This window comes from Phaenicophaeus curvirostris, chromosome 1 (assembly GCF_032191515.1).
Source record: "Phaenicophaeus curvirostris isolate KB17595 chromosome 1, BPBGC_Pcur_1.0, whole genome shotgun sequence".
Taxonomy (NCBI): Eukaryota; Metazoa; Chordata; class Aves; order Cuculiformes; family Cuculidae; genus Phaenicophaeus; species Phaenicophaeus curvirostris.
The window spans coordinates 36,268,571-36,512,943 of NC_091392.1; the positions used below are offsets into that span (position 1 = coordinate 36,268,571).

The 244,373-nt window shown below is 41.5% G+C and overlaps 2 protein-coding genes across 5 annotated transcripts; both read right to left on the bottom strand.

The window, feature by feature from the left end:
- Positions 1 to 94,434: 94,434 nt before the first annotated feature.
- Positions 94,435 to 182,627, bottom strand: MSRB3 (methionine sulfoxide reductase B3). 4 transcript variants are annotated; one of them, XM_069852784.1, is made up of 8 exons: positions 182,519 to 182,537; positions 165,312 to 165,386; positions 160,657 to 160,783; positions 147,027 to 147,135; positions 145,213 to 145,290; positions 133,380 to 133,408; positions 102,283 to 102,380; positions 94,435 to 96,778 (listed from the first exon to the last, which is right to left on the bottom strand). In XM_069852784.1, exons 3-8 carry the CDS (start codon positions 160,730 to 160,732, stop codon positions 96,614 to 96,616), a joined length of 555 nt encoding a protein of 184 aa, XP_069708885.1. In that variant the 5' UTR covers positions 160,733 to 160,783; positions 165,312 to 165,386; positions 182,519 to 182,537; the 3' UTR covers positions 94,435 to 96,613. The 4 variants fall into 4 exon arrangements, with proteins under 4 accessions (XP_069708885.1, XP_069708874.1, XP_069708866.1 ...); XM_069852773.1 differs by lacking the exon at positions 182,519 to 182,537 and adding an exon at positions 180,742 to 180,847; XM_069852765.1 differs by lacking the exons at positions 165,312 to 165,386; positions 182,519 to 182,537 and adding an exon at positions 180,742 to 180,880.
- A 1,376-nt stretch (positions 182,628 to 184,003) lies between these two features.
- LEMD3 (LEM domain containing 3) lies at positions 184,004 to 231,927 on the bottom strand. The gene is made up of 13 exons (XM_069852742.1): positions 230,524 to 231,927; positions 210,650 to 210,684; positions 209,551 to 209,617; positions 201,762 to 201,829; positions 200,017 to 200,096; positions 199,784 to 199,932; positions 197,986 to 198,087; positions 196,882 to 196,984; positions 196,469 to 196,647; positions 188,938 to 189,019; positions 186,648 to 186,753; positions 186,485 to 186,563; positions 184,004 to 186,232 (listed from the first exon to the last, which is right to left on the bottom strand). The coding sequence occupies exons 1-13, from the start codon at positions 231,920 to 231,922 to the stop codon at positions 186,069 to 186,071; spliced, it is 2,613 nt and encodes an 870-aa protein (XP_069708843.1). The 5' UTR covers positions 231,923 to 231,927; the 3' UTR covers positions 184,004 to 186,068.
- Positions 231,928 to 244,373: the final 12,446 nt, after the last annotated feature.

Consider the following 244,373-nt stretch of genomic DNA (forward strand, 5'->3'; position numbering starts at 1 on the left):
ACCTGCACAAACACATTCATTTATCCTGTAGAAAAAAAGAACATAAGACACTGTCAATTTAATTTTTGGGTCTAAATACCTGGACACAAATAATCATTAAGGCTATAATCTATATGCAGGGTAGTTTCCAAAAATTAAATGTTTGCTATGAGCATATCCATCAGACACTGTGGCTTCACCCTGCAACTTCATAATTTCTTTGTTCTTATCCTTACTAAATGCCTTGCAAAGTAAATGAAACCTAAACATATCGTTGCTTCCAGTATCCGTGTGATACCAGTTAGGAAGAAGTTGGTGTTTATGCCGCTTTACGTTTCAGAATAGTTGATATACACTGATTAAATATGACAACCTATGCAAAACTTGTCAGATCAAATTAGGTAGATCAAGTATATTGTTTTACAGAAGATTTTCTTTTGAATACATTACATCATACTTCTTTATCACTTTCTGAAAATACAAATGCACTTTCCAAATTCATACTTTTTGTCTCACAAGAAATCTTTTAGAAAGATGAGTATTGCAGACTTATCCCCTATGTAGCAATAAGGAAACTGAGACAGAGGCCTAGATCTTTGCTGTTGTAATTCTTCTCTTGCAATCAAACCATGTCCTATGCACAGAACAATAAATGACATCCATTTATTCACTGCATTGTTTTAAACGTTTAATGAATTAACTGGTCTATTATTATGACAAATAGTCACTGCATATTATTGGAAGGATGAGGCATCATATTCCTCTCTTGCATCCAGTATCCAAAACACTGTAGTCTCCTCTGGGAATGTACAGGTTCTGGAGGGTGCTTGAAGTGCTTCCTTAGGTTTCTACAAAAGGATATATATCAAGAATCTTACTAATAGCTGATTACTTGTAAATAATACTTATTAATCAACTGAGTGTGGTCTCTTATGAGCTGTAGAAATCTTCTAGGACCGTGACATAGATGTGACGCATAGAAGCCATAAAACCCCATGCTACGTCTTGTGTCGTGGATTCTCTGGGTGTGATAATCACATGTTAAAGACGCACTTAACCCCCAAACAGTACCCACTGCAGAGCCCCCAGAGTCTCCCTGACAGAGCTCTGGAGGCACAGACTCGCAGAAAGGCAGGATTACACGCCTGCCACTGCGAATGATTGCTTTGGTCATTGACTGGGTAAGGCTGGAAAACCTCCAGCACAGTTGTTTAGGCTACTTGACTAGGTGATATATAGGGTCTTCTTTTTACAGTGCTGTTAGTGTCTTCATACGAATGTGGAATAGGATTCAATAAAAACACTTTACTGGGAGGTGGGGAAATCATACAATAGTTTGGGTTGGAAGGGACCTTAAAGATCATCTAGTTCCAGCCCCCCTTGCCAGGGGCAGGGACACCTCCCACCAGACCAGACTGCCCAAAGCCCCATCCAGCCTGGCCTTGAACACCTCCAGGGATGGGGCAGCCACAGCTTCCCTGGGCAACCTGTGCTAGTGCCTCATCACCCTCATGGTGAAGAAATTCTTCCTTACCTCGTCTAAATCCAGTTTAAATCCTCTCCAGTTTATACCCATTGCCCCTCGTCCTATCATTCCATGCCCTGTAAACAGTCCCTCCTCAGCTTCATTGTAGCCCCTTCAGGTACTGGAAGGTCACTATAAGGTCCCCTTGGAGCCTTCTCTTCTCCAGGCTGAACAACCCCAACGCTCTCAGCCTGTTCATTCATATAGTAGGTGCTCCAGCCCTCTGGTCATCCTTGTGTCCCTCCTCTGGACCTGTTCCAACAGCTCCATATCCTTCTTGTGCTGAGGATTCCAGAACTGGACACAATGCTCCCGATGAGGTCTTACAAGAGAGGAATAGAGGGGCAGAATCCCCTCCCTCTACCTGTTGGTCACACTTATTTTGATGTAACCTAGGACACAGTTGGCCTTCTGGGCTGTGAGCGCACACATTGCTGGCTCATGTCGAGCTTCTCATCAACCAGCACCCCCAAGTCCTTGTCCGCAGGGCAGCTCTCAATCATAGAATCATAGAATAACCAGGTTGGAAGAGACCCACCGGATCATCGAGTCCAACCATTCCTATCAAACACTAAACCATGTCCCTTAGCACCTCGTCCACCCGTGCCTTAAACACCTCCAGGGAAAGTGACTCAACCACCTCCCTGGGCAGCCTGTTCCACTGCCCAATGACCCTTTCTGTGAAGAATTTTTTCCTAATGTCCAGCCTAAATCTCCCCTGGCAGAGCTTGAGGCCATTCCCTCTTGTCCTGTCCCCCGTCACTTGGGAGAAGAGGACAGCACCCTCCTCTCCACAACCTCCTTTCAGGTAGTTGTAGAGAGCAATGAGGTCTCCCCTCAGCCTCCTCTTCTCCAGGCTAAACACCCCCAGCTCTCTCAGCCGTTCCTCATAAGGCCTGTTCTCCAGCCCCCTCACCAGCTTTGTTGCTCTTCTCTGGACTCGCTCCAGAGCCTCAACATCCTTCTTGTGGTGAGGGGCCCAGAACTGGACACAGGATTCGAGGAGCGGTCTCACCAGTGCCGAGTACAGAGGAAGAATAACCTCCCTGGACCTGCTGGTCACATCGCATCACCCCTCATCCTGCACCGAACCCGGAGATTGCGTTTCACCTGGGAGGCACCTTGCAGTCTTCTAGCCTGACTCACGGGTCCCCGACCCTCGCCGGGGGGGGTTGGGGTGCGGTGCGGACCCGAACTCGTGTCCCGGCGGGGAAAGCCGCCTTAGGGCAGGGTCTGTCCGCCGCCCCCCGGCTCCCGTCCCAGCGCTGCCTCCTGCTCCCGCCCCCCCCCTAGCGGCCGCCGCGGGGCTCGGGGGGCGCAGCTCTGAGGCGAGAGGGCGAATTCGCGCTACGAACCCGCCCGCTTCGCTCGGGAAAAGCCACTTTTGGAGCTAAAAAAGCAGAAATCCTTCTTCCTTCCTTTACCGTCTCCGTCAGCTGCAACGGGTGTGCCAGCCCGGCGCCCCCCGGAGACAAACCCACAGCGTGGGAAGAGCAGGACGTCTTGGTGGAAACGGGAGAACCTTGTTTTAAAAACCGCGTTTCGAGCTCATCCTCCCGTTTCAACCTGCAGGTCCTGCCCGCTTCGGTTCGGGTTTTGCTTAAGAAAAGCTGCAATGAGGCAGAAATGGCTGGAGAGGGAACGTCTGCTGCGGGGTTTGGGATTCCAGGCGTCCCGGGGAAAGGAGGCCTTACCTTTGATCCTACATATACGCTTATATATCCACAAATAAGGCCTGCTGGCAATGTATAGAGTTCCTATATTTTCCCTGCGTAAAGAGAAACATAAAATAAATGCACACAAACACCCAAAAAAGTGTGTACGGAGAGAACCCACCGTGCTGGGCAGCGAGGTTCTTGTTAGGTAGCTGTAACACAAATATTAAAACACATCCATAACCTCCTCTTTACTTTAATAAACACAACAGATTTAAACAAATACATGAACTGAGAAGCCTTTAAAGCACAAGATAAAATTTTTTGGGAAAAGACAGTAGTGAAGGTTGCCAATGGTGTAACAAATCCCCCACACCTCCTGAAAGGTTTGAATGTCATAAAGTTTCCCCATTTCCTAATTTGCTCAGTTTTATCTCTGTCGCAAAAATGCTCTCTTAAACCTGTTCTACAAAGAATGCCGTAACTTGTGACAATAATTTTGTTTTTCACTTGTAGACACCTAAAATGATTTCTGGAGAATCATAAAATCATAGAATAACCAGGTTGGAAGAGACCCACCAGATCATCGAGTCCAACCATTCCTATCAAACACTAAACCATGTCCCTCAGCACCTCATCCACCCATCCTTTAAACGCCTCCAGGGAAAGTGACTCAACCACCTCCCTGGGCAGCCTGTTCCACTGCCCAATGACCCTTTCTGTGAAGAATTTTTTCCTAATGTCCAGCCTAAATCTCCCCTGGCGGAGCTTGAGGCCATTCCCTCTTGCCCTGTCCCCTGTCACTTGGGAGAAGAGGCCAGCTCCCTCCTCTCCACAACCTCCTTTCAGGTAGTTGTAGAGAGCAATGAGGTCTCCCCTCAGCCTCCTCTTCTCCAGGCTAAACAACCCCAGCTCTCTCAGCCGCTCCTCATAAGGCCTGTTCTCCAGCCCCTTCACCAGCTTCATTGCTCTTCTCTGGACTCTCTCCAGAGCCTCAACATCCTTCTTGTGGTGAGGGGCCCAGAACTGAACACAGGATTCAAGGAGCGGTCTCACCAGTACTGAGTACAGAGGGAGAATAACCTCCCTGAACCTGCCTACTGTGCTTTGCAAACAAGCAAATGTTGTAGCAGCAAACTTAAACACACACACACACACACATATATCTTTCAGTAGAAAGAATTCTTCCCTCTCCATCGAATCTATGCTGAAGGAGTTGAGTGTATTGTGTCAAGAGATTTGTAGAATTTGTAAAATTCTGGATTAATCTTATCTGGAGAGTACACCCAGTCTCCCCCTTCTTTCTTTGTACTCACAACTGTTCTCTCAACTTCTTTGCCTCGCAGCTGCAGTACTAGGAATTTATCAGCCTGGTCACCTCCCTCATAGTGGTTGAGCTGAGCCTTCTTCAAAGCCGAAGGAGTGAGCTGTTGGATGGCAGGCGATACAGATGGCATGCTAACAAGAGGGATGCAAGTGAGCTTCAACTTCCGTTTGGTCATAAGTTCAAGAGCCTTGTAAAGCTTCTGGGCAGGCTAACCAGAGTAAGTGGAGATTAAAAAAAATAGCTTTTGAAGATAAGGTCAGATCATCTTTGATCCAAGGCAAATTTGTGCTGCTCTGTTACTCTAAGCTTGCGCTAAAGCAGACCTTGCTGGCGACAAGAGAATGCGTGGAGGAGTTGCCTGAGCTGTATGGGGAGGCAGAGGTATGTTGCTTGCTGCCATCTCAGTGCAAGTGTCATGATAAAAGGGATGAGTCTGAAGGCATTTTGGCATCTCCTTGATTCTGATGCAGTAGCAGCCCCTTGGAAATACCAAGAATTGGCACAAATGACATCAGCAGCCTCTAAGCTGCTCCAAACATGTACTGAGACTATTCATCAGTGCATGGGTTAGCAGTTAGGGCAACAGAAAGGTGGTTCGTTTATACTCTAGGCTCGTAAATGAAAGCAAAGTTGGGGCCAAATTATATTATCACACAAATGTACAGACTAGATTCACTCACATCTGGAAATAGCAGCCAGCCAAATATATTCAGTATCAAACATTTGGAATGGGGTTGCTTCCGCTGAGTCTCCATGACCCAAGCTACTAGTGATAAAAGGAAATTCACTGTATGTGAGCTAAAAGTTATTTCAGTGCTGAATTTCACCCCAACTGTTAACACTCCCCCTCTGCGCTCCTGCTTGGCTTCATGCGAAGGGCATTCAGTACTGAGCCAAGTTTCTTGGTTTCCATCTGTTTTACTGTTCACTTTAATCCTTCCCTTCCCTTCCCTTCCCTTCCCTTCCCTTCCCTTCCCTTCCCTTCCCTTCCCTTCCCTTCCCTTCCCTTCCCTTCCCTTCCCTTCCCTTCCCTTCCCTTCCCTTCCCTTCCCTTCCCTTCCCTTCCCTTCCCTTCCCTTCCCTTCCCTTCCCTTCCCTTCCCTTCCCTTCCCTTCCCTTCCCTTCCCTTCCCTTCCCTTCCCTTCCCTTCCCTTCCCTTCCCTTCCCTTCCCTTCCCTTCCCTTCCCTTCCCTTCCCTTCCCTTCCCTTCCCTCCCCTTCCCTCCCCTCCCCTCCCCTCCCCTCCCCTCCCCTCCCCTCCCCTCCCCTCCCCTCCCCTCCCCTCCCCTCCCCTCCCCTCCCCTCCCCTCCCCTCCCCTCCCCTCCCCTCCCCTCCCCTCTGACTGGGCCTGATCACCCAGTTCTCTTGTATGTGCTTCATGATAGCACTCAGGACCACCTGTTCCATGACTTTTCCCAGCACTGAGGTCAGACTGACAGGCTTGCAGTTCCCTGGATCCTCGCTCTGATCCTTCTTGTAGATGGGCACAACATCAACCAGCCTCCAGTCCAGTGGAACCTGCCCAGTCAGCCAGGACCACTGGAAGATGATGGAAAGAGGCTTGGCAAGCACATCCACCAGCTCCCTCAATACTCTTGGATGGATCCCATCCAGCCCCATAGACTTGTGGGTGTCTAGATGGGTAAGCAAGTCTCTTAACCGCCTCCTCATGGATCATGGGAGCTTTGTTCTGCTCCTCTAACTCCTGGGTGTGTACATAGAGGGAACAATTTTCTCTCTTAAGCATTAAGTACCTCAGCCTTGTCCTCATCCTTTGTCACAGTTGTTCCATTTGCATCCAATAGGGACTGAATATTCTCCCTGGTCCTCCTTTTTTGTTAATGTATTTATAGAAAAATTTTTTGTTATCTTTCACCAACTTGGCCAATCTGAGCTCCAGTTGGGCTTTAGCCCTCCTGATTTTTCCTCTGCACAAACTCACTTCCTCCCTGTAGTCCACCCAAGACGCCTGTCCCTTCTTCCAAAGTTCATAGACCTTCCTCTTCTTTTTGATGTCTCTCCAGATCTCCCGGCTCAACCGAGCTGTTTTTTTCCCCCGCTGGCTCCTTGTCCGGAACATGGGGACGGCTTGCTCCTGAGCTGCTAGAATTTCCTTCTTGAAGAGTACCCAGCCCTTGTGGGCTCCCTTGCCCTTAAGGACTGTCTCCCATGGAAGGCTTTATCAACCAGCCTTCTGAACAGCCCGAAGTCTGCCCTCTGGCAGAGGATGCAAATAGCTTTATAAAACTTCTCCATGTCTTGATGCGGGCAAGCTGACAAGCAGAACTGTTGAGATGTGAGGTTTTCCAAGAGGTGGAAAGGAGTCAGGCACTCAGGTTTGCCTGGTTTTCCCTGGGAGCTATGCATCTCAGCCCCCCTGGAAACTCCAGCCTAAGCGATTTGACCTATGGTCAAGCAGTGAGCTGGTATGTGAAATGGGAACAGAGCCAGGGTATCTTGACTCTCCATTTCCTATCCTAACCACCAGACTACTCACAGGATATTTGGTCATGCAAATCTCATTGCACAATATCTTGTCAGCAATGTTTTGCCATGAAAAACATGCCAGCCCTAACAGCACACAGGATGCCTTGAAGACAGAAATAGTACAGCCAAGCCCTTCTATACATTCAGTACTACAGATGATGCATCCCACAGTCAGATCTTATTACAATCAAATATTTGTGGTGAAGGAACCAAGATGAAATGATGCAGTCCTGATAAAGTGGCCATTAAAGACCAGATGTATGCACCTGGAAAAGGAGACACTGCATTAAGTATCAAGTGACAAATATTCCATTTCCTATTTGAAGTCAGATCTAAAGTAAAATGAGATCATTTCTACTGCTGAGAAGACTCTTCTCAGTCTTCATGTAAAAATGAAATAACAGGTATTCTTATAGGTTCACCTTACCCAAAGAAAAATATGCTATATTTGTACATATAAATTCAATTACCCAGAGAAAACATCCTCCAAATGCCCCCGTGAAGCAGAGTTTGGCACTACAGATGAAACTGTCCCTAGTGTACTGAAATTAGTCAGTTATAGTCAGCTATCTGTTTAGTTATATATAAACATTTTAAAAGTATTCTTTCACCACTTGCCCACTCAAATATTGCATTGAAATAAGAAACTGTACCCTCAAACTGTGCATTCATCTTTGTAAATTATTTTACATATAAAATAAATAATATAAAAAAAAGTATCATTTCCATTCTATAAAAAAAAAAAAGAATCCAGAGAACTAGTTAATAGTATAATATTGTTCTCTTCTTGATCCAGCAGTAAGTAAATACAACTGGAATTTAGAAAACATTTCCCTTGGTATTCCATACAAAGACTGAACTTGCTGGAAGCTTTGAAGTGGGATGTCCATTAACTGAGTATATAATCTATCACCTTTCCATTACAGTGTCTTTAGCTGCCACACAAGACCAAGAAAAACGTAATTTTGTCTTAAAAATAGCCACAGTCTTCCCCAGAAGCAGATTACATTGAACTACAACAGACTTTTTGAATGGGGAAAGTGTTCCTCATTTCCACGTGCTCATAGACTGTTAGCATTATTTACACCATAGGACTTCCTAGATACTCAGAGGAGTGGAGCTCATTCAGCTAAATGTTGTGGAAACATGTCATGAAAAAATAGTACCTGCCTGTAGATATAAGCCTTACGCTTACGCTGTGCCTGTCTGTACTGTTTTGACAGTGGAAATCTGTTCCAGCTGCAATTTTCCAATATATGTGCAAAGCCATAGTTAGCTCCAGGATATATGAAAAACTATAACGTGCCTTTTAATCATCACATACACCGAAGATTGCTAGATCATACCTCTGCAGGTATTTGTGCCTACTGAAGTGTTTTAACAGCTTTGTTGCCAAGTGAGTCAAACCCATCTTAAGATTTATCATTCCACTCACAATGAAAGGTAACCCCCACTCCGGGCTAGTGTAGCTGAAGCACAGTGACAGAGAAAAGCAAGGAGCCACTGAACCTGCTGGGGATGTGAGAAGCCAGCTTTGGGGAAAAAAGATTTAAGGCAAGCAATGACGCCTCAGTGTTAATTTCTTTGTTACTAAAATTAAAACTCATAAAATCAGCATATTTGGACACTAACATGGATGAAAAATACCTCTAGGCATATAACCTTTTCTCGGTGAGCTTGCCTCTTTACCATTTTGAACATGTGCAGCTAATCATCTCCTGCCTTCTTGCCCCTCTGGGAGTTAAGTTCCAGCCAGCAGTGGCACAACTCTAAGTAAAAGCAGGCCATATGAAGGAAACAGTCAAGCATCCAGGTGCAAATATCCCTGAGCTGTACCATTGAGCATGGCCATACCCACTTTCTGTGGCTACAGTGAGCTTGACATCCAGTCTTCCCCCAAGAACTTCCCTTTCCTTCCTCTTTCGTTTGGATTTGAATTGTCAAAATCACTTGAAAACCTCTCTACTAAGGCAATAACCTAGCTCCTACCAAGGAGAGGAGAGCTGCCAGGGAGGTAGGTCAAACTGGCAATGAGATTGCATAGTAGGCATCTGTGGTTACTGGTCAGGACAGACCAGAGTCTGCTGAGGGTTATGCAGTGGAAAAAACTGACTATCAGCCATCTCCAGAGATGAGGATAAAGCCTGATGGGGAAGTAAAGAAATGCTGCCTCCCTGCTCCTGGAAGGATCCCCTACTTGCCCGCTGGAAAAGTAAGTACAAAAGCAAGATAGCATATTCAGAGAGTTTACTGTTTTCTCCTGAGATATATTGTGTACAAAAAGATAAGGTAACAGATTCAACATCCAGCATACCTGTAGCAGAGTCCTATTCCTTATTACTAAGCATCTCCTGGAAAGACTTATATGCAAAGAAAAGATTCACCCTTTCAGCTGGATCCTGGGAGACGGAAGAGTTAGAAAACAACATCTGTTTGGCAATGTTCTTTAGGAGAAAAACCTTACTGATGTGAAGACCTTAACTGCTTTTCCTTCTCACAAGCACCCTGAGCAGGAGGAACAGAGACCTGCACTCTGATTCCACCTTCCAGTCTTCTGGCTTTGAGAGAAGAAGTGAAGGTCTGAGGTCCTCACAGGTTCTACTAGCTGCTATCCAGAGTAAATGCTGTCCTGGAGCTACTGCAGGGGAACCTCGCTTGGGAAATCTCGATTCCTTTTAAATAAGAGCTGACAGAAACTTGTGAGCAAGACCAAAACCTTAAGATGAGTGAAACTGTGAGTACTTGGATGTTTGTGTCCATCCTCTCCTACCTGGGTTATTAGAGTTACTATCTGAGTCTGAGTCCAGAAGCAAATAAAATCAGTGGAGCTGGTTAGTGTGAACCCTTATTTTTATTCTTTATACCCCTGCATTATGTTCTCTGCTTCCAACTTTTTGCTTCTGATTTTCAAAAGACTGAGGTTGAGTTAGGACCCACTTGAGTCATATCACCACCATGATACCACCACCCTGACTCACTCAGTTCAGCTGTATGCTATGAAGATAACACAGCTTAAAAAGCCTCAGATGAATCAAGTCAACAGAAAACATTTTATGAAAGGGAATTCTAATGAGATTTTACAGATAGATTTAATACTGTATGACTAGTGCTTGGGTATGTGACAACATCTTCTCACAAAGCATTTTTTTTCTCAGAAACAGCATGATGATGATACAGCTGATTGAAAAGTTTCCCACTGCCTTGGCCAGACAGAAGATCTCTCCTGGTATTCCCCATGAAATATATAGATCTTATTTACCTCAGCAGCACTTCAACATTCTAGACAGAAATTCTATAAAATCCCTAAGAAAGCCTTTGCTGACAGCAGGAATTGGACTAATTTCACTTAAACATAGCCAGTGCTGGCTCTGGGCTTGCTGAAGGTGTGGGCAAAAATAAACACATGAAGCACACATGATACACATGGCAAAAACCCAGTTGAAGACAAGTAGGTAAAGAAAAAGTTGGCCTGCTTTCTTCTGACAAGCTGGGGCAAATCTCACCTGTGTACGCACATTTGGTTTGTAATGCAATCCCTAGTTTGGCCCCTTCATTGAGAATGACCCGTTTTGTCTTAATTTTATCCCTCCCTGAAACCAGAGGTTTGTGTAACAGCTACACAGAACAGCTGCTTGGACTATGCATAGATCAGTTTACATTAGCCTGGTTTTTCTTGAGAAAGTCATAGTTTAAACAAATGGTTATGTCTATTTTAATCATTTTTGTCTTCTTTTGAAGTGTTTTTTTCAAACATGAGCTTTTTTCCCTTCAAAATCAAGTTTAGCTTTACAAATTAGTCTGCTCTGCCATGTCCCCTTTAAACACAGCTGTTACTACAATGTAAACATAGGTTTAAAAATGTAGATAAACAGTTGCAAGAAAGAGGGCTTCAAGTGTTTTTAGCACATGGTCAGCTCTTGCTTACTTGATTTTCCTTGGTTTAAAATTAGAATTCAAAATGCATGCTGTATTTCACTGATGTCAGCCCTTCAATAATAACACTTACATAGCAATTTACATTTGCAAAGTGATGAACAGATAGACACCAACTAATAATCCTCCAAATGCCCCCGTGAAAGAAGTGAGAATTATTTTATAGGTGGTGAAACGGAGTTACACTGGTTATAGCAGGAAATGTTTGCAACGTTTTCCTACCCTTGCAAACAGTTCCAGTCCTGTCAGTGATAAGAGCTGTTGGCGTCCCACTAGTGCTGCAATTACCGTATAGTGCTTCTTTATATAGTAGCAGCCTGTTGGAGTACAAGGGAGGGACCAGGGCTTACTCAGTGGAACTAAACAGTTGGTCCCTGTTCCAAAGAACACTGAAAATCAAGATTAGTGGCAAAAATTCCTAGTGCTATTATATTGGTAGACCCCATGCTGACACAAGACACCAGTCAAAAATAACCAACAACATTTTAGAAATGAAACGACAGGGACAAGGTCATCACCAAGTTACATGGCAGCTGGAGTTCAGAGTGGGATTTAAGTTTCTCCACTGAGACTGTAGGCACTCATCCTTTCTTGGCAACGTCACCTCTCTTTTAACAGAGCTATTCTCTTGCCTTTTCTGAAAAGTTTGCCATTAGGTTCAGCAGCTGGCCTCGGCAGGACATTACCACCCTGTTAAAAGAACGTCAGTCATGTAGCAACAGAGTGTGCATGATTTTAATGTGCATACTTCTGTGAATGAGAGAAAGGGCATGGGGATCATAAATCTGAAAAAAATGTTTTCCTTTTAATGAATTGAGAATGACTTCAAACTTGGGAAGTACTAAAATAAAGTGAAATTATGAATGAGCTCTCCCTTCATGGTTATCTCTAACAACCAAAAGTAAAGCATATGGTATTTCTGCTGCATTTATATCAGACAAGTGGGAATGCCTACAAAGCATTAAAAGCCTAGCATAAAATATTATACCGTTTTTTCTACAAGACTGCATACTGGTTCCCCCAGATGAAGTTACACATGTGCTTTCATCCTGAAAGCTCATTTTCAGATACTTAGAACTATGTTAAAACATCACCTTTTTGGAATGCGTGTTTCCAGTGTTGGACTGAACTGCTTCAAGCAAAATTGGATAGGCCTTTTGAGAAAAAGGAGATTGAAATAGTGTGTTTGGGGCACTATAAAAACTACTTGTTTTGCTTTTTTAAAATTGAGAACAGTTGCTTCTTAGGAAACAGAACTTGTAATTTGCCCTGAGTGGTAGGACTCAGCATTAGATGTCATCCTCTGTGGGAATTAGGTACCAAGGTCCCTTTACAGGCTGTCATCCTCAGGTTGTAGATCAGGTCCTCTGAGAAGATCAGTTTTGATCTGGCAGGGTTTCGACCAATATGTTTGCAAGCGCACAGTAGATTTTGATACGTAATGGACTATTGATGTAGGAAGAAGGATTTTTTACACTGTAGGCACTGAAACTGGGAAAGATGCAGTGGATCCAGACTAATTTCATTTCAGCCATCAAAATTTGGTTCCTGAGTTCAGACCATCTGTGCTTAATGGCAAGAAAGAGGGCACCATTAAAGGATGGTCTGTCATAAAATAGTGTTTCTAGGGTAGAAGAGGTGAATCACCACTTAGAAGTACCCTTGATGAAATAGAGAGCTGAAATATTTAGCTTTCAGTCAGCTAAAATTGTTGAGATAAAAAGTACTATCATGCAAAACGCTTATCAGCAAAATGAAAATAAACCTGATTTCTTCACACACTCTGCAGCACGTCCTTTGTTATGAGTGTCTGCAGTGTGTAATATGAAGGAGAGAAAAGGAGGTCACTCTTACGTAATACAGAGCATAAATAGCATCAGTTTTCCGATATTCCATGCCAGTATGTGAACTGAAGGGAAATTTTAACCCAGTAGTTTTTCTGCTGTTAGTTTAATTGTAGTTGAATGCCAGAGTAAGCATTGAAAATGGGCTTTCATTTTTAATTACCGAATGCTTTTAAAATAACCCTGTACCTCCCCTCCTTCTGTATGATATGCAAAGAACATGGCTCCATGAAAGGTTGCATCAAAGGAGAGAGTGTCAGAAGACCTTCTTCTGCCTGGTAGATTGTTTCTTGTCTTTTTTTAGAATTGTGCAGACTGGAGTGCTGAACTCCTCTCTAGCAAATAATGGAAGTCTTTGCTTGTTTTATTTTCTCACATACATAGAAGAAATTCCATACCATCCACTCTTAGGAAAAAAAAAAAAGGGAAGGGAAGGGAAGGGAAGGGAAGGGAAAAGGACAAAGAGAGGGATGGGGAGAGAGGAAGGGAGGGAGAGAGGGGAAATGAAAAAAGTGAAGGGAAGGAAAGACAAAAGAGAAAGAGCAGTTGGATATTGAGCCACCTGCCTATCAAGAAATATCAAAACCAAGCTGCTTGTCCATCCATATATTTATGCTAACATAAGAAATGCTTTAACTGCAAAGCCATGTGTTTTCCAGCCCTCCCGAGCAACACACTTCCTTTTCCATGTGATGGATGTTTCATGGTTGTGGATGAACAAGACTGAGATTTTAATGATGCCTTACCTTTTTTCTAGGGAACTGAATATCAGATGGAAAGAAGGAAGAACTTTGTGAAGAAAAGATGAGGTGTGAAAACTCAGTTAGTTCCTCAGTAGTCTGGTTTCAAGGATAAATTTTTTTAGCTCTTTCAGAGAAGGGTTGTGATTAAAGGAGAGTGACCAAGGATGCTTGGCATCTTTGTTGGTGGGGCCACAAAGCCAATCCTGAAGTGACCCTCCCCACTTTGGACTAATGGACAAATGTTCAAAAAACCCAAAATGTTTCCCTTGTTCCCCACCCTACCATGGCTGTGATTTGAACCAGGGTCATTCTTTCCGTCTGCTGTAGAAACACACGTGCCACACATCTTCTGCGCTGTCATGAAAGCAGCTCCTCCATGCATCAGACTATGCAGAATCTTTGCTAAAAAATAAGGCAAGAAACTTCATGTTTAAAGTCATACACCAGAGGGAGTCCCATGAATGTGCTACAAACATCCTGATATATCCAAAGAAAAGTGAATTTAAAAATGACAGGACTTAAGCATTGTGGTCCATAATTCACACTGTAGCTCCTCCTGTTCACAGACGTCTGGCTACATTTACACTGTACTTTCCATAAGCAGCCAAATGCTGAGACTCTTAAAAGTGAAATTGTTCTTTACATTTTTTTTTCAGGATAGGTCCTCATTGATTTATCATTGAGAAAACCTCATTAATCTGATGTAATGTAGTAGTATTAGATAGTAGATTTCATCTACCATCTAATTTGCATGAAACACAATTCTGACATTTTTACTGCTTTTAAGACAATATCTGCTTTAAGACAGTATTTGAGATTTTTCTAGCCACTTGGCCCTATATGATGTGAATGATGAGGATCCCTCCTCCTCTTCCTGTTCATCCCTTACGTGGATGTGCAGTTTTAACATCAGCCTGTTTGCTGAAAGTATTCCATTTAATAATTTGTCTTCTGTTTTCTTCCATTATAATTACTTTCCCTCTACCTCTCTGGAAAAGTTACAGATTCCATTATGGAAGGCCATCCAGTACCTGCCTTTTCACCTGTACTCAAGGCAGCAATGTTCAGCTTCTCCCTACAGAAATGATATCTGGAAACCTACTATATAATTGCTTATTGACTTCAGGAGTTTAGTTCAAATCTAGGCTTTGAACCATGGTGGTGATGCAACAGGTCAAACATGATTCCTGATGTTTTAGAAGGTCTTATTTCATACTTTTTTACTGGATTTTGTTGGGTTTGTTTGGGTTTTTTTAGCAACTAGATAGTCTTTGTTTTGTCTTTTTTGTACTTCGTGGGGCTATTTATATAATAGGTCCCATCATGCAGTTTCTTCCAGTTGCATGTTGCATAATGCAAACACAATGCAAAAAAAGTTAGTGCCCTTATTGAAGGCAACTCTGTTAATTAGAGGAAGGGCTTGTATTGTGTGAACATTTGATAACTCTGACTGTGGGCTGAGTTGCTGCTGCTCTTTGTCTGAGAAATTCAGAATCCATTAGGCTGATAGCCACTGTTCTTCTGAGGAAACTACAGCCCTTGTGGCCCTTCCTGTTTCCTTTCAACATTCTTAATGTGATAGTGGAAGAGGATATCCTAAGGTCAAACATTAAAATGTAAAGTTGTGAGGTGATGATTAAATGGGAACACAGTGAAAACTTCACTCTTCATTATTTTAATATAGTCCAGCCTGTGCTGATATAATCATTTCCAGCAGATATTTAAGGTAGTTATAGAAATGATGAAAAGAAAGGCCTTTCATTTATTATCTTAATTATATTTTGTGTGTTTCTTTTTTTTTTTCTCCATTTCTTTTCCCAGAGACCAACATTAAATGTTCATGTTTAAGTCTTAGGAGCCTGTTTTAAAAGACAGCAGTATATTTTCAGCTCTGTATTTCTCTTTGATCTTTTGAAGTATAATGCCTCACAAAACCTTATAGCAGTGGCCACTTCAGTTGACATTCATAAAGATTTTCCATCATAACTCCATTGTTCCACAGTCTTGTAACCTCTTGAAAAATGCCTTCTGGGTCAAAACTGTCCGTTCTCAGTGACTGCCTGATGGCAATTAGTTTTAAATTTGGAGAATGATCTGTTCGGGTTTTTTTATTTATGGGAACAGCAGAGAAAAAGAAGGAACACTTCACCCATGGTAAGTGGTTTTCTGAACGCTGCCACAGCAAACCCAGCTGAAATATTGATCTTGAACTTCTTTCCATTGACTGACAGCAATTAGTTTCTTGACAAAGCATTGTTCTTCTATATCAAACCATACAGGTCGAACAATTGACAGCCTCCAGATGCATCGTGCTGGTAGATGTGATCTCCCAGCTGTCAGGAAAGTTATGATTCAGGAACAGGAGAGCCCAGCCTGACTGCTTGTGGGCTAGAAGAGACACGCATGCTCACATGCCTTCTTAAAAAGGGTTGAAGTTGAAGGGCAAACTCAAAGTAGTCAAGGCAAGCACCCACATAAAAACAAAAATAAAGCTTTGTGTCTTGCACTAGGACTATGACAGTCTTTGCTTCTCAGCTGCGAGGGGAGGGAAGGTGGAAGAGGCATGCAGGCAACATTGGCAAGTCATGCACACCCCACACTGGCTTTACACTTATGAGAAGAATACTAACTCAGTCACACAGGTACAGCTTTCAGTTACAGTTTTCATTATTTAAATGCCCAAGGTATTAATAATTTATGTCTTTGTTTAATGGAGACTCCAAAGCATGGATGAGCAGGCAAATTGCAGTTTGCTGTTGAAACCTTACTTTTGCATTCCCCAACATTTTGTGATTGTAACTGTTCATCTGCCGCAAAGCCCCAGTCCAGGGGTTTTCCCTCCATTTAATTTTAGACTGAGTAGAGAGTAACTACAATAACCTTGGTAAATGAAAATGTCACATGATTTCCTTTCTGCGAGCCCAGCGGATGTGTCTGCTGAGCTCTAATGAAGGAGTGTTAGTACAAGAATGGCGAGCTTACACTCCAAGCACATCAAAGCCCTTTGGTGTTTGTAGAGTTCATGTGTGAAAAACGCAAATGCTGTGTGAAATTCCGATTCAAATGATGTATTTGCATGAGTTGCAGTCCTCTCCTGTCTACTATTAGGTCATCATCTGGAAAGAAATTATGATTGAAGAGGATGGGAAAAGCTTAGACAGTAAAGATATGCTAAGATTAGGCACATCAGTAAAAGCTTTGAGCCTGGTCTCTAAGTTGTTACACCTGGCTGGGATTGCAGTCCTTTGCAAATTCATGTCCAGCACTTAACTTGGAGCATGAGCTAACTGTGGGCTTGTGCAAGAGGTCATGAATTCATTCAGTTTTAACTTCACGTCTGGTATTTTTGCTTTTCCTTTTCCTTTAGAATCATTAGGGCTACCACTACATCACCTCAAGGAAAGGGAACAGACTCATGGCATTTTGAAGAGAGGTAAGGGACAGTTGTTGGCCAGGGCTGACCTCTTTCAAGTCCCATTACATAGAGTCAAAAGCTCGCAGCACTTCCCAGGAAGCATTCAGCAATTTGCAGGAATGGGTTCTCAGGATCTAGGTCACCTAATGAATTTTAACAGAGCGGAATCACATTGTGAATGGAAAGCACCCGCTAGCAGATACTTTTCTTTATTTAAACTGGCTGCCTGTAATTTCTGAGGTACAATTGACTTCTTTCAGTCCCAGGCCTGTTGGAGAATTGTGTAGGGATGACAGAAGGATTTGGATAGTTGAGCGTGCAATTTTACTCCAAGAACTGGCTTCAAAATGGCATTATGTATTAATGATTCCCAGAACAAATTTGCTCAGTTCACAAGTGAAAAGCTGAGGGGTTTTATGTCTGCCAGCTCTGCAAATTCCCTTGGGATGTGAAGGTCAAGCTTGCGCTATTTCCTTCTCACACATCATCATCACCGTCATCATCAGTAATAGGGATTATGAGGACCAAACTGTGCCTCAGTTATGCCTGTGTAAGCTCCAATGTGTTTCACAGGGTTACACAGATGTGAGGAATTGTTCTCCTGTGACTGCAGAGCCACACTGCATGGCCAGCATCACTCAGGGACCTGTGCACGGGACAGACTCCAGCCCCTTCTCCCATGCCCTGCAGCTCTGGGGGGCTCTGTCTGTGTGTGACACATCTGACCGTGCAGTTTTACCTCATGGTCACCCAAGCCACTGCCCTAGGTGATCTCTACAGGGAGTTGTGGATGGAGCTAAGCGCCCTACAGGCAATCTTGCTCATACAGATGGTGAAGGTTTGCTTGTCAATGTCACAGTTGGATGCAGTGTGGCAGCCAGGCCCCTGTGCAGGTGCTCAGGACCCAGGCATCACCTGTGAAAAAGCTTTAGACCTTATGTTTGCTCTCCCAATGCCTGGAGATGCCCTCTGGACCACAGGCCTCAGACCGCGGGCTGTCTTCGAGGATGGACACATCTGTGTTGCAGAGCAGCTCCTATAGCTTCTGTCAGCTGAATATGTAAAAGAGCTAAATGACTTCCCATAACTTCCTGAAAAGAAAGGCAGGGGGGTATGCAGTGACATCTAACACAATTCATAAAATAGCGCCTAATAAGGCTCAGAGTTCCTGGGGTCCTGAGAACTGTTATTTTGCCACTCCTCAGAAGAGGGCTGGGCTTCAAACTTCTCAGTGTAATCAGAGCATCTAAAACTAAAAGTTGGCCTGAGACGCATAGTCTCTTTTCCATCAGAAAAACCAGGGTCATGTTCCAAAATTTTGTAAGGCTCTCCCAGCTAACACTTCTCTGTGGAGATTCAGCATTGGACAGGGCTGAGCAGCTAAGTTTCCTGTATGGGATTTCAGGGTTAGACGCTACATGAGTTCAAAGTCTTTCCATAACGTGAGTGTAATGATGCAAGTGAGAAAGCAGGTGGATTTGTGCACTTGGAGAGCAAGTTCAGGGGCATTTTCAGCTATGTAATGGCTTTGTCTTTTTATGTTGCATTGTATTTGCTCTCTACCTGATGCAGACTGTGCTTGAGAGTAACTCCAAGGGCCTCACCGCAGCTACACAGGAAGCGGTAAAAGAAGGGAACTACACCATATATTTGTTAAACCCTAGGCTTTTGGGGGATATTTTAGATTTATTGCTTCCCTAGATTATTTTTTGAATATTGCAGGTGCTTGGATTGTAAGATCTGTCTTCTGAGCAGCACAGCGCATAGCTGACAAAAGTTTTTTTTGATGCACTGTCTCTCTACCCTTCTACTACTAAGCTGCTCTGGGGACAGCAGAGTTAAGCTGGCATAATTTGCATGGCACCAAGTGTGTTCCTAAAGAGTGATAGCAGCTTTCTCAATGTGTGCAAGGGGTTGAGAGGCTGCTGAAACCCTCACAGCTGTGGCCCCCTTGTCTTTACCTCTGTCACATCCTCTAGCTGTAACGTGCCCTCGGCACTGATGATCCCATGGGCTTGTCTTCATGCTTCCTGACCCAGAACAACTCTTTCCCAAGCCAGATTAATTCCCTTTGCTCTAAGTGTGACCCTTTTGTATGAAAGGATTGGGGCAGAGGTGAGAATTTCATTTTTGTACTAAGAATTAATCTCATCCTAAAGTTTTCTTTTATGTATTGAGCTTCTACCTACGTGAACTACACAGGTCTGTGAACAGACACCCTGCTGGGTCAAATTACTCTGTTAGTATCATGAAATGCCAACAAGATCACCATGAATTGTACAATACAGTGGGAGCACAGAGCTGCTGCTTGTGTCTTACAGAGAAGTCAAAGGCTGTGGGAGAAAACAGGCTTACCCAAGGCTGCACAGTAAATTTCTGTGAAAGCCAAGAGCAGAGTCCAGTTTTGCTGCTGTACTAGTATCCCACTCCCTGAAGATAAGAATCAGGAACCTCTTTACAGAACACAGCATTTTTCTATATAGGTCTCCTTTTTGCTTTGGAATGAATTAATAATTGAAACATATACTAAAGTTTAGAGTTGATCACCATGTCCCATATACTACTTGGTCTCAAACAAGTTTGCTACATTGGTATACCATATATACATTGTTATCATTATTTGTCCCTGTATGCACAGCACATCACTGACCTATAGCTCATGGAAATCTACATCTTCCTCATAACTTGTACAATGCAGACAGCAAGACATGGTACGGTAATTAATGCTTTTTTTGTAGCTTTTGGCCACCAGAAGTACTTTGATTTCCACACAACCTGCAGCTGGGGACGGAGGGATGCATCTACAGCCTTTCCCTTGTCCAGTAGGTGAGTCACTTTGTCATAGAAGGCGATCAGGTTTGTTTGGCAAGACCTGCCTTTTGTGAACCTGTGCTAACTGGGCCTGATCACCTGGTTCTCTTGTATGTGCGGTATGATAGCACTCAAGATCACCTGCTCCATGACTTTTCCCAACACTGAGGTCAGACTAACAGGCCTCTAGTTTCCTGGATCCGCCCTTCTTGTAGATGGACACAGCATCAGCCTCCAGTCCAGTGGAACTTCCCCAGTCAGCCAGGACCACTGGAAGATGATGGAAAGGGGTTTGGCCAGCACATCTGCCAGCTCCCTCAATACCCTTGGATGGATTACATCTGGCCCCATAGACTTGTGGGTGTCTAGCTGGGCAAACAAGTTGCTGACCACCTCCTCTTGGATCATGGGAGCTTTGTTCTGTTCCTCTAACTCCTGGGTGTATACATAGAAGGAACAGCTTTCCTTATTTATTAAAGACTGAGGCAAATTCATAGCACCATGTTTCAGTCTGGTGCCTAATCTTGCACAAGGTGATATGTTAACATCATAGAAATCTTCTACAGAGTAAACTAAGTGACTTTAGTCCAATCACTTCCTCCTGATGTGACAAAAGCCTTTTCTTGAACAGTAGTTTTTCTATAAAGACAAAAAAATCCTTTATTAGGGTCTGTACTAGTCTCATTTCCTTGTCTAAATCTCTGTGGAAGCCTCTATTTCTACTTGTTGCTTTTAGCGTTACGCCCAGGTAAGACATCTGTTATTATTCACTTATACAGTTAGTTTCACTATTGCATTGTCTTGTCAAAGCATCTAATTGTAATTGTTAACATTGAATACCTAATAACTGAAAGGAAACAATTCTGGATTAACATTTGTTTTACTCTAGGAAGTGCTCTAGCAGAAAAGATTTTATGATTACTGCCATTATTAAAAGTGAAAACGAAAACATGAAAGTCCTGGGTTCCCTAACATGCTTTAGAAAATCACCTATTTTTGCACTATGTCTACGGTACTGGTGCCATGGGTACCTATGGTGTAAGCATTAATGTATTGGGACAGGTATTTGTACTCTGTTGTTGTCTGCACTTCTTTTGAGCACTGCTAGGTGATGGTCACAAGGTTTGCGTGCTCTTCACTCCCTTGCACCTCTCTACAGTAATCCCTCCAAGCAGCATTCTGCCAGATCTAACTAATGTCATGTTGGGTGCTTTACTGAAAAATTCAGAGAATTATAGGGCTTGCATGGATCTCAAAGGGTTCTGTATCCCAAAGGTGGCTAAATGAGCACCCACAGGCCAGATCCAACTCACTGGAATAGACAGATCATATCACTACTCACTCCCAGTCCTTCAGGAGTGCCTCCAGGATGTAAGCAAGGGCCAGGGGCTAGATAAACTGTCATACCAACCCACAACCACTGCCTCTGGGATTCCTTGCTATGTGACCAGACATGCATCCCTCAGCTCACCTTTCAAAAACACATCCACATTATCATCTTGTATCCTCCAGACATTTTTACCTACAGACAGTGACTATCTCTTGAATGACCATGTTATGCTGCTTCTTTTCTGCATCTCATTCATTCCCTTCTTGATGAAAGGGAATACAAATTTCTCTGGTTTTTTTCTGTCAGTTGTTTCTGCCTTTACAACTCCTGTGGTCTACAGCCAAGCGGGTCTCTAGCAATGCTCAGTCTAGAAATGCATGTAGATTCAATCTTATTCAGTTATTGCATTAATCTAAGACTATAACTTGAATCCTTTTCAGTGTAGAATAAAGTCTCCAGTTCAAACAGAAGATGGAAACATATTTTATTCAGTCTGTTTTCTGGATTTCACATTTCTATCATTACATTTCCTAACAAGCCAAAAGATTTACTCGGTTTCCTCTTTGTTGATTTTGAGAAGGAGACTGGAATTAATGAGCATGCACACATACACACATTTATTTATATGCATATGTACATATATATAAGTATATATATAACACAGTGTATATTCTTTACATGCAGTATTATAGCAGGAACAGTTCCCTGATAGTTCACTGTTTGCCTTTTTCAGCCTTAGATAAACATCCCCTTCCAATGGTCTGGCTGTCTGGTCATTACTCAGTTTTTGTTAGACAAGGTTGCGTCTCTTCATATGATGAGTACTGCTTTACTCCCTGGGGGAAAAAAAAGTGCCTCTGCAAGCAGGAACTCCCTTAGTATGAAAGTAAACTCTGTTTTACTGCGAAAGCTAAGCTCCTGCTGCTCCTCCAGCAGCCTGGCTGGCTGCTTCCCACCACTTCTCCCAAAAGATACAAGCCGCCTTTGAAAGCCGCTGATCTCATTGGCTCCAATGGACATGTCCTGTGGATGATGTTGGGTAGGCTGGAGGGCTCTGGCTCCTCCCTGTCATGGTCCCAGAATTGCTGGACAAGGGTGGGGGGAGGGCTGCTGTTTGGAGGAGCTCAGGCTGCTCCATGTGTTGTTGACAAGTTCTTGCATGTGACAGAGCAACCTGGTCTTGCTGAGCACCTGGGATGGGGCAGATCCCAGCTGCCCACACATTGGGATGGTTTCCAGGTCTTCCTCTGGGGTTCTACTCCTCTCCCAGTCCTGTGGGTTTTCCATGAGCTCTTCGTACAAAAGATGGGGAGAGGCTAGACATCATGGAGTCTCTGACCCCAGTGCAATTAGCCCTTGGGGTCAAGGGGCCACCAACTGGCATCTTATTTGTCTTGTTGTTCTTGTCAGGATTCCTGGCTGAGGCAGGAAAGCAGGGGTTATATAAGCAAAGCATAAAAGCCATTGTTTTCTGTGCAATGAACAGATCAGGTGAAGGCTGTTTCCTTTCTCCCATCTGCTGCATTGTAGACCCTTTTAAACAGAACAAGGGGCTACACAAAAGCCAGGGGCCAGCTACATGTTTTGGTATTATGTGGGTCTAATTCTTTAATCCCATGCCATGCTTACTAAGTGATCAGTGACTGACTGAAACGAAAAATCTCGAAGTATAGATTTTAAAAGTGCAAAAATGGAATCACTTGAGCCACGGCTGATTAAAAAGGAGGAGATTAGACCTTCAACAACAAGTGGATCAAATTTAGCTGATTGCAGAACTGACACATCTTCAGTGGTGTCTGCAACAAGAACCAAATGTTAATTGCCTGACACTATTAAACACCTCATCGACTGTGACTTAAGACTCTCTCTGTGCATGTCTTTGGAAAAACAAGCCTGCTTTTATGCTTATCCCAGTTCCATGATTTTCAGTGGACCTATTTTTCCAGTGCTAATGGGGTAATGTACTTTGTTGCTACCGTTTTGCAAACTACTTTTGATGAAGTACACAGAGGAAGCTTTCACACAGCCTGGATTCACTAATTGGAAAAAGACTTGAGGCAAATCTGAACAACACCGTGCTTCCCTATGTCATCACGGAGTCATTGATGCTCTTCAAAAGACCACAAGGAATGGTGGTGACATATGTTGTTTTCAGAACTCTCAGAAGAATGGATATAACAGGAAGATTCTAATAAAAATGCTAAGTACAATATATTATCTTGCCAACAAGAACTTGTCCTACAAAGCTATTATTCAGAACAAGATGAAAATATGAAGAATTTGACCACAGCTTTTTTCAATTGTTTTTGGTTTTTTTTTCCTGAAGTCAGAATATGATCCAACTTTTAAATGGTTGAGAAAAAGTCAAGCCAAGTTCACAGATCCTGTTATGTTGCTTGAGTAGTAGAGAGCATTACTGGGAAATTTCTAGGAAAGTGGCATGCTGTTGTGTTAAAGGGAAATTATATTTATACTTGCAGAATGTAGGTGACACACACACTTGTGAAGGATTTACTGCAAGACAGCTTGTACACTGGCAGAGATAATTTTACCTGCAACTAGTGTCACCTCCAAAGCTGAATATTGACTGCTATCATGGATCACGCTACATTGGTTTTGTTCGGCAATCCAAAATCAGTAAGAACTGCAATTCACAAATACATGTTTTCATGAGCAAGTTATGACCTGGCCAGCCATCAAGTGTGTAATGTAATGTTGTGAAACCAGAGATCAATGAGGGTTGATATGGCAACTCAGATGGGAAAATGCAAAGGAACTGATAGTGATAGAATTTAGAAAGTCTTAAATATTGAGTAGAAAATGCATGGATCATACATATAAGTCACAGAGGTTCTATAGCCTGAAAAAGAACTTTTTACTTCAGTCCATGCAGTAGATGAGACACAAATTATTCTAGGAACAAATCCATGAGAAATTTGGGGATGAAATGACCGGTTGAATTCTAAAGGGGAATAAAGTTTCCAGGAAGATATCAAGAATGAAAATGGAATCTGAACACTTATATTGTGAAAAGAAATGTTATGGACTCAGAAACTAAAAAATAATGAATTGTTATCAATATTTAATGAAGATGTGGCCATAAAGCTTATGTCATTATTTAAAATGTAGAGTGTCTCAAAATAACTCAAACTGTAAAAGAAATAATTGTTCAATGAGGTATGTTTCTTACTTCAAACAAAATTAATTAATGTTTTTACTTCCCCTTTTGTAAAATGACTATAAATTTCTCAAAAACCAAAGGAAGATGCACTGTAGAAATTACAGATGCACTGTAGAATTTGTACCCTTCAGACACTAAATTCCAGGGAGAATGGAGGATGAAATGAAGATAAGTTAAAACTTGCTTGGTAGACCACATTAAATCCCTGCATCATCATTATTTAGGAGAGACTCTACATTTAATTACTACAATTTTAATATTTTTCCACACTGATTTAACTTTCCTTTATATAGATATATTCTATGTTTAGCCAAAATGCATACCACCTCTTTTCTGATTTTGAGCAGTTGAAAAAAATTATTTTGTTGGGACCCACACTGCAAGGGACAGTTCTAGTGCTCAGTAAGGAAGGAAAAGTTGTTTTCAGATTGGGGTGGGACAGTCATGGCTCAATTACTGCATGATTTTCTAAGGCTACCAGGACAAAACTGATTACCTACAACTTACAGCTGTTGTGGGAGAATTGCTTTCAAGAAATGACACAATCAATCATGCTATATTTTTTTTTATTATTTATAAATAATGTTTTTTATTAATACTGAAAAGAATAATCTTTCAAGCAGTAGTTTTTTAACTTGAGTAAACAGTCCATTTTTGACAAAATGTGATAATCTTGTTCTGTTCTGTATTTCATCTCTCCTTTATAAACAGAATCTCTAAATATTGTGGAAGATGCTAAATCTATAATCCCAGTCCCAATATTCTGTGTTCTACAATTGTATGTGGAAATGCGACATGAAACTGAAGAGAAGGGTTTCCTCATTTGTATGGCTCTCATTCAGGTCTTCTAAGACAAGAATACTGGAAGATGCTGTTAAATATGCATTTCACAAGAAAATGATGTCTTAAATTTCTGAGCTCAACTGTTTCTTGGGTTTACAGGTGAATTGAAATAAAAAAAAAATTTGGAAACAAATGGGTACAGTCTTGTGAACCACAAGCACTAGGACTTACCACAAGGCTATTTGTAAAAGGTGAAACTGATTTTGATTTTCACTGTCCAGAATAAAATAAGAAAAAAGGTGGTGGTGGTGGGGGGCACTGGAAATAAAGACAAAAAGAAAGCCCCAATAGATAGCATGTGCGCTGGATTTGCGAAGTGCATATTTTTTTACTAGAATGTTATCTGCCACATGAGTAAAGAGTTGTGAGTACAAACTTTATTTTTATGTGCAATAAGTCAACTTATTTGTACTGTTTCTTCAGCTTGCACAATTGTTCTACATCACAGAAAGTACATGCCTCTTCAGGTGGGCAGTAACTGCAGCCAGCACCTCTCTCATTCCAATCACATACCTTCTTTTTAGGCAATATATTACATACAAAGAATCCATTGTACTTCCATTCCTGCCGATGTGATACAACTTACAGGAGACAAAAGAGCAGAATGATTGCTTTTAAGAGATCTTGAACCTCCTAGTAAATATATAGAGGTTGCTCAAGCAGCAAACTCTGAAAACGGAACCCTGCAGCTTTGACTGTAGTAGCTCAAACAAGCCAAACTCTGCAGGGCTTGCCCAGTGGTAATTGCAATAAACAACATAGAAAAGCTCCCAAATATTGCTCAACCGAACACGGTGTTGGCCACCCACCACATGTCTGATCTGGGTACAACGGCAGAGCTTGAAACTGCCCCACAGCCAGCGGGGAGAGGCAGCGGCAGCCCAAGGGACTGGGGTGGTTTTCCTCAGTCTGCTCTGTGGGTCATCAGCAGAGCAGAAGGGAGGCACTGGGGGAATCGTGGACATCTGTGGATCACATTTGGCCTCTGCACCTCCCCTGGTGCTCACACGTAACGAGTCAAAGAATAATACATACACAAGTCGTGGAGAGTAGTAGCACAATGGAGTGAAACATTTGTAGCCAAAATAAACAATACTAACTGCACTTTGCGTTCAGAGTGGTGCTACTCATAGCAACAGGGAGCCTTTTATTATATTTAGAGCAAAATAGCGTAGGGAAAATATGGTGCTTGGAGAAGAGAACTATTTGTGAAGAGAAAGGCCTGCTCACATTTACATTGAAGTCAGCGATGAAACTACCACCACTCTTTCCTGGGATGCTAGTTAGGCCTGACAGTATGGTGACTTTTTCAGGTGTTAGGACTGTGCATTATCATGGGAGAGCCCTATGGAAACACTGGGTGATGGAGAGGGTATTTCTCAGCAGAGGGATCAATGTAGAACTTCTCAAGTACCTGGGAGCAATTCCCTCACTGCCTCTGCTCCACGCCATGCTCCACTGCCTTCTCCATAAAATGTGTTTGAGCACGTAAAGCTGACCTCCACATGTGGAGAAGGGTTCTGAGGAAAAACAAAAGCCAAATTTTCTTTCAGGGTTGCCAATATGGGCAATATCACTTATTTGTAGTTATTACTCTGGTTAACAGGAGGCTAGGGGGAAATAATAAATAATACTGGCAGAAATACTGTACCAGATGACAGAACCACAGCTGGAAGGTGGTAATGAAGAGACCAGGCAGTGATGGCACATAAATTAATCATGAGTCCATGACAGGATGCTTTGTGAAAAAAAAATGAGTAAGTCACTAAAATAAAGCATTCCCCTTTTCACAGCTAAGGACTCAGGCACGAGACCCTGGCTCACGTTGGTGAGCACTTAGTCACACCGGCAGTCCCAGTGACTCCAAGAGCATAACTCATGAAGCCTGTTTTGATCTGAGCCCCTTGGTTGAGAAGAGCTAGTGGTAAACCAGGGCAAACTAAAATCCAGCAACACAATTGATAGAAAGGTTTGGGGCCATGACCTGCAGGGAAAAAGTAGGTGAACTTTGCTCAGGCTGGAGAAGAGGTGACAACAGGCATATGCCTTTTGTCAGGAGATGATGCAGGTGTTAGTGAATGATTTAAAGAAAGAGTTCTTTGAAAGGAGAAAAGAAGGTGTAATAATACTATTATAGTAAAACTCACGAGTGCAACTGTATGAAAAGGTCTTTAAGGATGTCTTCTGTCAGGCAAGAATAAGTATGCCCTGAGAAATCATCAGGGTCGCACAGGACCCCCAAACAGGTACAAGACTTAATACTCGGAAGTGAATGTTAAACTAACACAGCATTAAAGTAACAGTATTAACTAGTGCTGCAAACTTATCCCCTCCAAAAGCCAGGAGGGCACTCAGGAACAGTTCCCACACCAATTTTGTCATCATTAAAGGACACTACAGTCCCCAAAATAATGCCAAAGCAAATGTACAAATAAAACCAATAGAAATAAACAGTCAAACAGCAACAGTGATTGTAACAATTTCATCACTGACAAAGGGAAAACCTCCATATTTTAAGCCTTACTTGATATGAGAGTGAGACAAAACAAGCTAGATTTCAGAAAGAGGAAATCACACACTGCTGGATTCTTGGAAGATTATTGATATGCCACAGGGCTTGTGCCTGCAAAACCTAGTAAATGATGGACAAGTTGATTCACAAGCCCAAATATAACCAGGCTACTTTTAGGCTGGAGATTTGCACAGCATTAAGGCTCACATAAGCTTCACTGTTTCTTTAAGGTACCCAGTATAAAAAAGACTCTATGAGACTGAATGTTGTCACAGGACAGGAAGACAATAATAGTGTGAAGAAGTTATAAGCCAGCAAGGGGAAGAGGTACAAAAATCCAGTCTCAGGGTCATGCCTCTCCACTGTGTCATGAGAGAAATGGGGAAATTACTTATGCAAAGTGCATAGCTGGAAATCACATTTTAACTCCATAGACAATTCAAGGCTTTCCAAGCTCAAGGAAATATTAAAAATGATGCCAAAACTGGTTCAGAGTCTCCAGATAAGTCCCAGCAACAATATTTCTATCTTTCCAAAGCTAGAGGACAAGACACTCCTAGTGTAGCCAAAAAGCAATAACATTCAGACATTCCTCCATAGCATAGACGGAGCTTGCAGTATTCACATGAAATACAAGACGAGTATTGTCAATATACTCTACCTTATATTTTATAATGATCTCCCCAGCTGGCTATACTTTAAAGAACACAGACAGCAAAGCTGACCCATATTTCAGAGTGATGAGTCCAAGTAGCCATCACCAGGAGAGTATTCCAGCATTCTGAAAGGACAGGGACTACCAGAGAGCAGCTTCAATTAAAACAGCTGCTGAAGCAACCATTCATAATCTAGTACATCACTAGCTGTCAAGAGGTCCAACACAAGCATAGTAGCTTGGAGATTTCGATCTTACATAAGCAGGAAACAATTTACAACTTCTCATGCATGATATTAACTCCAAAGAAAGACCAAATGACAGAATAACATCTGGACCAACATCTCTTGAGGTGGAAGAATCACTATCTTTCTCCAAAAAAAGGTAGATTTAAGATGGGCTGCAGCTGGCAAGTACTCCACAAGAAGAGGTGATTTCTTGAGGACTAGGCAAAATGTCCATGTGTTTTAAAACAGCCAGTGTTTTACCTTCAGTAAATAATGTGTTAATAATGTCTGTATCTTTGCACTTGCCTTGAGTAACTGTGATGGAGAGGAAAGAATTATAAGTGGTTGTTCTCAGGGTATGAGAATATCAGAGCTGGCTCCAATAGAAGCTGACCTGAACCCAAACACACAGCAAGAGCCCATGGAAACCCTAGCTCCTAGTCAAAAGAAAAGAGAAAACTTGCAACAAGAGAACTTTTTCCAAAATGAACACTGACAAAGTATTCATAGCACTTTATAAAAGTTAGCTATAGAAGGTGACACACCTCATAATGCTATGGCCACTTTTATGTTCCAGCTGGAGTCATGTCCTCTCATTCTCCCCCCCACTGGATACCTGTGAAGTCCAACAAATTATAGAATTCCAAGATGCTCTTCAGCCCTTTCCTCTCCAGGCTGTAATACAAATGCTCCTTAAATGCCAGTGGCTTCCCAGAAACTGAGGCAACAGTGTATGGTACAGAGTTCACAAGTCAAAAGTTTCCTTGTGAATAGATCAGATATTGATGAGCCACTTTCCTGTCTAGATGAATAAGTTACATCCATTTGTCAGCAGAGTCAAGCACTGTCCAGAGAAGCAGCAAAACCTCTGTAGGTTTTTAAGACTTAATGGGACAAAGCCCTGAGCAGGGTCTGAATTCAATATTGACCCAGGTTTGGGGGATGGTTTGGAGTAGGTGACCAGCTGAAGTCCCTTCCAGTATGGGTTATTCAAACCTATGACTTTCACTAGTATGAAAGCTACTAAAATGAGATGGATCTGTTGTGTTGTAAGGACATGCTGAAAACCTTGACCACAGCATTAAGAACGATGTCGTGAATGAAGTGGCATTTCAGGGAAGATCTCAGAATCAATGGCCTCCTTACCATGTGTCAAAACCTGATGGGCAACCCCACAGATGCTCTCAAATAACACAGGTACAAAGCTTGAATTAAATCCACAGGACACCAGTTGCCACATAGAGAATCTAAGTTATGCTGAAATCCTCTAAGGGCTACACTGCAATACCAATGCCACTAGCTACCTGGGATCATCTGAATATTTTTTCAGTGGATCTCATGATCATTTCAATGGTAAAAATGACAGGTTTGGTCTACTCCTTATCTTGTAAAATAGACTTAACCTTGCTTCTCTTGAAGGCTAGCAACCTCTAATGCTCTGAGTCCATTTGTCTCTCCCATCCTCTGTGGTATTCCTAAATCACCAATGAGGAAAATGGAGGCTTCTATGATGGTGTGAAGTGAGAGGCAAGTTATGTGCAAATCCAAAAATATGTGGGTAAACTGCAATTCTATTTGCATAATACCACTAAAACTTCTTTTGATGTTAGCAAGCTTGCAGACTTGAAGAGACATCAATCAAAACAATAAGAAAATAATTTAACTTTTTTGTTGATTTCAAGATTCCTTGCCAAAAGTTTGAGAAAGAATCCTGAACATTGTTCGTTTTCTTAAACAGATTTTTTTAAAATTTTTTTGGCATAGAAACAAAATTCTGATTTCAAATATTTTACCATAAGCATAAAAAGCAGAAACATTTTTAAGCAAACACATTTTCCATTAAAAGTAATATGAAACAGGTGAAAACTCTGAGAAAAATAAAGACTTCATTTTGACCAAACAAAATTTTTTTCATACCAACATATCAACACTTCCTTGGTGAGAATTATGTGTGGCTGGAAGTTACTTCTGATATACATGGTGCAGGAGAGGGAAGAATGAGGCTCTGGTGTGTATAGCACTGTCAGACGTATTGGAATAGCCTCAAAGGTCTGTGAATGAAAATCCCAGTCAGACTGTCTCTACAGGAAACAGTCCATTCAAGGTCTGGATTCCTTTCAGAGAATTTGCCAGCCACATATATTAGCATTTATCAGTAAGCATTAAACAAGTCTTACAGGTATGTTACTGGCTGTTTGTTAATGAACAGTATGAGACTTTTTCCAGGGTCACTGGCTCTCTGTTTGACTTTCATGAGAGCAGAGCCAGTTAATCTCTGGGGCATGACGATGTTTCACCTCTTGCAAAAGACGCAGATCTATCGCTCAGCTCTCCAAGGGAGTCACAGCACTCTTGGATTGGAACAGGTACTTTCTGACATCTAGAATTTAATGTCCCATAAGTTACTGCTTGCATGTACGATTGGAGGGGACTTTTTTTTGTTTTCTTATCTAAGTCAATCTTTGCTTTGTCACCTGAAGGTTGGTTCGTTTTCCAGGTCCATTTGGAAATATGTGGAGTCCAAAAATATTAATGAATTCCTAAATCTGGGTTCATTCCTCAAGGAATCAGCACTTGTAAAAGAAAGCAAGCAGGAGACTGGAAAGCCGTCCTGTCCTGCATCCAGGACTAAAAGCCAGGAATCCCTCAGCTCTGGCTTTCATACCCAGGCACTTTTGAGGTCTCAGAGAAGCCACATGAGTAAAAGTAAGTGTTTCCCACACACACGCACAGGAGACAAGTGGGTAGGGACCCTTCTGATTGCTATGGGCAGCAATCTATTTACTTTTCATGCTCTTCAGGGTGAGTAGGTTGTATCTTTACACTGATGCATTCTCATCCTCCCTTCAGACTCCCTAAATAAATAGATTTCAGATTTTTTTTGATAAAATGTTAATGTCAGCAAGTTCCTTCAGTACACTCTCAGTGTTGTCAGCTGCAGCCAAGAGCTGTGATTAACCAGAGAAAATGCTTTGTTGATGTCTGAAAGTCCACACTATTTACTGGGCCCTAAATTGGTATAAATGCAGAAGAGTAGTTAGGGTTTACATGATTTGAAATGAATTCTTTATTGAATTATGACTATTTCAGTGTTGACTGATATCAGTTATTACACTGCTGCTATAAGCTGAAGAAAGTTCAGAATGCCCAGCCATGACAATTCTTCCACCCCTTCACTGCATTTGTTGCTTAAGAGCAGAAGAACTGCTGCAGTGCATCGCACTGCTGAACACCTCACCTGGCAGTGGCCAGCAAAGGGTACTTCATGACATCGTGAGGAATGAAACCTCTACAATCCCAGGCAGTGGCTGAAGAACGTCTTTATCTGCAGGTTTAATAGAATCATAGAATGGTTTAGTTGGAAGGAACCTTTACAGATCATCTAGTCTACCCCTGCTGCAGTGAGCAGGGACATCTTCAGCTAGTTCAGGTTGCTCAGGGCCTTATCCAACCTGAACCTGAATGTCCATCTGGGCAGTCATTGTGGAATAGCCATCAGTAGATTTCGATAGATTTGTTCTAATCTTGTTTTTAACCCATGTGTATGTTCAGTCACCACAACATCCTTGTGGCAGCAAAATGCACAATTACGCAATTGTGTGGAGAGATTTGTTTGGTTTAAATGTTATTCTGTCCAGTGAGTTCTTTGAAGGCTTCTTGGTTTTGATTCATGGGGAGAAACAAATAATAATTTTCTGACTCTCCCCGTTTTTGGTTTTTTTTGGTCTGTCATACCTGCCTTTGGTTGTATCTTTTTCTAGTTGAAAACTGTCAGTCTGTTTAGTCTTTCTTGGTATGTTTGCTGTTCACTGGCTGCCTGTGCAGCATTCCTTTATAACCTTTCTGTTTCTTGTACACTGCTGCAGGGTACATTATACTGCAAGTGCATTCAGTGTGTATTTATCCAGTGGCACAACTCTCTAGCACTTCCTCTCAAGCAATTCTCACCAGTCTGCTTGTTTTCCCAACCACCCATCAGTAAGACTGAATCCTTCTTTCCTTTGTAGATGAGGAAAACCAGTATTTAATAGTCTAGAGATGCCTTTGAGTTCAGCCTAGAATACAACTGCCTCTTTTCCACTTGCTAACCCCCTCCCAAAGGAAAGCTTTATGTCTGTCAGAAAGGAAGACAAGCAGGCGCAGAGCACACTGTTGAACGTATCAGAGTTGATTTGCAGGTTTTTACTTTATGGTTCCTACAAGAGTAACAAAATTAGCTGAAGGAGCAGGATCGAACAGTCTGTGTAGGATGAAACATCTCACAGCAAGCGATATTTGATTGTATTTGCCACAGCATGAGCAAGACACGCTTGATGTGAGGCTTCGGAGAAGGCTAAGTTACATGCCGTCACCTCCGGGCCAAATCTGGATTCTATGGCACTTGCTACTGTATCCTATTCATCTCTTGTCTTTGGAAATTCTATTAATCCTTGAAGCACCACAGAAAGTACAAAAGGTTTTCATTACGTATTGGTAAGTGTATTTCCTTAAGAAGGTTCTTGGCATCCCATGGACGTAAATGAAATCACTGGCTTCTCTGGCTGCTGCATAACTACTTATTGTTTTATTGAACAAGAGAGTAAAAAGTCACATAAAACCTTGCATACTATAAATGGCCAGGGTATAATTCAGACCTGCCCATGTGCACATTAATTTACTCATTGGTCTTTCTGGAAAAAATGTCAACTGAATAAATATAGCTTAAACTGAACACTTGAACCAAAAACGATCTTTTTTTTTCTTTTTAAATTCCACTCACCTTTCCCCCCCCCTTTTTTTGGCTTGTGAACTTTTCAAGTGTAGAATGAAACCATTTACTAACAAGGGGAAAGAGGTAGGACTACAGAAAAGCGAATACCTTTTCCAAAGTCATTAAGAGCAACTTCTGGCACTTTCCATATATGGGATATAAAGCTTTATGAAGCTAATCCTTAATCTCTAGGTTCTCAAATGGATTTATATGTTTACTTATGCTTTTGTGTGTTTTCTCCTTCTGAAGAGCACAGTCAGGTCTCTTAAAATTCATATGCAGTGGACCTTTTTTACATCAACAAGGTGGTGTGAATTTCAAGGAACTGCTACAAGCTCCTTAATACTTCAACATCCCTGGAGGGTGAGTTGCATGTGTATTTTTTTGGAAAAGCCCAGTTTTAGTCTCTTTCACAGAGGCACATGTGTCCTACAGCTTGTCATGGACTTTCACAGAGCTGTTCCCAGAGCCTGATCCCCTGTGCACGAGGGGTGAGGTGCTAAGTGCCCGCAGTACCATGGGTGTCCATGAATCACTGCTGAGAGGTATTGAGTACTTGTAGCTCCCTCTGAAGTTGATGGAAATAGTAGGCATTCAGCATTTCTCCAGAGGGTGGCCAAGAGAGATGGGGAGTACGTGGACACTGGAAAAAGAAACCTGCAAGAGAAGAGAGGCTCCGAAGGAAAGAAAATTTGCCGAGGTTCTGATTTCTTCACAATCCTCCTCCTTTCAAATCAACAGGGAGGTTTTGTGCCTGGGGGGGGCTGCACTCCTGAAAAACCTCCCGTGCTCCTGAAAAACAGGCCATGCTTAGGACTTTCATTTAAAGGAAAAGAGTTTAAATAGGCAAAGAGTTGCCCACTGGGCATCACCTTGGCAAGCAGGAGCATCACCTGTGATGCATCCCTGCACAGCACACATCTGCAGCTGTCTCAGGGTTCCTCAATGAACAGATTCTCATGAAATATTTTGGGAGATGCTGAAAATATTTCAGGTTAGAAGTATATCAACCTACTTCTAATTGGGTCAAACGAGAAGCCAACGGTATTCTTCAAATAGCTAATCCCCTTATGCCAGCCCAGCTATGGTGGCAACCAAGAGCACCTTAGAAACACAAGTTCTCTCAGTATGATTTCCATAGACCTTTTAATGAAGAAGATATCTGTCATTCCACGGGTGGTGAGCCACTAGTACTCTATGCAAAGGATACAGGCACATTGCCTCCGTACAGAAGTCATGATGCTCAAGAAATAACAAAGGCAAAGAGCTAAGAGAAACATGGCATGTATTAAGTGTAGTTATACCAGCTGGCTGGAAAAGAGGGAGAAATTGTGGCAGCCAAACTAAAATGGTCACAGCTGCACATCTGTGTCAAATTTTGAGGACTAGCTTTGCAACAGCAAAATGTAGTGAGAAAAGATCTTTATTGAAAGGTTTCCTATAAAGATGCAGTAAGAATCAGGCAGTAATTGTGTGATAGGCTGTTACTGGATGGTGAGGTGGTGGTATACTCTATACATACATATATAGCATAGGCAATATATAACGGCATGAACAGACCATATGGCTTACTTGCTGTTTGTGTCCCATTAAAAGGAAAAAAGCACAGCTGTCTGAGCATTGTGATGCTCCACACATACGTCGTAGGCAATTCTGCAATAGTTTTAAATTGGAGATGTAAATATATAAAGAATGGATGCAAGGACTTGACATAAAAGGAGCCATATATCCCAAAATTTACATAGGATCTGAACTGTAAATGGACTTGCTTTCCCCTGTACATAGCACTAGCCTCACTGATATTTCAGACCACACACGCCTATTTTACTTATTATTTTACTTTCAAGGCCTTTGAGCCCATCAAATTGCCTATGAAAATCCGAGCTTTAGGTAGTCCACTAAATGTCCAAGATATATTCACTGGTCTTTATGAAGGCACATGTCGCTACTATTCCCTCTTGCATTGCTGGGATCAGGGTGTTCAAGCTGATTACATATTAATCTGTATGAAGTGAAGGAGAGGAGTGATGCAAAGCTTTGGAACAGGTTCTTTTTTTATCATGACTCTCTCCCTCTGAAACAAAATGTTGCAAGGGCGCTGCCTTTGAAAGGATATTGTCAGGTTCTGCTTTTCAGAAAAGTTGCAGGGAACTTCTTGATCCTGGAGGCGAAATTTGTACAGGGAGACTGGTTTGTTAGTTGTTCACTGGTTTCTGTGACGAGGTTATTGAGCTATTTTATAATGTGTTAGTGTAGGATGAAACTCACACCACCCAGCTGTAAAAGTCTGCATTGCTGACTGCTGGACTAACTAGTAGGTAGCTGAGGACACAGATACATTAGTGTTTTGTGCTGGATCTAGATAGTACTTCTGAAGGGGTCTGGGACAACTCTCTGCAGCCAGATCTCTGTGGCCAACTCTCTGTGGCCAGCTCTCTGTAGGACAGCACTACACAGCTGACTCTCTGTGGGGGCAGCTCTACATGGGGACCCACAAACCCTAACCCTCCTTGTATGGAGTTGTTCTCACAGAGTCAGCCACGAAGAGCTGTCCTGTGAATAATTGTCCTGTGCAGAGTTGTCCACTGCAGAGAGTTTACCGTGGAGAGCTGACTGCGGAGAGTTGCCCCTTTCCATTCTGTAGTGAATCCCCTCATTGCCACCGTTTTTCACACTTCATTTGCATTGTGGATTCTTCTCAGAGTGTACATACTGGATTCCTTTTGGTTGATAAGAAATGATCTCCAGAGTGCTATCAAATGTACTCCTACTGCTAGCAAGTGTTCAGGCCACAGGAACACACTAAGGTGTGTCCAAACTAAAAGCCGCAAACGTGGATGCCAGGTTCTCCACAACAGCTGCTTCACACTACAGAGCTGCTCCTACCGCTCCCATTATGTCTGATGTAGATATAGCTCTACATCCACTTTACAGTCAGTGGAAAGAAATGGGTAGGGTATGAGTTATTTGATCTGAGTTACATATGTGCTTTAGGATGAGTTAAATTATGTTGTGGAAGTGTCTCACTTCATTGACTATAAAGGGAATCCAGTTGGTAAGTCAGTTGTGGATGGGTAATGTGCAAAAGTCAACATTTTTCCCACTGAATACTAGGCCTGGAGTGTTTGGGTAGGTGTCTTTTGCCACTTCTGTATTTTAAAGAATAAATAAATATATTACATCACAGCTTATGAAGTTTAGGGATGCTGCTTTGCAGTTTTGGAAGACGCATGCAGGTTCTTTGGAGAAAAAACAAACAACAGAGGCTTTTTATAGTTGCAAAATCATGTTTAATGTCATTACAGTCATATCTGTAGCTGAATTTTCTCAGATGTTATATGCATTTATAATAACTATTTCATCTGCCTTTTATCTTATCTCCATTTTATCTTCCCTTTCTTGTATGTGAATGTACTAGAAAAGGAGTAACAAAGCAGGAATGACTGAGGCTATGCTGACATGAAGTTAATGCTCAGCTTATTTCACAAGCGTAAATACATGTTCTCAGCCATATAACCTTGCAAACAGTATTTCTTGCATTTCACTGAAACTGCTTTCCAAGAAACAAGAGGAACTACTTTCCAGTAACTAACCAGGAGGGCAATTTGACTCACGTAGTGTCCATTTGAGCTGAAGAAATCACCTTCCCAGAACAATCTTGTGCTGAGGATGGAGGAAAGCTTCCCTGTCATTTGATAGTTATCAGGTCCTGTGAATAAGTGCTTCATCAGTGACTCCTCCTTCCAGTCACAGGCTCTAGAAGAAGCATCTCCATGAAGCTGGTAAAAAGAGGTACCAATATCATGTGCATAGGATACCTCCCTTTCTGTTGCAGACCTCAGGCTAAGAAAGATGCTACTTTACAGCATCTTTCCATCAGGACTGTTTGATGAATTTGTAACTCTGTATATGAAAACTAAGTGCATGGCGTCAACTAGAATCTACATAAAAGAAGAGAGATGTCACAAAATGTGTACTAAAGTGCAACACAGATCATGTTCCGCAGAGACAGAAAATGATTTCTCCACAGTCTTCATTGCTCATGAATTACACTGGTGGCATGTCTCCTTATACTTGCAGACATTTTCATATGTTTCAGGTAGTGTCATGATTATTTGGTTCTACCAAAAAAAATTCTTCAATGGAAGGTTTTCCTCTCCTTATAAAGGTTTGCAGTTTTCTATATTCACTACGTCTATCTTTAAATCCGAGGGATTGGATATCTTGAGATATTTAAGTCTTTTATATCTTTTAAGTCAGTGAAGATACTTCTAGCTCCATCGAGTGACAATGGCAATATTCCTCATGGCTTGCCCATGATGCATACATAAAGCATTAGGAAGTCAGTTTCCCCAGATTATCAATGCAAAGACTAAGTTTATACACTAAGCTGTTTCTGCTTTTGATCCAGATCAGAGCCAGAAAACCTTTCCACCTTTTAAGAAATGTTTATTCCTTTTTTCTAGTGTTACACCTGAGGTACTACCACTGCAATATTGAGATCAATGGCAGTATTTGTAAAGAGAACAGCATTCCCTATAGGCATTTGAATCTCTCTCTCTAGTTCTACTTCAATAAACAGTTTCCCTTCCATGTATGCTTGAAGCAACAAATCAGTCAATTTTTTTCCAATATTCATTTAAAAATATGTTGCCTCCATTCAATCTAACCTTCTCCTTGCTTCCCTCAAAAGCTGTAATGCTTGTCCTGAAAAACTCGGTACTCTCCCATGTATCACGGGTGCCCCAGTCACTCAGCGCTGAAGCTGACAGCTCATCTTGGCTTTTGACAGTCAGGAGGACAAAGGGAAAAGAAAAAAAATCATGTTTATTCTGTGTAAATTTTGGCTAAACTAGCCATATGGAGGGGGTGGAACTGGGAGAGCTGCTGGAGAGATTGTTCATTTTTGTTAAAGAATATGTACAGGTTAAGCTCAAAGAGATGTATCTGAGAGCAGGGCTTGATTGGAAGGAGTCACTATAGTTTTTATTGATAATATAAATGTTTTTGTTTGCCTTCTTGTAGAACTGAAAGAACACCTCATCTTCATCAGGAAGAATCCATTCGCACGCTGAGAAAAATTACTCAAACCCCTTCCTCCCCTTGCTAACCCAATTACTGCCTTGTAAAACAGATTATATCCTCCCATTATCTATCCCTTTAGTGATAGAATGACAGTCACTACAAGTACAGAAAACTCATCTTAGTTCAGCTGAGTTCAATTGGAGAACAACTGGCTTAGGTCTGCTCCTGCTATTAAGGGGGGAATGCATTTATTTGTATAACACATGATGATTAGTTCCTATTATGTCTGCAGAACTTTAAATAAACAAGGACTTTAGTGTCTGATTAAAGAAATAATGAGCTCTGAGTTATTTGTTTCATGTGAGAAATTCCAGATATGAACCAGACCCCAGGAAGACATAGTCCTTCCGCTTTAGAAGGCATGTATACCACATCTCCAGCACCTACGTGGTCTTTCACAGGTAGTGTAAGCCAACAGCTTTGGTGGCATCAGTAGAGCAATGCCAGTTTCCACAAAATGAGGCTTCGGTTGTGTTTTTCTTCCTTGTCCATAGGAGTTGTGTTTGCAAATGAGCTCTTGCCATGACTCTGCTTCCCAAAAAGAACACAGAAATGCACCCACATGCATTTTGCTGCCACCCTGTGAAATATTTTGCCTTCCTGAGGAAAGTACTCTATGTCAAAGCTTCATTGTCCTGTCATACTGACACAGTTTCCATACCCTACTGCCAGCTGGTTTTCCCTGCAGTAAACAGGAGACATGCCCATGCAAACCTTCAAGGCCAAGCTTCAACCCTGTAAAGAATGAACACCAGCCTTTTCATGGACTTGATAGCTTTGACTGAGCAGAAACAGTTAGACATTTCCTCTACTCCTGACAGTCAACAGCAGAAAGGAGATGTTTGGAGAGGATTGGAAAGACACTGGCACAACAAAGGACTAGCAGCACTATGGTTGCAACCTAGATGGACTCAACAGGAAGACTAAGGTTTTGGTATCTGCCACCAGAGAGACTAAACCACCTTAACACAGGGAACTGAAGAAGTATGATAGGAATTTCCCCAAAGATTAGCTACGCATGTTTCCATCGTAAGGGAGGGAAGGAAGCTTCAGGCTTTCTAACAAAGCCAGAAGTAGATCGTTAGAATCAAGCAAACCTCAGAAACCTTGACCTGCCTGAGACACCAAGAACTTCCACGTGGAAGAGAAGAATGTGCTAAAGGAATTCACCAGTGTTACCCCAAATTTCCTCAGAAATTCTGCAGGAAAAGGGAGCCTCAGTGCATAACTAAAAAGAGATAGTAAATCTCACATAAAATATACATTGGGGAGAATCATAGAATCACCAGGTTGGAAAAGACCCATCTGATCATTGAGTCCAACCATTCCTATCAAATACTAAACCATGCCCCTCAGTGCCTCGTCCACTTGTCCCTTAAACACCTCCAGGGAAGGTGACTCAACCACCTCCCTGGGCAGCCTCTGCCAGTGTCCAATGACCCTTTCCATGAAAGATGGAAGGAAGCTAGCATGTTAGTGCTTGGCCAAGAACTGGGGAAAGAGAGACAAAATCCAGTGCCTCATTTTGTCTGGGCAGAGGTGATCCATGTCTATCTGCCATTCCCTAGCTGAAAGAGAAGCTTTGCCCCAATCTGGAGGTTCCCTGGAATCATAAAGGAGCTGAGAAAGGAGAAGGATAGAGTCTCTAGAGTTTTCTCTTCTGAGCTCCTTATTACAGCTGCTATGCAACCTGCTCAGAAGAGCCAGTGGATGAAACATCCAAGTGCTTCTCTTGTTAATGCAGGGCAGGTCTGAGTTATGGGATGTATGGGGTATGCACAAGAAGAGCTGAGCTGTAAGTCTTAGTCTCAAAGATGTCCAAATCTCTGAGTCCAGTTTCATCAGAAATCAGAGCAATTCAGCTCCGAAGACACTTCGGAAAACTGGAGTTGAGTTTCTACCTCATTTCCATAGAAGCATAGTTATCAAAGATGAGGTGTGAAGGACAGCCCTTGCAACGTTTGCTTTGGCTTCTGATTTCCTTACCCTAGGAGCAATGGGTCAGCATGGTGAGCAAGATCAGTGAAAGCTCTTTTTTTACAGGACCTGAACTGAATTTTCCCCATATACTCCTGACTTTAGCCTAAAAAGAACCCCATCACTTTCTCCTGCATTTAATCTGCAGAATTAAAATTCACGCATCTGACAGGCCTTTAGGAGAGTTGCAAGTTGTTCCCCCCACATCATGCAGTGTCCCCTTTCACACTCAGTAGAAGTAATTTGCTCTCCCACTAGTGCTGTAGTTCTTGTCAAAGTTTACAGATCTGCATCTCTACACCACCATTACCCACTACTGATGAAAGCCAACAGGAATCCATTATTTCTGCCTATTATCTGATAGGATGAATGAATGAATGTACTAACCATTTGTACATCAGCATAGCTCTGCCTCTTCTGAAATACACTATGGTTACACACTGATAACTTATGTACTGCTCGCATGAGTTGGAGCCTAGAAATCTAAGTACATTTAATAAGTCTTATAGGCAGGGGCATAGGTTCTATCTTTACATCTTCCTGTGGTGCACAAGGGTTTGTCAGTCAGAATGTGAAATTTGAAAGACAAATTAAAACCCACAGTTTAACATCAGTTGTCTCTTACCTTCTCAGGAGTAAAGATAGTTGCCATAGAGTTGACATCTCTCTTCTGGGTGGTGATAGAGGAGGACAGCAGTGGGATAGTGCTCCTTCAATCCACCCCTTCCCCTGAAGCCAAAGTTTGGCAGTCCTACTGCCCACAGGTTTGGAGAAAACCTGTGGCACATAAGAGCAAGGACCAACACAGTTGTGGTGAGGTGGAGGCTGACTGAGGGATGGCTTGGTGCAGGAGCCAGGACATCTTTTTCCCCATTCCTCCCTCCTTCCCTGAGAAGGAAACATGAGGCCAGAGTAAGGGCGTGAGGCTGAAGCGAGGACAGGCAGCTGGGGAAGGGGAGAGCAGGGGAAAAGGGAGCTGGCAGAAGGAGTGGGGTGGAGACCAGACAGAAACCAGAGAAAGCGAGGATTTTCATGTCTCCATCTGACACACCAGTGCAGTTCATGAGAAAGGCAAGCTTTTGATAAGGAAAAATTTTATTTTCATTGTTAACTTAAGCATCTGCAGACCTCTGAGATCAGAGAAATGCTTTGGGATGCAACCACATGCGCAGCCAGCCATCACGTTAAAGGCAGGAATAAGAGCAGCAATATTACCCCAGTATTATTTTAGTCATGAGCAAACAGAGTAGTCACATACTGAGGGCCAAAGAATTACAGATGAGATCAAGAGGTCGCTCATAAGACAATCTTGTCTTTAAGAAAGGTTTTGCACACTGCAAGAGCTTGAGCACGTCTGCAGGACAGCACCTGGCACTGCCCAACTGCAAAACCAAGAGTGCCAACGATATATGAAAATCCACATCACACACAGTACACGGTAAGTGAAAGCAGAGTGCCACAGGGGAGGTGCAACATCAAAAAGTGGGCTGCCAAAAAGTGTAATCTTTCATGAAATGTATCGCCTAGAAGCCTCTGTGCTTTTCCCACATGCAGATATTTGCTGCTGATGGGACCATGGTCGTGTCCTGGTTGCAGAGGACAGGATTGAGGTGCTGGGACAACATGTAAGCAGGCAGTGGCAAGGCAGAGACTTCTGCTTCTCCTGCCCCAGCGAGCCCAAGCAACTACTGCACATGGGTACACTCCTTCACTACCACCCCCACCACCCTGGCAGTCCTTTTCTCACTTTGGTTTCTCTTTAAGGACTCTGTAAGTACATCTCCATGTGGGCCATCCCTGTGAAGCAGGATGTGGGCTTCTGATTCATGCTGATTGACAGAAGAAAGGTGCAGCTCTGGGGATGGCATGACAAGCTCTCTGCTCTCCATCCCTGATCCAGTCCTACTGAACAAAGGGTGTTTGTCCAAAGAACAGGAAAAGCAGGCAATTCCAGGTGGCTAAAAAATGCCAACAACATATACCCTTACTTCTGTCTTTCTCATTTCTGTTTTTACTAACCTTGCACACACACACATAAATGCTATTTTTAACCTCCGAAAATAAGTTTGTAGGAAAGTTTTTTTCTTATTGGCTAAAAGCTGTGGTGAAATGACTTCATATATTGACCAGAGTTTGGCTCCAAACATGTTGAAATATTTGTGTGAGGTTTGTGTATTGGGACCCAGTAGAGTGCCATACAGGTTGATGCGAGTGATACACTGGTTGCCACGATACTACAAATGTTAGGATCTATCCACTGGCCTTAATGCACAAAGCACTTCTTATACCTGGCCCCAAGCAGTCCAGCCTCACGCTAATAGAGGCTGAGAGTTCATTTAGCTCATTGCAGTCTGTGGATCCCCAATCATTTTCCAGCAGATGTGTGAACCCCTTCAGAAATGTCACATGTGTAGATGGCTGCACAGTGTGTACGAACTTGCTTTGCTTCATCACTTCATCACTTAGAACCCCATGGCTCCCAGACTGAAAAAACCCACAAGTTTCAGTTGCATGTAGCATTTCAGCTTTTAAATGCCTTCTCTTTGCTTCATTGACCATGCTCGATGTGAGGAAATGTGGTTTAAAATTAAACTCAGACAAAGGAGAGTTTGTTTGCTTTTTCCAGCAAATTCAGGTGACGTGTCCACTGTGCCACAGGGCCCACTGTAGGGTTTTTAAACTGAGATTACCTCTGGATAGTTGGTACTGCCAGAGTTACTCCAGGTGTTGGAGATGGCCGGTGGGTAGAGCCAGACTGTCCGTCTGTCCCCAGCAGCCATAGGGTGTCATAGGCCACTCCACAGCAGCCTGGCTGTTTGAAGGCTGAGAAGCCTATGAGGTGCCATTGGGCCAGAGAAGGTAGAGAAATGGCTTTGGGAAGGCAGCTGCCTCCAAACCCACCTTCTCTGAGTGGTGATGGAGGCGTCCAGTGCTGGATGGGTAGACCTCGACACCAAGTGCGCATCCATCCTATTGGCCAAGCCTCTCAGGCTGCTAGCCATAGTGCAGTCTGCAGGGCTGTGCTTGCAGTGATGTGGAGGCTGCTAACTAAGACTGGTCCTTGTACCACTGGGAATATGAGATCAGGACTGAGAGTAATCCTGAATGATCCTTTTGTCCCCTTTTCCTCCATCCCAACTCCTCCCCTGCCTCACACCGGCACATACATATTCTCAAGTGGCCAAAGTACAGGGTATAAATTTGCTTCACCTCAGTCAAAACTTCCACTAATTTGATCATGGTTTTGCCAAGGAAGAAGTAAATATGGAGCAGGGACTTTGGGGATTTGAGCTATAAAAGTGAGAGCTGGAGAAGCTGGGACTGAGCTGAATTTTTGAAGCAAGCTGTCAGATCCAGGCATCCTGGCTCCCTTCTACGTGTACTTCTGGCCAAGCCTCCACCCCCTGCCTCACTGCCCCCACCTGCACAGAGCACAAATTATCAAGTGTCGGTGGGGGGCCGGGATGCTCACAACATCCTGAGTTTCATGAGGGCCAAGTCAGCTTTAGGTCAGGCCAAGCCACAAGGGTTGAGAGCCAACTTTCTACTTATGACCTCGTACACCGTGCTATGTACAGCTCTTGGTCCCAGACCTCTGCAATACACTTACAGAGCATACTGTCATTGAGACAAGCTGGAAATTTCACATTTCTGAATGCAAAATAGGTCACTCCACACAATTGCCTCATTTGTGCAAGCATATTTGGTGTTGGTGCCAGCATACGCTTATTTCCAGGTATAGCCTATATCCCTATCTTGTGAAAATTCAGATGTTTCTTGTCTACCACCTGAAAACTTGAGATTTGTCTTTTCCATCTAAGGTTTAATGTCCAGCCTAGAAGGAGTTTAAGTACCAAAAGGGCTGGGGTTAAGACCAGCTGAATGATCCCCAATGCGGTCTTAAAAACGAATTTCCTGTTCCCTCAAGTGGGAGCAGTCCTTTCCCTGCAGCTGGGCCAATGAATTGGGCACCTTACTTCTCTCTCTTTCCTCATTTCCCCATTAGCCAGCATGTAATAAGGCACCACAGGCATCAAGCATGATATAAATCACCACTTCTACCTCTACTCTGTGTGCATGTCTGTGTAAGTTTAGGGGTTTTTTTTCCCTTGCTCTAGTTTCTGTTTCAATTTGTCTCTGTCACCCAGGAGTTTGCTACAATGGCTTCAGCCTGGAAAGAACTGAAGCTAATTTTCTTATTCCTTTTGAATAAATGGCTGTTGGCTCTTACAGGACTAAGGTTAGTCTTCTCATGTGGTTGTAATCTCCTTAACTCCCAGCCACAGAGCTCCTAATGCCTGTTGTATAAGTAATCCTTCTTTCATACACGGCTTTGTTTGTCCTTGTTTAATTTTTTTCTTGTATATCTATCTCTAAAAATACTGACCGTGGGAGGGTCCTGGTATAAATGTGTTTTTCTGAGTACTTCATTTCTCTTTGTGCTGGTAGGTTTTACTGCTTCCCTATGTCCTGCCACCAAAGAGGTACTCCAACACCATTAGTAAAGAATAAATCCCTTGCTGCAGGAAGGAGGAACCTTGTGGCCATGAGTGCACCTCAACACATGCTGTGAACTGTCCAGGATTATGTCTGGAGAATGCGAACCCACTTTGATGCTAGCCTTTTCTGCAGATCAGGATATGTCATCTCCTATGGTTCAAGAGATATCATCTCCTCCCACTGTCCTTAGGATCCTCAGGATAACACTCAATAAGAGTTGCTGAAGTCTTCCCAATATCCCTAAGGATGGATGTCTACGAAGAAAGCTAAACACATAGGGGTCCAAGAAAATTTACAGCTGTCATGGTGTCTTTCCTTTTCACTAAGCTATGTACTCTGGTTATTCACAATAAACCTGGTGGCACCCAAAACATTTCTGGCTTTGGTCATGGTTAGTCTCTGGTGAGACAGATTCAAGTCTGTTGCTCAATTTCATACATTTCCATAATGTGGGGTGGCCTTTTCCACTGTCTGGATACAGTTTCTGGAAAATAAAATGATGAGTCCTAAGGATGGAAGTTCACAGTCCCCTTGAAACCACATATAGCCATGCTGCTTTCAGAGGGGGACTTGCACCCTGGACCCCCACTCCCAGGACAACCCCTGCCAGCACCTGCCAGCACTAGCTGGAAACTCAGAAGCTTGGACTGGCACAAAATAACCATGAAACCATACTCCAGAGTTGAGACCCTGAAGTACAAAATAAAGTTGCTTCTATATTTAGTTCTTATCAGTCATGATAAAGATATTAAGAAAACACTATATCCAAATATTCTGCCTCTGAGACATCATAGGTGATTGTTACCTCTCAGCTATGTCAGCTTTTGATTCATAGAGAGACAGTCACTCAAGTTCACTGAGTGATACTGATATATTGATAAGGTGATGGAGCCTCCATGTTACGTAGCCTGGGGCTGGACCTGTGGGGTGAGATCCGTGAAGATGGGTCACTGTGACCAAGATATGGCCTCCCACATCTTGGAAAAAAGGTTGTGGGGAGATATCCCCTCTTTGTTCATGAATATCTGAGGCACTTGCTGAGAATGGCAGAAGGGACATGAAAGACAGAGTTTCAGTGGTCACAGACACTGCCATCTTTAGGTTTAGGTGACAGCTGAGAAACAGGCTTTGCAAATGACAATTTGAGATTTAGACACCTAGTGGCGTTAGGGCAAAAATGTAATATTTAAGTTCTTTTGTGGAATCAACACCTAGAGCTTTGAAGATGTAAACACAGCATAATTGATAATTCCACATGGCAACTTGGTATAGTGTTGAGAACTAGCCATGTACAATAAAGTAGATATCACATTCTATATATGATAGGGATTTTATGTATCTTTAATGTATTTTAGGATTATCATCAGAGATCAAAACCCATGAGCATCAAAAAACACCAATGGCTACCTACCACATCCTTTTCTCTGTATCACTGTCAAACATAAATTGATGAGACATTTCAATTTACTTACTGTCATTTCTCAAATGTAAACATTTTGTATGGCTTCAAACACTCAAACCTTGCCACAGCACGGCAAATCTAAGTCACAGTAAAGAAAAGATCAAGTATTTTGCAAGCAGAACAACATTTATGTTGTTCAACAGGTAGAAGTTACAAGGGAGAAACTAAAACTTGGTAAGGCAGAATTTGAAGGACAACATACTTCTCCGTTTAATATTTTATTGTTAATTTGAAGGCTTCAAGTTAATTTAATTTCCTTCCAGCATACGAATCAACAGTTTGACTTTCCTAGATGCACGGTTCTGTTCCTCTGAATCCTAAAAGCATATTGTTTACACAACATAATCAGCAAATGAAAATGATCTTGTTCATGGAGGGTCCGGTTCCCACAAAATACCCACACCCTTCCTTGCTCATGAATTATGGATGTCTGGGGTCTGCACTCTACCAGAAACTTGGCTGGGCTATGTAGAACCATTTTCTGGAGAGTGTGTTTTATTTTGAATGAAGCAGGCAGGCAAGAGGCCAGTAGGATTAAAATGGATTCTTTATTTAAAACAAATCACAAAATGCAGCAGCTCCTACAATTTTGTTAAGTCTGCCCTATTTCTCTCCAGATCCCTTTTCCAGGGTTCGGCTGGTGCTCTTGAAGTAAGCTCTGCATCTCTCAGGGTGCATCAGAGGGTGGCTACTACCCCGGCCAGTTGCCATTCAAGAGCTGGTGGACAGAACAAGGAGACTCTTGTAGCAGCCCCGGCTGCCGAGTCACTGGGTCCATTATCCTGACTCTAGCATGGGGAAGGGACATCCATCTTTCTGCTCCTTTGGCTAATGGGAATAATTCCTCCAGGTATAATTGAGAAATACTGTGAGGCTTTGATTCTTTGAAATCGTAACAAAGAGCTCCCAGATTCCCTGATGAACAGGAATACTCTATGTAAAATTACGTTGCATCCAAAGCTTACTGAATTTATTAGGACAGTATTAAGAGAAGTTTATTGAATACAGGCAAAATAGTGAATGGGCCATGTCCACAAGAGCTGAGATACCATGAGGTGCTCTGGCAGTGCTGGGAATTGTCCTGGCTGACCCATCATAACACAATCTCTTTCTCCTATCCCAGCAAAATCTCTATGTGTGATCTCCTTTAAGTCACTGCAACATTTTTCTCCTGGTTGACTTTCGCTGATGCAGAATGGAGAAAACAGCCAAACCCAAAGAAAGAAGCATGGACCTTCTTTGCTGAAGAAGATGCAGCCTTGTAGTGATTAAGGAGACCTCATCAATGGGGGCGACAATCGAGATCAATTTTATTTAGAGAATGCAAACCTTCTATAGTGCCTCTGTGTCCAGTAACAGCTATCCCAGTGAATTTCCACCCGTGAGAATCCCACACTGCAGCAACAGAGTACAACCCCCTGTTTTCCACAGATGTGCCCCTTATCTTCATGTTTTCCACCTAGTGCATTTGTTTTCTATTAACCCACGGGTCTTAATAAAGATTCCAAGGTCTCAACAAGCTAGCAAGCATGAGAACATCATCCGTTTGTTCTGTGCTTGCTGCTACTATCGCAGGCACACCAAGGCATCGGCCGTTTGCCCCAGCATACACACAATACTGGAATATTTATGCCCACACAACCTGACATAATCTGTGGTTTAGAGTCCTACCCAAATAAGTGTTTAAATGTCGGCTGTCCATCTGCTGCAGACATGATTAGCACTGGATCTTGCCCTATGCACGTGTGAGCAGAGCTGAAGTGTCACTGGGCTCAGCCAACAACTATCCCTAGATGCCTGTGAAGGTGCCTGATCTTACCTGCTGCCTATCAGGTCCTCACTGTACCAGACTCCTTCCAAGGCTGCTGCTGCAAAAGAAGAGACTGTCCTTTTGCTATTAGCCTTCCAGACAGCCAAGAAACGACCTCTCCCACATCAAAACCTCTATCTCTCTTTATGGCTCCCTCATTACGAAAACAGCCTTTTCACCTCTTTAATCACTACTCTTTCTTTCTTATTTTGTCTTGCCCTGTTCACTGCTTATCAGTTTGCTCAGCTCAAGGACTTTGAGTTTTATGGGTTGTCAACACCATGCAAACTAACTCTCGCAGAGCACCCTGAGCCGTGGGAACTGTGTTTGCTGCCACCCCGTGCCAGCCCCCATCCCAAAGCTGCTTCTTTCCCACACTGCATCCCACAGCTGGGTCTAGGACAGGCAGAGACAGGCCATTCTGGGCTGGGAAAACTGGTACCTAGCAGGGGGAAATTGGAAAAAAAAGAGCAAGAGCCCTTTTAGCTGCAATTGGCAGTAACTATATAGTTAGGAGGACCTAGAGGGCTCCAGAAAGAAAGCATTTCTCTGTGTGCTTTCCAAGATTTGTTTTGAAAAGATGCCAGGCAGAGCTCTGCAGAGCTAAGTGGAAGTAGCAAGCATGATGGTGACATCTTTAAACCTGGCTGGCTACCAATGTGCTTTTACAGGGCCAGAAGGGTAAGGCTGGTAAGATTATTTTCTTTGTTGTTGTGAAATCATGTAATCCTTGTTCTTGATAGCTGTGTAGGTATTTATCCAAGAATACATGTTAAAGAAATACCTATGTCACTGAGACAAGACCAACTGCCATAATTTATATGAGAAGTCCGACATTCCAGCATTAAGTAAAAAAAAAAAAAATTACATTTGCCATTTTAAAATCACCTCTGGGCAGGATATCCAGTCAGACATTACCACAGCCTAATTAACCTGATAACAGGAGAAGCAACAGTTAATGTTCAAAAATACACAACCCTTTCCCCTTCCCTTGCCTGAAAAGGAAAAATAATGGAAGTGGGATTATAAATTTGTTATCGTGTCTATTAATAATCAGCCCAAGGACATGGAGAAGAGACCTTTTGACAAAGCAGAAATTAATAAGGAATAGTTTAGGGATATCTGCTTAAAGTAGATTAGCATTGTCTTTGAAACGGTTTTCCTCCTCCCCATAAGATGCTAGGAGTTGCAGTATCATCTGAGGGCAAAATACTGGAAAGGCTGCCAAAAAAGCATCGGAAGAAAATTAATATAGAGAGCAAAGACTGAGACAAGATGGTGAACCAAAGGTAACAAACTTAATGTTCAGAATTTCTCTAGTCCAGCCTTTGTCCTAGGAGCAAAAAGTGCTGTGTTAAAATAAAACACATATTTTCTATTTCTACTTCCAGATATTACTGAATTGTATGCAGTAATTTATTTCCTGCATGACATACTTTTTTGAGCTTATAAGGGAAGTAATGTTGAGAGATCCGCTGTATTGCAAAAAAAAAGGTGTATTTTAGTGTCCAAAAGGGTCACGTCTCTGACTGCTGCTATTTCTACTCTGACAAAGAAAAATGTTTCACTATGTAGGGCAGAAGGGCTAGCTTGAAGCTTATGGAAGTTAACAATGCTTCAAATCAGAGGGAAGAAAGGATGGAATATTTCTGAAAATGAGTAAATGCACATGTACTACATGCACATGTAATAGAAGTCACCACCAGCAACTACAGTGAGACCCAGGAGTCAAGGTGTTCAATGCCTCAAACAAGTGAGAAATGGAGCCAGAGAGGGAAGGGAAAGAGAGAGCAGGGAAATACTTCTTTCCGCGGCAGATTACAACCTAGACAGAATGGAATATAAATATCCCTAGACAGACACAATCAAGAAAAGGCAGCAGACAAAAGGAAGAAGACCACCTACCCAAGACGATAAGCAGTAAGACGTGCAGATGAATTTATGCATTTTTCTAGTATGATGCCATTTGCTGCACATCCTGTCTCCTTCTGGTCAGTTAGGGACATAAAATAACACAAACCAAAGCAAAATTAATTAGCATTTTTTAATACTTCGAAGTCTTAAGAGAGGAAACAAAGACATGCTGGTTCCAAGGGCACATATTAAATTAACTTGTTTAGATTATAAGACTATATAATACATATCATATATATTGTATAAGATTATTATACAGGCTCATAAAACTCTATTATTGAAATAAATTCTCTGTGAATGACAAAGCTTCCTAGCTTAACACTCTCACTGCTAGGAAGTGGTATCTTTTTCCATGTGTGTTAAAGCTTATCAGAAGCAGTCTTGTAATCACAGCATTTAAGATATTGCTTCTTTTCCAAGCATGGTGTAATTAGGAGAGTGACGTGCTCCTGCCCACAATATTCTATCAGCGAAGGTGGCTTTGCGTGAAAGAATGGATTTCAAACAGCCTGTAGAAAACATATGCAAGAGACCATACCTGAGAGCTAAACGCAACTATCAGCTTGTATTTACTTTCGGCAAAGCATCAGATGGGGTAAGCTGTCCTCAAAAGGTAGGAACAGAGATTTTAAGGAACCTAGCAGGCATTCCCTAGGGAACTGCACACTTGATTAAGACACAGGAGTCCTTGTGCTGCTGCCTTCCCTCTCCCCTGTAGAAGATCATAGCCACAGCAGGGACTGTGTGCCCACTTCAGAGTAAACTCACAGCGAAGGAGGTTGCTGTGCAAGCCTTAGTGCCTGTGGTTCGCCGTGCACAGAGCCAAGGGCAGGGCTGCCAGCTGCTGGCCAGGACTGAAGTGCACCAAGCAGAGCTTTCTGTTTCTGGTCATCTCTTGCAAAAGTGTCAAGGCTGCAGGACTCTCCCTGAGACATTGCTGGCTATGAGAGCAAACAGGGTGTGTAGGCAGCCTGAGCTTGATGAGTATGGATGCCCTCAGCTGATGGACGCTGATCATAGAATCACTAGATTGGAAAAGACTTCTAGGAGCATCAAGTCCAACCATTTCTATCAACCACTAAACCATGTCCCTGAGTATCTCATCCACCTGTCTTTTAAATACCTCCAAGGATGGTGATTCAACCACCTCCCTGGGCAGCCTCTGCCAGTGCCCAATGACCCTTTCTGTGAAAAAATTTTTTATGATGTCAAGCCTGAACCTTCCCTGGTGCAGCTTGAGGCCATTCCCTCTTGTCCTGTCCCCTGTCACTTGAGAGAAGAGGCCAACTCCCTCCTTTCAGGTAGTTGTAGAGAGCAATGAGGTCTCCCCTCAGCCTCCTCTTCTCCAGGCTAAACAACTCCAGTTCCCTCAGCTGCTCCTCATAAGGCCTGTTCTCCAGCCCCTTCACCAGCTTCATTGCTCTCCTCTGGACACATCTGGACACACTCCAGAGCCTCAACATCCGTTCTTGTGGTGAGGGGCCCAGAACTGAACACAATACACAGTATTTGAGATGTGGAACACAATATTCAAGGTGCAAAACACAGTATTCAAGGTGTGGAAACACAATATTCAATGGCCCAGATGCAGCTACATGAATGCACCAGGCTGAAGCCCTGGTCAGTGCCTCAATGTTCTTTATAGACATTTACTCTAATTCAGGAATGACAGTAGCTTTTTATGACTTAGCTTACACTGTGTGGGACAGAGTTGTCATGTCTACTGCTTAAAATGTGTTTCAACATATGCTTCAGCGTACATGACTATAGACAAGTCCTTAGTGTGAAGGAGCAGCAGGGTTGTTTGTTTTTTTTTTACCAAAGCAAAGATTCAAAGCAGAAATGCTTTTCCTGTGATATTTAATGAGATAATACTAACTTGAAGTCATTGCCTTACAAGAAGACCCTAAGTAATAATACTTGTGTGAATTGCATGTGATAAGATCACTCTGAAAAAAGAAGGCTTAAGTGAATGAGAGTAATTGTTAATATGAAGAAGGAAAAGGTGAGCCACTTTCAGTTTCTACAGTGTAAAATTCTGTGTCTTTTTCTGTATCTGTAGAATTTAACACATATTATCACTCAAACTGTGACAGATATGTTTGAACAGAGCAGTCAAGAAAGTCTACCCCTTTCAATCTGCCCTCCGAGATACTGTGTTAACACAAACCATTCCTTTCTCCAACTGTCTGCACAACTTCTTGTTATTAATTGTGTTTCCCAAGGTTCAGGAGTGTCTTCAGTAACCTCGGGAAATCTTGTTTTCAAACTCAAAATGTGATTTCTTCCCTGATCCTTCTTACATCCCCCTCCTTAAAATGAAAGGCTCCCATTCATAGTTACCCTTTCTTTCCTCCTCTTTTGCCAGTTTTCAGTGCAATATGCTCATTGTCCTTCTATTCCATGACTTCAGACCTTAGACATTTTAACCAACACTGGGGAATGTTGTCAAATGCTTTCTGAAAAACGGAGTCTATAATATCCTTTCCCCTTCCTTACCAGGGCAGTAATTTCCTCAAAGAATTCCGACAAATTAGTTAGGCATGATCTCCCTTCCCTGAATTGATGTTAGCTGTCTTTAATCACGCTCTGCTTTTCCAACTGTTCCCTATTTGATCCTTAAAGGAGTTTTGGAGTCTTTCCCCTTTAGTGAAGTCAAACTGACAAGTCTGATTTTTCCCAGTGTCTGGGGAAGACGTCTTCTTTTTTTCCCTTAAGAAAAAAATGATGAGAAATAAATTCCAAGTCATTTCAGCAGCCTCCCACTTAGGATCATTTATTCCCTCAGATTTTTAAGCCCCGCTTTTGCTGTCAAGAGAGGGGACACATGCTAAGAAGCTGAGGGCAAGAATGGAGAGACATCACATTACAAATGACAAGTCTGTGTAATTGTATTGTATATTTTGAAAGCTGGGGACCAAATAATAACAATAATTTCTGTTGAAGCCTGAAATTTGCACGGATTAAACTCATGTTCAATTCCTCCTGCATGCAAGGACCCATACCAGCCTATAGTGCTTCCCTATGGACCTTGCTGGGGAACATCTGTTGGGATGTGACATGCTTTGTGTTAAAGTCTTCAGTGTGTTTATGTACTACTGAGGCTTTGCAGGCTATTCCCAAGCTTGGCTTTAACTTCAGGCATGAATAAACTGAGGGGGTATGTGGGAGATCAGTCTGTCTGCTGGCATCAGCATTGCCAGCCTGCATGTGCCTCTGCACACGAATGAGACATCGTGCATGATACGGCTTCACGGTGGTACAAGCCTCTCCCCACACACACAGTGATGGCATCTGTGTCAACGTCATTTATTCACCACACGGTGCCACAGCCCACCTCCTGTCCTTGGTGGATATTTGCTGGCCACAGTCAGCAACCTCTGGCTGCACTTGGGACCAGCCACGTGAGGCAGACAGACATTACTGGGAACGCAGTCGTCCTCGGACCTGGATCTCCTCTGCCCCAGCCTCACCTGCAGGGCCCCCGCGCAGGGCAGCCCAGGGAGCCTGGCACGGGCCATACGCTGCTGCTTTCAGGTCTGGACTTGGCCTTTTTTTTTTTTTTAAAAAGAAACCAAATCAAAACAGAAATAGGTTGTTTGCTTTTGGTTTTCCTACAAAAGTCTACTCAAGAACTTAATCCCTCTGCTCTTCTGATTTTCATTCTTCCTGTTTCAGACCGCATTTCATGACCCATTAATGTCCATTTGTCCTTGTGTGAAAATTTTCTTTTGCTTTAAATATATTTTCTTGTTTCTTGAAAGGACTCCTTCTTATGCCACCTTTCTCATTTTACCATTATCCTTTCTTTCTTGTTTTTGCTCTTTCCTTCTCAAAGCCATACCTCAGTCATGACAGATTGTCTAGAAAATATGTGGATGGATCTGGCACTGAATCTGTTCCACTGAGTTGAAAGACTGTAAGTAAGTGTTCAGGTATATCAGAAGAGATGTGGCTGAACTGTGGATAACTGACCTTAGCTCGTAGCACGTGGCAGGTAAATCACATCACTTCAAAACTCGGTGGAACTAAGGCTAATATTTGAGACATGTTAGGAGCATAAGCATGGTCATTCAGTTGTGTTGCTTAGACCTGTTCTGGAACAAAATACAGCAGATATCCCAGCTTCTGTAAATCTTATTCCATTTTCTGGGTTTCCCCATTGGAGAACTGACCAGAACTGAAGAACTGAAAAAGGCAGCAGACTCTCCTATGTTGTAATGTAGTTCCTGGGGCCAGTACAGGGCCTGGCATAATGAAAAGGGTGTCAGCCCAACACTGAACACTTGCTTTCAGAGTGAGAGCAAAGGGAAAGCCAGGGAATGGGAACAGCAGCTGGCAGCCTGTGGGTCACAGCATCATTCCTTCCCAGCCCATCCAGCACGATGAGCACACAAGGATGAGCAGGAGGGAGAGCACAGCAGAAAGCAAGTTTCATAACATTACTCCCGAGGCCAAATCAAATCGATCTTACCATTAATTCCTGCAATGCTAATCATAGAATCATAGAATCATAGAATAACCAGGTTGGAAGAGACCCACCAGATCATCGAGTCCAACCATTCAATGAAAGACAGTCCTGCAAAACTAGTGATGGGACAGAACAGGTGCACATTTTTAACATTTATAAATTAGTTGGAAAGTATATTGTGCATGGACCTGGTTTCGTGCAGCAATCAGATAACATCCCTCTTCTAACCAGAACCTTTTCACTGCAGCAGCTGCACTGTGCTCCAAGGACACCCAGTGCAGCGTAGGGAATCCAACAAAGGAGCAGAAGGAGCAAACCCATTTAATGTCTGACATTGCAGCCCCATGACAGCCCAAACACACAGCATTAACTCCATTATTAAATCTCAGCCCAACTCAGAGAGAGCTTCTAGATCTCCTCCAGAAACAATAAAATATTCGGTTTTTAAAGTCCAGGATGTTGGTGTTTTGATGGACCATTAAAAGAGCTCTACTGGTAACATTTTGTTATTTTCCTGTGCTAACAATACTACAGCAGCTTCTTCCTTTTATCAGGTTTGATATTTTTTGATAGATTGCCCTCACATTACTGCACCTGAAAAATGTATCCATGTTACCTATCTAGTTTCTTATTAAGATCCACATTCACTCTATGTTAAATGTTGTGATTCAGCTGATCCAAACCAGTTTGGATTTGCCTTGAAAAAAAGCCTTTAGTTAAAGATGTGCCTCCTTTTCCAAGGCTGCTTTTTTTGACTAGCTGTCCACCGCTGACTGCTAGGCTGGCCTTTGGTAGAACACCCCATGCTTCTCTTACCAAAGTTCCACGTGAGTGTGGACATGAGGATAGGGCCCTGTTTATGTCTTTTTGATTCCTGCTGTGCCCCTTGTCCTGAGTCAGCATTCTGGTGAGAGCAACGTGATGACTGCTATCACTGTCACTCACACAGCTGGGGACGTCTGCCCCACAGTTATTTGCCTTTGGTAGCTTCAAAGAACATCAGCACCACCTCCCTGGGTTCTAACAGATGCAGGTTAATTGTTGCCTGCTTTGTAGTATGTGACCACTGCAAAAGAATTTCTGGGAGAAAACCACAGAGAAATGAATTGTAAGTGCATCCCATCATCCTCCTAGGGTGGGCTCAGAAGTCACAGTGTTGTGATCCTGCCTCAATGAGAAGTGATTTCTTAACTGACAGTTGGGCATGCTGGAAGGCTAATAAGTCCTGACGCAGGTTTTCAGCCAGCTAATAGAAATCAATTGCAGTTTATATCTAGCCATTACCTCCATATGCACTGATGAAAAAGTCACTAGTACTGTCCACTGAAGTAATTTGCATTTTTCTATGTCCAGTCAGCTCTCAGCATTACTCTCAATAGGCTAACGCAGAACATATATAAATTGGACTGTAAGAACATATTTAGTATATTAAGCTTTGAAAAATGAAGTTATGATGAAGAATGAACATCAAGGGGTTGGAGGAGAAAGATTCCTGGGAATAGCTTTATCAGGACACAGTTAATTCACAGCCTGGATGCACTGCTCCCAGGTGATCAAGAGCTGACTGAGTTTCAAACACAAATGTAGTTCCTTTTGTTTTTCCATTAAACCAAAGTGATCTGGAATTCTCTGCGTCCATCTGCATCTTCTTCTCATTGAAGAACTTGGCACTATTCAGTACAAATATCATGCTTTGCTGGAGGAACTGCAAGAGTAATGAAGGAGGGGGCTTTCTGAGATACGCTAACATCCCTGAGATACACTAACAAAGCCGAGGGGCACTTCCCACAGCACCTGCCCATATTGTTCTTGGCAGTTCTGGCAGCTGTTGGGTTTTCCCTTTCCTGACCCCCAGATGAAAACATCTTTTAAAGTTGCAGTTCCCATTGCATGTTTGATTTTGGCAAGTAATGACTGATGCTTAGGTGGGAAGAGAAATCATCCTTCCCTTTTCATCGTGACCTATTTGCCTTAGCTTCACTCCACATCTGGTCCTCTTACCCCATGCCTCTGCCTCTGATACTGCTTCTCTTCATTTTTCTCTCTTCATAACTTACCACCCTCTTATGTTACTACCTTTCAAAACCATAACAGCCTAACATGATGTTTCCTGCTGTCGTTCCCTCCTCACCTCCTCACCTGTGGTCCTGGTTGTAGCCATAAGCTCTTTGGGAAATGGACTTCCCACTGCCTCTTCTTTGCATCTGCTGGAGGGGACACCTGGCCCTGGTTGTTTGGCAGGCTGATAAGCATGACTAAAAGTAGTGACAACAAGTGAAAACTTTGCTCCTCAGCTAATTGATTCCTACATACGTTAGATATTTCTCTTCTTTAGAAATTCCAAATCCAATGGCAGAAAATGAGGCTTAATCTATAATTTCATGGGCTGTCAATTCAAGGAACAGAAGTCACGTCGTCTAACTTGCGGTATTGACCTAATGCAAAATGAATTTTGAATTTAAGTAATAACAGTTTTTTTCATGAACCATTTGAAGATGGAATTATGGAAGAAATTTGTGAAAAATTTCGCATAATAATCAATAACAAGGAAGTCCTGAACTGCTCCTGAAGAGTTCACAAGTCAAAAAAGTGCTGAACTTCATCCAATAAATTATTCATTGTGAATTGTTCACACAGCTGTGCTCTACTTCCAAGGGAAGTTCAGGGGGTCTAATAATCCCTCTTCATGCAGAATATTTTGTTACATGGGGAAAACAGTAATTCATATGATGGTCAAGTTTTATGCTTTTGTAATAAATTAATAAACTGTTTGATTCTGGCATTTGTGAGGGAAACACTTTTTATTCTTCACTGCTGTGAACTCACTCAGAGTAGTTTTTATATGGAAATTATTAGCACGGTTGCCATTAAAAAATCAGCCTTGGTCCAGTAATTACCACACAATCCCAAATTATCTAGTGCAGGAAAACACATTTGTCCCAGAGACAGTGTATGGTAACTTATGGTAAAAGTTTCTTCTTTAGGAGCAGCCACCACAACTCCATCTGTTTTAGCTAAAATAACTGTCCAAGTGACCCTAATTTCAACTTTATGAGGTTTATATTAATAGGGAATCTGAAGAAAATGAGCCAGAGTTTAGCTTCATGTCACTACTCACATTTTCAAGCTCTTTATCAAGTATCTCTTAAAAGTGTCCTGTATGCTAGAGCTCTGAATGCCTGCCTGTAAGTGATGGACTTGTCTTTAAAGAAACATATCCACTTAATGTGTCCAGCTACAAACATGAGCCTATTGGTGCATATGAACTAACATGTCACCCTGTGATTGATGTTTCCCTATTACTCTGCCAAAGTACATTAAGTTAAGCTCCTTTTCATCTCCACAAATAGTAGGGACTACAGATGGCCCTCATTTGTAATCCTCAGGAACTAGCACAACTGAGTGATGGGAGAGGATGCTGGTACCCATTGCCCACCTGAAACAGATTAGGGAGGTTTCCATATGGAATACCGTTAAGTGAATAAAATAACATAGCAAGTTATAATGGAAAGGAAGGGATGCTGACAGTGGCTGTGAGCATCAACAAACTGTGGAGGTGACAATACTGTCTGAGCAGACAATTGTATTTAGTGGTGAGTATTCTATTCCGTATATGACTCAAACATGCAAATTCTTTGCTGCTCATCTCCCATATGCTATGAGTAATGCAAACCATGAGAAGCCACATCTACTGTTTTGAGGACATCCTGGTTCCACTGGAGCCCAGGGCTAACCTACTGACTTCAGTTTCAGACAGAATTTCCTTACAGTCTGAAGCTTGCCAAGATTCTGGATGAGAGGCAGAAAAAGGAGTCTATGGATCACTAGGCACCTCTCAAGGTGTGTGGTTTTTTTCTCAGCAGTGTTTGCATAGGGGGAATGGGTGACACGGAACTGGCCAGGCATCTCCTTTTTAAAGTCATACAAAACAAATTCCCTGAGGCTTTGTGCTCGGGCCCTTTGCTGGAGGCTCCCAGTGCAGGTGTCATAGCTGCAGACGGTCAAGGGAGCTGCACTTTGGCAGCCCTGGGAAGAGGAGCTCCGGCTGCCCACATCCCACACGGACCTGAGACAGCCTTGCAGGATGCCTCGGGCAGTGCAAAAAGGCCAGGAAACCAGTGTTTGGGAAACTGAGTGCTGAAAATACTTTCCTTAAGTGAAGTTCATATCAGCCCTTGCAAGACACCTCAAGGCATATTTACTCAAGAGCTTATATGGTGTCAGCAAAGAAAGAAGAGAAAGGCACCTTCAATCCCTTCACCAGGAGAGAGAGACAGAAGCAAGCAGGTCCTGGACGGCAGCACGTCTCACTCCGGGTTTTATGCACCACACCAACTGAAGCCATTTTTGGACACATGTATGTGCCTGCTCACCAATAAATATGTCCACTTGCTCTCCTTGGAGCACAAGTATGCGGCGTCCACATGGACCAGCCCTCGGCTCTGGAGCCTGCAAGTGCTTTTGTGGGAAGAGCTGGGGTCTGCGGGGGGGTGTGCAGATCTCCTTCTCCCATGGGTATCATTTTACCTCATGTCAAAACTATTTCCACCTCTCATGTAAAGGGAAAGCATTGTAATGCAGACGGTCTTCATTTGATGCATATTACAAGGGTAAATTTATGCTGCTTTGCCTTTTTAAAAGAAGAGAAAAAACTAAAGGAAGCAGACATGACAGTAGTTTTGAGTGAAAGGTTTGCAAGGTGGAGATGAGCTCCTGTCCTGCCGGTGGTGGCTGTGGCTGTGCTAAGCACGGTTTGGAGGAGCAGAGCCAGACAGAAAGGAAGCCCCGGCCTCCAGACAGTACGAGAGATAACAGTGCTCTTTCCAGACATCATTATCTGCTCCAGTGGAGCGCTGGAACCAGCTGGCGGACCTTCTCCCAGGGAAAGATGCATGAAACTCCTCCAAGGTCCACACTTAGCCAGAGGAATGAGGCTGGTGTGGGTCTAGACTCAGAAACTACAGAGACGGAGCTATCTGCCTCTTCCAAAGGGCTGCTGCCTCGCTGGCCTGCTGCTTGCAGCCACCCAGAAGCCTGACTGGGCTGGATCCGATAGATGAACAGATACCATTCTTCCACATTTTCACATGATGCAGTCAGTTCTGGCTGACTGAGGGTGAGAACAGAAAGGTCCTCCTAGAGCTGGTGCTGACCTCTGGTCCTGCCTCGCTTTCCCTTCTGCACCACTCACTGCTAGCTCCATCAGTGTGATGCTGTGCTGCAGCCAGCTCCTAACACCTAACGTTCTGACCATGAAAGTCACCATCCAATATGAACTCCAGGTCTGGTTTCTCATCCCGGGTCCTGCCACAGTAGCATGCCTCCCAACATCCCTCCTTTCATCACATTGCAGGTCATTATCTTACAAATTCCTCAATCCTTTCCTGCCTCTCTGTACAGAAAGAGATTCATCAACACATGGGATAACCCAAGAACATCCCAGCCTCTCCATGTCTCACCCTGAGCAGGCCCACAGAGCCTCTCTATGTGTCTCCCAAAGACAGGGAGGAGATTCACAGCACCTTGCAAATCTGGGTCCGTGTCTTATAGTCCTAGATGACCGTGGGATGCCCAAGGCCCTCAACATCATGACCATGGTTGACAGCTTCCCACCACTCCTCACTACCCACACTTCTCCCTCTCCTGCCCCCATCACAAAGAGCCTCAAGACCAGCCTTCAGGGAAGAGAGGAGAATTTGGAAGCTCCTTCTTGTCTTCACGTGGAGAAGCAGTGGGGGAAGAGGGAAAGGTGAGCAGAGGAGGAGATGAAGTGGTGGAGAATTTGTCACTGAGAGCACACTCTGAGGTAAAGGGCTCTTCCCCATTCATGCTAAATTGTGAATATCTTTTCCTTTCCATTGAATAGCAAACTTAATAATATTGCATAAACATTCCTGTCAGAGACTCAGTTTTGGATGTTGCATTCAATTTACTGATATATCTTTATCTCAATCCAGTTGAATTTAGATAAGATTTTCTTCGTTATTTCATCAGAACCGAATGTCTCATTCCAGAGCCAACTGCATTTTCCTCTAGAGTGTGGCAGTCGATATAACACAATACATTTTCTGACAGTCATATTTATGAGATTTCAATTAGGATGAGCTTGAAAATAATGATATAGTTCAAAGATAAACACATTTGAGTGGTAAATAAGTATTGCATGTCCAACATCAAAATATACCAGTGATGATACAGCCATGTAATTATGCAAGCAAAGAGTCCATAGGGAAATTGCTGTTAGAATGTTATAATTGTGTGCATAAAAGCATGCTTCCTTCTCTTATCTGGAAAGGATATAGGTTAAACTTCTGCATCTGCTTTTCAAAACAAAAAAAGGCTCCAGAAATGGAACTCATTATTGCAGGATGGTATATATTTCCAGGTCAGCTAAAAAGGTAGTAAAATCAGAATTATTCACTTCTCTTAAAATTTAAGTTTTGCAAATGCTTGGATGTTTTTTATCTACAGAAAGAATGTTCCCTTTCGGACACAAATAGCTTGATCCTGCAGCCACTCTGTAACCATATGGAATGAAATTGAAAACAAAAGCCATTTTCATATCTGCTGTCAGTCTTCATTTAAAAGGTGGAGCTGAGTGAACCTTGCTGTTCACTTTCTCATGAACATTCCTGTGAATAAGATTTTATTGGCAATGGAGTCAGACAATTATGGGCTTTCAGCGGGGCACAGTTGGCTCTGATGTGGCCATGTTCACTTTCTGGGTTTTAAAGACTTGGCATCTATTTGGGCACAGAATCTAATGTTTTAAGCATCCATCAGCAAAGACATATGTAGATACTGTACTGAAGAGAAGGTTAAGAGTTTCAGAGAGGAATTGCAGAATATATCCCCCATAAGAAAAAAAGACTTGTGGTCTGTGTTGCTATTAATGTGCAGAACTGAGGAAAATTGCAGGAACTTGGAATATCTTTTATGAATATTTTTCAAACTTATTAAGTAATTTCATTTACTGTATCATTTAGGAGAAAAAAGGTGGTGCTTTCCTCCAGTATTTCTTTGTGCTACTCAGGAGGTGCAATCTTGCTTTTCTAGGCAATAAAGGATGTTGCAAAAAAAAAGGATCAGCTTTATAGTTAGTCTCCTCAGAGGCGTTAATTCCCATGGTGCAGTACAGCCGTTCACTGTCATGAGATCCAAGGGCATTCTGGAAGGTGACTGGGCAATGTATTCCAACCAGTTAGTTCTGGAGATCAAGGGACAAAAACTCTCGCAAAGCACCAGGGGTATGTAGAGGCTAAAGTTAATGGACTAGTAAATGGTTTGTCAAACTTCCCGCAATACAATATTTGTTTTGCTGAAAGAATCTATAAACAAATTTAAAAATCTGTGATTTCCAATGGCATATAACTTCCACTTTTATCAGGTCACTAGGTAACCTTAGGAATACTTTATGTTCACTGTGTACCAGTGTAGGAATATAAACTTACCTTTGCAAATAGTGTTTTTTAAGAAAGTGGAGATGAGCTGTTCACTACAAAGTTATTGCAGCTCTATTAAAGAAATCAGCCTTTCCCCTTATTCTTTTTTTCTCTCCCTCCAGAAATCTGTTCTAGTTCAATGCATTTAAATGGCAGCTGATTCTTTCTCTTCCAAATCTCTGTTTATAAATCTCAAATACTGACACAAGACCATAGTTTCTTCTCTTACCAAACCTGCCCTTTCCATAGGACACAGCGTGTCTTTCCAGGGCTAGCACAGGATTTCACACTAATAAGCCAGCCTTCTGCATTCCAGTGCCTTATTCAATTTCTGGGTCGTCTGCTTGGCTGCAGCATTTCAACTGTTCATGAAGATTTCTAGCATCCCACAGCCTCCATTGGGTGCGCCAAGTCTTTCATTTCATTGTTGGTTTCCCTGCTATGCTGCCAATGACTGACAGCACACATATTCCCCCTGAGAGCGCGATGGACTGTGTGTAGTTCACCAGGGATATCCTGGCGGTTTGTGAACTGATGCAGGAAATATTGTCAGCTATGTGTTAGTGATATATCCCAGCTCTTCTCATGACTCATATCTTTAAAGTTTTGGGTTTTTTCTATTCCAGCAATTGATGATGACTGGAGCAAACTGAATCTAGTCATCAACCAATGAGCATTTGTTTTAAAATATCCTAAGTTAACTAACTAATTTTCTTCCAGGGGACTGACTGAGAAGTCATTTATTTAGTCTCTATGATCACATCCTAATGGGATATTAATTTACAGCTGCTTCACCATCATGCATCCTTAAAATCTGACTCAAAGGAGTCCAGCTGCACACCTTGAGGAGCCAAGGAAGGAAGGTGGAGGAGTGGGTGTGAGGAGCAGCACTGCCTTGGGAAGGTGCTTCTCCTGCACCAAGAGGCAGCTTGGCCTCCTTGCACCCCTGAGCCCATTCCTGCACCTGGGTCCTGGCTGTGGCTGCCTGTCCCCTGGCTGCTTCCACCACTGCTCTCACACGCTTACATGTACTTGCCTTGCCTCATACGCACATCTTGCAAACTCACATCTCGCATACACATGCTCACATGCACACACACATCTGTTGCCAGCCTCCATGGTGTGGTATCTGGCCTTTCTTCAACAACATCAAGAGAAAAACCTGACAGGGAAATGCAGGACATTCGTCTCCTGAATATCTTCTCTTTGACATGTCAGGAGACACTGAAGCAATACAAAGAAAACTAATCAACTTCTTTTAATCAATCAACCTTTGCTAATAAAGTGTGAGCAGCTTTGTCTCTCCCTAACAATAAGATAAAATCTGATTTAAGCACAACTGATTTTACTGTTGCTTTACCAGTCACTACAAAACAAATCAGGAAATTAGATGTTATTGTTGAGCAGTTGCCCATTACCAGTGGGTGGGGGAATAAAAGCAGAAGCAGAATCCCTCAGTCCAGCCCAGGGCAGTGTTGCCTTTGCCAAAGGCCAATTGAGTCCATGGGTGCAGCAGGGCAGTACCTGGTGCCACTTTTATGAAATGTTGTGCTTTTTTGATCCCGAATTTCCATCTGCAGAAGGAAAGAGATGCTGTCTACATGGTCTGGACATCTCCAGGCAGATGAACGAAGCTGCTTCTAAAAGAGCCCAGATCCTCAAGTCCAAATCACTAAAGATGTTTTGGTTTTATTCTCATTGACATTGACAGTGCAGTTAAGTGGCCAGGTGTCTTAGGGAATTTTGTTCATCCCATCCTGGCTATAAGATATTCTCCCACACTTCTACCAGTCCACTCATTGCAGTGTTGTAGGGTAGGATCACCTACAGGTCCTCAGCCTTGGCTGGGGACTCTGAGTATACTTAACACAGAGAAAAGAGGGCATATCACCATCACACTGCTTTCAAATCAGCCAGCTTCTCACTTATACCTCCAGAGAGCCACCAGCTCTTCTGTGTCAATTTGATGTATTTTTGGTGGTCTGATCCAAATTATTAGTGAGCCAGGATGAACGGCAATTAAAAGGTATCCTATAAATTTGGTGTCATGCTAAAGAGAGAAAGCTCTTCTATTTAGTTAACTGACCACTTTCTCTCTTTCTGGCTTCTGAATAAATCACATTCTCTGGACAAAGAGGATGAATTTTGGCTTTTGACTGATGTTATACCCTATTTTATGAACACAGATATTCTGTAAAAGGAGTCATTTACCAGGACACTGTAAATCTGGTACAACTTGTTTGCTGGAATTCAAACTGACAGATACTGTAACAAGCTGCAACTTCCCAGCTAGGACTACAGGATGCTATATCAGAGGAAAATCCACAAACCATGGAGAAATGGTTAAAACTATGATAATTGCAACAGTCCTGTATTTTCTACCAGCAATGAAATCGTCCTATACCTCCTGTATGGAAAGAATTATTCCATACCACTGTCCATTGTTCTGCATCATTACCAGGAAACAGGGTTATTACAGGATCAGGTCTCTTACATCAACCCTAGAAAAGAAAAGAGATACATTTTGTTTTTAAAATACATTAAAGGAAGAAAAAGGTAAATCTTTCCTGATCTGGTAAATTGCTACTGTACACATTCAGTGAAAAAGAAAAAGTCTTTTCAACGAAGATCACAAGCATAGCATGAACCAAGAAAAATCAAAGTTAAGGCAGTCACTGTATGCTCAGCCTTCCAGGGATAGCGTATTAAATCTTTTCAAGAACACCAGAGCTGAGCTGCCCTGTGTAGCCTTGCTGGGGAGCAGCCATATCCATCATAGGCTGGTAGCAACCGCCAAAGATAACTCCAGCCATGGCTTAGAGAGCTCTTACTCTACCACTGCTGTGAGTGTCCCCTCACTGTATCACCTGCTCCAGCTTTGGTGGCGGCTCCTAACTTCCAACTATTTTGTGCCGTGAAGATGCCAGCCCAGCACCTGCACTGAAACTATCTATATAATTCTATAACTCAGGAAACAGTGTTCCCTCCTGCAGGACACATCTGCAGCCAGACCTAGTGTCTGTGCATCTTTCCCAGCACTGCATCAGGACCACTGAAACATGCCACTCATATGCTAAATTTCAGGGAGTTCGACTGATTCTTTTAGCTTTTAGATAAGCTATACCAGTAAATACCAATAAACAAGTACTGTGTAGATTTTGTTATAGTATGCACACGTATTTATACACCATTTGTTGAATTACAAAAAAAAAATACTTCTCTGTCAAGGCGACAGTCATTACACATGCTTTATTTTACCGAAGTGAAAGATTGGCATTAAAAGAACACAACAATTAGGTTACTTTCAGCATCATTATCTCCCCATGTGACATTCCCGCTGGGGCAGGGGAGAATATGGAGCTGTTTCCAGGCTGTTCTGTGTAACACTTCTTTGATCTGCTCCAGTTATCATTTTCAGGGTCTTTTTCTGTTGCTGTTTACTGTCCAGGAAGCAGTTTTCCCCTCTCCTGTCACAAAGCCATAAAGAGGAAAGACTGCAAAATAAGCAGACAAAAGCTTTCAGCCTCACTTGCTGAAGTGCCTACTTATTCCTGTGCCTTGGGCCTTCCTGGCTTCTGCCAAAACTTTCTTCTTGCCTAGAGAGGAACCGTGGGGCAAGAGGGAAAGGTGATTCCCACCAAACAACCAGAAATACTCTCCTCTTTCACTGCCTAGGCAGGGCAGGGATGGGAAGCCAGTTCTTCACCACATGGACAAAAATGCTCTCTCCCGTGTTGAGGCAAGAAGAGGTGGAAAAGGTCTGGGAGTTGCTCGCTCTGCCCGCGTGCATCCAAGTGCTGTGGGTGGACTTAGAAGATGGTGTGCTCAGTAGCCCTTTCCCAGGAGCCCTGCTGCTTCCCAGCTGGATGGCACAGGTTCTCCTGCAGGGAGCAGGAAGGGGCTGCTGCCACAGAGGGGGTTAGCCCAGGTGGTGGGAGCACCAGTCCCATGCACAAAAAGCTTGCATCCCACCTATCTGGCTTTCACAGCCAGCCAAACTGACACATGTACACCCAGCAAACACGCTCTTTTAATATCTCCTTTTCCTCTTGCCAACTCGCTGCCACTCCCACTGCCTGTGATTGTCTGTAGTTACTTGGATGTTGAATTAGCATTTAAATACAGTCTTTGATCCTCCACTAGAAATGGTAGCCCAACACATTTGGCTGTTGGCAGATTGTGTGGACTATATGCACAGGCCTTTAAGCAAATATCTTTGATTTTGTATAGAAATCCAGCTGTGCTCGCACACATGCCGTGGCACATACTGCATTGAAGCCTGATGACAATTGCAACTGAAAACACAAGACACTTTGAAGACCCTGTAATTGAAGCAAAAGAAGAAAAGCCTGGGCTTAGAGCCCGTAATGATCAGTACCAGGCCACAAACTCAGGAGAAAACTGCCTTGTAACCAGCAGCATTTTACAGACTTTCTAATTGGCTTCCAGGACTGGTGGCTGTTGCTTGCGTGGAACTGGGAATCAGAGCCACCTGGGGTCAAGTGGGTGGCTGAGGTTTGTGCTGCCTGAGTTTGCCTGCAGCTGAGTGGCAGCAGAGGTGTTCCCCAGGGGAGGTGAAGCAGAGAAAGGAGGGCTGGAAAGGGCAGGCCACCATATGCAGCTATTTGGGAAGGCTCCTTGCCACACTGGTGCCCCGCTTCTTGGCTAAGACAAGGTTGTTTCTGCAAGTAGCAATTATTTCATTACAGAGTTGTGCCTTTTTTTCGCAAGATGACTTTTAATGGGAAATTAACAGGCCAGCCCCATGGCTGAAGTTACCTGTGAGCCCCCAGCATCCTCAGCTGGTGTAATTTCTGTGCCACAACCAGCACAAGCCTGTGCAACAAGTCTTTTGCATTTCTTATCTTGCCTTATTTGGCTTTCCCCAGATGAGTTTACTCTCTCTAAATACATGCCTGTACATACCCTGTAAGTATATGTAGACCAAAACATACTCATTTATGTAGTGTACCTGTGGTAGTGTTGGCTTATTTCCCTGGATTAAATGACTACATGCTAAAGGTGTGCATATATGCTTGAATATTCATGCAATCATTTGACAATTGTTTACTGACAGTCTGATGGGCTGGTTTTGATTTCCTGGTGGTGAAACTCAGTGTCATCAACCTCAACTTGCCATCCAGAGAAAATAAATGCCCCATGTCAAGGAGCAGGAAGGACTAACCCCTCTGCTTACTGGAGTTTAGCAGCGCTTAAATAAAATAGCTTTACAAGAAGAAGGGAAACACAATAAAGCATCTGCTTGGAAAATACGGTGAATCTGCCCAGAGTCAGAGAAAACTATGGAGAAAGTTGCTCTCCTGCACCTGAAATATGTGTGAATTCAGGGAAGATTACAGAATATTCCAAGCAAAGTAATCACACCCTTATGGCTTGGCAGAAAGGCCTGGGATATCTCTGCTGTTATTTTTATTAGATTCAGCCTAATACTATCTTGCCAGATACTTGTTGCCATTAGTCTTCTTCATCTCTACCACTTCTTCTCCATCACCCCTTCACTGTCCAAAAAAGCCCCAAAGTACTCCAGCTTTTTTAAATAAGGAGTAGAAACATGACAGTGTCTCTTAGAGACGTATCTGGATGGTCAGATATTCCTTCTCAGAAACTCTCCCCCTTTCCTCATGCTCACTGAGCCCAAATCTTGGGTTTCTTCCTGTCTCTGCTGGCTCCTGGGTCTTCTTGGACACAAGCACTCAATTTTTCTCAACTTTTAAATGCAAAGATTTTAAAAAAGAAAAAAAAATCCCAAATGTGTTCTTAACTGGCAAAGAAATTCCAGCTGGTGCGGTTGACTCTTCACACTCCTCCTCTACTGGCAGAAGTCTGTCTGGAGCTCCCCTGGCTCAGCTGTTCTTCTCCCTGTCCCGTCAACTGCCACCAGCACTTTGATTTTACCCTTTCAAGGCTCCTAGACCCCAGCTTGTGCGTATGCATCTGAATATACACACACGCACATGTAGACATGTGCATGCAGGAAGCCTGTGTGAGAATGATAGGAAACAGAATCCTCCTACTCCCGCCACATCATCAGTGCACTGAATTCAGAAAACAGAATCATCGTGTGAAGGACCCATAAAACAATTTTAAAAGACTGAATGAGGGATACTGCACAGAGCATGTTTGACTGTCTAAATTCATTTGCATTGTAAACTAAAGGCTCCCATGTCTTGGAGGGTCTCTGGGGGATCTCCACATTGGGATGATTCTCATTTTGAAGGTATGGCCAAGCTGTGCCATCTCTGAGGTTCAAGACCTTCCCAGAGAAACTGCGACTGGCTCTAGGTTTAAGAAAAACCTCTGCTAGCCAGAGATCCACTGAGCTGTGTCTTTGTTAGCTGGCCTGTAGCAGAAGCCATAAGGCTATGACAATTCAGACTCTTCAGTTACTGGAAAATAATAAAGAAATGAGTTTTTCCTAATACGTTTTCTACCCTTTTTTCATAATTCTTTGAGGTTATATGCCCAGTTTTGTTGTTTCCCTTAAAACTCCTAGTTCTATAAAACAATATCAGTCTTAACTTGTCTCCATTTTCATAGTGCTTTTTTTATAATTAACAGGAACATTAAATCAAGAGAGCACTTGTTTAACATTTCAACACATTTTTGTCTGAAGTGATTCACTCGGATCGTTTTCCTGGAAAAGGTGTTTTCTGGGCCTGTAATCCCCTAGGTATGTGTTTCATCTTCCAATATTGAGCTGGTATGGACACATGGAAAGAAAATCTTATCTTGTTGAATAATACCTAATACCCTTTCCAGAAAATACAATAATGATTTGGCACCTCTTCAGCTATTAATGCTTTATGAGTAACTAACTCCTCAATACATGGAGTTTTCATCCTTCTTCTTTAGTACAGGAACAAAAAGTCCCAGGCACACCAACCCATTTGCCAAGTTTCTCAAGCATATCATCATGACTTCCATAGGTGCTTATTGTCATAACAAAAATCATGGTGTATTCCTTGGTATTTACATGGATATCTCATGTAATTTCAGGAGATTGCTTGCTCTTTCCCTCTCTCTTTCGACTTTTACTGCAACAACAAGTATGAACTCTATGCACAATTCAGGGTATGTATTTAATACGCAACAGTTGTTCTCTCAAATGCAAGTGGTTTCTATAAAGAAACCATCCATTACTGCTATATAATAAGCCACATCTTTTTCTGAATGGTCTGTTCCTGTGAACTTACATATGTGGGGATAAATAATATCCACTGTAAAACAGGGAATGTGCAAATACTGAAGTTACTCCTGGAAGAATTCTTAATTTGAGATAAAACTATTAGAAATGTCCAAATAACTTACAAGTCAAAATCCCATTTTCAAAGGAGGTGAAATCTAGAACAGTGAAAAGACGTAGGTGCCTAATGAACACAAATAACATAAATGTGGTTGTTAATGTGGTTGCCCCAGACCATGTTGTAGATCTTTGGCCTATCTCCTGTCCCATATAAGCTGCACATCCATACTTCCATCAGTGACATTCCCTGGGATCATATCTATCAATAGAATCACCTCAGAGCTTTTGAAGCTCATTCTTACTTCCTGCATAGGTTAATCACTTCGACGTATCTCCTTTCTCCCACCAATGGCTGGTACGAGAACCACTATGAGCATCCCAGGTGGCCAAGAAGGCCAATGGCATCTTGGCTTGTATCAGAAACGGTGTGACCAGCAGGTCCAGGGAGGTTATTCTCCCTCTGTACTCGGCACTGGTGAGACCGCTCCTCGAATCCTGTGTTCAGTTCTGGGCCCCTCACCACAAGAAGGATGTTGAGGCTCTGGAGTGAGTCCAGAGAAGAGCAATGAAGCTGGTGAGGGGGCTGGAGAACAGGCCTTATGAGGAGCGGCTGAGAGAGCTGGGGTTGTTTAGCCTGGAGAAGAGGAGGCTGAGGGGAGACCTCATTGCTCTCTACAACTACCTGAAAGGAGGTTGCGGAGAGGAGGGTGCTGACCTCTTCTCCCAAGTGACGGGGGACAGGACAAGAGGGAATGGCCTCAAGCTCCGCCAGGGGAGGTTTAGGCTGGACATTAGGAAAAAATTCTTCACAGAAAGGGTCATTGGGCACTGGAACAGGCTGCCCAGGGAGGTGGTTGAGTCACCTTCCTTGGAGGTGTTTAAGGCATGGGTGGACGAGGTGCTAAGGGTCATGGTTTAGTGTTTGATAGGAATGGTTGGACTCGATGATCCGGTGGGTCTCTTCCAACCTGGTTATTCTATGATTCTATGATCCAAGACCCATAACACACTTCACTGCCCCTCAAAGCGACATGGCTCCTAGCTAGTCACAAACTGGTAATTCATTAATGGTGATATGTCATAACTGATGTTTCATGAAAATATTTTTTTCTTTTTTACTCTGGAAACTTTTGCCATCCCCAAACTGAAGATTTCTTTGCAGTCTTGTAGGTTTGTGTCCCCCAGCAAAACCTGATGGGCAGAAAAGCTCTGGGTCAAAAGCTGCAGTTCCCGTGTTCTGCTGCACAGCTAGGTATCTGACAGGTCTGGAAAGCCAAGAAAAAATGGGACTGAGGGGTTTCTATGCACCACAAATCATATGAGCAGTCCAGGGGATGTTGTGGATTTGCCTCTGACACTATTGCTCTTCAGACCTGGCAGCCATGTGAGAAGACAACCCCCCGCAGTGCGTATGTCTGCCGCATTTGGTTTCAGAAGAATTGAAAAGCAATGTTTTGAGCTTCCCAGAACAAAATATTTTCAGACTTTCATTTCCACAGGAAAGGTAAAATTTGTTTAGGCTTTGTTCCAATTCAGAACAAAACTGTCTGGAAATGTCAGGATTTCCCAACGAAAAAAATGCCAGGTTTTGACCTTCACTAGCCTTAAGTCACTTTTTTTAAAAAATCCTTTTCTAAATGTAATAATTCAGTCACAGAGCATGGATTGCTAAATAGTCTGTGGAACTGTATCTTCAAAGCCCTTGTTCCTTATAAGGATATTTCAAATTTCTGCACCCACATCCTTCACCTGGAAGTCAAGTCATCCATGTGTGTCCCCCATTATTGTGTATTGTGAGGTATTTCTAAATGTGGCATTATGAGAGGAAAGGGAATGTCAGCCTATCTGTTCAAACTAGAATTAAACAAAATTGTAATGAGCAACATGTGACAAAAAAATAATAATGTGCAAACAGAAAGGATCTAACTACATTTCTCCAGACACCGGAGGGAATTGGCTCCACTTTTCCTGATAATACAGAAGAACTATGTCTGGCCAGGCTCTTTTGTATGCACGAGTTTCTTAATTTCTCCTAGCATGCAGTATGGCTCCCTAGTTATTGGTGCGGGACCTGATCCTCTCCTGCTTGTTTAGGTCTCTTGCTTGTTCCTGTGTAAAGCACTCACACAATGCTATTTCAGCTGCACAGGGTCATTTTACATCCATTTCATAGAATCACTAGGTTAGAAAAGACCCCCAGGATCATCGAGCCCAACCATTCCTATCAATCACTAAACCATGCCCCTCAGCACCTCATCCACCCATCCTTTAAACACCTCCAGGGAAAGTGACTCAACCACCTCCCTGGGCAGCCTGTTCCAGTGCCCAATGACCCTTTCTGTGAAAAATTTTGTCCTAATGTCCAACCTAAACTTCCCCTGGCAGAGCTTGAGGCCATTCCCTCTTGTCCTGTTCCCTGTCACCTGGGAGAAGAGGCCAGCACCCTCCTCTCCGCAACCTCCTTTCAGGTAGTTGTAGGGAGCAATGAGGTCTCCCCTCAGCCTCCTCTTCTCCAGGCTGAACAACCCCAGTTCCCTCAGCCGCTCCTCATAAGACCTGTTCTCCAGCTCCATAACCAGCTTCATTGCTCTTCTCTGGACTTGCTCCAGAGCCTCAACATCCTTCTTATGGTGAGGGGCCCAGAACTGAACACAGGATTCGAGGAGCGGTCTCACCAGTGCCGAGTACAGAGGGAGAATAACCTCCCTGGACCTGCTGGTCACACCGTTTCTGATACAAGCCAAGATGCCATTGGCCTTCTTGGCCACCTGGGCACACTGCTGGCTCGTGTTCAGTCAGCTGCCAACCAACACCCCGGCAAGTAGCAGACAGCAATTTTGCTACCTGTAAGTGAACCTGCTGGCCTGCTCAGAGAGGGGTTGCTGATGGGAAGGTAGTGAGTGATCAGAAATTTAGAATTATTAATTTCTAAGTCTCTGAAGTTTTCAAAAACATAGAAGGCTAGAAATAATCAAGACATTACAAGCAAGTAAAAGCCTTACAGTTTCAAACATTTCACCTGAAATTTTGCACATTGTCCTTCAAGGTGACAAAAAGCCCTGGTTTCTCCTGTCTGCCTTCCCAAGGAGATGGGAAACCCAAAATCCCAGCTCTGCAGAGGACAGCTTCGTCCACCAGGATACAGTGCGCTGCTCCAAGCAGGCACAGTGAGCTGCCATTCCCACCGGCCAGCATGGACTCCAAACATCTCCTTTCCAGCTTAATGATATTCTCCACATTACTTGTTCTGAATCCCTGGGTCATGGTCTGCACAGATAAGAACTTGCAGATATACATGCCAAATAACTTCATCCCAGCTGAGAGCTACAAAATTTTCTTGTCTCCTTAATTAAGGAAACTGGGTATTCTGGTGGAAGATGTGAGTCTCGCCTACTTATCATTGCTGTCTAGGCATAATTACCTGCTTTCAGTAAAGAAGATGCACATTTTTTTGTGGATGTTGCTAACAGGCCTTAACTCCCAGCTTCTTGATACCTGCAAGTGTGCAATTCTGCTTGTAATAAAAATAATATCCCAAAAGGACCTCTGATCTTAAAACAAATGCTGTTTAATTCACCACTCATTAGAATTGTATCTGGATTGATTTATTGAGCACTTCTGACCCCAAAATCTTTTGAACAGCATTCCTTAATGATTAAATAGGGAAAGGATTTGGGCAACCCCTCTGGCAGGCAGACTGGAAGAACACAAGTGATTCTTAAAAACATTCATATCATGTAACTTAATGAAAATATACTACATGTTGGCATGCACTTGGCCCAGACCAGAATGGATAAGTTTTCCAGCCAAGGCTCAGGTAACTCTTGTAGTAAACATGGCCAGAATTATACATTTGTGCTTGTCTCACCTTTGTGTATTTTGGAAGTACGTAGCCACATTCAATCTATCAGGAAAACAGCAATAACTTTTGGTCCAAAGGAAATAAATGTTTTTGGTAAGTAAACGACAGTCTATGGCAGCAGAAAGTATTGTATCCTCTAGGGGATCAGCTTCTACTTGCCACCTAATATTCAAAGAACAGAGAAATGGAATAAACTTTTATAAGTGATTGGCTACAGAAAAATGTTTTCTAGATGAGAAAAACAAACTTTCTTGCTAGTTGCACCCAAGTAATTACAAGCATGAAGAGACGTGGCCTCTGTTCTTTGAGCATGTAAACAAAAAACTTTGAACATTTCAATGGGAATCAAGAGTGAAAAATATAACCTCTTACCTATGCCTCACCATTCTCATTTGGCTGCAAAAGCAGGATGAAGCCATGGTTGCTGCATGGAATAAGCTGTTGGCTGCCTGCCTTGTTTGGCCAACAAAGGTACATGCAGTAAATCTGGTATGTGCCTTCTCTTTTGGTTTCTGGCTAACAGTAGAGCGCAGTACCTGGATTGCCTTTCCCTGCAGAGATCCAAGAGCAGAGAATTTGCCAGAATATTTGCATCTACCTAAATCATTAACAGCAAATGTTGGTTTAGGTGACACTTAAATGCTAAGCAATGTCGTCAGCTCTCATTAATTCATCAGAAGATTCCCCCCAAAAATGAGCTATCATTTTTAATCAGATCTCATGTTTGCAGGAGATAAAGAAGTTAAAGAAAGGCTTGATTAGTGGTTTTTGAGGAGGTAGACTGAGTTTATCCTGACTGACTTTAGATACTTCACTGCCCACATCAAATGCCTCTTTCTGGTGGGCTCTCTCTGTGCTCAGCAGAGATCCCAGCCTCCTTCAGACAGTGAACTAGATGATAGAAGGGGCTTACAGCGATTAAGGTCCTGATGTACGTGCCTGTTGCCTGAAATTAGTGAGAACTGGGTGGAAAAGACCTGCAATATTGACCATATGGCAACAGTAAGGATCTGGCAGCACAAAGAGAGGACTCCGCTTTGCAGTATAAGCAGGTTCCTGTGAGCCCACTTCATCACTTGTGTCTGGGATACGCAGAATCAAAGTTTTCCAGAAAGGAGTACTGCTGGGCTGGCTCCTCTTGCTGTTGCACAGGGGCTTGGGAGGGATGGAGAGTGGCATCTCTTGCTGCATGAGCACCCACATGGCTGGGAGAGAGTGAGCTGGTAGGACAGGTACGCACTCTCCTGAAATGGGGTTGGGTTGTCTTCATCAAAGCACTGCTCCCAGGAGAGCTGACACCTCCAGAGGCAGCTCCCCAGAGCATCTCCCATATGATGAAACTGGACATGGTCACAGTTGCATGCAGAAGCGGGTGTTGTGAGGAGCAGCCCACGTTTCTGCAGTGGCCAGTGTGGACAGCAGGAAAGCCAGCAATGTTTCCCAATCCACTGTGGCCTGCCCTGCTCTGGGACAATCAGCAGGCTCTGTCCTGAGACATGAGCAGGAGCCTTGTCAGAAGGGAATGAAAACTGCCTGTATTCACACACTGCCTCACCCAGGGAACAGGACTTGTCAGTGGTGCAGACTGGGAAGAAATTCTTTGCTTAGTAGGACCTACACACCCCAGAAGAACACAAAGCAATTAATTCCCTTGTGCTGCTAACAACAGGCGACAGAAAAACCTTTATATCTTACACCTGCTCTCTGAAAGTGCACAGAAAGTCTGTTCTCTCTCCCGAGACCATTCCAAGGGGCCACACAAGTGGCGAGCCAAATAAAGCCAGTTTCAGCCAGATCTGCCTTTCGCTTGGGCCTTCTGGATAAAAAAATATGTGGTACATGAAAGAGCTCTTTGAAGTGACTGATGTTGATGCTGCAGCGCATTTGGGCGAGCACAGAAAATACCACGGCTGATGGTGTCAGGAGTCAGGGAGGCTCTTCCTCCTCACATAGGGAGATGCCAAGGATATCTGAGCGTTCTTTCTAATATACGATATATCTGTATTTAAGGGCCTGGGTAAATTTAGATTCTGCTGAAAAAGGAGAAGTGTTCATGACAGCGGGGTGAGCAAAGAACAGCATCTGCTGCTTTGCAGTGGTGCTGCATCCTGTCTTGGAGCACGGCCGTGGCATCCAGCCCACCTTTCCCTGGGGTGGCTGCTACAAATTATTCTGATGGTGGGGCAGTTTTTCAGCTTTGGAAAATGTTGTCCACAGATGCCAATGAGTGAATATATTTTTAACCTAAAGAAAAGTTGTGGTCTAGGGTCTCCGGCATAAAACATACTAGCACCTATAGGAGGTGGCAGTCTTAATGGCTGACAAATGATCTTTCTTCTCTTGGTGATGAAATGATTCTCTTGTGCTAGAGACAGAGTCTTCCAGGTAGACTTCATGTAAGGTAATTAGAAAGAAAGGGGAAAAGAGCATAATGAAAAAACAATAAAGAAAAAAATATTAGTTTTGTGTCATGCCCAGAGCTACTGGAAAATCCAGATCATAACACAAACTGAGAGTTTATGTAGTAGGTGGAACTTTCCTTGCGTTGGAGTGTATATTCAGCATTATTTAGACGACAAATATTTAGTGCCTCAGGATGAAGGTGTAAAAACAAGTGAAATCCAGTCTGCCTCCTCCCATCAGACCAACAGGCAACCACACCACCTCTCTGCCCCAGCTAAACCCCTCTAAGTGCTCTCTGCTCACTTTAGGACAGGTAGGTAGAGGAGACCAGTAGCACTTTCTTCTGGGAGAGCAAATGGTGCAGAGGATGGGAGCTGGGGTGGCCTGGCAAGGTACAGGCAAAGGAGTGGGATGATGCTTTTGTGGGAAGATGGAGCAGGAAAGCCAAAGAGTGAAGGAGGTACATGAGGCCGTCTTTGAGCCCCTTATCCCTATCATCTTCCTATTTTAAAAAGGGAAATCTCTGTGGTGCAAAGCAACCCAAAGACGAATCCAAACTGTTCAGCTGGAAGCATTTCCCTATTCATAAAGTCATGAATACTTCTCAAGTATCCCTGTATGATTAAAAAGAGGAAACGCAAATACTTTATAAGCTTTAAATTACAGGATTAGTCCAGCAATAGTTTTACATACCTTTTTTTTTTTTTCAATGAAGTTGATCCTGTCCCAGTGAACATGATGGGAGGTCAGTTATCAAGCCACAGGGGGCAAGATAAAGCTCTATTTGAGTTGCTATTTTTTACCCTTAAAGTTAGTCTTATTGGGCCCAGCCCAACTACAGCTGAAGTCAATGAAAAGACTCCTGCTGACTTTAATGGGAGTTGGATTGGCCCTATTGTCCTTTGTTGAGTAAAGTAATTTTAAAAGGTCAGGAGGTGAATTAAAAGAAAAAGAAACGACTACATTGATAAGCTTTATTAAATGTACTCATCTTATAGAGAAGAATTGTTGCCTTAGCTGGTGCAAGTAGCTCAAACTAGTCCTTGCAGACTCTGGCAAGGATAACAAAGTATGGTTTTATTCAAAAAACAAGTGGAAATTAAAATTGCTGAGTTCCAGTGTTATGATTTCCCAGTGGCTTCTGTCTGTTCAATTTACAAATAAAACAGACACCAAAGTTAAAGCCTAATCTCAATGAAACCTACCTTGTGCTGGTGCAATTCCACAGACTTTAACGGATTTCTTCTTGATACTTCAGTGGATTTCTTCTGGAATGACACTGATGTGAGACCTAAAATAAGATGCTGTATTTCTAATTGCTATGGCTGCAATTCAGCTTCAACTAAGGACATGTTGCTCTGCTTCCAATACAATCACTCCTCCACCTGCAGCTGAAGCAACTTGGTAGCTAAAGTGGCAGGGGAAAAGTGAGGAAGAGGAGGAAGATTACTTAATGTATCTCTTGAAGGCACAAAAACGAGCGCAGGCACAGCTTATTTTCCAAATGCTGCCTTGGCTCTGAAGGGCTAAGAAGATGAAAAGGAAAGAAGCCTACAGCATGTTTTCCAGTTGTGCTGTGTGAACCTTCCGGGTTTTGACTTGTACTCTGGGCCCTCTCCTGCTCTAAAAAAGCAGACCACAGGTTTTATCACCATATTCAGCAGATAAAACTATCAAATGAAAAGTTGCTATTGTTACACAATACCATTTCAGAATCCAGGAGCACCGTAAAATATAGACCCATCTCCCTCAGAAAAGCTCTCATGCTCTAGCTGTCTGAAGATGCTGTTGGCAGTTAGTTCCACAAAATATTCCCTTTTCCAGATTATCCTTCTTTCAGGATGCATTTTAGGATCCAAAGAGCATAAAACATGCTGAATTTGTTGGGAAAAGGCTGGGGGAATTTAGTTTTGATTTCTTTGTTTTGTCCTTGCTAAATGTTCCATGCTATGAAATTCAGAGTCTTCTCTGATACAGGCAGTAGCAATAGGAAAATTAAAGAGTATTCCCTCCCCCACCAATTTATTGCCATTTTATATATTAAAAAAAGTCTCTAGCAAGCTAAGATGAATCAGAGCCATCTTTCCAGCAGATGGTTAAAAATAAAGGGAGAGAAGGATGGCTTCATTGGGCTACTGCAAAAAAGGGAAAAGCCGTCTGAGCAGTTCTCTTTCCAGGCAGGTTAACAGCCCTGTGCTCAGCAGGTTCTGACCATCAATGAACTAACCCTTTCCTCCAACCCTGCCTCCCACTGGGCAGGAATTCAATGCATGAGCAGAGGTCAATGTTAATGCCATCTTGCTAAAGGCATCCAGCTTTCATTCACAAAACAAACCACTTTGCCGGCTTCAGAAGGAAAAGGAAGTAACTCAGGAGAAAAAATGCACAAAGATTTTCTATTAAGTGAGAATCAGTTTACAGTATAATACCAGTCGCAAAAGGGTCAAATCAAACATTGATATAATATATCTTTAAAGCAGCTTCTTAAGTGAGAGTCAAGGAAAGCTTATTTTGCCCGTGTCTAAGTTTAATGGCACACTTACACAAATAAGATGAGAAACTACAGCTGCAGTGAACACTTGTGCTGCCTGCTGCAGTTTACAGAACAAACATTTGGGATCTATCTGGCTAATCATGATGTATTTTTCATGTGATCATCTGTTTATGCTTCTTTGGTTTATATTTCTTGGGACTGGGCTGAGTGCCAGAGGCTGGGGGCTACAGTCAGCACCCCCCCTTCAACCCTGCAGGACCCTCGGCCACAGCTGCTCCAGCCCCACATAGGAACAGCCTTTCCCTCCCCCCAAATCCCTGAGGATACAGTGGGCTTGAAGCTACACAGCTTAACCCCTCCTTTTCTTCCCATCAGCCCTCTTACACTGGAGCCACAAACCAGGCATGCATATGTAAGGACATCCACATATGCTATTTAGTGCATATTTGAGCTAAAAAAAAGGACGTGGTGCCCTGGGGTAGCTGAATTAGGAGGACAGGCCAGTGACGGAGGCATGTATTTCTGCACTTGTTTCAAAAAAATCCTTTTTTTCCCATATGTGACTCGTGTCCACCAGTTCCCACGGCCAGCGGCAGAATGAGGAACTTGCTAAGGCTGCCCAATAAGGTGGGTGCACTGGGGTGGCCACTGCCACCATGTCCCCAGAGGCTTTACGGGGATCCAGACGCACCCTGTTTTCTGTGCATGATTCCCACAACCATTTCACCAGGGAGAAACCTTCATTGTTCAGCCATGTGCATCTAGAGGCTCTGCTTTCCACCCCAGCTATCTGCCTTGTGCCTCCCCTCCTGCATCCACACAGCCTGCTTGCACTTCAGGGTCCAGAGCTGATTTCTGCCCTTCTGGACCACAGCCAGCAGGACCAGGCTGCCCCTGTCAGTGGCTACCCTGGGTCAAGTCACCCACGGTGCTGCTCGTGGCCATTGCAGCCCACGTGCTTTCTACACACTTGAGTCGACTGGCGCTCTGCTCCAAAGTACAGACACAGCAGGAAAATCCTAGTACTTTGACAGTCAGATCACTGTGGCCAAGGGTGAAGCTGAAGAAAGAAAAATAGGGCAAAATTTTGGCTAAGAAGCTTTTAAGATGCTGGAAAGAGGTCGGCTGCACGCCAGATCTCCCAATTCTTTCCCGTAGAGGGAGCACAGCTTGTCCAGAAAACACAGAAGCAGATGCACTTCTGTAGCAACTGCAAAATTAGGGATTGAAAGGACGGAAAATAGGCAAATGATGGGCTATGCTTCCAGCTCAAGGTGAAGATGAATTTTAGAAGTGTTGCTGCTGCTTGTCCGGTCTCCAGCTGGGATGCAGCAGAAAAGGGGTCTTTGGTACATCCCAGCACTCCTGCCCCGTGTTGCTGGCAGGCAGGAGGGTTTCGCCTGGACAGGCAAATGCTCTCCTGGGTGGAAAACTGGTTGGCTGGCCGGGCCCAGAGAGTGGTGGTAGTTATCTCCAGCTGGAGGCCAGTTACAAGTGGGGTTCCCCAGGGCTCAGTGCTGGGTCCAGCCCTGTTCAATGTCTTTATCAGTGACCTGGAGGAAGGCATCGAGTGCACCCTTAGCAAGTTTGCAGACGACACTAAGCTGGGTGGAAGTGTCGATCTGCTGGAGGGCAGGGAGGCTCTGCAAAGGGATCTGAACAGGCTGGACCGCTGGGCTGATACCAATGGGATGAGGTTTAACAAGGCCAAATGCCGGGTCCTGCACTTGGGGCACAACAACCCTGTGCAGTGCTACAGACTAGGAGAAGTCTGTCTAGAAAGCTGCCTGGAGGAGAGGGACCTGGGGGTGTTGGTTGGCAGTGACTGAACATGAGCCAGCAGTGTGCCCAGGTGGCCAAGAAGGCCAATGGCATCTTGGCTTGGATCAGAAACGGCGTGACCAGCAGGTCCAGGGAGGTTATTCTCCCTCTGTACTCAACACTGGTGAGATTGCACCTCAAATCCTGTGTTCAGTTCTGGGCCCCTCACCACAAGAAGGATGTTGAGGCTCTGGAACGAGTCCAGAGAAGGGCAACAAAGCTGGTGAAGGGGCTGGAGAACAGGCCTTATGAGGAATGGCTGAGAGAGCTGGGGTTGTTCAGCCTTGAGAAGAGGAGGCTGAGGGGAGACCTCATTGCTCTCTACAACTACCTGAAAGGAGGTTGCGGAGAGGCGGGAGCTGGCCTCTTCTCCCAGGTGACAGGGGACAGGACAAGAGGGAATGGCCTCAAGCTCCGCCAGGGGAGGTTTAGGCTGGACATTAGGAAAAAATTCTTCACAGAAAGGGTCATTGGGCACTGGAACAGGCTGCCCCAGGGAGGTGGTTGATTCACCATCCCTGGAGGTGTTTAAAAGACGGGTGGATGAGGCGCTGAGGGACATGGTTTAGTGTTTGATAGGAATGGTTGGACTCAATGATTCGGTGGGTCTTTTCCAACCTGGTGATTCTGTGATTCTGTTTGGTGCAGCACCTTTGGGTTAGTTCTAGTTTTAGAAAAGGAGTAAGTACCTTTCAGCCATTGCCAAAAGTGGTTGGAATCAGTGGTTCTGTAACCTTGCAGGCTACACTATTTCCCTGCAGGCACAGCTCTGTGAGTAGCTAAGGAAACTTCACCAAGGAGAAGGAAAGACAGAATGAACCTGGGTAAGGCCATGGGCCTGTAGCCCCATAACAGTGAACCACACTGTACCCAGTTACTCTGCTGATGGTCTCTGAAGCTACCCATTATCCTCATTAACAGGCAAATAAATGTTATCAAGTTGCCTCTTTCTTCTCCATCAGTTGTCATGCTGCAGCTGTGTAGCCCCAGGCCCCATGGTTTGTACAGCAGATCCAGGTCCTCCAAGGAGGAGAAGAGCTGGCTTTAGCCTCCAGGGACTTCAGCCCTGAAGCACCTCAGGCTTCTCATAGCTCTTTTACATTTGGAGACCCAGAGTCCCATCCAACCTAGAAAGCAGTCAGGCTGGTTTTGGTTGGCAATGAGAAGCACTGTGGGGTTTTTACTGTTCTGCTCCATTTCTCAGCTACAGCTGCATTTGTCTAACAGTCCTGAAAGATTCCTGTTGCCTGTAGTGGGTGGATGGTTAGGAGGAAGCTATGAGACATAGCATACCAAAGATATGCCCTAGGTACCTCTGCTCTATTATTATTTCCAGCCTGCAACTGCATACTCTGGAGCTGTGACCTCAATGTCTCTCCTAGCAGAAGCAGAGGAGCACAGGCTTGTTTGCATGAGCAGCTCTCTCCAGGCAAGTCACTGGGGCAGGGGCATGAGTGCTGCGGTGTGGTCGTGCCATTTGTTCCCCGGTGCTCACCCCATCTCAGTCAGGTTGGGGCTTGGGGTGTTGCTAGCTGTCCCAAACAAAACTTCATCTGGAACTTTATCCTTCACTGTGACAGCATGCAGACACTGTAACTCTTCTGTCTAGCATATAACAATGGGGGCTGTTACACCCTGCCTGCTCACTTAGCACTTCAGGATTTTGTGGGGTAGACATCACCTCAGTGCCTAGAATTCTGTAAGCTGAAGCTGTTCCATCTCCTCTGACTCCTGGCAGGATTCGAGCCATCACACCCCGAAGATGATATTCCATCACTGGGGAAAAGACAGCCAAAGTCCTGCTCCACTGGACAGAAATGCTTCTGTACTTTTCAAATGCCTGAGAGCTGAAACCAAGTCCTATGTGGCTGAGTGTGATGAAGGGCTGGTGCCTCAGAGCCTGACTCAGAGCTCTGCAACCTCCCTGGCTCCCAGCAAAACACAAAAAGCAGTGCTGCGTGAAGGACCGCCACGCAAAGCAGAATGACGTTAAATTCCCAGTTCAAATGGGTGAGTGAGCATTTCTCTGTGCGGTCTCTACGTCCCTGAAGATGTTTACTTTGCTCCTTGTGCTTCCCTTCTAATTCCTTTCTCTCCATTTCACACCACTAATACAGTACACATAGAGTAACGAGGAAACTGGAGAAAGAAAACTGCAATCTTGGCAGCAATAGCTCCCAAGTCATGCTAGGAGGAGAAGGGCAAGGTAAGATGGGTGGTGGAAGGAAGGGAACAGCGCACTTGTCTGGTTGGTGGGTCCCCACAGGGCAGTTCAAGCATGATGGACTCTTCCTTCCTTACATTCCCATGGCATAGCACTTAGTTCTCTAAGAATAATCTGCAGATGCAGAGGATCAAAGGCATGCAATCAACCCTTCACAATCAACTGACACCAACTTTACTGGTACACATCCTCTCTACTAGACAGAGTACCTAAGGAATAAGATGAGGAGGCACGACAAGAGGTATGCTGGTTGTCAGGAGAAAGGACCCCTCTCAGGCTGGGATGTCCCAGCTCATATTCATCGAGAAATTATATTTCATCATGTTCACTATTGTCATTGAGTCTTTCAGACAGAGTCTGGAGGCTTTTCCCCCATGTTGAACATGTTAAGTCCCATGAAGCCAGCAGGGATGACTGAGTAAGAATACAGTTGGCTTCCAGAGAGGCTGGTGGTTGCTGCGTTGGCAAATTTTCCCTTCACCAAACATTGTTGGGCAAGCCAGGATGTCCCCATCTCTCAGATCTCTATCTAAAAGCACAAGCCTCAGACTGTTTAATATTCTCAATGTTGTGGGAATTTCATGTCCCTGCAGTGGGAAACTCTGTAGCATTTGAAACTCTGTAATATTTGAGTGGATTCAAATTTTCTCTCTCTTTTTGCAATAGCAACATGAGAAAGCGCAAAGCCTCACATATCTGATGATTGCATGAGTGGGACTGGGGGGGAAATTATTTCAGTCTGATCTTTCTCCGTTATTTTTTATTTAACTCTACATTCCTCGGTTCAGCTTTACTTAAATAAAAGTAGAAACTAAACGAAATGGCCTTTGTGTGAAAAACAGAACTTGGAAGAGACAGTTCCTGGGAGACTGCAGGTGCTGGTGGCCTCGTTTTATAGGATGGTGACTGATAATCCACCAGTGTCTGGAAACATCAAGCCTATTCATATGAAAAATAAATTTCATGTGAAATATGGGTTTTCATTGATCGTCTAGTAATGGTGAGCATTTTTTATATCATATTGCACACTAGGAAATAAAAAGCAAACTGCACTGACAGTATGCATTGACAGTGCCCTTTCTATGGCAGATTTTTATGTGTTTTCCAGAGTCTTTAATGCTCTTACTTCAGAGTCACTCTCACTGTGGATTTATGACATATTTCCTGCTTCCCTCCTCCTCATCTGTTCCCCCATCTCTCTTACTTGAACTACTTTAAAGTGACACGTTGACACATATCCATGTGGTGAAAGCAAGCACATAGCTCCAGACCTGACAGAGTGTGTTTCTTTGCAGCTTGGTTACTCTGGACCAAATACACCCTGCCAACACTTGAGCATAAGTACAGCGGACATGTAGAGGGATGCCTGCCTGGTGGGGAGAGGCCATGAACCAGGAGGTTAAAAGGTTTGGTGCACGTGGAGCAGTCAAAATATTGCTCTTTTTCAACCCCTTGGATGCCTGCTTGGGGCACACACTCACATACACAGAGACACAGACCCTGCAGCATCCCTCATTGACCTGCCTGTAATCTCAGGCTACACCTGCTTGTTTGCACAACCTTGAGTAAAAGGCAAGCAAGGCCAGCATCCAAAGGCAATAGCAGAGGGTCTCCCCTGCATGTTCATGCATGTCTGGGGATAAAGCAAGGATGGCAAGTGAAAGACTGCCTGCTCTCAGCATTACTATCTGACTGACCTCAGATGGTTCATAACCACTTTTGTGCCTCAGTTTCATTCTCCATAAAAAGTATGAGTCTATCCGTTTTCATGGGTTTTAGTTTTCTTCTCTTCTCTGTGTTCCTCCTCAATCTTACACATTCAGCTCAACACCCAAAAGCATCCAAGTTAGCTAATGTTTTGAGCTGAAACATGTTTTGAATGTCTTCTGCTTCTCAATACACTGTATCACACAGAGGTATGAGATCGTAGCACCCACCAGTTAAGCGTACCAAAGATGACTGGCCTCTCCCCACTACTGCTCATCACCATTCCCTGCCTCAGCCAGGGAATCCCCTTCCTTTGGTCCTCACTAGGAAATTCTTACCCTTAGGGCAGCCTTTCTACTCTCTGCAAAAAGCAAAATGCCAAATACATTTGTTCCTGGGCAGCCTTTCCAAAGGACATCTTGAGCAGCAACAATCACTTATGCTGCAGAAATAGCAGCATGTGGCAGCACGCTGCCTTTGCTTTCGGCTGGAGCTGAGACTTCGGAGGATTTGTAATTTTAAGGGCTGTGTTCATTTACCTTTGAAATTAAGTGGTTGATTTCTGTAGCCATAAAGTGGCTGCACATAGCTTGGCTACATCATCCTAGGGAAATTTCTTGTTCTCGATCAGCATAAGCATAAGTTAAATCTTTGGTGTTTTCTGTGTAAAGTGGAGCTGTACGCAGAAAAACTTTATAGTGCCAAAGTCTGGAGTTTATCTGTCTTGTAATCGCCATATGCAGGATGCCAATGCTATGTAATTTTACAGCTAGTAAGGCCTTTTTCCCTACTACTGGACAAAAAAAGAAAAGAGTATAGAATCATAGAATAGTTTGGGTTGGAAGGGACCTTAAAGCCCATCCAGTTCCAATCCCCCTGCCATGGACAGGGACATCCCACTAGATCAGGCTGCCCAAGGCCCCATCCAACTTGGCCTTAAACACCTCCAGGGATGAGGCAGCCACAGCTTCCCTGGGCAACTTGTGCCAGTGTCTCACCACTCTCATGGTGAAGAAAGTCTTCCTTATGTCTAGTCTAATTCTGCCCCTCTCCAGTTGATACCCTTTGCCCCTTGTCCTATCACCACAAGCCTTTATGAATAGTCTCTCTCCAGCTTTCTTGTAGGCTCCTTTCAGGTACTGGAAGATCACTATAAGGTTTCCTTGGAGCCTTCTCTTCTCTAGGCTGAGCAAGCCCAACTCTCTCAGCCTGTCCTCATAGAGAAGGTGCTCCAGCCCTTGGATCATCTTTGTAGCCCTCCTCTGGACCCATTTCAACAGCTCCGTATCCTTCTTACATTGAGGATTCCAGAACTGGACACAATACTCCAGATGGGGTCTCACAAGAGAGGAACAGAGGGGCAGAATCAGTTCCCTCACCCTGCTGGCCACGCTTCTTTTGATGCAGCCCAGGACACAGTTGGCCTTCTGGGCTGCCAGCGCACATTGCTAGGTCATGTTGAGCTTCTCGTCAATCAGCACCCCCAAGTCCTTGTCCGCAGGGCTGCTCTCAATCACATCATCCCCATCCTGCACTGAAAATGGGGATTGCCCCAACCCAGGTGCAGGACCTTGCACTTTGTCCTGTTGAACCTCAGTAGGTTCTCACAGCCCCACTTCTCCAGCCTGTCCAGGTCCATTTGGGTGACATCTCGTCCTTCTGGCTTGGCAACTGCACCACTCAGCTTGGTGTCATCTGCAGATTTGCTAAGGGTGCACTCAATCTTGCTGTCAATATCATTAATGAAGATATTAAAAAGCACTGGTCCCGGTACGGACCCCTGAGGGACACCACTTGTCATGGATCTCCATCTGGACTTCAAGCCATTGACCACTACTCTCTGAATATGACCATCCAATCAGTTTCTTATCCACCATACCGTCCACCCATCAAATCCATATCTCTCCAATTTGGAAAGGAGGATGTCGTGGGGGACCGTGTCAAAGGCTTTACAGAAGCCTAGATAGATCACATCCATTGGTTTACCCCTGTCCACTGCCGCAGTCACCCCATCATAGAAAGCCACTAAGCTGATCATACAGTATTTGTCCCTGGTGAAGCCGTGCTGGCTGCCATTAATCACTCCATGTCCATAAATATTTGAAAAACATTACGGTGAAATACCTTACATTATGGTGAAATAGCTAAAGCTTTTGACCTTTCCTACCTGAAAGGAGCCTACAAGAAAGCTGCAGTTGAGCTGTCTCAAACAGAAGTGCTCTGCAACATAGCTTACACAAATAGCATGGGGCTACGGATGCACGCAGCAACGTTTTTTGCAATATGCTGTCAGCTGGTGAGAAGCTCTGCAGGGAAGAAAGTTCACAGCAGCTCCCAGATGCCCTGGGCTACAGGCATCAAACCTACATGCAGCCCTGCTGACACTATATAATTGTCCACAAGCAGGGCAGTCTGAATGACACCCTTTGAATCATAGACTTTCATGTCTCTGGCAAATGGAAAAGCAGACATCAATAGATGATGAATATAGTGAGAATTGTATTCTAATTGGAAATAAGACATATATTACCTTGTACTGGATCAAATAACATGAAGGATTAAAATGGCTGTGCTGAATAATTGAGATCCCAGTTGTATAATTTTTCCTATCATTTTAAAGTCATGCCATGGAACCAGTAATATTCCACTAATAAAAAAAGGTTGCTCATAAAAAGGAAAAATATCAAAGTCATCAGTGAGTAGGAACATTAGAAAGAGAAGCAGAATTTTCCTATTCCTCACCTCTTTTTTTTTCCCCCTGCAGGTATTACTTTATAGGCTTTAATTCTTTTATAAAATTGCAAACACAAATTTGTGATAAGCAGCTAGTACACTCACACAAGCACATCACATGTGTGGTGACACTGAAGATTTTCTCTTTACCCTTCCACCTCTGTGATGCTGTGTCCAGTTGTGGTCCTGTGCTGCAGTATAGAATTAGCAAGAACTGGCAAGACCTGACTTGATAACCAGAGAAACAGCTACATGCAGCTGTAAACTAGGGGTTCAAACCAGAAATATTTATGGGGTTTAAGCCAACTCCATCTGAAGGGATCACTTTCTCAATCTAGGTGTGAGTAAACAGGTTACTTCCTACTGGGGCTGTTTGTCCCCAGTACCACAGAAAGCAAAGAGCTGTAACCATAGGCACATTCGAAACCTCTGTGTCGTATTACTAGTAGCTTGAACTTCAGACTACAGTCTCTTTTAAAAGATAGTATTTTTCCAGAAATGTTTATTTTAAGTTTAGAGCTGTTATTGTTATTTCTTCTCAGTGGTGCAAAAATCCAGTTGGAAGAGTTTTCTTTCCTCTGCATTGAGGTTGAAAATTCCTGGAAAACCATGACAATATTCAGCATTCATGATTACACAGACAGACATATTTCATGAAAATTGCATAGGCTTTTAATACAGGATTATGAATGAGCTCTAATGTTGAAATTATATTAGATTGAATTTCAGAACGTATTTAACATATTTCCATACAGCAACCTTGGGATGTCTTTTCAATAACAGTGATTATTACAGGCAGGCTGTTTTTTATGAAAACATTTGTTCAGGGTGGACAAGGCTTCCTGAGAAATGTTGTACATCTTTATGGCTGACATTTTAGTTGTTTTGAATTAACTTTTTTTCACAGCCAGAGTGAAATGTTTCACCGTATAATTCTTCATGCATTCTTCATGCCTTCAAACAAACCTGGAGACTTTGCCATGAATTTTCTAAACTGCAATATAATCTCGGGCATGAAAACTCTTTGTGAGCTGGAGGTGAGCATCTTGTTCAAAGTTATGCTGTTGCTCTCAAAATACAAATATTCTTAGCTAATGTCTGGCTTTTCAAAGCACTAGTTGCCTCAGCTGATTCAAAGGCATCCCTAGCTACCATCTTGTAAACAATCCCAGGTTTACTTTTTTACAGACGTCCTACAGCTGACTGCCTGGCTCACAGATCTTGATAAGGACAAGCTGTGTAATGGAGCGGAATAGAGTTCAGATTTTTCTTTGCACAATGGCTAACAGACTGAGATTTTGTGTCGCCCAGGAAAGCAGGAGTTGGTGACTCACCGTTGGGATCTGCCCGTAAGAGAGGTTTCCCTCTCTGTCCTCATGCTGATCTAGGACAGCTCAGGGATGGTCTCCGGTAACACTAGTTCTGTCTGCCATCTTGCCCTTTTTTTTTGTAGTCCTTTTTCTGGATCATCAGTGGTTTAAAATGCAGTCAATTCAGAAATATATTTACTAAGTAAGGATCAAGGTAATGGAATGTGCTTTTGGCAATTTATGTGCTTCTCTGCTGAGGCTGTCAGACTTGCTTCTCCATATTCACTCACTGCCACTAAAAGCACCTGGACATTACACTGGTGCTGCATCCTATTTGCCTCTCATTCACACTGGTCTCAGTTGGAAGCAGCCCTACAAAAACCGCTTAGGTTTTACCAGTGCAAGGCACTGAAAGGCCCTCCTTAGTCATTAGCAGATTTGATACCTCTCACTAGTCTAGTTTAGTCATTGGAGAAAAGAGATGTCTTTCCTACACCGGTGGCATAAATGCCTCCCTCACTTTTATACTACTGGAAGAAATGAGTATTTTCAGGGCTAAAACAGTAATCCATTCACAGTGTGCTTCTGAAACCAACCCTATTTTATTCACCTCTCTTAAATGGCCAAAACTGTGTAACTGGATGCCACAGGTTCTATACTCCTAACACCTAATAGAGATTCTTTGAAGGGATGTTTTGAAGACATTTGAAATAGGAAGCTCTGTGCCTTATCTTCACTGCTGTTGTGAAACTCTGGGTGAGTCTACATAGAGGTGAAATGTTATTGCAGTTTAACATTTCTAAACACCATTTTGCTAGTTAAGAACGGGCTGAATCATCTGAAATTGACTTTCATTGTTGCCCTCTAACTTGACCCACAGAATATATCCACTAATTAAATGTCAGCAGGAAACAAATGTCTTCACAGAGGGAAAGCAGTTATCTATGGAAATTTTGGTTTGTGGTGAAAAAGCTAGGATGAAAAAAACCCCACATACAGAAAGTCACGTACATTTTTTAACAGTGTTATAAGCTAATGCATGGCCACCCAGCTAGGGATGGAAGTGGCTGGAGACACATGGTTTCTCCAGAGTGGACTCGATAAGGTCCAGGAGACCATGCCTTTCTGCCAAGCTGTCCTCAGGTATGACAAGTCCCGTAATCTTAGAAAAAGAGGGCTTGGTCAGTTAGCAAGGAGAAGCAAAGTTTTTCATCCCAATCCATTTGCCTCAGCCCTGTGATATAATTCAGAAAGGAAACAAAACTGTATATAAAAGTGCCTCAATTTTTACTAATATCAGGAACCTTTCATAGTTGTTTCTTTTTTTAATTGCCACTCTATATCAGCTTCTCAAAGATTAATTTCTTCCAGTTTTCCACCTAGAAGAAAACCTGGCTTGGAGAAATCTCCATAGCCTGAGTAGCTGATCTACCTGAAAGATGAAATAAAATACCCAAAGGGAAGAAGAAAACCTACCATGCTATTCGGCATCTGGAAAAGTGCTGCTCCACTACGACCAAAATGCCTTTAGATGCAACCCACTACTGGGCACTGTCTCAGCCTTTCCAGAAATCACTTTCCACTGTAAACAGTGACTGAAGTCAATACAAAATATTTATTCCTTTCATTGAGAGGAATATGCTTGAAGCATTTCAGCTCATAAGTGAGAATACCAAACATTATTCCTGTTGCATGCACGTCAGTCAGCTCTCCGACACTCTCCCTCTATGGTATGGTGTCAGAAAGGGTAAGTGAAGCTGCCCTTTGGCCAGACTGTTGTTTGGTTTTAAATGCTGGATTTGGGTGTTGCTAAAGCGCCTCCCACTGCTGCTGTCCTTGTTTTCCAAAGTAAACAGCCTCTGGCGTCTTGTGACCTGAACAGCCCCAGGTGTCTGACCTTGAAAAACAAAAAATATTTCATTGAAAAAGAAAAATCTGCAGTCTAAATGATTTGGGGCACTGTTTTCCTTCCTCAGCAGGATGCTGGAATGCCCAGGCTTTGGTGGGAGCTGCTACCAAACATGGGAAAGACATACATGGGAAAGTATTTGCCCTCTAATGATATATTAGGCAATGGTTTTGAGTTGGCAGGCTACTAAAAGCCCTAGCCAAACAAAGATAAAATTGTAATGTATCAGCAGAGAATACTGAATTCATGATCACAGGTGACTGCTGAGACTGGTGGTATCCCACAAAGCTGGAGTTGTCAACATGGAGACATAAATTCTAGAGATTCTTTTGAATTTTCTCAGCTTTGGGAAAAAAACTGCTTGGATATTTCAAGCTAGGAAACAAGGATATTTTAAACTGGGAACAAGATAAAATGTTCACCTTTGTCAAAATCCTGTACAACAGGGCCAAAGCAGTGAAGGTATATGAAAACACTGCGTTTACAAGCATCTTCTGCAGCACATACAAAAAGGTGTGAAAATGGAGCAGTAATGATGCATGCAGTGGGGCAGCTGGGGGGCTGTCTCACTGACAGGTCAGAATTGCTGTACTTCAGCTGCTACAGATCTTTCTTTTGAGAATGTGGTCCACAGCTTTTAGGATTCCTATTCTCTGTACTAGTTTGGAGGAGTGGGATTTTCTAAAGGCATCCTATTCCTACCAAAGATTTTAATGAATCTTCAAAGTATTTTATCGCAAGTATATTGAGGAATCTTTCTCAGTAGACCTTAGTCCTTTCCATCCTCTCAGATTTATAGGAGCATTGTTTCAATGAAGTCAGTGGTGGTAGATACCACAACGAAATTAAGAATTAGGACCCATTTTTACAGGGTTTCACAAGCCTGTGTTAACTGTCCTGAGTTGAGTGTGATCTCACAGTATCATGGTAGAAATCCACGTAATTTAAGGTGAACAGAAGGGGCAAACTGCTAGGGGCAAAATGCAGATTTCTCTTTCCCATTCCCCAGTTCCACCTACCCTACCATCTCCTGACTGCTGTTTGGGTAGAAACTGATTCCTCCTGCAGTGAAAAAATCAATCTCCTCACCAGCTGCAGCATCACCAGCGCTCTCAGGGATACTGCCACAATGATTTCCATGATCCGGTACCAACACCAACAAATTTCACAAAAAAATAGTGAACAGTTAAGAAATCACCAGGGATGCTGGTTGTTACAGACCCAAGCCAAATGTGAAGTGGTGTTCTGGAGGTGAAAGGATCTCTACGCCATTCCAGACCTTCTATGTTTCCCAGTCCCAGGGGTGTACTTTCATGGAAAGAAAAACCTGTTTCAGATCACACTAGATATTTTCTGCACTGCCCAGCAGTTATACCTGAGGATGTTCTCCAGATGTTCGTGTTTGTATGAAAAATACAATAATAAAGTTGTAAACTGGAGGAGACAATACCCAGACTGCAAGAAGAATTGCTTTAGGGTGGCCTGCAAAAAACAGGAAAATTAACTAGCCCACACACAAAATCAACTTGTCTGCTTTAATAGGACAATAAAGACATATTTTATTTGCTTCTCCAAAGAACTGCTGCTTTTCCCAGCAAGTGGGCACACACACAATTTGCTGTGGTTCTCATGTTGCCGGTAGGTGATTGCTTGTATTTCGGGGAACAGATATTTCTTTCTCCTGGGCAGACAAGAAGTGAAAAGTACAAAGGTCTAGGACAAGGTGAAGCCGCAGCTTAGACAGATTTTAGGTGAAAAGAAAAGTGTCTGAAGTGCCAGCTATTGAAAAACAGAAGAGAAAAAAATCCTTGCAGCAACTGAAAGTGGAGGGGATAGAAATAGACCTGTTGCATTAGGGCACTAAAATTTCCTTGCTAAAAGAAGTTAGACCGCAGGTATCATCTGTACTGAAACTACAAAGCACCAAATGAGAATGCGCTGGCTAAGACATCTGCAGAGTGAAATGCTTTCAGTGTCTGCAAAGCTGTCTAACAAGAGGTGAATGAAAGAGGAGCTTAACACTGGAAGCCTTTCCTCTTTTCTTTTCTGGAACCACTTCTCTTTTTCTGCTGGCCTATCCTGGCTAAGTGAAAGGTCTGAGAAGGTTGGCTACAAGTCCTAGATCTCCGGGGAAGATTACTGAGTGTACTATTTCTGCTTAATTTGGGCTGCCTAAGCGGGTCCTAATCCCAAAAACACGTGGATATAACCAAGGCCTTTTTGCTTACTGCATTTAATATTACACCAGCGGCCTGTATAAGTATTTTAGAATGTCACATGCCTACACTGCTCTGAGTTTGGCTATTTCACTGATTTCACTGACTAGGGTGCATTTGGAAGTATTATCTCACATTTTCTTAAAGAAGTGACTGCAAAAATAACACAGTTGCTGACTGCTGTCATGGCTTTGATCCGAAAAGATTAGTCGGTCCTTGTGGTCTATGACTTCTCTTTATAACAAGGTGGGAGCAAGCCAGACTGGAATGCAGCTCTTTAAATATGCAGGATTAAACATTTTTGCAGGTTTATTGTGGGACCCGTAGGTGGCCTCATTTTAATAGTCAGTAAACCAAGAACTATTAGTGCAGTTTGTCAATGAGTTAAGCAACCTTTTGTCTTACTCTACTGAATTTGGAGGCTGATAACTCTGCTTCTAGTGCCACTGAATACTCTGCCAGTTGTTCTGTAAACAATTTGGTATAGTGCACACTGATTTTAATTCTGGAAGTGTGACCATCTATTTTGTTTTCATCCTTAAATTCCTTCACGGAAGGGGAGAGAGAAAGCACAATTTTGAAACTGAGTTAGGACCAGAAAAGTAGCTTGCACTGTGTATTTCACATCCCCTCCCACAGCATGGGTGCAGGAGCAGAGGGGTGCTGTCCATGTTGTGACATTGACCACAAACACTTGGTCTGAACAATAATAAAAATGAATATATATCACATATTCTGTCAGAGAAGGCCTAACTTCACGGCTTACCAAATTCAGTTGGGTAAATAGACTGCAAAACAAGGCTAAGTGAGTTAAGACTAAGCACAATTAACTGAATACCAACACCCTCATCTGTACTTGGCGTCATGTTTGTGACAATTCATTATTCAGTGTCACCCCAATAGAAACATTGATTTATGACGTTGTCTTATTTAACTAAGCCATTTTTGGGTTGAGGAAGAAGAGGAAATACAATGGAACTGAGCTACAGCCACAGCAAGTTCCACTTTCATCAGCTGTTGGGAGGGCAGTATCATCTCATGCCTCATGATAATACACAGACCGTGGGATATTACTATAGCTGGGCCACTGGAGGCAGGATGTGAGCTTCAGTTTTATCTTGCCTTTTATTCAGAGAGATGACAGAGCCTTCAGACACCACTTACCTGTGAGTACAAATAAGAGGCCAATGCATTGCTTCACAACAAGCAGGAGTTATTTTTTTGCTGTGTAAATCCAGATGTCACCCTGCCACCATCCATGTGGAGAATACATGCTATAGCCCCTGTGGTCCTAGTATTAACCAGTTCACATGCGCACACTCTTTTTTTTTTTTTAGTGTATGAGAACTGGTGCCTTTTGAAAAAGGCTTACAGTTAAGGTTCCTTTAATATATGGAAGTCCTAAATCTACAACGATAAAAGAATCACAAAGTGGTTAGTTAGCTGGCCTCATCTCACTGATCCTGCCATCACTGCTTCTCCCATCCTGTGGCCAGGGCACACCAGGAAACAGCAGGAGCAGCAGCAAGAGCATCTCTTACTAGAAATTTCCCTGGGTTTGAAGTGGTGGGGTGTATGTAAAACAAGTCTTCAGTGTGTCATCTATCTACTCTGAAATGTGGGAGAACAATTAGCAAGTAAATTAATTTTGACATAATTATCTGGTTCCCACAAACGCAAACATGGAAGCTGATTTGAAAGCAGCCTGCAACTTCTTCCCCTCTCTTGCACCTATCCTTCAGAATCCATTGCAGAGCTGATCTACCAAGTGGCATAAACCTCCTGTCCACGGGGCATTACAAACCCGGAGCCTTAAGAGACGAAGCCTTGACAAAAACCAACTTTCCAGCCAAATTCCTGAACTGGAGACAAAGCCTGGGCACCAAGGAGCTCCTACAGCACAGCTGTGACTCACCACATCCCACACTGGGGCTTTCAGAAGTGTCCAAAACTTCTGCAAAGCAAAAGCTGAGCCTTTCTCTAAATATTTCTCCTCTCTACTGGTCCCACGTGCTTGCGATATTCTCCTAAAAGGAAGGATACCAGCTACCTTGCAGTGCTGTGCTCCAACCAGAAACCTGATGGAGATGAAGTCCTGGCTATATAATATTCACAATAAGTTCCTTAAGAGATGCTGCAGCTAGGGGTGAAATCAGATGCCATGAAATCAGATAAATAAGGAAGCAGAACAGAATTATTTATAAAGAAATTTATTTTATATTTGTGTACAACAAATATATGAAAACAAATTTAATTTGCAAAATGTATATTTGATTTCTTAAAAGTATTGGACTCTCTTAAGGAAAGATTTTAATTATTAAAAAGGTACTGAAAACTAAAATTATATTTGGATAATATATGTTTGTGTACTTATATATATATAAAAAATGTGCAATTTTATATATATATAGTATATATAAATAACGTGTGACATGGTATTTTAAGTTATGCTATTTAAACATCTGAGTAACAATAGAGGTATTATAAAATATAGTTTGCTATTTCTACATAGTTTGCATTCATTTTTTCATAAGCATCTAGACAGTGAAAAATTTAAACATACAGGAATATTCTATTATTCTATACCTGTGTTCAGCTCCCAAATTTCCTCTGTCATGATCATAACCAGACTGAAAAAAATTTGGAGAGTTCAATACTAGCCCTTACTAGCATCTTCTAAGAGCAATAAAAGGAAATCTGTCTTACCTTGTACTGTGGTACATAGTTTGCACATAAAAGAGAACAATGCATTTCCTATGTTAAATGGTCTAACTCCCAGAGATCACATACACCTCACCATATTGACTCATTTCATTGCACTCCATATCCTGCAAAAATAAATCTCCTGTAGGACAGCTTACGTTACTGTGCACTGAAGTTTAAGTAATGTATTTCTTTAACATAAAGCAGGAATATACTGAAATTTGATAACGCTTAAATCCAATAGCAACCTGGAATTAAACCCCATCTATGTACCACATTTTTATAGATGCTGCCTTTTTAATGTTTATGTGGTAGAGAAAAACCTACTTTTCTTAAAATAAAAGCAAGGGATAAAAGCAATCCTTCTAAAAGAAACTAATAGAAAACAATAGAACCAGGAGAAACTCGGACTGCCTTGAAACACTAAAGGTCAGCCTGCACAACCTTTCCTGTAGCCAATGAGCAATTCCTTGCATGACATCTGGGCAAATATTCTGATGAGTAGGTAGGTGCTCACTACAGCAAACCCCAAGTGTTTTAGGTCTAAATATTTATCATCCTTATTTGCATCTGTTCCATGTTAAGGTATTGTATGCTTTTTTCATGTCTTTCTTATGTTGCTGAAAAAAAAGGCAATTCTGATCATTCCGGACGCTTTTACAGTAGCTATATTTAACTGAAGGATGTTTGTACTTCAGAGAATGTTTGTTATCACTGACATAAAATCCTTACTCCTGCTTCCATAAAAATCAGTGGTTGCTTTGCTCCTACTAAAAATAAAATTGGATCCAAATATGTTAGTTGCAAAGTTTGCTAATAAAAGTAAATACTATATTCATTAAGTCTCTCAATGCTTAAAGGCAAAGTGGTGTTAGCAAATACTGTATAGAATAGCTTAAAGAACAGTATTATGCGCATCTTTAGACAAACGCTCAACAAAATCTTATTCAGCAGTCATAAAAACACATCCTATGGGACAGCAAATTTTGCTACATGAAAATTTCTAGAGTTCTGACAGGTTTTTTTCAAACTAGTTTCTCAAACCACTTCCCTCACTCATGTCCTACACCTAATTACACAAATTAAAGACTGTAGCCTTGTAGGTAGTATGCATCCAGATCAGCAAATCTTTAAAACTGGACACTTCTGGAGGGTCTCCCTCATTCTGCAGCATTCATTCCCAAACTCCGTTTTAGCAGAAACCATCATGTTTCTGAATCCTTGTAGCAACCGACAAGATAAAGAGCCTAGTGTCATCCCTCATCTACTTCACTCCTCAAGTTTATCTCTGCACTTGTGCATATAATTACCCCCTGCAGATTTCAACTTTAATTCAGATTTGAGCTACAGTTGCTGAATTGGGCGTCACAATCACAAAAAGACAAAGCCTCATTAGTAGCCCGCAAAAGTGAGACTTACGAGTTAAGACCTTGACTTAAATACCAAACAAAGGGGGAAAATAGATGCTGAGACAATGTTTATGTCCTTTCAACCGCACCCTTGAAATTTTGGCAGTAAATTAGCCAACGGGTGGGCTTTACATCTCATCCATCTCTCTTAGCTGGGAAGGAACTGCCATAAGTACAAGTTTTCATAGGGTGCGGCTGATACTGGGAGATGGCTGAATACGTATGACCAAAGGCTACATGCCTCGCAAGTCAGAACAGAGCAGAGATGTGCTGGGAATTCAGGATTTTCTTATGCCCAGAACTTTCCTATAGACTGGAGATAAACACAAGTCCCATCTCCCACACAAAAAGGAATAGTGTTCAAACCTGGAGTAACACAGCACTAAGAAGAAACTAATAGCTACTGGTGCCAAAGCCTCTCAATTTAAGGATTCCCCAAAGCAATCACAAAAAAAAAAAGATAAATAAAACCTGTGGAGTCAGTCAATCTATTTTTCAATCCAATTATATAGTAAATGCACCCACAAACAAGGCCTCAGTTCTGAAAAGGTGAAGAAGGATGGTGCAAAATGCTTTCATACATTTAAACATTCTTAAGATATAAGAGAGCAGGCAACTTAGAAAACATTCCTTGTAAGCTGTGTGGGATCCACACAGTTTTCTGCAGGCTTTGTTTTGTCCTACAGCTCAGCTTTGCCTGTTTGGGCAGGACTGGCGTTACCACTGCCTTCTCCGGCATTGTTCTTGTCTGCTGGCTTGAAAGATAGTGAAGCAGAGTTTGTGCAGTATCGTTTGCCAGTTGGACGAGGTCCATCATCAAAAATATGCCCCAGGTGAGCACCACACTGAAACAAAACAGAAATGAGTATCACTGTGTTTCTGCACAGCTCGATGGCATCACCGCGGTGTTAAGCAATGTCTAGCAGCCACTTCCAAGGAAGCGCATTGGTGCCTACGCTGCCCTTTCAAGTGGGATTTACAAGCTACATTTATTTGCAGGAGTGATCCAGGAAGATGATCTTCTGAGATAACCATGGGTCCCTGAGACTTCAAGCCTAAACTTCCTGCGTGTTTCCCATCGTGCCACTGTGTATGTTTGGTTGGGCCACTATTTCTGAGAAGCTGCCTGTTCGCATAATGATCTCATGGCAGGAGCTCCCTTAAAAATATGGTGTTGAGGGCTTCACAGCCCACATTTCACTAACTGCTGTAAGGACAGCTGTGCAAGAAAGAGGCAGCCTGAGCACTGGGCTCTCCTCTGCTATGTCCCTCAATAAGAAAATACTAAAACCCTTGGTGATTCTGGCATGGAACCTAAAGCAGTGAAGATATTCTTTGCAGTACACCCTCCTACTCATTTTTTTTTTCTTTGCCATTTTCTGAGCATCAAGGTCCTTCTGGGTGCACCTCTGCTCCTCATACACTACTTATCTCACCCTACTGTCTGCAATATATAGCTACGAGACAGGGACAGGTGATTGAAAAAGACCTGTAGTGAAGATATGTAAAATACTTCTGAATCAATGATCTCTAGCTGGGAGTAATTTTTATAAATAGGAATGATGCTGAATTTGCTTTTTGTAAGGAAGATGAAACTACAGATGGTCTGTTGACACTTTGATTCTGTATGAAGCAGCCTCAGATACTTGCAGTGATATTCAGGGTGAACACTATTGCTCCAGTGTGTAAGTAAAGTAACAGTCCCTTGATTTTCAGAACAGTAAAATATCCTGAAGAAGCTGATCCAGCTGATCCTGATCAAAAATGAGGATTACTATCATGGTTGACAACTTATCTGGATAATAGTAAGCTCTTGTAATTAGTCACTTAGATTCCACAAGTTCAATTTTATAAGCCTACCATGAGAAATAAAAAAATAAAACCTTGCACTGGAGAAGTATTTATCTTGAACAGGAAAGTCATTCTGCTTTACTAAAGAGCCTTGGCCATTCAAGTCCATAGCTGATCTCAGTGAGAGCTGGAATGATGAAACTGAGATCACAGAGCTGCTCGTGGGCTTGCAGTTAGACAGCAAAAATTAAGGACTGCAAATTATTCTTAATGTTTAATTAATTCATAAAATTCCAAATACATAGAGGCAATGCTGATTATTCCAAACTGTGAATGAGTTAGTGATGGCATCTCTCTGCCCTGCAGTTAACAATTTGCCAATGTTCTCCTGCTGTTACCACCTTTAACTCACCAAAGCAGTAAGAAGGGTGTTTGCAGAAGCAGGTCAAGTCCTGGCTTGGGGTTAAACTCCCTCAACAGACTGAAAGCCTGAGAGATAGGAGGGACAGAAACTCTTCCACAGCTAAAACAATAATCCTCACCAACTACAGTAGCAGGGCAAGCAAGCACACGAAGCTTCAGTGCTCCCACCATTGATCCCACCCTCACAGCCACATCCCAGGGCAGGCTCCGGGCTTCCAGAGAAGCAGAATCATAGAATCACTAGGTTGGAAAAGACCTTTGAGAACATCAACTACAACCATACCTGTCCACTGTTAAATCATATCCCTAAGCCATTCATCTAACTGCCTTTTAAACACCTCCCTGGGTGACTGTGCCAGTGCCCAAGAACCCTTTTCGTGAAGAAATTTTTCCTAATGTCCAATCTGAACCTCGCCTGATGCAGCTTGATGCCGTTCCCTCTTGTCCTATCACCTGTCACTTGGGAGAAGAGACTAACACCCACCTCTTTGCAACCTCCTTTTAGATAGCTGTGGAGAGTAATAAGGTCACGCCTCAGCCTCCTCCACGCTAAATAACCACAGCTCCCTTAGCCACTCCCTGTAAGACTTGTTCTTCAGCCCCTTCACCAGCTTCATTGCTCTTCTCTGGACATGCTCCAGGACCTCAATCTCTTTCTTATAGTGAGGGGCCCAAAACTAAACACAGTATTTGAGGTGCAACCTTGGCACTGCTTAGTACCGGGGGAGAATCACTTCCCTGGTCCTGTTGGTCACACTGTTTCTGATACAAGCCAAGATGTTCTTTCCTAAAACATTGCTGTCTTACTACCCTTTCCTCCATTCTCCACAGCTTATTTTATTTCATTTTGCTTTAGGCTGAAGGCCTTTTTTAAGCAGTTTGGGCAGAAAACCTGAGATGTTTCTTAGAGGGAAGTCTCTTACAATGAAGTATTTCACCTGATTATAAAGCTTTTCCATAGCTCAGGAAAAAAAAATAAAAAAACTTAAGTGTCCCAGAGAGAATATTTTTCTAAATGTTCAGCATCCTAATTAAATCATCTCATCTCAACTGAGAATGTTTCAAAACCTCCTCGCTAGAAGTGTTAAACAGATCTTTTCCAGATTAACATTTACCTAAAGATAAATCATGCCCTCTCCACTGGGCAGAAACAGAACAAGAGAAATTGTAGAGAGAAGCAGTCTGCAGGAGTAATATACTCACAAACATACAGACTACGAACACAATCTATCAAAAAGGTTTTCCTCACAAAACCTGAGAAGCTGTGCGAGAGTCCAAGGTAGTCTCATTACACCTTCTTGTGATGGCAGAATCACACCAGGATTGTATTACTGCAAAATTTGTTACCTTTTGAGATTACCCCTCACCAAAAATTTATGTGGTGATTCTCTCTGAGGAGGACTCTATAACTCATCTGCCCTGAAAAGAAACGTAATTCAATCCTTCGTATCACAGCCTAAGAAACCTTGCCCTCAGCTGAGAGCACAAAGGACGAATTGATTTTACATCTTCCCCACACATAATAGGTGCTGACCATTTTTCTAGGCCATATATACATGTCTGCAAAGCCTCCCGAAGAAAAACAATCATCTGTTGCACCCTTGCATATAAATACATTGGGCAGAAAGCACTGGGATGGTGAAATGGTTAGAGTAAAGCACCTGAAGTATGTGTTTTGGAGCAGGAAAGGTGGGATCATTGCTGACTGTCAGTATGCTTGGATCTCCCAAGCCTCCTGGTTCTAATACGCTGCTGCGAGGCATGGAAAGCAGCTTGCAGTCAGCTGCTGTAGCCGAATCCAAGCTATCAGTGTGCAAACAGAGCTCTGTGACTATAGAATTTTATGGATTTGTACAGGTACAAATAATAGCTAGGGAGAACTCAAGGGAAGGGACTCTCAAGCAGGAAAGAGAAAAAATAAGAGAGATGCAACCAGTTTTACAGTATAGCTCAAATGCATTTGTAATTAACTTCTACCTGTCACTAATCATTGACCTTTTAAATACAGCCAGGGTGATGTGTTTACAAGACACTATAAAACTTGTTTCTAGGATAACCCCATGGATGTCTTTGATTAATATTACAGCAATTTTCCCCCAGTGTTTGCTTTCTGTGATGGAGAACATTAAAAGAGATTTTTTATTCTCTCAGACAGGTGGAAGGACTTTCAAAGAAAAATCAACTGCTTTTTCATCTGCAAAAGATTAGTAAGCTTTTGGGTGTGGGAGAGGCTATTTCCCTTCAGTCCTACCAAGGCCTGCCATATAAATACCACTGCTTTCCAGGCTGCAGTAAAACCTCATTTTTTTCCAGCTGCATGTGTGATTCACATTCCTAGGGCTCCAAGTAGGGAAGGAAATGGTTTTGTTATGGATACACGATGCAGCAGTATTAACTGAGCTGAACGGTGGCTGCAAAGGTGCTCACCACCCCTCAAGCTATTTTTCTCCGTGACTTGATCATCTGTGGGGTTATTGCCCCAGGAAGTTGGAGCAGCTGGTAAAAAGTTGCCATTGGGTTATACAGCAACCTTGGCTGTATTTTTTTCTTAATGCTTTAGTTTGGTTTTGCTTTAATTTTATGGTGTCTGCATGTGACTGCTGCTGGTCTCAGGTCTGCTAACGCTATTTTGTTTGGCAACAGGTATACGACATTCTCAAATTCCTTGGCCTGACCACAGACCGCCTTGGGCTTCTCTCAGGTGAAACCAGGATCTCTGGCCATCTCTTGAACGGTGTCAGCAGACACAGCCTCAGCAGGTTGGCAGCACTCTGGTTATAGCACTGTTCAAGCCTACTAAGCAGAGCTGAAGAGTAAGTTGCATTTTTGATTATGCCAGTAATCACTGGTAAAGCACGAGATTCCCAGTCTGCTGTCCCATTACTAGCTCACTACGTAATTTAGGAGAATGAATGTTCCCAAGAAGTGTTAAGTAGGTCTTTTAAAGCATATCATCAATGTAAAAACTACAGAATTATGAAGTACACATGACATTCTAGCAGACACACTAATTTGGCCCTCTACCCAGGTTGAAGTTAATTCTCCATAAATACAGTCTTGCCTCCTTTTAGGATGCTTCTTAACTCATTCTGAGCATTTATATATGGACACTAGGAAAAAATTCTTCACAGAAAGGGTCATTGGGCACTGGAACAGGCTGCCCAGGGAGGTGGTTGATTCACCTTCCCTGGAGGTGTTTAAGGCACGGGTGGACGAGGTGCTGAGGGTCATGGTTTAGTGTTTGATAGGAATGGTTGGACTCGATGATCCGGTGGGTCTCTTCCAACCTGGTTATTCTATGATTCTATGATTCTATGATTCTATGATATGAGATCTAACTGACAGGTAAACATGCATATTTTCAGGGATGAAATCAGTTATCCCTCCACCAATACTGCCTGGAGCAAGAACAGCAAATTCTCACAACCCAAATGAAACTGCTGCTTCTCTCTGGAGGAGTCTGAACATGTGGCGCTACAGGATTGTAAACTGCTGGGCACATTTGCCAAACACCAAGACAGAGGTTCTCCCTTTGATAGGTAATGACTATGCCATTCTTTTACAGAGAGGAGGGTAACACAAAGGATGAGAGAAAGTAGTACAATACAGATAACGGAAAATTTGGGCATGTTTTGAATGACTACTGACTTCATTATTATGGCAGATGGGATTGTTTGAGCCAGCCATTAGGACCATGCCAGGAATGAGTGTTGGGAATGAGTTAGCACCACTGCACAGTAATGCACAGTGATGGAATTGGCACACAGTCACTCCACTGCTTTCAACTTCCCTCCCAACTGCTCATACGAGGAGTCAGTCAGCCAGGCTCAGGCTCAGAAGCTCCTTTGAAGAGACCTTCTTCAGGAAGACAATTTTTGTAGGCTCAGCACTGAGTCCAACCATTTACATCTGCTCTGTTAAACCTCGCACAGGAAAACAATGTGCATTACAGTGAGCCCTTAGTGCCTTCAGCTCATTCCACCCATCTGTTATACCTACAATCCATTGTGCTCTCTCACAATGATTACTATTTAATGGAACTGAAAGGTTTGCAAATCTTAGGGAAAGTACTGCACACTCTAATGATTTTTGCAGCCTTTGCGATCAGAATGGTCTGTGTGTGCTATAAACTAACCTGACTGCAGGATATTTCAATCCGATGCATCCCATAGGAGAAATCATCATTGAAAGCAATTGCATCGGGACTGATCACATCATAGAAGGAAGGCCAACCTGGAAAAAAGGAATAAGATAAGTAAGAAAAGAGCGCATCTTGTTGGCTGATGGCATCATAAAAAGCAAGACAAAATCACACTCTGAAAAATGTTTATCTCACTCCAGAGCAGGGAAATAACTGAAATGGAGATTTTGGATTCTAAATCACTTGGGTACTTTGGAAAATTACCCCCGCAAATACAAAGCTGTTTACAGGCAAGGACTAAGCTGCCACTAGCTGCCTGTCTTCCATCTCAACAGAGATTCCTGCACTCCACCACAAGCAATGGTAGCAGTTTAGCTCAGGCTCAAAGGCAGTTGCCTGGGTAAGCCAGACCCAGCCTCATCGTCAGTTAAAAATAATAGAAATTTCACCCTGAATACAAACAGTGAGACTTTATGGAACACAAGTGTATTTGCTTCTGTAGTGTAAATGTGCTTAAAAAAAGAGTTAGTAAGTTGCAATTTAGAGCTCCCAAACCTGCCTTAACCTTTACCTTCACCAAGCATGGTCACACCCAGAAGGATGTTCAGGACCCTGAACTGTCACACATCAGAGGCAGGGAGATGACCACTATTGTGTCTAATTTCAAAACAGTAATGAGTGCTTCAGATCAGCCATGGCCTATATTAGACACCAGTAGATGGTCTGTATTTGCTCTGCATCCAGGATAAAACCACTGCGCTCATTAACATATGTTCAACACAGAGCAGAAGGACCTGACACCATGATGATGATGACGTGTATACATCATCTATCAGTAAGGGTCACTTATCATCAAAATTATGACTTTCCACTCTAACTATTCCATGCTGAGCCTACCTGTCTTCACAGTGTGGGTAAAAACCAATGCAGGTCCATTCAATGTCCCAGTAGATACTCATTACCCACACGTGCCCATATATAGAGAAATTCCTTCTTTCTTCTTCTTATCTCTGTTAAGCATTTGCTACTGATGATTTCATAAAAGTGACTTGAGATAAGCTATTAAGAAACACTGCAGCACCTGTGAATCACTACATGAAGATGAAAAAAAGGATGTGTACATCTTCCCATAAGTAAAGTGAGTAAATTCCCTGTACAGTAAAAAGAGATGTGGAAGCTATCAGGTTTCCTGAATGTGGGTAAGGAGAGAGTGTAAACTGGAAAAAAAATCTGCATGTCTTCAGTTGCATATTAAACCATTAAGCATAGAAGAACACTTATTAACATGCAAACATAACACACATAAATTTCAAAAAAGAAATGCTCAGAACTGCATTTTGCTTCCATTTGGGAAGACACACATAGTAGCACTCCTAAGCCTGAAACCTGAAGGCATTTGCAAGCCTCAAGTCCTACACTCCCGGGGTGCCTATTACCATCACAAGTGTTTCCACTCTAGAACTTGGTGCAGAAGGAAGTAGACTAATTTTTTCCCAAGAAGTATTGCAAGCGGAAGAGTTACAGACAGCAGACAGATCAATGAGTAATAACTCTGAAAAGGGTAAATATCCCACAAAACAGGAACTCAAAACACTGCAGCAATGACAACCATAACAAAACAATTTATAAATTCTTCCTCTCATGCAAAATATCCCTGCCATACAAATGCCTTCACAAACAGAACAGGAATAAACATATGACAAGTTTTGCAAAAGGGGTTATCCTGTTGACAGAAAAATTGATGTCTCCTAATTGGTGGCTCCTTTTCAACACCATTTGTCATCTTCTTAGCTGGCCCTCTGCCTAACAAAAATTGAGGCCTTACAAAGAGCTGGTCAGAATATTTTTAATGAAGCATTTTTATTTTTTTAAGTTTAGTAATTCTGCAAAACAGGCATATTGGTTTGCCCTTGTGTGACGGAGAGAAGTTCCAAAGAGGGAGCTGTTCGGAGTAACTAACTATCTGATTGTGTGACAGCCTTTGGAGGAGGAACACTTCAGAACTGCAGAAATTCTCAAAGACAACGCTGCCTCCTCCATAATAGCAATAAGTGGGAAGCTTCAAAGGCTGCTACACAGAGATTGAAGCAATCTGTGTCTGGCTGAGAAAATTATCTTGTGAGAAGGGTTTGGAGGAGACGTGTTTATGTCAGCTTTGACATTAAAGAAAGACCATCCATCCTGCTTTCTCCAGACTTTTCCTTTTGGTCTTCCCATTCACCACAGAAAATTATTTGCTTTGGATGCACTCCATGCACTTCTAAAAAATGAAGTAGTCTGAAACTATATATAAACAGGCAAGCTCCTAAAGTAGCCTTTGTACCCAATTGGAGTGACTGCAGTTTTGGCTGTCAGTTCATGGTACATGTGACACACATTCCAAAGGCGCCACCACTGACACATACGGTCCCCAAGATAGGGACTAATAAACAGACTGCGCCTCCACAGTGTGGGCTTCTAACTCTCAGTCACAGCATCTCTTGCTGAGTAGCATGGCAGGACAGGCACTAGCCCTGCAGTGACAAACTGGTAACTCTACAGTGGCCGACCATACACTGAGAAAATGCTGCAGCAGAAAAGGTCCTGATGAGGACGGTGAGACATGCTGTCACTCCACTGACCTTGAGAGGAAGCCAAGCGAACTGCTCATTGACTTGATGAGCCAAACTCACCAGGAAAATCAATCCCCCTTTGCTGTCTCATTTCCTCTCTCCTAAGCTAAAGTGGAAAACCCATTTGATAGTTTGCTAAGCCTTCTCTGGCCATTTTCTCTACTTCAAAAGCTGCCAGGAACAAACTGTAGAAGCAGCCTGCTTGCCTGCACATCAGGCAACTCCCACTGATATAGAAAGCCAACCAGATTCCTGTGGAGTCTCTATATGATCCTTCTGCTTTGTAAACGCTGAATGACCCAGCAGTGGCATCCACTTTGCAAACCCCAGGCTCCTTCTCCTTCTCCTGCTGCCTCACTGGCTGCTGCTCCTCTGCTCCTGTCCTCCTGAGCGCCTGCCTCCTTCCCACTGTGAGGCTGCAAAATGGTACTCTACATCTTAGACTGATGTTAGCTGCACATGAAAGCCTCTTCCTGCCTTTGAAGGCTATCTGGCTGCTTGGAAAGGGCCTGCTTCTGCAGGAATGTGGGGAAAGAAGACCATCTTGGATCTCTTCTGCTTCTGCTGAGCTCAGAGAGTACATCTTCTAACCCTTACACTGCAGAGAGAGAGCACTGGAGGAGACCCTTTGCAAACCCTAGTGCCAAAATTCAACTCACTGTGGGTGAGGGCTTTCTGTGAGATCTAGCTCATCACAGCTGATGGGCAGCAGGAGCGGGGACACTGTCTTTTGAAGGATGGTAAAACATAACAGCGAGGAAGAAATAGCTGCTGGAGGAAAGGGGCAGAGGGTAATTGCAGGAGACAAGATGGGGGTGGGGAGGATCTCCCACTAAGTGAACAAGTGACATTTGCACTTATGCGTGCACGTATGTGTGTGTGAACAGCAGCTAAGACTTGTGAATACATTTATCCTTGAATGTAAAGTTCAGTTTGAGGGAGAGTACAACACAGTAATGGACAGCAGTTTTTATCATGTTCTAGGCATTTAAAATGTGCATTCTTATTTTCACAGTCGCTTTGCATCACACAGAACATAAAAGGGCTTTAAAATAAGAGTCTGTTGTCTGTGCTTACTCTGATGACCCTTTACATGGGAGTCAGGCTGCTATATCTTAAGGGCTAGTTTCTGGTACATTAGTAAGTCAGACACAGAGATGAATAGTTTTTCAGATATATAGCAAGGATCCTTTCTTGGATCTAAAATACACTAAATAAAGCAATGAAACTTTCCTCTGTCAAGTACTTAAGTGAAAACCATGTGTAAAATGAACATTACTGACAGATCTTTTCCGCTCCATCCTGCATGAGTAATAGAAAGGATCTTATGCTGCTGGGTGTCACACATACTGAGTCATGTCCCATTCCTCCTCATTCTGGGACATCCCCCAAATATTTTGTGAAAGCATTTCTAAAATTAACCCCACATCCCCTCACCAAACCCAAATCTTTCTTTTTTTCACAATAGTCCCTATTCTGGCACAGAGGAGACCGTGGTGCATGCTTCTTTCCTCATCAACGAATTCTTTCTTCAGAGCAGAGATGGCCTGATGCTGCCCTGGACAGCAACAGTGGGAGGAAGAGAAATGCTGGCTTTGGCAACCTATGTTTGACGTTGCATTTGCACCCCTGGGCAAAGGGTTTCAAATCATTGAAAAGAGGCATCTTTCTCACTTTCAGACCTCCTGTTCTAGGTACCTGACTAAGTCCTTACAAGCCACCTAAGGTAAGCACCTGTACAGGCAGCAGGCACAAAGTGGGTATCATGACAACACAGGTAGCCAGCACACAGCAGTTCCAGACAGCTGAAAAACTGAAGTCTGTCTCCTTCTTGAATTGAGATGTGAGAGTAGTTGTAATGCCTGAGTAAGGCAGCAACAGCAAACTGTGTGCCTGTGGTCCAGCCCTCTTCGTGCATTCCTGGTTGAGACATGAAAGCCCAACAGGAGCAGATTCTTTCTTTCACATTAACTGAGGGGGTTATAAAGTACCTCCTCTTGTGGGCTACTCCAGGACTCTTTCCTGGGACAACGCTGACCTCATGCCAAAAAAAAAAAAAAAAAAAAGGAAACATTTTGTTCCCATGAACTTTTGGAAAGCAGTCCAGCTGTTGATTGATTGATCAGTTTTAGAAGCACCTCAAACCACCTTCCAGTTCTGCAAGTTTGCGCACATTTTGTAGTTAGATCTTCAACTTCCTAACAAATGGATGCAAGTACTTAGGCATCTAACCGTTAAAATATGAGTCTATAATTACTTGCAGAAGCAAAACATCAGGATGCTTTTGAAAATCAGCCCTGCTTGGCTATTTTTTCCCCCTCTTCTGAACTAATTTGCCTTTTGACATTTTTTTTTGAACAGCACAACTGCAATCCCAAAGCATCTAATGCTCTGACATTATTCCCATTTCATACACCTGCCAACGGGAGACCTCCACAGTTTTCCAATAACTGTGATGGCTGTAGTTATGTTTTTCATTTGAGATCCCGAAGAGATTAAGTTCAACCTGCATTTTATCATTCTTTGCTGTAATTATTCCAAGCATTTACTTCAGTGAGTTATTTACAGATGGAGAAATAGGGGGAGATGGAAGATGTTAGAACTACCAAATGGCACCAGATGGAAGAGAGGACCTTGACCTGAAAAATACCTTGTTTCTCTGATGTGCTGTATTTTTAGAATTCTGATTCCCTTTTAACCTAATGCGGATTAATGAAAACCCAAAGGCTTTTTAAGTTAGAGTCTCATCATTTATCTTCACTAAGAAATGTCTGTGTAAAAACATAAAGCGCATAGAATTAAGAAAAAAGGTAATAAAGCTTCTGCTTTGAAACTGCTGTAAAGCTGAAGGGCCTTCACATTTCTAACAGCTTTACAAGACAATCATCATCTGTTTTTTTCTTTATGTCTCTCACTTGGGAAATAAAAAAGTGAAAGCCATAAATAAAGGTAGTATTTGTTTTCTTCCACTACAGCACTCTAAGTATCAAAACAACTTACTATGAAACAGCATATGCAATACAGATTTATTCCTTCGTTAGTGGGTGCAGGTCATATTTGTTTAAAATGATTGTTAAGGGAGATCTGAAACTTCACATCTACAATTTCATTTGACATCTGAATTTTTCAGAAGGAGACTGCCCCTGACATCTCTTGAGCAATGAAAGCATGGGGTCTGCACTCTTCAGCAATTAATGACTATATCACAATACCACTACTGCCCTAGCTGCTTCCTTAGTTCTTTCACTGCACTCTAAAATACGGCTAAATACAAGCCAGCTGTTTTAGAGCCTTCTGAAACACTCTTGATATTTTCAGTGTCTGGGCTACTGCTAAAATCAACAGGTACGCAGGAGCTAAGATCTTCCTCAAGTCTTCTTGGAAAGATTGAGTTACCAAGGCTTCTTTCTTGGTTCAGGTTCAACAAAACTACTGAACCTAACTCACTTCCTCCCAAAGGATGAGTTTCTGCCCTCATCTGAACAGTGTCTCTTGTTACTTTAAATCATGGTTAATGTTTTTAAAAAATATATCTTACACATAAGTCAGCTGTAGATCTTCAGCATCAAAGGAACCAAACAGAATCATGTGAAGCAGTGTAACCTTGAGCTATAATTTTAAAATGCCAACAAGAAATATCTCAAATAGTTTTTAAAATTTACTGTTGACCTAGTAACCTCAGTCCAAAGTATTCAACTTTGAATAAATGTTTTTGTTTTCCTTCCAAAAACAGTACTGGTAAAAGAAATGTATATATTGCAAAATATCCTGCAATCAGTATACCTATGAGTTATCTGTGCAGTTCACTAAAATAATTGAAGCTTTCATATAGGATGAGTAAATCAGGATAGCAGTAGAACTGGCAGGCCTTAAAATGGAAGTGATTTGACAAAATTGGAATCCCAATGCAGTGTGTTCACAGAGAAAGTTAAAACAAACAAAAAAAAAGAGCAATACAACTTTGTAATCAGCATCTGGCATTGAAGTGAACAGCAGTCACAGATGAAGTACATATTTGAAAAATTTGTCATGGGATGTTTCAAGTAATGAACATCCACAAGTTGTTTGTTGAAATATCTGCCTGCAGTATTGTTATGCATGTCTGGAAAACAATGTTTCTAAAGAGCTGTCCAAATGCAGTTACACACTAAAACTGAAACTACAGAGGTGGAAATCTGACAGAATTAGTTTTACTAAAAAAGCCCCTAGCATATATTGTCTTCTTTTTGCAGTTATATTTCTCCTACTAAGTATTCCTCCAGCACTGAGTACTCTAGCAGACAAGCACCCTCCTCATTACAGCTGGACAAACAGTCTCTCATTGCAGTTGTAAAGTTCTAAAACAAGGGAAAGAGTTATTACACCGATTAAACCAAAAAAAAGACAAAGGTCCCCTTTCTTCTGTTTACTTTAGATATTGAATGAGATCTCTTGGTGAGGGAACTTGATCACAAATAACTAAGAAAGGACATAATTTTCTTGTCCCTCAAGTAAAGCTTCTGTCAAGATTTGGGCCAAGACTGGATCAGTTAGCAGATGGCAACATCTGCCCAAGGCTGACAGAATAGAGTACTGAACAGCAGGGTGGAGACAGAGCCACAAACCACCAGGTCTGCTCTAAGGGCCACTTGGTCATAAGACAAGACTCTGCAGGAAGCTGAGGTACGGCTCCTTCTGATGCCACCACGAAGCAGTGGGGAGCAAACCTCTCTTCTTTGTGTAATATTACAGCTTATCCACTAAGCTAATCCTTAAAACAGATACATTTCCAGAGCAGAATTTTCATCCCACTGCAGGAACATCTCATCACAAGCTACAGGCTTATCAAGCCCTGCAAGGAACCTTGCCATGAAGCCCTCCTTCACCTTGAAAGTGCAGAAGCTACTCACTGTGGTTTCATGCAAAGACTTCTGAGATACTTTTGCCACCTTGGACCTGGTACTTGGGGTAGCTTTACATTGACCTGTGCCTTAGACTTTGGCTCTACAAGACATGGTTGAACACTGCACTGTCAGGGGCAAAAGGATGCAACAGCATCTGTAGGCACCGGAGAAAATTCTAAAAGCAGAAACAAGAAATGATTTGTGGGGTTAGATTGTTTGGAGTTAATGTTGGGTTGGGGGAGAGGTTTAAATCTTTTTAACAACCTCCTATGCAAACAAAAGGAGGTAGGTAATAATACTGACTAGAAAATAAAGACCTTTCTTCACAGAAAAGCCTGACAAAAACAATATACATGTGCACACACACTCCCACACACTCCTTTTACTTTAAGTTTTCTGTGGAAAACTTGACCTGTACTTGAAAACTTCTGAAAACTGAAACTACTGAAATGGAAAAGTTCGTATTTCAGATTATAATGTTCACCTTCTGTTCTGCTTTCTGTCACAGTTTCTAAAGCAAAGCATACCCTTTCTGCTAAACCCCATATTTTCTTTCAAGAAAGATTTCAAAGGAAAACTTCTCATAGCCATACTATGAAGCTGGTGACACAGTCTGAGGAAAGAAACAGCAAACTGCTTAAAAACAATCTCATGAGGAACTGTTCTCCTTTAAGGCGCTGCTGTGGGAAGCCCAGCTTGCCTCTGGAATCACCCAAAGCCTGAGCAAGCTCTTGTATGGCTGCTGTGCAGATTGGCTCAGCAGAGGGCTCTTATTTTCTCAGATGCCTGCACTACTCCTTACACGACTGTGTCTTGGATTTCTTCTTTTTCTTCTGGATTAGCCCTCTGTTATATTTTTTACTTGAATAAATAATTTAAATAAAATGAATGTATCGAACACAAACTGCCCAAGGCATGGAAGTAATTTTCCACCTAAGCTAAGAGCTTTTGGAATTAGGCACAGTACAAATGGTCACAGCGGAAGACAATTATATTCACTAGATGTTTTTGCAAACAAATAGTATTGGTTTATAAACCCTAACTCACTTTACGGTTTCTTTGATGCTACTCTAGGTAAAGAAATATGTAAAGCAGAGTACTCCGCTTAGAAAAGAAACCGGATGCAACAAGAAAGAGGAGGAATATGAGACGATAGAGTCAGAGAAAAGGAAATGGGCCAATGTGCACAACACTGGATGCCAGCAGTGGGCATGCAGTCCTCTAACAGATGCTTTCAGTATCTCAAGGAGAACACTCCATACTTGTACGGAGTTGCCTCCATCACACAGTGCCTCCCTCAGCACTAGACCAGCTGTAGCTGCAGTTCACATCCTCAGCTATAGACACTCTTTGGATACTCTCTTCTGTAACGCTGTGGGCTGTGCTATATTTACGTTTCCCTGGGCCTTCAGGAATGCCAGCTGCTCGAACCCTTTGAACACCGAAAGTGGGCATCTCCCAAATGCAAACTGAGGAGGAGAAGAGAAAGGAAATGGCAAGAAGGCCAAGAGCATCCTAGCTTGTATCAGATATGGTTCGGCCACCAGGACTAAGGAAGTGATTGTCCCCCTGTACTTGGCACTGGTGAGGCTGCATCTCAAATACTGTGATCAGTTTGGGTTCCCTTAATACATGGAGGTTGTTTAGGTGCTGGATCGTGTCCAGAGGAGGGCAACGGAGCTGGTGAAAGGTCTGAAGAAAAAGTCCTATGAGGAGCAGCTAAGGGAACTGGGGTTGTTCAGTCTGGAGAAAAGGAGGCTGAGGGGAGACCTTATCACTGTTTACAACTGCTTGAAAGGAGGTTGTAGTGATGAGGGTGCTGGTCTTTTTTTCCAAGCAACAAGGCTGAGAGTGTTGGGGTTGTTCAGCCTGGAGAAGAGAAGGCTCCTAGGGGACTTTTTAGCGACCTTCCAGTACCTGAAAGGGCTCCAGGAAAGCTGGGGAGGTTTTTTTTTTGTAAAGGCTTGTAGTGATAGGACTAGTGCTATAAATCAGAGAGGGGCAGAATTAGACTAGACATAAGGAAGAATTTCTTCACAATGAGAGTGGTGAGACACTGATACAGGCTACCCAGACACTGATACAAGCTAAGTTGTGGCTGCCCCATCCCTGTAAGCGTTCAAGGCCAGGTTGGATGGGACTTTGAGCAGCCTGATCTAGTGGGAGGCATCCCTACCCATGTTGGGGGGTGGAATTAGATGATCTTTAAAGTCTCTTCCAACTCAAACCGTTTTATGATTCTATGATACTATCACAAGTGGTAACATGAGAGAAATGGCCTCAAGTTGCACCAAGGGAGGTTTAGAAACAGATATAAGGAAAAAATTCTTTAATGAAACAGTGGTCAAACATTAGAACAGGCTGCCCAGGGAAGTGGCAAAGTCTCCATCCCTGGAGGTGTGCAAAAAATGTGCGGACATGGCAGTTTGGGAGATGATTTAGTAAGCACAGCGGTGTTGGGCTGACAGTTGGACTCAATGATCTCAGAGGTCTTTTACAACCTTAACAATTCCACAATTCTAAGAGAAGGGGATGTGTAACATCCCCACTGTTCCCCCTCTCTGCTGCCTCTGGAAAGGCTGTGCACGCTGAGGGTCAGGAAAGCCACCGGAGCGAGAGAGGAGTGGGGGGTGAGGAAGGGGAGTCCTGCAGCCAGGTCGCTGCCTTAGGATGGGGGAGCAGGGACTGGTGGCAGCGCAAAGCCTTGTTCTTGTCTCCACCTGCTGATCTCATCAGCAAAGATTCTGGGGAAGGCACCCGCATGCAGACACACATGGTCTTGGGAAGCTGCGTTTCAGGGCATCTATCTGGGAGCTCCAGCCTTAAGTCCAACACTGCGATCCTGGGGTGGAGAAAAGGCACTAAAACCAGGGTAGGTGACCAGTTCTTTTCTGCTCCTTTTCACCCAAACTTCTAGAAAATAAGCAGGGTGCCATTCTGTTGTTCCCTCCAGTTCAAAGACATCCAGAGGTACCACCGAGCTCCAATGGCCAAGGGCAGCCAAGTGCTATCGTTTCACACGAAGAGGGAAAGGACAGCAGGCGAAGCTCTTGTGTAAGCAGACGAGCTGGCACTACAATCGCTCCATACACTTCTCGAGCTCACATGTCAAAAAGCATTACCTTCAATTCACAGAACCCTTCAAAGAAGCACACACCAGGGCTCCAGCCTAACCTGGCACTCACCCTCCTCCCAAAGGACTAAAAAAAAGACGTGGAAGGGATAGACAAAGGCATTTCTCATCAACTGCTAAATGGTCCAATATACTCGTAACCTTAGCTTCTCTGCTTTATAGTCAGGGAGTGATGAAAACCTGATGGGATAGGCTTGCAGGCTGCACTCAGAGCCAACAGGGTGCATTTTCAGAAGTGGACAAAAATATTCTGAAGCACACACGTGGAAAGGACATGGGCAGCAAGGGGAAGTACTGTTGGGAAAGGAAGAGTTTAAAAAGATTAAGAAAAATTCTGATTAAAATGTTCAGAAGTAAAGTGCTGGCACGGATCAGTTTTCCTGAAAAGCAGGAATCACTCTCGGAGCTGGATCCTGAGACACCATTTGGAGACCTCAAAAGCAGAGTCATTTAGAAAGCAGCTTCTTCAAGGAGTCCAGCTAAATCGACAAAGACATAAAATTCCAGTCAGACAAAGGAAATTCTTAGGGGAAAACAAGAATTTTATGAGTCAGAAGATAAAACTCCCTCTGAATACCTAACTAAACTAATCTAATGGAGTAGTCATCAGGAAAGGAGTGTGATGAATCTGCATGTCAGGAAGGACAAATTTAAACAAACAGGAAATTGAACAACCTGAAGCTGTTTTCATTTTTACTCCCTGTGCCCTGTTCCTTTTATCTTTTAAGGTGCAAACTGAGTTGGCAGCTGCTGAAGCTACCATGTGGGTCTGAGGGGGCTATTTCATTTTCAATGAAGTCTCAATTTAAAAAAAAAAATTAATTGCCTGGTTTCCTTTTGCAAAGTTGGAAAGTTGTTTGTTTATGCTTCATTATGTGCATTATTGTAGGACCCCACAGGGCCCAGTGCAATCAAGCCACTAACAACGAAATACAAGGAGTCATTGATATAAAGTTAAAACCTAAGATTTAGCTTCCTCCCTGGCAAGCAGAAGTAAGGCTAAATCCTTCCTATTAGGTATTTTACCCATGTTAATAGATAAAGGGTTCAGTCCTAAATGATAGCTAGTCCTGGTCCAGCTTCATATTGGGCTGCTTGCATAGGCTGAACTGGCTGCAAACTACGTTTATATACATTTAGGACACTGCTTAGTTTCCTATCTGAACTGCCTGTCTGAATCCTTCTAGTTGGCATTGATTCTGGACTCCACTTAAATACAATTTGTTTATATTAAATAGACAAGAGAATGTGTGCTGTATTTTAACTGTCAGAAGTGTTGTGAACAGCAGCAGCTGGAAGAGAAATGTTTAATTCACTCCATTACCCCTAAGCCTTTTAGAATCCTATATGAGCAGCTAAATCTTACTCTTGCAGTCAAGAAAACCTGGGTATGAAGGGGTAGCATGGCAAAGCCGCTTCTACGGGGAAAAAAAAGGGGGGGAGGGGGTTCAAAAACTGTAGCATTGTCATTATTAAAAGTAGAGCATGACTAAGTTTACAGAAGTACTGATGCATCTGTGAAAGCTGTGCACTTTCTTGTGTGCAAGGGCTCACATTTTGTGGAGCCTGTCTGGTGCTTGTTTACTCACACAGAGCTGGTGCCAGAGATGTGCAAGTAGCCATCAGAGATATCACTTGAATGATTCATTATAGGATACCCCTAAGAAAAAGGAATCCTGATACTATCAGTTATTGTAGTAGTCTCAAATATTCTGGACAAAGGGTCAGGGGCTCATGTAGAGCTGTAAGTTCCCTACCCTATGGAATTCATTCTCACTGGACATCTCAGACACACGCTTGGGACAGTTCACACATGACAACTGTTGCAGCACAGGTTTGTCCTTGGAATGGGGGGGCGAAACAAGCACAAGGGTTGTTGCTTAAGAGGGATTAAAAAAGGCCTTGCTAAATAACAGGAGCAGGTTGTTTTCAACATTTATAAAATCTTAACACTTTCAAAAGCAGGAAAAAAAAATCAACCACAGTTATACTGCTTTGCATATTTCCTTGAGGAAATATTCTAAGTAAAAGAGAAAATTAGCTGCACAAAGACAAATCATCCTTCTAAGGCTAAGGGAAAGGAGGGTCTGAAACACTCAGAGATGCATGAGCTTGCGCAAACTGCTGCAGTCCAAGTTTTCCTTGGGAGGCTTGACTTCTCCCATGTGGTTTGGGGTCTTTTTTTTTTTTAATGTCACATTTACAGAACAGATTTGGCATGCTCAGGAAAGGAACACCACTTTTGTTCATCCCATCAGCTTTTAACTTGTCCAGTTGCCACTGCTGTATTAGAAGGAAAAATAGACCTAACGGGTTGTATAATAGTGCTCAGCATTCAAAGACAGCCCTGTACCTCATTTCACTTTAATATTTACTTCAGAAGTAATCTCTGCTAAAACTTTGCATAAATAGTGCCGCATGAGTTTGCAAGGTATTCTGGACATACTGAAGCAAAGCCAATTCACACCTCATACACACAATTGTTATTTGGTTCCTTACTGCCAAAACTTCTGCCAAGAAAGCTCTAGGATAAAACAAGTGGGGAGATACAGGTGGGTCAGGCTTGGCTGGAAAAGGTTGTTAACCAACATAAGTTAGCCAGCAGAAACATAGTCCACACCAATTGACAGTAAGCAAGAACAGCTAACTTAAAAAGTAGCTTTAGGTAGAAATTCTAATTAGATATTAATTTGATTTTAACGCTTTTCACAGAATCACAGAATAACCAGGTTGGAAGAGACCCACCGGATCATCGAGTCCAACCGTTCCCATCAAACACTAAACCATGTCCCTCAGCACCTTGTCCACCCGTGCCTTAAACACCTCCAGGGAAGGTGACTCAACCACCTCCCTGGGCAGCCTGTTCCAGTGCCCAATGACCCTTTCTGTGAAGAATTTTTTCCTAACGTCTAGCCTAAACCTCCCCTGGCGGAGCTTGAGGCCATTCCCTCTTGTCCTGTCCTTGTGTGTCCCCTTTTCACACACTATTTGTCTAACTTCTCATTTTCAGCCTTTCCACCTTCTTTCTTCATTAGTTTTTGCTTATTCTACAGGAAAATATTTCTTTCTTTTTTTTTTTTTCACTCAAAAAGGCAGTGAACTGGATGCCTGAGCAGAAGCTTGGGAGTGTGCTTGGGAGTGTGAAGTCTGTAGCCTTGATTAGATTTTGGAAGCAGCTGTACAGAGACTTTGTTTAGGTTTGAAGATTAGTTTGTAGTTAATTCTAAAAGGAAAGCCTTATAGAGACTTCCACAAGAGAAGGCAAAATACAAAATCTTGACAAGGACACAGTAGAAATCTTGTGTAAAACCAGTTTTTAAACAAAAGCAACATGAAATGCCTACTTACTGGAACCAAACATTTTCATAGGGATGTCTCTGTCTCACCAAAGACCCACTTAACCCAGTGCAATCAGTAACCTGCTGATCAGGTCACAGAATCATAGAATCACCAGGTTGGAAAAGACCCATCGGATCATCGAGTTCAACCATTCCCATCAATCACTAAACCATGTCCCTCAGCACCTCGTCCACCTGTCCCTTAAACACCTCCAAGGAAGGTGACTCAACCCCCTCCCTGGGCAGCCTCTGCCAGTGCCCAATGACCCTTTCTGTGAAAATTTTTTTCCTAATGTCCAGCCTAAACCTCCCCTAGCGGAGCTTGAGGCCATAGGAGCTTGAGGTCCCATGGGAGATGCATGGGAGTCTTCTGTTCTAATCAACTTTAATATTTTGCAAGCAAAGTGGAGAAGCCTTAGCAAGGCAGACTTAGGGGAAAGTGTCCTAAGATGGCTGGTGATCCATTAGCTTCCTGCTCTCCTCTTGGCCCTGCTCTCAGTTATCTTGTTCTGGCTGCTTCCTCACCATTCACTAGCTCTGGTGTTTATCCATTTATGGAGAGAAAGTTCAATTCACTAAACCAGAAGAAAATTACTCAGCTTTTTTTCTAGGTTAGCAAGTTGACTCAGTTAACTGAAAGGTTAAACAACCACTAGAGGCAACACAAGGCAGAAGGTGAGAATGCAGGGCAAGGGGTGTAAGGATGACTTACTGTGGCATCCCTGATTGATAGAAATGGTACTGTTAGAGTAAGGTAAACCTCTGAACTCAATATTACTGAAACATGATTCTGAGCTGACCACATGAATAACAGATTTGACTAAAAGGCTGCTTGAGGTCAGTGCCTTTATAATTCAAATAAGCCTATAATCCCTCTGTTCCAAAGATCTCCTTTGTCTCAGCATTACAAAAGGCAAAGTATGTGAATTTAGAACTTAAAATAAATAACCTGGGTTATTGTCTAGGCTAAATCTTTTCTCAGAAAGCAGGTAGCAGAGGATGCACTTTCCAGGAAAAAGGCTGAAGCATACTGTACTTTTCATTTTCTAAGTATGCTGTGAGCACTTAAAAAACCCCAGATCACTCAATAAAAGCTACGGTATGTCAGTTCCCAACCCTATCCTGGTTATAATAAAATCTAACCTTTGACACCAAGTTACCCTAGTACTGATCTAACTCTATTCAACAAACTCAGACCTTTCTTTAAACGTTGCATAACTCCCTACGAGTTTGTTTAGGCTGTTTGCTTAAATTCTGAGAGGGCAAAGCAGATTAGGCAGCATTGCAACAATGGAAGTTGTAGGGACAGGGAAGGACTGGAATGCTAGAAGTTGCTGGATTTTCCCTCTCTACCTTTCACATGTTCATCTAATTGCAACCAAAATAATACACATTCTGGCTGAAGAGCGCTCTTAGCCTTAGCAGAAAATGTCTGTGTTCAGTTGCCTAAAAGGGACTGTTCCAGCTCAAGCTTCTGCTGAAATCTGAAGGGCATCTAATAGCCTAAATGGTTTGCAGCCAGCCCAAAAAATCTTCATACACTCCCTGATTTCTTCTTCCCAGCTCGCCAGGAAGCTGAGACACTACCCATGGTTTTAAATATTCATGCTGTAGTTCTATCACTCCAGATACATTAATAATTAAAGGTAAAATATGGTCCAAAACACCACAGGAGAAGAATGAAGCCAACAGCACAATGAGTTTCTGGAAAATTACTTGGTTGCCATGCTGCAAGCAACAGCCCATAAATAAAGCATCTCACAGAAAACCAAGCAAGCTTGCAGCTTCTGGCTTTAGAGCAAGAACTAGGTGACCTGAGGACCTCCGACCCACATTCCAAAATGGACCTTCAAAACACACTTCCTTCCCTTCCAGGCAGCTTAATGACCTGCAGATTTTCAGTACAGACTGTATCTGACATCAGCTTCAGAGCATCACCTTCAACCATATTAAAGCAGTTGTACATTTTGACATGAAACACAGGGCACTATCCCATTGATTTGGTGTATTTCTGAGGGTGGATGTGGTGTGGGGAGAAGGAAGAATTCCTATTCTGTTGTATTCAAAGCAGCCTCAGTAGCAAAACTTTTTATGGTCAGCCTCTATACTTCAGTGTCCAGCACTAATGTCACTAGGTGTAATATTTGTTTCACACTGTTCCCCCAAGTAACACATTCTCTAATCCACATCCTAAGAAATGTCAAGTCTAAAATACTTGCAAAGCTCTGAATCGTTTTCTAGAAAGACCTGAAACAAAGTGATCACTCTTTGGAGAGATGTGTGCGCAGTCACTAATCATCTCTATTGTTGGCATTCCCAGGGGTCACATTGGAGTTCAGCTGCATTGTCCCAGGGCAGCACCAAAAAGAAAGGCGGTCACAGACAGCTGGTTGTGCAATCTAGGAAACCAACCTGTGGGTGCCAGTAATTAAGCATCCAATTAAATGGGGCCTGAGTCATGAGTCGTTGGCAGGTTTGGGAGTTTGTTTTAGTTTCTTTCTGAATAATAAAATTACCTTAAACCACAGTTCCTAGGAGTCTAGAAAACTTCCTGAAAATTTCTCAAATTTTGTACAAACTTTTGACTGAAAAAATTGGAGAATTTGGAGAAAATTCAGATGGCCTACTTGTTTTCTAGTCTTCATTTCTAAAGCATATCGTTCAAGCCTTTGTTTTGGATGTTTCTTTTCCAAAATAAATTTCTGTTAAAGAATTTGCAGGGTATACACCCTACCCCAGTTCAATACATTGAAAACACCAAAATCATTTATTTCTGCTTGCCAACTTAAAGCAAACTTTCCTGGACACACAACTCCCCGACATTGTTTCCAGATACAGGTTTGATCCCTAAATAAAATCTCTTGTTGTCTTCACAGTTCTAGCTGTGCTACCCCAGCCTCTGGGACTAACTTTAGCCATCTCTATTTGAACATTTTACTTCTACCTACAATAAGAATGTAGAACAAATGCTATACATCCATCCAAATATGTAAACTGAGTGAACGAGGTTCACAGTAATTCTATTTGCAGCTTTGTAAAAGCATATAATCCTGCTGTCCCTGTGTTGAACAATCTACTTGCCTGCGCTGCATCCTGTGAAATAATTTTTCTTATTTTTTTTCACTGATCTTTATTAGATCATTTAAATTCTTTTACATGGTCTTCAGGAAGTACCAGTTCATTTCCTGAGAGTGTAGCATTCTTCACTCTTGCTCTGAATGTTTTTAAAATACCTGCCACCACTGCTGTAACTCTCTAATTCCCCATCATTCATTAGTTTTAAAACAGACTTGCACAAATAAACCATTACATTGCACTAATGCACTAATTTCGTAGTGCACAGGTACCACTGGACTTAATTATCTCAAAGGTCTTTTCCAACCTGGGGATTCTATGATTCTATGAGAAATGGGTGGGAAGTTTCTGTAAATACAGTCTGAATTAAAGGTAGATGTCTGCATAACTTAGATAACCTTATTCTTTACATTGCACTGAAAATGACACTGAATGCCTTTTGCTTATTAATCTTTATGAATTTGAAGAACACTCTGCCTTATTCTTTCAGCTGCTTTAACAGAGCACCTTCAGGTTTGCAAATATGAAGTAACACACTCCTGTCCAAATGCTGAAGCAGAACTGCAGGATGTAATACTTTCGATTACTTAGGCATTTTAATGCTATTGTCCACCTCCATCTGTGCAAGGTTTAAGCCTGGCACTGGCCAATACAGTTCAAATAATATGCAAGAACTATTGACCAAGGAATGAAAGAAATATACCACTTCTGCCTGTACAAATTATGAGAAACACATTAATGCTCAGTCATTTGCGGATAAGTGAAAACATTCTAAGAGACAAAGTGCCAGTGGAAATCTCATGAGTTTCAGCTCCTGAAGTTTCCTAATAACGCCCTTTGCTGTGGGAACCACAGTAGAGAGGGGAGGGATTGACAATCTCTGAATGGTCCACCTCTTTCTCAATTTGATGGAGTAAGATCAGACCACCTTAAGGCCAAGGGCATTATCATGAAGGTCTGTGTTCTCACTACCACCCAGACAGAGTCAAGTTGCCTTGCTATTCCTGGTGCCATAATAGCAGGCACTCTAAGTGAGGGATGACATGAGTTTCAAACTTGGACTTCTGCATAGTCTTCATGGGAGGTGGGGAGGTGGTCAGGTACTCAGTCCCTCCTTCACAGAAAAAGGAGCTCAGGAGGGATCATGTCCCACTGCAGGAGTTGCACTGGTGTGTTAAACATCCTGTCCAGGAGCAGGTCCTTTGGGCACCAACCTTCCTTGTGTGAGAAAGAAAAGGGGAGCATAAACTTATATTTATGTATAATTAAAGAAATCACCTTTATGGAGACTAGAGCAAGGGGATTAAGATTTCAGTTCTGCTATGTACATTTGTCTGTGTTTTAGGAGTAAGACTTACTTTATATATAGTCTATACTGTGATGCAAAAGCAGCTGCTGGCATAGGTTTCAATACCATGCTGTTCTTCAACAGTAAAATGCAGCCCAGTTTAATCAAACTGCCACAGTGATACACATCCAGGTACACCCAAGATACGCCATCATTGTGGGGCAAAGGAAGAGTCTCAGACATGCAGATAGTAAAGAAAATAGAACAATTTTAAGAAAAGAGTTCCTGTGATTCTCTTCTCCAGCAAAGCCACTTAACTAGGTAAGTGATGGCCAACATAACTTCACTTTCCCACAGTCTAACACTAACATTAACTCATGACCTAAAGTCCAGCTCTGACAGGACTCTTTCAGCCAGGGATTTCTTACTATCCTTGAAGGCAGGCAGGGGTGAAGTTTCAGTGAAATGTTACGTCTTCCCCTCTTGCTTTTTAAACTTGTTTCCAGAGCCCTAATGCCCTCAACATAGAATTTTGTGAAGTAGATTTTTTTTATTCGCAAGTACATTTTTTTCATCACTTTTCAACCTAATATGTCTTAATCCATTTCCAGATACTCTATTGGTGCTGACAACTGACATGCCAAGTCTCACCTCTATGCAAATCCATATTCCTGGGACTCCATTTAAATATCTTAAATACAGAGTGTGTGGCAGAGAGGAAAAAAAATCACTGACTCAAGAGAAGATAACAGTATGGACATAAGTACATAAGCACTTTAAAACAACAGAAATCTTATGAGTAAACATTTTTAAAATTAGAATATAAACAGGGGAATTCTATTCTCATGACCACCTCCTTGAAAACTAAAAGGCAGAAACAGAATGTGTCTGTTTCTAAATTTTAATGTTGTAAAAATACACCTTTCAGTTTTCACATCTGCATTTATTGTGTCAGGTGTCCTTAAATTAGTTAGAATGGTTAACACAAACTAAGAGACTTTTTGACTCCCTGAAAGCTCAAGAATAATGACATAAAACCAGCAAAATCTCTGCCTACTAAGCTTTTGGAAAATTTCACATGCTTCTGGAAAAATGCCAAAGAGTGGCTTAATAGTTGGGCCCTGACTGAAGCTAAATATAATATATTTACAATGTCTTTATTCAGTCTTGTTACCTTTAAGTTATATATCCTTCCAGTTACATATTTCTCCTCCTACCCCTGAATGGATGAACAGTGGTGAATGATCTATTTACAAAACACTTTTTGTCAACTTTTTCACATCTGACAATTCTTACTTCTAATTCAAGGGAGACAAAAATTGCTGCAGTTCTCTGGGGTAATGACAACTAGAGACACATAAGTAGATTTGCTTTTTTTGGAAGAAAGGCAAGAGAAGAAAAGGGAGATGAAAATGCATACAAGAAGAAACAGAACTAAAATAACTGCAGGTAAACTAGTCCCTCCTATAAATGCATTGCACCCAGGCTCTGTGTACAGATGGTCTACTGACACCCAACAGAAGAACTTGAGACTAATCGTGCAGCTCTTCTCTTAAATTTATTATTTTTTTCCACTATGCCTCCACAGTGGCAGCTGTGGAAAGTGACTTAGGGTCACACCCACTCACCCACAGCTCTCTGCACATCCATTCCAGATGGAGATAATCTCTCCTAACTTTAACCATCAAAGTTACATGCCTAGCTCTAAATTTGATTGGCTCTCAGTAGGGTGATTCAGTGCATCCCAGAGAGACTTCTCCAGCAGAAGGGATGAACCCTTCTGAGGATGTGTATGTCTTCCAACTGAGTCTGGATGAAGCTCAGAGGTATGTCCAGGTAGACGATTACATGTAGATACAATGATCCCATTTATATCCCAATGATCCCTGCCGTTTCTCCTCAGACACACAGGGACCGTGTTAAAGAAAAACACAGGGAACACCTGAAAAGGATATTATGCAAATAATCAAAGCACATCCATTGCTACAGCTAGTAAAGAAGAGCCAAGACTACTGCTAGATTAGATGCCCCAGGGTTTATTCAGAACAATGAAACACTGAGAATATGGATTTTGTGATCTTGATAGGCATGGTGTTTGCAGTAGGGCATACAGATCTCACCTGGACCATGGCTGATGAAAGGGCTGAGACCACTTATTCTGTAAAGAACAATAGGGAGCATGACAGTGATATAACAAGCAAAAGAGAACGGTAGTTCAGCCCTCAATGGAAAACAATATTGCTAAGACTCCTAATCAGATCATATAGGGATGCAGTTCTTTCCTTGCAGAAATAATTTCACCTCTTGTAACTTAATTCACTGTCATCTAGCTTAAGACCTGATTGTGCTGTCCTTACTCACATAAAACTCAGTTTAAACTGTATCTGACTTAAACTGGCAGCATTAGACCCCATTGATGTTTCAACTTAGGAGTTAATCCTAAGCAGATGGGTGTTCACACATACAGTGGCAGCTGCAGTAGAACAACACACTTGTCTACCATTACATCTTAAAGGTTGTGGTTGCCACTAAATTAAGTCAACAAAAGACAAATTAATGTTCTTTGCTTCATATTCATATCAACACTGTAAAGATTTTGATGGTGATCACTGAACATTCCAGTTTGATTAAAAGCAGCTTGCATTTTTCCCTTTCCTTTTATTAGTACAAAACCTGAAACCAGTTTTGATAAGAAACTAAAATGTGAAATAGTAAAAGCTGACAGATCTTTTGTATGGTTTCTTACTGGTCATAAATTTACAGCACTATATCAATGAAAGAAAAACATGAAATATTGTAATCTTTATTGAATCTTCTGTCATTAGTAATTATCGCTTGGCTAGTTTGTACAGTCTAATGACACGAAACAGATTTTTTAAAAATAACACATTTTCTACAGTTTCAACTAATGCTGTATGATGTCATTCTCATCATCTCCTACAGAAAAGATGGTTAGGGATTTTTTTTCTCTTTGACAAATCCAGAGGGAAGAAAAAGAAACAGTTTGCACATATTTCTTATTCAAATTCATAAGTCCACAAACCATGCTAATCAACACAGAAAATGTGCAATTTTGGGCAACATGCATACAGTCAAAAGTTACTGTGCTTAATGATAATGAGAAAAAGAGTGGACATGCTGACCAGAACCAGCCTGTCCTGTTTAATTCATCAAGGTGCACAGGCAAAACACCTCCTCAGTATTACTCTTTGCCTGGCATATGGCTGTGGCATGTCCCAGACTTAAGCTATTCAAGTCAAACAAGCCATCTAACATGTAGTTTATGAGGGATGAGGCAGGGCACTCACTGAACGATGCCATGGTCTTGCCTTCTTGTCCGTCCCCGAGACAGGCTGATGAGGCTGGCAGTGCTGCTTGTCCCACTGGTTTTACACAGCTCTAGATTTTGTCTAGGCGCAATTCAGGTCACAGCAGTGCCAAGCACCTCCAGATTATCACAACTAAAATGATGCTATTGCTGTCTTAAGTTGCTGCTGTCTTTATCAAAGCCATGCAGGAACTGAATTTTAGTATCTCGCAGAGGCCACCTTGCTTCTGCTCTCTCCTCCTTTCAACATGTTTGTTTTCAAAGAGGCAGAATAAAAAGTGCTACGAGGAACAAGGGATACCCTTTTCACAGGACAATTGATGCAAAAGTCCACCCAAAGAAAGGTTTAGGAACTACTAAGTCAGCATTTGATTTTGCAGCACAGCCTTAGTCACTGCCTAAATCAAGAAAGGGCCCTAACCCAACCTCCTCAGCTGCTTGGCCCCCAGCTAAACAGAAGATGAAACACAAACTCCTAGAATAAGCAAGAAATTTACTGATTCAGAGTAAATTCAGGCATACTGGGAGGGAGATACAGCTTTAAATAAAGAGAGAAAGAAAAGGGAAAAACAATTTGCCTTGAGAGTGCATCAGATTGTACCAAATCCAGTATATATTAACATATATCTTATTAGAATCTCTTCGGTATTCACAGGGCACTGTCTTTCTGGTTTCACCTCTTTTTCCCTCCAAAATTGGTATTATTTCTACCATAATGAAAAGCACAATAGAACTGATCCACAACAAGTGTGGAGCATCTTCAGCTCCCATGGCCTGCAGAAGAGATCGGACTGCTCAGAATCTTGCAAGATTCAAACTGATTTCATAAACTAGCATGGACCAGAACATTTAACATCCTCCAGGCCCCACTATGTTAAGTATCATTCACATTTGCAAATACAAGTGGGCTTTTTTCTGAAATGAAAGCATGTGTGAATGATCTTATGACTGACAGGTTTAAACTTGCTTTCTTAGATCCACATCACTGCTATGGATATTCATCTTCAAGACCTACTGGAAGTTTTATTTTCTATGAGTATCTTTTGTCCTATAAGCCTAAGCTCTCTGGTCATATTTACATGTCATTTAAACTCCACTATTACGACATATTTGACTTTAACAAACAAATTCAAGCCTTCATCTATAGCCACAGCATGCTGCAGAAATCACGCGGTGAGAAATTCTGGACCTGGGAAGACCATTTTCATCAACTACAATTCTTCTGCACAGAACTAAGATCCTCTTGACACAAATTTTGTGGAGGCAGAGTGAAAAACTCTAATTCAGTTGAATACATTTACCATGCTGCCTTTATCCATGCTTCCAAGAGACTCTTTCTAACAGAACTTCATTTGCTTAGTCTAAAAGGAGACACTTCGTGAAGGCCACCCATGATTTAATTTATGATGGACATAAGAGGTGACCTTAACTGAGAAAGTGTTTCCACTGCACTATGTCTTCAACATGCTCAATAGCAAGAGACAGCTCTTTCCCTGAAACAAACTAGATAGTGAGCAGAAGGAAAAACACATAAGGCAAAAGTACTTTGCTCAAGGTCACAGAGCTGTCAGACATGCTGGAACAGGGTGCTAAGTCAGCAGATGCCCCCACGACATTAAAAATATGAAGAGGTCATCCCAAATTATGTCCAAACCTGCACAATCCCAGATACTTATACATATTCAGATGGATGACAATAGCTTCTGTACTAGAAGACAGCAGAGACGAGAAGCACTCTTCTATCCTACAGAATTCATGTTTCCTGGCACCACATAGTAAGCTAAACAATATCCCATGTTGCCATTCTTCAGAACTTCTGCAAACGTATGGACACAATCCACAGTGCCATAACATCCCACTTAGAAATGTAGTTCAGCTTCCAAATTACAAAGCAGACAGGCAATTTTTTCCCCTCATTTCATGGATGAAATGAAATGAAACAATACAATTGACTTGAGCTGTACTTGGTGTGGGTAAGTTGCATTTGAGCTATATAACTCTCTCAATGAGCCACAGCTGTGACCAGAAACCTCCCTGCTTGTCCATTCTTGTGGCTTCTTTTGCACGTACTCCATTTTTGGCTAATTAAATGGGACTACGGCAAAGTTAATTATCACAGTTAATCTGTAATAGGGTTGATTTGACTGAATGAATTTTCATTTAAAAGGAACAGAAAAACTCTTTATGAAGTTTCTAAGTGTTGGATAATTCAAGAGTATCACCAAAAATCTTCAACTTTGTCCACTGAAGAATACTGCAATGCAAGTAGCTCTTGAAAAGTAATTAGGTAGCCTTGCTTAGAAAAATACTGTACAATGATTAATAGGTCTAAGCAAGAATCACAACATTTTTGTGTTTAAGAAATCTAGCCCTCCAGAACAGTAAGGATGTTATGCTGCTGAATGTTGCTAACTTCAAAGTGCCATTTCTGACTTACAATAGACTAATTATCCAGTGGACCAGACTGATCTGAAGCAGCTACAATGATGACAAATAAAAAATACTCACCCAATCTACTTTAATGTTTATAATTTAACTAAGTACCACAGTTTTCAATTCCATGTAATAAAATCATGATTTATATATTATTCATGTCTTCTCAGACTACTTTTGCCAAATCGTTCCTTAAAGACAGTCTTTTTTAGCTAGTTCCAATGAAATAAAAGAGAAGATATATTCTTTAGTACTTGGAAAGAAAGGTAAAAAATTGCTTCTAAATAAATCTGATTAATTTGCTTACATTAATGATAATAAAATAGACAACCTAAATATAAATATTTTCATTAAAGGACCAATATAAACACATTGCAAAATCATTCTCAGCAAGATCCTCAGAGCAAGACAAAAAACAAGCAGCAATGATTACTAAAGTATATATAAGACAAAAATAGAAAATTGTATTTGTCTTGTTGACACTGTATTCCTGGCTCCATGAGTAAGGCCCCCTAATGCACACTTCTTATCACATGCCAACAGGCTGTGCTTCGTGTACAAGCAGCACAGTGAGTTTGTGTACTAGCTCACAAGGGCAGAGCATCTTTAAGTAGCTACCCTATTAGTGAGAACACAAACAGGATTTTTTAGAGGCAGGAATACATTATCCAGAAAGACCCTCAAAATAGAAATGACACAAATTATTGACACAGAAAGATTTAAGGCTGTTGTGAGTCCGATCAAGGTTGCTGGCCTCCACTAGTAGATTCATGGATCTAATTTATGCAAGTGAGCAATCTTCCTATTTAAATATTTCGACAACTGAGAAGAATCACACCAATGACAGCAAGGAATATACAGCAAGGTGATGATCAGTTACTGCAGACTGGTGCTGTTCATAGTTCACTGAGATGTACCAGAGAGATGGCCCAGCCATCCATACCCCAAGTCACATTGAAGTATGGCCCTGAAAACATTCAGCAGATGGTTCAGCTTGCATCTGAATCTAAACATTCATCTTACTGCTGAACAAATATAACCAACCACCCTCTCCGGCTATTGCATCTCCAGCAATCTGCCTGTAGAGTTCTTAATGCCAAGAACAGAATAGTACTGGTAAGTAATTGACAAGTCAGATAATCTGAGCTTCTGTTCTGTTTAAGTAGCTGTTGTCTCTCACCATCTCTCTGTCTCAGCTCACACACACTTTCAAGACTCCATGTGTGAGAGAAGGAAATAATTCCTTATAGCTGAAAGAGACTCTGGAGCAGTCATGTGCCTCATCCAAAAAGCTCTAGAGCATCCCTGTTCTTCAGTATTTCAGTTAATTTTGCCATTTCCCCCTGTTATAGGCTCTGCAAGTAATCGTTTTATGCTTTTTAATCAAAGATTCTGGCTGTAGGGTGACTAATGAACCCATCAGTATGATTTTGTTAGGAACACAATACATCTCTTCCCTGTTCCTGAAACCACTCAGCCTCACTAAGAAGAAATCAAGAACCGCTCTATCACAACCTGGGTGAAGAAGCTGACATTAATAAAATTTAGGAATTGATTTGTTAACCTGTATTTAGATAAATGATCAAATCAATCAACAGATGATATTACTAAATACCCTGCTGCTTCAGAGACCTAAAGTTTCAGACAAGTTAAGTTTCTTTTGGGTTTTTGTAGTAGCAAAGGGTCAGTAAAAGATGCCCTCTTTCAAGATCCCTTTTGGTGTTAATTTCTCTCTTACTCAGGCAAAAAAGCTCCTTGTGCTCCTAATAGTAGTACCGATGACTTCCATACAATGGGACTGATGACCAGCTAGGGGAAATCAGGGCTGATAGTGAGAGTTTGGAAAGTCTACTGCTGAACATCTGGAAGTGTGGCCAAGAGGAATTTATGAGAGAAATCCATCTGACCACACCTAACCTTATAATTTTCTGTGACTGTTCTCTAGCACCTGTGCTGAATCATGTAGCCTAGCAAGTTAGTACATCGTAGGGGCTACATTGTGGGAATGATAGCAGTAAAAACAAGGTGAGAAAGGACAGGATGGGGACTTTGATGGGGATATAGGGGTGGCAGCATAGTGCAGTGATGAAGACACGGGGACACACTCATTCTGGTGGAAAAAACAATGTGCAGAGAGTAAAAATGACCTGCTGAGTCACTGGCTGACACTTTGAGTGCAGACAAGGCAGGCAAAGGAAATTCCAGGAACCGTTGGGGGCTCCTTGACTTGCTTTGTATTTGACTGCCGGGGCGGCAAAGATCCAACAAAAGCTCATGTGTAGCTGTCCCTTAGGACAGCCTCTAGCTGCATGGGCAGCTATTATAGCTTAATTCCTGCTACTAATTGGAATGTTTCCAAAGTATCAACACAAACAGTGATATAAAATCACACAGGTAATCTCTACACCTCATTTGATCTGTACAAAAGTGGAGGCATGAGAAGTGGGCATGCGGGAAGCTTGATGAAGAACACAGCTGAAGGCAGCGTGCGTCCTTGGGCACCTCTATCTCTTCTGCCAGCACACAGATGCGTTTCTACAGTGTGGTGCTTCCACAACTGTCACTTTATTGCAGCCTGCATTCTCTGACTTCCTCCATTCCACCATCTGAGTGACATATGTATAAAAGAAGCTCTGCTGGAGGCCAAGTATATTGTCCAGGGATTTGTTCTTTCTTTTTAACACAGAACAAAACTCAAATTTCTTCCCCTCCATGATTTCACTGCCAAGACTATCACTTGAGTATCACATGGCTTACCTCTACAGTGACATGTAGGACACAGCAAATATTACAGGAGATGCCCCAAGAAGACTCCAGCCCTTCCAGTAGGAAGATCACCACTACCATCCCCGAGTGACCAGTGGTCATGCTGAGGCAGTTGTTTGCATTTTCTATGCTTATTTTACTATTACTGAAGTGGGATTAACAGTGTTCAGTGACAGATTTTTAGACCTACAAATTCTTCCTGTTACGGAACAGCATCACAAAGACCTGTTTTCCTCTAAAGTAAAAAAAAAAAAATCTTTCATTAACTCATTCTTACATGTATAATTACTACATCCTTAAATTCTATAATCTGCTAATGAAGCATGTAGCACAACAAGAAATTCAGGCACTACCAAAATACTAATAATTAGAACAAAAATTTTTTTATGGTTTACTCTGTTCCCTAACAGATTTTGAGGAGAAAAAAAATAAATTCCTACAACCTTTTTTCTTTCAAGTACTTTTTTAGGAAAAAAATCTATTTTCAGTACCAGTGAAATTCATCATATTATGACAGGAAAGCAAAATTGTTTCATTTCATAAGATCTTCTAACAGCATGAAGCTAACCCCATGGTCTCTGAGACAGAAATTCTGCCAGCTATAGACTTATAAAGAATCAGCAGAGAAAAAGTAGTTTCTCAGATGGAACTGTTAGCCGTGATATGAAGAATGTGTGTCCCCTACAGATGTTATAGCTATTCATATGATAAATCCCAACCATCACTACAGGAATTTTACAGCCCTCTTTTAAGTTAATGCTTAAGTTCAGATTAATCTTCTTTCGACAATGTTTGCCTAATATTTCAGTGTTGAGCAACATTTCCAGGGTTACATCTACAGTGAGCCTACTGGATGCTTTTAAAGCTGTATTCCAGACTTTGCAGTTACTTTAGAAAGACTTTCTTAATTCTTCAATGCTTCACAAATATTTCTAGGAAAGACAAGTACAATAAGCATTGATAAATGCTTAAAAAGGGCATATCTAGACTTGCAAGTTAACTGGGATTAACGTTGGGGTTAATTTAGAGCACGTGACAGGTTGTAGAACAGCTCCCTGGGAGTAAATATTCTGTCTAGAATAAAATCACCTCATTCCCACGATCAACACTTGAGCTGTTTTGAGTAACATGAGATAAATGAGAACAAAGCATGTTTGTTCCAGTGTGCAAGATCATTGGTTTACTCAGGAATCACAGTCTGGGGAATTCAAAATGAAATGATGGATATGAAAATACCTTAAGGTGTCTCCAAGGAACTCAAGGTTGCATAAATACAGAGTCACTGGTTTCAAATAACAGCAGCCCTTTTAAAGTCAATGCTACATTTGCACACTTCAAAGGCCCACATTATGCAGAACATGGTGCTATAGAGGGCACCGCACCCCCTCACACCAGAGAAGTATTTTTTTACAAGGATGCCTCTGCCATCATCTCCGCATCCTTCCACTCCCTGCCTACACACTCCTGTTCATTCAGAGGCAGCAGGAGGTCTGGGCTTATTGTCTGGTTTTTGGATAGCAAAATAAAACAGTAATATTTTATTTGGGTGATACATGTTGACTTGATCTCAGTACCTCCACTTCTCCTCTGCTCTCGCTTATTGGGAACAAAAGACAAGTGCTTTCACTATCTGACTATGAAGGAAGAGTTTCTGGGCAAAAGAACCAAACACCATCCCAGTAAAGGGAAGGCTGCTATATATTTCACAAAGATATTTTTTCAGCTTTGGTGTTTCTGGCCATGAAACTTGGAGGCTATAGAGTTTCTGTGAATTGTTTTTTTCTAAAAATGCCATTTTTTATTGTGTGCTCAACCTGTTCTTTTCTTTTATCTTTTAACATCTATCTTTGAATGAAACACAGAAAGAGTCAGCACTGGTATGACTGAGGCGTCAAACTTCAGTAATTCTCAGTCCCACATATAACATTTGTGGCAAGGCGTAAAATGAGACGGGAGCCCAGCCTGGCCCAGCCAGCCACACCCCCTGGCCATCCACAGTGGATCACTAGGTGAAGAGCCTGCAGCACCTTTGTGGGGGCAACCATAGGACTCATGACAGGAAAGCCTGAAACTGTTCCAACCAAAGACTTCCCCATGATACAGGGGAAAGGGATCACAAGGAGAAGGTAAAAGTGAAACTGCAGATAAAGGAGGAAGAAACCTAAGAAATTCCTCAGCCCCAGACTTTCCCTTACTGTATCCCTGATGGTACGCAACGCTACACACAGCACTTGGAAGTGGGAAGCAGCACAGCACAAGGCTGAAAATTCCTGTTGACATTCATGGTCCCTGCTGATGCTTACACTCAGCAAAATAATGTTAATCACCTGTTGCAGAGAATTCTGTTGCATGTGCAGAAAATATTTAAGTGCAGCAAAAATGTGGAGGTAGAGAAAATCTTGGGTCTTTCACTGCTTAAGTAGCCTAAGTAGCCTAAGTAGCGCATTCAGAAGAGCAGAGCAGGGAGAGCAACTCTTGTCCTCCAGTCTTCGGGCAACTGGAGTTTACAACACCCCTGTGTGAGACAAGAGTCAACCTGTGCCCAGAACATGGACCGAGGCTCAAGGAAATCAAGCCTGTGGAGCCTACACAGATGAAGAGGAGATGTTCAAGAGCTCATGTTCAACCTACAGAGCTGAATCACCAAGGCCTGGTGACGTCTACTGATTAGGCATTTACCATAGCTATGACAATGCCAAGCTTTTTATTGATGCTCTGTCATCCCTAAGAAAGACCATACCCCTACCTTCACTGCAAGTAGAATGGCAGAGAAAACAGTGCATGTAAAAGGAGAGCTGCATCAAAAGAAAAAGTCAGAATTGTTTATAGCTTACCCCACCAAGCAAATCAAAGTTCTGCAGAGAGCATTTTCTCCTTCACAGCCAAGTGAGACATTTGACATACAGTTCCACAGCAGTTTCAGTGACTTTATTAATAGAAAGAGGGTCATGGCAGACAATGTGTGAAGCTATCCCCCATGAAAAACTGTTTTGTCAAGATTCAAGAAGCAATCTTAGCATAAAGTTCATTCAAGCACTATTTAAAGCAAGTAACCTCAAACTCACAGAATAAAATCATAATAGAAGCAAGATGACTAAAATATACAAGATGTAGGAATTGGCTATATAAATGCTTCCTGATGTAGATTTCACTCCTATACAGTTCCAAAGATAAAATCTAATGTGGAAAGAAAAAGCAATGTAATACTTCACATTTCAAACCCAAATCATGCTCTAACTGGGATAAAAGGAAACATGCCATTTCTGAAACACTCTGATTAATACATATTGTAAAAGTTGAATCATTAGAAGCAGTTACAATCACTGCATTAAGCAAACTATATAGAAGATAACACTAGCCTAAACACAAAATTGCCGTAATATTATTGGGTTTTCTGTTTAAAGCAGTTGTTTTCATCTTAACAAAAAAATGTATTTTGAATGACCTTTTCAGGCAATGGACATTTGGGCTAACTCCAGGGCAACGGCCCACTCTTAATTTACTATTGTTTAACTTTAAGGAACACCCAGGAATAGTTAACTGAATAAATAACAGTCTGGTATTAGGATCTCTGTTTTTTCCTCAAATGTTCCCATTTGCTGTCCTGTGTTTTTTGTCTTGTTGGATACACATTAACCTGTTAGACTGACCTTCACTTCCCTCCCAATCCCTACAACACATTAAAATTCTTTAAAAAGACAACTTGAGAGAGACTGCCTTTTGGTAAACCTCCTAAAGCGAGCTCTACAGACTGGTCTGGCATGCATTGTGTACACGCATCTGTCACAAAAATTTGATGACAAATCATCTGTTTCCTGACAGATAGGCTGCACTGACTTCAAATTCCCATGAAATGTCTTTGTCCACCAAGAAGAAAAACATTCTCCTTTAAAGCAGTGATCATTCTCAAACTTCACTTCAATCCTCCATTTGCTTTAGTCTGTATTATCATTTATTTTTACTACAGTTTTTCTGGATCAATTAAAGCCTGTTGCAAGATACATCTTCCTGATCATCTTTTGGGAAAATGTAAAGAGACAGGAACTAATGAAAGGAATGAAAGCAAATGTTTCACAGCAATAATGATGTTTTCAGAGGGTGAGAAATGAAGATCCTTTTTAAGACTGACCTACCCCAGTTTGTTTAAAACCGAACTGAACTTGAACTGATAAACTACTCTTTTGAGATTAACCTGAATAGTGTACATTCAGCAAACGCTGTAAATCTAAACATACCTGAATTGGAGTCAAACTTTGTTTCTGACCTGCAAAAGAAAATAAAAAGATTGTAATTTACAAGAACTGCTTTATGCTATAAAAGCCATTTGTCAGACTGATCCCCCAGCATATATCATCTTTAACAAGATTATCTACCTCTGTATGTTAATACCTATTGCATTTAAGGGCACCCAAATAATAACTATTATATGACATTTTGGGTATTTTACAATGCAGAGTTACAAAGACGATATTTTAAAAGACAAATCACAAAATGAATGCAGAAAATAGAATATAAATTTAAAACAGGCTTAAATTATGTGCTATGAATCCCAGAGTACAGTTGTTTCTATGAAATAAATATTGTTTTCATTCATTTTCATTTTTGAAAAGTCATTAAGAGGATTTAATTTATGCATGAATGTTTCCAATCTATTTTTGAAGCAGATACCGTTTCATTAATGTCATATGTATTGTATCCAATGATCTGTATTTAATTGTACAACATCCTAGGCGGGTTTTGTTTGTGTGTGTGTCTTCAATTTACTCACTCTGCACATAGGAATAAGTGGTTTGATTTTCTTAAAAGTGGAAAGTGGGGGCTGGGAGAGAGGAAGGGGGCCAGACCTAAATTTTAACTCGTTTTAAAGTCTTTGCAAAAAGACAGTGATGTGTGCATTATGCACCATTAGCTTTGGTCGTGGACTGCAGATTTTTCTCTCTCTAACAAGTAGTGTTTTCTTCTTAGGGCTTAGCACTTAGCAAATGAACCCTATAACCTGTATATTTAATAAAAGGAAGAAAAAATTAGCCCTTGTGGGAACACCATGTTTCAGATATAGGTTAATAATACTTGTAAATGTAGAAGCCTTTGAAGATCTCAGTTCAACTGTGGGAAAACTTAAGTTGGGTAATTACCCTCAAGATGCTGCTGATGTGCTGTCAAGCAGAATTAACTCTATGACTAGGCGTATCTACACAATCTGCTATAAGACAGCATTGTCTATATCGAGCTCTCAAACCAATTAACGGGCATGTTCCAATCAGATTTATATTGCCCACTAACAATCAGTGGTACACACGGTCATGGCTGTCACAGCAGGACACAAGGTCTGACCAGCAGGAGACCTGTTAAAGGATATTACATTGGCAGCAAAATGCATTTCCCCATAAATTCCAAGGAGGAAGTACAATGTTGGATCCTTTTACGTTGTATCAGAGAAGAGATGTATTTTGGGAAGTTACAGTCCTCCTTTTTTAAAAAATAAACAATCTAAGCTCAAGAACTAATTGCAGATGTATTTTCTTCTTTTCTTTTATAAACTTGTACATGCAAGTATGTGCAGACATATTTTACACGTGCTCTCTATATTTTATATAATTGGCATTGTAATCCCATATCAAAGGTCTATGCTACAGCAAACAAATATTGAATCCATCATGATTTAAAAAATGAACTTGTTCGCATTATTAGTTACAGTTAAAGCCATCAGAAAGGAAACAACTCCCTTCTCCCTTTCCACTGATTCTCTGCCTTCCCTCAGTGCTCACAATCATTTACTTCTTAAATATAATTCTCAGGTGGTGAAAAGGTAGAAGGGAAAAAAACCAAAACATAACTTATCTCCCTAAATGGAACTTATGAAGTACCACCAAAGGCACTGAATAAAGTATATTGTTGGCATGTCTTCATGAATGCCACCTCCAATAACTGCCCAGGGCACCAGCTCATGCTCCTGTTTGGCAGTCTATTTCATGGGTATTTAAGTCCAGCAGGATACAGTTCCCACCCTGAGAAAGGTGCATGCCAGTAACTAGGGAGAATTCCACTGAGTTCCAGGTAAAGCCACTTACTCAGTTATTTTATTTATTCTCCTTAAGCTGCGGTATATCTGTCTAGACTGTTCTGTCTTGCTCATCACCATATCAGCAACACATCACTACCTACGCAGTCAAATACAACATACAAATCTTACCCTTGGCGTCTGTTTATCCGCACAGCCAACTTCTCTCTGCCTAAATTCTAAATGCTTGGCATTACGTGGTCAAACAAAGACCCTGGTTCTCATCCTGCATGACTTGGCACAGACTTGCCATATGCACTGCAGCTTGTAGCATCAACAGACTGGCCCAGGGGCCAAGACGGCAGAGAATACATGGGGAGGAAGGTCACGAGGGTCACTGGCACTGTAATGAGTACCAAAGCTCCAAAGTCATAAATTACTGGATAACAAATCAGGAAACTGATACAGAGCGATAAATGAATAGAACTTTGTCCGGCAACAGCAGAATAGCTATGAAAGAAAACACAACATGGGAGGTAGTGCTAGAAGCCATCAAGGGGAGAAGGGTCACCTATGTTATGGTCACCATGTCACCTCGGGAAAACAATGCAAAATTTAGGACACAGTATTACAAAAATGGTTAGAGATCTTAGAAGGGTACAGGAGGAAAAGAAAGGGAGGAAAATAATCAAGTGTCTTTGGTACTGCAAATAAGTAACAACTAGCAGATGTGAGAGAAGCACACTGCGAGAACAGGAAGTCATCTTGACTACTTGAAGGAATGACAAAGCTTCCATCAGTTTGGATGGAACCAGCACTGTTCCCCTAGATCTTCCAGTATTTACATCTTTTTCTCAACAGCATGCTAGACAATGGTATCAAAAACTAGTTGTACTTAGGTGTTACAAATATACAACAAAAAATGGCCAATGTATAGGATAAAACTAAATACTGAACGCACATGCCGAAGGGATGTTCTGCTACATACAAAAATATTCACTCTGACTCCTTTGTACTTTTAAAATTACATTAACTAGGATCAAAACGTCCTCTGGATGTTGTTTGTTATCATTGTAACCTAAGCATCCTGCCAAACAAGATGCACCTTACAGAGCCAGGCATTGACTTTACTAACTTTTGTCATTTATCACGCCAAGAAGGGAAGGAAAAAACCAACAAACAGAATAGCTTTGTGTATATCTTCTCTACCTTCTCCCTACAGGAGTATGCTGAAAGTCAGAGGATCATTCATAAATATCTCTAGAAAGGAGTCTGCATTCATAAAGAGAGCAAGGGAATATTTATAAAGTGCTTTCTATTTCCAACTCTGATACGACTCAAATACACACAATACATGGCAATACAAATGCCAAGTAGCTCATCCACCAACACACAATATCCAAGGAAACAGTGGACTACTGGAAAGGTTTAGCTAAGGACAATGTGCTGCAATACTTTTAAAGATCCCAGAAGTAATTGAGTCAAGCACAAACAATAAAATATATGAAGGTTACTCTATCTGTACTGCAAAGAGGCATAATATTTTGACCTGTTCCTTTTAAAAAACATAGTAAACTGGATGTTCAGACTGCCAAGTACTGAGAAAGAGAGAGAAACAGATAATGATAATCACCATGTGTTCCTTTAGTTTCAGCTGCTGCTTTCCAAAGTATGACTGAAACGCAGTTGGTCAGTGTTCAGTGCCACATACTGCCGCATGACCAGACACACTACAGCTGAAGCTAACATAGATCTGCTGTCTGCCAGTGAAGAGGGCTTCTGGCAAGGAGAGGGGAAGGACGACTTACTGCAGAACCTGTACTGTTACATTACAACTGCCTTTTTCTTTCACCTTTCTTGATGAAGTCTTTATCAGGTTTATTCAGGTTTTGTTGAACCCCAGCATTGGTAACAGCCTTTGAAAGCCCTACAGCACATGACAAAACCTCTGCCATTCCGATCCTTTCATTTTAACAATGAAGGAGTCATTGACTCCTCCTGGCTTTCTTACACCTTTGCATTAGCAATTTATACCAGGTCATTCTCTTCTAAGATTTTGCTTCAAGGATGCTAAACACAACATTGGTAGGAGCAGACATTCAAAATACTATTCCCCTCTGAAAAGGGCTTTGACTGAATAAAGTTCTGTTCCAGTGGTAAAGATGATAGGTGCATCTTTGGCACACCTTCCTTTTCAAAAAACTTCATTCCATATTGGCATGGGCAGATCGCTCAAGAGACAAGGAGCCAGTAGGCTCCTGATGCAATCCAGTTCAACAGATGTCCCGGTCCAGGTGACTAAGCAGAACAAAATAATTCCTCTCTCTTTCCTGTTTGCCCCCAATAGTACAGAAAATAGCAAGTTGGAGCAGAATCATAGAATCACCAGGTTGGAAGAGACCCACTGGATCATCGAGTCCAACCATTCCTATCAAACACTAAACCATGCCCGTCAGCGAGTAGACGCACTCTTGGCTACAACACTGCTAGCAAGCTAAGACCATAAGAGAAATGCTCAGTTGGGGACATGTCCCTGGACACTGCATTGGCCCATGCCATGTTCATGCAAACTAACACTCTCCTAGACAAGACCCAGCAGAGCTGCAGGGGAGGCTCAGGCCAGGGACCACTCCCCACAAGGAGGATGAACCAGGCCACTTTGTTTCAGAGGAGAGGAATTTAGGCTAAGAAACACAAGCCACGTTTTGTCACTTGCCTTTGTGGACAGAGAAGAGGCTTTTGTCCATTTTATTTACAAGGATGGACATAGCCCTTCTGAAGATGCAAACCATTACTTGGAAGCGGTCGCTGACCTTGCTCATAAATCCAAGCTCCAAATAACAAGGCCGGCTTCCAGAAAGCAGTATTCCAATGTAAAAATTAACACTAGATGTAACTATCTAGGAATTTGTGAGACCTGCACCATCAGGGAATTTGAGAAGCCCCTGAACATTAAGAACAAAGCAGTTCCTTAGGCAGCAGAAGGAGCAAAGCTGGGCTTGCTGCTGTGTTGCGGTCGGGGACAGATCCTGTGATGTTTAAGGTGGCAAAACTGCTCACAGGTACTTCCCAGAGCTGGGCATTCATGATGCCTTTCTGCCTTCCTCTCTCATGTGGATTCTCTGTTATAATACAATAATACATATATTATTTACAATAATACTATCTGATATAATCTAATAATACAGTTGAACTCTTGTTCAGGTGTCCCCTCAGAGAGGGCTTGAATGTAATCTCTCTCCCAGTTTCATGAGTTTTATGAACCTAGTATCTTTGAGGTTCAACAGCTACTCCCTTGGCAAATTTAATTGAAAATGACAAGTAGATTAAATGATAGAGTTTCATTATTAGGAAAGGATAAACACACAGACAGCACAACACTGTAAGTCTAACTTCCTTAGGAAGCCTGGTTAAAGATGTATTTTTCATCTTGCTTTCCCACACTACAGAAAAAGGACTGATTCTCTGTTGATGGATGCCGTGACAACTTCTGTTCTGCATATCGATGAAAAGTCAAATTCAGAAAGAGCATTTTACATCATGTTAGCCAATGAGTAGTCTCTGAGTGAGTTTTCTCCAGAGTTTATTTTAATGCCTGAGTTATAAACAGATAACTATGGAAACCTACAGCTTCTGCAGCCATAGGCCCTAGCAATCCTCCCTACCTGATTTTTAGTTCAAGTACATCATACAGATATTAAAGCATAAGGTAGGTTAAGACTAGCTGAAAATTAGTTCTTCCAAGCAAAGGTGACTGTTGAACAGTCAGTACAAAGCAGTGTGAGTTTCAAAAAGGGGAAATTGTGTATCAGACTTAAAAGTTTATAAAGAATCCACTGAAATTCCACAATGAAAATATCAACTAAATTCTTAGTGAAGTCAGTGGAAGTTGTCTATACTAATCTTTAGGTTTTTTGAGATATTTGCATTTATTTCCTCTTATTTCTAATTACCTTCAGCAAGGACTTCTGATTCAGCTATGTTCAGCAATAAGTAAAACGATTTCACAAGCTTGTCTCAAAGACACTTTGAAATAATTAAAATGCTACACTTCATGTCCCGTTTTTCTCCTTTTTTGAATCCTAATGTATTTCTCCCAGGAAATCTACATCAATATTTGCCTTTTGGAAAGGATACTTGTTGAAATGTTCTCTGCCTAGCATGTGAGACGACTCATGTTCTTGCACTTGTTTTTACTGCTGGACATAGTATTACCCAGAGAACATAGGCAAAAGTAAATCTCATGTTTGATCTTGTATTCGCTTGTAGTTGGCAGTCTCAGACTTGCTTCTTGTACAGCCAGTGACCTTGGCTTGCAGCAATTCAGACAGTGCCTCACTACATTTGTGGGCGGCAACCAGCTCAGTATAATACAGATGATCTATGGAAAAAAACAAGACCAGGTGGCTTGTGGATCAAGGAAAAAAAATGAGATGAAGTGGCTTTTGTTTTCCAAACTTGCTCTTGCTTTCCTAATCCTTAACATAAAAATCCTTCCAGACTTCATTGGTTGTATGAGGTTAGTGAAATGAACACTCAGCACTGGCCAAGAAGCTGCCAGTTAGAGGATATTAAAAACTACCCATGAGCCAATTAGGAGTGCAGAATCATTTGCTATAGTGACTGCAATTCCACTATGCTGCACTTGCCAACCATCCAGTGAAAGGAGCTCCAGCCGAGGGCAGAATTGTACTGTTCGTCCTTCAAGGGGTTCTTGAGGACCAAGAGGACAAAGTCCTGTTTCAAACTACCACACAAAGCAGTAATTGCCAGGCCAAGCTCTAGCAACAGTCCCATGCTACAGCTGTGCTAAGCTGTATACAGCTTAGCACATTTTCAGCATTCAGGTAGGATTAGACGTGGATTCAGCATTCAGGTACATTCACATGTTCAAGGTGCCATGGGCTGCATTCTCAAAACAACTTTACTGCAGGAACTGCAGATGGCTCTGAGGAAGATAAGCACTTCCCTATCTTCATTTTTGGTGAGGAGATCAGGAGTGCATAACAATTTGTCATCCATCAGTGACACAGCAGATTCAAAATTTTATTAAACAGAACTGTTGCTTTTGACAGACAAAACTGCAAGTTTTGTAAGAAAAATAAGAGTCAGTCAGGGCGGATGAAGTTGCTCAAGCAATGCTATTAGATCTTACTAGAGACACTATAGTAGCTGCTTCATATGGGCTCCCCTAGACAGGCAGCCAGGGCTGAATTGTCATTTGACCTGCTCAAAGGATATAAAGACTATTAAGAAAGCTTCAATAACATTAATTAAGCACTCAGCACTGGAGCAAGGCAAGTATAGATGTGGCCTGGTGACTGAAATCCTCCCTTGTGTTGTAAAGACAAGAGTGCCGTAATGCTAATGGCACTGCAATATTGCCCAGACACACTTTGCTTTTCTCAATGTTTGCTTCTGGATGTCTGAGGGACACTGAGAACACCTGACATAGTTCCCTGAAAATCAAATGAAAGCATAACATGAATAAGGATGTTGCTATTTCTCCTAGCACATGTTCAGAAGAGACAACACCATTACCAAGAATTCCTTCCAGGAAGCAATAAAGGCAGCAGTGGGTGATTTATGAATCCTTGGCAACTCATTCCTTGGCTCTAAAAATTGGAAACTGACACAACAATAATATTTGTTTTTTAAAGAGGAAATAATTCACCCAGGCTTCCCAGTTCTGATCTAAATCACACCTTTCTCACACAGTTCTGCATATCGTAAAGGACATGACCGTAGTTTATTAAATATGGAATAGCTCCTTTCCTATGGCAATAGCTTGAGTCATTGATTTCACTCAGGTCCATTCTGACATCCTCTTGCCATGGCTGTGGACGGAACGGTATTTTTGTAGTGTACAAGAAAATGCCTTGAAAAATTAAAGTAGGTTCAATCTTGCAAATACGCTTGGCCTTTGGAGAACACCACGGATTCAAGTGGTGCAGGCAGCACTCTGTGAACTGATACAGAAACACAATCTTGCCAAAGAGGCTGTCCAGCCATGATAAACGTGGCTTACAAGAAAATAACACGAGCAGGTACAGGGGATAAGCACGAGGGGTTTGTCTTTGGCTTATTAGTTTTCTACCAGATCAATGTGCTGCATTGAGACGTGCTCCAGCTACACCAGGTGAGGCTCAGTGAAGGGGAAGCTATGAAACAACACCCTAAAGAAGGGTGAGGGGAGGAGAGTTGCTTCTTTTAGCATAAGCCTGCAGCTAGATTGGAGTAAGTGTAATGGAAAACCACATAAGGGCTGGCTGGCAGAAAAAGGAGGTCCTTGAGATTAGTTTATTGTCTCATTTATTGCTTTCTTTAGGCAGCTGTACTGGGATGTAGGAGACTGTCCAGTGTGAAAGTTCAGAGATGGAATAATTAGATTCAGCAGCATGATTATGGATGTTATATGTGAGGCACCTTTGATTGTGGAAAAAGTTAAAGCATGTTCTCCATAAAGTTTGGGAGGTTTCTCATAACACTGGTACAAGTAGGTAGATGAAGAGATGTTAAATTCCTAATTGTTTCTTTTATCTTTCCTGTGATAGAGACTGAGTTCTATTTTAAAGACGTACCAAAACCCCAGTCTTTCATCTGGAGTGTAAAATTCATGTGTTCCCTGACCTGGTGTGTCACATGGTAATGAAACAACGTAAATCAGAAATGTTAAAAGTTGAAGTTTGTTAATATTACTGCCGAAGCTCCAGTCTCCTTCCTGGTTAAACTGACAGGTCCATAGTCCAAATATATATATTTAAAGATTACAATGACACAAAGAAAAAAAATTAATGGACACCCAATAAGAAACAAATGGAAATGCAAGTTTCAGATGACTATCTGGAAATTAAAAAAGAAAAAAAAGCACAAAAAACCCCCACATGAAAACCCCATAAAAATAACTTGCATTTTAAATGGGGCAATGGACTTTCTTTGTATTGTACTACCACCTTTCTCCTAAGAAAATACTTCGGTGATTTACACTCTGTGGGGAAAATTTAGTAAATAGCATACATTTTGCTTTCTCTTCTCTGTTTCCTTCTTACTTTTTTATTTGTCTGGGCTGAAGCAGTCACCAAGATACAGGAACATCTTCCATAGTTGAGGGAGACATTATTACTGATCCTTTGGAGTCAGTAAACAAAACACAATAGACCCCTGTCAGCCTCTCTGTTTGTTCCCACCTTTGCCAGCCTCTTCAGAACTGGCTAAATTTGATGTATATCAGATGTGGCAAGAGCTCACAAAACAATATAAAGACTTTGGGAAGATTGGGTTAAGGCCAGTCCAGCCTTGGGACACAACCAGCAAGATTTTTTTTCGGCTGCCCATTGGCCTGGGATTTATTAGAAATAAACCCCAACTTTCTTCTTTCCCTCTCTCTCCTCCCATAAAATCCATGGGGAGTCTCGAAGAGAATCTGAAAACAGGGATATTTCTATATTGCTTATTTCACATAGAGAAATCCAACTCATTACCTCAAAAAGTTAAGACTACGCCAAAGCATACTGTGCTCTTGAGATAATCAGAGGTAAGGCTCATATTGCAGTTTTTTCCCCTATTAAATGGATTGTGAAAGCAACTGGAAACTATCTCACATTCATATATGTGAACTACTGCTGTTCAAATCTCACCCCACAAAAAACCATACTGTTTCTCCAGAAGACAATAGAAAGGAAGCAAGTCTTGAAGGCAGAAGGTCAAATCTTGACTCTATTGTATTAATTTGCCAAATTTCAATTGACTGCAACAGAGACAGAATTTCCCCCATAAAGATTTAGCTGTGGTAAGCAGGGGAATATCTAAATGGCAGTGTAGAAAACTAGGTAATGGAGACTTCAGATCCCCACTTTGTACTCCCAAGCCAAACACGACACTAATACATGACATGAGAATATTGCCTTGGCTGAGTTCATAATGACCAGTTTTCCAACTCAAAAGATTCACGTTATTACTGAAGTTTGTGCAGGTAATCCTCCATAAGGAAAGAGGAATCAAACATAACAGAGATGAAGTGTTTCTTTCATCTTCACATATAGTCTCTTGAGAACAACTATCACTGCACATCTGGTGATTCTGGAGCTACATAATTTTTAATTTCCTTTGTAACCTATTACTGACCCAATTTTCTCTGTTATTAGTGCTACCCTGAACATCCTGCTTCATGCCGCTGTAAAGGTACCTCTTCAAGTGAAAGGGAGTGAGTCAGTGTGAATTGAGGGAAAAAAACAAGCAGAAACCAGAAATTCTTCATCAGAATGAATGCAAACAGCCAGAAATAAGGAAAAAAAAAACCCACATAACAACGGATTCCATGCAGAACAATATGGTGATTAAGAAAATTCAGTTGGCACTGCTTCTAGTGCCAAATTTAGGGTTGTAACTCCCACAGTACTTCTAAAGAGCATTTTTTATGCAAGACACTAAAGTTATTATTTCTTTCTTAATCCTTGCTCAGTTCCTAACTCTTCTCTACATGTGTGCTAATTGTCATGCAGGAAAATTCAATAAGTAATGCAATTTTCCTGGGTTTTGTTTTCTTAACTGCTTGAATTCTAAAAAAGCACCTGCTTTTTCTCTGTTATTGGATACAATGCTGTACCATGGATGGAGGATCACCACCCATGATCCATGTCTTAAAGCTACCTATGAGAAGTGGTGGTAAATGGAGGAGTGAGTAGTGGTAAATGGCATTAAATCCAGCTGGAGGCCAGTTACAAGTGGGGTCCCCCAGGGCTCAGTGCTGGGTCCAGCCCTGCTCAATGTCTTTATCAATGACCTAGATGAAGGCATCAAGTGCACCCTTAGCAAGTTTGCAGATGACACTAAGCTGGGTGGAAGTGTTGATCTGCTGGAGGGTAGGGAGGCTCTGCAAAGGGATCTGAACAGGCTGGACCGCTGGGCTGAGTCCAATGGCATGAGGTTTAACAAGGCCAAATGCCGGGTCCTGCACTTGGGGCACAACAACCCTGTGCAGTGCTACAGACTGGGAGAAGTCTGTCTAGAAAGCTGCCTGGAGAAGGACCTGGGGGTGTTGGTTGACAGCGACTGAACATGAGCCAGCAGTGTGCCCAGGTGGCCAAGAAGGCCAATGGCATCTTGGCTTGGATCAGAAACGGTGTGACCAGCAGGTCCAGGGAGGTTACTCTCCCTCTGTACTCGGCACTGGTGAGACCGCTCCTCGAATCCTGTGTTCAGTTCTGGGCCCCTCACCACAAGAAGGATGTTGAGGCTCTGGAGCGAGTCCAGAGAAGAGCAACAAAGCTGATGAAGGGGCTGGAGAACAGGCCTTATGAGGAGCAGCAGAGTGAGCTGGGGCTGTTTAGCCTGGAGAAGAGGAGGCTGACGGGAGACCTTACTGCTCTCTACAACTACCTGAATGGAGGTCGTAGAGAGGAGGGTGCTGGCCTCTTCTCCCAAGTGTCAGGGGACAGGACGAGAGGGAATGGCCTCAAGCTCCGCCAGGAGAGGTTCAGGCTTGACATCAGAAAAATATTTTTCACAGAAAGGGTCATTGGACACTGGAACAGGCTGCCCAGGGAGGTGGTTGATTCACCTTCCCTGGAGGTGTTTAAGGCACGGGTGGACGAGGCACTGAGGGGCATGGTTTAGTGATTTATAGGAATGGTTGGACTCAATGATCCTGGAGGTCTTTTCTAACCTAGCGATTCTGTGATTCTGTGAAAGCTACCAGCCAAAAGTCATATCTATCAGTGCGGTTAAAGACTGTATTATGATTACTTGGCATGGCTGTATAATAAAAACAAGAGGGGAAAAAAATTTACTACTTTTAACATTCAATTTCCCATTTTACCAGAATGTTATTTTACTTCTTTTACTGTCACCTTATTTATTTACTAAATTTTTTTTATCTTTACTATAAGCCTACAGCAGCATTATTATTACTACAGCAGTATTATTATTTGCATTGCTTCTTGTGTGCCCCTTGTCAATTTGAATGACTTAAATGATCTTATACAATTCTATAAGTACTGGAATATACACAAGATTACACATGGAACAAATTAACAGTCAGATATCTCAAAACTATTTAGCATACTCACTTGAATAAAGGAGTCCCACAAACAACACATTTGTATATTCCTTGAGCTTTGTGATGTGTGTACTCCCCCTCAAAGGCACTGGGAAAACAACAACACTACATTTTAAAAATAAATAAAGGAATATGTGGGGTTTTAAAAATTATTATAGTAGCTAAAGCTTTAGAAAAAAACGTTACCAAAAAACCTGCATGATTTAAAAGCTGGCAGTTGTTTTTTACTAAATGCAGCAAATAAAGCAGGCACAGGAAACAGGGAATATCCTCATTAGGGCGCCTCAGGTGCTACGTATCATGCAAGAGGAAGCACATTCTCCCACAGTTCAAAAGACACAACAACAACAAAAAGGGAAAACCTGGAATCTTCCCCTATTTGGCAACCTAAGTATAAGTTTTTGTATACATGAATTGTTTGACGTGTAGCTCAACATGACACCAGTACTCTTGGTCTGTCTCCAGGAACCATGTCGGTGCTGGGCTGAGCTGCTAAGCCAGAGGTGTGAGGCGTGTGGGTGCTGGCCGCCCGGGAGCTGGGAAGCAGCGGCGCTGGGTCAGCCCGCAGTGGGCTGCCAGGCAGCAGCGGCATTGTAGCTGAAAATGAAATAATTGGTCCATGGTTTCAAGCTGTGTGCACCTTATATTTTTAGTTGAAAAGCAATATTACAGCTTTAAGGGAATATTTTTCTAAGTTAACAATCTGAAAGGCTAGGAGGTCATTCATCTAATACAAATCAGCTGCGCGAGCCCAACAAAAAGCCTATGTGCTCAGCAGCTTGTTTTTATTATCCTTTCACCCTTTTTATGAGGTCCAACTTTTTTTTTATAAACAGGATTTTTAAGAATGACCTAATCTCTTGATTGTTTGTGTGCATTAAATCATGTTGTTGGTCCCGTACACAACAGCGAGGAGGGCTGGGAGAAGGCAGGGCTCCCGGCAGAAACCAATGTCCCCCTTCTCCTCCAGGGCTGTGGGAAGACAAAGGATGCTGGGGTGGAGAGGGGATCTATCCCCCCCCAGCAAATCCAGCCAAATCCAGCCATTGGTACCCGCTGTCAGGAAGAGTGCTGCCGATTAACCGGGACCCCACGTGTGTTGGAGAGCCCTTTTGGGTCATGAATGAAAACAAGCAGTTACATCATTAGTACGTGTGGAGCAGCGGTAAAGCCAGGGCCTTATGCCAAACTCAATGGTATAAATTAGACAACAAAACATGGCTACGCCTTGGCAAGTTACCTTCGTGCTGGAATCAGCTGAGAGAGAGACTTTATTCACTAAAAGCAGTCTTGGAAGTGAGTATTTTTTTGTTTCCTCCAGGACTCAGGGCTGGCTTCCAGCAACTAAAGCCATGTGAGGGCAGTTATTGAAAATTTTTGACATTCCAACCACAAATGAGCCAATAAATACCTTCTCCACATGTGCTTCAAAAAGAAATTGGAGTGGGGTGGAAAAGAACTAAATTATGCTACCTTCTTTCTGCAGCCAAAACGTCTATACTTACAATGGCCACCTTCAAAACTCCAGCCTCCTGGCACGGGGCCACTTCCCTCGTGGTTCTGCTTACTGCGACGTCTTCCAAAAAAAGTGTACCTAAACCGCTATTACTTCCACACATTTTGTAGTAAACTGAAAGCAGGCTCTAAATATGAGCCCGGTGACTTTATAAGACACACAGTGTTCATTAAAAGGAAAAGTCACACAAGACCCTTGGAGGTGGGGCTAACCCCTTGGTAGGGAAGGTTAAGAAGGACCAGTCAGAGGAGGGAGAAAAGAAAGATGTTTGTGTTTAGAGGACTGTTGTTTCCTTTGTCCTGCCTTACCTTTCGGTCCCCTTCTCCTGAGTGACATGGTACTGCAAGGGTGTCAGCCGCTTCCTCAGCTCCTCCTGGGAAAAGACCACTTTACAGTCTTTTTTATCCCTACATGACCCTGCAAAGGGAAAGGATATGGGAGAAGGAGACTTTTAAGCTTAAATCCTGAATGCTGCCTTTGGCAGACAGCCACAGCATAGCTTCTGCATTCACTTGTCAATGACCAGACCGGTCCCTAATGCACGAAGAATGGCTCAGCTGAATGGCAGCTGATTATTTCTTCAAATCCAAGTTTAGAAAAGAATTTTGCTTGAGAGCCAGGTGATTCCACTGGAGCAGTGACAATGTGCTACAGCCAAAGCCCTTCAGCGTGTTAAACACTGAACTGTTGCGCACACAATCATTCACAAGAAAGCAACATTTTGCCAACCATTAAATAAAAGAAATACTATAAAAAAACCCAAAACAGCTACAGCTGAAACATTCTTTACAAGACATCTATATTGGAGACTTATGGTAATGGGCATATGATGTTCAGCCACAACATCCAACAACTTCATTACTCTTTAAAGTAGCTGAAAACTAATTCTAAATCTTCAGAATTCCAATAAGGTGGATTTAACTTCTAATCACATCCTCATCCTTTTACCTTATAACGTTAACCACTGCATATTTTCACTGTTGAAGCTCTAAAATAGGAGCCCTGGGGAGCAAGTCATGCACAAAGCTGTACAAGGTTCAACAGTAAATTTGTGGTAAAAACCAGAGTTGCTCTTAAAATTACCCTCCTTTGGAAATCTCATCTTTTGTTTTGCCTAGTTCACACAGAAAATCCAAGGAGTATATAAGGATTACTGTAAAAAAACATTTGTATAGTGCAGAAATTCACGTCACATCAGGAAAGAAAAAAATAACAATAACTTTGCTTTTGAGAATGTAAACTCCAAAAGTAGTAACAGAAACTGCCAAATATTCGAATAACTTAGATAATTGCTTGCAAAAATATAGCTGATAAAATGTGGCATGGAAAAAGCTCTCCGATTATGACAGTGATTAAAATATGGTATAACTAGAAATAAGCAGTCTCAACAAAAATATTTTTTGATAGTAATGTATGTAGACTCATAAAAAGACCAATTGTGTTTCCAAAGTAGAGGGAACAGAGCTACCTGTCTGTATGTCATTTAGTACAGGAGAGGCAATGGCAGGTTTAAATTACATGGTATTGGATTGCAATTTCCTAACATTGGATGCTTTTCTGCTTTTTTACCTTGAGTCATTACTAAGGAGTGTTCATAAAAAGTAGCTTAAAGCACAGATGCTTGCAAATCATTTAAGAAAAGATGTTTCTTTCTTCCTCCCCTTTTCTTTTTTCATTTTTTTTTAATGTGTGGGGGTGGGTGAATAGGGGAGAGAGAAAAAGAATAATGCTGTTGGTCACTACTGACTAACCCTAGGAAGTATTTTCAGGAAGAAAAAAAGTAAAATTGAAAACATCTGATTGAAGTAAATAGTGCAAACATAAAAAGCTTTACTAGTGAAAGAAAGGTATTGAAAAGCGACTTTATTTCATAGATTAGAAATTACTTTTGATCTAAACATTCTTAAAAACAGATTGTTTTCCACTCTGAGCCATCTCATTAGCTGTGCTGCAGAGCCTTCGTTTTAATGGCAAGCTTTGAAAGGGTGCTGCTGTATGCCTTTGTTAGCTTCAATCTTATTTGGGAGAGGGATAAAGATTTCATTCCAGGTCTCTTTGTTTGTCTTTCAAGAACCACTAAAGCAGTATTCACACAAATTTTGCAGGAATGTGCCCTGTGCCATAGCTTACAAATTATTTGGTTTTGGTGCACTTAAAGGTCACCTTCCAAATTAGCAAAATTTTCCTACATCCTGGCTTTTCAACCTTAAACGTAAATATTGTTTCCTAACTGTAAGTGAGGTTTGTTCTTTATAACATTTGGTTGCTTATTTGAAGATGTCAAACTTTGGAGGTTTTATTCTCCAAATGTGCAGAGCTCTAGGACTAATAAGTCTTTCGAAGTATAGTTAACAGGGAAAGGAAGTACATGTATTATATAAATAGCTATTGTTACGTTGTATTACACAGCTCAGAAAGAAACTGTTTGAGAGACAGGCTTTCATCTAAAATTTCAGAATTAAAAAGTAGTCCAAAGAGCAGCAAAGACCCTTACAAACCAAAATCACTGTTAAAAATATCTTCCAATTTATTATTTTTTAAACCTATTTTCTCTTTATAAGTTGCAAAAAGAACAAATTAAGCCTAAGTACTTTGGAAAAAAGTCAGAGAAAATACTGAATGCTTTAAAGACTGGTCAGTATTCCCTCTTTACTCTCCTTGAATAATTTTTCATCCGTTTCAGAAATTTAGATTTCTTCAGTCAATGGGCTCACTATACGCACAAGAAAATTTCTATAAGCCACTTGATCTATGACGTAGATGAGAAGTAGGAAATGTGTTATAAAAGATTTTTTCCCCCATTGTTAATAATTAACTGTATGTTTTACAATACAGACAAGTATTTATGTCTACGGGGGAATTCTGCCAAATCACACTGGGATAAACAGCAACCTACCCCAACAAAGGACTCTCCAGGTTTGTAATTTAATGGAGTATACATCAGCAAAAAGCTGTAGTTGCACTACAAATCATAAAGGAAATATCTTGGCCCAGCCCTCAGCAGTCAACAGCCCTATTCAATTAATTGCACTTATTTAACTGCTAGCAACAAAAAAATCACTCGGCAAATTGATTGTGCTATTTCCATATTGCCGAAGAGCCAAGGAGGTAAAGAAAGACTCCCCCCTGACTGGAGAGGATGTCAAGATATGTTATCTGATACAGGGCTAGCCTACAAGCTTCAATAAAATGCAATGAATCCTAGAAATTACTAGATGAGACTCTAGAAATATAGTCCTTTGGTAAGGGAAAAAAATTACAAGCAGGAGGGACAGAAGTGCTCAACTTGCAGTACAAGAGTGGCTGTTTCCATTTTTTCAGCTGGTCCTTTATGGCATACGTGACATGTCTGCTACATTCAAGCCAACTGTTTGTATCCTGGGACAAACAACACAAAGCTACACAAATATATGTTCAATATGAGAGAAACTGCCACTAGGAATGCAGCTGCTACCAAGCTCATTCTTAAATCAAAGCATTAAGGTGCATGCTGACCACCTTCCTCAGTGTGGTTCCATAAAGAACAAACCAGGTATGGGCTTTGGAAGGGGTTCCCAAACAGGCAACAAACTTCTTCGGCAACTCAGGCATAAAGACAGGCTCACAGCTCATTTGCAAATTAAATAGTTCAAGGCACAAGAGAAAAAAAAGGTCATTAGTTTTACAAACAGCATGACATCAGTATGATTACATTAAAGATGAGTCTAAATTAAATACACCTTGAGAATAACAGTCTGAATTCATTAGGCATGTATCGGGACTTCGCACTGGATCTCACTTGTTCTTTGCAGATGATGCTCTCAGCAATGACTTTTAGAAGAGCCCAGCATAGCTTTGTTCCTAAACTCCAGTCTGATCCCACTGTTAGGAGCGGGGAATGCCAGCTTACAATGGCAGACAAAATTCCCTTTACATTCCACTGCAGGATTGGAGGCCAAATTAAATCTCTCTAATCAGCGCACCTCAGTGCCTTCATTGGGGTCAGTGCTCATTAGAAGGGCAGTGTGCACACAACTGTTTCACGAACTGGCATCATTTGAGGCCATCTGCCTTCAGCCTTCTGCCAACAGCTATAGCAGTCCTAAAAGCTATTAAGATCTGAAAGCAGGATAGAAAGCTTCGTGAAAAAAAGGCCAGGCTCACAAATCTTAATGCATAAATATTAAAAAAAACCCCAACAACTGAGGCGGGTGAAACAGACACCACGATAAGCCCTGTCAGAGCCTTCATGGCATTCCTGTGCTTAGGAACGGCTTCTCTGAAAAGCAACACGATGCACGCTGCCATTTACTGTTCACCCACAGGCTACAGGCATCTCAGAGCCCAGCTCTGGAGTCCTCCTCTGTATAAATGAAGTGAACAAAAAGTATTTTCTGGTTGTTGACCTGACAATGAAGACATTAAGCATCTCACCTCACATATAAACTCCATTTTCAACTGACCTTTTCAAATTTGTGGTTCATAATGCAGGCGTGTGCCATTTCCTTCTATACAAGTAATCACAAGAAAACTAGCAACAAGATATGCCCAGACAGATGGACACAAGTTTGCAGACCATTAATCGTTGCCACTCAGCCCTTAACTTGCTCCAGCGTGCCGGAGGGTGGCAATTAGTGTCTGACATGCCCTGAAATATGGTGGCATTTTGCCTGATGGCTTTCCTTCTTTAAAGAGTCTTTTGAACCATTCTAATGATTTGCTCTTATGTTTTGTTGCTTCCTATCACTGAAATTAACTCAACATTTCAACTGCGTGGAAGACACAGCATACATTTTCCCTATTATACCTATGCTTATATTCCACAAGCATTAATGGACATTACAGTCATGCACTGAGTACATACCATGAAGACTTCCTGAATTAAATACAGCAAGATCAAACATGCCAGCAGAGCACAACCATATAATAAATTGGGCTTCTAGTTTTCAGTCCTACTTCTTTTAATATACCGAAACAGTTTTTTTAAGGGGCCTTCCAGCACATTTTATTATTTATATACTACTCCAACCTCAGTCCTGTGATGTGACCTGTGTGGGCAGACCCTCGAGAACACGTATAGCTCCAACAACTGCATAAGGGTCTACGAATGTAAATCAGATTGAAGGATCTGGTGCTGTAATCTCTCCTTCTCAAAGCCTGTCTCCTCACAAGTTGGTCATACCGTAGTTATTGACAGTAAATGATCTCAAACTGATGTTAAGAGGAATCCTGCAAGGTTAAAAAATGTTTGCACACCTTTCTTTAAGTAAATACCCTGAAATATGCTATCACTAACACTCAGTATTTATTAAAAGTGGAATGTCTCATTTTTAATAACTCAAATTTCATTTACACACTTTCTGCCTCTTGTTTACAGTTATGTCTCTCTGTGCTTAGGAAAAAGAAAATACAGAACTCTCTCTTTCACTTCTGTTTTGTCTGTTCTCTGCAGCCTCTAGCCTGCAGCCTTGGGTGAATGCCGCAGCAGTGTACTCTCACTGCAAACAAGCCAGGAACCGCTCATCTAGTTAAAAAAACCCAACTGTTGAAAATGCAAATCAATGCAAACAATTCTATTGGCTTTTCCAGAACCTGTATTTTACATGACAGATCTTTTTTATAATCCCATCACAAGAGATTTTAAATTACCTAAGCATGCTGCTGACCAGGATAGATGCTGCAAAGGAACTCTGAAATGTTGAGAGGTCAAGTTTAAGTAAAATACAAACTTCATAAAAACCCTGTCAATGTTTCACAGGTTGAAAAACAGAACTGTGTTTCTTGTCTGAAGGATGTCTCCTTTCCTTTCTTGCTGTAGGTAGCTAACTCCCACCTGCTGTTGAAATACCATTTGCAGTTTCATGCAAGCATTAGGAGTAATGGGGCGAAGACCATTTCCAGTATATTGTGCGTCGAGAATCCAAAAGCCAGGTACCAGGACAACAATTACAATTTTGGGTCAAATACCAGGTTGTACCTTAAAAAGAACACCACCCAAAAATTAACAACTGTCTTTAAAAAAATTATTTACTTAACACCCAGGAGGGTCACACGGCTGCAAGGGAAGGGCAAGTCCCTCTTTGCCAGTGCACAAACTTCCCATACAATCAAATAGCAGAGCTGTCACATTTATTTTTTTCACCTGGTCATTCGCATGGCTTGTGTTTTATATAAACGTACAGATTTTGAGGAACCTTCAGAGCTCTCCTATGTCAGACAACAAATTTCAGAAGCACTAAAAAAAAAAAATTCACCATACTCCCAACTAATGCTTCTCCTCTGTGCACTCATTTTCCTTCCAAAAAAAGTGGTACTGGAATCACAGTGGTCCCAGTACCGGCAACATCTCTGGGAATGGAAGCTGCCTTGTTTGCTCAAGTCTGTAAGCATCTTTGTGGCACATTACACAGCCAAAGTAGCCATGCAAGACAAAGAGAGATTCCCTGGGAAAGAAATCTGAAAGAATTCTGCATCCCCTTCCCGCCAATGCAAAAAACACGTAACAAAAGATTGAAGTGTTTTGTGTAGTGGGGAAGGGGGAAAGAAAAGCAGCTCTATTTGTCCACTCCAGGGATGTCTACTTTACTTCCTTATCTCACATTAATGAAATAAATGTCACTACCAGCTGCAGCCTTGGCCTCACAACCCTTCCAAACTATAACCACTGAGGACTCCAACTCCCATCCTCCGCTGGCCACGGCTTTTCAACTGGCACTGCAGTGATGGGAGCATGAGGCTCAGCAGAGGCTGGTGAATAGCAGCACCTTCAATTAAGTGGAGCAAAAGCTCATTACGTTATGAACTGCCACTTTTGTTAGTCTTTCTGCTAAGATGGCCAAAGACAGAGTGCACGGGGCAGCTGACCTATTTGCCTTACTCTTGGATGCAAACCAGACAAGACAAGATCAAGATCTATTGGTACAGCAGTGGAGAAGGGAACATTTATAATGATGGATTTCTCTTCCTCTCTCCCCTAAAAGATAAAGAGACTTTTGTTTTGCTGATACAATCCTAGCACCTATCACAGGCCCTACATTTGTTTAAATTAAAAACAAGAAAGGCAGACACACTGAGCACTCTGTATCTGGTCAGTAGATTTCAGTCAGAATAATTAAAGGGTGCACGACATATGGAAAGGCATTTTATTAACAGCAGAATTAAGCTGAATTTAATAAAAGTGCTTTATGCCACCTTTTGCATTTAAAAAATTTCAGTAAGCCATCAAAATAAGTTTATTCACACGGCTTTAATAAAGATTTAACCCTGCAGCGGAAACAATTAAAAAGTCAGTATTTGCCAGCGGTTACCGCAGCGGTGTGTAGCTTATTGTGGCATTCAGGCTGCTGCTAAATCCTCCTGCTGCTTCCTCCACAATAGTGATGTGTGGCCTGTGAAATGAGCAACACGTTTCAAGAATCAAGGTGCCGCAATCTATCTGTCGCATGGGGGTGGAGAAAAAGAGCAGGGTGAGGGGAGGTCTTTCTTCTCCTTCAGTTCCCCACAACAGCCCAGATCTAACCCCTGCTTTAGCAACGATGCATGCAGGCACAGCCTGCTCTGTGGCCTTTAGTCCCACTTCTCCAAGCACTGAGGGACAAACCCAACATGAGGACAGGTTGCTCTGCTACAACCACCACAGAAAATACTGTAGACCCCTCCCCCCTCAACCTGCTTCAGAACTAAAGGTAGAAAAACAGCCAAAAGGTTAGTAACTGCCAATTTCTTTCCCTAGAGGGTGTTCTGGACTTCCCTATATTTCTGTAAAATTCAGTCATGCTTTATAGGTCAGGAAGACAGGGTCAAGCCCTATAAAAGGGCTTTAAGAGGACTCAGAGAAGCCCTTCCCTGCTCTGCTGTCCTTGGGACTCCTTGTCCTGGGCCAGGGAGTTGACCGGGGAGTCCTCACCTGTGGTGCACAAAGCTTCCTGCACCAGACCTGGGCTGCTAGCAGCTCCCATCCCATGAGAATCTCTCCTCCAGTTGGAGCAGGGGGCACCTTTGTACCTCGAGCCACACGTCCCTTCCCAACACAGCTTTTTTTGAAAGAAATCATGAGATGAGGCAGCTTTAGCCTGTAATTAAGAACAAGCACTTTCTATTTTCTAATTCTTAGCCATCTCTGAACACAATTTCTCTCTATTCCCAAATCATGATCTGTGCTACAGCAATCCGTGGCTAAACTAACAGTTAAATTATAACATCCATGTCTCCAGTGCCTCACTTCTAGTCCACACTCTCTAAATCCATTCCATATATCACCAAATTTCAAGCTCGCATATCCCTTAAGTGACCTCTTAGATCATCTCCATCACTTCCAAACACACCCTTATCGACTTTAGGGTTCACATTTCCATCTTGCACCTTTTCTTGCTTGCCTTCCAGCAGCTTAGCAATATCCTTCCAAGACCTCCTTCCTTTTGGTGAGCTGCCATCTCTCCTTTACATCATATTCTTTGAAACCTCCATCAATATCAGAGAAAGGACAAAGCTAGGGGTTGCTTTTAATTGAAGGGAAAACAGTGAAGGCAGTCCTTAAGGACTTCACAAACCTCCTGTTACACACAGAGTCTAAGAGAGCAGCTTTTCATGGGTGCCTTTAAAACAGAAACACTGAACTTCAGTGCTGAAATTTCATCTTTTCTATACTCAACTTCAGCAGAAAACACAGTAAGCCTGAGCTGCAGAGGGCACAGGAATGGAACGCAGGAAATTTATGAGCTCTCAGAATTAAAACATTCCTGCAAGAAAGGCAGAAATGGTTTGTGGTGGGTCTTTTATGGGAGTAGGAAGGGAAACCAAATGACCTTAGGTGATCTGTCAGGCAACACATTAAGGAACTGGCTCTGTGTACGGTGCTGGTAGCACAAGAAACATCATCCCCGTGCTACTCAGTGCCACAGAGTCAGTGAGAAACCTCCACACAGAGGAGGGAGGGATGAGCACCTTCTATTGAGTAGATAGGGGAGAGTGCAAAACTTCACCAGAACAAGGAGTTAAAAAGGGGCACAAAGTAGGGTACAAACACTAGGGTACAAAAAAAAGGGCAATATTAACAAAGAATTTCTGGTCTTCTTTATGATCCCAAGTTTTGCAAGCATCAGGCACAATAAGAGTATTTACTCCTCAAGAAATATCTACAAAAAAAAACCAAAACAAAAAACATTTTAAACTGTATTAAATAAGACAGTCTAGACAGAATACTATTTTACAAAAGAAACATTTGTAAATACTGAATAACATTGAACACACTCCCATTAAGGCAATTATATACAAAAGTAATTTTAAAACCCTATTTCCAAGCCATTCAAAAAATATGATAATGTTATGCTCTACTATGATAATACAGTAGTCTATTATCATATGACAGACGTACATGCAGACATTTATGTAATAATTACACTTGAATACCTTCACATGCTATTCACTATTGCACTCACACAGTGCTTGTTTTCAATTCTCATTTCAAGCATTTATCACATTCTTCCTAACTGCTAGAAGGCAGTGAGCTAGGCAATTTGTAAAACTGTATTTTAAGTTTTATAATCTATTTTTGTTCCAAATTGATATTTGCTGGGGTTTTGTTTCTTTTAACCTCCTAGAAATGAGTTTTAATTTTGGCCCCTCTAAGCAGTTCTGAGGAACATGTACATCCTGCTGATATATCCAACATATTTAAACCCCAAGCAAATTTTTATGTTCAAGCTATAAACCCTAGAAAATAGGGATCTGTAATGAAAACGTTGACAGGCATTTAACCAAAGCCATACTGGTGGGTTTTGCTAAACAACGTAGCAGTCTTACTTTTATTTTCTTTCAGACCATGTGAAAAGACATCTGTAATAGTACATCTTTAGCGACACACATTATGGAAAGCTATGGGAAAGTTACAACACACATTATGGAAACAACATACAAACATTTAATATGAAACATTTAGACATACTTAAGTTACATGAAGTTTGATAGCAACTATAGTAACTTGAACATATAAGACTAAGGTATTTTCTAGACTTTTCATTGTTAAAGCCAGATCTGACAAACACTACGCACACAGATAACTTAATCGATGAGCGCAATTTGAGAGTTCAGAAGGACAAACGCATACAAATAACTGTTTGCAAGATCCACACCTAAAAGTAATCCTTTTTGTTAACAGATTACTACTAAAAATCCAATTTTGAGACTCAGCAAGTTTTTGTGCATTAAATTTTCATTTCCATTTTATGGAAAGAGATTATACTGAACCTTTGAATTGACAAAGTTTTAATAAAACAAGTTATCAGAAACTATACTATAGACATTTACTTAATAAAGACTTACACCATATGCCCAGCACCACCTTCATACAGATGTATTGTAGTTTAATCTAATCCTAGAAAAGTATGGTTTCCTACTAGTAGTTGTTTTAGTAATTAAACACTTCACAACAATTTAATAGCATCTAGGACTTTATTATTTCATACAAAAAAATATACTAAGTCTACCCCTGTAATTTCTTTATCATTACTTTTACTTGATTTTACGAGCACCACAATTTTCTTTGATCTACAGGAGAGAAAAAGGCAAAATATCTCATGCAAAAAATGTGATGTTAGCAGCACAACATTCAAAGTGTTAAAGAAATGAAAGGGGTTTTTTTAAGAAATGAGAATCCATAAATAATTAAAAAACACAGCAAAGCAAAATAAGCCATCTTTTTCCTTTATAGCTTGGTGGTCTGCTACAGAAAACATACGTACATGGAATTTGCATAATCATTACTTGTATCAGTTACTTGCTGGTATGCACTAAGGCAACTGAAGTAGGGTTTTTTACATTAAAATTTTGGGGGGTTTTGTTGTGATTTTGGGTTGGGGTTTTTTTTGTTTATGATGTAATTTCTGTGAACTAAATCCTCAGAGGTGCTGAGTGTATCCCACATTTCCAAAGAAATTTAGAGCATTCACCTCTAATACAGCAGGCTCAAGGAGCAACACTTATACATCACACAGCAGACACAACAAAGCTGTAATGATTACTGGAAATGACAAAACCTTGAACCGATGTGAATGTAATTTGCGTACAAGCACAGACTGATGTGATTTTTCCCAATGCCTAAACTTTTCTTATAATATTTTTAAACCTTCTTAGGGTCTCAGGGTGTGCTTTATGTATGAATGACTCCTCGATGGGAAGCTTTTCATATAGCGGTAGGTGTGCAAAACAGCATATGCTTAGTGCCATCTACTGGGACTGCCTGGTCATACTCTGACTTTACCATGCCAGCTGTAGAAAATGTTGTGGGCAAACTATGCACTAGGTTTGCACACATTGAAATGTTTAGTCCTAACTTCAGACAAAAAAAATGCTTTTAAAATACAATTTAGAAGAATAGATCCACACACCAGGTGGTAATATACAAATAGAAAAAGAATAAATAAAAAAACTTCACTAGCACAACTGAACCAGTGCAACTCACACATGCTTAAAAAATAGTGTTTCAAGAGGTCTTCCCTGTTCTAAGATAATTCCTAACACTATTTCATTCGTTAAACTTTTTTTTATTGGGGGCGTGGGGGGACAACTTATTTCTAATCTGCAATTATAACTTTTATATATATATATATAAAAAATACTTATACTATAACTTATATTTATATAAAACCCCATAATACTTAAAGTAGATCATGTATTGTAAGCCCAGAGGTACCATTCCAAGCATGGAAATTTAAATTATACTTTCATTCAAGTCCTGGTCTTGCAAATACTTAGCTGCATGGAGCTTAAAACTAGGTTTGAAAGCCCAATTTACCACTCTGCCAGCCATTTGTAGCCCTGCTGGCACTTCACTCCTTTATACTGAGCGGGCAAGGGCTCCAGAAGGTTAGGAAATCTCCTTCCATAAGGAATTTGCAAGAAGAAGAAGGCTGAACTCCACACCATCCGAGATTCAGTGGGCACATAGCATGGTAGAATGGTTGCAGGGCCACAAGTCAAAAAGCACTGGGTGGTGGGAAAAGTACTAAATCGAAGTACTATGTTATAAAAAAGTCACGAGAACTCGGGGTGTTTTCTGTATATTCAGAAGTTCAAGTCATAGGGTATTGTGGCATTTAAGCAGATGTTGGCTCTAGATCTCATTCCTGTGTTTAATTTGATACATGCTATACTGTTTACTTGCAACCCCCTCAATATGCTACACACAAAAACCAAACCAAAGGCAAAGCAAAGTTAATTTATAAGCATCTGGGGAATTTAGATTACTCTTAAAATATGTGAGATATGTGATTGCATTATTCCACTGTTAGCAAATGAATTGGGTTTTATTCTATATAAATATATATATATACATATAAAGTCACCAGTCAATGGGACTCATTCTGCTAATGTTTGCACAGTTATGGATGAAAGGGACAGGAGCAAACAGTAGTGTTTATGAGCGTTTTACTCCAAAATGTGATTGCTGGATTATACCAGAAAAATCATTTGATGGAACAGCTAATGTGATGCATTGCAAACACATACGCAATAGCAGAACCTCCCATGGGCTGTTTCAAGCTGACCAACCTTGAGATCCCCTTTTCAGAGCTGGAACAAAGTGGCCAAAAGACTGAGTGCCCCCATTTTAAGGCAGGCACCGGCAATATAAGCATGCATTGAAAGATACATCATGAGGGCTAAGAAAATTTGCTTAACCTTTATTTTTAGGATTTTAAATCTGGCTCACCAGCAAATATAACAGGAAACCAAGGTCAGGTGGACAGAATGTGGCTTATTCTCTTTCTTCCTCAATATGTGTTTGCAGCATCTATCTATGTTAACAAGACTTTTGTGCACATGTGGTGGGAAACAGAACACAAATGCTGCAAAAACTGGACAAAAGTTGGATTTTGTTCAAATAAATTGCAATCAGCTTTAGAAAAAGCCATCCGCTTGAAAACTGATGTCTTATCACTGAAAAAAAATCTTTAAAACATCAGCTCCATATGCTTGTTAAGTCCAGCTCTAGGGAAAAAGCACTTCTAACATTTTGAACCCTTATGAACCAGTTGTGAGTGCAGTACAAACACCCAGGCAAGTTTTTTTCTGATGCTTCAAATACTCATCAGCCAGGATTGTATCTTTTTTTATTTGGGTGTCAAGAAAATTCCTAGTAATGTTCAAAATTAGCTCAGTGCAGCTTTTATTTTCTCCCGCATAACCAGGTACACTGACATGATTATGCAGACGTTACAGATACTGTTGCCTTTTAAGTGAAACACAAAACACTTATGTTCAAGGTTTTTGTGATATAACCAGTTCATGGAGATAGGGTCTCACAGCACCTTTCACAGAGCTAATAATAGCAGAACCTAGAACTTACATGAGAAGTGCAGCTGAATCTGGGCATTGAAGTGCATGTTTACATTTATTTAGAAAAGTGTCATATAACTAAAGAATACACTGTCAAAGGAATTAATGAATTACGTTTTAAATTCTGCACACTTTTTTATACAGAATTGACAGTACATATTTGATTTATAATAAAAATGCAAAAAGGGGCACAAAAAACCCCTATGACATACTGCTAGAGGTTTCAGAAAATATTTTTAAGTCCTATGATTCAACAGCAATCAATATGCTACATTCTATTATCTATCTTTTTTAAAAACTCTAAATCCCATTTGATAAATTATTTTTGAGTTTAATTCCACTTTTTTTGCTAAGAATCAGGAAAATAATGTAAAATTTAAGAGAGAATATGCTGGACAAGGAAATCAGGCAGCATTTCCAAGCAATTCCTAAAATCTCATATATGAAAACTCTCACTCAAGCCAGTGGCTTTTACTTAATAAAAACAAAAGGCAAACAAATCTCAGGTTCCAAGGAAAACTGAAACAAACCAGAGCAAACCCATAGCACATCATTTCCTGCAGCAGAGACACCCATTCCTAGTAGGGCCTTAATTATGCATGACACAACAAGGAGCACCCATTCAACCTGAGGGAAGCCCACAGGCTCGCAGGGCCACTGGCTGGCTCTTTGTCACCAAATGCAGCAGGTTGAATGCAGACATCACTGTGATATCCTCACCAACAAAACCAGAGGCAAAGAACAGGGGCAAGAGCTGAGTAGGGAAGAAAAAGAAAAGAAAAAAAAAAAGAAAAAAAAAAGATGAGAACAAATTAAAACATCAAAAAATTTAAGATACATTCAGAGAAAAAAAACAATGCTTACAATTTTTATGAGACTACCACGTGGGAGTACAATTCTAAATGCACTTTTCTTAGTATGTTTAGCCCGGTTTTGACCCACCCCACCCCAAATATTTTGATATCTATTACACAGTACTTGGTGAAGCAACTTTCTATGCTGCCAAGAGACAGGGGAGGGGCATATTGACAGGAGCATTCAAAACAGCTCCTTTGGACACCTAACGTGGAACAACTCGGGGTGGCAACCTACATGGTCAGAAGAGCAGAGGCACTAAGGGATAAACCTCAGGACCTCAATCAGACAACAGGAATCCTGCTTTGAACACCCAAGAATGCAGGACAGATCAAATGTGCAGACTTTTCTATTTTATTCAAAACAAAATCACACCCTACAACATTTCTGAACAGTGAATGCTGGAAACTAGTCATTGCTAGAAATTGTTCTTTTGATGACTTGTTTGAGGAACATAACATTTCATTCTAATAAACTTACCAGTTATCTTAAAACCACAACATCTTTTTTTAAAGGCAGGAAACAATTCACATTGTAAACTGTCCATGAGCCACACTTAAACGCTCTTCTGGTCAGTTTAAATATAGCAAACAGGAAGATGGCAGTCACGAGATCTTATTTTGGAAGAATTTAATGCATGAATGTGCATTCTTCACTACGGGAGTGGTGAGGCACTGGTACAGGTTGCCCAGGGAAGTGTGGATGTTGAGGCTCTGGAGAGAGTCCAGAGAAGAGCAACAAAGCTGGTGAGGGGGCTGGAGAACAGGCCTTATGAGGAACGGCTGAGAGAGCTGGAGGTGTTTAGCCTGGAGAAGAGGAGGCTGAGGGGAGACCTCATTGCTCTCTACAACTACCTGAAAGGAGGTTGTAGAGAGGAGGGTGCTGGCCTCTTCTCCCAAGTGACAGGGGACAGGACAAGAGGGAATGGCCTCAAGCTCCGCCAGGGGAGATTTAGGCTGGACATTAGGAAAAAATTCTTCACAGAAAGGGTCATTGGGAACTGGAACAGGCTGCCCAGAGAGGTGATTGAGTCACCTTCCCTGGAGGTGTTTAAGGCACGGATGGATGAGGTGCTAAGGGGCATGGTTTAGCGATTGATAGGAATGGTTGGACTCGATGAGCTGGTGGGTCTCTTCCAACCTGGTGATTCTATGATTCTACGGTCCCTGGAAGAGTTCAAGGCCTTGAACACCTCCAGGGATGGGGCAGCCACAGCTCCCCTGGGCAACCTGTGCCAGTGCCTCACCACTCTCAGAATAAAGACATTTTTCCTCATGTCTAGCCTCACTCTGCCCGTCTCCAGCTTACAGCCACCGCCCCTCGTCCTCTCCCTCCGCGTAGTCTGAGGCCCCGCCCACCGCCGGGAGGCGAGTGACCCCGCGCGCCCCCTGGCGGCCGCAGCGCCCAGCGCAGGGCGGCGCCGCCTGGCGGTCTCGGCCCGCAGCCGCCATTAAGGCTGCGCCCGGCCCGGCGGCGGCTCCGGCTCAGCCCCGCGCTGCCCGCCTGTCCGGAGCGGGTGTTTCAGAGCCGGGGCGCCGGGGTCCCTCACACGCTCACCGAGACCGCTTGGAGGCCCCGCGGCCGCTCCCGGACTGACAGCCGCTCTCCGCAATCCTCCAGGATTATAAGAGAGATGTAGGCTCTGGAAAACGCCAGGTAGTTCAGCGTTCCCCGAGGTGTGTCTGCTTTGTCTCAAGTGTTCATAAAGACTCGTAGAGTCGTTCGGTCGGAAAAGACCTTTGAGATCATCAAGCCCAACCGTACCTGTCCACTGCTAAACCACAGCCCCAAGCGCTTCATCCACCCATCTTTAACGCCCTCCAGGGATGGGGACTCAACACCTCCCTGGGCAGCTGTGCCGGTGCCCGAGAACCTTGCAGTGAAGAAACTGTTCCTCATGTCCAATCTGAACCTCCCCTGGCGCAGCTTGAGGCCATCGCCTCTCATCCTATCGCCTGTCACTTGGGAGAAGAGACCAGCACCCGCCTCGCTACAACCTCCTTTCAGGCAGTTGAAGAGAGCAATGAGGTCTCCCCTCAGCCTCCTCTTCTCCAGCCTGAACAACCCCAGCTCCCTCAGCTGCTCCTCCAAAGACGCACCCCAGGACCTCAATGTCTTTCTTGTAATAAGGGTCCCGAAACTGAACACAGTATTCAAGGTGAGACTCAGAGGATATACAAGTCCTGAAAGCCTAATGAACTACAACTGAATGTTCATGAAGGTACCTTATAGCAGTTAACATTTTATTCTGTTGTTGCTTATGTTTTGATCACTATTTTTATTTACTCTCTACATTACGGTAGTTTCAAGTAGGAGGAGACCTGCTGGTGCTGGGATTGTATGTAGGCAAACGTCCTTCCAGCACTTACAGGGAGCCTACAGGACAGCTGGGGAGGATTTTTTTATCAGGGAGTACAGGGATAGGACGGGGGTGAACGTTTTTAAGCTGAAAAAGGGGAGAGTCAAATTAGATATTAGGAAGAAATGTTTTACTGTGAGAGTGGTGAGGGCACTGGAACAGATTGCCCTGAGAAGTCATGGATGCCCCCATCCCTGAAAATGTTCAAGGCCAGGTTGGATGAGGCTTTAAACAACCTTATCTAGTGGAAGATGTCCGTGCCCATGGCTGGTAGGCATGGATGACCTTTAAGGTCCCTTCCAACCCAAACCATTCTATGATTCTATGAAACTAAAGCCTCTCCACAGGGAGCTTACAGATCATGGTAAGAACTGCTTGCAAAGAACGAGTGAAGAGCAAAGTCAATGTCATTATAATGAATATCTCTGATTTGGAGGTACTCCACACCCTGACTCTACAGGTACAGAGCTCAGGCTGACAGAGATCTGTGGAGACATTTTATAGGGAAGAAGGAATTGATGCTGTGGGCCTTGTTGACATTGAGTGCTTCTTCCCTATAAAATGTCTCCACAGAGATCAGTGATACTCGACTTACCACAGTGACTACAGCAGGGTTGTGCTCCCCTCACACAAGCCTTTCACCCTGCACATGTCTGGATAACAGCACTGCAAAACTCACAATCCAGGGAAGAGGATGCTGGCTTTAAATGCTGCTTTTTATTGTTGTGATTTATGCATTTCAGGGGGTGTTGGGTTTTTTGAATACATGCTGCTTGCTGCACTGCCTGCAACACCTGGGACACCCCAGACACCCACGACCCAGTGCTGGCTCCCCACTAATGTCCCCTGGTGCAGCCAGATCTCTTGGAGCCCCTTCACTGCACTCCACCCTCTAACCTCGCACAGTGCAGAGCTTTCATCTGCCTGGCTCATTTAATACAGACAACACACTCAGAGATAGCTTGTAAATCTTATAATAATAAATAAAAATTCAGCGGTAACTATATATTGAGGTGGGCTTCAGGAGCCTTTTGCTAGGATGATACACATTATAACTCCAGAAAAGCCTTCCTTTTAGGATACTGATATCCCATTATTGACTTATAGTGAAGTACTGCCAGCGTTCAAGAGCTTCTGTATTGTCAGTTGCAAACATTCAGAAATGACAAGTTTGGCCCCTGAAAAAACATGATTTGTTAAAAAGTAATACAGGGCGTCTGTCAAACTTGTTCTTCGGAAATTAAGAACTTTGTACATTCTCAGGTTATGTTTTCTCAACCTCTGTCTGCAACTAGAGAAATTTCTTTGGGGAAGGGACAACTGGAGAGATTAAATTCTGATATTATCACATCTTGCTTTTAAGAGCTGTAAGGGAAACATCAAGAGTCTCAGGAGCTGATAACACTACTGGTTTAAGTTTTCCCATGTTTAGTGTTTTTCCTGACAACTCAGGTACAGATTTCCTCACATTGCATGAGAACCCCAGCTCTTACAAGCAAAATATGAAGTTCTAGCTCCTTACAAGTAAATTAAAAAAATAACACACTTTTTTTAAGGGACCGGTCTTTTTTTTTTTTTTTTTCCTTGCTCCAACAAAGAGACTTTAATAGTGTGAGGCTTCTACTTTTTTTCCAATTTCCCTCCCCCATGCCCAAGTCTCTGGCCCCATTTGGAGGGCAGGAAACAATTAGAAATATTTACACACTAGTCAGAGAGCCAGGCTCTTTGTCAGGACTTTCTATGTCACTGAAAAAAGCAAAGAGCAAAAATATTGCCACACCGGAGAAACCCAAACAACCAGAAGTTAGAAGACAGTAAAGGCCTAGAAGTCTGCTATATTCAAGAGTTTCATTAACAGTTTAGTTTTAATCAGTATTTGTTTTGTTAATCTTCTCCAGTACAGCAGTAAGTTCAAAGAGTTGTTTTGCAAAGTTTTAGTTATTTACTTATTTTGAGATAAATCAAACTATAACCAAATGTTTTACTGGTAAAGCTTATTGGAATATTTAATATATACATTTATGCCAGCCTTAGCGTTTGGATTGTTTTTTATTTGGCTTTTGCTCACCTAAAGCTGCTGCCAGTCAGACTCAGCAGACAGAACAGAGCAACCACTGGGCATTGCAGGAACAAGAAGTGCAACCTAGGGAGAACCACAGGAGCAAGTGTTTCAGTATGTCATGGATTTCTGTGTCTAAACAGTTATTTACCACTTAGTCATTTTCCCTTAACACACTCTCTGCTAATGCCAAAGCTTCTGGACTTTCCTGTTCCCTGCATTGCACTTGATGGTTTTTACGGACTTTACTGTTTGCAGTAAATGTCTTAGTTTTGTCATGGTGTCTGCTAAGGTGGGGAGTGGGGACTGCAATGTTTAATAGCTTATAAGGAGACATATAAATGGGGTCTGATCCAAAAACCACGACTGAGCTGCCAGCTGTGGCAGAAGTCTGGAGCACAGGAAAACTTTCCAGCAGGGGGATGAGGACTGTCAGTTATTCATCAGAGAAAGAAGGGAAGAGTTCCAGTTCCCCCTTTCAATCCCAGAAGATCTCTGATCCTGAAACTCACACCCTTTACAGAGCACAAAGTATTCTTGTCTCACACACACACCTCACTACCAGAGCTAACCATCCCTTCAGTCCTGGCCTCCCAACAGCCTACTAGAACAATGAGGACACAGCCTTCGGCCCTCAAAATCTCTGTACATCCTGTAAATATTAAACATTTGTGCTTTATATTTTTAGACAACTGCATGTTTCAATGCATTGTACTGTATTTGAAGCATTTGGCACAATATCGTAAAGGTAATTGACAAAACCTTTGAAACTCCCCTTTAAAGAGAGATTTTAGGCTCTGGATTTTCATGTGCTTGTATATCCATTGATAATGCAAACCAGGTGTCTTCACAAGTTCATGATTTCCTATTAAAATACCTTGCAAAAGCTCACTGTCTGAAAGTAAAATACTTTAATCATTAACAGCTAACAACATGCAGCAAAACATCAGAAACATAATCACAAATATAAGCTTCTCAAAGACTTCCTGAAGAGTCATAAAACATTCTGAAATAAAATAACTATGTTAGCCTTACAGGCCTGCAAAAGTGCTGTAGCATTTAACTTGCATGCTTGTCTGCATATACATTTTCCCTGTCATACAATACTTGCTTCTCAGTTACAGCCACAGAAATCACGAGTATTAGATCTGAATTCCCACTTCACTTTTAACACTCTCAATTAAAGCGTGTTCTCCACAGCAGTTTGTCCTGGAATGTGCAGACTGAATGGCAATCCAGTCTACTTTTAGGAAGTTTACATTGTGCCCTGATAAAAGCGGTAGTTACTGCCTTACCCCATAATATTTGAGTGGAAAACCAGAACATTCTGCTTTAAACCTTAAATTAGTACTACTGTTAGAAAGGAGCCTGAGCAGTGAGGTTCAAAACTTTTTTGCTTTCTTGAATTTTACATATTGCTTTATACTGGATTTTGTTCTTAAACCCTTCCCACAGTAGAATCACAGAAACTGTTAGGTGAGCAAAAACCTTTAAGATCATCAAGTCCAACCACAAACCTAACACTGCCAAGTCTACCACTAAACCATGTCCCTAAGTGCCATAGCTCCATGTCTTTTAAATACAGAATCATAGACTGGTTTGGGTTGGAAGGGACCTTAAAGATCATCCAGTTCCATGTCCCCCTGCCACGGGCAGGGACACCTCCCACCAGACCAGGCCGTCCAAAGCCCCATCCAGCCTGGCCCTGAATACCTCCCCGGATGGGGCAGCCACAGCCTCCCTGGGAAACCCGGGCCAGCGCCTCACTACCCTCACTGCGAAGAAATTCCTTCTTATGTCCAGTCTAACTCTGCCCTTCTCCAGTCCCCACCCACCGCCCCCCATCCTATCACCACAAGCCTCTGTGAACCTCCTGGGACAGGGATTTTCTCACCCCCTTTCTGCAATACAGAACACACAGTCTAACCCATAGGAGTTTTTAAATATCAGTTTGGCTAACTTATGCTTTAGGATACTGCCAGATCCAGCTACAGATGTCTTAATGGTCCTTACATACGGGAATGATCGCTTGCAAAGGAAACAGAAAAGAGCTTAGCTGAGGAGTATATTCTACATTTCATCATGCGAATGATAGTGGTTGTCTCTGCACGTGCAGAAGGTCCTCCTCAGTTCCACGGCTTCCTCATGGGGCCCACAGGCCAGCCGTCTTTCTCCTGTGAAACAGGGTAGTATGGCCCAGTCTACCAATGTTACTGATGGATTGTTTTCATATTCTAGCTGGGAAGCTTCAGTAGCAATACCTTCTATTTTCACTTTAACAGCTGGAGTAGGCAAGGAAGAAGAGGAAGAAGGCTGAGATCAGACAAAGAAGAAAGCAGGGAAAGAAGATGAGGAAGGATCAGATAGCATGGCAGCACTGCTCTCCCTATAGTGGGAATATGTATTCTCACCTGCTCACCAGAGTCCTTCTCTGTGATAAGTAAAGCCTTAGGGACCACCCATCCTCCACATTCCATCCTTAGGCTGTGTATAGGTTTCCCACTGAGGCGAATCAGAGATTTTTTAGGAGTGCAGCCTTTAGTCTGAACTTTATTACCCAGACTTTGCTCCTGCACCCAAGAGAAATTAGATTTCCACAACAGATTTTAGATTCTTGTGCAGGCTGGAATTATCATCTTTACAATAAAATAACCATTAAAATTTTAGAAAATAAACCAGACTCCGAAGCCTTTGCAGACAATTCAGGATAATTTCAATGATTTCAATTGTTAAGAAAAAATATGCTAGGTTAGGCTGTAGAACTCCATGTGTCTGTGAGTTTGGATTTCTATTAGAATGGTTATCCAGGATAGAAAAATTATGTATACTTCTAAAAGAAAAACACGACATCAAAGCAGAGAATAAAGAGCTATATTTAATTTTCATTTAATTACCAAAATGAACTAATATTCTCTCTAGCATCATCTGCCAAAGGTTTAAATTCACATTCCCTTGCAGGGTACACTTTTTTGTTTGCTGAATTGGCCACTGCTGTTGCTCCCCTTTCCAGCTAGTGAAAAACCAGTCTGGCAACAAAGAGGCTGGTGTGCTGTGTAACTAAAGCCCAGAGGTGTGTCCAGGGGCCAAGTTGAAAAGACCTGAGGCATGAGAGTTTAAGTAAAACAAAGTGGGGTTTTAAGGTTGTACCCTTCCAAAAAACAGAAGGGGAAAAGTGCATTAATGCCTCCCTGTTCTACAACTGCTTCCATAGAGGAGAGAATCATGAAACTGAATTCTCTTTATTTTACCACTTAACATTTGCATACAGCAGGGCACTGGTACTGGTCCCCTCTAAACAACCAAAGGACATGGCCTCATACAGTGGGGATGAAGAGGACATCCGTGCTACACTCTGTACAAGCAGACGAGGGAATTAATTAGAATTAATTAATTCATTCTCCTTTAAATACCACAAGAGTTAAGAGGGTCCTAGCTCAAGGGATTCTGGCTTGGTCTTTAGGGAGGGGTGTGAAATGGAAGTTTTCATTTGTGTAGACCCTAGACACTCCAAGCCTTGTGGGCAATGGATGAAATGGGAAAAGTGGAATTGCAAAGAGACAGGAAAAAGCAGAAAGACCCCCCAGGAGAGGAAGAGACTAAACAAGTAAAGAGGCCTCGAGCCTGGCTAGGGGCAGAAACCAGTGCATCTCTGAGCTTCACCAGTGCGCACACATCTGTCATTCACAGATTGCTTCTCAACAGTTACGACTGGAGATGCTTCCCAAAGGAGAGTAAATATAGAACAATTGGGAATTTCCCCCATCCATTCTTGCTCCTCCCACATCTAACGCACCAAAATAGAGCTGAGCTGCACTTTCATTTTCCCTAGCTTGGTAGCCTGCCAACATAGAGCACACTCCTTGTAGGGCAGTGAGTTTGTAACTACAACGGTCATAAACTGTTCTTAAATGGGTCTTTTCTGAGAATCACAATCCTTTTAACATCTTGAAAAATATCTAATCTTTTCTATTCCAGGCAGACCTCTCCAGTACAGTGGTAAAGATTTAATTGCTTCTGGTGCTCAGATGTTGAGATACAAGTCTTCTGGAAATAACCTTTTAACTTAACAATTCCTACTGGCAAGCACAAAAGCTTTTTGCATTGCTCATGAATAAAGAATTAGTTTCCTAAAAAAAAAAAAAAGAAGAAAAAAGAAAAAGAAAAAAAGAGAAAAAGAAAAAAAGAACATTTAAAAATTTCTGTGTTACAGCAGTGGATACAGCTATTCAAGCGGTACCGTAACAGTAAAGACATGATATCTGTTTATGCTATCAGGTCAATTTGAATAAATATGTTCTCCCTGTCCACCAATATTTGCCTTGTCAAGCTTACCAACATAACAGAGCTAATAAGCTTTCCATTCTCTCCATTTTTAATTCAGGGCAAATCCCATGCAACATTTACCAGAAAGTGAAATACAATTTTCTTTTTTAGAAGTGAAGAGAAGCCCTTCAATAGGAATTTCTGTTCTGCTTTTCTGAAACAACTTTGTACTAGTTTTTACTTCTCAAAGAATAAAAAGGCTAATTTTGAAGATTAAACAAATCATAGAATCATAGACTCATAGAATAACCAGGTTGGAAGAGACCCACCGGATCATCGAGTCCAACCATTCCTATATATCATATATCATGATATATATATCAATATATCATTTGGAATTGGAGTCCTTTTAAATTGTGTTACACGGTACTCCATAACGCAGTGTACTTCTTCCCCGGCTTACAAAGGTTATTTGCCCGGGTAACAATACACAACAGATATGTGATACAAGCTGTTTCTCCAGGGTGGTATATCTCATAAAAATGAAGTAAAGAGAAAGCCTCCAGCTGAAAACTGGTATGACTTAATAATCTTAAACATCAAAAAAGCCTCATTCATTTGAAAAGATCATACTCTCTCTCCTTCCTAAAATGAGACAAGTAAAAACCAGCCTTTCAGTAGTTTGCTGAGTATGTGCTCCTGTCCCGCACAGCACAGATGGGCTGCAGCATAGAAGGTGTGAAGGAAGCTGCCACTTCTGCTGCACAGAGAAGCTGAGTTCTGAAACATCACAAATTAGTTAATTTGATGACCTTGTTTTCTGAGGCACTGTAAGGAAATGCAGAAATGACATTTACTAGTCCGGTGAAGGAGACAAGGTCCTTGAACACATCAAAGCTAAAACCAGTTGTGACTTCAGATGTGGTTTTGGTCCCTGATTTAATGATCTCCCAGAGTAAAATCTGTATTGCAGAATAACAAACCCCAAAGAAACAATGGTCCCTGTCACAGCAACAAACTAAAGCATCCTCAATGCAGGATCAGGTGCCATGGGGTTATTACAGTGTCAAATAATCAGTATGACCAGCAGATTTTTAAGGTACTTAGAACACTTTTAATCTAAAAAGTAGTTGTGCTAATATCTATCTAAATGTATATGTACATAACTTGTCAATAAATGCCACACACCCTACCAGACAAATAAACTTCTGGTGCAAAAGACACACATAAATCCCCATCCTACCCAGACATCAACTTGTATCATTTCACAGTTCATTCAATTCTTCTGCACAAACAACTTGAAAACTGAATTATCTCCCTGTATTTTTATAATTTACTACATGAGAAAATATAATTTTTAGATCAGACCATGAACCTCACCTGAGTATCATGTAATATTTTGTAAAAAAGTTTATAAGCATGGGGTTTATAAAATTTAGTTCTGATCTCTCTGTTAGCTAGCATAACTGCATTTCAGACCAATTCAGATTGGTTGTTTCTCTTTTTTTTTTTTAAATCCCAGCTACTAGAAAAGCATTTCGAGCTAAAGACATCGCAGCTTTCAGTGTCTCCCCAGCAGTCTCTCCCTTACGTGGAAATTTTCTACGTGGCTTTCTTTAGAAAACAATACCGCTCATCACCACAGAGAGGAGCCATCTCCCTTGCATAAAAATAGGTATTGCAGTCTCCAGTTACACTTCAAGCAACATCCTTCAAACAGAATCCACAGCACACAGAAGTCTATGCATATGTCAACAGTATAAAAGCACTCATTAAAAATGTACCTTTGATCATGGATTGTGTCATGATGATACACAGAAAAGCCTTATGAATATACAAGAAAACCTCAGCTTTTTATCCAAAAATAGTTTAAAAAAGTTATAGCATGAAGAAATTCTGATGCTGCCCAAAAAACCATAAAACAATGGCTCAAACACTGTAATAGTAACATTAACTATCCTAAAATAAAAGAACCTTTAGCAGTTGAAAAAAACAAACAAACATCTAATCCATACCAAAATAAAATTCTATCAAGTAAAACAGAAACTCCTAAGTCTTCCCAGTCAGAGATGTACTTTTGTTTCTATGAATAGCAGTGAGAAGACACTACAGCAAATAAGGAAAGAGTATTTATCTTGATACTTTAAATCTTCTTTGAACTTACAGTACAATCGGATGAGTGAATACAGAACATCAATGACTGAAAAGTAAGAGAGCAAAGAAAACTATTTCTGTCCTAACAGCAATAAATTTGATTCAAGTATAAAGATTATTTTATTTTTAAACCACTGCCCAAGGTGGATTAATTTAACAAATACTTTCATTTTAATTTCAGTAACACTATTTTCTTAAAACAAATCTTCACTTAGTTAGGCTATCATTAAATATGTTGATTAACCAAACATACATAACTTTGCAGGAAATATTCTGCCACTATTTAACAACCAGGATTATATGTACATCTACCTGTATTTAGGTAATTAGAGGGATAAAAATATTTGTTCCGTAATCCTTTTTCCTTCTTACAAGACAAAATGTCAAAAGACAATCTTCTTTTCCAATGAAAAATGTTACTTGGAATCCACGTGGGCTGAATTCTGATTTTCATTCCAGTGCAGTTTAAAAATGCACAACATAGCATTTTATTTTTTTTAAATTAGCTAAATGTATTTACACTGGATGTACAGCCCAAGCATAAAGGCATCATAAGGCTATTCTTCTGTTCATGAACACACGGAGTGTAATATATTCTAGCTAAATATATTTTTTTAAATCTGATTTGATTATTTCACTCTTATTTGATTGTCTCTCAAATGTCCAGGATGTAAAGGTGTCTCTTCCACTTCTTTTAATTGACTGAAAATACTAAAACTTACAGCTTTTTCACTTCACATTGCCCACTCCAAATGCATTGAAAAGACAAAAATACTGATCCTGTACCCACCAGCTGGACTTGTAGCCAACAGAAATCATGTAAAACCTGTCTGCACAGCAAGTACTTCACTTTAGGAAAAAACAGAAATACTTTCTCCCACTCTGTGAGAGTGAGCATACAATGGGACTAATACAAGAGTTATCTCCAGGGTCAGTTCCCACACCCCAGCCTGACAGCCACCAGTGGTCAGAGGTGACGCTGCCTGCCAGCTGGCACTGATACCGAAAATGTCAGCAAATAAAACTCTCTAAGACTCATTTTGGAGTTTTAGAAAGCAAGCATTCTTTATCAGGCCTGGGCAACATGCATCAATCATCTGTAATGAGACAAAGGCTAGTTACAGAATGTATTTCCCACCTACATGCATATGTATAAATTTTTCCCAGAAATCTTATGCATATTCTATTACTTTCCAATGTCTAATTTTAAACTTATGAAACTTTACAACAGTCAAAACTCTTGCTAAATTGGAGCTGGCTCCCGCTCTCTGCTTGACCTTGCCTTTCAGATTAGTAAGGATTCCAAACAGAGGTGATTACAGAAGAAGAGACATCTGTTTAGCACAAATCGTTCCTCACAGAATACATTATCATTTTCAAAGAAAGGACAGTGTCTGAAAAACACCTTTTTAAGGAAAACATGCTATCAGAGAAAGAAAACATGCTATCAGAGGGACATTCTGTCTAACTTTCAAACACCACAACTGCTTAGATGAAACTTAACTGTACTTTAGCTTAAATCAAAATATTCCATTTTGAAATATTCCACATATTGTATCAACACCAGGGCCGGCAGCAGCCCTCCGTCCTGCATGGACCACCTGCAAACGCAGGGTCACGGGGGAACATCACAGCTGCCAAGTTTGTTCTCCTCTCCCCTCAGCCTTTTGCTAGTTTCAAGGCTTTGTAGTTCAGCTTCCCATCTGGATCAATATTCTAAGATAAATCTGGATGTTTTCTTTGCATAATCTGTTCTTAAAAGTGACATCTGTTCCACTTCCTTCAGCAGCAGCAGCAGCACAGCACCCGCAGGCGGCAGCCTCCTGCTCCAGCCTGCTTTCAGGAACTTCATTAAAGCCTTTCCTCAAATGTTTCTGTCCTACTTCAGCTCACGCTCCAAAAAAGGAAATCCTGCCCTTAAAACATCAGGAGTTCCTCTTAACCGCCTTGGTCCTGACATTTCTTACCACTCTCGCTGACACAAGTAAAAATTCCCCAGCGACTCAGCCGTGCCCCCACAGCATTCTCAGGCCTCAGCGCAGAACTGTTCCTCTCCCACTGACCACTTCTGCACACCTCAGTGCTGAGCATGCAAGTCTTCAGCATCCCTCATTGAAATAAAATTACAAAGGATGTGCCAGCTCTATGTCCACCTTCTGGTTTTCTGAAACAATAACTGCTGCTTAGAATTCCAATATGTTTGCTTAGTATGGTACTTCCTATAGCATTGGTAGATACATACATAAAGATCTTCATTCTCTTACATTTACATGCATGTGTACTTAAAATAGATATTCACAGATAGACCTTACCTGCGTGTTTGGAAAGTTTATGTAGTTGCTAGGCAAGACAAATAAAAAAATAAATACACCATAAGCTATGATAAGTTAAACCCATCTGTAAATTTTGCTATTTGTAACCAAGTAAAAAGAAAGCAACACACACAACACATCACCGGTTTGGCAATAAGCTGACTGCCCAGTGACCCTCCCCGGCAGTGTATTTGAGGGTGTTTATTCTAAGAATCACAGAATCATAGAATCACCAGGTTGGAAATGACCTCTTGGATCATCCGAGTCCAGCCATTCCCATCTGCCACTAAACCATGTCCCTGAGCACCTCGTCTACACGTCTTTTAAACACCTCCAGGGATGGGATGGTGACTCAACCACCTCCCTGGGCAGCCTGTTCCAGTGCCCAAGGACCCTTTCCGTGAAAAATTTCTTTCTGATATCTAGTCTGAATCTCCCCTGGCGGAGCTTGAGGCCATTCCCCCTTGTCCTGTCCCCTGACACTTGGGAGAAGAGGCCAGCACCCTCCTCTCTACAACCTCCTTTCAGGCAGTTATAGAGAGCAGTAAGGTCTCCCCTCAGCCTCCTCTTCTCCAGGCTAAACAACCCCAGCTCTCTCAGCCGTTCCTCATAAGACCTGTTCTCCAGCCCCTTCACCAGCTTTGTTGCTCTTCTCTAGACTCGCTCCAGAGCCTCAACATCCTTCTTATGGTGAGGGGCCCAGAACTGAACACAGGATTCGAGGAGCGGTCTCACCAGTGCCGAGTACAGATGGAGAATAACCTCACGGACCTGGTGGCCACACCATTTCTGATCCAAGCCAAGAAGCCATTGGCCTTCTTGGCCACCTGGGCACACTGCTGGCTCATGTTCAGTCAGCTGTCAACCAACACCCCCAGGTCCTTCTCCTCTAGGCAGCTTTCTAGCCACTCTTCTAGTCTGTAACACTGCATAGGGTTGTGCCCCAAGTGCAGGACCCGGCATTTGGCCATGTTAAACCTCATGCCATTGGTCTCAGCCCAGCGTTCCAGCCTGTTTAGATCCCTTTGAAGAGCCTTCCTGCCCTCCAGCGGATCGACACTTCCACCCAGCTTAGTGTCATCTGCAAACTTGCTAAGGGTGCACTCTGTGCCTGTCACTGATAAAGATACTGAACAGGACTGGACCCAGCACTGAGCCCTGGAGGACACCACTTGTGACTGGAAACAACAGAGGGAATCATCTGAAGTATTTGCAGTGACTAATTTCAGACAGTTCTACCTCTTTTCCTGCAGCCTAGTAACATTCCCTAGGCTGTGCCATCCTCAAATGACCATCAAAACAACCTCTGAGAAAAAGAAGAGAAGAGTGATTTTCTTGGGGGATTCCCTTCTGAAGGGAACAGAGGGCCCTGGCGGATGTGCTTGCCAAGCCCCTCACCATCATCTTCCAGTGGTCCTGGCTGACTGTGGAAGTCCCACTGGACTGGAGGCTGGCTGATGTTGTGCCGATCTTCAAGAAGGGTCACAGGGAGGATCCAGGGAACTACAGGCCTGTCAGTCTGACCTCAGTGCCAGGGAAAGTCATGGAACAGGTGATCCTGAGTGCTATCATGAAGCACATGCAAGAGAACCGGGTGATCAGGCCCAGTCAACATGGGTCCATGAAAGGCAGTTCCTGCCAAACTAACCTGATCGCCTTCTATGAGAAGGTGACCCGCTTACTGGAAGAGGGAAAGGCTGTTGATGTAGTCTTCTTGGACTTCAGTAAAGCCTTTGACACGGTTTCTCACAGCATTCTGCTTAGGAAACTGGCTGCCACTGGCCTGGACAGGCACACGCTCTCCTGGGTGGAAAACTGGTTGGATGGCCGGGCCCAGAAAGTGGTGGGAAATGGTGTGAAATCCAGCTGGAGACCTGGAAGTCCCTTCCATCTCAGACTATTCTATGATTCTAAGATGCACAAAATCTACCCCTGTCAACCGAAGTACTTTCCTTCTTTCTTTCTGTTCTACAGGCAGAAGGAAAGCAGTAAATCCAATGGACCTCAAATAGAAAATACTTGATGACAGAGCAAACTGGAAAAGCCTCTTCCTTCTGGATCAAGGCCCCATAACACGGGTGCAGAGCTGCTTGAAAAATAACACTTTCAGCGCTTCTCCTACTGACTCGGATCAAAATCCAGCAAGTGGTCTTACTAAAACTGCAGACACCAACCTGGAAGGAGTGCGAAGCACTTTACAAAGCTGAGTAGAGCTCAAGATGGTCTTATTAAACTGAAGAAATGGTAAAAAATCAGTAAGATGGAATTCAGTCTAGCCAAGTACACGATTTGGACTTCAAGAGCAATCCTCAAACCCACAAAACCAAAAAGGAAGAATACCAGACCAGGAGCAGCACTGCAGAAAAGGATGCCAAGGATACACTGACAAAAAATTGAGTCAATAGTGTGATACAATTTAAAAAAAAAAAAAGGCAAATACCAATATGGAGTTTATGAAAAAGAGAAGCATAATATGCAGTAGCAGGGGCCGGGGAGGAAATCCGCACTCCTCAGTAGCAATGCAGTATCAGCTGGAACACCCTGCTGGTTTGGGGTGTAGGACAGAGGCAACTGGAGAGAGTCCAGAGGAGAAAAAGAAAAAGGAGTGGTTCAGAAAACGAAATTCCCACCAAAAAAAGTATAAGAACTTGGTTTGTTTAGTCTACAAGAATGACTGTGGGGATGGGATAATGCTCTGAAAACCTGCATCTTGTCTTAGATAACATTACACCACTCTGCTACTGCACCATCTATATGAATGCCATAGTTACAACTTGACAGTTGTATTTTAGATAAAACCGTCTTACTCTGTAATTTGTAACTGAGCAACAACAAAGGCCTGTTGCCCCCCGGACAGCTACTGTATTTCAGATTTTAAAGGACTTCGCAGGCAGAGTCTTGCAAGGGATCTGGTGTAATCCTTGCCAGCATGGATCAACAACCGCTTCAGCAGTTCGGTACAGTTCAGCACCTCTCTGAAGATCCAATGCAAGTAGGAAAGCTGCCTCGAGTTTTTTGGATGAGGGATGCCAAGTTCTGTAGAAGACTAGAAACCATCAGTGTCCAGTGGGTCCCTTTCCAAGTGAGCCACTAATTTGCTACACAAGTTGGTGGAGATCACGTCCCTCAGGTGTGATTGAAGTAAAAGCAAGAGCACACAGAACAAGTATGTACACAGACAATCTGGTTTCTCTTATGAAAAGAGACATTAAAAGGTGTGCTGTCACCACAGAGTATCTTTCCACCGTCTATACAAAAGACTGAACAAAACACTGATTTTAATCCTGAAAAAAATAAGAAAAACTGAGTACACAGTCTAAAAGTACAGTTCTCACAGCAAGCCGATAAATACTGATAAACAGTGCTCATTTCCCTGCAGCTGTCAGAAAACAGATGATAAAGTTACTGAAACTGCAAATTACAGAATCACAGAATAGTTTCGGTTGAAAGGGACCTTAAAGATCATCTAGTTTCAACCCCGCTGCTGTGGGCAGGGACATGTCCCACTAGATCAGGCTGCTCAAAGCTCCATCCAACCTGGCCTTGAACACCTCCAGGGATGGGGCTTCACTTGTGGAGTTTCTGCATTTGCTTTAACTCCACACAGTTGGCTGATCCACCTCAGCTTTTCTGCCTGTCCCCAGGCTGGCAGCCTATGCATCTGTTGCTGCCTTACACACTTCTCTCCCGCAGACTCATGCTACAGCTACTGAAAGTGCTGTTGGTGTGAAGGAGCAGAAGCCAAACCAATCTGATCTGCAAGCCTTGATTTCAGCATTATTAAGACTGAATGAGTGCATTGCTGGATCACTCACTAGCACAAATTCCACTTGAACTGGGTGTAAGCCATGACTGCTCATCACCAGGACACATAAGGAGGGATCTGTCTTGGTTTTATGTTTAACAACAAGCTTTCTCCCAGCAGCAAGATAGTGACAATCTGACCCAGGTGGCAAAGCCTGCTTGTACAGGCTTTTTCTTTGAGCTAGTACAGTGACTTAACATCAAGCCAATGCCTGTTCTTGAACTCGCTGCAGGAAACCCAAGGCCAGACTCACTGCACTGTCAAACATCTGCCACATGAACTGAAAGGGACAACCATGCCAGTCTAGGACAATTCTCTACAGCCAACTTTCTGTGGGACACCTCTACATGGTTGACTCTCTGTGAGGACAACTCAACACAGCAGTGGGAACTGCTGATTCCCTGCATTCCCAGTTGCTTGGGGCTGAGGAGGATGCTGGGGTGGTAGGATGCTGTGCCCTGAAGTCCCTCAATTTAAAAAACACCACCATTCCCCTCCCCTCCAAAAAGAACAAAAACCCCACAGTGGTTGGTCATCCCCACATAGAGTTGTCCTCACAAAGAGCCAGCTGCAGTGAGTTGGCCCTTTCCCCATCCATGCGGTTCTCACTTTAGCAAATCCATCACACAGAAAAGTTCTCGAAGTGGTTAAAGTCATCTATGCTCTCCGTGTATGCAGCCAGAGACACAGCCTCACCTGATTTCCCCAAGAACCACACACGGAGGAACAGAGAGGAACAAGAACAGGGCAATTCCTCAGCCATACAAAACACTTTTGGGGCTGTTTTCGTTTGGTGACGACTGGCACAGATCACTTCCCCAGGAAGCTGCTAGGGCTCTTTGTGTTTATATATTTTTTATTCCACTCCCCATTTTCATTGTGTGGTTGGAGTGAAAGCGGTGGCATTTGGCAGCTACTTTCCATCAGCACTACTGTTATTCCCTGGCAGCAAGGATTTGTTTTCCATCAGGTGAAACGCAAAGGCATTGTCCCTGTTTGGAAGAACACAGTCTTAAAGAGACCTCTGGGGAAATACTTCCAAATGCCACGCACGACATTACTCTTCAGATTTCTTGGACGTGGTTACAGTTTCCAACAAAACAATGCGTTAGCACACTATGTACATTTTGCTGAGCTGCTCTCCATATTTCAAACAAATCATTAATCTTGATGTTCAGATGCTACTGAGAGGAAAAAGCAAGCTGGGGAGCTCTGCAGAAGTCCCATCCTTCGACTTTGTGCAACACCCAGAAGCTGAATCATGTTTAAATGCAAAACTTACTGGAAACATCATTTATGCTTCTCACCCTAAATAATGAAGTACTTATGGTGTTAATAATATTATTAAGCAATACTATACCACAATTTCCGTCTGTGAAGACAGCAAAACTTCATTACCAACTTGTAAGTTTAAGCATTGTTCTTGCCTGTTTTGGGCTAGTATCGTTCAATTACTCAGGACTTAAAGGCCTTACTGGGAAAAGCCTCTTTATCCCCAGTACCAGTTGCTGGACTGTGTGGTTTTCAGATAATGCTACTGCAATTGAGGTTGCTAAATGAGAACCAGAAGGCTGGACCTAAGTGGATAAATTATAATTTCCAATTATCTCATAATAAATTATGTTCCCAAAGAATTCTTGTCCCCTATTTTCAGGCAAAACATAAGGATCACAGTCTTTAGAGATTAAGGACATAAAAATACCCCTTAAAACCCAGAATTACATTCTTCACCTTCTGGTAGGAGTTAATGATGCAATGCATGTTTCTTTCTTTTTTTTTTTTTCTTAAGTGGTTGGTTGGAAATTACTTTTAAAACACTGCTAGTGGATTACACATTCACAAATTTCCACGGAGGAGGACTTAAATCTTTAGTTTTGTGCTTTTTTTTTAGCTAGTACATATTAATAGTTTACTGAGAAACTGAGATCCTTCTGAGGCAAATGAAGTATCAGAGAACATAATAATAACAATCCTACAGGAGTGAGGGAAGGCTAAGTTAACCTTTAGCCACTTCTTACTCTGCAAAAAGAATGTCCCCAAAGCAGGCAGAAGGTTTTGTTGTTGTTGTTATTGTTGTTACTTTAACAACCTCTGTGTTGTGCAGAGAAAGCAGCCTTTAAATAACTCCATGTATGGACATAGTTGTTCCAAAGCAAGGAACACCCTATTTCCATCTAGCCTTGGCATCCGTTCCAAAACAAGCAAACCAACTTCACAGTTACTCAGGGAAAGCTACTGACTTTATTCTACAGTAACTCCTAAACACGCAGTCATAAATAGACCAGGAATTTAAGGGTACATTTTTCTGGGTCTTTTGGCTAAAGAAACCCTTAGACAAGTAAGGGCTAGACCAAGCTATATTTAGGCTGACAGTTTATCCCACTTTCCCATCAGCTAAAGCCTCCACAGCTTAAGTTCACAGTTTGGGTGCTGCCGAAACCACAGCTTCTAATGAAAACAGAAAAAGAAGAGAAAGAAGAAAGGAGGGTCATATTCCCTACCTATGACTAATATAGCATCACGTGTAGCTGAAATATTGGCCTGTAATGAGGACACACTCGCTTGAATTATGCAGCTCATCAGAGCTATCTCAAAATTGGACAGCTTTACCGCATCATTTGGCTTGCAGCAATGCCAGTCAGATGCAGACAGGCAGACTTCTTAACCTTCTGGCTGAGAAGATTAAATCCTTAACAGAGTGATCTCTTCTCTCTCACTTCTCCCTCCTATTCCCCTACCTTTTGAAACAAATAACAAAGGAACCTTTAACAACCTGCCTGAAAGGGAAACTGCGTTTTCCAGCATTTCTAATGCAATAAATAGGCTGGACCTCCAATGATACAGAAACAAGTATCATCTTACAAAGCTGGCAAAACACGAGTAGGCAGACAAGATCCTTCCATACCTTAATAAACATCCGGGCAAAGGACCAAATAACCTTCTCATGCGCAAGCTTCCCTTATCGAACAGCTGTAAGGAATTCCTTCAGTATGTACAAATATAAAAATCTGTATTAACCAAAGCCCTGTGAGAGCACATAACCACCACCTGAAAAAATAAGCAAGGTCATTCAGTCAAAAGATTTTATTTTGGTCTAGGATCAACTGCTTTATATGGCTTTGCTACCGAATATAGAAACATTATTCCATATACAAAGGCACCGTTTTTAAATATCGTGGGGTGGGGGGGGGAAATGGAACTCTTCTTTTCTATTGAAAGATCTTTCCAAATTTGTATTATAAAGATCCTATAAATATCAGACAGGGAAAGGACCAAACAACCAGATTCTGGACTGAACTATGTATGGCTTAATTCCACCAATTTCTGAGGTTTTGGGAAATCAATGCAGAACTTTATATTTATTTAAAAAAAAATAAATCTTGTTTTATCTCAGAATTCTAGGATTATTTAGTAACATTGGTTAAGCTATTCACCATATTTCATTTCCTACATAAATCTTAAAAGACAATGAAGAAATACTGTTCTATAATAAGCCATGTCATTCTTTTAGAAACTATGAGCAAACGTCTGATTAAGATGACAAGCCACATGGAAACTCCTTCCAGAATGAGACTTAAAGGGCACTGTAACCAACCAAATTTGGCAGAAAAGGAATCATGACGAACTGCAAAGGCACGCGGCGGTGCAACGAAAAGTTGGGAACCATCAGCGAAGAAGACAGCGAGCACTTGTGTCAATTCAGCGAGGGCAAGAACAGAAGCAGGACAAATTCTAAGCAATAAACGCTGGGCTCAGATGAAGGGCACCGAGCCACAGTGGGAGCGGAGCTGGCTTTTCCATTTACTGACCACTTGCCACACACAAGCTGGGTCAGGAAGGCAAAGTACCTGCCTATTGCAGTTATCTCCTTCTGGCATCTTTCACGAGCGCACAGTTCCACTTCAATATTAAGCAGATTAAAAGAGCAAGAACTAAAAGTAGGTTGTCCATAATGTACAGCTCTGGACTGTCCCAAACGCTGCGTTTAGGGTGGGAACTCTGGCCAGAGCTGACGTTTAGCACTAGGTAACAGCAGGCATCCAGCCTTATCTGTGGATACTGAGAGAATTAATTGGTAAGTTTCACTGCAGCTCGTTTGCATGTTTAATTATCTCATCATATAAACTGTCCCGTAAGATGTAGCAGTTTCAGGTCAGGAGATAATCTGGAGGGAGTCTCCAGACACGGTCGGATAAGCTAAAAAAGAGTGAAGATTCTCTGAATATTTACACGGCTTTTTGCCTAAAACTAGACTATATCCCCACTGCTTTTGTAAGATGTGACGCCTTTTTCAGAAGGCGCTGAATTGTAAAATAACAATATTACTGCCTTTGCTTCTAAGACTTTGTCCCTTTCCCTGTCTGGGCGGTGAATAAGCGTTTCTCTCGGCACCCACCGTCCGCGCCGGCGCCTCCAGCTCCCGCTATCCAGGTCCCCGCGTCTTCCCGGCGGCTGCAGCTCCAGCTCAGGCAGCAAAGCGAACGCGCCAGACAGACCCGGGCGCTTCTCCCTCCTGCTCCCGGGGCCGTTCAGGTGCGCCGAGCGCGGCTACAGCCCCAGGAAGAGGGGGCGGCAAGAGCCGAATTTCGCGTTATTCTCTACTTCTTGGCGCAAGGCGGATCGACCCCCCCCCGACCCCCAGCCCCGGCAGCGGCGCCCGAGCCGCCCCGCGCAGCCCCTACCTGCGGCCCCGCGGCGGCCCCGAGCATCACGGGAAATTCCTGGGCGCCCAACGCCAAATATGAGCATGGAGCCGGGAGGAGCTTCCCCGGCCGGCCCGGCGGCCGCTCGCCCTGCTTTCCTCCCCTTTTAACGTAGAATTTCCCTGCTGTTCCGCAGGGAGAAGTGGGGGAAGGGACGGGGGGGGGCGGGTCCGGCTCCCGCTTGCGGCCAGGAGCCCAACGACAGGAGGAGAAAGCGGCAGGGGGAGGGATTTTGTCCCTCTGCTCCTCTCCTGGGAGACCTCACCTGGAGGGTTGTGTCCTGTTTTGGAATCCTCAACATAAGAAGGATATGGAGCTGTTGGAGCGGGTCCGGAGGAGGCTACAAAGATGCTCAGTGTGCTGGAGCGCCTCCCATACAAGGACAGGCTGAGGGAGTTGGGGTGCTCAGCCTGGAGAAGGCTCTGGGGAGACCTTATAGCGACCTTCCAGTACCTGAAGGGGCTACAGGGAAGCTGAGGAGGGACTGTTTATAAAGGCTTGTAGTGATAGGACTAGGGGCAGTGGGTGTAAACTGGAGAAAGATTTAGACAAGACACAAGGAAGAATTTCTTCACTGTGTGAGTGGTGAGGCGCAGGCCCAGGGAAGCTGTGGCTGCCCCATCCCTGGAGGTGCTCGAGGCCAGGTTGGATGGGGCCTTGGGCAGCCCGATCTAGGGGCCCATGATCTTTAAGGTCCCCATGATCGTTAAGGTCCCCTCCCACCCAAACCATTCTATGACTCTAAAGACTGGAGGCCTGATTTTCTTCTTGTATTGAGATCCAAAAATGCTAGATTAAAGCCTTGAGTACCGTGGGGTCTTCTTTAAAATATTTCCACTGCATCCATTAGCACTGCAGGCATCTGTTCTAGCAGAAAAAAAATCTGTATTGCACTTAAGAACCTCTGCCAACTTTAATTGTGTTCAACAGAAGCAATTAAGACAACTCTTATGCACAGTGGGCATTATTTTCAGAAGAAAAAAGGGAACTACAGCAGAATTCTCCCCCCTTCCACTCCACTTCTACAGGAGGAGCTGGACAAACACACACGCAAAACAGACTCATCGTCTCCTGCCCCACACCTCTTCAACACAAACTACCACTAAACTATGCTGGTTTAAAACAGCATAGGATGAACATCATGACAAAAAAAAAGGCCGTGTTTTCTGCTGGTCTATCAAAATCCCTTTGTGGAAGGGAACAAAGCCTCCTCACTTCTGTGGTTTAACCTGTCAGCCCCCACAGCCTCCCCTGGACTTGGAAACCTCTGCAGTCCGCATGTACCAAATCCAGAAGGATTTCACGCTGACAGATATTTAGGTGAAGGGCAGTAGCACCTGTTCAGCTTCAAATCACAACACACCCTAAATGGGAGGTGGCTATGATTGTCTTCCCCCTCACCCTTAGATGAAGAAAATACTCAAGTCAAAGAGACATCCAAATACCTAGAAGGTGAGACGCATATAAAAAACCCTAATAAACCTTTAATTCGAGTTTGGTTTGGTTTTTTTTTTTGTTGTTGTTGTTTTTACAGGACAGGGTGACAAATTACAACAAACATCTGATTTTTCTCAAATGTTCAGGTATTATACACATTCCCATCTGTCTTGCAGGAAGGGAGATTGGTCAACTTAACAGTTTTAAGGTAAAATAAGCTGCATAATAGTACATATTACAATAATAAAATGTACAGTGTTTACAAGAAATATATTTTAGAAGCAAGATAGATGCGTTTGCATCAAGGCGACCTTTTAAAATGCCACAACTATTTTTACATTCACTCTTGCAACAGGTCACAAGATGGGGCCACTAAGGTCTGGTTAACAAATCACTATGATGCACATCAAATACAGCAAAATTAGTTTATATACATATATATAATACATATACATGTATATTATACATATACATATATGTATGTAGTAAAACTCATCAAAATCTACCAGACCTGGCACAATCTACTTACCCATCAAAAATATGTACTTGTCCTTGGTAAGTAGAATTCTGCATGGCTGATTATATATTATATATACTCATTCATTAGCATCTGAGACATAAAACTGAGGATTTAAAATTTTTCAGTTAACAAACTCTCCAATAATAAACATGGTGCCCACAAAAGCACAAAGGTAAGGCACAATAGGATTTTCTGTTGCAGAATAGTGTGCATCATGTTTACTTAACCATATGAAAAAACGTGCATTATTTGTGCAAGTTCATGCTTCGAATCCATCATATCTACAAAACTAAAGTGAATTTCAGTAAAATCCGTGGGACTGGTGTGCTTCCAGTCTAACCCCCTACGGGATACTCAGCTGGATAATTACATAAAGTTGTTGTAGGAGTGGGGATTAGTAAAGCCAATAATCTTAAAGATTTGCAACTAAGCTTCTCAGCAACAATTTTGAACTTCTAGGTGAACGTTAGTAAATTTACAAGCCTGGAATTGTAGGATTTGCCATCAGTTGTACTTCTTGTTTGCATCAGCCAAAATTGTTGCAAGGAAGAAGGTATCTTTTAAAAACTCAACAGGTAACTGGTTCATTAAAACAACTTACAACATACTGGGACAGTCACTTAATCCCAATGGTATTTTGTCACAGCCCTGGAAACTGTAATAATAAATACAGCTTTTCACAAAACATTTTTCCAGTATCTGCCAATTGCTTCTTTATTGCTCACAAATTTGAATTTATTACAATTGGTATCAGACCTTTCACACAAAACCATACTCGGGTATTTTAATATAAACCTATAAAAGATATTTAACCTGTATCTAACACTTAAGGGTATTTGGCCTCTTGCTGTGGTACAGCCAAAACCATTTAAAACCTTAGTTTTGAACAAAATAGGAAGCTTATTCACTGCTTCAATGCAGACACCCTCACAGAACACAACCATTTTTGCCACCACCAGCATTTACATTTATATACAAAACCTAGTACATCCGCATTCTGTTCCATTTTCCCTCACACTTACATTTAACCACTAACGCCAGATTAACTTTCCCCATACCCCAGCTGCAGAAAAAGATTTCTTATACAGCAACAAAAAACTAATATTGACTGAAAAAGAAAGTTGGGGTTTTTTTTAAACTTATTCACCATCAGGAACTGTAGGTTGGTTGTTACAAAATACCCACAAGATTATTTCACAGGAAACTATGGAAATACAGGAAGTCTTCTTTTCTCCATGCTTTTGTATTATCAAAAACACTTCTTGGTGCAAAAATACAGTCACCACATCTGAAAATGTATAATGAATTCTGTATTTGTCATGCAAAACTGAAATGCATTGGTTTACTATAGCCCCAAAAAACTTCCTGAAGCAATTTTTTTTCTCTTTTTTTGTCAGCTCAGTATTACTGCCTCATTGCTAAATCCCTTTGGAAACAAGATTTCTGGAACGTTCAAACTTTTATTTAATTCACTAAAGTATTACATACAAAAAGCACTAAAAAAGGAAGACGGCAGCCAAACAGGAAAATTCCTGTTGCAAGTAACAGTCCTAGCAGTTGCAGAAAGTCTTCTCAGGAGCTTCCCTGAGAATTAGTTGTGCCTGTCCGAAGACGCAGATGTGACATAGAGTTCATGTGTGTGTTTGATGGCTTCAGCGGAGTGTTACAAGTTAGAGCCTGGGGAAACCGATGATGGTATCGATCTAGCCGCAGGTATTTTACTGTTACCAGCTTTCCTGTGAGGCAAAGAAAGAGGAAAAGATAAACCTTCTAGTTCAGCATGATTACATTTTGCTTCAAGACATAATATACACAAACTCATCATTACACTGAAACTAGTTTACCAAGTGATGACTACTAAAAAGGTCCATTTTTTTGCTACAGCTCAATTCTTTGAATACAAAATCCTTCACCATTTAAAAGAACTGGAACTGCAGCCATCTTCTGTCATTTCTACCCATGTTTTATTACAAACCCCCATTCCTTACCATCAAACCAAGAGCCATGTAATGCCTTGAAAGCCTTCCCAGCATACTCTGGAGAGAGACACTTGACATAAACACAACCCTGCAATAAGAGAAAGAGGGTTAGTTTGTTTAAGTGGACCAGCCAGGAATAAACAAAGCATTAAGATGTTAGTGGGACACTCACCTCACGTGAATTTTTGTCGACAGCGATATGAACAATTCCATCATTATCACTGCATTTCTCCAAGATTGCTTCTTGAATTGCTAAATGCCAGTGATCACCTATTTCCCTATGCAAACAATGAAAGATTTAATTAAGAACACTGTTTTAAAAATATTGACAACAATCTTATCCTCCCCTACTGAGTTTGGTTTCTCTGTAACTTGATATAATTTTCTGTTAAATGCCTTTGAGATGCATTTAGTATTTAGGTACTGAATATTCACTAAATTGGGTCCTACGGTCCCACTGCAGAAAATCCAACACTAAACACTGAAAGGAGTAATCTGTACTTGATGTGGTTTGTCGTCCCCTTCCAGCAGCCTGCCATCACCTTCCTGTCTGAAACTGCAGTCAAAGTCATATTCCCACCCTGGCCTGGACAGGCTGGATGTTGTTTCCAAGGAACAGGTCACTCCTAGGCTGTTCCTACTGCAGCCAAATAAGAACGGGGGAAGACAATGGTGTGAATGCCTCTGCCTTCCCTACTGTATCACCTCTACCAGTGGTCATGGAAGCAACATTAAACATCAAGGCTTCAGCAGGCATCCAGATACTGTTCATCACTGAAATAGCTATCCAGTACCCCCAACAAAGCATCAAACTGCGTTCATCCCATAGGGTACTGACCAAACAGGCCAATCTTTATCCAGAAATACTCAAATTGGATTCCAATTTGGGGTGAAGGGGATGTCACAAACTCTTTTATTGTCAAGACTAATTAATTTTTACGTAATCATTAGAGAAGACAATAGTCTATGTATTTTTGTGAAGGTATGGCAGGACTTATCTAGTCCTAATAAAAAAAGCTAACTAGACGGAAAACAATTTCAACAGCCTTAACAGACCTTTAAGCCTGCTTCAATAGTCTTTACACTAAAACAATGAGCTTCTTCATTCAATAATACTATCAAGAGCTTTGGGTAGGTTCTTTTAGAGTTTTTTCTACATAAGACCAAAATTCTTGAAATATTTGGTCTGCCTTCCTCATTCATAAAAAAACCCCCATGGCAATAGAATGTACATAGGGAAGAAGTTAATTGGCCAGGGATGTTAAGTAAATCTGTCAAGCAGGACACTAACACAACACCTGAGGCACTCTGGCAACAAGGAACGCCAGACTTGTTTCTGTCATTTGACCTCAACTGATTCGAGGATCAGACCTTTCCGTTGATGCCTGTTACACAAGCAGACCATATATAAACAAGCAAATGAAAAGGGGAGAGGGACACAGGTGCAAAGAAGATCCAAATTAAGGTCCTACTGGGAGAGAGACTTTTCAGTGGAAAATATCCACAATTTAAAACCCTGCAAAAGTTAGGAGATGCATCCCACTCAGACTGAAAGGAAAAAAAAAAAGTGTTTTCTTTTTACTAGGTAGCTCAAAATGAAGGGAATATAAAAGCCTTCTTCCCCTTCTCTAACAGTATTAACAACACTATTTTCTAAATATCACACTGTGCTCAGGATATTAGGAAAATAAAGTAATTCCAAGTTGCAAAAGCCAGGACCTTTAAAGGTCCCCTCCAACCCCAACTGTTCTACAATGCTATGAAATCGTGACTTTGGCACATTCCCTCCCAGCCCAGGAATCACATCTAGATTTTCATGAGAAGCACGCCGTTGGCAGCAGAAAGCCAGCTACCATTAGAAGAGATTGTATTGTTAAGAGTAAGCAGGCATCTTTTCTGCTGGTTTGTTGTGTTCTACCCAAATGCTGAAGTCACTGCATTACTCCCAAGACCTCATTTCTGTTTGTGAATGCAGAAGTGCATTCTCTGTCTAGTCTGTCTTTTGTGTGACCTGGGACGTATCACTTTCCGATAGTGAAAAAGGTTCCCACCAGGAATGACTTGCCCTTTCCTGATCCTGAACAGGTAGTTGCATTAGCTGTCAATAAGTCTTGCAGGAACGCTACTCAGACTTTATGAGCCATTCCTTTTATGAACTTGGTAGATGCAGAAACAGCAAAATGGGTTTATGCAAATGATGCCTAGACTGATATTTTCAAAAAACAGGTTTTTGTCTCACATAATAATTGCTCAGAACATACAAGTTTAAATCTACCGCTGTGGTCTAATGGTTCACAATGCATAGGTAAGTTTTTGGACTTTTGGCAGGAGGAAGATGATTATTTACTCTGTTAGCGTTCTTTTTTTCTTTTATTCATGCTTACTCACTTCTTCCAAACCCCTCTCAGAGGAAAAATTGAGCTCTTTTAAAAGAATACAGGTAGGTAATTGGTTTTACTTACATAACTGGATCGAACATATTGCGAATCTTTAGACATGGTGTCAAGCTATTTGGTGGCGAATTTCTTCTATCTAGATGAAATGCTACAAAGAAAAATAAATTTGATAGAATATATGGACAGGCATAATAGTACCTAGTTAACAAGTGTAAACTTTACACACTAATATCTTTCTGGTTTTACCAAAAAGAATACTTTGCTTCATATATGAAAAACATTCAAGCAAATTAAGCTCCCCACAGTTTTCTAGTGTACCAAAGAAAATGTACCATACTTCACTTATTTTTTCAGATTGATAACATCAACAGCTAAAAAGATAACGCACTCTTATACCTAGGCCACAGTACATAGAAGGAATTCAGGGTATTTTTAAAAATACCATAGAGTTGAAGAGAAAGTATTTGCATTACATCCCCATGAAAAAACAGATCTTCTTAACATCTGGGGCAAATCTTTGGAGATGCGGGTTAACAATTCAGTTGTAACTGTCCGATGAATTTTCATTTCTTCCACTTTGAGTGCAATTTAGTGTCCACCTGACTAACAAACAGAGAGATGCTTGAAGAGATGCTGTATTGTATTGCATCCGTATTGCGGTAACAACTGGCAAAGAGCACTCTACAAGGATGGAGCTTTTGTAACTCTACCTAGATGCTTTACACATATGATCAGAAGCTTGCAGAAATCTGAAATTAAACAGACTGGAAGATAAAACAGATGCAAAAGGAAAAATGGGAATTAAGAGAACAGAGTAACTCTTTCAAAGCTGACCACTCCTATGAAATACATTCTGAAGTTTTAAAATAAATATTAACTTTTTTGAAGCTCACAAGTTCTACTTGTGGGAGTCACAACAGAAGACTGCACCACAAGAAAAGGAACAGAAAAGCCCTTCAGATTTGTAAGGTAGTTCCATGCCTTGAGAAGGGCCAACAAAGCAACAACAGAAATGGAAGGGGATGACCTCGTAAAACAATTTACAAGGCTTGAAAGAAGCTTTTCTTTGAAAATGCGAGATGAGTAGATTCAAGAGTTTAAACATAAGATTCAAAATCTCAGCAAGACAAAATGATGTTCTAAACTGATGCTAACACTTCTCCTTCTGCTTTGCTTTGGAAAAGTTTCACGGATTCAAGTGTTAGAAGTCTCAGTTTTGGGCACATGACACTACAGGTCTGTGCTTCTTACTGCTGACCTTTTAAAACAAAATCTTTCAAGTATATCAAAAATGCACGAACCAGTACTGCCGCTCTTCTGTATGTTGGCAAAACAAAATCTCACTCAGAAGAAATTCAGTCATGTGGAAAGCACTGCATGTGAAAGAACAACCACTAACCAAGACAAAATTTGCTGTCTCTGCAGATATGGTACAAACTTGCTCCTTATATAAAATCGGGGGGGGGGGGGGGGGGGGGCGGAACAGACATGCAGGGACCTCAATTACCAACTGGAAATTAGAAACAGTGGCCTCCAAATCTCATATAGAACCTTCCCCAAGAACACACACATGAACTGAACAGACCAAGTCATCAACACCTGTGAAAACTGTCTGAGTTTTTTTCTTGGGAACAGATTTCTAAATATGCTGGTGACACTACATCTATCTCTGAGCTCCCTATAGTTTAAGGACAAGTCCTTTTTCAATAGCACATGGTTTTGTAAAGTTTTTTGCCCTTGATTAAAAATTAGGCATAGGGTACAAAATAAAAACTTTACAGAACTAAGCAACATTGAAAAATAAATGGACTTACCTTACTCATGTAGGTTGGCTCCAGTAGATCAAGGGAGCGTGTGTGAAATGTCACCAGCATATTGTACACTGGGGCACCACACCATACTGGAGAAGGTGATCTGGGGTGGCCTAGTCATGGACCTGGACATGAAAAGGTGTGGGGTTGAGGAAATTATGTGCTGATTGTTAATAGCTAGGCTTATTCAGCACATGTTTTTAATCCAAGGATAAAGAATGGCGAGGTTATTTGCAGAGACCCTAGGCCCAGAGGATCAGCATTTCTGCAACTGTTTATGAACTCAAAAAAACCCCGTATAGTTGTTTAAGGGTATACCACTGAGCTATGCAAAAATAACTAAATGGGGAATTCATGCTTTAGACTAGAAACTATAATAAAAAAAAAAAACCAAACAAAACCCACAAGCTTTGCCTGCTCCAATTTCTAATATCTGATGTCATTTTCATTGGAAGATCTCAAGTGCCCACAGAGCACACTACCAGCACAAAATTCAGCTGCTACGAACTTAATGAAACATCATACTAGTAGATCAAGTGTGCGCAGGTCTGTGTGGCATATGAAAATAAAAGATGAATTCTGCTATGCATCAAAGCATTATTGTACATTAAAAAAAAGTTTTGCAGCCTGGATGGAGCTTTTTATGTTTGAAGGGGAAAAATGGCCAGAGAAACCAGTGATAACAAAATTAATGCTAGCACAGTAATACACATTAAAATTCATACCAGACACAGGACCTAAAGGGGAGGCTAGGGAAGACACAGGCAATTTAAAAGTAATGCTGTGCCTACAAGGCAAAATTCAAAATAGTGTAGTTAACAGATATCTCTTGAACTTCATTACGTATCTGTAACAGTTCTCCCTCTCCCTCCAAAAGAACAAGTTTAAGTGAAAACCTATTCAGATTGCAGTACTGACTATTTGAAAACTTACACTGGTGTGGAGCACACAAAACATTCTCCTTACGATAAGGGCACATGCAGACATTCTTGCAGGACACCAATTTAAGCTACACCATAATTAACTACTAACTAAGCACCTCACCTCTTTTCCTAAACAGGCCCCAACAGTGAGACTTACAAGATGAAGGTAAAAAAGTGAAAATGAAATAGGGAAGCAGAAGCACAACTTTGCGCAGTCTGTCACTGACAAGAGAATTTGTAGGGCTTTCATAAATTCCCCTTGGGGACTAGTGAACATCTTCAAAAAAAGGAAGTCATTTTGTATTTCAATTATAATATACTTTGCTTTAACATGTTAAACTGAATATGATTGTATCATTCCAGATGCAAACAACAGCAGAAACTGAAAGCATGTGCTTTCAACAACTTTTTTATCACTGTGACTGGAATGTCTATGATACAAGAAGCAGCTCTTGCACTGACTTGAAAATGAACACCTAAAATTGCAGTACAGCTTTCTATATCTCTTGAATTACTACTGCATTAGTGGTAAAGGGATTCCCCACTATCGCCACCAGACAGCCCAACAGATCTTTAGATGTGGATTTGATGCACTTGATAAGGTTGCAAGCTTGTATCAAATATAGGTAACCGTGTTTCTGAAGAACAGATTTATTAATTTTAATAAATTAATGATCTGTGGCTTAAGTACTAACACTTCTTACTGAAGGCAAGAATATAAAGTTAAAAACTTAGAAACTTAGTTGAAAATGTTAAAGTTACACACTGACACAATATAAGGTTCTTCAGTAAACAGGGAAGATCAAAATATTACTAAAGGTTATTAAGAGAGGACAGCATGGTTGGTTTGCGGTTTAACACAGTTCAGCTATAGAAAACCAGCATGGGATGGATACAACACTTTACAAGAAGCATAAAATCCACAGTTTTCTTGCAATAGTTCAGAATAGAGCTGCTTTTTCTCTTGTTAACACAGAGAAAGGATTATATTCTCACAAGCTGGGGAGGAAGGGTGTCACATGCATACAAGGTAACAGGTTATCATCCATGCTGCAGGATGAAATAACATCCTACACATGGCACTTCAGACAACTTCTTTATCTCGTCTCCAGAGACGTCAAAAGACCTTTAGTTATTGCTGTTAGCTTAGCTATATCAGAGCTCTGGACACCCATTTTTCTTTAGAGCTCCAGTTATCAAAGTCATGATAGGACAAAGTATATGTTCTTTCAAAAGGAAACTGAACATACTAGATTTTTTTTTGTTCCTATTGATTTAATTAAAATACACTTTGGCATGACCAAGATTGTTTTTCAATTAACAATTTTCTTGTCAACTGTTCTCAAAACCACACTTATGTTTGTCCATCATCCTATAATGAGCCTACCTCCCTTTTTTTGACAGATATCTACTGCATCCAGTAAATAACATGGCAGAGGAAGTATATTAGACTTCATTCTGACTCTGTAAAACCGAAATCCTACATCTGTCAAGACACAGGCTGCACCCTGAAGGACCAGACAAAATGCCACAGTAATACTTTAACTCCTGATGCTAACAGACACTATGGCCTATATCTTCATGTATGCTGCAGATCCCGTATTTAAAATGTGTGCTATCAGCTACCAATATCGTGATACATACTGACAGGTCAAGAGGCTTTCTTCTACTGCACATGCTTTAGGTATTATTCTCTGCTACAGAGCACTGCCAGATCTCAGAAGGTTAAAGAAATTGTAACCTTGAAATTTATTCACAAGATTCAAAACCAATAATTCGTTCTGATTTTATACTTACTGCTTTTGTTCAGGACCTAGTAGTCTTGAAGATAGTTTAGATTTATGAACTTCTATATTCAAACTTCAAAAACAGAGGATAAACTTAATTTCAGTTGACTTACACCTCCAAAAATGAGGAAAATGACACATGCATCTAGAATTCCTGACATCAGGAAAGAAATGGCCGTGCAAAAAGCGTGAGACTTATGTAATAGAAAAATTTCCAACCTTCATATGGAAACAAGTAACACAAAACAGAAAGAGCCCTTACACGTGAAAATTGCCTTTGCCTGTTGACTAACAAGATATACAGAGCCCAAATGACCAACATCATTTCAGCCACTCCTATTTCCACACCCTTGTGTTACAGCCAAAGTATGCAATTTTAATTCTTCAAAGATCTTTGCTGAACCACAAACGTAACAAGAAAAATAGGAAAACTGCTATTAAAACAACTGAAATGGGATGATCTTAATATAGCCTCTTCAACAGAAAGCAGAGTCTTAAGTACATCCTCTAGGCGGCATATAGCTTAAACCCACAGCTGAGAGGGAAGGTTATTCTATCCACATTCATAACATCCTAAAGTAGGCATCAGATGCTCAAATTCAGAAGGTACCTAACAGTAGCTACTAGAGGAACTATCTTCTGGGAAGTTTTTGGAAACGCCTGTTCTATTGAGTCTTGAACGTCTATTCCATGTCACAACACAGCACTTGAACTATCACGCACTGAGAAGTCTGCCAGACGAAGGAAAATCCAGTCTCATTTCCAACACAGGACAGAATGTTAGGGAGTGATTTATATTGCAATTCAACAAGACAAGAAAAAGAGAACAAATGAGTAGCGAATGAGAAATTCCAGAACTGGAGCATCATGTTTCACCGCCTGTACTGAATAAAATACAGAGAAGGTTCAGCTTCAAAATACACGTGGCTTGCAGAAGCTATGTTTAATTTAAGCTCCTGAAAATCTATCATGACAGTATTAGAGTTGAAAAAGACAGCTGTTGATGAAACGCCATTTCTGCACTGCACCTAAAGCACTTGCACATCCTTAATGGACAATGTCCTAGGAAGGAATGGCCCTGCAACTCTTATAATGAAGTTACTCTTCACACCTTACTAACTAAAGCTGTAAGAAATTGAAATCATGCAATAGAGTTGTCAGAGCAAAATGCCATGTCACCACAACTGTAAGACAATGACTGCAGAACCTCAAGTCTGCAGTAGTATTTACAAGGTATTTAAAATAAAGTAGCCCCCATTTCGGATGAGGAATGTAATGCTAAAACCAGTACAATAACGCTGAGAACGACATAATGATATCCCAACACGATATTTAGTACAGACAAGCAAGAAATGGTTCCCAAGACTACCAAGACCCTCACCAGATAGCAGGCCAAGTATCTGCAAATGTCTCAAAACATTTGGCTTTTCAAGTTGCCAGAGAGAATTGTTAGGTTTTGCTTTGTACTTACAGAAAAGCAAAATTTAAGACCCCAAGGCTGAAAGCATACACAGAACTTATGAAAACATGCAAGTGGTCTGAGACAATACCAGAATGTTAGCAGTACTTTTCTCTGGGCAAGCAAGCTTGCAACAGCATAAATGTTCCAGGCCACAAAGTTGTTCTCTCGGTATGTCTTTGGAAAGGAAATAAATCACATTGGAAGAAGCTACTTTAAATTACAGTACTCTCTTTTGTAAGAAACAATGTTTTCATTGTTTCCTACAAATAAAAACATATTTGTTAAAATAGCGAAATTATAAAATTAATGCAATAAAGAGCAAAAAAGGGAAGCCTATTACTCTCTGCACTAGTTAAACTAAGATCAACATTAGCATATTCCAGAAGAACATTGGTAAGAGTGCAGCTGCTTCCTAGTGGGAATTTTTGTTAAACTGGCATTAGGAAGGGCAGAAAGCCTGGCCCTTTTTAACTAGGCTTTTTTTCAGCATGTAGTTCAATGCCATAAAAGTAATGCACAATACAACCTTGATAATACTCAGTTCAAAAAGTTGATCTAAAAACTGGAGAAGCAATCACTTCTTCCTCCCCACCATAAAAATAAACCTAAGATTATAAACTAGGATTCTGCACAGCATTTATTTCAGTCCCACTGGAGAAATATTACAGCATTACAAAGGAACATAAGGCAAGACAGACTCTAGAGACACAGCATTTAAGCAACTAGCAATTAAGATTTCACTTTAAACATCTACTTTCACTCTCACTGATAGAAATGACAATTCTTTTTTTATTACTACCCAGAATTCAAGTCTTACTTCAATTTTTATTGACCAAAAAACCCCACCCAAAACCCGAAGCGCGGCAAAAAGAAGAACTAGGAAAATAAGACCACTGCTGACAGACAACTTAAAATCCATTGGATTCTTGCTACTTGGCCCCATGATAAAGTTGAAAAGTGACAGACCACTGCAAAATCCATGCACGACAACAGCCTCCTCTATTAAAACAAATGCTTTGCTGCAATGCGGAGCTTAAAATACAAATGCACAGTGTAGAAGAACATTTCTGACAGAAAGGACGCACAACTAGGAAATGTTTAAAATCCGTGTTCTGCTGATTGAAGAGTCTTATGTCCCAGCCATTTCCCTTCAAAAATAAAAAAAACATCTCTTCCTCTGAACTTTGTCTTTAGGTATCCCACTGACAACTTAACAGCAGGAAACTCAAGTCTACAAGCTCCAATTTACCTTCTGCCAGATACAACCAATTACTTCTCATAAGTATCAGGCAAGTCATTATTTGACTGATTAAAAAGCCAGGGTTTTTTTAATTCATGAAAAGGAACAAGCAACTAATTTTGGTGACGTCCTCTGCTGTATTTCTGAAGTAGCTATAACAGAAAAGCTCATTTTGCTTGAAAATCAGCAGACACTGAGTACATAGAAAAAGTCCATCAAACTACAAGATAATAAACAGCACTGACAGTTCATAACAATACTTAAAGGCGTGAGACAATACAAGTCTTTCCTGTTCAAGCAACAAAATACCATTAGAAGTTAGACGCAAAAATTAAAACAACTATATTTGCAAAATATAACTAAGCTTCTAGTACCTTGTCCTTGCCACACTTTTGATGGTATTACTAAAATTTTGTCACAGGCTGCAGAAGGTTGCATCCACTTCCAAACCAAGAACTCAGCACCACCTATTCTTCGAGTCTCTGTGTGAACTCTAGATTCATTTGCTGCAAGAAATTCAACTGCTCTATTCCAGACTTTCCTCATTTTCCTCCTTAAAATAAAAAAATCAAAGCAAGAATTACAAAGTTAGCGTTATAACAACTTGCACAGCCAACATCCAGCGCATAAGAGAAACCCAGTGCTTGTTCCCCACATCTATGTCAGTAAGAATCTCCAAAATATTATATTATACAACCTACTTAAATTGACTTAGTTAATTGACCTATTTTTATTATTTTTCCTTACTTACATATAAGGAAGCTCAGTCCTTCTAGCGAGAACTTACCTGTCCTGAGGTGATATTAGAGAATCACGCACATGTAAAATAGGCATGTAAGGCTGCAAGTCTTTATTTTCAGAACACGCTTCGCTGTGACTTCTTAGAACATCTGAGGACACCATAAGAAAAACTGGTAAGTATGTAGTTCATACAAACATTACAAAAAAATATAAATTCTGGCAACGAACCCTCCTAACTTCAGTAGTTAAATTTAAGGTGGTTTTGACATTTTGAAACCTTTTTCCTTCTAACCATACTGAAGGGAAATTAAGAAAACTAACTGTACACAGCACCTCCAAGTGCCCCAAATAACTTTGGAATAAAGGAAAAGAGTTCTTGCAGTTAGTCTTGATTCATAATTTTAACTGTTAGCAAAGATAGACACTTTTGAAAATAAAGAGCTTTCCCCTCATCCCAAGAAAACTCGATTTGCAAACAAAAAAGGTAGGAAAATGGTAAAAACAGGAAAACACGTTTACCATCTCTGCATGTACTTTCACCTATGGCAATCATCGTAACACAATTTAAGTAAAAATACAACCCAAAACAGAGCTTAAAGACTACAAGTATTGAAAACATCACGGCTTCGAGTTGAAAAGCAGAATTTCAGAACTCAATTATGAATTCTATTTTAGTAACATAATTTCTGTTTAAATTAACTAATTAAAAAGACGCTTTTTTCAATGAAAAGCCATTAAGGATGGAATTAGAGAGCTAACTCATTTTAGGAGTGGATATTTTAGATAAAGATAGCTGAAAATCCAGAAAAAGCAAGTGACATCACCAAACTTGTAATCAAACTTCACATTTATACATTTTCAGTAGTAAGATAACACACCATCAAGTCAATTGGAATTTATTATAGCCATGTCGATGAAATTTATAAAGCACAATTTCTACACCAAAAGCTTTGCTCAGGCTTAAATGTTTGGGTTTTGGGTTTTTTAAAAAGAGAAATGAAATACATGAACCATACATTTGACCAAGAACTCTAACAGCATGGTGACTGACAACTTAACAGGCAGAAAACATAACTGAAGTAATGCCTAGACTTCAAAAGCTTATACAGAACTGGTACAGATACACAAGATGCGACTCACGAAGCCATACCTATGATTTTTACCACCATATCATACATCTGCTTCGTTTCTTCCTCCTCTTTTGTCCAACGGTATTTCATGTAGTGCAAGACTCCACAAACCACTGCTACACCTGCATTAAGATGCATAATACTCTTTAAACAGTATTAGAACATTGGTTATTTAACAAGGTTGATATAGCTATATCAACATTTCATTGTTTTAGGAACAGCCTGGTACTCCATGACTGTAGTTTGAAATTTTACCAACATGTGAAGAAAAATATGTAAAACAACTATACTGAAAAAAATCAAAGTAAAATCAAAAGTCTCATACAGCAACAATTTGGAACACGTTAAGTTTTAAAATGCACAATATTCATTAACTGACAGACAAGTCACATGCTTTAGACGTACCAGTCAAAACTAATTAACTTGGAATGCTTCAGTTCAGCTACAGATTTGTGTTTCTTGCAACAAAGTACTACATGCTCTTTTTCTATTACTTTAAAGATTATTCCCAAAAAGGACAATCTAGTTAGGAAGGCCAGCAGCACAAAGATGAAAATAAAAATCTTATTGCTTCTTCTGTCTTGGGCTGAGAGCACCGCTACACCACCAAAGATCTCTTAACAATAATTTAAAAAGAAAGAATAATAAATCAAACAACTCCCTACAAAACACCAGGCAACACAAATTACAGTCATATGATTTCTCTCATATACCCACGATTCCAAGGCCCTGTATACTTCAGAGTATATACAGAGTATATACATCAGAGACTGAAGTACACCATTCTATGCCAAAATGGGTGTTAATGACAATACACCTAACATGTATACAATGGTTTATTTTTGAAATGGAGCTTTAAATTAACCTTAATTACAGATGAGAAAGTTGAGACAGAATTTCCTCAGTAAGACTGACCAGACCAGTAATTCACTTGGATACTAAGTCTCATCTCTGCATCCCAATTTAATCTTCATATCCACTATTATCAGAAAGGCAGCAATCTGTGACACCTTGTTTTTGATTCTTCTGGTTCATCAACAGGTTAGTGAAGGAGGTCTCAAGTCTTCTGCTTATAAGCATGAGATTGTTAAGATTTTTGGATAAACAATTTATTAAATATTCAATAAGGGCATGAGATGAACTCTGCCTCTTCAGTATTTCTATCCAGTCACGCTGAAAGGACTCAAGCGTCTGCACTTAATTGTCCTGCATTTTCATGCTGCATAGTTTTCAGTATGGTTACAAATTAAATAGAATTGAATTCATTTGAAACCTAACTAGCGAACTACCAAAGACTAAATAAATGAGTCTCACTGAAGGATTAGATACATATTTACAACACAGTCACAGAGGTAAGATGTTTCAGTGACAACCACATTGGGCATCCAACCTTTCCTAAAACTAAGAAAATCATCTTTTCTGTAGTTACGTTTCCAAAATTCCTGGGACAACAGTGAAATACCCTCAAAATTAAGGTTATCATGTCTTTTTACTAAGTGTTTTGTTTCTTCAAATCAATTCTACCTAGAATTTTTGAAAACCACTAAGTATTCCTTTGGCATGGAAAAAGGCAAGAGTTCACACAGAAGGATTAAGTTCAGTTGACTACAGTAGAATATGATAGCAACTAATGCGAAAATACAGTGGTGCAACAGGAGTGAAAAGCAAACTGCATTGTAACCAAGATACTGATGATAAGAACTCCGAGTTTTATGGTCGAATAAAAACTTTCTCTAGACGTGCTGTTTACTCTTCCCCATGCACTTACATAAATACAAGTAATAACAATAAAAATTTCAATATTTTTTGTTAACTTACCCAAAAGCACTATTGACAATCTGTGAGTTACATTAACAAATGCACGGCGAAAACGACACCTGAAGGACATCTTTGGACTAGTGGATTCCAGATACTTCACATCCGTCACATTAGTGACATCCATCTCATTAGGGTCATTGCTGAGACACCTATTAAAAATACACAGTATCTATGAAAAAGGATACATTCTGTTAAAAGAAATTAAGCTTAGAAAAGAAATAAAGATCACTTACTTTATGCCAGCATCTTCCCCATTATCCAAGATCCATTGTAACGCCGTGTTAAGTACACTTTCAAATTCTGGATCTAAATTCTGTCAAAAAAGACAAATATTGAGTAATTTCATAAATAACCAGAAAGTTATCACACCACAATAAAATTAATATACTAAAGAGAGTAGTAACTAAACACTTTCACTGCTTTACTAACAATTCTGACCTACAGCACGGAAAATTATTCAGCCACTAGGCGGTGCTCACTGCAAATCAACTTCAAGAGTAAACTCAAACTAGATATAAACCAGCTGAAAAAGCAGTTCAGGTTTGTTGTGGTTTTGCGTGTTTGGTTTTTTTCAAAGAAGCTTGAGGAAAATCAGTTTTAACTGATATTTTGCCAGCAGTTCAGTGTTTGTAGTAATATCAGTTCTTGAACTACACAAAAATTTACTTTTAATTAAATGGTATCAACTATCATAGGAGAATTAACTATCTGACCTAAAGCTGTCTCCATAGTTCACCTTGCATGCTCTTTGGCAGAAAAAGAAAACGCAAAAAAGGGAGTTACTATTGTATTTGAAAATATATTTTCAAAAAAAGGTTTATCTCCATCTGTCCTTTGAACCTCACATAATATAACTGGCTTAGGATTAAGGGATAAGCATTTTAGGAAAAACAGTAACCATTTTAATGTTTTACTATTAAAGCTTTATCACTGAACACTGACATTTTCATATGAAATTTGAGTTTCTTAGAGTTAAAACAGTTATGAGAACTGTCATTCTTTAAGCATAATAGATAGGTAAGACCATCAGTTATCCGGCATCAAGTTGATTTTTCCCAATACATTCCTACAATGCACTGGTTTTAACAGACGCATAATATCATTGCCAAATCATAAATTAATGTGAGCAGCTTCTTGAAGAGGCTCTTAACATTGCCCCTCTTGCTCCGCTATGTAAACATTTGCCAAAATGTAAGATTTCTATACATTTCTGTATTAAAAGTCACATCAGTTTAAATGCCCTGAGAGAAACCTTATCCCCTCAGCCTTTTAAAAGCTTCAAGTAGTTTTCCACTGAAGGGTACACCAACGTGGGCTAAAATAAACCCTACAGCTGTCAAGGCAAGGCGAGAGTCATCTTTTATTTGGGGAGTGAGACAGAGGAATGACAGCAGAGTGGGATTTCATAATACTGCACACCTATCAAATTAACAAAAAAGCCTATTTTGACCATTGCTATTTAAAGCATCAATGAATGGTGTCTCCATTCACCTGCTGTCTATCAGGCTCATTGTACAGATCCATGTATCAACCTTTCCTCCCAAATAAAGGAGGACAGTATCCTGTTCTCTTAAGTCTCAAAAAACAGTATATTGACTTCCGGATAAGCTTCTAGATATTAGAATTTCATAAATTTATGATTTTTGTGTTGGTCAACAGTCTCTGTCAATTCAAATTATGCCCTGGTGTTTTGACTGAAGGGAAAAAAAAAACCCTGCATGCCATTGAAGCACTACTATCTATACTTTCATTGCAATGAAGCCACTTTCTTTCATCTTCCCTTTCCCCCAAAACCTTCTACATCCTCAAATAAAAATTCTAGAGTAGCACATGTTAAAGACATCAATTCCAAACATTGCCAAGTGGCATTCAAAACTAAGTCAAATTTTAGTTAGACTAGATACGAAATCAGGCCTTACAGATTGTAACTTAACACAAATCTTATATACAAACAATGAAAAATACCTCGTTTGCTTACTTTTAAATATGCAGCTGCCTCCTGGATGGTAAGATTTCTCTGAATAGAGCTGCCACATTCATGGTCCCCTGGTAAAATTAAAATTTTGTTTATTTTTTATCTACTTATTACTGTATCATACAAAATAAAATCACCTGAATACAAGTTTATGTTAACACAATCTACGCAAGCAGCAGTAGCTCAATAATTCTCAGAAGTTCCACTAAAATGTGGAAAAATCTGGACAAATTTCTCCTTCAAAAAAAAGCTTAAAAACCTTAAGAAAGTCATAGCTAATAATATGCACAAGTCACATTAATACAACTTCATGTACTGGTCAGAAAGTGTATTTTGGTATTTACACTGAAAGTAGAACAAGAGGCAGGAAGAAGTACTATCAAGAAGATGTTATCATAAGAAAGTTCCTGTACCCTGACTCAACTTCTTCCAAACAATTTCCATTACTCTGAAACGTGTATTATCTTTTATACAGACAAATTTAGTTCCAGTTGCAACATGTCCATAGCAGTATTTCAGCCACTATGAAGTTACTACATTTTAGACTGGTCCAAGTTATTGTGATAACTAATCACCTTCCTGAACATCATGAAACCCCAGTATGACCCGAAACTGGTGGTTTTACTATCCCTCTAATTCTTTTGGAAAGGATGCATCAGTAGCTGGGAAACAAGGGATTACATGCACAGTCAGTTCTCAACAGCCACATGCTGTCATCTTCCTGATTTTCTTTCAGAAACTAGATGTACCCAATTCATGCAAGAAAATAAGTAGTGACAGTCATCCCATCACAAAGCTAGACAGAAAAGGTCTAACACCAGTTTCATCTACCACTAGGCCATCATTTCTGATGAACTGTCAGGGACTGGTAAACCACTTTTTTCCTGATCTTTCTGAAAAAAAAATAATAAAAATCTTAGCATCTATAACTATGATTTTACTGTGACCAAACATTAAAATAGGAAATAACAAATCCAGTCTTTTACTGGCAGGGTTACATTGGCTTTACCTTCCTGAATCTATGCCAATCTATTCCCAAAGCCACAGTAAGGCTAGGAAAGTTTAAAGACACTCATGCATACACAAAAGAAATTCTTGTTTATATTCATACAAAGTACTTAAAAGTGGAATTACTCCAAACCGGAACACCCTTTAAATGAAGTTACTTATTAATTCCCTACACAAATAAGAACACTTGAGGCAGAGCAATAGTGAAGAAACACTAGAGAAGCATCTTCACATCCCATTTACAGTAGGGAGCTCCAATGAAGTAAGTGTGAAGCAAAACTCCTTCTCAGATTGCTAAAGCAAAGTTTTGTTCAATAAACTTCAACAAATTTAAGTGAATTTGGCCTTCTTGCTTTTGGGTTACAGAGAAATAGGAATGCTGTTTCAAAGAGTGCTCATATGCTCTCTGGCCTAGATGTGCTGCTGGAACTAAGTCTATGTGCATGCATATATTTTCAACCAAGCACCAAGCAGAAAAGATATTGCTTTAAAAGCTGTTTCACTTGATAATTAACATGCAATGTCTTAGACTTTTAAAGTGCCTGAGTGTACTATAATAGCAAAACTAGACAGATGACTGGTGAAAGTGACACCACCTTTGACAAAAAAACAATCTGAATTTAGAAGTCAGCACCAGAATTGGAGCGATAGGCTATTCTTGAATGCAATTCAGCCATTCTTTTTGTGTGCAGCATCAACTCTACAACCTGTAAATTTACACGTGTAACCACCAGTGATGTCATGTTTCAAGATTAGCAGACCTGGGAATAATTACATATCATACTTATACAGTCTCTGGTGTAAAGATACTGTTTTAAATCTAGAAATGATGGAATACATACAAACCAACCAACATGTATCTCTGTAGAAGCCATATGTACAGTCTCAATCAGGTATTAAGTTGCATGAAATGAGCAAGTCTGATGTGTATTCATCCACTTAACATTTTTTTGTTGTTTGGCAAGACCTAAAGTCTCACTGGGATCTTTCTGACACAGAAAAAGCGTATCAGTCATAATTTGACTGAACAAAACAGCTTGTGAGAGCAGGGAGATGAGACCCCTTTGCTTAGGACCTTTTGTTTGGCTGTTTTTTTGGTTTTTAATTACCTAGATAAGCAAGAGACTCCATTTCTGAAATAAATAAGAAAGGACAAAAAAGGTGAGGTTAATACACAGCAAACAAAATACAAGCAGGAGACCAGATTGAGAAAAAAAAATTCTTAAAAACAAGTTTCAGGATTCATGTGGGGTTTTTATGCATACAACACAAAATTACCTCTTTAAAGAGGATAAAAGCTCCCTTAGATGGGGAACTACTAGATTACTTTAGTAGTTTTAAATTCTAATCTTCTTTGTCTTCTTCCAGGGATTAAATTTATGCAGTAGGCAGCCAACATACTGACTTCACAGCTTCTGCACTCATCTTCAAAAAACAGTAGACAGTTTCCTCACAGTCTTGCTTCTCTTCTTTTTTTTTCTGACTATATTCCCTCTGAACAAGTTTAACAGTTTAAAACACCTCTGCTGCCTAGGCTCTGACAATGTCTAAGGCTCATTAGCTCAAATTACCCTCATTGGGTAATTTGCTGGGAGGGGGACGCAAAAAAAAAAAAAAATCCCTTTCCTCCCACTCTTGAAACAAAAGTAAGCTACAGTTGGGGAGTTTCAGTCCTGTAGAAGAAGCTGTTGGAGATGCATTTTCTCATTCCAATCTATCTATTGCTGAGAACCATTTAACAGTTTTCTTCTGAGAATCTCATGTATTTGAAAGCCTGCAGGAAGTTGGGCAATTCACAAGTCAGACAACCTTCTGTTTTACTGCAAACAGCATGATATTCCTATATGCCATTCAGTCACCGCTTTAGCTAATAGTTCTGCAAATGAAGGCTTACTTCGAATAACTTTGGTGCAATCATTAACCACTTGGCTTGGAAACCCACTTTCCACAGTCTGAGCCAAAAATGTTTCCCAACTGTTCCATTTGAGGCCCTATACCCAGGAATAAAACTGAAGCAGAAGCAAAAAAAAACTTTACATGGGTCTGCTGCAAGATAGATCTGAGCCCTTCGTAAAAACTGCCCCCCTGTTAAAGTGTCTATTGTGAGTTTACAGAAAGCACAGATCTTTGTACTCAAACTTTTCTTGGGCACAGATGCAAGTGCAATTAAAGAACCATTCTACTTGCCCTTGTAGCAAGGCGAGAAATAACACATCCTAGCAAGGATCACAAAATTACCTTTTAGCTTATGTTAGCATACTTGGGCAAGCCACGTAAGTTGAGTTCCTCTCCTAGAAATACTAACAAAAAGCAAGTAAAATCTTAGTTCTAAAGAAATATGTAGGTCTGTTCTCACAATTGCTTTTAATACAGAAAATACATCAGATCTGCTTTCCTGTGCAGGCTGGAATATTTGAAACTGACTTTCATTTGGGTGTTTAGCTTCATTTATGAGCTGCAGCATATATAGTTAACAGAAATACTAAGAATTTTAAAATATTCACTTTACAATGTATATCATTCTTTTAAAGTACCAGAATCGAAATCCAGTGGAAATCTACTACTTTAGGGAACACATGGATTTAGCACTGATCCCTAGCTTACACCTTACAGTCAACCAATACAAAAAGCAAACTGTATAAACGTTTATCAGGTCTCATGCTTAAAGGTTACTTGCAGCCGGACACTAAAGTAGATAACTGGAGAAAAGCAGGAGCAGAACAAGTGTTGCGAGAGCAAGTAAAAATGCCCGATCAAAGGCAAATTCACCAGTTTTCTCAAACTACAGAAACCCAGAACTTGCTAAATATTCTTTAAATCACTGGTTGGAAACAGCACAATATCAATTACCTGAAGAGTGAAAGATTAAGGAGAGTGACAGAACAGAAAACCTGTGACAGCAACCAGATATAGTAGCTGACACTTGAAATTAACATACAGCAATATATAGTGTTTTACCAGGTTTTTGTTCCAGCCATGGATTTATCACTAAGCTTTATTACATATGGAAGTTTAATTCACCCCTGCATCTCAAGGATCTGTTCTGTCCATTAGCTCAGAAGGAAACTGTCTAAATCTGACAGATCACACTGCGGAGAATGCCAAGCAAAAGAAAAGTCTAGCTAAATAAAAATTCTTCATGTATAAGAAAGAAGGTTCATACCCATAGGTAGCTAGCTGCTTCTTGTGGATATAGTGGTTAGATCTATTAATTTTGCAAGTCTGACTGAAAATGGATGTGATCTATTGAAGTCTTTCCATGAATGACCAAGACATCCGGTAATTAACATATGCCTGAAGCAAGTCTAATTTAAATAAAGCACATTTTGGTTCAGGAGAAAGTGTCAGACACTGAAATATATACTGTCTATAAAAAGTTGCTGCTTTGAAGAAAGGCTGCACCATTAGACAACACAGGAACACAAATTTGAACTCAGAACTGGATGAGAAGACACTGCTTCTCCCTCAAGTTTCTTGTGAGGTAGGCATTACTCACCGTAGGTTTGACAGACCAGTAATTCTAAGAACACTGAGTGATGCATTAAAGGCAATCTATTTTTACATAGGATAATTAAATCATTTTACATCATATCGGAGCACCACAGCACAGAACTGGCATCTTCAGTTGGAACATGGCATAATAAGTCAAATTAACAAACTGTTCCTCTGACTTTTCCTTCCTTCAAACAATTTTCAGCATTTTACCTTTTAAAATAAAAGCCCCATCGCTTGTACTCCAACTGAAGTTGACAAGACAAGAAACTAGCTCAGTAAAAATAGGTCTAATAAAACATAAGTCTAATAAAACAAAGAGGGCTGAAAACCAAATTCTGAAGTGACCATCTTCATGGTAGTCAAGATGTTGAATAAAGATTAACAGAACAGACTACTGCAAGTTTCCAGTCTGCCTTTTTGCCTGTTTAATATTAATAGTTATAACATGAACAAATGATTCATAGCCAAGTATAAAACGAGAGAATTTTTCCAAGTATGTGAGAGAGACCTGAAAAGCACTAGTTTTAGGAAAACTATATTCCTTTACTTCTCTCTCTTTTGAAGTGGTACACTGTGTGCAAAATCAACACTTTTAAACCCTGCATCTCTTTAGCAGCATTCTCTGTTCCGTGACTTTTAAAACAGCTTCCAGATATTGTGCCAGGTCTACATCAATATACTACTCAAAAATGGATGACAGACTTCTTTCATACCTTAAGAAACCTGATGTGAGGATAAGTTTTAAGTACAGGTGATTTAGGTCATTCTTCAGACAGTGTGAGAGCTACTCTGCTGAGCAACCAGGTAATCTTGCAATACAGATTCAGTTTGAGGGAGAATCTAACCAGAAAGTATAGCTATATTTTTTGAAATTACGAACTGAAGATGCTCTGGGCCAGGAATAACTAATGCATATTAGTGCACCCTTCGAGACCTGGGGAAGAAAGTGGTCATCTTGGAGCACAGAGATTCCTCTCCTGAGGTAGACGGGTACACTTTTTTAAAAGTTTAGATGCACATAAGTAAGCCCCTTTCTTTCACAGATGTAGAAATGAGGTGCCAAACCTCTTTATCCAGGCAAGTACGTTGTTTAGTTCGCAGTCACTGGGGTTTCCCAAATAGCTATTTTATTCACTGCAGATACTGTAAGAGCTCTGGAAACAAAAAGCTTCTGCAGGAAAATTACTCTTGCAACTTAAAAGTTTTACAATGCTGCACAAACTTCTCACAGATCTCCTACATATCCCTGATATATTAAATTGTCAGTCTTACGTCTGACAGAGCTGTTTCTACATTTTTTTCATGTTTCAGAAATGTCTGTAGCACCCAGTAATAATGGAAAAGCCTTCCCGGTGAGACCCTTGGTTGCAAAACAAACAGTTGGGATAAAAAAAACCCAGTAAGGCTTAAAAAACTAAACCTGAGCCACTGCCTCTTAAACACAAAATGGATTAAATAAGCAAGGATGATAAATAAATGACTTTATGAAATACATTTTGCTGTAATTCACACTCACCAGGTACCAGTCATAAACACACCTTAACCTCATCATTTCCCAATTGTGATGTGTAAACATCTATGCAGTTTAAAGCTGTTAATTATGACTCTAAGCAAAAGTGACTTATTTTTTACTTTGAATATTCAATAATTAATAATGATTCCAAACACTATCTCTGACAAATTACTGTATACAGCACTTTTCAGTACTGTATAGTTAGTATGGTTAAGTTGCACTATTTCGTCTAACAAGGCAGTTTTGTTTAATCACTGCTGCTCATTCTATTAGTAAGCATTTTCCAACTGCTGCAAAATATTCGGGATATCAGACATTTTTCCACTACGGTGTAATAACTACCTGTAGAAGAAATACATATTCCTCTCCATATACAGCATATTTAAATCTTTTAATGAAATCAGATTAATAAAACATTAAGACATTAGACCAAAAACCACACAGGATCACAATATTGAAAAGTCTATCCTTCTGCTTGAGAAACTGTCAGCCTCTGGCCTGGACAGGCGCACACTCTCCTGGGTGGAAAACTGGTTGGCTGGCCGGGCCCAGAGAGTGGTGGGAAATGGTGTGAAATCCAGCTGGAGGCCAGTGACAAGTGGGGTTCCCCAGGGCTCAGTGCTGGGTCCAGCCCTGTTCAATGTCTTCATCAATGACCTGGATGAAGGCATCAAGTGCACCCTTAGCAAGTTTGCGGACGACACTAAGCTGGGTGGAAGTGTTGATCTGCTGGAGGGTAGGGAGGCTCTGCAAAGGGATCTGAACAGGCTGGACCACTGGGCTGAGACCAATGGCATGAGGTTTAACAAGGCCAAATGCCGGGTCCTGCACTTGGGGCACAACAACCCTGTGCAGTGCTACAGACTAGGAGAAGTCTGGCTAGAAAGCTGCCTGGAGGAGAGGGACCTGGGGGTGTTGGTTGACAGCGACTGAACATCAGCCAGCAGTGTGCCCAGGTGGCCAAGAAGGCCAATGGCATCTTGGCTTGGATCAGAAACGGCGTGACCAGCAGGTCCAGGGAGGTTATTCTCCCTCTGGACTCGGCACTGGTGAGACCGCTCCTCAAATCCTGTGTTCAGTTCTGGGCCCCTCACCACAAGAAGGATGTTGAGGCTCTGGAGCGAGTCCAGAGAAGAGCAACAAAGCTGGTGAAGGGGCTGGAGAACAGGCCTTATGAGGAACGGCTGAGAGAGCTGGGGTTGTTTAGCCTGGAGAAGAGGAGGCTGAGAGGAGACCTCATTGCTCTCTACAACTACCTGAAAGGAGGTTGTGGAGAGGAGGGTGCTGGCCTCTTCTCCCAAGTGACAGGGAACAGGACAAGAGGGAATGGCCTCAAGCTCCGCCAGGGGAGGTTTAGGCTGGACATTAGGAAAAAATTCCTTACAGAAAGGGTCATTGGGCACTGGAGCAGGCTGCCCAGGGAGGTGGTTGAGTCACCTTCCCTGCAGGTGTTTAAGGCACGGGTGGAAGAGGTGCTAAGGGGCATGGTTTAGTGTTTGATAGGAATGGTTGGACTCGATGATCCGGTGGGTCTCTTCCAACCTGGTGATTCTATAATTCTATGATTTTCAACTAAGGAACACTGCAACAAAAGGTAGTGGTGAAAAAAAGGAGTGTAAGTGAACTAGAAATGGCATTTCTAGTTTCCCAAAATGGAATTTTAAATGGCTGACAGGGCCCCAGCATACACCAGTTGTTGCTCATCACTACCTGAGCATAAACCTCTTCGTAGCTATTGCCATAACACACTCGTTCATAAAAATTTTAAAGTGTTACCTGCTACTTGTGCCAATTTATCATGAAGTGCATATAAGCTGTTCATCATGAGACTCATTTCATCTTCCTAGAATTAGAAAACCACATTACTGTTAAAATAAACATTAGTAGAGACGTGTTTTCTCCCATTTAGCCTAACAATCTTTATGTACCATGAGGATAAAAAAAAGGGTGTTACACATACAGGTGGAAAGTCATAATGTTTCACAGACAGTGATGCAAGCAATAGATCTTTAATTAAAATATTCACAAAATTGATTTTTGAGATCTTGACTGAAACTAAACTAGACTGCAGCCTGGACTCTGATGGATCTGCCAGTTAAAACTGACAGCTCAAAAGGTTATTTTAATAATACTGAGACAACAGAGTAATGACCCAAAAGAAGTCTGGTGGTGAGTCTGGGAGGTAAGGCGAGTTTGGTTGATTGGTTGGTTTTGGATACCTACTGTGCAAAAATAAAACAGTTTTATTAAGAATAAATGTGCAGAGGTGCTTCATGCAAGCCACACTGAAGTACCATCTGGTTATATTCCAGCACAAAATTCATAGAAAAGTTGCTGTTTACATTCAAACTCCAGCAATTCATTTAAAAAACAAAACCTAGAATGCTGGGGAAAATACAATCTTGTTGATAGCTCCTGAATATGCCACCACCACAAAAAGGCCTAATACATAAAAAGGCCCAATACATTAAAAGGCCCAAGACTCATTAATCCATTGTTGGAAGGAGGATAACCCTTGCTCTTCTGTAGGACTAAATAAGATCCTGGAGTTTCAAGTCAGTTATCTTTTACCAGCTGTCCTTCCAAGGCTGAGAAGTCAAATGGTAACAGAGATTAACTGATAAATTTAGTTTCAAAACTTTAGAGTATTTTTTACTCATAGCTCTACAATACAAATAACCTAACATTTTCTTAGCAAATAAAGCAATGAGCATGCCATAGAGATGGAAAACAAAACATTAAAACATTAAAAGTTGCAAGAAATGCATTCATTGCACAAAATATTCTGAAACTGCATCTTTCTGAATAGATCCATATCGTCTTTCTATTAGCATTTGACAGACTAAAAATCTTGGTATTAAGTGACTTTACTTACTTGTATTTTTTGTAGTTCACTGATGGGATTCTTGACTGTCAAAAAGAAAAGAAAAGAAGAATTCATTCTACAGTCTGAAAACACTACACCAACACTACAGCTTTATGACAACACTAATTTTTATCTAAAAATAAGGAAGTCAGTATGACAAATAGCAATTAGACAGCTATTAACCTTCGACTTAACTCCGCATTTAATGCTGCACTATACCATCATTTAGGTTAAAACCGGATCCTGTAGATCTGCAAATTTCACAGCTATTTCTGTGTAAACAGAACCACACTTGCCATTTGCCAAACTTTCTTTCATGACACAATGGCATTGAAATCATAATTTGAAGGTTTTAGTGTGGAGTTTAAAAAATAAAACTACTTTTTTACTAAAACAATAATCCATACAACACAAAGTTGCACAACTCATCAGAATTTTCTGTTTTGACAAGAATAAGAGATAACACACTGAGAGCCCACCAGGTGAAAAGCACAGTGTGACTAAATGACCTTCCCTTCCTAAATAAATAAAACAGTTCCCACAGCTCCCAAACGCATAAGTTTATCTATTCTGTTCCTCTTGGCTGTAAAATATATTCTTCAAGGAAGAGAAGCTGAAGTCAGATAAGCTTCCACTTACGACTAACCAGTTGGTAACTAAAGTTACCAAGGCAGGAAGCAATCAGCATTAAACCATATTGTCTTGCCTTTCTAAGCCACAAACTCACTTCACCCACAGTATGAAGTTACACAGAAATTAGCAGTTCTATGTGCTATGGTCAGCTTCTACTGACCATAGTTCACCAAGCGTAAGCAAAAAAAAAATTGAAAATTTAGGTTGTAAATGCCGTCACATTGCTGTTGAAAGCATACAAAGAACACATACCACTTCAAGGGGCACACTACTCCATATACAGTTCTACCAAAAACAAAAAAAAAGAGCGCTTTCCACTACTTCTACATCTGATGGATTTGCACAGAGAATCTGGAAGATACCTCAGCCTAGGAAGAAACATGCGCATTTTCAAATCCTGCCACCCATCCTTCTATACCAAGGCATAGTAAAAGACAAGTAGCATCTTAAATAGTGTCCAAAACACGCAACTCCATTTACCTGGTGCAATTACACAAACACACCCCAGACACTGCATCTGTTTACACAGCATTTCTACTTGCATCTGAAAGTAACTCAGCAACAGACTCTAATAACACCAATCAATTTGGCTTCTTTCAAGGCACTCCCATGTGTAAAGATATTTACAAAACATTAAGAGTTGCTTCCCCAACAGTCAGCTGATTGACAATAACTTGACTCCTGAACCATAACCATAATTAAGGTGATAAGTCAGTTCAGTTATAAATGGGAAAAATAAAAGAAATTCACCTTATTTCTGAAAAGCAAGTGGGAATGACTACCATTTAATTGCTCCTACATGTGGCAATGGTAAGGAACACATTTTCACAATCTCAATCAACAAATAGTCTATAAAACACTGGGACAATGAAAATGCTTTCTAAATGAAGAAGAAAGCTTGACTCTCTTAAACTCAAAAGAAAATTAAGCGTGTTACCTACCCAACAGCAATAACCACTTCAGCTTTCTCTGACACAGTAGATGGGGACGGGAGGGAGGGAAAGACAAACACCACCCAAAAAACCCTCACCACCAAATGCACCCAAGTGCGGGACTGGTTTTCTGGTTTTCACAGACATCTGAATACTCGATTCAGATATCAGATTAATTAAAAGCAATAGCAGATGTTCAAGCACTCTTATAAACCAAGCCCTGTCTACACCACTTCATGGTTTCATTCTACAGGTGCAAATTCTCAGAGATTGCCTACTACGTTATCAAGCTACCAACTTTACAAAGCTTCTATGCATTTTGTTCATTAATTCAGCAGAACATTCCCTGTACACTAAACTTTTAATCTGAATAGCCTAAAATAGGATTAGAGAAACACGGTCAAGGCTCTAGGTAACTGCCAACCTCTTGGTTTGATCATTAGTTATCCAGACAGGATAATTATGTAATTATGGGCTCTTCTCAAGGTCAATCTTATTGAGCATATATGAAATCTTGATTATATGGGTTTAGACTGGAGGAAGCATGAGACACAAGAGTGTGTAAATTTCAGTATATCTGACAATCAGACATTTTAGCACTGAGAAAGCCACAGAACAAAAATGCAATACTGATGCCTGCAAAGATGCAAACTGAAAACTGTCAGCCACAATTCTACATATGCTAGGACAATACAGCAATTAAGTGAAGGCAATGGTGTTGTTAGACTATCCCAGCATCACAATCCCTGTGTAAAGTCAATCTCACACATAAGTAATTTCATATTTGCATAAATTAACACACTGGATTTATGAAGGAATCAAGATGAGATGTCAATATTTGCCTCCTCTTCACAAATACATAGTGGTTAAGGGGACAAAAAAAAAAAAAAAAAAAGAGAGACTGTTCCCCAAAATTATCAATCACAAAAATGCAATCGATTCTTGTAACTCATTATTTTAACTCACACTACAGGATTTCCATGCAAGCCCTCTGGAGTTAGTGATTTTATGGCAAATCTGTAAGCAAGATATATTTTATGTAAGATGTTAATATAGCTTAGGGTGGCTGATGTCTTGAGGCAAGTACGCTAAACTGCAGCAATTTATTGGCTGCATATGCAATTAACAACTGCTAATCAATCTGCATCTTTTTACCACATAACCTTAATTAACTTGAGTTAATAAGGCCACTCCTTACTGCTTCAGTAATTCTTCTGTTCTGAATCCACCCTTTCTTTTGTCCAGGATCTAAGCTCTTACCAAATCCTCCCACTTGCTCCAGCCACAGATGTAAAGTTAAGTTTTCATCTATTCCAACACATTGAAGGTATTTCAATATATTACACGAACATTAAAAGAGATACTTTAGAACTGTCAAGTAATAAGTATAGGATTAGGAGCAACAAGTTCTTGTTCTACCAAACTAAGCATTAATTTAATAACTAATTACTACAGAAGAGTTTGTGAACATATCGTACTTCCCAAGGCTCCTCCTCAAAAAGTGTTCAAGACTTCTATCATACTGCAACAAATGCCAGCCTTGAAAGCGGTCCGTCAATCAAGCTCACATTTTTACGAGCTTCAAGGAACAAATTCTCATCTACTTATACTACAGCTCTAAAAGCTGTAAAGATAATTTTCTAAATCAGAAATCTCCTGATTGTTGTCCCGAGGCGTCTTTGCTCCAGGTTAGCCACCTAACCAACAGCCACGTCCATTAGCCAAACACTGCCTTCAAAAAAGGAGGTATGCAAACTACATGGACAGGGCTATCTCTGTATTCATCAGAGCTCTCCAGACAGCAACAAAACTGGGGAAAGCATGTCAAGTTCAACCTGGCCACGTATAAATACCAGCTGCAGGACAAAAATAAAAGCAAGAATATTTTCAGGGAAGAAAACCCTCCAAAACTTGACAAAGAGAACCATACCAATTCTCCTAAAAACACTGTCACAGCTAAACATTCTGTTTGAAAGTTAGATACATTGGGAAAAGAGCTTTATTTCTGGCAATGTATAATGATAATAGGATTCTTGGGCCACACATGGAGGGAAACAAAAAAGTAAGCACACAAAGGGCCATACATCTTCACATGAAACTTGTTTTCAGAACAGGAACGGATACGCTATTTAAATTACATTTTTAAGAAGTGGTCTTATTTAAGTGCTAGTTAATCAAGAACAATACAATAAGATTACTGAAAAGCCTGGGAAAGAAATCAAAGCAACACACAAATATTGTTCTGGTTAACTGAAAAGACTACTAATGACCCTTAGGAGTAACCAATTTACACATATTACTGTTGGGACAAGCTGAAAATGATGACTTACAGACTACCAGAATTCCTCAGAGCGGTAGAACTGGTCAGTCTCAAATAACAAAAAGTCACCTATACAAAGCTAAGGGTCACAGCACAGTTCCAAAGCATTCCAGCTAAAGATGTCAACACAAATGCACGTAAGTCATCTCACAGAGATGCTTGATTTTTGGAATACAAGAGCAGTTAGTGTCAATATATAAGGTTAATTTTCACTAGACTATAGAAGCTTTCATCCTTAAAGTAACAATAAAACCACTCGCCACCACTACCATCCATTTTCCTCCCTTATACACTGGTAACAATTGCAGACAGTATTTACAAGGGTTCAGTTTTCTTCAATAAGACAAACTGGGAGCACAAATTGTTATTTTTCCTCTTTTTCAAACCGTGCTTTAACAGACATGAAGTTGCAGCCTAATTGCAGTCATGTGTGAAAACATAAGTCAGCTTTTACAGAGACTTAATCGAACAAGTTCCAGAACTTCACAGGCAGTCATACCTAGAAAGAATACATGCACAAATAAAAATTCACTTGCTTAGGACATAAGCGAGAGTCATATCAGTACCATGGTACTAAAATAAGGTACTTATTTACCTTCTGGTTACCAAATCAGGATGCCAAAAAATAGCTAATCCTTCTGCTACGGCTATCCCCTAGATGCTGTACCTTGCCCTGAACAGTGTTCCATTCTTGTAGTTCCAGTACTCAATACACTTCAACAGAAAATGTCAAAAGTGAAGTATGAAGAAACAGTCACACCAGGACAAACCAAGGATTCAACTGGCCCAGAATCCTGCCTCAAGAAGCAGCAATAGTTTTTATTCTTTTCAGACACCTGTCCTTAACTGGAGGGGGCAAATCAACAGAACAGTGACAAAAATGAGTGTCAGAGCATAGGAATATAAGATATATACCAATACTGCAACTGAGTAGCCTCCTAGTTGTAAAAAAAATTTCACCTCAGAAGCTTCCTGAAACAGATCGAAATGGCTGGCTATTTTTTTTCCTTCCCCAAATTACCAACTCCAGCATATTTTTCCTTATAAATTTGTCCCAGTCCCACATTAATCCCAAGTGAGATTTCAGCTTCAACAACACATTGTCACGGAGTTCCACAACTTAAGCATGCATGTGGGAAAAAGTAGTTTCTCTCCTTACTCTAAACTTGCCACTGGTTAAGTGGAGAAACTCCCTGTATGAGAGCAGACAGTGAGTAATCAGACCCTATGCACTCTCTCCATAATACCCATGCCTTCATTTCATTCCTCAGTCTTTCCCTTAGTGCTCACTCCTCCACACTCAAGAGTTCTATTTCTCCTTGCTATGAAAGCCATGCTTTGCTTTTGTTCATATTACTACTCTCTGAGCCTTTCTGAAGCTCTGCTCTGTCCTTTCTGAGGCTGGGTACCAGAGTTGGATGCTATTCCAAAATGAGAGTGCCATACCGATAATGCCATATTGATATTCTCAAATACATCCTTCTCAAATATACTTCGTTCTCAATTCCCTCCCTAAACACCAGGAAATCCTACCACTGTGTTTCCTTCTTGACCACTACTGAATATTAAGCTAACATTTTTAACAGAATCATTATAATGTCATAATCTATTTCCGAACATAGAGATAATTTGCTTTTATAAGCAAAAAAGCAATTTGCCAATGCAACTTCAAGGAGCTGTAAAGGCACAGTTGCAGAAATAAGAATGATTCCACTTAACCTGTGGGCACTTAATTTCTCAGTGTGATGATATGAGAAGTGCCAAATACTATCCACACAAGGACTTAGAAACTGCACTCTGCAGCACATGCTTCCAAGCTGGCAACTTCTGCAGAAGCAAGAACATTCCTCTCTGCAAACACAAATGTGCTTTTCTCCTCCCCACCTACCGTGTAACAAGCAGACAAATCCAAAAGCAGAAGCAGTACTTTTTCGAAAGCTTGTCCTGTAAAACTGCGTGTTTTCCAACAGAACTTTTTCTTCATTAAAAACCTACATTAGCTGGATAACGTATTTGTTAACAGAGGAAGTAACAATACTGGAAGCACTGCTATCCAAAAGGGGCCTTTAGCCGAGCTTTTTTCTACATGACCTTGGAAACAAGTTCCAATAATCTTAGAATACAAGTACTTTCAACATCAACTAACAGATCTGTAACTTTTGTTCTGTAAGTTTGAGGTCAAGTACCAATTCCACCCAGTGACACACCATGTATGTCTCAAGGACAATTCTAAAACATTTCTTAAGGCTCCTAAACCTTAAAATGCCAGAAAAAAAAATCAAAACAAATGTTAAAGTTATTCCAGAGCTCCATCTTCCAAACAGCTTAAATAATATAATCTGCCTTTATTTTCCTCTCTGCAACTATGCAACATAAAATAAATAAGTTCTGCATGACCTCCATTCTCCAGATAGACCTAATTCAGGTAGAAATCACTTTCAATCAGTAGGCTAAATCGCTGTGCTCTAATATTAAGACACCAAGTCATACATCAAGCTGTGTAATTCCTTCACTACAGATCACCTTTATGTGCTTTGGAAAAAGTTTTTGTATTTCTAAATCAGTGCAGTATTACTTTGAACAGTCCTTTGCCATGGCAATTTTGAATGACAGCACAATCCGCCACAAGGATTAGAGAACTCTAAAAAAAGCTGAACCTTTCCTTATAATTGTGTCAGTGTTTCAGCTGCCTGAGTTTACTGATCTTTTCTTGATAATTTTTCCCCAATATCATTTGAATCCATTCTGTTTGCACATAAAGTGGTATAAGGGTTGATGACATAACCAAGCTATCTTTCATTTTACAAAAAAAAAAAAAAACAAAAACCCAAACTTCCTCCAAAAGAATTAAAACTATCATACTTATGACAGACATTTCAGTTCAGACGCATTTTCTATCAGCCCTGAAAACAGCAGTCTTCATTATTTTAGGTGAAAAGGTGGAAAAATTTCTCTTTGTAGTCCTTGACTGCTTCTTTAAAAAGCCTCTCCGTATTTTAGCTTTCTAGAAATGCTCAAATCTACTCACTGCTTATTTAAATACTGGTTAGAATAAACCTGAACAATTCAGCAGAAATATATGAAGAGACGCTAGTGTTTTGGAAGAGCTTCTCATCAGATAATGCAGTTTCACTACAAGTTTTGTGCTGAAAAAATAAAAGTAGAATATTTTAATCTGTCTAGTGTCCATAGATATCCCAGTACTGCAAAACTGGAACAGAATAGTTGGCTGTAAGTCAGTTCACAGGAACATCACCTTTTTGAAGCAGAAAGCCTTATAAAATAAATCCAGAACTGAAACAGTTGCGAAGACATCAGAGCTACCTTTAGAGGGAGTTTTCACTATATTATTGCCACATTCACTCCGTGAACTTTGCTGCCAGACAGACTCTACTGTACTGAAGTGCCCATTACAAACAGAGCTGATACCTCAGACTAACACCTGCAAATATTAAAAAAGAGAGTGCCTCTCCTTCGTTCTGGTCTCCTGTTTACTAAATATCACCATCAACCAGAGCAAGGTTCAGGGAAGGGAAAAAAAACCCTACAGAACTATAGTACAGGCACTGCTTGTTTCAGAAGGAATAATGTGTAACCTGACAGTGTGTATGAAAAAAAGCACGGAAGTTCATATTTTACTATTAGAAGACACTGTGAAAATAACTGTATGCAACAGATCAAGGAACAAGTAAAGCCCCGAACAAGAACCAATGCAGCTACACCAAGACACAGAACAAACTTCAGAACACCACTACCACCAACAAAATACTGCATTTTAAGTCCCCAACTCCATAGAGAGATGAGGAATTCGGGCAGAAAAGACTCGAGCAATGTTTCATACCTTTAACTCAAGGCAGGGGATGTCACCAAAAGTATCAAGTGCCAGTTGCCAAACACTCCAGACAACAGTTCCAGCTGCTACACCCACCCGGTACTAGTCGTCTCCTCAAATTCTCTCTCCTCCACTCCCTGCATTTATCTCCATGAAGCATACTCAACACAAGAGCAGACTTAAGCAAGAGCATATTAAGCTGCTAGGTTATTTACAAAATTATTTATCATTATCTGTATTCGTGGAAAGCTAAAAAGATTCTTACAGTGAAGTATCCTCTTCACCAGTCTTATTTCTAACAGTATAAGGAAACATTTTGTATCAAGAGAATTTGCATATACACTCTTTTACATTAGATTACAATGCACATTATATTTCAACGAAGAAACAGCCTTCTGTGTTTTATTGGGAAAAAACGGCTCAGAAATGCATTTGCTATGCACTGTAAAAATTAGGTAATACTACATTCTTCTTACACACGTTGCCTCCATCACAGGCTGGTGTAGGAAGAAGAAAAAAAAAATAAATCCCACTAAGTCTGCTTTTATCAGCAGTTGTAAACATTACCAAGAGAAACATTACACTTCAGACACCTAAAAGCATTTTAAGACACTTCACTTGCAAGAGAATAAGCTTCTGCAGTGGTTGTTCTCCCTTCTATGCTCTCTCCCATATATTTTATCTCATTATACTCTATAACATAAAAAAACCCAAAACACAACTTCAACAAACAAACACATATGAAAAAAAAATCCCAAAGATATTCAGAAGCAGGTGAAACTCCACCTTGTAAACATGGCAGCACAAGCAACTTAATGTTACATTAGGAAGTGGTCTGCTTTCCTCAAGCTCCAAAGTTCAAGATGGAAAGCAAACTCATAAAACACGGAAGATTCAAGAATCAATGGGAATCTGCAATTAAACATTAAATCTAAAGTCACTCTGCCAAGGGGCCCAGTCTGGATAGGAACACTCCTGTGATCTTGGAGAAGCTGCAAGGATTCCTATCCTTAAGAGTTTCCATTGTTAAAACACCCAGTTTAAACCTCTTCTACCAGAGAGATTTCAATTCCTAAGTCTTAGTAATAATCTATAATAGTATGAAAAGTTTACAGCATCCAACAATAACATTCAAATGGAGAGCACTGACCAGGGAACTCGAGAGCCTCAATCATGACAGTAAAGACATTAACAAAGTCCAGATAAAGATCCCATAGGGATTTTTCATATTTAAAACAGGGGTTCTGCTGTGCCTCTGTCCTTTTAACCATTCATCGCACATTGGTCTATCACTGCTTGCTCCACTAAAAGCAGCAGAACTGCTGAACAATGCTCTATACAAAGTCTGAACACAGCAGCAAAATTCTGAAAATAGATATCCTAGCACATCTTAGGGAGGGAAAAAAACCCAAAACCTAGTCTATGCAGGACAGAGAGGTAGCTGCCAGCAGGTCTCTTGTCATGACAAAGATGAGTTTTCACAAAGGAAGCAGCAGACAGCTTACCAGAAATATCCATACTAGCTACACAGAAGAAGGAAAACTGCCCAACAATATACAGCACAAGTTTGCAGAGCTCAAAACCAGGATGAGCACAGCAGTAATTCAAGACACAGCACTACTTGACTGGAAATGAATAAAAGTAGGCAATATTCAGTAACTTCTGTTTTCACTCAGCTAGACTCATTCTACAGAGTTGGTTAGCCTTCCAGCCTACCGTACCAACTGCACTTGTTTGATAGCATAAACTGACTGGTTCATATAAAAAATTACCTGACGGGAACAACTGGACTACCACACAGCCATACATCACCACTATCCTTATATGTACACCTTGCCATTGCTCTTATGGTCACTTGAAAAGTCTGCTTGAACTAAGACTTCCAATATTGTTATTATAGTTGTTTATTAAACAGCTTACACCTCTTAGTTAAAGGGTCATATCATCAGCTTGTGAGTTAAGCTGATGAATCTTCCAGCAAAACTGTGTGCACGTCTCATCAACCAGGTGGATCTAGACGAAAAAGACTCTTACCTCAGCGAGAAACTTATCAGCAAAAAAGAGAACGGAAAGGAAGAGGTGACTCTTACTGAGATGTCAAACACTGGGAAAAATAAAAGCTTACCACACCCACTGGCTATTTGTAGACACATGAGAAATCTGTAGTATGTAAGTTACTAAATAATCATACAAAACTAGGTGCTTAAACTATAAAACCAAGTTTACAAAACATGACCATAACTCTCCCTCCTCAAGCCATTTACCTCATGCTAAAGAAAGCCCAGCTGGCCATATAGCTAGGAACCCAACGCCAAGATTTGTGTAACAAACTCGGTACACTCCCACCTCCTGAAAGGCAAAGAATATCACATGAAAATTCATTCCCTTATAGAAGGAATAGGCAGACTCTATTTGGCCTCTGCTCCTCAAACTACCAGGGCAGCTCCTTCCCAGGGCTGCTACTTTCGTGTGATTTCCACAGTCTGCTCTCTTTTCAAAAGAAAAACTAATACCACACATCCTATACAGCAGGATAAAACAAGTCCGGATTTAGCATCCCATTGTTTTGTTTCCCCTGCTTCATGGGCACTTCTACACAATCTGCTAAAAAGTCTACAGCGTTTCTGCAGGGAGCACCACCTTTGATGAAAGCCAACAGATACTTCATAATACACCTAAGATCATGAAGTCAGACTGTGCATATACACCTGACTGTTCTGAATGAATGAGCTCTCATGAGTTACATAAAAGGCTGGTATTTCTGGTCTTCAATGAGAAATGAAAGACTAACAACTCAAAGCACACTGTACAGACAGTACAACAGCACGGCCCTTTCACATGTTCTCAACACTACATTTTGTGTCTGAGTTTATATCAAAATATGTTTGCCATATTATGTACAAAATACAAAGTACCCAAACATTAATATATCCTTTAGATACTGCTCAGATTCCTCGTTTCCCACAGCAATTTAGGAACACCCTTATCCAAAGATGGTTTTGGATTAGTAGTATTTCACCTGCTTACAGATATAAAAAACCAAAACCTAAAATTAAGTAGTAAGACTAGTTCCTTCTCCAGAAGCAAATGTGCATCCCTAAGCTAATTTTCTTAGGGAGGCAAAGTCTCCCCAGGACAGGATACAGTTTCTTTGGCCAAAAAAAACCCCAACCAGACTCATACAAAACAAAATAGCACCTTTTCAATTTTTGCTTTTTCCTTGAAATACACTATGCACCTCATCTCCAGAATCTCCCTTGGATCGTAACATGAGGTGCAAACCAATACAAAACCAGGCTATGTCCTCTGCTTTTCAAGATCCCACCAAGGAATTTCATACATAATTTTCCCTTATTTACAAAGTAACAGTAAATTCTTTCCAAGGAATTTTCAAGAATGAGAAACAGCACAAGCAAGACTGCCAGACTGGCCATTCCCCAGTAATTTGGTTTGACTGTGGATTTCCATAGCCTGAAAGAAGCCTTAGGGGTTTGTCTCACACGCACCACTCAGTCTGTTCCCAAAATGAACAAAAACCCTCTTCTGAAGCACAACAACTGAAAAAGCACCAGCAGCTCACTAAACTTTTAGAGATAGGTCAAATGCTAGAGATGAACACAAAATTTCATAATGAACATCTTACCATTTCCAAGAAAATATCCCAGGAACTAAAAAAAAACAAAAATACAAACCAGTACACCACAATGAACAACTGTTTCAGTCAACATTAACAAATCCAAAATAAAACAAAATCACACATCTACCTTTTAATATTCAAAACCCCTTTTTCACAGTTAAGTGCTCCACTGCCTATTATCTATTGGCAGGTTTCAGACTAGAAAACAGAAGTGTAGCTAGAACTATGACAAACATATCTACACAGTCAGAAAAAAACTTGTTTGGAGAAGTTGAGATACATGAATATTGGACATGAGGGACTTGTGCTGTGCAGCCTGATGATGCTAGACACTGAGGTAAGTACCACTGAATGAGCGTGCTGTGGAATGTTTTACTGTACAAGTGCACAGTGAAATCATGAGTTATCGAGGGGATGGATAGTTAAGGTGAGTGGCTTTGATATGCAGCTTACTGAAAACATTCATAGGCTAACATAAGCAGTTTTGCAGTCATTGGACAGTTTGAGGCTTCTCCAATAAGCAAAGAAACTCTTCTGCGGAGAACAGGAAAATAAAGAAAGATGTGGCCCTAAAATCTAGTCTGGAACCAAACCACATTTATCCAACTAGTCCCAGCAGTCCTCGCATGATAAAGTTTTGTTCAGCCAACCACCAAGCAAGGACAGGCTGATGCTGCATTTACCCAATACATCCCGAGTCCGAGTTTCTTCTACTTTTTCAATTAAAAAAAAGGTTAACGGGATGTGACCTGTACATAAACCCTGTATTAAGGGAATAAAGGCAGTATAAAGGAAATTTTAGTATGTATATAAAACAATTATTTTCTAACAAGCCATTGTCCAATTCTTAATTATGTAAATGGCCTTTTCAAAGAGAGAGGAAAAACTGGACTAGGAGTTACTTTACAATTCTTCACTTAAAAACAGACCTATTTCTTACTCACCTAGCACAGCATCAAAAGAATTCAATGGATCTTGTAGACTATTTTGTAAGTTTTAATGCCACTTAATTCAATGTGAGATTTCTCTTAAGCCCCAACCTCTTCTCTCCACATTAAATAGCCTTCTATATCAATTCAGTCTGTCACCCAGTTCATTTAGAGCAGCTAAAGGAATTTAAGACTCTAAAAAGGATTTATTCGAGATACTTGTGTTACAATACGAGCCTCAGCAAGCAGAAAATTCTATCCTTTCCTCTACAAAAAGAATTCCTCTCTGCAAAACACCACACATAATAGCACATCTCCAACAAACTAGGCCAAATACACACACTACATTTGTCTGTTTCACATTCAGCATGATCCACATTACACTGTACACCCACAGCGGAACAGAGAAACACCACTAGATAGTGTTGAGAAGTACAGCTCAGTAGCAGGGAATAGGCATCCATGATAAGGATGCTGGAGAAAAGGAGCTAACAAAAAGTACAGCAGTTTGGTGCCATAGTATTTTTCCTAATTACAAATGTTACCTCCAGGTGCAGAGAGATTTCTTGTTCATGCCATAGCGTCCTTAAGTAATCCAAACATACCTGATTCAATATTCCATCTCCATTATCCACATTCATCTTCACCTCTGCCAGCTGGGCTGAGAAGCTTAATGGATGGACAGACTTCTACAGAATCCCTAAAATTTCTAGGAGAGAATGCTAGCAATATCTCAGACTAGAGATCTGTGAACCCAAAGCCTGGATCAAAAACCTGTAGAAATATTAACACAACATCAAAGAGACATCTTATCTGAACAGTCAGCTGTACAAAGAGGCCATACCTGCATGGAGTCAAAGCACCGAGTTTATTTTGCTGTTCGCTGTTTTCTAGGGATAGCACACTGCCAACTGCAAAGCCTTTGTGTCACCAGTTTAATTCAAGAAGTTGATGATGTTTTTTCATATATTTACAATGGAACTCAACATCAGACGTTACAAGCTGGAATAAACCTCCTACACAGAAGCAATCTATACAAGATCAGCCTTACATCATGCAGTGGTTCTTCTATCTGTCCATGCATCCGTCAGTATGCTTCTTTCCATCAGCAACTCTGCCCCTCTTCCATGTTTTTCTAAATCAGAATTCCTCAATGGATGGAAGCCATCAAGGTTACTTCGATCAGTGGCAGAGTTACACTATATCCTCATTTATCATAATCACAGCAAAGGCGTTGCCATCCTCTCCCATAACTACACCCACTAGCAACAGTAGTAGAAGCCAAGAAAGGACAAAGATACCGAAGTTCTTAACAAACATGCAAGCCCCCTGAAAAATCACTTCCTTAATATACCCTGATTTCACAATCTCTTAACCAGTAAACTTACTCCCCTCAACCTACCACAAAACACAACAGACAACTAATTTTACCAGAGAACAGAAATACTCATGAGAATTTTGAAGGTGTAAGGAATATATGTCGCTAATTACAATGGACTCTGTGCTTCTCCACAGCACTGGAACAGCACTTTCATGAACAACAACTGATGTGCTTGCTTAATTTATTTGACTAAGCTTTTTTGTTAAGTGACCAAACAACTTTCTCAAAGAGCAGCTCCAGCCTGTTCACACATTCATACTATTTCTGAAGCACAATTCTAAAAGCATGAGAAGAATCAATCTGGTATGACTCTAGCACTCCTGCAGGCTTAGCCACGTAAGCAATCAAGCCAACGTTTTGTGACTTACTTCTCCCAGATGAAACAGATGTCAACAGAGGTTAAATGTCTATGGTCTTTTAGAAACAAAACTGGTCCCCAGGAATAGAAAGACTGGAGGTCCGATTCTCATATTGTATTGGGACCCTAAAATCCTAAACTTAAGTCCTTGAATACTGTAAGGTCTTCATCAAAACATTTCCACTGCATCCATTAGCACTGCATGCATCTGTCCTAAGCAGAAAGAAACCTGTATTGCACTTCAAGAACACTATTAGAGTTGGCAGAGGTTCTTAACAGAAGAAACACAAGTTTGTTCTTTGCTTTCACACTCTTTCTAGTCTGCAATGCTTTACTAACATGGAAAAGTTGCAACCAGATCTGCCTTCAGATACTACGTCACCCTTCATTTTCTCACACCAAAACCCAAATTCTCTTCTGAGAAAACTACCATGCACTATGGAACAGAATGCAAACTTTTGGTTAGTTTCTTTTTTCTTCTTGTGAAAAGAGCTCCTGCCAGACCTCTTCTGCATCCATGTTCCCCAAGCAAGTAATTTTCGTTCCAATTTCTCATTACTTGCTTCACAAAAAAGCAGAACCTACAAGAGTAATGTTGAAAAATGTCATTGTAAGAATATCTGAAGTTGTGGCATAAGGAAAATTTTGTGCACATCTGCAAATAGCAGTACATTTTAGATATGAATGCCAAGTAACTTAGTTCTAAATATTCTGAATAAAGTATCAAACACCACTGTCTCCTTAAAACAGACATTCTGAAGTTTGACCACTTCTGTTTCAAATACTGATGAGCAATTTCCATATTTACACATCTGCAGCAGATCTGCATTATAAAGTAAATAGACTTCATTATCCTTTAGGAAGAATTAGAAGTTGTCAGTTAAGATGAACTACTTTGCACTATGCACCAGTTACCTGGGCTTTCCTTATAAGAGTACAGTTCAGATACCCCATGAGGAAGACAAGGAGTTTTAAAACGTCAAGAATCCTAAGGAAATGTAACTATTCTACCTGGCTTTACCTCATGAAGGCTGCCTAGGGTTTTTCTGATATACTGATGTTGATTCAAAACTCAAACCACAGAAGTGACATAAGCTACAAGTGACATTATTCTTTAAGATGCACATCGGAATTTTCTTTTGAATCACCTAAAAGAGAAATGCTTGCTATTTAGAGTTTAAAGCAACGTACTTAAAGTGAAACAGAGCTATATGCTAATACACATCAACAGAAGAAGTTGTATCATCAAATACAAGTCAAGAGTATCAGCAGCAAAGTACAAGCAACATTAAATAGCCACACAACACAGGAACTCTCCAAACCTTTTGTTCCCTCCCTTTACTATCTTCTCTTTTACAAATATTTCTTATCCAAAATACATTTTCTTCCACTGATGTCAGCACTGTCAAGGAGACAGACTATTCTGAGAAGCTGATCTTTGAAGCCAAGTAGATTTATAACAGTTATCTGTGAAATACCACAGCACTTTAATAGTAATTTGCAGGCCTGTGAGCATAATAGTCATCATCTTGTCTTTTATACAGCAAGTCTAACTTCTCAACAATTAAATTCCCTGCATAAAATTTCATAGTTTTAATGCCTGAGAGATTTAGAAGTCGAGAACAAAGGAACATCAATGGAACAGAATTAAACTCTTAGAATTGTGATTTGCATAAGCTTCCACTTGCAAGACACACAACTGCTAAGTCTCCAGAATTAACATTTCAAAAACACAAGCTGTAGCAAATATAGTAAGGATTATCCTCCTAGTAGTTGTTTTGTAACAAGTACCATAGAAAGATACAAATTACTATAGCAAGACATGTCACTTCGGAAAGCTCCTCCGAATGAGAACATAGGGTATTGAAGAAGACCTACCTGAAAGTTTCAAGATTACTTTTATTTGTTGGTCAGTTTTTGCTACAACAAATCACTCCCCAGGTAAAGTACTAGAGCAACTTAAATGCAACCTATTTCAGGTTACAACCTTCAACAGCACCTGTACTAGTTTCCTCATGTTTCAGAAAGTAAACTAAACCTGAATGCAACACCCACTGGTCTGATATTGTTACCAACTTCCCATGAAAAACAACTCTGGAACTGACTCCCAGCTCAACTTGAGATGCTCAGAATAAGATCACAAAACAAAATCAAAGTAATCCAAAGAGATACCCAACTCTTCAGGGTGTGAAGAACACTAGAAAGCATACAAAAGTCAAATGTCCCGTTTTCCTGACAAAATACTCTGCTGGCTTGGGAAGAAGTCAATACAACTCCATGATATTTTGAAGGCAAGTGCAAGCAGAACATGCTTTACTGCAAGAACCACACAAATGAGGTTACCAGCACCAAGCCCAAACTGACCTTTCTTTTCACATACAACATTGTCGGAGATGGCAAGCACAATATGCACTTATGCATTAGCTGATCTTCTATTTAAGCTTTAAGAGTAGTGTAATTTCCATGGTTTAAGATGCTTCAGGAAAAGCCCCATAGATATTTATCTGCATTTCACACACCAAATTGCGTAAGTTTTCCCTTAAGTGATCATATGGCCTCAAGTGATATTATGGCCTCAAGCTCCACCAGGGGAGATTTAGGCTGGACATTAGGAAAAAATTCTTCACAGAAAGGGTCATTGGGCATTGGAACAGGCTGCCCAGGGAGGTGGTTGAGTCACCTTCCCTGGAGGTGTTTAAGGCATGGTTGGACGAGGTGCTGAGGGGCATGGTTTAGTGTTTGATAGGAATGGTTGGACTCGATGATCCGGTGGGTCCCTTCCAACCTGGTTATTCTATGATATGTAGGTTAGATTTAGAATTAGGCCAGTTCCAATATGTCTTTAAACATTTTATGCCTCATGTACAGAAAAACTAAAGCATTTTGTAGCTGTTTCTGAGCTCTGAATAAAAAAAATCATTCAAACACTATGTATGATGTAAGTGACAATCCTCTTCTGAAGTTTTCTGCTTACCACTTCTACTCTATATTATTTTACCTGGCCCAAACTCAACCCCAACACTTAGTTATAAGCTTCCTCCATTGCACACACCTCCCTCTATTCTCCAATTACAGCCTGACAAATATTGTAATTGCTGATATTGGGTGCACTTGGTGATAAGTATTTTTCAATGTCACATACACAATATCACTTTATTTTTATTGACTTATTTTAGTTAATGAACAATTAAGACAATCAAAAGTAAGCTCACTGTGCATCATTCCCTGCAAAATTAAAATAAGAAGCCACCTAAATACACAAATAACTGCCTTTTTTATTTTCTCTGAGTAACTATATTACAGATGCGTATAGTGCAACTCCATTGAAACCTAAAACCTTTTATGGTAACAGTTTGAAGACAAAAATAACTGAGTTCTTCACAATCAGATCACTCTCAGCCAAACAGCCATCCAAAAGGCAAAAAACCCTCAGTATCCAATCACCTAACTGAAAGGTTGTTTCTTTAAATACACTATTATTTTTAATAAAAACCTATGAATCAGTTCTGCTTCTACACAGAAAACAGATGATACACCCACACAAGCATTAAGAGCGAAAGGACTCACTCAGATGATGCTAAAGCTTAGAGAAGCACCTAATACAAGACAGGCTTCTTTCATTTCCCCATAGCAGTCAGTCTTTAGTGGTCCATCTTGTCTGTTCTCATCCGTTCTACAGACCTAACATATTTTTGTTGCATATGGCCATTTGAGAAGTAGGAATTTAGTGAGTACATGCTGAGCGCATGGGTAAGGTAATTCCCTGTTCGTTCCCACGTGACTTAAGAGAGGTGACCTGCTCCTCTTCCTATCTAAGGATTAAGCCACAAAAAAAACCCCTGCTGTTCACTTCTTCCAGAGGGCCCTATTCCCCCTGTTCCCATTTGTTATGTTGCAAAGCCCCAGGGTTGTGAGGAAGAAGACCAAATGAAATGCAAGTGCCACTGCCAGAACAACCCTTCAGGAAATACACTTTCAGGAGTTCCATTGAACAGAGAACTAACAACAAGACCGACTAACAAGAGATCAAGAACTGGCTTAATTGAACTACCAAGCAACACTAGGCTACCAGACCTAACCTGGGCAGCCTAACCTAAGCAGAACTGCAGAAGAGAACGATTTTCCCTATCTATCAGTTCCAGTTGGGTTAACTTTTCAAGAGCAATATACTCAACACGCTGATTCCACATGCTGTATAGGAAACGTTCATACATTCAAAATGAAGCTTTCTTCCAAGACAAAGTTCAGAATCTATTTCATTCTCAGATTCAGCTTCATCAGTCAGCATGGAAGGCGAGTTTTAACTCAATCACTGAATGTGACCTTGAAAAAGCCTACCCCCCAGCAGGCTGACAGACCTTCTCCCCTATTAAAATCATCAGATTTCAAGACTAGAAAAAAAAAACCCACAACAATACACATTAGTAAAAATACACAGCCTATCAGTACGTAAGAAAACTTACGTATGTCTCTAGCAGTCACAGTCAGAAGTTAACCGCAGAATATGAGTATGAGTAGTCCCAGTCACACTATACGGTATCTAATTTTAGCGCATCTCTGTGTGTTCACTGCCTTTCCAAAAAACAAGGCTGAACAGTAGTTAAGAGCCACGTGGACTGCGATGAAACCACTGCAAATAAGCGCTTAAGTCCTTGCTGCTACTGTATTCCTAAACACTAAATCCTTTACTCCCCCCGCCCACAAGCACAAAAGAGTTAATAACTGTTCTGCTACCATAATGTCATGAATAGCATTAGGAGGAGGGGGGGACACAAACAGCCCACACTGCTATTTCTGCCCTGTAACATCTAGCAGATCCCAATCTTACAGTGAGACCACTCCTTACAAGGCGCTGTACACATGCCCACACGCAAGTATATAAATCCTCTAGTATCTATACAAAGAAATATATGCACGTGCATGCACCCCACACACCTTCCCTCAATCATCTGAGGAAAAATGCAAGTCCTCAAGGACCTTCTAATGCTCTCATGTCCCTAAACTGTCTTTGTGCATAATTTTTTATTGCTCCTAATGCAAAATTAAGACAGCAATGACATGATTTTTCTTTACAATGTTAGAATATCCACTGTCCATTTCAGATGAGCCAAGAATTGAATTAGCATGAATCACCACCCTTAGGTGGTATGTTTCCATTTTCAGATGCTTTGTGAATAGAAAATGGTAGTTTCTAAACCCATTCGAAGAAGTTACTTTCACATACTAAAGCAGCTCCCAAGTAATTCAGGATTGAAAACAAAAAAGAACACCCAACAGTATTTCATGCACAAACATACTCTCAACTAAATTTAGAAAAGAGCAGTAAGTAGAAAAGAACCGACGATAGGTCCGGCACTCACTGCACAAAGTTTGTTGGAGTATGTAACATCACCTCAACCTAGCATCCTTTTCAAGCTGCACTATGCTTTATTACCAGACAACTACAGTCAAATCTCTGTAACTACAGGAATCCCAGGTTATCTAAACGTGCACGATTACTCTTCTCAGAGTAGCATAAAGCCTTCCCTCGTCAAATCGCTATTAACCATGCATCTGCATGGAACAAAACACATGAAATTGTTTTGCGAAGAATACATGCTAGAAAACAAGGTATCAACAGATTACAGCATGGAATGCCAGAAGTTGAGCTTATCCTCAAACACTTTGCAAGTTTATTACACCAGCTTGCAAGGCGTTATACTTAAAAGACAATTTCTCTGTGCTCCATCCTATACAGAAAATTATACCAATGTGGAACCCAGAACCACTCAGTAAGGGATGTCTGGGAGTGCAAAGGTGAATTAACAGTTGTATATCCAGTTGCAGAAAGAAACTGCTCTTACCCTTCACCTAATACTTACTGTTGGCTCCCATATCCTCAGCTACTCCAGAACCTCTCATTCTCAGGTATGTGAATCCCAGTATCAGAAAGAACAAGCATGCAGCAGTTAAGAGGAACATGGACAGGTAATGTGCACTGAAGCCTCCAGTGGTGGATACCTCCTCTCTCTTGAACTGTTGGAGAAGCTCCTCCTCGGGCTCGGAGAGATTCTTCTTGTAGGTATTTTTCAGGTAGGTATGATTTGAACCCGTATGATTGGAGTGGTTGAGTCTAAGGGAGGAGGCGGTTCCACCCGGGGGAAGGCTGTTAGTAGCCGAATAGATCCTGGATTCAGCATTATAGCTACCAGCAGCACCGCCGAGAACGTGATTATTGGTCGCTTTCCTAATGGTGCCTGGAGGGTCCGCGATTTTACTGCTGTCGACGTCCGAGAGCGGTGGCGGCAGCAACAATCCCGAGGGGGCTTTCTTAGAAAGGCCAACGCGGTATCTGGGGCTGGGAGGACTACAGTCCAGATTTTCGCACCCTCCTCCTCCCGCCGCCGCCTCCTCCTCCTCCCGGTTCCTGCCCCTGTCTAGACTCCCGGCAGCCGCCGCCGCCTCCGCCCTGTCATTCGTTGCGACTCCAGCGGCCCCGCGGCCCCCGCCAGCCCTCTCCTGGCCCGTCTCCATCGCGCCGGCTGCGGCGCATTTGCCGGTTATGAATGGAGCGGGAGACTTGCCGAGGCTCCGTCTGGGCCGGCGAACCGCCGCCTCCTCCTTCGGTCCCCGCCGCTCGGCCCCCGCCGCCGCCTCCGAGTCCGAGTCCGAGTACTTGTCCGCGCCGCCGATGTACGCGAGGAGCCGGTTACCGTTCACGGTCCGGTTCTTCCACCGCCGCCGATCGCTCTCCTCCTCCGCCTCCTCCTCCTCTTCCTCCTCGCCGTCCTCCCCTCCTCCTCGGGCGCCGTCCCCGGGCTCCTTCCCCGCTCTCCGCGCCCACCACGCCCCGGGCTTGCGGCGGGCGGGCTCCCCGGGGGCGGCGCCGCCGCCCGGCCCGCGGGAGAGGGGCGAGCCCCGCTCCCTCCTGCCGCCGGCCTGGCCCCGGGGGCCGCTTTCCGCGTCCGATTCGTCCGAGCTGAAGCCCAGCAGGACTTTGCCGCCGGGGGACGCCGCTCGGCTCCGCCCGCTCCCGGCCAGGCACGGGTGCTCGGCGCCCCCCGCGCCCGCCGCGCCGGCCCCCGCGGTATTGTTGTTGCTGTTCCGGGTCTTGTTGGCGGCGCCGCCGCGGGCCCCGGCGCGCTCCTCCTCGCGCAGCTTCTTCAGCTTCTTCAGGTAGACGGGCCGGGTGCTCTCGGTGACCGGCCCCGGGGAGAAGCCGAAGCGCCTCAGCTCCGAGAAGAGCTCCTCGTCCGTGAGCTGCGCGGTGGCCGCCGCCATTTTCCTCCTCCTCCTCCGCGCGCGCGCGCGCGCACCCGCCCGACCGCCCCCACCTCCCCTCGCGCGCGGCGCTTCCGACCCACGCGCCCCGCCGCGCCGCGCGCCCCGCCGGAACTGACGCGTGCGCACTCGGCGGTGGCCTAGACCCCGTCTGTCACCCCGCGGCCAGACGGGGGGCGGGGCCGAGCGGCGCCGGCGGGGACAACACCCCCCACAGCCCGCCCAGCAGCGCCTGGCGCCGGCCCGGGAGGGGGCAAAGCCCATCCGGGTCCAGCCCCCTCCCCCCAGCCGTGGGCAGCGACGTGGCCCGTCGGGCTGGGCTGCTCCGAGGCCAGTCCAACCCGGCCTGGAACACCTCCGGGGATGGGGCAGCCACAGCTTCCCTGGGCAACCTGTGCCAGTGCCTCAGCGCCCTCATGGTGAAGAAATTCTTCCTAATATCTAGTCTAAATCTGCTCCCTGCCAATTTAAAGCCGTTTCCCCTCCTCCTATCGCTCCATGCCGTTGTAAACAGTCTCTCCCTAGCTTTCCTGTAGCCCCTTCAGGTATTGGAACATTGCTGTAAGGTCTGGGAGTCTTTTCCAGGCAGAGCAACCCCAACTCTCTCAGCCTGTCCTCATACTGGAGGTGCTCCAGCCCTCTGATCATGTTCGTGGTCTCCTCTGGACCTGTTTCAACAGCTCCATATCCTTCTTACATTGGGGATTCCAGAACTGGACACAGTACTCCAGATGGGGTCTCACAAGAGAGGACCAGAGGGGCAGAATCCCCTCCCTCACCCTGCTGGCCACGCTTCTTTTGATGCGGCCCAGGATACAGTTGGCCTTCTGGGCTTCGCGTGTGCATTGCTGGCTCATGTTGAGCTTCTCATCAATCAGCACCCTCATGTCCTTCTCTACAGGGATTCTCTCAATCACATCATCCCCACCCTGTATTGAAACCGCAGACTGCCCTGACTCAGGTGTAGGACCTTGCACTTGGCCTTAGGAAGGCAGATCCAGTCAGGATTGCCCTGTAAATAACTGTTAAAACAGAATGTTTGATTATTTGGGGAGCAGCTACAGTAAAGAGTGTCAGACTGAACACCAAACCTCCTTTACAGGTTGACAAATTTAGTAAAATTCAAAAAAAAAAAAAGACCATCCAGTTTACAAATGTAGCCTGACAATGGCTGAAGAAATCCAAAGAGCCCACACGCACGCCTATCTTGGGCCTTTCCCATAGCAGTGAGCACAGTGTATGCTTCCACTGGTGCTCTGGGTGAACTTCTCTCTTTTGAAAGTCCAGCATCAGCATATCACAGCAGTGAGGAGACTGCTACAGTGTAATGCCATGAATGCTCTGGGAAGTTGCACCTTCACTGTCAGTGGCTGAGCACCACTCTTGTTAAATTTGCAGTTGCCTGGGTGCATTTTGCTCTTTTCTTAGGGAAAATACAGTCTTCCATACCTTACAGTGGAAATTATCTGTCTAACTATGTACAGAAATGGGTGGTCATCAAAATGTTTTTGCCAATCAGAAAAGATACCATACTGGCATTTCTCAGAGTAAGGTGTGCATTGACCCTTCCGAATTGTTCCTTCAGCCACAGTGCTGACAGGCCTCATTCGGAGGCTCCAAAATTACACTGTAACCAGTGTGTCTCTGTCCATCCTGAACAGCAAAACCTTGGGCTTACATGCTGCTTATCACATTATAAGTGCAGGAGGCTGAGTTTCCATTTCAATGTAACTCTGACTGACCTTCTAATAGCATATGCAGAGGTGGTCCAGAAACAAAAATCCAACTGCAGGAACAAAAATCCAACTGTAAGTTCCCCCTCACATCCCGCAACAGTGAGGATAGTGTGGATGTGCCCTGCTAATGACAAAACTGAAGTTGCTAATCTTGTTATTATGGGAAATCTGCAAAGCAGGAGTTACAAGTACTGTGAGGTGGCTACATGCTAAAGATCAAGCCACTCTACAGAGCTAGAAGAGTGACTTGAAGCCATCTTTCAGTAAAGACAGTGATAATGATGATGATGAATGTTGATGATTAACTTCTGTACCCCACCCTCCATATCTGACCAACCACACCTGGGAATAGGTGTCCTATTGTTCATCTAAACATCCTTTAGCATGTCTCTTGTAAGGCTGAGAAGCACTAGACAAGGGTCTGTATTACTGGTATGCTCCACATGGCACTACTGTGCCAGCCTCCTCCCCGTTTCCCTGGCAGAGGAGCCATTTCACACACTGCAGTGTTGCAGATTGGAGCAACAAACAGAACTTGAGCTGTAGGAAGATTGCATTCGACATGAACTCTCTTGCACGTTAAACCACTAACTTAAATTCACCTGCTCTGACTTATTTCCCAGTCTGTAGTAGCTAATGTGATATCCCAAATGCCATGAGAAATGCTTCCAGCATTCCACTAGTCCTCCTCATTGAGAAGCAACCCATGCCTTCCACCAGTGATTTAGGACATGTGTTTGAATATGCCCCTCCGCATTCGATGCTGACCTCTGGCTGCACCAAGGGCAGTCAGCCCCGGGCCAGATGCTGTTCTGACAAGGCCACTTCTGGCTAACACCCACTTCCTTCTATGAGAAGAATGCATGCTGTCCTACAAGAGTGAAAGATCCTGTGATCTTAACCAATGCTACTCGTATGTTCTGACAGTTTATTACAGCAAGGGCATGATTTAGTTTATAAAGCTGTTTACTTAGCAGGAGTGCAGTAAATACCATAAATTTTTAACAATTGAATCATCTCCTGCAGAATGATAGCATGTGGATACACAGAACAGCTGACTGAAAAGTCTGCATATTCCAGTTCATGCTTTAAAATCTGTGCACCAAAATATTTTGAAATGTTTCAGAAATGTGTCTTCTGGTTGATACCAAAGTAAAGATACTTCCACCACCAATCCAAAATATCCACATTTCTTTAATAGGATACATTAGTATCAATAATATCAATACCTCATTAGTATCCATACCTCCATGAAGTAAAGTTTTTAAGTAGATGCTGAAGGTAGATACTTTTTTAAAGGTAAATGTTGGCTGGAGGGAGTATGGAGACTGTTCTTCATCAGTGTGTGATGACCTGCTGTGACTGTACAGATCTTGTCACTAAAAACGAGCCATCTTAGTTCATAAATCTAAGACTTCATAAGGCAACAGAAACTCCTTCTGCAGTTAATACTTTGCCTTTTATATAACCTATACTGATCCTTAGAATAGCGTGTTTCCAGTTGGGTGTTCATCCTTGATCAGGTCATATAATTCCTGGCTCACTTTATTATGCCTGTATTCCTGGGCACTGACCGTTTTAATGGAACTATTAGAGGCATTGCTGCTAACTCTGTCTGTTGAAAAAATATCCACAAAACAGAAGTCTAAGTCCTTAAGACTGGCTTAAAAATGCTATTTTAAAAGGACAGTGTATTGACATATGAGGCTTTCATTAAAATTTGATTTGTGTTCAGTTCTTTTCTCAGGATCCAGAAGGGCTAGGTATAATTATTTTAAAACCTGAACCCAAGTTGTACACCTCCCCAGGAACTGGGCTTAAAGAACAGTGCCAGCTATCAGAAGACAAGAGATTTCATGACAAAGTGTGACAAAGAATAATAATAAGAAAAAGCTAATAGGAAAAAACAACAATAGAGAAGTGTGCTTTAGGAATAAAATAAAGAAATAATAGAGGCTAAACACTAATGTTTATTATGGTTGTCAAATTTTGCATTCCAGCCTTTTTTTTCCCCGAGAAGCTAGTAGAAACATTGTAGTTACAGAGAGGCAAATGTATGAAATCGTGAATGCAGATTAATGGGTGAGAGGCCCATCCTGAAGTTATTCCCAAGGAATGGACAAATCTCATAAGTAGGACAGTATCAAAATGTCACTTAGCTGTCAATCACTAGAACCTTCTTGCCCTTTTGTGTCTCAGAGTGATTGTTGCTAGAAGACTACTGCATGCTGTAGTAGACAGTTCTAAGTGGGTGACAAATCACTTGTGTAATTAATTCCCTAAAGCACTGCAGTAGAAATTTTTTTGTTTAAAGGAACAAAACCTCTTCCCATTGAAAAGGAAAAAATGAAGCTGAGCTTGGTAGTCAGGGAAAGTATTTTTCACATTTGTTCACCACTCTTAACATGGAGAAGCTCTGGTGAGGTAAAACACGCATTTGCCACTCAGAATTACTGGAGGTTCTTCTACATATGTATAATACTCTGCCAGCACAGTTGTGGCCAAAAGTCATGGCAATATACTATTCTGGCTTTTGAGCATCTACTTTCTTATTATTAGGTGCCCCTTGATAATATTTTTGATGTCTAAGTAATGGTAGAAACTAGAGATGCATCCTTAATCATGGGAGAATACTGGGAAGGGATCCTGTCTGTCTGAAATGCACAAAACCCTGCAAATGCCTCATTTCCTGCATTCCTGTACCTTTCTTATTTAAGGAAATACCTGTGAGCACCACGCAAGATGCAGATATGCTAAATATACCTGATGAGATATTTTTTGTGATGTCCTAAACAGCCTTTAATATGGGTGTTGATATGGCACTCTAACCAGAGACCTTGATGGTGTTTGGTGGCAACGTGAAAAGCAGTATTGACATAACCACAAAGAATTCACTGTTAACAGTTACACCCCTAACTTTGATCCAAGGCTAATGTCTTGGAAACTTAACAGTTATTTCATTCATCTACTAATGTTTAAGTGGAGAGCCATCATTCATGGAACAAAAAAAATGAAGTTTACATTTTACTTTTTCATGTAAGGCTACTTCTGTAATGCATTTCTTATGCTACAGAGCTCTAATATCAGTTAGATAATATCCAATATCTCTAATATCAGTTATTCAATGAATAAACACATACAATAGACAAAAATAGGAAAATCAAAGAAGTTCAGAATAGGCCCACTAGTCTGCTTTCTCTCCACATCATCAGGCTGCTGCAAAGCACTAAACTTACTGTGTTCCAAACAATTATCAGTATTAATATACAGCGCTTGGAGGCCTGACCCAGTTTCATTGCTTGCACCTGGCTCTGTACAAGCATGAGAGAAGATATTCCTTCTCTCTTGAGCATAAACTTACTTCCGTTACCCCCACATGAACTGCAGGCAAGATACATAAGCAGAAAGCCCTTAGAAAATGCCATGTTCTTATGCAAAGCACTTGTGTATCTCAGCAGTGCAGACTGCCACAAGCATCTCAGTCTCTCCTGCTCTCAGCTTCTTACTAAGCATTGAATCAATAATTTTGTTGCTGGCAATCAGTGTCATATTTAAAAAATTTTCTTAAGCTGTGTAATTTCCATTGTCAGTAATTCCACTCACACAGAAAAGTTCTTCCATAGAGGAAGAACTTCTGTAAGTACCATTCACAGACAATGGGAACAAAGTGCCACTGGCTTTCAAAACCAACATTTCCTACCTAAAGTACATGCCGCATTTATAGAACTTTGTTTTCCCTTAAAAAAATCAAGTACTCTTAGGGAATACCAATTTTTGGCCTACAGGTAAGTTATCCACATCTTCATCTAAAACAAGCTTGGTCCTACCTGAACCAAAGCTTCTGTGTCACAAATCATGGGAGTCTCTAGCATGTACCATACAGTCCAGTTGTCTAACACATGTAGACATCATTGTTGCACGCTATTCACTTCTGCAAGAAAGATGCACTGAAATTTTTCTTTCAACACTGCTTAGATGTCCTTCCCAAACTATGCTGCTAATGGCTTCTGCCCCATTGCTTCACCTTCTACTCTGTGGGGTGTGACATGGAAGCGAGCCCAAGAGTGTGCCACATTCATCCTTCAGAGGTGCTGTGCCTGATCACTCAGCAGGGAACACGGGCAGTGCATGCCAGAGAGGAGCAGATTTCATTGTTTTGAAAAGTGCTGAAGACATAGAATCATAGAAAGTTTTGGGCTGGAAGGGACCTTAAAGATCATCTCTAGTGCCAACTCCCCTGCCATGGGCAGAGATACCTTCTGCTAGACCAGGTTGCTCAAAGACTCGTCCAAGCTGGCCTTGTACACCTCTGCAGACAGGACATCCACGACTTCTCTGGGCAGCCTGTTCCAGTGCCTCACCACCCTCACAGTAAAACATTTCTTCCTAATATCTACTCTAAACCTACCCTTTTTCAGCTTAAAACCATCACCTCTTGTCCTATCACTAGACCACATGATAAATATCTCCTACCCATCTTTCCTGTAGGTAACATCTGCTCAGGAAAATGTGACTACAACTCCAGTACACATTCTCCCACTACTACTGCTTTTAGGCTGAACCAAAGTAAGAAAAGTAAAGTGTTCTTCAGAGGCAGGCTACTTTGTGGCCGCTGCTGAGCAGCTTGGTTGGAAAATGGAGATAGGGACACCAAGAAACTCATGCCTTGGTCCCACAATAGTGTCTTCCAGTTATGGGGCCTTTTGTTCTTAATTCTGGATGCTTATTACAGACCAGAGATCTTCCTCTCCTCTTCTATGATAGACTTCATATGACGGCTGGATCCTTCAAGTCCAGGGCATACCATGTGGCATCCTGTCCAGAGGTGTTACTTTATTTCTCAGACCAGGGACACATCTGCCAAGCTACTCTTGGTTATTGTACCAGACCTGAAAGATGGCCTTCCCCTTGCTGAACTTGCATTAGAACTGCAGTTCTTTTACTGTAAACTGTTGGATGAGCTCCAATATGACTTCTGAGAAATCCTCACAGCGGCAAAACTCTAATCCTCTCCCTGTACAGCCAGACAAGAGCAATGCTTTCTTCTAGCTCTTCAGCTCACCTCTCCATGCTTCTGTATGAATTGGGCTAGAGTGGAACACCTCCCTTTTCTTGTGAAAATGAAGCATAAAAAGGGAAAAAAAACCACACAGAAATTAAACAGGGAGACACAGTAGAAACAAGAGAAAGTATCAGCAGTAAGAAAGGCAAAAGGAATAGAAGAAAGTAGAGGGAACAGCAGAAAGTAGTAATGGCAAAATACACAAGAAATTAAAAGCCAAAATACTGAAAAGGCTGTTTTGTACCACATGAGGCTTTGTAGGACGGTGCAGAGGTGTTCTTAACAGAAATCCTAGAGGAAATGTTTTTCAGCTTTATGTGCATGTGGGATAAGGAAAGGCAGGAGAAAGAAGGTGCTTTTCAGTTATTCATCCATGCTGCATGGGGAGCAGTAGGTGGAGGATTGAACTCTCCTCTGATCCACACCATGACTTCATCTGGAATGCTGACAATTTTGCTCCAGATGTCTATGGAAAAGGAAAACAGTATTTGCAAAGCTGAAGAATTTGGGGCACACAGGTAATGTATCCTCTGAGCAACAGAACAGAGGCTCCTCTAACGTGCCACTTTCTACCATCTATAGGCAAAAGTTTTCCCTGGCTAAAATTAGTCCTGGTGAAAGCTTCCTGGGAAAAAAATAAATACAGCGAGAAAAGTATAATATTACCTAATGTAACAGTGTGCTAAACAAAAAAATCTCCCCTGCAAAGAACCTGTGAGAAAGAATGAACCATCCATGTATATGGCTGATGTAGTAGTGGTCATTTTCAGCCAGTTGTAATCTTAAAAAACCACTTAAATTAAAATGCACTTCAGTCTCAGCAGAATAAAGAACCTGAATGACTCACCTAAGGCCATAAAGAAGACTGTGGCAGAGCTGTGAACTGAGTTAATGTCATGAGGGCACCAGACGGGAAATGAAGAGCCTCTTGGCTCTGCCACTGACTTGCTGCGTGGCAAATCACTTCCTTTTCAGGTGACTCAGTTTCTCCCATAGGCAAATGGAAATATTGAATCATCTTTGTAAAAGTCCTTTAAGAATGAAGATGGAAAATGTTATAGAAGGGTAAAGTAGGAATTCCATTCCAGTGCTCTCCCCAGCCCATCTTCCGTGTTCTTCTTATGGGATTTTTTAGAGAATGATGTCTTTATTACTGTCAATGGTATTCTTGTTAGAGATAATAAAGCTGCAAACTATATAGCATAAGCAAGTTAATGAATTAAACGCTTGGCAACTTCTATGATATGCTATAATATGCTAAAAAAAAAATTACCTATGCTTCAGAGTCAGTCAGGCAAAAAATGAAATGTCAGTTCACTACTCAACCTGGAGAAAAAAGCACTATGTGACTAAGTAATTTAAAAAGTTGTCATAATGGAAGCAGAAACAAGGAGGGCAAGTATTACTAGACCCTTAGATGTGTGCTGAAACAGGCACAGAGAGAAGAAAAGGATGGGAATGTGTTACATCATAAAAGGAAGATTATAATTTTAAAGTCAACAACTTTGTTTGCAGCAGAAACAAGAAAACATGCAGCCGTTGAGGCAAGGTGCCACTAAAGGGTGAGAAGACCTACAGGCCATACTTTGTGGGTTGGTACCCCGAGAAAATGAATTAGCTCTGCTGCAGGCTTCAGGTAGTGAAATGGGGAAGGTAGGGAAATCAAAGTGTTCGAATGAGCCTTTTGTAATTTATTCCTCATTTTCCAAGAGTCCAAGTTCAGATGAACATAGGACCAGTTTTTGGAAATGCTAATCATTCACAAACCTAAATGAAATTAATTGGAAAATATAGGCTGGAAACTTTTCCAGCTATGATCTATTATCGCTATTATTAATTACTTGAATGAAGCTTTTCGATATCACACATGCACATCTGTGACCTAGTGTACACCTGCTATTTGTTATAACCATTTGAAAATCTACAAACAGCCAATTAGCCAGCTGTATCTTGTATTGACCAAGTTGGTGTCTTCAAATTAATGCTTAAATCTACATTTTCTGTATGCAACTGACTGCACATAACTTAGAAATGATGATTTGATTTATAAAATGTTTTAAACCCTCTGGCATTATGAATATTGTGCAATCTCAATAAAAACAGTATCCAGTAAATCTTAAACACAGCTTGAGTTTTGCTCTTACCCAGGCAAGTGTTCATGCTTCCTTATTCTAAGCTCAAGAACAACTCCATGCCTGTTCTTGGATACATCTGGACCTATTTTTATCATCTGAAAGAATATAAATATATGTATGAAGATGAATTGCTGCATGAAAATGGTAGTTGCTTCAATTGCTTCCATATATTTTGCATGATGCTGTGACATTTATTTTATATCACTGACTTGTAATTTGGTTTTAGCTTCTTTTATAACATATCTTTGCTTTCCATGGCTTTTTTACTGACTCTCTGGAGCATTTCCTATTTAAATTATCATTTACTAAAGCCAAGCTTTAGGACCTATTACTTCATACTCCTTCCCCTAGGAAACATTTTACTATGCACAATTCAGCATTTTTTTACATCATTTTACATCATCCATATTGACATTGTGTTGCCTGTACAAGGTTCCTCATTTGTTCTGTTAGCTGTGGAAGTCTTGGCCCTTTTGACTCTATCTGCAGTTATCATTAGAATTTTCTGAAGAGCTCATTCCAGACAGAAGTCTCTAACTACATGTTGTAGGTAATGTATATATTTTAATGTTCTCATTATCCATCCATTGCTCTCAGAATTCACATTTTGCTTCCAACTTTTCCATAGTCTCACATTATTTTTTCTCCTTTTGAGATCTGGTAATGCTGTAGTGCTGTAACTTATCTAGGAAAGGATTGCTGAGAATACATACAAATTTCAGATAGTCCATCACTCCCTTCACTGAATCTCTTTCTTCTATGGAAGAGATTGGATTGGATTTATCTGTCTTATCATATATACCCACTCTGCTTCACCTTGTTGGTACTCACTGTGGGGTACTAAGTACTACATGAACTATGCAATTCAAGAACATGCTGTGTGTAAAGGAGAACATTAACCTATTAACAAACATGCTATGAGGTTGCTATTCTCACTCTGCTTCAGGTGCTGTCTGAATAGTTCTTGCGTGTTCTCTAAAATCTGCCACTGTTGTAAAAAACTATCTGGCTCCTGGCTATTGAGCCAACCTCTGTCTCTGGGAATTAATATGACAAAGACAAATCCCGATGTTGAACTTTCTGAGCAGTATAATCCTCTTGTATCTCACTCAGGGACCCACTAATACTACCCGATGTAGACACGAACCCAGAAGTCCTTTGGAATGTCTGCTGCTTTCAGCAAAAAAAGCAGCACCAGCCTTCTGCAGAGATTCAGAAGTTTCTTATTTTCCAAGAATACCTTATTTTAATTAGATCATTTTCAGACATGTTGTTGAGTAAATATGGAAGAACTTTAGTGCAATTAAAAAGGTTTGTAATTATTGTGTTTAGTGGCAGGTTTATTATATTCTCTTGCCGATTGCATCCTTTCATAGTTTTTGAACTTGACAACATCCTGTCCTTCTGCATCTGTTGCTGCATTTCTCCTTTCAGCTTTCTTCCCTGCATGTCAAGGATTAAGACTCTTGGCAATCACTTCCTCAGCTCCTTTACACAACGTTCTCAAAAGGACTGAAAAGCCTTTGCCCTCAGTCCAGTTGTTTTGATTCTCAGTACCTAGTCCCACACAAACTCCACTCTCTCAGTCTACTCCACGCAAAAGCAGCCAAAAGTGAACAAAGATTTTATTTCCTCATGTGTGATAAATTAAGCTTAGCTAGTGTGATAGACATTATCAATTAGAAAACAAAAACTTGAATGCCCAGGGAACAAGTGGCAGAAAATAATTTACTTGGGAAGGAATATTCCACAATCAGTGAATGCAAGATGCCCTAATTATAAGTTCTTTATTTTCATGGTATAGTTTTCTGTTGTTTCAGACCACCTCAATGTATTATTTTTTTCCGCCATCTAGCTTTATAGCTCAATATACTTCACTTATTTCTAGGTGATGTTATGTTACACAGCTTCCCTTGTACTGGGACAAGTCGGTATACCTTTGCGTACTTGCCATGTAAGCAGAACTGCCACATGTCCTGTCTTCTGCTAACATGTATTTTGAATGGAGCCCCTACAAAGCACTCCTTCCAGGTTTCCCTTGTGTATGCTCCTGGCTTTCTGGCTGCATGGTAAGGAAAGCAGCAAAACTAAGGAATTCAATATTTCTGTAAAAACATGGCCAATAGGCTGTGGCTTGAAAAATAGAAAAGAGTGACAGGAAAGGAAGACCTGATAATTGAGCAGTTCCCTCCCCAGTGTTCTAATACCACCTAAAATCTACACACATTAAATGGAAGTTGCAGGTGGTCCTGCTCTGACCATAGAATCATAGAATCATAGAATCATAGAATCATAGAATCATAGAATCACCAGGTTGGAAGAGACCCACCGGATCATTGAGTCCAACCATTCCTATCAAACACTAAACCATATCCCTCAGCACCTCGTCCACCCATGCCTTAAACACCTCCAGGGAAGGTAACTCAACCACCTCCCTGGGCAGCCTGTTCCAGTGCCAAATGACCCTTTCTGTGAAAATTTTTTTCCTAATGTCCAGCCTAAATCTCCCCTGGCGGAGCTTGAGGCCATTCCCTCTTGTCCTGTCCCCTGTCACTTGGGAGAAGAGGCCGTCACCCTCCTCTCTACAACCTCCTTTCAGGTAGTTGTAGAGAGCAATTAGGTCTCCTCTCAGCCTCCTCTTCTCCAGGCTAAAGAATCCCAGCTCTCTCAGCCGTTCCTCATAATGCCTGTTTTCCAGCCCCTTCACCAGCTTCGTCGCTCTTCTCTGGACTCGCTCCAGAGCCTCAACATCCTTCTTGTGGTGAGGGGCCCAGAACTGAACACAGGATTCGAGGAGCGGTCTCACCAGTGCCGAGTACAGAGGGAGAATAACCTCCCTGGACCTGCTGGTCACGCCGTTTCTGATCCAAGCCAAGATGCTATTGGCCTTCTTGGCCACCTGGGCACACTGCTGGCTCATGTTCAGTCGCTGTCAACCAACACCCCCAGGTCCCTCTCCTCCAGGCAGCTTTCTAGCCAGACTTCTCCTAGTCTGTAGCACTGCACAGGGTTGTTGTGCCCCAAGTGCAGGACCCGGCACTTGGCCATGAACTGCTCAATGTCCTGTTCTATCTTCAGATGCTGCTGGGAGAGCATTATGGTACATCAGCACCAGGAGCCTGGGGCGATGCTCAGCAGCAGCTATGTACTCATTCCGGGAGGATGAGGGTGACAAAGATATATAATGAGACAGAAATTCTGTCCCCATTAGGTCAACAGCAGTTTTACCACTGACTTTATTTAGGCTAGGAAGGCATCCCATGTGCCTGACTCATATTCTACCAAAACTCTGAACTGGGTATCAGGATTCCTGCCCTGCCCACCCTTGCTCTTCTGTTTCCTTGACAGTTCCATCATGGGGAAGGTTTGAACTGGGAGATGAATGGGCCATGCTCCCCTTCTTTTAGCACTGTTCAAAGTATTATGTAGCTTCTCATACAGGACGTCTGGAACCCACTCTCCATAATATACAAAGGCAGCAGGAGAACACATTTGAATGGCTGTGGTTCAAAAATCAC

Bases quoted from the DNA above. Each gene is read 5' to 3' on its own strand.
- LEMD3 (XM_069852742.1), bottom strand. From the start codon at position 231,922: ATGGCGGCGGCCACCGCGCAGCTCACGGACGAGGAGCTCTTCTCGGAG. The intron at 210,685-230,523 runs GTAAGTATTAGG...TCTTTTTGACAG, and splicing joins TGAGGATATGGGAGCCAACA to TCAAGAATCCCATCAGTGAA. The intron at 186,754-188,937 runs GTAAGTAAAACC...TTGTTTGCATAG, and splicing joins AATATGTTCGATCCAGTTAT to GGAAATAGGTGATCACTGGC.
- MSRB3 (XM_069852765.1), bottom strand. The intron at 147,136-160,656 runs GTTGAATGGGTG...TTCCCTTTGCAG, and splicing joins AGCCTGTGGGCTTCCCTCAG to GGTCATGTAGGGATAAAAAA. The intron at 96,779-102,282 runs GTTAGTTTATAG...GTTTTGTTTCAG, and splicing joins TTGAAATATCCTGCAGTCAG to TGTGGTGCTCACCTGGGGCA.